This window comes from Callospermophilus lateralis, chromosome 8 (genome assembly GCF_048772815.1).
Source record: "Callospermophilus lateralis isolate mCalLat2 chromosome 8, mCalLat2.hap1, whole genome shotgun sequence".
Classification (NCBI taxonomy): Eukaryota; Metazoa; Chordata; class Mammalia; order Rodentia; family Sciuridae; genus Callospermophilus; species Callospermophilus lateralis.
In genome coordinates, this window is record NC_135312.1 from 49,589,052 (window position 1) to 49,877,409 (window position 288,358).

Sequence of the window (288,358 nt, forward strand, 5' to 3'; positions counted from 1 at the left end):
AAGATAACCAGAAGCTAACATGGAAGGGTGGATATCAAAAGGCTACAACATTCTTTATTTTGGACTAAGAGGAGGTTCAATACTGGATATTAAAAGTTATTTTTATAGATTTAAATACTGGTATTCAAAGTGTAGAATTTGGATAAAATGATTACCCTTTATGGGATAAACTATGGCTAATGCTCCAATCTTGTATACATTTTTATCAAAGAATTCTGTCTCCTGACAGAATTCCATCTATGGAAAATTATGTGAACTGTGAGTTGTGTGTGACTTATGTGATTTATAGTGTTTATTCAGTTTGAGATTGAGTTACAGACAAATTTGGGGAGATCATCAGTTTATAAATATGATCTATGTTGAATTAGACTCCTAAGAAATGATCCTGATTAGTTTTCAGGATGATACCTGTGTACTAGGTCTAATTTCAGTTAATTCAATTGAAATAAAGCATTTTTGATATCACTCCTTTTAAACATGCATCTATATTAATTAATAAGTAAATAAATGTATCAAAACATCATTTTCTTCTAGAAGTCTCATTGCGTATGCATGTGGGTATATATGCATGTCCATGGAAAATGAAAAAAACTCTTCACTAAATTTTATGCTAAGGCCCTCTCTTCAGTTGGCAATGAAAATGCAGGAAGTCAGTTAAATTTAAATTTCAGATAAACAGAAAATAATATCTTAGGGGCATACTTATGATTTTTAAAAGTTATTCAACACAAATTAAGTTTTAAATTTGTGTTCTGTACTTTGCTAAAACTGGCAACTCAGATTTTATATATAGAAAATCTCCTCAATTATCATTTTAGGCAATTTAAGCATTAAAATCTCATCTACATGGAAGAAACATTTTTTTTTTCACATTCTTCAATCTGTATAAGTTACGGACTTGTTTCTACTACCAAAAAATTTGACTATTGCCCCAATTCTGAAGATAAATGGCACACATTCTCCTTACCCGATCCCACCTTCCCTGGATCTTTTAGTTTAAGAATGTTTTCATTTCAAAAGCCAGTATAAGCCAGAAATAAATCCTTCTCATGGGCACAACTGTGAAACAAACCCTAAGCTCACTGATTTGGAAGGCTCAGCTTCCATCAGCTATCAAGTCTTTGCTTTCAATTTCTTTCTTCCTTTACTTCCTGTGTATGGTATTTTAGGTCCTCTGCTCTTAATCTTGTTAGCTGAATTAGTTCACAAGAGCTGTTTTTTTTTTTTTTTTTCCTGTCAGATTGCTGGGTCTAACTGCAAATGTAGACTGCTTTCTGTGTTAGATTCCATTTTTCTTTTTTCAGTGTCTCACTACTCTCTTTCCTTTGTAAATGTGAGGTATTCTAAATTCCTGTCAACCATGCTAGGGACCAAAGGAGCCTCAGTGCACTTGTTTTTAATGTGCTGCATTTAGAGTCCATTCTCTAAGGAACTCAGTGTACATTATTAACATTTTCTAATCAGTTTTCACAGCATTCATGTGAGGCTTTGTTATCCTGCTTCTGTCGTTTCCAAATGATGACATGTCCACGAGGTCACACAATAAGTTTTCAAAACTTCAAATTATTAAAAAGAGTTTGTAGGACATTCCTCACTTACCCAACTCTCTTCTCATTTTAAATCCAGACATATTTCTCTTTCCTTAGCTCCTTCCTCAGTCTTCCCCCTTTCAGAGTTTAAATTAATTTTTCCAAATTATTTATCTTTAAAATAAATACCATTGCTATATGTTATTTTAAAATAAACACTATTGTATATTAAATAATACATCACTGTGATGACAGGGACTATACTTAAAGATTCCAATAGCAGCTCCTTGGTTAACTGGGCTACTATAGTCAAGTTAGGGAAGTTTTAGGGACACGGTCTTAAAAGCTCTCAGAGGTCTCAGAGCTTACTTGTAGATATTTGGGGGACACTAATTATAAGCACTAATGATCGTTTTTGTCATAAAGATTTCTCAATTGTGCCTCAGCCCGGCTGGCTGGGCAAAATAACTGGGGGGGTGGTGACGAACAACTTGTGTACCTTGATACAGCAGGAGTGAGAGCCGTTTATTGTAGGACCAGAGCAATATTTATACATTCTACACAGCTTATCTTAATTAACATAAACTAGATACAGCAGTCAACCAATAAGGAATCTCCACACTTAATGGCTTGCTGGCATTACTTCACAAACTACTCCCTCTGTCATTTTGCCAGGTGCCATCCAGACTTGTTTACAGACTCTAACATTTCTCTGGCAAAATGCCAGGCGCCATCCTGACTTGTTTACAGACTCTAACACAATTGTATAATTTATACATTTTAAAATTATAATCATTCATTGAACAAAATTAAAATTTTGTGTCTTGAAATGTTGAGTCCTAATTAAAAATCAGAAAGCATGTTCTAAAATCAAATGAGTTCATGCTTTAATTGAAGTTCCTTTTGTCCATTTGGTCAGTTATTTGGTTTCCTAAAGACTCTCTGGGATTAGTGATCAGCTCAATAATATTAGCTTCCTGTGTTTACTACAGGGATCATCCTTAAGATTTTTATTTTTCTCCTGCTCATAGAAATATTCAAGAAATTCTAAATTCAATTAAAACTAGTAAATCCCTCCTCTGTTTAGTCTGACACATGGGAATTTTCGTTTAAGTTTTAAAATTAATTTGTTTTATTGTTATCTAAAAGTATAAGCTTAATATTTTTCTTTGAACTTACAGTCCTTGTTTTCAGAATTCATGTGAAGATATATTAGGCAATTCACTATTTAAACATAAAACAAACAAAAAATATTTCAATCTTACACTGAGAAAAATTGAAGGAATGGAATATTATATTTATGAACTTGTATTTATTAATTTTCTTGATCTTTTATAGTGACGTAGTAAACTGAAGGTGAAACAAAATGAATGAATTTGAACATTGCAGGGAAGTTTGCTCTTTTACATTCTTTCTTAGACATTTCCAAACATGCTTACCTCTCTGGACTATTTTAGTTGGATTTTTATGTCTAATACAGTTTTATGGAAACCATAAATTTTATAGTTGAATAGCCTCTGCCAGGCATTAGATTAACCCATTGAAGTGGCTTTACATGATATGCATGAAACATAAAACTTCTACTCAACTTTAAAAAAAAAAATGAAGATATTTTAAAATTATATACTACACTCAAGTTATTTGTAAACTTTATATTTAACCATAACAAAGGTGAGAACATATGCTAAATTCTGACTGCAGATATTAATGCACTATAAAAATCAATTTTTGTTAGAAAATCAAGTTTTGTTAGAATTTTGAGTCGTTTTCTGAGTCATTGTGTTAAATCTGATTAAGTCACTCCAATCTTAGCTTGGAATGTGATAGGAACATTTGTACTTCTCCAGGGAAGTAAAGTGAGTAAATGGTTAAAATAGAAAATCTCCTGTTGTTCACTTTCTCTTGTCTTCTTGTTGACTACTGTTGCAGTTTAGATATGAAGTGTCCCCCAAAAGTTCATGTATGAGACAATGCAAGAAGATTTAGGGATGAAATGATTGGGTTATAAGAGCCTTAACCTAATCAATGTATTGTTAGATGTGTTGTTAGGTGATAACTGGAGGCAGGTAGGATGTGGCTGGAGGTGATGGGTCATTGCGAGCATGCCTTTGAGGTATATATTTTGTCCATGGTAAGGGGAGTCTCTATTACTCTGTCTCTCTCTGCTTCTAAGAATCATGTCCTCAGCTGCTTTCCTCAGTCACACTCTTCCACCTTGATGTTCTGCCTCATCTCAAACCAAGAAGAGCAGAGTTAGCCTTTTATAGACAGAGGCCTCGGAAACCATGAGCACTCAAATAAACTTTTTATCCTCTAATTGTTCTTTTTCAGGTCTTTTGGTCACAGAAGCAAAAGAAACTGACTAAAACACTACCTTCTTGAACATGTGAATTATCTTCATTTTTATTAGCTTAAATTAGCGGGAAAAAGGTTTTTTTTAAATATAAGTTTCTTTTACTTGTTTTGAAAGCCTAAAATTAAATATGACATTATACACTATACACTGATCCCCTATAAACCTGATAATATGCTAAGAAATTGGAAGTACATAACACTAGAATGTCTTCTTTCATATGATATAAAATTGAGCAAACCAATGTCTCTAGCTTCTCTCACTTAGCAATTTCCTTGTTATCCCTATAAAACTCAAATTTGATAGGGTTCAAGGAGACAGAGAACTTCACCAGATATTCCTATAGGAATGAGGATTTTTTTTTTTTTTTTTTTTTGTAGTTGTTTGGAGTGTAGGCCATATGGTTATGTTACCATTCTAAAGGACACAATTCTTTCCTGGAGAAATTCATAGCAAATCTCTGCTTTATGAAGGATATACAAATTTGCTCTTTTTACCTCAGTTGGAGAAAATAACAGGCTACCCTACTTACAGATCTTACCATGGGATCATTTGAACCTTCTATTAAGCACTTCACAGTTCAGAAACTCTCTGTTTGATCCCAATTCCCTTATTTTATTTTAGGTAGAAATCCCAAGTGCATTTTTCAAATGAACATCCTGGATTTTAGTATTCAGGTTACTCATACAATGGCAGGGTTGGGGTATGCCTCCTGGGAAGAGCACCAAGAGTTGTTAGCCACTCTCTGATTTGACAGTAAACTGATAGAAACAACATTGAATCAGATCCAAATGGTTTTTCATTTCTGTCAAGCAACCTTGTCTATGCCTTTCTAGTGTATTATACTCCAAATTACACATGACTCAGTAACATCTGTCTTATTGTTTAAATGTTCTACAAAGTAAAATATTCTGTTTACTATAGACAAAAAAATACATAAGTAAAGAAATGCATGTAGACATTAACTCATTTATTCATGTGTTATATACTGTTCCTATCCCTACATAACAGATGAGGAAACTAAAGTATGGACTATGTTAATTTATTCATTGTTGCACAGGAAGTAATTAGATGAGATGGAATTAAACCTCAACCATCTTGCTATGCACTATTCAGGAATGGAAAAAAAAAAGAAAAACAATGAAGCTCTTTCAGTTCTAAGACAGAAACAGAAACCAGGTATGTTGTGTCATGAAAAATATTTTCAGGCATCTCTATGTTTAGTTATTTTATATTTGTTTGGACAAATATATTGATGGCTGTTTTAGTCAGGGTTTTTATTGCTGTGACCAAAAACCTGAGGAGAATGATTTTGAAGGGGAAAAAGATTTATTTTGGATTTACAGGTTTCAGTCCATATACAGCTGACTCCAATCCTTGGGGCCTGCAGTGAGGCAGAATATCATGGTAGAAGTGTATTGCACAGGAAACCAGCAGCGGGCATGGCACCAGAAAACAAGGGGCAAGAGCAAGAGAGCAAGAGTGAGAGCTAGCTCTTTCCTCACCACAAACCAAATATAAACTCCAAAGGCACATGTCCATGGACCACACCTTCTCTAATTACACTCCTTGCCTACAGTTATCACCCAGTGAATCCATATCAGGGGATCAATGCACTTTTTAGGTCAAAACTCTTATAACTTAAACATTTCATGAGCTTTTGGGGAACATCAACTATCTAAATCATAACAATGGCAAACCACTAGTCAAGAAAAAAAATTATGTGAGTAAAGTCATTGAATTGAGTTCAGAACAAAAAACAGGTCTGAAAAGAAAAAAGAAGATTTATTTTTTATAGTTATTTAAAAAAATTACTCCACCTAGAAATTTGTTGACATCTAATAAGTTTTATTATTGTATGCTTTCTGTGTCTTTAGTTTTTGGTTGATTAGGGTTCCTTTCGGAATAGAAAAAAATGTCCCATTTGAGACATTTTATTTGTATGAATTATTTTCATAGAGGCAAATAGAACTTTTTGAGGTGGAAACATTGAGGCATTTCTGTATTAAATAACTCTTTTGAAAATATGTCTATTTTAGTATAAATATTGGATTGAATACTCTCTTCATGAAGGATACAATGAGGATAGTTTTGGACTACCCAAGAATGAATGCCCTCATGGATCACGATATCAAGTACCAAGAAGTTGAATATTAATAAAATGTTTAGCAAAGAAATGCAGAGAAAATATCATAGATTATGATTTAATTGTATCCTTTAATTTTCTATGACAGAAATATTCTATAAGTTACATTACCATAAAATCTAGATTTAGGATTGATTTAGCTTAAAGGAAACTCCTGAGAACCTTGTAAAGTATAAAATAAAATGAAAAGTAAATAATTTTTACTCATACATGTCATTTTTTTCTACCTTCCTACTTTTTTTTTCATGTGAAAGTAAAGATGCCCCTAAATGACTTATTCTAAAAATTAAAATGAATATAGAATTAAAAGTCTAGACAACCACATTTGTGATAAAAATGAATAATTGATTAATTCTGCTCTTCAACACACTTATTTCATTTAATTAAGGAGTCTTATATAAAGGTGCAATTCTTCTTAATTTTAAGCAAAGACATATAAAATAATTTACCATTAATTGCTTGAATATCCTCCAGAAGCAAAAGTTCTAAAATAAATTATAAACATTTCCTTACATGCTGCAGCTGGATCCCTCTATTTACACTGAATTTTGTCAGGTTTCACTAATGAGTGAATTATCATTTTTTGTTTATAATAATAATAATCCCCTTTCACAATACCAAAGAATATAGAATAGAGCCACAGTTGATTAACATATGTAAATGTCTAACTCTATCCATTTTTTTCTGTCTCTTCTCTCTTGTTCCTCAATATAATCATTTCCCATTTTATCACTCAGATGGTTTTGCACTCATTTTCTTTATAGTAGTTTAAAATATATAAACAAAATTTATTTTCTTTGTTTTTTATTACATTGCTCTCCATAAATAGTTTTTATGGATTCTAAATTCCTTTGAAACTTAATATACTCATCTTTACCCTCTTTCTACTATAGAGTTGTTTTCTATGTTTCTTTTCCTCTTTGCTCTTTAAATTCAGCTTAAATATATTGCTCAGTCCAGTGTGATCCCTTTTCCAAAGCTCAGATCATAAATTTTTCTTTAGTGACCCAAACCAATCTCCTGATGCGAATTCCTCAAGATTCATTTATGCATGCCTTAGAGAGCAAAATAATAGAAACTAACACTAGTGACTCCATAGTTTATAAAGAATTTTTAGATACTTTCATCTTAGTGTTATAAAGATTCACATGTGGATATGATGGGGTTCTGTCTTGATAAACCCATTGCAAGCTGTAAAGTTTTGTAATTTTGTACACCTAACCTACTGAATATTGTAGCTCAGCAAAACGGTAAACCATAGAGCTGTGTACCCTTGTGATTATCGCAAGATTGAGACCAGCTTCAGCAATTTACTGAGACCCTCCCTTAGTCTCAAGCTTAAAAAAAAAAAAAAGAATAAATAAAAAACAAAGAACTGGGGATTAGATTAGTAGTAAAGCACCCCTAAGTTCAAACTCCAGTTTAAAAAGAAATCCTCATTAATTAAAATAGCATTTAATTAATAATGACTTAACAATGGTTTGACTTAACAATAGTTTGTCTTAACTATTGTGGGCTGAGAAGTTGTTGCTTGCCCTCAATGCCCAGCACTGCAAGAGCATATCAATTATTGCTGGCTCAGTAACACATTGAATGTGTATCACTTTCTGTTATGGTTTGAGTGTGAGATGTCCCTCAAAAAGCTCACGTGTGAGACAATTCAAGAAGGTTTATAGGAGAAATGATTGGGTTATGGGGTCTTTGACCCAATCAGTGAATTAATCACCCTAATGGAATTGACTGAGTGGTCACTGAAGGCAGGTAGGTTTTGGCTGGAGAAGGTGGGTCATGGAGCTATACTTTTGGGATATATATTTTGTATCTAATGAATGGGTCTCTCTCTGCTTACTGATCATCATGTGAGCTGCTTCCCTCCATCACACTCTTCTACAAAGATCTTCTGCATCACCTGGCACCCCAAGGAATGGAGCCAGTGGTCTATGGACTGAGACTGCTGAAACCATGAGCCTCCAAGTAAACTTTCCCTCCCTACAATTGTTCTTGTAGGGTTTTTTAGTCACAGCAGGGAAAAAGCTGACTAAAATACTTTGACAGCATTCTAAAGATGAAAAATCAATGAGTCAAACCATTGTTAAGTCATTGTTAATTAAACGTTATTTTTAATTCAGTGAGGATTTCTTTTTAAACTGGAGTTTGAACCCAGGGGTGCTTTACCACTGATCTAATCCCAATTCTTTATTTTTTATTTATTCATTTTTTTAAGCTTGATGCTAAGTGAGGGTCTCAGTAAGTAAATTGCTGAGGCTGGTCTCAATCTTGCGATACTCTTGCCTCAGTCTCCTGAGTCACTGGTATTTGACTTTTCTTAAAATGAAAATTCAAATTATGTGGTATATTGAAAATTTATACAGGTCATCACTGCTGGAATGCTTTTATCAAATTCGGGAAATATAGTTATGAAACAACAAACAACCAAGCAGTAAAATATTTCAAAGTGAAAATTTAATGAAGTTTTTTTACACATAACAATACCTGCCCTTTTTATTATTATCAGATGTGCTGGACCTAGCTAGTTAATAACTACTATCTGTGTTTATGTACTTAATTATTGTATTTATTTATGTATTTGATACAGGCAAATATGATGTTTGGGACATGAAATACACTACTCTGAAGATTTTGAAATAATGCATTTAAAACCAAACATCCTCCCACATGGCATCATTTAAATCAATTAAGCTCCATAATATGTTGATTTGATCAATTTAAATAATTATGGCTTATATTTATCAATATTTTATACCTTTGAAGAAATTTTGTGAGGTCCTTTTATTTGAGTGAAATGATGCTATTCACAGAACTAAAGAATTTAGATGCTATGAATATCTTACTATAGTTGATGAGAGTGAAGAACAGAAGAGTGATTTATCACAGGCACAGAACTGTACAAAAACATAAAGTCAGAATTTAACAAAGTAAGTATAGATACATGACTATATTCTTATGAATATTATATTTTTTCTGGATATTTCTCATTTTATATTTTAGTGATTGTTTTTGGCATATGATTATACTGTATTTGGAAAAAAATTATAATTGTTCTATAGAACCATGAACATAATGATCCACATTGCTGAAAGTAGGGAGTCCAATATATATGCGTGCAGTCATGAAAGTAAATTAATCAACTTAACATCATGTAATGGAAAGTGTGCAAATAAGAGATGTCTAACCCAAACTCCCATTTATACAAGCACAGAAGAAAGCCTTGGGTAATATGTGATACTCAGTTAAGCAAATGCCAGAAGAATTTTCTTTATAAATGGTTTTGCCATAATACAGAACTTGAACAATCATTCAGTAATCAATGAATACCTCTGTTTAGGGTGAATCACCGATACGGGTTTTGTATAAGATAGTAAAGAAGACAATAATTTTATGAAAGATCACTGTCCAGTAGGGAGTACACACACACTTAACCATATACAATTTCATTATTTTGTAAACATTTTCAACAATAGAACAAGTCACCAGTGTTAGAAAAATCCATGTATGATTTGTATGATATGACTGGGTGATTCTGGAAGTTGTTATTCTTTTCCTTCTGCAAATAATATTAAGAACCTACTCAATTGCCATGTACTGTCCTTGATTTTTCAGATACAAAGATAAAGATGATTTTATGCAATTAGTAGTTCATGGTATCAACGTTGGGAGAAATAAGTAAACAAAATATAGAAAAAATTAGGAGTGCTACAGTGGAAATTTATATAAGGATTTTTGGGGAAAAACAGGAGTCTTACAGTAGAAGTCTACCAAAATAATTCATGGAGTGATAACAAAGGGACATGAGTGAAAAAAAAATTAGAGACTGAAATACAAAGTGTTTACAGAAGAGCAAGTTTGTAGGGCTTATATAAGGAGGAACTGGAGACAGGCAGCCAGATTTGGTGAAACCATCACTAAGAAATTAGATTTTCTCTACATCATTTTTTTTTTTTTTTTACATAGGAAGCAAAGATTTTGATACTTTGTGTGAAAATTCTACCTTTGAGATAAATTTTCAAAGTTATGGGAACACTGAAATTAGATTATTTCAGAAATCAAAATGATAAGTGATGGAAACCAGAATGATGTGAGTAGTCAGGAAGGTCAGAAACAGTCAATTATTTGAAATAATCAAAAGGTAAAATCTTAGTGTCTGTTGGGAGAGCTTGTAAAGAAGAGAGAATATAAAAATGAAATTTTATTTTTAATCACTTCTCTATACTTGCATGCATTATGTATGTTCATAGCGATTTTTCTATGAATGTGTGAATAGACAAATGGCCTTGGGGTAAATCACAGTTTTGAACTTACTGTGTGAACTGTGTTACATACTATTTTATGTGCAAAAAAAAAAAAAAAAAGTTTTGTGGCAATAGATGAATAGCTTAGGGTTAAACACACTTTGTGACCTACTATGTGATCCATGTTAGTGACTATTTTATAAAAAAAAGATGTGTGTCACATTTGAGAATTTTTTTTAAAGTCTTGCCTTGGATAAAAAAGCAAAATTAATTTTCTTTGATATTGTCGGCCTTGATATTGGACAAAAAACTTTGACACATATATGTAATACTTTTGTTAGTTATTAATGATACAGAAGTTTACAGTTAACTGATGAATTTGAAATATATTAATGTGATTTCAGAGTAATATGTTAGAATTATAATCTAATGATGTTATGAGCAATACCATTATTGTAGATTAGACTTGCAACTGTATTTAACATTTTCTACAGAGAGTCCTGGATTTTGGATATCCTTCACCCTCCCTCTGTTATGTTATACTCTCCCATTTATCAATCTGAAAAAAATATCTACTAGCCAATGAAGATACCAGCATCAATAGTATCGAAAGATGTGAATGAACTTTTTTAAAAAAACTACAAAACTCTATATAGGGCAGAAGGGTTGGAAGGGAAATGGGGTAATTAATGATTGTGGAATGTGATGATCATTTTTATCCAAGTACAGGTGTGAAGACATGAATTGATGTGAATATATTATGTATACAACCAGAGATATGAAAAATTGTGCTCTATATTTGTAATAAGAATTATAATGCATTCTGCTGTCATATATACATTAATTGCTTCAATCAATTCATTTAGGGTATATTTCAAGTTATTTATTGTTTAATTAAATAGGAATCTAAATGCTCTCCGTTTGGGTCATCTCTGCTCTAAGTTTTCAGATGTGATTTATAGAGTTCTTATTTTGTTATTATTATTATTTTTTTTTTTTGGAATCTTATACTCATCCATACCTTAAACTCATTTTTAATCTCTTCTATTAGATTGTAAGCTTTATAATGACAGTGTCAATATCTTACTCTTTTTTCTATTTACGTTAGCAATTACCCAGTGGGGAAAAAACTTCATAAATCCATATTTAAATTTAAATAACAATAATAGCAAAGTAAAACTTATGTCCTTAGGAAAAGGTTTGAAGGGTAGGGCTAAGACTGAATTATTCAATTAAATTGGTTCATGTTTCTTTTCTTCCATATGGTTGGTTTACATTAAAATTTGACATTTTAACCATGCTCACTGTGAGTGAACTCCAAATGAAATCCGTACCCAATGTAACTAAGCAAAAGAGATGTGAAAAATGTCACATTTTTTTTCTCAAATTTCAAAAGTTGTAAGGCACTGTTTCTTGAAATTGTGAACTTGAATTTATTAAGTTGGAATTGTAAAATTTAAAATAAATTCAGCACTTTTTTTTCCAGCTGTATTATTGCAGCATAGTATAGTTGTGAAATAATTTTCCGTATAGCTTTATGAGAGCTGGATGACAGAAATGTTTCCATCAGTCAACCTTCTGGATCCTTTGCCAGGAATTTAAGCAATTCTCTAATATGACCCAAGTAAATCCCTGCACTTTTTTTTTCCCTCACCACTTCACAATAAATTTAGCTGATTTTCTAGCTAAATTTGACTCGTAATTCTATGTATGCTTGAAATACCCCTCCACATCTCCATTAATATAATCCCATTGACCGTAATGTCATTTCCTTCAATGTCTTCCTTCTACCATGTTTCAGTATCTGACATAACAGGTTACACTAATACTCCCTTAGCCAAAAATTTCCTCTCCCTACTTGAACTACCATAGTATGATATGAATTGAAATTATACAGTATTTTACTTACGTGAATTTACTTTCAAGCAAACTTACTTCAAAATTATCTCATTTTCAATCTCTTCTATTAGATTGTAAGCTTTATAATGACAGTGTCAATGTCTTACTCTTTTTTTCTATTTAAGTTAGCAATTACCCAGTGGGGGAAAAACTTCATAAATCCATATTTAAATTTAATGTTTCTTTCCTGAACATCTAATCTTTCTTTCTTTTCTTCTGAATCTCTTCTATTCTTCTGGAATATAAAATTTGTGACAAATTCAGCTATTTTATATGTCAGGATTAGTGACCTCTATAAAAATTGGAGAATATCCCTTAGGTGTTTTGAATCTTATTAAGATGTACAATATTATTTAGCATGTAAGAAATACTTAAAGAAAATATTCCAATTGTTAGGATTAATTCCTCTAATGATCAACTTTAGAACACAAGAATGCCCATTGATATAGAATCAAAATTCTCCATTTGTTCTTTTAAGAGAATGAAATATTGCTCATATTATAGGTAGTCAAAAAACTTACAGTGTAAGTAAAATATTTTAAGTAAAATAAAACAATGTATATAAATTATGCAAATACTAGAGTCAAATCATTATTAAAATAAATGTGGTTATCCTAGTAAAGATTGAAGGCTAAGTCCTCTGGTATGTTTATTCAAGGTATTGATCTTGAAATGGAGTGTAGGAAAAAGATCAAAGTGAATCTGCCTCATTTGAACAATGAATGTTAAATACTAAATTGCTACCATTGGATCTTTATTTTATTTTTTTTAACATAAGGCTGGCAAGATATTACTCACTTAGTTCACTTCACCATCTTTTCTTTTACTTAGGTAAAATAGGGTAAAAAACATTAGTTTAACTTTTCTATGAGATCCAGAAAGCAAGTGAACTGAATCAGAAGAGTTTATAGAAGTATCAGGTTTATATCTTTTCTTGCTGTGTGTTGAATTGTTTATTTCTTTGTTTTTTAGCAATGCATTTATGACCTACAGCTTGCCAGACACAAAGCAACGACACTTTTATTCTTTTTTAACCTGCAGTGGCCTCACTTCCACAGCGTTATGACTTCATTCACCAGCAGGCTTCTTTTAGGACTACAATGAGTCCAACTTCCTGCTCAAAAAAAAAAAAAAAAAAAATGTGCTAAAGCTTCTGGCTGAGCCTTAAGACATTTTAGAAGCACTTCCTTGCAGGAGAGAAAAGGCACCAAGCCAGCCACTATGCACATGCATAAATCTGTCAATTATCTAGGATTTGGCACAAAATTCAAGTCACTTAGGGGAAAAATATGCTGAGAGATTGCAGTTCCAGGACAGAAAGCACTATTTGTTTTTTGTTTTGTTTTGTTTTTCATGATTAAGGTTTGCAGTTTGATCCTTTAAAATGGACAGAGGGAGAAAAAAAGAGAGCTATACAATCAGGAAAAGCATTCACAAAATGTTAATGTACTTTCCTTTTTAGGGACAGATTAAAATCTCTTGGACTTGTGAACAATAGAAAATTTTAATTTTGGAAATATGAATATCTATAAATTTTTGCAATAGATGAAAGCACACAGCATGTTGAATTCAGTTTCACTCTTTGGAACATCCTTAGTAGCTATTTGTTTCTTTGGTGGCAGTTGTCATTTTAAATTGGATTGGGGTGATTTTGCTAATTTCAGTAGAGATGGATGTGTAGGTATAGGATGGGGTAAGAAAGGTGAGGAATTAGAGCCAAAGAAATCAGTCAGATTGGCTTTACTATATAAAATACTTGATGGGGTGCTATTATTGGCACCATTTGTAACAAAAATTGAAGGTGATCATATCCAAATTTAGTCACATGCTTGAGGCACTTACTTAACCTGACAGCTAGCTAAGTGTTTGCACTGTGGAAGACCTCACTGTATGACTGATACAGATATTCCAGTTCATTGTCTTTGTGCCCAGTTATGTACCTGAATTCCAAATTCAGAGCTCAGTACTTTTATGGAAATGCAGCTCTTGAGAGTGCTGAAAGATACAGGCAACACATACTGCTCAAATGAAGAGAAAAGAAAATGTTTCTAGGACAATTATACTAAACACAGTGAACATGTAATGATCAAGATGGGCTTTTCAAAGCTTTTAGGTGCAAATCAAACCTTCTTAAAGAGTAAGCTTGAAAATTATTCAGCATTATACTTGGAAGAATGTATTCCTAAAGCTGAAATTTAAGACATTTTTCTCTGATTTTAACCAATTTATCTAAGTTAGAAGATGATTGATGATTCATCCCTGGGTATTTGTTCTTAGCCAAGCTCCTAACTTGAAGGTAATTTCAAAAGTGAGAATAAAAGCACTGCTTTAATGGTAAATTCTCAAGTTGTTTACTTAAGCATATTTCATTAGAAATGGATCAAATAAAATTTAATTCAAGGTTATATGCTCCTTAACATCCAACACAATGTAGAAGTCAAAGCAAATATGTCTATTCCTTCAAACTTCTACCTCTATTTTTATAAATCATTCTAGAATAAAAAGCACTATTTAATAAACTTCCATTACCTAAATATTTGATTCATACTTTTTGTAACCTGTTTTTAAAAGTTGATTTAAAAGTGCAGTTATAAGAAATAATAGTTGATATTTCATCTTTTCTTTACCCTGTTTCCTACAGCAATAACAACTTGCAAAATTATAGTGCATCATCATAGGAGACTAACTATGATACACTTTGGATGAACATTATATTAAAAAACATAGATTTCCTTATGTTGTCCAATCAGTGTCTTCCCCTGTATCAGGAACATTCACTAGTCTGTTTTCCATTTTTATTAGTTTGTCATTTCAGAAATGTGTGTCTCATGGATGCTCAAAAATATACATATTCCACTGTTCTTTGCATGGAAGTTTTCTGTAAATGTCATTTAAATTATGCAATTTAATGGTGTCTTCTATATCTTTGTTGATTTTCTGTAAAGTTTTTCTATTTATTGTTGAGAGAGAGCTAGATATAGCTCTGGATTTGTCTAGTTCTCCTTTTGATTTTATCAGTATATGTTGCAGATATTATGCAGCTCTGTTGCTTGTTGGCTGACATACACATTTAGAATTGCTATATTAACTGAGTGAATTGAAAATTTTATTATTCATAGTGTCCTTACATGTCTCAGATAATTTCCTTGTCTTTGAAAACTACTATATCTGAAACATATATACACATACTTCCATTCTTTTGATTAACATTTGCATGATATAATTTTTTCACCCTTTTCTTATATCACTATAGTTGGAGTAAGTTTTTTAGAAATAGCATAAAGTTGGGTCAGTTTTTATAATAATTTTTTCCAATGCAGAGCTACATTCAGATCATTTACATTTAATGTAATAGAAAGCAGTACCATAGTCTGCAAAGTTTGGAGGTTTTGGAGTATCATGGATTTGGTTTGGGTAACCATCTCTAGCAATATTAGTTGTAAGAGTTAGGGCAGGTTATTAACAAACTAAAAACAAACAAGCCTTCTAAGTTTCAATTTTTATATTCAATTCTTGGCTTTTATGTCACAGATTTTCCTAAGGCTTAAAATGAAATATCATTGCTGGATACAGTTATGGAAATATAATTAAATAAATTATATCTAGTAATATAATAGCACAGTAACAACATAAGCTTGAACATTAACTTATAAGAATAAATTAAAACTCCCTCACTTATGTACTATAGATATTGAGTTTTTATACTCCAGAAGAGGAGGATTTTTATATCCATTTCATCTAAATACAATTAAGAAATGATTAGAAACATGTAATAATTGTACAGTGTCCAGAAAGTACCTCTATTTTATGGGACCAGAGTTTTTAACTGCTTTATAAGAGGGGCAGAGATTCTTGCTGGAAGTAAAAGGACCTGTATAAGCAATTATCAACTCATCTGTATGTGCAGAATTCCCACATAATCGAAATTCTGAGGTAATTGATCTGGTGAATAATGGGGGCAATTAGATGTTTTAAAAATGAATATGGCCAAGATTCTGCATTTCTACCTATCTCCTGGATGTGGCTGATGCTGGGCCACACTTTGAGTACCATGGAAATAGATGATCTTAGCCTGTTGATTCCCATTATTTATTAAAGATGATTCCTAATTTTTTTGAAATTAATTTCATGTTAAAAAATAAAAGAAACAAAAAAGAAAAGCATTGAAAAAGTTCAAATCAAATTAAACTAACTCTACTGGTAATATTTACAAAAAGTATAATGAAAGCCATATAGTAATCTAATCATAAAATTTACTTAGACTATATATTATTAGTTAATACTACTGTCATTTTGAAACTATGTTCATAATATTGTGGGTAAAGTAAGGAAGCAAAAGTGTAAATGATGTTATAAGAAAAAAAACTTCTACTCTAAGAAAACAGATAAATATAGAATCAAAAGAAGATGAAGTAAACTTATTTATTGACGTCATAATATTAAATGTGAATCAGAACTATCACTAGGAAGTCATGATTGATACATAGGAAGGAACACAAGGACAGAGACCCTACAGCAGTGAAGAGCACATTCTGCCCTGAATATCTCATTTTCTTCATATTTGTGGCCTAGAGATGTCATAGTTTGCCATATTGTAACAATGTTTTGTATTTTAATGATGATCCATTTTAAAAGCAACCTTCCTCTTCAAATAGAACAGTATGATATGAAAACCAATAGTGGTTCAGGAAAGCTACACATGCCATTTGGAGCATAGATTTGGGATAATTGTTGAATTTTCAAATTTCGTTCACTCATTTCTTATTTGTTGCTCTGTTATCCTTGTGAGTCTACTTTCTAGATGCACCTTTCACCTATTCAGAGAGCTTTAACTAATCAATGAGAAAAATAATGATTTAAGTCACTATACTCATTGATGGTAATGTTAACAAGAAAAACATGTGTTTGAATTCTTTTTTTCTTTTTTTATGTTGTATAAACATTGGAAAGTTATTTAACTTCTCCAACCATCCATTTCCAATCCAAACAAAATTAGGATAATACAGATAACTTATAATAAAATAAAATTATGCATATATTGCTCATTGCACAATGCCTGGCTTATAATACTTACTTAATAAATATTAAGGTTATGTAAAAGGGAATGGTATATACTCTTTTACAAAACCAAACTGCTAAATAATTCCTTACAATTAGCTCTTTTATAAATAATGATTCAGCAAACTGCCCTGTTAAATTTATCTATCTATCTATCTATCTATTTTATTTGGGTAATAGGGATTGAACTCAGCTGCACTCTATCACTGAGCCACATCCTCAGCCCTCTTTTGTATTTTATTTAGAGACAGTGTCTCACTGAGTTGCTTAGCACCTTGTCTTTGTTGAGGCTGGCTTTGAATTTGTGATTCTCCTGTCTCAACCTCCCAATCCGATGGGATTACAGTTGTGCACCACAGTGCCCAACAAATTTATTTTAATGTACATTTCATGTAATATACATTGTGTCTATGCACATAGGTATTTATGTGTGTGTATATTTGTGTGTGTTTGTGAGCCTATGTATATTTCATTGGAACATATGCCAGAATAGGTCATAGCTCTAAATGATAGATTCTATTAAAATATTTTGACCTAAGTGAAGACAGATACCTTAGTAATGGGTAAGGCTATGATTAATACAGTGATTTTTGTAGAAGATAGAAACTCATAGCTTTAAATATCTATTCATTTTTTTAATTGCATAGATTTCATATACATATATATGTTCCATATATAATTTTTCCTTTGGGAGAATATTTGTTAAATTCCTTTACTCATTTTTGAATTGAGTTATTTTTATGTTTTTGCATTTCAGACATTCCCTATATATTCTGAATATAAATCCTTTATTGGATATATGATTTGCAAATATTTTATGTCTTTCTGGGGATTCATTTTACACTCTAATATTGATTGAGTTCTTGATGCCCGGAAGTTTGAAATTTTGATGTGGTCAATTTATCTGTTCTTCCTTTGGTTGCCTGTGGTTTGGGCATTATATCTAAGACATTCTTTTTAATTCCAAGGTTATAAATACATTTCCTTTGTCTTCTTGTAAATTTTATAATTTTAGTATTATCTTTAGCGTTTTGATCCATTGGAATTTATTTTTTTACATGGAATAAAGACCAAACTGATTCTTTCTATTTTTATTTGTTTATTTATTTATTTATGTGAAACCTAGGGATTGAACCCAGGGCCTTGCACCCAAGGCCTCATGCATGCTAAGCACATGCTCTACTACTGAGCTACAACACTAGCTACCCAACTCCATTCTTCTTGTGGATATTAAGTCTTGTCAACACAATCTGTTAAAAGAAAAAAACAACAAACAAACAAAAACCAACTCTATTTTCCCTGTTGAATAATCATAATCTTGTTGAAATGATTTGAACATATATGCAAAATTGTATTTCTGGACTCTCTCTGTTATTCCATTGGTTTATACACCTAAATTTATGTCAGAGTTGCACTGTTTTGATTAATGTAGTTTTGTAACCAGGTTTGAAATCAGAAAGTAAGATATAATTCATCTTTATTCTTTTTCTTTCTTTCTTCTCCTTCTCCTTCTCCTTTTTCTTCTTTTCTATTCAAGATCCCTTGAGATTTCATAAAAATTTCAGAATACATTTTCTATTCATTCAAAAAAAAACATTGAGATTTTGATAGAGAATACATTGAATATTTAGATGGTTATCAAGGAGTAATTCTTGACTTCACTGTCACTGAAAGTCTCCCCAGAGATATAAACTAAAAATATTCATGAAGCATTGCACATAGAATATATTATTAATATATGACCATTTCTATATTCTAGTAAATATTATTAGATCAATCCAGATCAGCACAGGCCTAAATTTTTAGACTGCATTATATTATCACTCTTCTATTCATTTCTCATTTTTTCAACCCCAAATCACATATTACAATAACATATGCATATAAAGATGTGTAGTGCTTAGTGAGTTTTTTTGTTTTGCTCTAGCACTAACTAGAGAGCCATTCTCTAGTGTATTATTACCTAAACAAAAACAGAAAGAAAGCTGAATTTTTCAAACACAGATGATTTTTAAATGAAATAAATTTTCATATAAAAATGCATTCCTAAGAGTAAATTGAAATATAAACTTCCACCAAGGAATATTTTCATTCATTAACCTTGATCCTAAACACTATAGACATATGAAATATTTGCATTCACTTACTCTTGTGATATTTACATGATTTCTGCCACACTCTGGTGGCAGCAAAATAACCTGGGTGGGACAGAGCAACTTGTGTATATTGATACAGCAGTAGTGGGAGCCGTTTATTGTAGGACCAGAGGGATATATATATATATTATACACAGCTTATCTTAATTAACATAAACTAGATACAGCAGTCAACCAATAAGGAATCTCCACACTTAATGGCTCGCTGGTGTTACTTCACAAACCACTCCCTCTGGCAAAATGCCAGGCTCCATCTTGACTTGTTTACAGACCCTAACAGATTTCTGTGTCCTTTTCTTTATATCTATAGTATTTTCTTTTCTTAGAATGAAGAACAACTAAAATTTATACCCTCATAAGTATAAGAGGAAATTAAAGTACTCTTTGTATATTATATGAGGATATCCTGGTAGGTATCAAACTTGGAAAGGTATCTTAAATGATAGGTTATTTGCTTGCAGTTAATCTTTAATATGTGCTTTTTTTCCTTGGCATGCCCAAATGGAAGAAAATAGTAAAGAAAATAAATTATTTCTTCCTTAAATATTCTTTTTTCTCCTAAATAGAAACACAAAGAATTTATTTAATGAAATTGTAATAACAATCTGAGGTGTGTGGAATGGGCTGCTTCCAAGAGAGGAAATGAGATGTGGTTTCCCACATGGTGGTTTTTTATATTTGGTCTGAGTATCTCCCTCATCATGTATTATGTATTTAGAGTGGTTACTATGGTTTCCTACTATGGTTTAGTGTGTCTACAACAATTTTTGGCACATTGTAATTATTTCTTTTTAAATATCTTAAGATAATTGACATGTCTTTGCTCCTTTCCATTATTAAAACCCTAATGATATATAAATGGACATGTTCATTATGTACACAATTCTACAAACTTTTTCATATGTATATTCATGTAAAATCATATTAATGATCAAAAATTTTATATATATATTGGGCTGGGGATGTGGCTCAAGTGGTAGCACGCTCGCCCGGCATGCGTGCGGCCCGGGTTCGATCCTCAGCACCACATACAGACAAAGATGTTGTGTCCGCCAAAAACTAAAAAATAAATATTAAAATTTTCTCTCTCTCTCTCTCTCTCCTTCTCTCCCTCTCTCTCTCAAAAAAAAATTATATATTAACCACTCCTAAAATGTTTCCATTTGCTGCAGTGCATAGATTCCCATTTCTAGCTGGTATCACTGAGGAAGGTTGGGGGTGGACAGAAAGGCAGTCAACAGGTAATGAATGATTAGGTCAAAAAGATGGGGGTTGATTCAAGAGGCACTCCTGGAAGGCTTCTTTTTCACCTTTTGGCTTACCTTTTGGTCACTAGTTATGTAGGTGAGATAAGAGGAGAAGGCGGGCATGAGAACAAAGGAAACCTAAAATGGATAAAAGGGGCAGGACACCCACACTTTGTTGGACACCCAGCTCTGGGGCCCCTTCTCTGTGGCAAAGTCTATCTCTGTTCTATCCTTTAAATCAAACTTGCTTTCTACACTTGCCTTGGCCTTTCTCAGGTATTCAATCTTCAACATCTGGGGAGAAAGAACTTGGCCCTCCTTAATTCTCATCACTGACATCATCACTTCATCCCGCATGAAAAACTTCCTTCTACCTTTCTTGTATTAAGAGAACACAAGAGATGATGATGTCTTTGTTTCACTTTGGTTTTGTAAAATTTTTATGGATATACAATCTAAATAATCTTTTTAAATTTTATTTATTTTTATTTTTTTGGGGGTACTAGGTATTGAACTCAGGGGCACTGGGCCACTGAGACACACACTGAGTCCTATTTTGTACCTTTTTAGACACAGTGTCTCACTGAGTTGCATAGTGCCACACAGTTGCTGAGGCTGGCTTTGGATTCATGATCCTTCTGTCTCAGCTTCCAGAGCCCCTGGGATTACAGCTGTGGCCAATGCACCCCGGCATCTGGTTTTATTTTTTCTTTCAGTATTATTTCTTGACTTGGACTGTGAAGAGAAGCCTGCTGTTGTTAGTCTCTTCATTCCTGAATATGTATGCCTTTTTTCCCTGGGTCATTTTAAATATTTTCTCTTTATCATTGGTTTTAAGTAATTTTATTGTGATCTGCCTTGTGCAGATTTTTTTTTTTTTTTTTAACTGGGGATTTGTTTAACCCTTAGAATTCTATACTGAACATTTTTCAACAAATTTGCAATTTTTTATCATACCTAATATCATACCTATTATCTCAAAAAAATAAATTTAATTAATTTATTTTTCAGTTTTCCAGAAGTTTTTTCTTTGGGAATATTTAAAGTTTCTCATGACATACTAACACCTGTTTTTGTTTTCCAGGACTTTTTTTTTTTTTTTGGAGAATTTTTCTTTATCTTCAAACATGATTTCGCCCTATGATGACCATAATGTGTTTAATCCCATCCAGTGCCTTTTAAAAAAAAAAGTTTAGGTTATGCAGTTTCATCTATAGAGGCTTTTAATATCTGTCATGTCTTTGCTTAACATGTTCAATGTCTCATCTGGCTTCTTGAAAGTATGTAATGGATTTTTAATAACTGTGTTGATCTTGTAGTCTACCAATTCTATCTGCTGATAGTTCTGGGTAGGTTTCAATTTGTTGATGTCTTTCATTTGTGGGCTTATAGCCTCTCTCACATGCAGATTCAGTAATTTTTATTTAGTGGAATCAAAACCCACTTAGTCTTAGACTAATTTTTGTCACTACTGAAGAAATAATCCTCATATGGATCCTACCTGGTAATCCATGAATTATAGGATTTTTCATTCTAAAGAACGAGATTAGAAAATATTACCAGACTTGTGTAACTTTGTGTCATTGCTTCCTCTCATTATTTTGAATGAATCTTTTAGCAGCTACAGTTAATTTCCTCAAACACAAGCTCTGATGAGGATAGTCTCCTTTGTATGTGTGTATCTGTGTGTATTGTGTATGTGTGTTTGTTTGTGTGTAGTGCTGAGGGCCTCAGAATCAGGCTCTCACTCATGCTAAACATGTACTGACCACTGGGCCACATGTCCAATACAATTAGTACACTCTTCTCAATGGATGGATTATTCCAAAATGTTCCAAGATGCTTAAAATCATAAATATAACTAAACCCATATGTAGTATACATATATGTTTATGACAAATTTAATTTATAAGCTAGACACAGTAAGATATTATTATGGTATGGATATTAGGTGTACACCAAAAGTTTATATACAGGAAAATGCAGGAATGTTCAGTGAAATAATTAGACTGTAAAACTATAAATTAAGCAGTGACTTAAGTCATTTAATGGATTAATAATTTGTAAGGGTAACTGTACTGTGTGGAGCTGGTAAAATATTGATGGAACCTCTGAACTCATGAGCGCAAAAGTATTTTTTTTTTCTTTTCTAAGTTGATCTTGCCATGTTTTTGGCCACAGTGACTAAAAGTTTGCTAAAAAGTAATTGGTTGAAGAAGTGAGGTCATTGTATGACTAAACTTACCATGTGGTTCAGAAACCTTTGGAATTGTTTTGTTGGAAAAGTTTGGGATGCAAGATGGAGAAGTTCTCCAATGTTGTAATCAGAGCTTAATGGGAGACTTTTGGTGGGAGCTCAGGAGATCAAAGTGGCAATAGGAATGCAGATAGTAAAGACTATGTCCATAGGTTTATGAGGGGAAGAGCTTTACATTTATGAGGGCAAAGAACTTTACATTTTTTCCATGTTCTGAGCATTTCTGTGATGCTGCATTTAAAGGTAATGGACTAATTAATCTGGAAGTGGAAATTTCAAGGCAGCACAACATCCATGGTAGTTCTTGCAGATTTTAGCCAGGTTTATTATGGGAATCAGTAACACAAAGCAGGGAAGAAAGATTTAAAACACTTTCAGTTTTTGCAGAAAAGTATGTATAAAATTGAAGCCAAGAAGCATGTAGTTGTTAAAGATGTTAAAGCCACTATGAGAAGCTAAGTATTTTGCACAGAGACAATAGGAATGAGGCTTTGAAGACATGTCAGAAATTAACATGACGATGGCCACTGCAGACTGAAGCATATAAAACTTATTGAGGAGACATAGGGGCACCCTGCTCCTACAAGGGTGCCTAGGAAGTTATTTCTTCATGATTTGTGATTTATTCTCTAGTGCCTAGCCACCTAGGCATTCATAGGCCACTAAAGCACTCTTCCAGGTGGCAATAGCTTCTGCTTAAGCTGGAAGCAGACATTGGCTTCATCCATATAGTGCTGTTCTGCAGGAAATCAAGATGCTGGAGTTAGGGGGTCAGGGAGGTTTTCTCTGATATTTCAAAGCAGCACTGGGGAAGTTAGATAAAGTGTAGCAGTGTAGGAATTCTTGCATGCCACCCATAAAGGGAAATGGATAAAGCTGTGGAGGTAAAGCTAAAGTTATAATGGAGACCCTAGGGATTAAGAGATGCCAGTAACATCTGCAGAGAAAAGCTACAGGGATTGAGCATAGACAAGTTAAAAGAGAGGCCATGTGGGCTGCAATGGGCAAGACCATAGGGACAAAACTGCACAAACCCCCTTTGAATGTCACTTTCACCACCAGGTGCATCAGATACCAGATATGGAGCTCTAGGACTTGTTTATTAAGCTAGGTTTCAGTCATGATTTGGTACCATTCTTTTTATGCCCTTATTATTCCTTTTTTGAATGGAAATATTCACTCTGTTCCATTATGTATTAGCTATGAGTAACTTGATTTTGATCTTTACAAGGACTCACAGCCAGAATTTTGCCTTGAGTCTCAGAGGAGACTTTGGACTTAAACTTTTGGGCAATGCTGGTACTGTTAAGATATGGGAACTCTTGAAGGTGGACTAGACACATTTTGAATTGTTAGATGGACATGAGGTTTTAAGGGCCCAAGGTAGAATTTTATGGTTGTATATAAGGTTTCCCCTGTAAGTTCATGTGTCAGACAATGCAGGAACGTTCAGAGGTGAAATGATTACATTATAAGAGTTATAATTCAATCGGTGGATTGTTCCACTTGATAGATTAATAATTTGAAAGAAATACTGTATTTGGTGGCATCTCTAGGCAGGTAGAGCGTGACATAAAGAAGCAGATAATTGGGAGCATGCATTTTGGGTTTATGTTTTGTCCCTGTTGCCTATCTCTTTGTCCTTCCGTGGTGCCATGAACTGAGAGGCTTTCTTGTGATGTACTCTTCTGCCATGATGTTCAGCCTCGTCTTGGACTCAAAGGAATAGAAACAACTGTGATTAAACCTCTGAAAACATGAGTCCAAAATGCACTTTTCTTCCTCTAAGCTTTCCTTCTAAGGTATTTTTGTTACATTTGATGAAAATGACGAACACAGAGATTTAAAATAACATAATAAAATGAAACAATTAAACTATTCACTGCTATAAAATTATCTAAAAATGTATGATCTATTTATTCCTGGAATTTTTCATCCAGTATTTTCAGACTACAGTTGACTGAGGTTATCTAAAGCTACAGAAAGTGAAACCACAGGTAAGTCTGCAGCTAGAGTATTCAGCTGAATGTTGAAAGGAGATCCTGGGAAGATCCTCAGAACTTGTGCTCTATGTTTCTCTGACTTTCCCTCAAACGTCCAAAAAAAAAAAAAAAAAAAAAACTCTTCAGCTCAAAAAAAAAAAAATTACTAAACTCTGTCTAGTTTCTCCTATTTGTGTTATTGCCCATACACTCAGTATTAATTTGGGGTCATCATAGGTCACACCTCTTATTTATTTACTTACATCCTTTTTGTAATCATTGTTCCTTGTTGCTTGGTGTTCATTATCTTAAAAATCACTCTTGTCATGTATTTTGTCAATAATTTCAAGTATTTACAATGGTGGAGTAAAACCAAGCCTATATTATTATTCTTACTTGGCCAAGTAGCAAGTATGTTGCTCTTTTGCACATTACATTTGTTTAGATTCTAGGAAATGTATTTAGTTATTATATTTCATATTTATTTCTTAAAAAATCTTTGAAAGGTTGAAAGGACACACTCTCCTACTCTTCCCCTTTATAATGTTCAACCTTTGAAGGTTAAACTAGAGTACATAACTATTGTTTATTTTGATGATGTCAGAGTAAGCATTTTGAGTCAGTGACATTAAAGAGAGAGCAATCAGGAATCATAGCAACAATTTGGAGATTATTTGAAAGATAATGGAGTAGAATGTGCTTTTATTAATGACATAGATGCATTCAGAAATCAAAACTAAGGAATTAACACTTTAAAGAACATGGAGAAAATTCAAGATATTTCATGGTGTAGTATACTATTTTTTAAATTTTTATTTTACTTTAGGAGAAACCGAGATGCATTACTTAGAAATTGAACATTTTCTGAGGATTAGTTGTATTGGTGTAGGTATAGTTTTACATCAAGACACTTTGATCCTTGCAAAAATTTATGAAGAAAAATTTACCAACTTGTTGAGTCAATTTAAGAAGTTCATGGAAGTTGACTTTTGAAGGTATAGAGGGAATAACACCTGTATTACACCACACAAAAATATCTCTCTTTTATGAACTGGATGATGGTTATTATTTTTGATAATTATAATAGTTTAGATATTGTATAATATTATTTGTAAGACATTGTTGCTCATTTATTTTTTAATTTTTTTGGAAAGTTCTAGAAAGAGAGGCACATGAATACATAAATTAAAAGAGACACACTCTCCTCGTCTTCCCCTTTATAATGTACCATCAATTTTTATCATTTTTAAACATTTTAAGTATTTCTCAAGTTAAAGAAACCTGCCCCCCCCCCTTATTTTTAAAATGAAATATCTGTTTGTTCTGAAGGTCTTATTAATGATATAACACTTTGGCTTCTAACCAGTAGAATTGCTCTGTCATTAGTTGAAACCCTTTGAACTGACAATCTTTTGTGTGTTCAAATTCTCAATACTGAAACCATCGGTAATACCCTACTTAACTACATGGAGAACAAAGAGCAGATTACAACAAGATTTCCTTTGTATAATAATTAAAAAGTAGAGGAAAAAAATTCTTCTATTGAGAAGAGATTTAGGGCATGTTTATATTCTGATCAGTTGTAAGGCAAATTTGATGAAGGTTATTATGATATATATATATGCAAAAAAATACAGTTTCACAGTTATATAGAGGGTGTTTCATTTAAAGATAGTAGAAAATCAGGAGTGAAAATATTCGTGTTTGAAGCAAAGGAAGTGCTTATGAATGAAATACGTCGTCTAAGTTCAAGTAGTAGTAAATAGTAATGTTTATTTGTAAATCTTGAATTTCTAGATGACTTTTGCCTATAAAATGCATTTTTTTTATTTTGTAAAGACCATGATATCACATTTATGTTTTCAACTTGGATTATTGCTGCATTTTGTATTGCAATATAAATTGTCATGAACAGCCACCACTTTTTGAATAACTGAAATAGATCTTGTATAATGCAACTTGTACTTTTCACAAGAGAGCAATGCAAATAAATTTACATTCACATGGGGTGTTAATATATGTTTAATCTTTTTACATATTATGCTTTGAATCTCAAAAAGATAAGCTGTTCTTATGTTGTTTATTTTTTCATATATGTGTAAATTCTTGCCAATGCTAAATCTAATGTATAAGAGGAAATTCGACACTTAGGTACTGTCAAGTGAGGAAAAATGTGTTCCTGAACAGTGACCATCTGTCAAATGAAACTGTACTAAAGTAGTATGTGGTAGCCACATGATAGGATCTCATTTACTGAAATTGAACTGGGAACACTGCATGCATTTCACATAAGGAAGGGTCTCAATTTGACCATAGAGAGACATATAAAAGGAAAAACTTAACTTGGCTTGCAGATACATTGCTTATATCCTCATTATCCTACCAAGATGTTTAATGAGAAAGTAAGGCAGAGTATCATGAAATCATACAAATGACTATGTATACAAACCCATTTATCTAATTTATGTGTGTGTGTATGTGTTGTAGATAAATAGACAGATTATTTATCTATAAGCCCTACTGAAATATTTTGTATGTGATAAGCTGAAAGAAACACCTAAGAATCAAGTTCACTATAAAACACACAGTAAATTTCGGAATGTAAGAAATGCTTTGAAATAGAACCACACCAAGTTTCCTCCCATTTCAGTGGTACAATATATAGGCTGATTTTTACCACTTCAGTTTTCTCTTCAGAGTCTGTCAGCTGAATGATTTAGATGAATTCTGTGCCCTCTGTATACCAAATCTATTTTGGTCCCTCTGCTATTTAACATTGGCATCCTGCAGAGAAAGTATTTGAAGTCTTGATGCTTTTTCTCTTTGTATTTATATAACAGAGCTGTTTTCTTTCTCTCTTCTCCAAATATAAAGATGGTTTGATAATTTTCTACTTTCAAAATTAATGTTACATAAATGTAGTTATCAAAATTGGTGATAGGCCAGGCCAAGTAGAAATAAATTAAAAACAAATTTTGTTGATAAGGCATCTATCTTATAAAATTGTTCTCAATGCATGATGTATCCATATAATGCAGAAATTCAATACTTGCCCTATTTATTGTTTCTTACTTAGAATTTTTGGCGATTGCTTTATTGCCAGAAGTTTTATTGCAAAAAGAAAAAATATAATTTGACTTTGTTTTCTTGTGTTTTGACACCTGATCATGCAAAGCCCTTACAATATTTGATACTTCTGATTCAGTCACTGATATTTTCTTTGATTCCATCTTTCTGAAACTTTTGTAATGAGTCTTTGATGAATTAAAGAGTATTTGATGAATTAAAAAACTGATAAATAATGAATGTAAATGACTTCATTCAGAGATAAATTTGGAGAAATTTAACAATTTTCTTCTCATAACCTGATGTAAGTACATTTCTGATCATCCTGGCTTTAGCTGCCATTAGCTCTAACTTGGAGGACATAGCGATTGATGATCTTCCTCCTTTCTCTTTGGCATACCTCTCGCTCCAGGCTGGGGTGATGTTGCCGATGTTGTCCACAAAGCTCTATGTCCTTACCCATATAAGGGTATCCCCTGTGTGTGGAGTCCAAACATAGATCAACTAAAAAGACAGGAAAGAAAAAAACTCAAGAAACTAAACTTTGGCCAATGTGATATAGGAACCAGTACATAAGTACTTTCCATTTTTGAGTCCTCAGAGACAGTTGTGTGATATAATACCTCAGGGTCATGAACCCACGGAACAGTCCATGAGTCACCTTATTTGCACAAGACATTATGATAGTATCTTTTTAAGATTCATCTCATCTTTTGCTTCTTTTTTTTTCTTTCAGTTATGGCACTGTGCTATCTAATAACACAATGTACATAAGTTGTGTGTCTAAGATTCTAATCTGTTGGGAACCCAAACTAAGTGATCCCATCACAAACCAACCAACAATCTCTATAAATGCCCTATTTCTTTGGGTTTTGACTGGATTATAGAGATTTGTTTTTTTTCAAACATCCCTTTGTTAAAATCAAAATGACCATTTCTTACTTCATTTATTCAATCAAAGTTTTATATACCTTTCAAGCTACTAAGTAATAGAAACTCTAAGATGAAAAGGCATGCCTCCTTTCTAAAGGTCACAGATTAAAGAGAAGGGAAAATATATAGAAAAAATGTAATATGGTAAAGAGCACAATGAGATGGTGTGGCTGAGACACCAAAGTCCTCAACTATAAAAAAAGGAGCTAAGATTAAATGTATTATGAAGAACATGTGTTTTTTTGATTTTTTATGTATCCAAGTTTTGTTTCTGGTTCCTCTACTACCAAACTTAATGACTATTTGTGTAAGGGTTTCTGCCACAGGATAGTTAGAAAGGAAACTGGACAAGTGGGACTTATACTCTACTGGAAATAACTGCTGAAAGACAGGGTGTTTATGGTGTCATTGTTGAAGGGCAATAATTTACTCGGAGAAAGAATTCAGGTTTCCACTGAAGTTGATGACTGGTATGTCAACTGAATTAATAGCCCTATGACTAAAGGCTCTGTTACATGACTTCGTAATTTCTATTGCCAAGAGACAAAGTATATTGCCTAGCTTCTAGCTTTTTAAATCTGATTTCACCCAAGTAACATTCCTGACAAAGGAGATGGCAGCAGATGCGATACACGTCTAAATTTGAGAAAGCATGCATTTCCATTCTTACTCTTGCCTGAAATAATTATGGTCAGCAATAAGTTAGTATACTGAGGTTGAGACACAGGAGCCCAGGAGCAACATTATTCCAGTGAACTAAAATCTATCAATGTTAGTAATGCAAATTAAGCCTAAAAGATCTACACATCCTAAGTGCTGAATCACAGTTCCATGAGTATATAAGCGTCCATTAGTTTGTATCATTAATTTTTGAGGTGATTTATGATGACCATATTGTAGCAATAGGTCACTGATGAGAAATTGTTTCTAAAAGGGGAACAGTACCACAACAGAAATCTTAATATATTGATTTATTAGGGGGAGAGGGTAGTGGCAGTAGAAAAGAAATTGTACAAGATACTAGAAAAATAAGAAATTGTTCAAGAAATAATAAAAAGGAATGACAAAAATGTCTTCCAAAGAAATGTGAAAAAATGTTCACTTGCCTTGTATTTTGGAGGTATTCTGGCAAAAATGTTGCCTTAGGTAACCCAACTTTTTAAAAAAGAATTTTTGGATTTTGAAAGCGTTATCTAAGTATTCAAAGTAGATATTAATTAATTTTACCTGTTTTTGAAGAAATATATGTAATAAAAATCAGAAAGTTTTGAAACAAATTATAAGGGAACAGAGATACCAGAATTTTCTCTGGCAAAATAAATCTATTTCTTATATCAAATGAGGCTAATGATACTAAAAATAAGGCAAACTGAAGATCAAGTCAATAGTGCAGTTATAAGACCTGTATTTAGACCTCTCAAAGAATGAAGGGTAATTTTAGCTTGATAAAAGTGCTTCGAGGGAAATAAAAACATGATCTTAAAAAAGTCTGAGGTATGGACTATCCTATAGCTATTACAGCAGCTATCAAAAACTACTAATTTTGTAACTTTTTGAAGATGGAATAAACTATACTTAGATACATAGAAAATCTATACAATTTTAAGAGAAATTGTATTCACTAAACGACTGCTTACCATTGTTCAAATATTAAAATTACCTTTCAGCCTTCAAAGCTATGAGGAATTAGATTTAGAAATTTACCTTTATATAAGATTGTAGCTAATACTTTTTGATCCATTAATATATAGTATAATGAGATATCTATATAGTTTTGTTTCTTCAAAATCTAGAAATGTAAGTTTTCCTTTGTGGAAAATGTGTTAATTGTTTCAACAGCAAACCCTAAATCAGTTAAGACTAACATTTATGTATTCAAGGAACATAAATTATCAATGATGCATACCAGGGTTAGCACATTTTTCTGTTCAAAGTCAGATAGTAAATGTTTTAGGCTTTGGCATATATAAGTTGTCTGTCATCATTGCTCAACACTATTGTTGTGCCTAGCTAGTCCAGGCAACACAAAAATGAATGAGCATGGCCATGTTCCCATAATGCATTATTTAATGGCCTGTGGATTATACTTTCTCACATTCTGATTTATCCCAAAATATAGAATTTGAGAATAAAAGCACATTCTGCTAGTTTTGGCATGAAGCGCTCACATAAATTCAATGAAGATAAATATGGAATACTGAGCAACCTACATTTGAATATTTGCAGAGTTCCTTTGTTAGCTCTTAAATGAGTGCTTCATTGACATTGACAAATCATGATCAAGATTATAAGATTTATGGGGATTTTATAAAGTATGGCTCTAACTGATCAAATACTGAGGAAATTATTGTACACCTAAGAGCACTCATATTCATATATTTATGCAACTTTTTATTTTGAAGATTTCTGTTTTCCTAAATGCAATGTGCCCCTAAGTAAACATCTATACATTATAAAAACTAAAATATTAAAATGTATATTATTAAACAGAGACAAAAATTATTTTTTCAACTTAAGAAATAATATATGTGCACTAGAGATAACTACCTACTTTTGCAATTGGTACTAATTGTAATTCTTTGACCATAATTTATTCTGTGTCAAGTTGGAAAGCAAGCCATGTAATTCTCATTGTAATATCCTCCATTACTAATGTTACAATTAGAGGAGACTTCAACTGAATACTACACATTTATTGGTGCCTGACTTGTTTCTTGGTATGAACATAAATTAAATGTTCTTTTTTTTCTGGGCTCTCATCGGTTACAACTTGGAAATAGATGAAAATGGATTATAAGTAGGACATTTTAGAAAAAAATATATATGTATTTAATTATAAGAATATTTTACTTTAAAAATTTTATTTTAGAAATTTTTATCAATGTATTTTTAAACTTTCTTAAATTATCCCACTCCTTATTTGGGCAAACTAAGAGAAAGTAGATTTAGTAACAACCACAACCAATTATTTTTAAATTTGTATATTCTAGGAGAAGAGAATTGTATATTTAGAGAAACATATTCTAGATCAGCTGATAATTTTTACCTTAGTTTCCTATGATCTGTACTGATAATTTGATTATTTAATCATGTAATTTAATGATACTTGAGGATCTGCCATGGATTTTACTATTGAAAAATACAAATAGATCACCTGATATTAAGCATATTACAATCTTCCAAGAGAGGAAAATTTAAATTTAAATTTGAAATTTGAATGTATATGCTATGAAGGAAAATACCATGTGTAATAGAAACATAAGAATGAGAAACAGATTTTTTATGGCCAGCAAGGGAATGTTCTTCTAAGTCAATTATTTTTCTTCCTAGACTTACAGAATGAACAAGAATTAGGTAGTAGAAAAGTTGTGTGAAAAGCATTTTAAACAGAGAAAAGAAAAAAAATGAAAAAAACTCATGAGAAATAAAACCTAGTATACCTGATAACATAGAACAAGAATGTTAGGAAGTAAAGCTGTGAAATTAAATAGCAGTTAATTATTTGGGGGCTTGTGATTTTAGAGTTTTATATTTCAACCAATAAATAATGGGTATGCAACAAATGGTTTTAATCAAGAAAGGAGTGTAGTTTCTTATTTACAAGGCTTCAGTTTTTTTGTCTTTGTAAAAAAAAGAGGCGCAGTAGGGGAGGGGCAAAAGCAAATTTTAAGTGATTGTTATTGCCTAGGGAAAAGAAAGTAGTTGTACATTTTCAGTTAATGCTAATGCAAGTCAGATATTTATATATATTTGAGAAATGTGTGATATAATTAACTGGAATTCGTGGCTTGATTGAAATTGTGGGTGATGAGAAGTGGGATGTTGACTAGGACAATTTCCAGATTGTTGATATGAGACACAGCCTAATGCCTTTTACCAGAAAAGGAACACTTTAAATTCATAACATTAAAGCAAGAGAGGTGTTCCTTTTCTCTTAAGTACAAAGTGAATTATCCTCATTATCTAAATCTTCATGTTATAAAGTGATATTATGATATAAAAATAAATATATATTTTGTCTTTGTTCCTAATTCCCAACACAGAACTCCTGAACCCTTGCAATTTCATCAATGATTCGATATTATATTTTAGTCCCAGGCTTTGAACTCACAATCTCCTGCCTCAGCCTCCCAAGCCCTGGGATTACAGCATGATACGATGTATTTTCTATGCTGATAAGATGACTGATGGATGGAATACTCTGGATATCTTAAAGGTGGCAGCTGGTCCCCACAAAGGCCAAGGCATATTTAGAAGTTTAAAACTTTGGGGCTTACCCCTAGATCCTCAGGGAATAGAAAGTGGCTAAAAATTGGGTTAATGACCAATGGCCAATGATTTAATTAATAATTCCTACATGATGGGACTTCCAAAAACTCTAAGTGATGAGGTTTAGCGAGGTTCTGGATTGTTGAATCCTAAATTCATGGAACAGAACTCCCTGTATTCAGTATCACATTTTATATATCTTTTCATCTTTATCATAACCCTTTTAAATAGCTAACAATAGTAAGTAAACTATTTTTTTTCTTGAATTCAGTGAGTTGTTCTAGCAAACCACTGCTTCTAAGAGGGGATTGTGTATAGGAGGATTGACAATTAGCCGGGGAGGTTTGGCATGAACTCTAGGTAGTTAGAGTCAGAACTGTAATAATGTGTTGAACAACTTGTCTTAGGAGAATTTGTTGTTGGGAATGATAACTATCCCATAGATGAGGTGTCAAAAGTATCTTTTGGTAGAAACATAGCATATACACTGCTGAACCTCCATTTCAAAAGAAATGCTGTACTGCTTCCATTGTCCAGAGCAGAGTGTCACTGTAATATTTCAGTGACATCGGCTTTACAGAGAGTGGTGTCCTCAGTTGGTGGTGGGACCTGGATCAGCCTAGGTCAACAGAGTTAAGCTTTCTAATAGCCTGTGAAGTCATATACAATAGGAAACTCAGTGCACAATGATAACAGAAGTATCCTTCTGTGGTTCTTTCCTGGTTTTTTTTTTTTTTTTTTTTTGATATTTTAATAGTACAATCTCAATTGTGAAGGACTTTTTTTTTTATGACCCCAGATAAACTGTGCTGACAATGGGTGATAGTCCTCTAAGTCACTACACATGAGAGAGATTGGAGTGAAAAAAATAATTCAATATCTAGAAACACAGACATTATATTTTATGTTAGAGAAAGTATTTTGTAAATAAGTGAACAATATTCTGTTGTTCATATTAGTAAACACAGTGTTTCAAAACATCCTGCAAAATTATTTACCATGAATTGTAAGGTAATGTTTTTAAAATCATTAACAATAATTGTTCATATGTGAAAAATAAAACAAAATCGTTATTTTCAGAAAGAGAAATGCTATTTTTTTTTAAAAAAAATAAGTTGAGAGATAATTTCTAAGACTTTTTAAGCCAAAATGTGAATTCATTTCTTTTCAGTTATACACATTTCTAATGCCTTCTGGAATGATCATAGAAATCATTTAGGTGAGTTTTTACTAAGCACAGATTAAGCATTTTATAGGTATTTCCTTACATAATATCTATGTGCTATTTGGATTTGGCATGATTGGTATCACCACTGGACATATATGGGAAGCAGACATACTGAGAGAAGCAGTCTAATTTGTCAAAGAACACCCAGCCAGTAGTAGCTAAGCTAAGTAGAGTCAGAGCCTAGGTAACCTAAATTAAGTTTTGAACTTAGCCATTGTCATACACAAGAGTGAACTCATATCTCATATTCATAATCAGAGTAGATTTGTTGCTTTTTAGGTCCTTTACATGAATAGGATAAAATTCAGGCACAGTATATATACTATCTATAGAAATTGCTATAGATCCAGTGTCTTGTTGTACTTGTTTTGTGAATTTATGTGATTTTCCTGTTGTCTCTGGGTACCATTCCACTAAATTTTTATCAAATTATTCGTTTTTGTATGGTTCCTTTCAAGCACCTTATATATATCTCCACACAAAAAGTAAAAACACAACTACTCCCTCCCTCTGAAAGTAGAAAATGCTAAGAGCTAGGTTTTTCTCCATTTTACATTTAAGAGAAGTTGGGATTATTTTCTTAGTACAAACTAACAGTTCAAAGACCAAAGCACATACAGGTACACATAGCCCCACCAATCATCCTCCATACCCAAAAATTAAAAAAAAAAATACTGGCTGATCAATGAATAAATAGCCAAGAAGAAACTCTAACAGAAAAGATCAATAAAGCAGAGAAAAAAATGCAAAATGGTAGAACATGTATTAACCTTAAAAAATATGATACATAAAGAGAAAATTTAGACCCTAAGAATTTATATTAAAAATAGATTAATAAAACTTAAATAACATAATAAAGTACAAGAACTTTTGGAAAAGATAAAGCAATTTACTCAGCTGAACAAAAAGATAAAAAAAACAGAGATGATATGGTGAGAAATATTAAAAATGTTAATGAAAGAATCAGTGCAGAAACCCTAACATTTTAATAAGCATTAAAAATGGGGGAGAGGAAACTCTCAAATAAAACTAAAAAAAAATTTTAACATTCAAGGACATATGTTCTTAGAATTAAAATTTTGTTTATATACAACCCCATAAAGGAAGCCAAGAATAATATGATGTAATTTCAGAAAAATATCTTTATTTATTAAGATATTAATGCTTCCAGAAAAAAATTGCAATAAAAATCTAATGAGCAGAGAACTTTTTAAAGGTAATATAGAAAATAGAAAAATTCCTCCAAAATTTGAAGGGTACATAATTCACACTTTTGAATATATATTCAACCAATTTTAATTTAAAAATGAGATAAATGAACATATATATGCATTTTAAAATGTATACATAAAGTTTTGGTAGATAAATACACATGAATATCTGTAGCTAAGTATCACGTCCTCACAAATGAGAAAGAACCACAAGAAAGTAGAAGATATGGTATCCAGGGAACATGAATCAAAGTGGGAAATTGTAAGTGGCATCCCTAAGATGGTGTTGTGAAACTTCCAGGACGAAAATTCAGAAACCATCTAAATTTAGAGGGTAAAGGGCAAGGTAAGTCCTTTGAGAGAGTTATATATAAGCAATGAAAGTAACAATCAAATAGTTGAGGAGTTTTAGGGTTCAAGATCACCACAAGAGTGATCCCAATTCTGTTAGTTTGGAAGAAGATAATATTAACTTTGGTAGCAATTAGTAACTCAAGAGCAACAAAAATTCTTAGGAAAAGAAAAGTGAAATAGCAGGCTATTAAAAACTAGTATAACACAACTTAAATAATATAGCACATGTAGCGTTTCCCTTCTATTTGTATAACCCAAAAGGGTGACATGAAAGGAGGGAGGATTGGGAGCCTGAGTCTATGTTATCTTGAGGATAGACTGGGAACAGGCTTTTTGCAGGAGAGTATTGTAACAAGTTTAAATCATCAACTTCTATTTTGGGAAATGAATAAATGGTATCCAAAACAATAGAAAAAGTGAGAATGGAAATTGTAATTAATAATTAGAATAAGGAATTAAGTACCAGAATTAACAAGTGAGGACAGCTTAATGTAGAAGTTTCTAAAGAGCAAGAATTGACAGTGGCGAATTTGGGAACAGAAAATGTTGTTTTTATTTATGCTTTGAAGAATTATTTGACATTTTAAAGTATGTGCATGCTTTTTTTGATAAAAGCATCAATTTAATTTAATTTGGCATTAATACTCCATCATATTTTTCTGATTTGCAAAATCTGAAATGAGGTTTTTTCTTTGTTCTAGTTTGCTTGCCCAGAAAAATAACCCTGGTTTTGCTACTTACCATTTAATTATGCCTTTTAACACTGAATTAAAATCAGTGATGGTGGTTGGCCCGAGTTCTACTTAAATTGAATTGTGCAATATTATTTCAGTGTATGTGCCTATAGGAATTCAAGTGATTCATGTATTTTCCTGTGTCCTATAGATTGTTTTCATGAATTTTATTTAAACTTTAAAATGCATATGTGAGTCTTTCAACAGTCAAATCGATTTTCAACAGTCAAATCTGTATAATAGTATTTTAATAATTAATATTATTTAGGTAATCCCTTCTTTACTTTTTAGAAGAAAAGAAAAATCCCATAATAGCATATATTGAAGTACCTCAGAAGAAAGCTAGCAAATTTCCAAGAAAGACTTTACTTAACTTAGTCATTTTCTTATTTTGTAATAAACTTCATACTTAATTTCATGGAGTAATCCACATATATACAGGACAAGTTATTTTTCACAATAATTCTAACTTTTTCATACAAGGATTTGAAGCAAAGTAAATGGTGAAGGAACAGTTACATACATTTTTATTGTCTAAATGTTTTGATATCTAATATTTGTGATAGTAACTGACATTAAAAAAATCATTCCATCATATATTTGTTAGTATTACTGCATCAATATTTGTGAATGAAGACAAGAAACATTACAATTTGTTAAGTTTTCCAAAAATAAGAAAATATTATGTAAGTGTTAAAAAAACAGTTATTTCTTGACCTTTCTGCTTAGTGATCCAGATTTCTCACTTTAATAACTTTGACTCAGAAAAAGAATTGATAAATTTGTTCTCAAATTCTTCAAAGTAACCACTGTTTTTCTATTTCTGCTGAAGTGACCACAGAATATTTTGTTTATGTCTTTTAAACTTTTTCTTTGAATAAGATAAACAATTTGTCATAAATCAAGTTTGCAGTCATAAGAAATTTACATTTCTAAGAGAAATTTACCATTGAAATACAATCTCTATTTCTCCAAAATAATCATTAAGAATGTGAATCTGTGAAATAGAACTTTCCTCTCTAATATCAGCAGTCTGGAGAAACAAAATGAAGATATTAAGTATTGACCAGCAGTTTGTGGGTGTTATATAACATACTCTACAGCTAAGGGAGTCATTTTAAGAACTCATATTTTAATACTATAGATTTCATCATCAGATAAACACTTTTGATAGGAGATCAACATAGCCAAATCATGGTTTAGGAAAAATTTACAAATCAGCATATATAGTTGGTTACACACATCTCTGGGAAAAGAGCTACCTGACTTCAAGAGAATTGGTAGGGACAGATACTCCTACTGCTACCTCTATTCTCTTACATTACCAATTGATCAATTCAAGCTTTAATGGGTAGTTTAAGTACTGATTTGCATTTTTGTCCCTCTTCCCAGAAGGACAGTTTTGACTACTGCAAAATTTCTTTAACTCATATGACCTGAGTAGAACACACTTTGAAAATTTTGGTCATAACTAACATCTTATTTTTTAAATGATTATAAGAGAATTGGAAAAAGAATGAATTTTAATTATATTTTGCTTATCCATTTGCATAAACTATGGTGTAAAAATTCTGGAACTCAGAATAACTCAGTGTGAGAACATTTGGATCACATATTGGCAAACAGTTGTTTTAGTGTAGTTTCACTGAAGATCATTAACAGTGTTGGGAATCTCAAAAAGTAAGGGTGAACCAAGGACAAAAATGAGATCTAAGGTTTGATGATCATAAAATCATGGCACTACCCTTTCTAAAATAAATTGTAGCACCTGTATGCATCAATGACTGAGAAATCAATACTTGTTAGTATTCTCAATGGGAAACAAGGCTTTGCTACTATTCATCTGTAAACATATATTGTCCAACAATCAGTCATGGGACTGCATCCTAATATATGCATGCTAGAGGTTCAGCTTTGCATCTGCATTTTTGAATTAGTCCCAGCGTGACAGAAAGCAATCCCTGCAATTCAGGGGCAAGAAGCAAATAAATGTAGATAGGATAGACATTACTGGAATAAAAAATATGTATTTCTTTTCTCTAATGATGGGAAAAATAAAACATCAAAAATTTTAAGATTGCTGCACACATGCCTAATGTAGTTATTTTTCCCTTTAAGATCCATTGGGTGGTGTGAATGAGCAATAGTACCTGCAATGGCTGAGACATTCCAATCCTCACAGCTGTCACTAAAGCTTCGCTAATGTGTCCTGAAAGAGTGATTAATAGGTTTTGACAATATCATTGCATTGCATATTTAATCAGATTATACATCTGTTAGAAATGGTTTGCTTCTAACATCTGCAGTCAAAAATCCACAATCGGTATTCAGATCATTGCCTTAGGAGAAGTGTGTAACTACTATGTCTGTCAGTCTTCCTGTTGACAAGATAAAACTGCATGCCAGAAAAAGATGCATCATGACATTTTCTTGATTCATTTAATGATTGTTTTTTCAAAATTTCCTAGAAGTTTATCTGTGCCTAAATTAATGCTCACTAACAAGAAAGGAGACAAATGCATTACTACAAACTACAATCTCAAGACAGAGATGCACAGTGACTGGATGCTTTCTTAGAGTTGTTACTACTTGGTTATAATTTCAAGAACATAGTTCCAATGACTTTAAGAAGGTGGATATTATGAGATATAGTTACAGATTATAAAATTCAATGTGACAACTTTTATTTTCATGTGATTATTACATAAAATGTTGAACAAAAAATTATTGAATTGTAAAAGTAAGATTTAGAATCTTTCCATTTTTCATATTCATTCATTCCCATATATAATTGGAAAACATTCCTTTTATACAAGACAGCATTTCAACCCTCTTTTTTTTTTAAATCTCAATTGAAACAGAAAAACTTGCCATAAACAAATATCTGCCTTCATCTTCCATAACCTCATCTCCAGATTCCACCAACAAATAAGTCATATACCCTTTTGTAGGGGCCCCTGAATGAATTATGGGTTTGTTTGAGCCATCTGAAGGCTGGGAGTTTGCTTTTCTGAGAACTCTCTTAGTGAAATTCCACTGATTGAAGACTGCTCAGATTACGCTAATACCCTGCCCATTGATTCAGAGGCCCCAAGTTCAAATGCAGCAGCCCAGAAGTAGAGGAGGTAGGCATAACCTGCCAAACCCCAACCAAGTTGTCTTTGTCATTTTCTTACCACTTTCCTTAGGAAAACCTCCAATCTGAATCCCACTGGTGTTCCTACCCATTTAAATAAAACACATATCATGTCAATGACCTGCGTAGACAAGATGAACTGGGTCTAATAGAGCTGCAACATTAAGAAAGCAGCAAAAAATCACTTGAGACATAAGTTTTTCCAATGGAGGAAGGAAGGGGTCTACAACCTTAAGAGTCAGCTTCCACAGTGGAAAGAGCTCTGGAAAAGGGAGCTTGAGGCTGAGGTTCCTTTCTTTTATAATGGAGATGACAGAGGGAGATAAGGTTTCAAGGATGGAATCTTGCTTCTTTACCTCTCATGGTCAATAGATTTGTTGACATGTCAGCGCAACACACTCATCTCAGGTGCTGTGTGGGATCTTAGGCAGAGGTAGAGGTGGAGGCCTACCTGCATCACACGTTCAATCCCTGACTGGGAGTTGGCAGAGCCAGGCCTATCTTCTCAAGAGGCTACTATGTACAACACAATCCACAACAGCCTAGTGACACGCATAGACTCCATTTTCTTGTTAGATCCAGTCTCCATCAGGGCTGGATATCCTACTGGGCCCCCACTTTTCATTGATTTCTGTGTCTTGTCTTTATTTCTTAAATTTCTAGTACTGTAATTATTCTCGTCTGACTCATTGCCCTAGTTCGGGGAAACTGAGTAAATGTCACCTGGATCATGATAGCCTTTCTTTAATGCCATTACTAACATTCATTTTCTGAAATCTGTAATAGGCTTTGTGCTGACCCTTATAATAGAATTTCCCTTTCCTAGGTTATAGGTGACATGTAGCTGCAGACTCAAAAGATCACTTTCTAGCCTTTATCTTACTTGATCTCCTGTAAGATTTCACAATTGTACTTTGTTCATTCTCAAAGCTCTATGTGTGTGTGTGTGTGTGTTTTCTTTCTCTATGGTCTATGCATGACTTGTTTTCTTTTCAACTTCCTAAACACTTTTCTCCTTAGTTGGGCTCATTTGCCTTTTATATAATTATGGCATTTCAAACACTTGCATTTATCATTTTTTTTTCTATATGAATAAAGGTACTATAAAGATTTCTGTACAGTTTTGTGTGGATATATCTGTATTTTTGCCGAACAATTACATAGGGATTAGACTTGTTTGTTCATGGAAACTATAGTTTTTTAATTATAAAAACCAATCAAATTGTAAAATTTATTGTACAACTTAAGTTATATGACAGCAAAACGTAATATTCTACAACTCCACAGTCTCAGCAAATTTAATATTTTCAGTTTTTAAAATTTAATTGCAATCTTTATACAATTGTGTAATGGCAGTTAGTTGCTCTTTTCCTTCTTCTTGTTTCTATTTGTATTGTATATTGAGCCATAACTTTCACTCTAAACACTGCTCTGAGAGTTGTTTTTCAAAGTTTGAGTATGTTCTGTTTTCAAATATTTTGCTTATAAAATATTTTCTAATTTCCTTTCTTAAATTTTAAATAAAATGTTATTAACATGTGATTTAAAAATTTCAATGTATTTGAGGACATCTAATTTATGTCCTATTTTGTACAGATAATCTGCAAATTATTTCAGGGATTTAAAATGCATTGAGATATTTAAACTAATTATGTTAAATGATCTATTTGCACTTGAAGTGCCTTGTTTTTATTTTTGCATACTGTGTAATTTGGATCCATTTTAGATCTATATTTCACTACATATTTGTCATTTTTCTTTGATTAACAGAGGAATATTGAAATTGCCAGTATCTTCATTTTGGCTTTGTTATTAGTTTCATATATTTAAGATTGCTGTTTCTTATTAATGAACTGTTGCTTATTTATCAAATGAAATACTCCTTTTTATCCCTGAAATATATTTCTTATTTGAAAATCTAAACAATTTGATAATAATATATTAATTCAGGACATTTTGGATTAGTGTTTAAATGTTTCTCTGTCATTTACTCATTTAGCTAAATTTTTAGATATGTTTTTAAAAATAGTTCCATGATTCAAAAGTGATGTCTTTAACTTATCACAATCTACTGTAAAATGATCTTACATAACTTCAAATATCATATATTCCTATTCTCAGAATATTCACAGTAAGTCACAGTCTATTTCCCCCTCACTCCTGTAGTTACCAATTGTTACTACATATATCCAAAATATTATAATACATGTTCATCCTTTCTTGAAACAGCTAATTAACTTTTGTGAAAATTTTAAAAGGAAAAATGTATTTTATTCATCATGTATTCTCTTCTATTACTTTTCAGTTTTTAGTATAGACCTACATTTCCACATGATATTTTCTTTGTGCTAGGAAAAAAAGTCTCATTTTTCATTCATCTAAAAAGAATATCAATTCCCTCATTCAATGTATTACTATGATCAAACAAACAACATATTCTTCACCCAAAAATGCATCTTAGTTGAGTTTATGTTTCTAGATAGATAGTCATCTTATTCAGCTTTGCATCATTGTAAGTAAAAGACTTGACTAGAACAACTTGGAGGAGGAAAAGGTTATTTTGGCTCATGGTTTCAGAAGTTCAGTTTACGGTCAGTGACTCCATTGTTCTGGTCAGGGAGTGGGTGAGTAAGGAAAGTATCTCAGAACATGACACCCAAGAAAAATTTTTAAAAGAATTTCACTCACCCAGGACAAAACATAAACTACCAAAAGCATGTGCCCAGTGACTTACTCTGTCCAGCCACACCTTACCTGTCTGTAGTTACTACCCAGCTAATTGCTTCACCTGTGAACATTCTTGTATTGCCTAACACACAAAATTTTGGGACACCACATATCTAAATCATAACAATTGTCTTCTTTCAACTTAATATTTCAAATTGGTCTGTAGTTTCTGCTTTAACTATGCCTTTCAAGAAGTATACAGTTACTGATTTTGTTTATTTTTGTTTCTGTACATATCCTGCCTACTACTTGTCCCCTGATACTACCACTGGCTTGATTAAAACTAATCTCTATGTAATTGATTTTTAGCAAAAATATACTGAAATTGACTTGATACAGTTCTCTTTGCACTTATGTCACTTGAGATTGGTTGAGATATTTAGATAAGTGAATTCAGACTTTTAATAAAATGTTTTTTGTTCAAAATTTAAATGTGTTCCTCCCTTTTTAAAATATATATATTTTAAGACTTATTGCATATATGCTGGGATTTATATCTCAAGGCCACTGAAGCTCTTTTCATTGATTTTGTTCTCTTTTTATTCTATATCTTTTATTTTTAGTATTTTTCATTGCTGTATCTTTAAATTTAGAGATCCTTTCTTTTTCAGTGTCTAATCATCTGTCATGTAAAATTTTCAAACACTCAAATTTCATCTATAGAAGTTCTGTTTCTTTCTTAAATGTATTTTATACTTCTGTTGTTTTATGTTCATGTATTGTTTAAAATTCTTGAATATCTTTATAATATTTAAAACAGCCATTTAAAAGAACTTCTTGACTAATTGACTTGACTTCTTGACTAATTCTACCACTTTTATAATATCTATCTTTGTCTGTTTTTCTTGACCTATTTTTCCTTTGATTATGCATCATATTTTTTTAATTTTATGCATATGTATTAAGTTTGATTAGATGCTAAACATTGTCAATGTATGTTTTGAGGGTTAGATATTAAGCTTCTCACTAATTTACTTGTGGTTTAGTTAGATTCCTAGGAATATACTTTTAAGTTTCTTTTGTAATGACATTTGTAGAGTATATTCTTTCATTGTTCTGCTTATCTCCACTTCTGCAGAATGTTACCTTGAGGTTTTACACTGATGTGCTAAATATTCTGTAAGTCTTTCCACTTCAGCTGGTCATTTATCAAGCACCTCCTAGTCCTGAAGGAGAAGTGGAGTTCTCCAAATTATAATTTCCTTATTTCTTTGTAATTAGCTTCATGAAGTTTCATTCTTTATGTATATGGGGCTTTTATGCAGATTTGGTGACTTTTCTCTTTCCACCAAAGCAGTGTTCCACTTCATAAATTAAATCCATCTTTCCCTTAACAAGTTCTATTTCTATATCTCCTCAGCTAAGCAGGAACAATGTGCTCTGCTGAGCATTTATTTTAAATATCAGAAATAGGACTACAAGTCAAAGTCAAATATAAGTCAGGAAGTTAGGAAATTATAAATCTCATATCCTTTGTTTGTCTTTTCTTATCAAATATCAGAAAACTATCAATATCTATTTTGTGGTTTTCTTTTTTATTTATTTTATTCCAATTGATCACTTATAATTTAATTCAGTGTGGCTGGAGGTAGAAGTTCATTTCATTACGTCTTGATTTACATTTTCTGAAATTTGTTATCCAATTGATCAATTTTAAATATATTTGTTAGACATTGAGTATTCTTTACTCATAAATTCTTATTTAAATCTCCTATAAGTACTTAGGGATTGTATATATTCTCATATGTTATAGAGATAATATTTTTTGCTATTTTTTTTTTGCTTTCATGCTTTTTTTTCAATGTGGTGATTTTGATGCAGATTTTCAACTTTAACATGGTACAACTTATCAAGTTTTATTTATGTTTAGTGCTTTTGCCACTATTTTAAGAAATTGTTTCCTACTGTCACTATTATGATATGATATTATGTAAACTTAACAAAGTGTTATTACATTGCTCTTTGTATTCATATATGCAATCCATTGGAATCCATTTTTATGAATATTGTGGTGAAATACAGTTATAATTATTTTTATATCCTATCACCTGGAACAATTTATTAAGAAAGCTACTGCTTTAAAGTAATACTATTCTCAGAAATCAACTGTCCATACACATTCAGACCTGTTTCTAGTCTTTCTATTCTGTTCTACTGATTCATTTATTTATTTTTCTCCCTAAATAATACAGTCATACTACTGCCTTTTTGAATACAGTTTATTTAAAAATCCCCACCTTTGTCTTTTTTCCCCAAACATTATCTAAAAGACTATCTTTCCATATATAGTCTTTTTCTTTGTTGTTTTAGTTTTAATTTGTTATATATGACAGTAGAATGTATTACAAATCATATTATACATATAGAGCACAATTTTTCATATCTCTTGCTCTACACAGAGTCACACCATTTGTGTCTTCATATGTGTACTTAGAGTAGTGATGTCCATCTCATTCCACCATCTTTCCTACCTCCATGCCCCTTTCCTTCCCCTCCCTCCTCTTTGCCCTATCTAGAGTTCATCTAATTCTTCCATGCCCCCTACCCCAACCCCATTATGAATCAGCATCCTTTAATCAAAGAAAAACATTTGGCATTTGCTTTTGGGGGGATTGGCTAACTTTACTTAGCATTATATTCTCTAACTCCATCCATTTATCTGCAAGTGCCATGAGTTCATTCTCTTTTAATACTGATTAATATTTCATTGTGTTTCTATACCATATTTCCTTTCATTCATCTACTGAATGGCATCTAGGTAGGTTCCATAGTTTAGTTACTGTAAGTTGTGTTGCTGTAAATATTGATGTAGCTGTGTCCCTGTAGTATGCTGTTTTTAAGTCCTTTGGGTTTATACCAAAGAGTAAGATAGCTGGCTCAAATGGTGATTCCATTCCCAGATTTAGAAGGAATCTCCACACTGCTTTCCCATATTGGCTCCACCTATCTGCAGCATTGTATGAGTGTACCTTTTTCCCTACATCCTCGCCAACACTTATTCTTGTTTGTACTCTTGATAGCTGCACATATGGTTTTATAATTAGATTTTAATTACATTTAGGAAGGTTATTAAATTTTATTTGTAGTGTATGACTATATAGAACAATCAATTATTTTTAAAATAAATTTTATAAATGATTGAATTTTTTAATCCTTGTATATATTTTACTATCCTGGCTATTTGGATACTATTTAAAATCTATCTATCTATCTATCTATTTATTTCCAGATACTTACATTTTGGGGCTGTTCTCAGCAAATCATGTGATGAGCTAGGTAAAGGCTACGAGAAGTAGTTGATCATCAATATTTTGTGTTCAATATTTGATGGGTAGTATTAAGCACACTGGTCTTCAGAGGTGCTTCTAGGTGTTTCCTCTGATGAAGGAAGGAAGTAACTTACAGAGATGACATTATACATTTCCCTTCCTATTGCCATTGTAGACATCCTCACTTCATTACAACAGCCTTTCCCATATCAGCTTCGGCATGAGTCTTTTGAAACAAGACTTTTTAAAAACTCTTTGGTAGCATATACTTTATCAGCTTTGCAGATTAGTTTACCTGAATTTGAATTTCAATTATTTTATTTATCGTTAAGATCCATGTATGTCAGCCATTTGATCCTTAGTTTATTCATTCATAAATGGAGACATTAAAAATTACTTGGAAGTTTGTTGTGTTAAGCATGAAAATGTTTACATGTGAGGGATACTGAGTGAATGCTAGCTATTTTATTTTTATAATAAGGGATGAATAACAGGAACTCCAGAAATCACCTCTTCTACCATATTCATTTTACAGCTGAGGAACTGAAACTCATTTATTCACTCATTAAGGTAACTTACTATGTACTGAAGGGAATAAAGAGTGACAGGTAATGAAGGCATTATAGAATAGATGCCCAGGGAAGAGGTTTGAATGGAGGAAACATATTAGCTGAGACTTTGGTGAAATGATACAAATGCAAGTGGGTGAAGAAAAATTGGAAACCGAAGAACGTAGGAAAACACCCTAAGAGGAAAAAATCATCTCAACAGACTTACGAATTTGCAAGTCAGAGGACCAAGAGTGGAGTTAGCCTTCCTATATGGAGAGTGGTATGAAATGAGTTTAGAGAATAACTGAGGCCAAATATTAAAAGTGTTGTGGCCCAAGTAGAGGACACCACTGGAAAATTTTGAGGAGGTGAAATAATTTGATGTAGAGTTTATTGTCTATTTAATTAGAGAGTTTTATGTTTCAACTTCATATTGTAAATATAATGTATAAACTTATCAAGTCTAATTTTTATTGTAATTCTATCAGTATTATTGCTTCAGAAACAGAATTTAAAACAATGATATGCAGAACATTGGAATGACAGTAAGAACTTCCCCCAAACCACACTATAAATATAGCCAAATAAGATTTAGCTTGCTTGTCAAAATTAGCATATATTCACTTGCTGGGATCATATTTAAATTTTATTTATTTTTAAAATAATTTGTCTGCAAATATGATATCAAAAAATATTTTTATTCTGTCTTCCTTCTCCATTAGTTAGTAATTTAGGGCACTGTGATGTGTATATTTATTTTCCTTATATGTACATTCCTGTTTAGATATTACCTATTTTAATTAAAAAATTCAATTATTTAAATAAAATTATTTTTCACACATATTAATTTAATTAAAATAAAGGAGAATATAAATTGATGTTATACAATAATCTAATTGGTAAAAACCTTACAATGGACTTGAAAAAGTGTTAATTTTTATCTTAACCAAATTGCTGGCGCATATCACAAAAGATTGGTTAACCACCTCAGCCTCAATAGAATAGTTTAATAACAATATATATCTTCAAACATACTGCACACCAATATTGTATTAGCAGTAACAATGGAAAAGTATACTTTAACAACAGTGATCCAAAATACTTACAAGAGTCCAAATATTGAAGGTAGAACCTATTCACAGCATGCTTTGATTTTGTAATTAACAATGAATCAAAAGAAGCTGTTAAGCTTCTGTGGCATGTCTATTCTTAATAAACCTCATGCTGCTTAATGCTCAAAATTCTATTGTCCTCTTAATATGTTTATAGATTTTTATAGGATAAGATATAATAGTATGTTTGAAGGATAATTATTATCATAAACATTTATAAAGAATTATTACAACATTTTCTTTTTTTCTGCCCATTAAAACAATTTAGCTTTCTAAGCTCCCTGCATGTTTTCATGGAAGTAAAATATTGTCCAGCAATCATGGAATAACTTCAGTATGTACCTTCATTCTCAATATGCTGACCTATTCAACATATGCTCAGTTTTCCCAGGATTTTTGTTCTAAGTACACGTGGTCAAGGTTTTGGCATTCTTCATTAGCTTTCCACTGTACTGACTTACATATTTTTTGTAAAGAACATGTAAATTTACAGGGTAAACATTTTCAATCACACAATGGGAATACTGCTTTATTAAATCCATGCTATCATGCTACATAAATGCAAATTCTAACACCATCATACTTCTAAGAAAATTATAGATATTAGAATACAGTATTTGGCTAAAGAAGGAATACTTTAAGAGGTGAAAAAAGAAGATTATATCCATTTCTTTGTTCACTAAATTAGAGAAGAGAATACTAACTCCAAACATTGCCATGCAATGTTTAAATTGGTACATCTTTATACTGTAAGGCTGTAGGTATCCTTATTTTTGACCCAGGAATTCTATTCTCAGAAATTCAAGTTAAAAGAAAAATAGAATCCAAGTCAACACAAAGAAATAAAAACTCATAAAATTGCACATGTGTCCATTTTTAGAATTGAGTTTACAACTAGAAAACAGAACAGTTTATCAAACTATTGTACACATGAGATGTCATTGGTCACACATTAAACTTTGTGATAATTCAAAGTATATTATAACAGTTATATTTAATCATGTATTATCAAAGAAAAAGTAATCAAAACAAAACAGGCATGAACAATATGAGTTCAAATGCCTTTAACTGAGCAAGTTTATACATTCAGATTGAACAGTAATATACAAAACTAAAAATAGGCATTTTCAGTTAAAAAGATAATGGGCGTTTTATATTGTTTAGAATATGGATTAATATTGTGATATGGTATTAACTTTCAGTAGTTAAATAAACTTTCCATGGAAATGCTATCAACATACAAAATTGTGAATAGTTCATTTTCTATTTAATTTAAAAAGATTACTAATATTTTTATATTGCAAATTTTTTTGTCATTTTTAAAAACTATAGATTATTTAAATCAACTTAGTATAAAATATGTTCCATTTTCTTGTTTTCCTATTTCAGCAAAATACTGTAAGTATAAAATTTATTTTAAATGATGAATTATAAATGAAATGTAACATCAGAGCTCAATAATAAACATATTTCAAGCTTTTTTCCATGTGAAAATACAACATTTACTGTTATTCTATGTTACCCAAGGATTTAATTTTTGTTTTGAACTCAGGGGCACTCAACCACTGACCCACATCCTCAGCCCTTTTTGTAATTTGTTTAGAGACAGTGTCTCTCTGAGTTGAGTCTGGCTTTGAACTCATGATTCTCCTGCCTCAAGCCTCCCAAGCCACTGGGATTACAGGCATGCATCACCACACCTGGCTCAAGGATTTGCTTTTCACTAAGAAAACTCTATGAAAAAAAACTTATAGTATTTGTAAGATTATTTGCAATTGCCAAGATGTGAACTCCAGTTAAATGTCCCTTAATAGATGAATAGATTAAGAAAATGTAATATGTATACACAACAGAATACTATTCATATTTTAAAAAGAAGGAAGTTCTGCCATACACAACAAACAAGTTCATAGGCATGAACTTGCCTTTATGATACATTAAATGGACTATTTACAGAAACATTAATACTGCATGATTCCACTTAGCCTATAAAAACTTGTCAAATTTCACAGAAACAGTAGAATGCTGATGGCCAGGGGTTAGTGTGATGATGAGAGAAGTATCAGTTAAATATATTAATAGAAAATCCACTCCCATTATTTTGAGCAAAATGTGATTTATTTTAAGGGCTTTGCAGTTTGTAAGGCACAGTGGGGAGAACTGAAGAACCACACTATAAACTGATCTTCAAAAAAGATGACCCAAGTTTCATTGAAACTCTGTGCTACTAAGATTGTGGCTGTCTCTAAAACGACCAGAAGGCTATATAGAATTAAGAAGTTATCACCATAGCCATACGTTTCTCCTGCCATTAGCAGGAAGCCTTGTGCTAAAATGGATAAATTATTGTGCTAGTCCAGAGTTATGACTTTTCTGCCCCAATATGCAGCAGCAAAATTAACATTCCACAGTGTGCCTCTTGATGCCCTTAATGCCAGGGAATGGGCACCAAGACCTTTGATACAGTTGCTCATCAGGACCAAGGAAGGGAAAAGGGAGACAAATGCTGTCAATCACTTGCCAGAGGAAATAGTTGTAGTAGCAGATGTTAGGCCAGCTTCCACCTTGCAATATTATATTTCTGCTTTTTAAATATCCTGCAGTTACTTTGGAAAGGTAAAAGTTCAAGCATATCTATAAACTGAATCATGAGCATTCTAGCATACAGCCTCTGAAGTGCAGAAATGTACTCTAGGAGAAGGTTGGAGTGGGTGATGACATTGCATCTGTGAAGTCAGCATCTGTGAAGGAATATTGTTAAGAAAATTTGTGGTGACTCCTGTGAGATGAAATGCTCAAAGAGAATTTGTATACATATAGGTGAAAATTTTGTATTTGTACCAATCCTAGAAGGCACTTGACTGGACTTATCACTTCAGAATCATTATTCCCTATATGAATATTTCAGTAGACTAATGTTTAGTCTCTAAATATCTACTAATGTTTAGCTCCTAGTCTTGAGAGATGACAAAGTATTGGTAATTTTGTTTTCATGTGAGAATCACTTGACTAGACTTTACTAAGTGGATACCAAATAGTGGGAAGTATGTTATTTAAAAATGCTTAAGCAATGAACGTATCCTTAAAGGGTCCAACTTATTCATTTGTTATAAAAACAATTTTATCTACATAAATTCCCATCATAAATTAAGTGGGGAAGAGAAAGAGAATTATAGTACCAAAATAATATTTGACATTTTATGAGACACATGAGTTTATCTCTGGAACCATCATATAGCTGCAATACATTTCATTTAAGTAGTATTCATGGTAGAGATGCCCTTGCCTCCATGTGTGTAAACTTAAAGATAGTTATTCAGACAACTATTTTCTCTCCATTGGACAATACTTTGCTACTTGACTTTTTAAATATAATTAGCACTGAAAGTATCTTTCTACACTGACTAGAAGTTTGATTTTATTGGGCACATATTCATATTTCATTTATGATAATGGTATTATGATTGTGTATTGAGTATATGTATTGAGTACTTAAAGATATATTTTAGGATATCTATTGAAACATATAAATATTGAACTATAAAAAAAATAATATCATGGCTTAAATTTATTATATAATCCATTGAAAGAAGAAAAAAATGAATTATATAAATAACCAGAAATTTTTTTTATTTTGAGTGAAGGATACGCTGAGATTCATTGTATTTCTATGTCTACCTTTATATACATATATATGAAATTTTTATACTAAAATGTTTTCGAGAATTAAATATATAAATTGATATTGAAAGAAAAATTTATTGTGCTTACAGAATAGAACAAAAGTGAATTTAAATCATATGACAAAAATCTATGTCTATGTAATTGTACAAGTTATAACAATAAGAAAAATTTAAAAAAATAAGAAAATAAATTTAAATTCAGAAAAAATAATTATGTCATATCTTAACTAGTTAGCATTTCATTGTTTCTTGTGTGACTTTATAGAGAAGTATAATACTTCAAAAGTTATCTGAATTTAAATATTCCATAATGGATTATTAAAGTAAACAGTTTTAATATGTTATTACTTTATATTTGTAGGAAAATTATTTTACAGAACAATCAACTTCAGAGAGTATTGTAGAATTATTATCTTCATGTTGCAATTAGTGATGGGGTGTTAGAGTTCACTCAATAAATTTGAGGTTTAACTGGGATTAAGACATTTGAACTCAACTCTTTCCAGTCTTTGGCTGTTTAAAGGATCTTAGCTATTTGCAGCAAACTTACTCTGTATTTGCATTTCCTGAAATTTTTAAAATAAATTAACCTAATTCATATTCTTTGACTTTCTTATTACCTTTCTTACTATAAAATATCCATTGCTTTGCAACAAGAAACGTTGTCCTGGTTTGATGGTTATGAATTAATTCACCTTATTCTCAGCTGTCAACTTAATATGGCTTTATGATAAGCAGAATACATATTCACTATTAATCTTATTGCTATCATGGTATACTCACATGAGAAGCATAAAAACATACATGCACTTTGCAGATGTTACAATTTGAAATAAACTATTAAGTCAGAAAAGTTAAAAAAGTAAAAAAGAAAAGAATAAATACAGTAATACCCTGGTTTTAACTGTACATATTGTTATATTTAAGCCATTCATTGGTCCCATAGGAAAATAGATCAATATTCCATCTTTATTTAGAAAGGACTAGATTTGGGGTTTTGAATAACGGATTTTTGGTTACAACTTCATTGTGTCCTAATAACATTAAATTCTAAACTATTGAAGGTCTCATGTATAGGTCTCATATACTTTTAAAAGTTATTAACTGGATTTAGTGAGAATGAGCATTTAGTTATGCCTTGTCCGTCTTTGAATACTTCTTAGAAAATTAATTACATTGTTCTAGAGACAGCACCACTTATGCAAAGCAAATTTTACTTTTACATCACTAAAAAATCCATGGATGTTGAGAAGCATTACATGCTACCTAAACTAGATTTTACTTAAGATTTTTTATATAACAGTATTCTGTTTGAAACAAAATGTTTTCTTATTTCTTCCTGTAGCTTTTCCCTTCCCAGATATATATTTTTTTTAATTAGAAGAATACAATACAGCCACACATGATGGTCCACACCTGTAATCCCAGTGGCTCAGCAGGATGAGGCAAGAGGATCACAAGTTTGAGTCCAGCCTCAGAAAATTTAGATAGGCTCTGTGAAATTTAGTGAGAACATATCTCAAAACACAATAAAAAAATAAAGAGTGCTGGGGATGTAACTCAGTGGTAAAGCATCCCTGAGTTTAGTCCCGAGAACCAAAAATAAGTTTAAAAAAGACGAATACAATGCAGAGTTATTAACAATAGCCATTCTAATAAATATAGGTCCCTTGATCCTGTTCTATTACTTAACTGAAATTTTGTATCCTTTGACCAACATCCCCACCTCTACCCTAGTCCAGCCCCTAGTATCTACCATTCTGTTCTTTGCTTCTACTTTAGGTTTCTCACTCACACATAAGCAAAATCATTCAGTATTTCTGTGTATGACTTACTTAACATCTTCCAGATTCATCCATGTTATCACAAAGGACAGTATTTCCTTTTTTTTTTAACACTGAATAATATTCTTTTGTGTGCGTGTGTGTGTGTGTGTGTGTACACTATGAATATAGATACTAGTATATATTGTATATGCCTCATTATATATATTACATATTACTTATTATATATATGTATACACACACACTGCATTTTTTGCAACAATTTTAGATCTTCTTTTGAAGGTACTTCTGTCCAACCTCATATCACTTTTCTGAGTAATGCTCCCTCCAATGTTGCCACATAATGCCTTTAATTCTTAATCAGCATATTTGATAAGTTTATTGAGTTTGTCTTCATATCTGTCTTTCTTTTATCACCATAACAGTTTTTAAAAGCAATAATCCAGTCTGCTTTGATCACTGTTCTTTTCCTGGTATGCCCAATACCATTCTTTATGTATATATAGTGCTAGTAGAATAGCTGAAAGACATGGATCTGTCTATACCTCTGTTTTGGACTTCTCAACCTCCAGAATTCTAAGAAATGATTTTTTATGGTAAAAAATCACTCCAATCTATGATATTTTTTTATAATATTCTGAATTGACTAAGACACCAATTAGTAGTGCAGAGATCAAGACCACAAACTGGTACATTTACCCAAGCAATGAGGCAATTCTTGGAGCAAACACAACCCTGTCCCTTATTTAACACACTAACAACCATGAGGCTACAGCCCTGCCTGAATATATTTTAAATTTAAACATGGAGCAGTGAATTCTGATCTAGTTTTCAAATGTTTGGGTTTTAAACATGCATCATCAAATTTTACAAGTTTATAAGTATTTTGGGAGGCTCTGACAAATTATTAAGAGTTGTTTAAAATCTGGGTATACATGTTCACACATGAGAATAATCTTTGTACAGATATATAACCTTTTGAGATTTAAGTCAAAAAGTTCCTAATGATGTATAAACTTGTTATTTATTGATTGTGTTATCTAAATCCTAACCTAAGGTTTAACATCTCACAGAAGAAATGCAGGAACAAATACGAAAAATATAAAAGAAATTCACTAAAGTTAAAATTTCACAAGACTGCTAAGTTAAATGAATAATGTTCCTAGGAAAACTACATTTTTAAGGGTTTAGTGCATCCGCTTTAGATTTTTTTTCTTGATGCTTAGCTGGAGATAAAATTTTTGGATGACAATATCCCCTACTATCCTATTAACATTAAATAAAACCATATATTATGTTAGGCATTATATGGTTTACTACTTTAAAAAGGTGAATAAAAAATTGTGACTCAAAAGTTCTAACTCTGGACAACCACATCTGTACAGAATTGGAATAGATTTTCCAAGATGCTTCAATTTAAAAATTTGATTTTTTAAATTATTTATTTAGTCATTGAATTGAAATTTTGAAAAAGAATGTGAAATGAATATGGCCTTAAAGAGGGGTAAAATGAATTGTAATTCTATGTAGAAATCCAAAATAGTTTAATAAAGTATTTAAGTTTATAGTAAGCAAAAAATGAGTTGATAGGAAAAACACAGGAGTAGGATATAAATATAAGGATTGAACATTGTAAAAATACAACACTGATCCAAACTTCATGATGAGAAAATATTAAATAGCACATTTACAGTTTAAGTTGTTGATATTGTTAAGGTTCTCCATTAATGCTAATGATCTCTACAGAGGGAAAAGAGATAATTCTATCCCTGACTTCAATGTTTTAAAATCTTTTGGAGAAACATTACAATCATATTAAAATAGTCATCAATAAAATAATTGAAAACACTAGATGCTGTGATTGGAGTGGTTTCACATGTTGCCAGTAGTGCAATATAACGTGACCTTATTTAAGCCAGAGATGGCTTATTCTTTTTTTTCTATATATGGCATAGAAATTAGTGGGAAGCCTTAAAGGTCTCAACAAGTAAAACTATAAATGTTTATCATTTTTATTACATTATAAAAACCTTGAAGTCTAGCAGTTGGGACTAATTTTGTTTTCACTAATTATGTGGAAAGAAAACTAAAATGGGTGATAATTATTTTTATATTAGTCCAATATTCAGAATGTTTCAAAATAATCTTATTGATGTATTTTCCTTTGATCTTACAGAAATGACTAACTTCATGGCTTTTGCTGTTTCTCAGATTTTTTTTTCCTTGTTCTATCTTTAACTTGCAGTCACATTTGTCTGATATTCTCATGTCTGGGTTCTTCTCATCTTTCAGTCATCAGCTCAAATATCACTTTGTCAAATGAGGCCTTCTGGGTGACACTCTCTGAAGCAGAACCAATTGACCCCAGTATTCTCATTTATTATCCTTCTTAATTTTCATGTGTTTTAATCATGTTTCATGAGTTTAAGGTGACCTCGGCTGTGTGGAGGCACTTACCTTGTATCCCAGCTACTTGGGAGGTTGAGACATAAGGATCAGAATTTCAAGACAGCGTGAATTGTAGCAAAACTACATCTCAAAATCAGAAACAAAAACAGAAACAAAAAACAAACAAACAAAATACAGTGATTCTGTTAACTCATTTTTAATTTTTCTTTCTTTTGTTTTCACTAGAATGTTAGCTTGTTGATAATACAGTCCAGGTCTGTCTTACTCACATTACTCTATTCAGTTATTATAGTAGTCAGCACATATCTTCTGAAAAAAAAAAAGAATTAATAACTTATGTGGTTTCTCATTATTTTCTTTTAGAATGAGAGGACAAAACTCAAAGACATGGCAATTCAATTGATTTAAGGCCATCTGTCTTGTCCCTCAGAAATCCAGAGGAAGTTAATATGATCTAGTGATAACAATTGTCCTCAAATACATTATGTTAAAATGCCTTGCTACAAATAAAAATTTATCCTGAAGAGCTGGATAATAAAAGTCACTTAGAAAGTGACAATAAAAAGAAATATATCCAATGGAAAATCAAAATATTATAAATGTCTTATTTGAACTTTAAAGATAGTTAAATATTATAACACAGTGTTCACCTTCTGGCAACATACATTAACTGACACTGATTTATCCTTTCACAGTAAATATTTTAAAAACTACGCAAAATGTATGAGATAATTTTTTTTTTAGATATTAAACATCAGAAAGTGCAGGCTATGACTCTAAAAGGAAAGGAGACACACAGAGGATCTTTAATTCTACTTAATTCATTCAAGTAGAGCAATAGGATCAGGAGCCCATGCAGAGCATTTGTTAAAGTGAGGAGGAAAAGGATGGAGTTTATAAGTAGCAGCAATTGAGATTCATGTGAAAATATTCTAGAAAATAAAAATTTTTCTTGCATAATATACTGAGAATATTTTTAGAGATGTTCCCCACAATTTTTGGGCTCCAGGGCTATATATTCAGGGCAATACCCCATCTTTTAGGCCTAGCAGAAAAAGCCTACTGCAGCAGATGCTGATACCTAGCATATGTTGGCTAGTGAGGATCTTGTTATCACTTGGTTCAGCTTATTATGTTCCAGTTTGTTCTTTTTTATTCTATAAATTATAAATTTATATTGATTGTTGTAATTAGAAATTGAAATAGGGGTGGGGTTGTGGCTCAGTTGCAGAGCACTCGCCTTGTACATGTGAGGCACTGGGTTCGATCCTCAGCACCACATAAAAATAATTAAAGATTAAAAAATGTATTTTTTAAAATAGAGAAAGCCTAGCTTTTTCCAATTATTAAAAAAGAAATTGAAATAGTTTACTTTTCTATATGATAAAAGTTATGAATGCATTGCATGCATTTCTGGCATGAAGGCAAATGCATCAAATGAACTAAACTAGTAATCAAACTCCTAAGATGAATACAGAAGTTATCAGAAAAGACTAAGCCTTTTGAATTTCATCCCTCAGGTACCTTCAAAAGCTGCAAGCTCACATTGACCACTTATTTGATACTTTCTGTATGTCAACTTAGGTATGTTACATTGAAACAGTCTCATAGCACAAAGATGGAGTTTTTAAAAATTCCTCTATTCCCAGTAAAACCTGTGACCTGTACAATAATATTCTTCCTTTGCTATTTAGGAACATGCTATATATTTCTAAAAATTTGCTATGGCCCCTGAAAGCTGATTTGCTGCAAGCAACAGAGGACATTTTGGAGGATAGAAAATAAAGAGCTAGAAGACATTTATGTATTTATTTGATTGAAACTTTTTCTTTATGAGATGAGGAAACTAGATACAGAACTAAATGACAGAAATATACTTTATAATCATTGTAGAACTTAGACAAGAGACCAGGTTCTTCATTTAGATTCTTCATCTAGATTTTTCATCTAGATTCTTGCTCTAAATATTCCCAAGGAGGAGATTGTTTAAAAATAGTAGACACTGGGGCTGGAGATGTGGCTCAAGCAATAGCGCGCTTGCCTGGCATGCATGCGGCCTGGGTTCGATCCTCAGCACCACATACAAACAAAGATGTTGTGTCCACTGAGAACTGAAAATTGTTTTATATACTTTTCTTATATATTACAACTTTAATAAACTTATTATTTCTACTTCCTTTCCTATTTCTTTCTCAGTGTATTTATGATAATAACTGGCATACTCATAATAAGATGATTACATATAGAGCTCATTCCTTGTATATTATACAACACTGCTGTTTCGGACAGTATTGGAAATAATTTTAATTTCTTAAAGGAAATTATTAACAGGCTTTCTAGGTACAGTGAGACCATAGGTATTGTCATTCTTCAGAATTAAACAGTAGACAAGTATTCTAATAGAAACCTGAACAAGTAAAATCTAAATGAAAAAGAAAAAAATTGAGTTTTTTAAATTGTGAAATGCCTCATGAAAAATCAAACACTTCTCAACTCCCTATTCCCAAAATCATTTGAGACCTGTGTAGCAATATTCTTTCCTTGTTCTCTTAGAAACACATTTCATGATTTCTCAAGTTTTTGGTTTGGTTCACTTAAGGCTGAAATGCTGCAAGTTGGAGAGGTCGTGTTTTCTCTCTACATAACAGATTTTTGTGGATAGCAGCCTGCATGCAATTTACAAGGTTTACTCCATTGCTTACTTTGCTATTGCATTATTCCAGTGCTGTGCTTCTCCTTCTGGGTTTTAATAACAGAGAACTGGCTAGTGATTTGTCACATTGTGGATCAATATCCTAATTTCAAATTCAAAAACTAAAAGACATTTGTTCTTATTTTTATTACAAAACATTTATTATAAAAGTGTCATCTGCTTGATTCTTTGCTCAGTTGGTTATGAAAAGTCAAGGTAGATCTATTGTCCAATACGAAAATTCACCTTACCCATGATTCCAGAATGCTAAATCATCCATGTTTGGCTAAAGAGACTAAACAATTACAAATAGAGATTTAGTACCTTCTTGCTTATCAAGTAGCAAAGAAGACATCATGTCACTGACACAGAGAGAGAGGTATTTATGCCATTTTATAATCAGAGCAGGGATAACTTCAAATTTCCCCAAGTAACATTTGAATTGCATCACTTTGCGAAGTAAACTATTCCAAGCAATAAGACAATATGTAGATATGTGGAAGGTAACTGCTGTGCTTGTGCCCATAGAGAAGGCATATTTTTCTCCTGAGGTTTTTGCAAATAAAAAAAAATTTCCCTTTGCCAGCAAGTAACAGCTTCAATCAATTTCTCTTTTAGCTTATGTAAGAGATACTGATTAAAATAAGGATGATTCACAGATGGAACATGAAGCGTGCTGCTCCCCCTGGATATTAAAGGACAAACAAACAAGGTCTCTTCAGACTTCAATTTTCTGTCAGAACGATCAGAGAACGGTAACTGAATGGCATCCATTAGGGAGAATTCAAGGCCAACCACTGCAATAGGTTTTGGTAACTGCCTGAGAGTGTCTCATGGGAACAATAAGACTTTGACAAACAAGGCTCTCTTCCTGTCATGTCAGGCATCTGAATGGTAGCCTTTCTTTAGGACTGACATTTGGGTGATTAACTATATTTTGCACTTTTGTACTTGTTCTTTTTTGTCATGTTCTCATCTTAGTCAAAAAGAAGTACCACCTTGCCTCTTTGATGCGCTGCACAGTAATTCTAACACCTGTTTCAGGCTTTGCTCTTGTCTATACCTGACTCTAGCTGATGTAGTGTACTAAAAAGATTTATCCAAATTCTTGAACTTTAGTGCTGATTATTTGTGAAGTCTTCATCATTCTGTTTATTTAAACTGCTTAAATCTGTCTGTGGTTTCTTCTGTCATTTTGATTGAATTATTTTAGTCCATATTCATATGTGTCCTTAATTTTGCCAAGACCCTCTTATCTGGTCTCTTTTTGTCTCAAGCTGAATTGATTTTGAATGTCTCAATTTGGATTGTGTAACCCCAAAAGCTGAAAATCCTTAAAGACTTTGCATTGCTTTTGAGGTTTGAATCATTAAATGATGCAAATATTCTTCATTTTTTTTGCCTGTTCATGTATCTTCAACTTTATCTGTCATTAATATTTCTGTTCTACTTCTTAGGTCATTTACCAACTTGTAATTACACAAATAAAACAGCCTCTCTCATCAACCTTCATTTGTGTATAACAATCTCTTCCACTTGAAATTTCTTTTTGCTTGGAAAAAATCTTCTCTATTTCAATTTTTATCTTTACCACTAGGCCACATTCTCAGCCCTTTTTTGTATTTTATTTACAGATAGGCTCTCTCTGGGTTGCTAAGTGCCTTGTTGTGGAGGCTGGATTTGAACTCTTGATTCTCCTGCGTCAGCCTCCCTAGTCACTAAGATTACTGGGCCTGGCTTATCTTTGCTTTTTTACTTTATGGATACTGTTAATTATTTCTTTAAGACTAGATGGGTGGCTCTAATGTGGTGGTTACCCTCAGAAACACTTATCAAGTTTTATTGTAATTACTTGCTTTCATGCCACATCTTTTATGTAACCAATTTCTTTAGAACAGGAACTGCTCTTCTTAGCAGTTAAATACGTAATTTCTTGAACAGTTAGTAAATACATAAAAATAGTTATTGGATAACTCAATAAAATTAATATACTTTTATTTAATAGGTGCTAAAATTATATTTTCTTTTTTGTGTGCTGCATTTTATTTTGTTTTATTTTTATATGTTTTAATTAGTTACACATGACAGTACAATGATCTTGACATATCATACATTTGAATCAGATGGGGTATAATTTCTCATTTTTCTGAGTGTACAGGTTGTAGAATCATATTGGTCACACAGTCATATATATATATATATTATATACATATATATATATATATATATAATATATATATATATACAGTAATAATAATGTCTATTTTATTCTGCAATTATATTTTCTAGTGGTTATTTTTTTCCTGGCATTTGGCATTTCAAAGTGTACAAGAGATATGAGGAACCATGAGAAGACTGAGAAAATTGGAAAAATATTATTGAATGGAGTACTTAGAATCAGTTTGTGTAATTTTGAAGGAACATACTGCAATGTAGAAAACTGTTATGGTTTGGATGTGAGGTGTTCCCCAAAAGCTCCCGTGTGAGACAATGCAAGAAGATTTAGAGATGAAATGATTGGGTTAGGAGAGTCTTAACCAAATCACTGAATTCCTGAAAGGGATTAATTGAGTGGTAACTATAGTCTGGTAGGTTGTGGCTGGAGGAGGTGGGTTGTTGGCAGTGTGCCTTTGGGGTGTATATTTGGCGAGCTGAACTTAGTCTGTCTCTGCCTCCTGATGTGACATCTTGAACTTCTTCCCTCCTCCACACTCTTCCACCGTGATGTGATGTTCTGCCTCACATCAAGCCCTGAGGAATGAATCCGGCCGTTTATGGACTATAATCTCTGACACTGTTAGTCCCAAATACTTTTCCATTTCTAAGATTGTTCTTGTCAAGTCTTTTAGTCACAGCAGTGAAGAAGCTGACTAAAAGAAAAATGTATTTAATTATGCAGAAAATTTTAGCTTCTTGCAGACACAGAGAAAGGTAAAAATAGGTAAAAGTAAATGTACATGCTGATCTATTTGACTTATTTCTGAAAGAATTCACAAACTACTAATAAGATTTTAAATTATTTTATAATGCAACTCTCAATGAAGATAAAAAATTGATCTACAGAGTCGGGTACAGTAGTACATGGCCAGATACTTGAGAGACTGAGGCAGGAGGAACACAAGTTTGAAGTCAACTTTAGCACTTAGTGAGACCCTGTTTCAAAATTTAAAAAAAGAAAAAAGAAAAACCAAAGCTAGGAATTTCCCTCAAAGATAGAGCACTCCTGGGTTGAATCCCAATACTGAAAAAAGAATTGACTTCACAGAAAATGTGTCTGGGACATGTCAACAATCAAGTGTTTTGAGTAATTTAGAAAGTTTTCCTTAATTCTGTCTTTTAATATCTCCAAATTATAATAAACTAAGAAATTGGGGGGAAAAAATGAAGATCGTGTCACACATACTTTCAGGAACTCTTCATGAAGGCGGTCTTGGAATCCTTTTGTAAAGTGTACATTAGAACTCAACTATTTAGCTCTCTTAGGAATAATTGCAGGGGTCACTGCTGAAATCTCTTCTTATACACACAGACTGATTACTGGCTTTCCTTTTGAGTGAAAAAGAAATGTGATAATATAAGGAAATTTTTCCTATAACTTATCTGTCCCAGTAAATATTAAAAATCTGTAAAATCATGGTGTTATGGTTTGGATGTAAGGTATCCCCCAAAATCTCATGTGTGAGACAATGCAGGATATTTGGAGAAAAAATGATTGGATTAGGAGACCCTTAACCTAATCAGTGAATTGATAACCTTATGGGACTAACCAAGTGGTAACTAGAGATAGATGGGATGTGGCTGGAGGAAGTAGTTCATTGGTGGTGAGGCTATGAGGTATATATTTCTTATCTGGAGAATGGAGTCTTTCTCGCTCTGCTTTTTGATCATCATGTGAGCTACTTCCCTATGCCACACTCTTCTGGTATGATGTCCTGTCTCACCTTGAGTCTCCCAGGAATGGAGGCAGCTAATTATGGACTGAGACTTCTTAAACCGTGATCTCCAAAATAAACCTTCCCTCCTCTAAGATTGTTCTGGTCAGATCATTTAGTCTTGGGAGTGAAAAAGCTGACTAAAACATATGGAAATAAGACTGGTCTTGAATTGAAAGACTTGATTTTTATTATAAGATTTTCTGTTTAGTTATTACACTTTAAATAAAGTCAAAGAAAATTAAATGAAGATTGTGGAGATTAACATTTGAACACTGAATTACAAAATAGAGTAAATGAGCAGATAAGCCACAGAATAGAAAATGCAAAAGGGTAACTTAATTTTGAGTTAATCAGGTTTAAAAGCCATCCTTCTGTGCTGCAGTTTGAATCTAGGCTGTCCCCTAAGATCCATGTGTTAAATGTTTGGGGCCCAGGGTGGAAATTTTGGAAGTGGTGAACCCTTTAAAAAGTGGAATGTGGGCTGGGCATGTGGCTCAGGCGGTAGCGGGCTCGCCTGGCATGCATGCGGCCCAGGTTCAATTCTCAGTACCACATACAAACAAAGATGTTGTTTCTGCCGAAAACTAAAAAATAAATATTAAAATTCTCTCTCTCTCTCTCTCCCTCTCTCTCAAAAAAATAAAAAATAAATAAATAAATAAAGTGGAGTATGTTGGGGATTTTCAGTCATTTGGGGCATGTGCTCAAAGGAAATTGTGGAACCCTAGTCTCTTTCTCTCTCTTTTAGTTGCATCAATAAGGGAAATAGTTTTGCTCTCCATATGTAACTAACATGATGTGCTTCCCCATCAAGAGAGGCCTAAAAGCAACATGTCTATCCAAAAATGGACCAGAACTTCTGAAAATTTGATAAAATTTTGTTTTCTTCATAAGTTAATTACATTAGATATTTTTTTATAGTAATGGAAAGCTGACTAAAATTCCCTATTATAATTTCAAACAGAGAGTAGAGAGCAATTGGAAGGGAAAATTATTCCCAAATAATTGAAGAAATTTTCTCCAATTATCACAAGCCACAGAAGTTGGCAAGGAGTAGAAATTAAATATATATCCCTTAACTCTGAACAATGATTTCTGCCACCATGGATTTTATTTTATTTATTCTCTTTTTAGAACAGATAATTGAACTCAGGAGTGCTGAGCCACTGGGCTACATCTGAAGCCATTTTTTGTAAATTTTATTTTTTGAGACAGGGTGTCACAGATTTTCTTAGGATCTTGGTAAGATGTTGAGACTGACTTTGAACTTGCGATCCTCCTGCCTCAACCTCCCAAGTCACTGGAATTACAGGAGTGTATCACTAACCTGGCCAATATCACATATTTTAAAAGGAAAAAAGAGAAAACAAAAATAAACAACAAAATATCATCTGCCATACTGGAATTCATATCAAAGATAGAAAACTAAAATATAAAAATAATAGTCCTGTAATGTTAGATAATTATAACAACTAGGAGGAAAATATGGCATAGACATGAGAATGATGAGAAAAATAGGCACTGAGGAAGGTGATGGTAGAAGAGGAAGGGTTAGAGTTAAACAAGAGTAGAGCTCTAGGATGGGAGTAGTGATGAGGTGGTATGCTGGAGCTGAATCATCCAAGGGAGTATGGTAGGAAATGGGCCTAAGTAGTAGCCTGGAAAAGTGTTTGAAAGGTCTTATGGGCTAAGCACACTACTCCAGATGGTGTGAAAGGCACAGGAGGGTTTCATATAGGAGAGCATATTGGATAAAAGATGTGCATCCAGGAGTCAACAATGTAGGCTGACAGTTGAACAAGTTAAGTAAAAGTAAGTAAATGACATAGACGCACTGGGATGACTATGAGGACAAAGAAAATAAAAAGAAACAAATCAAGTATTTTCAGGGATGAAAAATGTAATAAATATATAAGCTTTATGTTACTAGTATAAAAATAATTTTCAAGAAAAATTTAGATGAATAAGAGTTAATTTTAGGCCCATGATTTCAGAGGTCTCAGTTTATGGTCAGCCAACTTCATTGCTCTGGGCCTGAGGTGAGGCGGAACATCATGGCAGAGAACATGGTGGAAGAAAGCTTCTCAATTTATGGCATCCAGGAAACACAGAGAGAACACAAGGAACTAGGGAAAAGATATATAATCCTCAAGGGCTAAAAAGATATATAATCCCTCCAGTGACCAACTTCTTCCAGAAATGCTCTACCTGCCTACAGTTATCACCCAGTACTTTCTATTCAAATTTTAATCTATCAAATGTTTAGGTCATAGTCTGACCATTTTATCTCTGAATATTTCTGCATTATCTATTATGAACTTTATTTGGAAACACACACACACAAATCGTAACAGTAAGAAAACAACAAAAAAAAGTAAAAGTTAGGTTGACATCAAATCTTTATTAGTGATAGTAGAGCTAAAAGACAGCAATTATCTATTGATGTTAAACTACATTTAGATTGTTAGAATAAACAAACACAGCTTTCTCATTATATAATTTTTTGCGTATAATTTTTGGTTTGAGCATTATATTATTTTATTATACCTATGCTAATGAATGGGACTGATTTATAACTTTAACTTCTCATAATGTTCTCACTTTGTAATGTCAACATAATTCTAGCATCATATAATAAATTGGGAACTATTCATTTTTTTTTGCAAAAATCTAATAAAAGTGAAATAATTTCCTTAAGTGTTAGAATTTAATGTTGGTTATTTTTCCAATTCTTGAAATTATTTATAATTAAATTATATCTTTTAATATTTTGATAACTTTGTTATGTCTAAACCATAAAATTTTTGATATGATTCATTATATGACTTTCTTTCTCTCTCTCTCTCTCTCTAATACTAGAGGTTGAATCCATTGGTGCTGAGCAAAACTCCCAGCCCTTTATATTTTGAGACAGGGTCTTCCTAAGCTGCTTAGGGCCTTGCTTAGTTGCTGAGGCTGACCTTGAATATGCAAGCCTCCTGCCTCAGCCTCTAAAGCCACTGTCATGATAGGCATGTACCAACACATCCGGCACATTTTCGCTTTGGTGCACAGGCACATTTATATTCTCATTTATTTACTTGACATAGATTACTTTCTTGATTTGTCTCACTAACTATAGGTTTATTCTCTTTTTTGAAAATTTTTGACATTCTAAAGAATTATCTTTAGCTTTGGAAATGTTCTTGCATGTTATATATTTCCTTGTTTTCTGCTTTTATGTTTGTATACTGTATTTAAATTTGGGGAATTATTATATTTCTGTTTTGTTAATTTTTTTCCCATTTAATAGTTCATCTCACTAATTTTTAGATTTTCCATTTCCTTTTGTAGTAATGCAACTATGGCTACAAATTTCAATTGAAAAACATCTTCAACTGCTTTTGATATTTAACTTTCAGTAAACCACATTATTGAGATATGATTGATATATAAAAACTATATATGATATATATGTAATTGTATATATCATCATATTATATACCTGTATATATAAATGAATTTGCATATATATTGAAACCATTGATTTATTGTGTTTTTCTCAATATTTGATAAAAATATTTTCCAGTTTTCTTTGTTTAATAATTCACATAATTTATTATTTTTAAATCTCTAATATCCCACAATATGTATTTTGAAATCTCTAACATCCCCAAATATGTACTCATGTTAAATGGTATATAAAAAGGTCCTTTCATTTTATTTTATTTTATTTTTAACATTCTTTGTATGCTTGAAAATGTGACTTTTAAAATCATTCTATAACACAGTAATGATATCCTGCTAGTTTATTAGTGATATTTCTGAAATATATCTGAATTTTTTTCTATGTTCTAGAAATTATTAAGAGATGTTTAACTACTGCTATGATGGTAAATTCATCTATTTCTCTTATTTTTCAGGATTTATTTTAGAGAACATATTATTAAAAGTATTGAATAATATATCAGTTTGAGGTGATTTTTAAACTATGATAATTCATATTTTAAAATGCATGTACGTGATCTTTATTTATAATTAATTTCATTATTGTTAGACTTCCTGAATTATTGTTTTTTATACAGGAGATTGAACACAAAGACACTTTGCTACATCCCCAGTATATTTTTATTTTGGAGATAGGGTCTCAGTAATTTTCTTAGGGCCTCAGTAGGTTGCTGAGACTAGCCACAGAATTTGTGATCCTCCTGCCTCAGCCTCCTGAGTTACTGGGATTATAGTTATGTGCCACCTTGCCCCATAACCCAAATTCTTATTATTAAGATATTAATTGGGCTGGGGATGTAGCTCAAGTGGTAGGGCACTCGCCTGGCATGCGTGCGGCCCAGGTTCGATCCTCAGCACCACATACAAACAAAGATGTTGTGTCCGCCAAGAGCTAAAAAATAAATATTAAAAAAATAAATTCTCTCTCTCTCTCTCTCTCTCTCTCTCTCTCTCTCTCTCTTTTAAAAAAAGATATTGATATGAGCTATTGTAACCATAAACAGTGTAAATATTCTTCAGTAAAATGTAAAAATAATTGTCTTTTGATTGTAAAATTTAGACCAAGCACATGTAGGAATGTATTTGCTTTACATCTATCAACTTAAAGATAGGATTTTTGAGTGTTGCTTCACATAAATTTTTAATGTTTAAAATTTTTAGCTGAAAAGTGAAAATATATAAACTATATGTATTTATTAGGTACCCTGTGATGTTTCAATGTGTATACATTGTGTAGTACATAAATCTGGTTAATATATCTATCTCCTCAAACATTGTTTTTTCATTTCTTTGTGGTAAAAATTATCAGATTTTTTTTCTAATTTTTTTGAAATATACAGCAGATTATTTTATGTACAATAAACACACTTACAATAGCACACTAGAACAGAAGTTATAATACGCATTAATCAACCTTTCCCTATTCACCCTTCTCTCTCCTCATAATTTTAACATTGTTGTTATTGTCTTGTTTTGTAATTATAGATTGTATTACCTTTTTTTCTATTTGTTTAAAAGTTATACATAGTCTTTTATTTTCTTTCCCTTATATTTTTCCCTTAATTTTCAGTATGTACCTTCTTCGATCAAATATTATTTACTAGCTAAATTTTTCTTATGGATCATGATAGAAAGATGGAATAATTTATTGCCTTCCTTAAATTTTATATTTATGCATAAATAAATCATCAGTGATAAGTTAAACAAAACTTCATGTATTTTTAATTACAAAGTTATAAATCTTAATTATTATTTATTAGAATGTGTTTATATTGAAAAGTATTTAGAATGTTGCTTTCCAAATGGAAGTGATGCATACATTTCTTGATGAGACAACAATAAAAAGAAAACTAAAGATTAATACCTGCACTGAACATAGATGCAAAAACCCTCAGCAAATTCTTGTGGATCAATCCAACAATAAATAAAAAAGACCACATACCATTATCTAGTTGGTTTCATTCCAGGGATGCATTTTTATTCTTAATCCTATTTATGTGTCGTTTTACATTTATTGATTTGCATGGATTAATATATGCAAATCAATAAATGTAAAACGACACATAAATAGGATTAAGAATAAAAATCCTATTTATGATCATCTCAGTAGTTGTAGAAAATCTTTTATTAAATTCACTATTACTTCATAATAATGTTTTGAATGTATTCGGTATAGAATGATCTTACCTTAATGTAATACGTGTTTTGTATGAAAAACCCATAGCTAACATCATATTTAATGGGAAAAAAAACTGAAAAAAAATATTTTCTAAGATCAGGAAGAAGACAGTGTTGTTTATTTTCACCATGTTTATTCAACATACTACCAGCAAGCTTAGCAATAGTGATGAGGCAAGAGAAACAAAAGGGAAAGAAGTAGGTAAGGAGGAAGTCAAATTGTACCTGTTGGTGATGATGTAATTCTTAGAAAAGTTTATGACTCTACCTATGAACTCTTAGAACTAATAAATAAATTCAGCCAAGTAGCAGGATAAAACATAAAAATTTAGTACCTATTTATACACCAATAATGAGTTCATTGATACAGTAATCAAGAAAGCAGTTTCACTTACAATAGCACCAAAACAAAACAAACAAACAAAAAATCAAACCTAAATAAGGTAAAAAATGTTTATAAGGAAAATTACAAACATTGAAGAAAATAATGGAAGATGATACTAGAAAATGAAAACCCCTTCTGTATCTCACAGTTTTTTTTTTTTTGTATTAGGAAGTTAATATTGTAAAATGGCCGTTCATCCAAAGTGATCCATATATTCAATAAAATTCCCACCAAAATACCAACGTCATTCTTCACAGAACGAGAAAACAATCCTAAAAATCATATGAAAGCACAAAAGACCCAAATAGCTAAAGCAATCCTAAACAAAAAGAGCAATGCAGTAGCTATCACAATACCTGATTTCAAAATAGTCTACATAGTCATAGTAATAAAAACAGCAGAGTGTTGTCATCAAGTACAGACACATAGTCTATTGGAACAAAATAGAGGCCCCGGAAACAAACCCATACATCTACAACTGATTCTTGACAAAGGTGCCAAAAACATATGTTGCAGAAAACTGTTTCCCCAACAAATGGTGCTTGGAAAAAGGGAAGCACATCTAGAAGACTGAAAATAAACCCCTGTCTCTCACCTTTTAAAAAAATCAACTCAAAATAGATCATCAATTAATATAAGAGCTGAAGCACTATAACTACTAGAAGAAAACAAATGAAACACTCCAATATATTAGCACAGGCAATGATTTCATGAACAGGAACAAAAGAAAAAATTGACAAATGAGAGTACATTAAATTACAAAGCTTCTGCACAGAAAAGGAAACAATCAACAAAATGAAGAAACAACCTACAGAATGGGAAAAAAATTTGCCAGATATTTATCTGACAGAGGACTAATATACAGAATATATAAATAAGTCAAATAATTTAATCCAAAGGAACAAAATATTCAATAGAAATGGACAAATGATCTGAGAAGATTCTTTTCAAAAGAAGAAGTAAAAATGTCCATAAATATATAAAAGACATGCTTGATATCTTTAGCCATCAGGGAAATGCAAATCAAAACTACACTAAGATTTAATTTTACCCTATTCAAAATGGCAATAAATAAGAAAACAAAAATAATAAATACTGTCAAGGATGTGATAAAAAGGAAAACTTATGCACTATAAGTAGGAATACAAGTACAGCCACCATGGAAAACATCATACACGTGTCTCCAAAAACTAAAAATTGAACTACCATTTGATCCCAGCATACTTCTTCTGAGTAAATGTGTGAAAGATAAGAAATAGCATGAAAAGATATAATTGCAACCCATGCCTATTGAATTACTATTCACAATAGCTAAGGTATGGAATCATCCTTGGTGAGCATCAGCAGATCAATGGATGAAGAAAATTAGGTTTATATACATAGTGGAGTATTGTCTGGCTGTAAAGAAGATTGAAATTCTGCCATTATTGATAGAACTGAAGGACATCAAAGTTAAACAAAATAAGCCAGATACAAAAGACAGATATTACATGTTTTCTCCCATATGAGGAAAGAAAGAAATGAAAGTAGAAGAATGACTATCAGAGAAGAAAATGGGAACTACACGGAGAGGAGACAAAGAGGAGGACCAACCATAGATGGCAGAAGGAAAGTGGATATGATCAAGGCATGATATATTCATCTAAGTAAATGTCCAAGTGAAACGTACTAATTTGTGCAATTAGTATGTGTCAATAATTAAACAAAAATAATCCAACATTTTCAAGGCAATTATTAAATATATTAAAGTTATTCACTTCTTATACAAATGCAAGTATGATTTTTCTTTTATTGACTATGTCATGTGAAATAAACACACTATTTGATTGAAGTGCAGAAATACTTTCCAGAGGTTTTTTTTATTTGAACATTGTTAGCAATTTAAGATTACATTTCGATTTTTATTTAATGATATAAAACTTACAACTCACTTTATGTACCATATACCATTGATTTGTATAATATATCATTGATTTAAGAGTAATCTTATAAAATGGATTAAACACTGATTTTCACCCAAGTTCTATATTAAAGGAAACTTTAAATTAGATAATTAACTAATTAAACAATATAAAATACTCTACTGCAACAGTATCTCTCTTTAATAAATTAATTAGGTTGTTTCTAACTGGATGTGTAGGTACTTACATTAAAATATATTCATATCTGCTTCATCAAAATATTTAATAGCCAGACATGATGGCACACACCTATAATCTCAGTGGCTTGAGAGCCTGAAACAGGAGGATCGTGAGTTCAAAGCCAGACTCAGCAACTTATGGAGGCCCTGAGCAACTCAGTGAGACCCTGGCTCTAAAAATATACAAAAAAGGGATGGGGCTGTGGGATGTGGCTCTGAGTTCTATTGCCGGTACTGCACCTACCAAAAAAAATTTGATAGACTTAATACATAATTTGTAATGCTTCTTTAAATATATTTTATGATTTCTAAGCCTTCTATTTGATTTTTAAAATTTTAAATAGTAACTATTTCAAAATTAATTTGAAATTTGTTTTCAATGAAATATTTTCATTTGCAATTTCCATGAGGACATTTTCCTAGCATACATAGCCATTATAGGTATTACATCCAGAAAAGTAATGATCAGAAACATCAATCTGAATCAGACCCACATTAGGCATTCTTCTTTGTCAGAGTTTCTTGAAGCAGTTGATGAACCTGAGTTGATAGCTCAGGTTCAAGGACACAGGGTCCAAAATTTACCCTGACTCAAAATTTCAATGCTTCTAATGAGTTCATTACAAAAGAACTTCATACACACAAACAGACTTCTTGCAATGTCACTATTCTTAGGGAAAGCCTAAGTAGATTCCCTCTTACAATCCAGAAGCAATTCATAAATCAGGGGATTTTTTTTCATTACCCATATAAGTACTTTTGCTTAATAATGTAACTGACAATTTGAACTTTTTCAGGAATCCCAGGGAACTTTGTAAGACAGTTAACTAAATGTTGAACACTGTATCATTAGAGGCAAAATAATTTCTCATGGGGAAACTAAGATTACTGGCTCATGTTATTTATCAAAGGCACATGAGCAATAGACAAAGTATATCTTATTTAGAGCTTAGGAAACTTCATTCGTTCATTCATTCATTCATTCAATTATACTTATTGAACATTTGTTATTTTCTAGGACCTGTTCTAGGATAAGGAGATAGTCAAGGGCATAAACAGCATATTCTTTTAGGAGCACAAAATAAGAATACTGCAAGAAAAATGAGGTGGCATATGGGCTATAGATTATTTGTACCTGCTGATTAAATGCAGAGATATGTTTTTTGTAGATTCTCAGTGAGTTTCCAGAGCAAGAATAATAATAAAATGTTATAATATAACTTGTGGACAAAAGGAGAATATTTTGTCTGAATAAGAAGTTCTAACAGGGATTTCTTATATGATAGTCTCTACTGCAAAAATCATACCAGTTTAATCTTCAGTACAGGGCCACAAACAAGAAGACTGATGTACAAGTACCATTTATACAAAGAGAGATGTAAGTATCCTTCCCTAATCCCCAACATATATGTATGTGGACTTGAATAGTAATATAAGCACATGAGAGTTTAAAAATATTTTCCTTCAAGAAAGAAAATTTAACTTCAAATAAAAAAATTATGCAGGCTTTGATTAAGGAAATAGCACACACATATTTATATATGCATAAGTATATATTTATACATGCATATATTTTTTTTCTAAGATAGCTTCTCAATTGAGAGATATTTTATTGAAATTAAAGTTGAATATATTATTATTATCCTGTGAAAATTACTGTCATTAAACACCTAAAAGAATATGCTGCTATTTTATTTATTTCTAGGACATTCATAAGAATTATACCAAGAAAGTTATCAGGACTATATATTTTAAATTTGTAGAACTTTTACTGATGAAGCTAAAAGGAACAGGCAAGGTTATGTAATTAGAAAATCAAGAAGTCTGTAGAATTGAGATGGAAAGTCTCCACATTTTGAAGATTCAGTAACTAATCAATTTTATACACAGAGGCTGAATTCTGATGTAGTCACAACTTGAGTGACAGTTCAGGACATGAAATGAGTGCTAAAAGATTTGACCTTCATTCTGTAGGTCATGGGCAGTCACAGAATGTTGTAAGCCAGTGGACAACATGATCGTATTTGCATTTTTGAAAGATCACTCTGTCAGCAGTCTGAAAGAAGAATAAGAGGTGACAAGACTACAGACTAAGACACTGATTCTGGGTATGTAGCAATTCACTGGAAGATGTTGAATGAGACTGTGAGTTAAGATGCAAATTATAAAGACGAAGTAGTTTGCAAGGTAATAAGATTTTCAAAGGGCAAAATCCAAGATAATTTCAAATATAAGATATTAATTGAATTTGTCAGAGGAATACATATGATACCCAACAGTGAAGGAAAATATTGTTTTAAGATTGAGGTTTGGCAGTGTAAGGGCAGAATAAGAGCAATGAGTTTGGAATGGGAAAGCAAGTGACAGGAGAGAGCAGAAATGTGGTACCATAAGGGCTTAAAAAAAAGTTTAAAAAAGAAAACTCAAAGCAGCAAGAGATTTTGAAGAAAAATCCTTACAAATAGAAGTCTCCAAAAGGTTGAAAAAAAGTCTTCACTAAGTAAAAGAATGAGATATTTGGAAAGATATAAGAAAGGATTACAAACTCAAGTGTTATCAAAAGCCAGTATAATAATATGAATCAAGCCTTTACTTATTTTATCAGTAATTATGTTCTCTACAGCAACCAAAAAATATATGGTTTCTATACTATTTTTTAAATGTACTCATTCTCTTGGTCATTATTTTAGCTTTCTATATTTGCCAGGGCAGGTATGTGCATGCATGTGCACGTGCACATGTGCTATATATAGTGTGTGTGTATATATGTATACACACACACTCACACACACACACACACTTTACATTTCTATATACTTTCAAAAATTGTATGTGTGTATATGCTCTAACATATACATGCACATTCTTTCTATATGTACTATATATCTATATACACACATGCATGCTACTGCAAGTGTACAATATATGATATATGGTATGTGCACACACACACACACACACACACACATATTCCATAGCAAATGTACACTATATTAGAGATTGTATGCGTATACATGCATGTAAACTCATTCTGTCTTGTTAAATATGGGGAAATAAAATATGGAGTAAGATATTGAGTATATTTAGTTAGATGGCAGAGAACATATTTTTTTGTCAATGGAAGGAATAACATGTATATATGGTATATATTTGAAAACGAAAGTAAGCATTCAGATGATCACTTTTTTTGAACCCTGTGAGGTGAAAACAATGAAGAGTGGTGGGATACCCGTGAACTACATAGGGTATTCTATTCCTACAGGAGGCAGGTACCTGGCTGCAGTTTATTTCTTTCATGGTGAAGTCATGCGATCCAGAGTCTGAGTATGAACTCTGCATCCAGAAGCCTAACTCCACCACTTATCAAGACCATAACCTCTGGAAAATCACTGAAATCCTCTCAGTTTCTTTGACATTGAAATGGAGGTTACAATATTATTTCCTATCTAACAGCACCTTTATGGCTCTTATTTTTATTTTATTGCAAGCATTTAGAAATGAGCCTGACACATAATGTACACTCATTAAAATTTAGCCATTATCATTAACAAGGCAGACACAGGATTTCCACCTACTGTGATTTTTATTTCAAAAGAAGTTTAAAATTAGGATTGATATATGGATTATTCATTTTTTGGAAAGTGTATATTTTTAACTCATGAAATCAAATGACGAGGTTGGAATACTGGCTTCTGGTGGTGATTTTCAGACTATACATTAAAGAATATTATAATAAGACACTGTAAACAGATTTGTTACTTCTAGTACACTACCAGGCATGCTGGCAGTGGGTGTTTGGTGGGAAGGATTTGATATTAACTCAGAAAACCCAAGAAGGTGTTTGAAGACTACCATAAAGAATTTTAGAAGTCAAAATGTTATAGATAAAAGAGAGTTCAGAGTATAGCCAGTGGACTGATATGTTGAAGTTAATTATGAATAAAATATTAAGGATTTGGGGGCTGTTTTATTTTTCTTCTATATAAAAGTAAAAGTTACACATTGATAATGAAATACCTTCCTCTGTCAACATGTTTGCATGTGTTCATACAGGTACATGTGTGTTTGTGTGTAGTCCTTTATATCACAGGGTAAATTAAAAAAAAAAAAAAACACCAACTAGAAAATTTACAAGTACGATTTTCAAGACAGTACAAATTTAATAATAATATTGCATGTGCACCATGTATCATAGAAACACATGCATCATATATGCTCAATGATCTCTTGTTATCAAATGGGCTAAGGGTGGTAGTGAAATTTGGAAGGAAAAAAATTTACCAGTGATGATTCATAAACAGTAAATTTACCAAGATTAGAGTGCCACATTTTAAAATCAAACCGCAGCTAGTAGCTGAGACTGATTTTGTCAAAGGAGAGATGGGAAAAATAGATATCATTTCAATCTAGAAAAGACTTGTTCAAATTACTCAATTTGACCCTTCCATGGACTAACAGAAAAACTGAGAAGATTATTTTTTTAAGGAGGGAGCAAAATGTAAATTTATATATTTGAATCTGGAGAGTATGAGTTATACATGGTGTTACTTTTTTTCAAACTTGTCACATCTTATTTAGATAATATTTTCAATGTTTCCTTCTATGTTAATTATCTTTTAATAGTTTTGGGGAAAAATATTTTAGACAAAAAAAGATTTTTTTTTTTGTTTTTTTGACTCACAAGTTCAGAGGTTTCAGTTCATGGACAAATGGGCTCCATTGATTGGAACTTGAGATGAGGCAGAACATCATTGGCAAGAAGTGTTCTCCAAAACCTCAGGAGATAATGTATCAATGACTAGAGGTGAAATGATGTGGTTGAAAATGGGAATTATTTTTAGTTATATTTTTTCAAAAGAGTTAACCAAGCCTAACACCATTGTTCTAAACATTATTTATTTTGAATATTTTAAATACATATTATATTTATATACATATATTTTTAAATTTTCTGTTAATGTTTCAGTATGACAGAAATTCAAACACTTGATATGTAAAGTACATTAAATTTAATATCTGATAATGGTTGTGTATACCTTTTTAAAAAGGTGCATAATAAACTAAATGTTACGTGAATCTTTTCTCAATGTTCCTTTTTCATACACCCCACAATCTAACCCTGTTGAGATTATTATTGTAGTATTATTAATTAAATATTAAGGAAATTGGGAGAAATTAATATTGTATAGTTTTTGATACTTTTATACACAATGCAATGCTTCTATTAATTAAAATCTTTTATATCTCTCCTTAACATTTTAAAGTTTTGAACTTATAGTAAAATTGCATTTGTTTTTGTTTTTATATTTTTGTGCAATGTTACTGTCTATTCCATTACATTTGTGTACTCCAAATTTATGAGGATTATTTGTACTTATATTATAACCTAAAACTTTTAAAAGTTTTTAATTCTAGTTGCTTTCCAATTGATTCCATTATTTTTCAATCAGACAATATATGTGCTATAAAGAATAATAACAAAGAATTGAATCTAGCAATCCTTTCTGTATGATTAAGTCTACAAGATGTGGATTAGTATTTTAATATTTTCTTTTGTATGTCATTATCCCTCACTTTGAGTTCAAGTGGTTTAGGTATGCTGGCTTTTCACCTCATGTTCTAGTGTGAATATAGGACCCAGGCCTGGACATGCAGCACATCAAAGCTCTCTCACACTATGATTGGATCAAGGATGACCACATGAATGACACTTCTCATCAAACTATGGCATTTTCTCTACTGTTATTTTTCTGCTTTGTTTTTAGGCTTAAAATTCATCATGTAAACAAACAATAAAATTCAATTGTAAGATATTAATCTAACATGCTGCAACCAGAATTTTCTACATCAGCATTAAACATGAGAATAAGCAAGCTGGAGGCTATTGAATTTATCTAGGTTAAAAAAAGAAAAAACTTGCATGAGTCAAACCAATACAAAAAGACAAGAACAAATTATAGAGAATGAGTTTCTTGAATCCACAAATTTGCCATCTCAGACCATTTTCCATACTGTCTCCCCACTTGCTTACAATTGTCAAATCAAGTGTCAAATGTTATTTATCTTTTCATTTGATTGGCTGGTATTAATAAGATTATTTACCCAGCTTGGAGAGGAGGTGAAAACTCTGCATTTTTCTATATGCCTGGAAAATAGAGAAGACCAGGTTAAGGGTAAATATTCTTAGATTCTTCAAGATTATTTTATTAATTAAAATATCTATACACTCTTGCGGAGAAGAGAATCATTCCAAATCTTTGTATGTTAAAACCAATATAGCTATCTTATTTGGATATTGGTTAATGCCACAGTTGCGGTTAAGAAAAACATTTTGCAAGTTCATTGTAAATGAATAAGAAAGAAATTTGTGGGAATAAGAAAGATTCAAGTATGCTTTAGAATTTAATAAATTAAACATGTGATTGCATACCAATGGAGCAAAATCCTATTCAGTATTTCTGAAATGCTTTAGTATTTCTGAAATACATAAATTTTATATGAATTTCATTACTTTTGTGTTATTTGGTTTTTGTGTATCTGTGACAGAAATACTGAACAAGGACTATTTATTCAGAGGTTTATTTTGACTCATACAATCAGAGGGTCAATCCATGGTGAGATAAACCCATTCCTCTAGGCTGAAGGGGATGCAAAACAGTATGGAGGAGGGTGAGGTGGAAGAGAGCTTCTCCATTCCTGGGACACTCAGAAAGCAGAGAGAGACAAGGGAAAGGATCACAGGGACGATGAACCCTTTAAGGAGAAGGTCTCCAGTGACCCACCTCCTCCAGTCCTGCCCCTTGTGCCTAAAGTTACCATATAATCCATTTAAACTAAAATAGACTGGCTAGGTTATAGCTCTCGTGATCTAATTATTTCAGTTCTGAATAATTCTGCATTAACACAGGAACTTTCAGAAGATACCTCATATTCAAGCCAAAAGACTTTTTCTTCAGAAAATTAATAAAATTATTTAAAAATGCAAAATTAGCATGTAAATTAATATTGCTGTTTTAGAACTGTCTCAGGTCTCAGGTTCTGTTCCTTGCTTCTGATATCTTTTTTTTTTTTCACTTTTGTATTGGTAACTGTTTGCTTATCAAATAAAGCATCATCTTTTGAAATCTAATTATTGTATGTTTGGTGGAAAATACATTAATATTCGCACGTGTTTTGTATTATTGATTTGTATTATTGGTATTTTATTTACCTCATTATTGCTTGAAGGAAATTGGGCTACTTGGATTGCTATGTTTGTCTTAAAATTTATGTAAAACAGATTGAAAAGCAAATACATATGCATGTATAAAATTACTCTCACAGAGAAATATAGCATTTTTCTGGAATATGGAATATGTGGGTAATATTTTCTGTATCAAACAATATTTTCCCATTTTTTGACTATTGACCTAATATATAAATGCATGCATGCATAGTAAATATATATTACGTAATACATATTTTGAGAATATTTTCATTTTTTTATTACTGTGATATTGCATGTATATATTAGTAAAGGCATTAGACATATTTTTGAACAGAACTTAATCATTGGGAATTCAGAAGAACATGATGTATAACACTAGCTATCTAATCTTCCCATTACCAAAATTTATAAAATTACAACATTCCAATAAGTTAAAGTAGGAATGGAAAAAGGAGAGAATTTGGGAAAAGCAAATGTTCAATAAGATTGAACACAATGAAGACTAATAGAGTATTTATATAAAATATTAAGAAGACATGATACTCATCCATCCATTTATAAAAAGCAGATTTGATTTTATGTTAGTTTCTGTCACTTTCTATTATTCCACGTTCATTAGATTTTGTGCACATTAATATAACTTTTTACCTTAGAGATTTAAAAAAATCAGATGACTGCATAATTATCTGATTTTTATGAACTGATTTTTTAAAAATGAATTTCTTCCATTTTTTTCAATATCCCCAGATATAAGTGGATTTTTGTACAAAAGTTGTAGCTCATTATAATTTACACATCACAAGATCAAATACTAAGTCAAAATACATCCATGATCTTAAGGATTACAGGAAAGAAGTACTGAAATTATAGAGATAAAACAAAGTCTTCTGGAAATACTTAAACCAATCAGTGGTACAGGGAGAATCATCAGTAAATTCTGGCCCCGAATTTCCAAAAACTAGAATAATGCCAATAAGTGGATATCAGTAATATCACTTCATTTTTTAACTAAACTTATTCATAAAAATTTAACACAAAACTATGGTGGATTACTTATAACACAGGATATGAAATAAACACGGCAAACTAGTGTCTTTCTGGCATTTGCCCATACTTAGTGTTACACTATTTTAAAACTCATTCAACACAGCATCTTTCCACTCTTAAATTATACTCGGGTATTTTGCTTAAATAACTTCAATAAAATGTATTCATATGTAGTATAATAGTATTGGAGATGTAGAAAATGGCATGAATTAGTATTATTGTTTTGTCTCTATTCATCACCAATTTAGTCTTTTAAAACTGAAGAAAAATGGGAAAAGGGGGAAGAAAGCTCTGAGACCTGTCAAGATTAATTGCGCTGCTGGTGTTGTTAATTTCTCTCTATTCAAAAGAGTGAGAAAGGAAAGCTCCTAAAACAAAATTCTTATAAAAACGTCAACAAGAATTCTAGAAGAACTCATGGAGTTATTAATGAAGCCCTAATACCCACTCCTCAGGGACACTTTCTTAACATTTAAACTCTAGAGTACCCTGAGAGGAGGCTTGTTTGGAAGCAAGCTGCGGACATCTGGAGTCAGTGTTTTCCATTAACAGTGCTGGTGAAGTGTGGGTGGATGTTAGCATCTCTTTTCTTTAGAAATGTTTGGAACGCTACTGTACAATACCCTGCAGAACAGGCAGATTCCTGTAATTATGATTCACAAATCCTCCCATTGCAGGCAGTGGAGATTTTACACACAGAGCAAGTGAAAGGCTGTATTTTCAGGGACCATTTCTTTAGTAAGTAGCAAGAGTGGTGAAATAATAGGGTCTTTTATTTATAGAGCTCCTTAGTTCAAAGCACTCAAAGAAAGCAGCAGTCATGATCTCATTAACACGCAAAGCAGCTCTGTGAGAAAACATAGAACCAATAACCATATTCTGTATATAAAGAAACTTGGACTTAAAAAGTTGTGTGTGAAACCCAATTATCTTTCTGTCCTATGTTGTGGGAATGGTGCTGGGGACACTGCACTGTGAATTCACTGTTGCACAAAGCACCACGCCCAGCTGCTTCCCAAGCAGCCATCTATAGATTGCTGTTTAAATAGGGTGGGTAAAGTTGCCTTTGCTTCCTTTTTAGCCAACCATAAGCCCCTACAAGACCATGAAAGTTGCTTTATATGAGATGAAAATCAATCATAATAAATTTTCTAGAAGTGGTTTTCAAAATATGCTCTTTCACATCATGTGATATTATATGTATGTATATATATACATATATATATGTATGGGATATTATATATATATATATATATATATATATTTATATATATAGTTATATTTTATACACACACACACACACACACACACTCACATATACCCTAAGATGAATTTATGTCATAATTATGTTTGGATCAACAAATGTTGGTAGTACTTAGTTAAGATTATATGTCAGGTTATAATAAAATCAGATTTCTAGGAAAACAAATTAGAAAGGCATTTAGAAATGATCGGAGCATATGCTTCATTGAGGAAACCCAGTATAATTTATTTCTTTGCATTTGAGAAAACACTTGAGAATTCCAAAGTTAGTGTCACCCATGAAGTACTGGAAATAAAATTTGAAAATGAATAATACCTATAACAGTTATATGTCATTAGCCTTAGAGAGAAATCAAACATTATATTCAGAATAGATGAACTCTCACTATATTTTCCTGTTTTTTTTTTTTTTGTTTGTTTTGTTTTTATACACATTCTCCTGGATTGGTTTTTACAAAGTACAGTGATTGAAAACTGTCCTTCCAAAGAACACTGCTGTGCTTCCTGGAGAACCTTGAAAGCTGTAACTATTTAAGCAGTCCAAGTGACTTAATTCTTTTATCTAAGTGACAAATGCATATAATTGAAGATCTCCATTTGTTTATGGTTTGGATCTGGAATGCTCCCCAAAGTATCTTGGGTTGAAAACATGGTCCCCACTTCTGCAATGTTCAGAGTTAAGTAGTGGTGACATTTGTGACTCAATTCAAATAAAAACTAATTAATTGGAATAAATACGCAAAATATATCAACAATTTCTGAGAAGACACTTTGATGTCACATTATATGTTTGTGATTCTAACAGGTGGCACGATTGATGTTACCATTTAGTGCAATACCTTATGTTTAGGTATCACACTATTCTCTACTATATTCCAAAGACATGCACTTTGAACTCAACAAATTCCTATAATGATTTCCAATAAAATAATTCTATGCTATAATATGAATAGTTATTTTCAATAATTAATATTATTTCTGATCTCTATAACCAAAATTATGTCAGATTTCCTTAATTATTAAGCAGATGAAAAGCATATAAACTTTAGAATTATGTATGATGCTTTTGTAGCCAGTGTTATTTATTTTTCAGAATGAGCCTTCCAGAGTCCAGTGAGCAATGAACATTTTGGAGAAAAGAATTACTAGGTAATGTTAAACAACTACATTCTCCCTTAGGCAATATTCCTTCCTATGCAAAAATGTGGGCCATGGTAGAGATGGTTTCCCAGACAATTCCTTGAGAACATCACTAAGGGTAGAATTGATGGGTCCACATCCTGTAGACTTAAAAATAAAACAAAAGTAAAAATAAAGTTTCATTCCATAATTCAGGTATTATAATGTTGCATAATAATTTCTTTAAAAAATAAGATAACCCAGCAGAACCACGCCTATCTTTAATTGCTCAGTCTCATAGAAAAATAATTCCCTCATTTTTCTTAGTTAAGAAGGAATGCTACTAGGTTATGTTTACAGCTTTTAAATTTTGGGGTTCAATTAGTAAGAAATGATACACTAATAGGCTCTACAAGTGGGAGATTTCTCAGTCTTGGTATTACATTTCAGAAATACAAATCTACTAAGTAATCAGACACAAATGACAAGAATTTCTTTTATTACATTTTGATCTATATGAAGAAAATTTCTAAGAAAATATTCACAGAATGATGTCAAAGAGTTAGTGTGGAACATAGTTTCATTTTACTCTTGAAGAAATCTTAAAAAGTGTTATTTCCTTGCTGTTAGGTCAAATTTACTCGTTCATAGCTCAGCCTCTCAAAGAAATAGTTCCTAAAATGTCTTTTTCCATGAAGAAAGTGAACTTCTAATTAGATCTATTTAAAACCAGATTTCATAATTTTTCCGCTCAAAGAAACTTACAAGTTTCTTTCAATATTATAATTTGATTATGTAAATGCCTATGATGGGGTGGGGGTTGACATTTTAAAAACAGAAAAAATTACCACCAGGATGAATGTATTATTATCAACTAGTTGTATATTAAATATTATAAATTTTATTTGTGTTCACAGATAAAATTATTGTAAATAAAATCCAGACCAATAAAATTGCTATTTTACTTGATCTCATCACAATGAGTAGTAAGAAACAAGTTAAATACAGTCTACATAATCCATTCCTTATAAATAATAACTGCCACATTAAAGTTCATAGTTTGATGCTGGGATTATTCATGAGAGAATGAGCATGTAAGGACACTGGTGACATTAGAATAAACTTATTTTAGGACTTATCTTATTTCTTCTGCTCTCTTCTAAGATTCTTCCATGTTAATTTTACCAAAATTTGTAAATAATAAAAAGACTATCCAAATTTCCAGTCACTTGTTGAATAATTTAAAAATAAATCTTATGTACACATTATTGTCTGATAAATCACATTTTTATTTGCCCATTTTTTTGATAAATAATTAAAGGAAAAAATTTCAAATACTTTAATTAAATCTCATTGTAAAAAAGGTAATTCAAGAAGATATAACATTGTATCCTTTGGCTTTGGTTACTCCCTGACAAAGCATTGCATTTTTCAATTTTAAAAGCATAATCTAAAGTTAAATTGAACTTTCTATATTTTTGGAAAGTGCAAAGATTAGCAGATTTACCATGGCAAAGTGGTCACTGCTACACTTTTGCAAATATTTAGGAACTATAAACACCTTAGCAATTTTGAGTGACATTAATGCAAGACTTTAAAGTAGAAAGTATAGAGCTATAAGTTAGAATGAAAATTTCCAGAAACAATTTTTGGTTAGTAATTGTAATAAAAACGTAATTGTGTTTTTGTATGGGTAGTTATGGAGCTATGTTAGGAGACGTGCCAAGAGTGTCTTAAATTGTTCTAAACATAGCTCTAGAGTGGTAAGTCATTGAGAGCTATTTGAGTACTGATTGACCTGCTTCTTAGTGAGTGAATTATGTTGTGGGTTAGAAATACCCCTGTGTGTATGTGGGTACATTGCAACTTCAACATAGAGGAAATAGTCTGGCATAGCATTCAGCAAGAGAGTTCAATCCAACTATGGTTGACAAGCCCATAACTCTCAAAATTTTATAACTTATATGACTTTTATAAGAAAATATTACTTTTTATGTGGTTTAATATGTAAAATTGTGTAATTTTTTGTGAAAAACTTAAAAGTATGGCTTATATAAAATATTACAACTGCAGACGCCACCTCAAGTTTTCAACTGATTCTTATTTCCTTCTGTATTTCTTGGACTCACTGTTTGCTGGTTTTCAGAAATAATTGCCAGGGAAAGGAGAAATAAAGGATAGTAAAAAAAATTTCCTGGAGGGGAATTCAGTTTTTGATTAATATTTTTTCCATATAAATGGATTTGTTTTTAACTTGGGCTCCATTGGGCAACAATGTTAGAGTCTGTGAACAAATCAGGATGGCGCCTGGCAAAATGCCAGAAGGAATGGTTTGTAAAGTAACACCAGCGAGCCATTAAGTGTGGAGATTCCTTTTTGGTTGACTGATTTATCTAGTTTATATTAATTAAGATAAGCTGTGTGGAATGTATAAATACCCCTCCTGTCCTACAATAAACGGCTCCTACTCCTGCTGTATCAATCTACACAAGTTGATTGTCACCCCCAGATATTTTTCTGCAGCCAGACTTCCGCACAACTATATGGGTAAATTTCCTGGAAAAATAATTTGAGGGCTAGTGGTACATTTTATCTCTTTGGTGGAAACTCCTCTAATTCAGAAATTTTAAATTGTTCTCATAACTAAATAAATAGTTACATTATCCAACAAATTAAAGCTACACCTAATAGCCATACTATTGGAAATACAAAAGAATGCTTATAAAATATTTTCTCTATAAATATGAACCACTATCTGATTGAATTTCTAGATCCCACTACAAATTTACAGAAAATAGAGAAGACCAAGGAAAATAAAACAATGAAACTAAAGAAATGAAATCAGTAAAATCTAAATAGTGGAAAATTCAAGGGGAAAACAACCAGTTATAGGAAAATAATTGTTAGGAATAAAAGAGAGATGGAAAGGAAAGCTATAGATTTGTTTAAAATCAATAAATTAAAACAAACATGTACAGACTGTAATGCATAAATCTTAGTTATTTCTGATTTGTACAGTTATGGTTTAAAAAGACTATTAAATTCATATGAAATCTAATTGAACATTTGTCAGTTTTAACATATTTTATTAATATGGTTATTTTTTAAACATTAACTCATTATTTAGAGGTATACATTTGAATATTTGTGGATGAAAAAATGTGCCATCTAAAATTTACTTAGAAGAATACCTGGGAATGTTGAAGTTGTATTTAACAAAGCATAAAATGGATATTTCAGGACTCATTTTTCTAGTATTCTTGTTTTTTTTTCTTTTGTGAAATGTTTTCATATTGAGAGAAAAAATGTAAAGTAAAGTAAGCTTTCAAAACAAGTTATTCTCTGAAAATTTCAAGGAAATCAAAATTTTTGAAGACCATGGGTAAATTTACTAGCAAAAAATGTGAGTACAGATATGATCCATTTTTTGAGGTGCATTATACAAAAAGAAAGTAAGGTAACTCTTTTTCAGGATATAGTTACACTTGCTATTGTAATAAAATATATTTATTGTATACTAAGAAAAAAGTGTGTATGCACAATTTTCAGTAGAAGTGTGGTTAAGCATTGTGGGAAACTTCTGAAGAGTTCCATAAACCACCACCTGACCCTTCTGTTTGTTTCACTGTCAGTAGGCTGGTGGCTCCCCCAAGGGTTTGAGGACTAGCTCAGAGTCTGGGATCCCTCACCTAATTCCTCAGTGAACTTACTCATTTTGGGCACATCTTATGCTTTTTCCAAGCAAGTTTGCTGTCCTATTGTTTCCAGACATGTCTTGTTATGGATGTTTTCATTTGAACAAATCTCTTAAATGCAGCATTGGAAAACAATAACTACAATTTTTTTTGTTTTAAAAGTGCATTTTAAATATGTTGTAGGCCAGAAAATTTTATTTTAACCATCGCCATGAAGTTTTAAGGTTATGAGTAATTTAGGAAATTCTCTCTGATTCTATTTGTAATTATACAAATTCAGGATAGCAGAAATTTTGTCTATTTAAAATTAGTTTATAAGCCTTTGGAGATGCCAGATTTCACTAACCAAGAAGTGATCAAAGTCCCAGAATATGGCTTATTTTATTACTGAATAAATCACTGAAAATGGGGCCAATTATAAAAGAATGTGATATTATTTATGGCCAAATATATTTGTAATTTCAGCAGACTGAATGTGAAGAAGTTGCAATCAGTAACTACTAAAATATGTAACAAATAGACATTTTATTAATGTATTTTCTCCTGGGGTTTCATGTGAATGTTGTTAAAGTTGTTTCAGGGGAAACACATAAATTTCCTACAAGATATAATTCTAAAATATTGGACTAATCTTATTATTAGTAATGTGATCATTGCATTTCAAATTAAAATCGGTTTAAGTCATTTTGCTTTAATGTCATCCTATCAATTTTTTTAGCACCATATGAGCATTATGTAATTACTGCAAATTATACAATTATGTGATATGAGATGGCTTGGTGAGTTTTACATCTAAAAATGGAATGATTTAATTTGAATTGATTGTTGTTTATATACCATTTAACTACATGCATGAGCTGAACATATCATAAAGAAAAACTGCTTGACACAGTGGTGATGAAAGAAGAATATTCAAATTGATATAAAGGAACACTATGCCAAATTTAAATTCCTTGCTCTTTACTACTATATGTACACTAAATGCTGACTCTGCCTCAGTTTCTCCATTATTCAACTGAGGACAAACAGTGATGTATGTCATTTCAAAACATTTAAAGTGGCCATAGGTAGGGAAGACAAATATTTGAAGCTACAAATATATATTTTAAAAATCTTTTTACTTGCTATTGTACTGCTTTTGAATATGTTCATGCTGCACTCAGAAAGGTTACTAATGATGTGTTAATCACCAAATTCACTGTGATTTTCTCTGTTCATTTTCTTGTCATTTTCTTTGACAGAATCTGTACTGTAGGTTCCCATTCATGGAATTTCTCTTCTGATTGGTCTCTATTATCCTGCTTCTATTCCTAACTATCTTTTGGAACTTCTTTTTTGTTTCAGCCAAAATCTTCTAGACACAAGTAATAATTCACCAAATATTTACATATATAATGCATAAGAAGATTCTAAATAATGTACCCAAGCTTTCTAAACAAAAGTAAAGGACAGAGCCATGAATAGCTCTTGGTGGTAGGCATTGTCTCACTCTGTCCTAAATATGAGCATTTTCTCTTCTTTAAGAAAACAATACAATCCTATAACAGTGACTATTAAACTCACATAGATGAGTTCACCACAATGTCCACTGTTTCTGAACTTCCTACATTTCCAGATGCTCTTTTTTCTAGAACATTCAAGTACAACATATCCAAAGTTAAATCGTTCATCTACTTCCTATTGGTCATTTTGTTGTTGTTGTTGTTGTTGTTGTTGCTGTTAGCAAAACTCTTGATGAGAATCGCTTGGAAAGGAGAAGAAGTTTATTTGGGGCTTATGGTTTCTTTGGGTCATTCCATGATTGGCTGACTTCATTGTTATTGGTCCACAGTGAGGTAGAATATATCATTGAAGAAGACTGTGGCAGAGGAACTGTGCTCAGTTTATGGTAACCAGAAATCAAAGAGAGAAATACAAAGAGGAAAGGGCCAGGGACAGATATAGTTTAAGTCCACATCCCCAGTGATCTACTTCCTCTAGCCACACTACCTATCTATCTATATCTCTATATATCTAAATCTCTCTCTCTCTCTCTGTCTCTCTCTGTCTCTGTCTCTCTCTCTCTCTCTCTCTCTCTCTCTCTCTATATATATATATATATATATATATATATATATATATATATATATATAATCACCCAATAATCCATTCGAACAATTAATCCATCAAATATATTAATATACTGATTAGATTACCTCTCATAATCTATTCTTTTTTCCTCTGGGAAAAAATGCTACATTGCCTAAAACATGATCAAAGAGGGGGACATTTTTAAATTTAAACCATAATATTCTGCTCCTGGTCCTTCAAAGCTCATGACTCTAACACAATAAAAAAATGCATTTAGTCCATCTTCAATACACCCCAATGTCATAACAGTTTGGGCATTTATAAACAGTCAAGTACAAAGTCTCCAAAACTCACAGCAAACTTTTGCCTATAAGTCCCAATGAAAAACAATATGCAAAGGGACAGTGTAAATATTCCTATTCAAAAAGTGAGGAATAAGGTGATAGAAAGAAACATGGGACCAAAGCAAGACCAAAATCAGCAGGGCAAACATTAAGTACTGCATATTTACTTTTGGCATCTGCAAAACATGGTGGTGGGATGTGAGCTAGCTCCAAGGACTTTGGTAGTTCTTCCCTTATGGTCCTACACATTGTTGAATACATGGTTTCTCTCCTGGTCTGGATCTACTAGCTTACTGCAGCTTTCCTAAGAAGGTCTTCCATGTTCTAGGTATCTCTTATTTTCTGGGTTCCTCATTAAAGTTTGGCTACACACTCACACCTTCAAGCAATATCCTCTCAGGAGTAGTCCACAGATAATTACCCTGTTATAACTTACCTGGCCTTCCAAGCCTTCCTTTAATATCTCAGAGGAAACTCTGTGATGCCATAATCCTGCATCCTGCATTCCTGCAGAACCAGTACCAATTTGACAATGCCAATGTGTGCCACCAGATAAAGCAGTGCCTAGTCCCCTTGGACCATGGCTACAGTGGTCCCTGCCTGAGTAACTCTGTAAAGTAAAACAAATCCTGGGGAAATCATTTCCTAGGCATTGCTGTGTGCACAGGATGCCTACAGGTCTCTTAAAAGAGTTTTCATTGCTATACCCTTGAGCCTGCCTTGGGTGTGATCTTGTTGATTTCTGAGATGCCCTCCAACCATCTTTTCTAACTTCTTTGTGCAAAGCACTTAGCTTCTTTTTATGGCGGTAAAGTCTTCAACAACTACAACTTCCTTAGTTGCAAATTTACATGTGCTTTTCTGTACAAACCACAAGTTTTAAAATCTTTCTTCTCTTTTCTTCTCCTGATTCTCAAAATAAATCTGACTAAAAGCTGACAGAAATACCTATGCTGCCTGGTAAATATTGTGTTGACTTGAAATTTCCTCCTTCAGATTAATTTGTCCATCATCTTGAATTGCAGTTTCACAGAAAGTCTCAGGATATTGGCAAAATGTAGACAAGTTCTTCACCAGAATGTTACACATGTGGTCTCTAGTACACTTTTCAATAGAGTCCTCATTCCTATATGAAACTTTATAGTCCCCAATTCTATTGGCATTTTGGTCTTTTAAGTTCCCACCAAAATCACTCAATAAGCTTGTCTTTTTCTAGGGCTTCTTCAGCCCACATCTCCATACTTTTCCACACTCCTTCCACTAGGCAGTTCCAAGGGCTTCCAAACTACAGGGTCAGGTATTGTCATAGTAAGATCCAACTTCTCACTACCAATTTCTTTGTTGGTTAACTTTTTATCTCTGTGACCAGAGTACCTGAGAAGAACAACTTTTTTTACCTTACTTACTGGTTTACCTTATGGAAACCAGGAGAGAGAGAGAGAGAGAGCGACAGACAGACAGACAGACAGATAGACACACACTAAGAGCAGATATAGTGGAAGGCCAGTCCTCTGGTGATGTAGTTCCTCCAGTCACACTTCACCTGCCTATAATTACCACCCAGTAATCCAGATTATGAATCTATCTACTGGTTGGTTTTATCTACTGATGATGTTATTGCTTTCACATTGCAATCTTTTCACTTCTAATCATTGCTACATTGCCTAATACATGAGCGCTTTGTGGGGCTTTTGTAGATACAGACCACAATAGCAAGTCATTCTTTCCTTCTGATATTCCAAACATAACTCATGTTAGTCACTCATCCAATGAAACCTCAAATAATTCTTAATTATTTGTAACTCTTCTTCATCTCCCTTAGCAAATAAAGATTCACAAACCAGCATTTTTTCTTTTTTTAATCACTCATGATTACTGGTGGCTTTCAAATCTTGGTGGTACAAATTTAGCTCAGAACTCTGTCACATTATATATTTAGATATTTAAGTGGATCCCAACTTTACATCCATCCTGGTCTTTCATTTGGATCATTATGAAGACAGGTTTTAGAATAATTTGACAAAAATATTTTCTACAACTCTCATCAATCAAAATGCCTCCTTAACCATCCCATTGCAATAGGAATGAACTTTGTCTCCTATACACTAGGAATTATGCCCTTGCTTATAGAAAACCTACAAATTATTTTCAAAAATCAAAACTACTTCCATTATAAATTATTTAATCCCAGATAGATAAAACAAAGTGTGTAAGCAAAATGAACAAAGATCTAAATGTTATGTTAACTATGAATTGAAGTTGTTATTTAGAAAACTGGATGATATATTTGAAAACATAAATTAGAATTAATGTATACAGGGTCTTGAATTTAACTGTAAGATTTATTTATATTACACAACAGTGTAAGGATTTGGACTTGGAAAAGTACTTACATTAAAAAACTAGAAATTCCAGTTGTGGTAGACTAGAATTGAATAAAATAAATCTAAAGTTTTATTCAAGAAGCCAAAGAGAAGTGAAGGTATGACATAACAAGAACATTGCCAGGGTAGATTTAAGGACAATAAAGCAGGAATGAGTAAAGTTGATATGGTTGAATACACAAACATAAATGTCTGTCCACAGTAGGACAAGGTAAACGTGAATTACATAAAATTGGACAGAAAATAAAAGCAATAATAAAATTTTTTGACAGGTTAGAAAAAATGATATTTAAATGGGAAACTAAAATATAAGTATGCCTGTACTATTGCACTGATTTTCGTATGAAAATAAATTTGGTCTGTAATTCAGTTTCTCCCAATTACTGTTTACACTAACTTTGAGTGCTTCACATAACATGCTTAGTATGGTAGTTGGTATAAATTTAATAGTAAATAAATAGGAACTATAAAAATTAATTTTTATACATACCTTAGGAAGCATTTCAATCTTTATGTACAATTTCATCTTCTGTCCTCTGGTTTCATCACTTTTGCCCCCAAATTAGTCATAAACTATATATGTGTTAAAAATTGTAAATTACAATCAATTTCTTGAAAGTAAAGTTATCTATAATAATGTCATTCCTTCCTAAAATAGATAATGACATCATTGGATTCTCCTTCAGAAAATAAGAAGAACTAGCTTCAATATGGAAAAAAAGTTCTCTCTTCTGTTGTACCTGAAATCATAGCTCCTTGATACCTGTAAGTCTGTGTCAATTGATTGATTATGTGACAAAATCATAGGACTTTCTTTCTGGACACTTTTGAATTTAGCTATAGCATGGGCCATATAAAGATCATGGAAGAAGTCAGTATTTTATTATAATTTTTTATATATGACAGTGGAATGCATTACTATTCTATTACACATATAGAGCACAATTTTTCATATCTCTGGTTGTATATAAAGTATATTCACACCAATTTGTGTCTTCATACATGTACTTTGGATAATGATGTTCATCACATTCCACCATCATTTCTAACCTCCTGCCCCCTGCCTTCCTTTCCCACCCCTCCCTATCTAGAAGTCAGTTCTTTATAGCTTAATTTAAAATCACCCTTCTTAAAGTGACATTTTTAATTAAGAAGTTACCTTTGCCTAATATTACAATTAAGTCCAAAACGTTTCAGGAAGCAATAAAAACACATCGCCAGGGCACGAAATACACCCTTGATATCCTGGTGATAAAGCTTCTGGTACATTGTTATTGAGCACTGTGATAATGAAAGCAGGGGAAATGCTTTTAAAGGATTGGGCAGAAATACAGATGGCTTCTCACCAGGTCATTTTGTACTTTTCACTAGTCTATCTGCTCAACCAGTGCTTCTTATAGAGCTAACACAAGCAATTAATCATTTTTCTTACATTTGAATTTATTACCATTTGGAGATGGTGGAGTTAATGATGCAAAAATAACAAAAAAGACCAAAATTGCTTTTACGTATATTTTTGAAAAATGAACTTAAAGTGACTCACTGCATTTGTTACTTCAAAAATATTTTATGAAGTTATAATAACCCTATAACATGAGCATCCTAAAAGATATTATGGGGTACTTGAGAGCCTAAAATCATTCCATCCAAATTTAAATCATGTGAATTAGCATTTGGTTATTAAACAATCCAGGTAAGATTTTATAAACCTATAGAATTTTGACCATGAAATATGTTAGGACAAATGAGAAAAGAATCCCCAGACAAGCAACTGTGACATGTCATTTTGTATATTTCCTTCTAAAAATCTTAAATTTGTTTTTTTTCCTGTATGAATGCATATCATTTTTTTGTAATAATAGCATTATGTTGATTGTTTCTTATATGCCTTTAATTTCTGGTGTATTATTTCTCTTCATTTTATTGTATATCCTATCCCACCTAATTTTGAAACCTATGAATGTTTTCTTATAGGCCATAGTCTTTTATATATGTTGCAGACCAAAATTAAACATCTCCAACACATACTCTTTCTAATTCAGGGGTAGTCTCTTTATTGTTTTTATTTTTTTCTGGTAGAGACTGGTGGATGCTCACCCAATATTTGTTTTCATCATCTTGTGGCTTATCTTTAGTTGAGTCTATTGCCTCATTTAGAAACCTGCCTGACAGAGGAGAGATCATTTAATTAAGACCTCATTTAGGAAATACAGCAGGAATATATATGATAAGCATGGAAAAACCTAAAGAAATAACAAACTTAAAATCACTGATTAATAAAAATAAATATAAAAGGAGGAATAAAAAATTTGATTCTTTGAAAATAATATTAATAAATCGATAAAAACTTACAAAGACTGATACAGTAAGATAACAAAATGAATTATTTAACATTATAAGTGATACTGATATAATATTACTAGAAATCATCAGATATCAGAAAGATATTTAGAGATGGCATTGTGAATAATTTTTTTAAATATTTATTTTTTTAAGTGTAGATGGACACAACACAATGCCTTTAATTTTTTTATGTGGTGCTGAGGATCAAACCCAGGTCCCGCCCGTGCTAGGCAAGCTCTCTACTGCTGAGCCACAATTCCAGCCCGTGAATAATTTTTTGATAAAAATTCGACAATCGTGAATAAAGTGTGTTAGTTCTTGGGAAAATATAACATAGTAGATAAGACAGAAGAAGAAATGAGAAAGTAGAAAAGTCTGAAACCTATTAAAGGAATCAAATTTGTTACTAAGGATACTTCACAAATTAATACTAATGCATTATACATCTTAAAACAAGAGACAATTTTAAATATATCACTAAAAGACATAAAGTTATAAGATGATAATAGGATAATTGTTCTTATTTGACAAATTCTCTATATGAATCAAAACATCACATTGTATCTCATAAATATGTACAAGTATTATATGTCAATCAAAAATATATTTTAAAAACCTTTATCCAAATACAAAGAAAGAAAAAAAAGAAGAAAAAAATGAGACCTATAGGCACAGATGAATTCAATCAAATTTTTTTTCTGAACAAATGAACTCTTCAAATTTTTTTAGAGCAATGAGAGAGAAGTTTAAGTTGCTTATTTTATGAGCTTGTAAACTAGGTATGTAAGTAATGATGAGTAGAGGGAATTTTCTGTGGTCTTTATAAATTCTGTTTTGTTATGAGAATTTTACAGTCTTGCTACACTGCAGTATCCTCTCTACAAAATAGATGAAGTAGATCTTTACATGCTGAAAGTGAAAAATTTTATCACATTGTAACATTATATCTCTGTCAATCATTTGATTGAAAGAAAATGGTCTTCTGAACAGAGACAAAAGCAATACCTGACTAATTTCAGAGAATTTAACAGTAGGTGAATTGTTTCTCTTGACTTTCTATATATAGCAAAAAATGAGATACAGAAGTTTTTGCAATTATCCTAAATTTTGAGGTCTGAAAAAGAACAGGGGTTGGAAAAACCATTCTGGTGAATATCTGATTAATATTTAATGATTTTTTTACACAGAAAATAAAGTTTTTGACAAAACTTTCTAATTGATATCTCTCTCTTGAATTTCTAAAGCTTTTAGCTACTGGCTTACATGAAGAAGCTTTTAATTAATTTGGAACCCGGAGAGAACATTGATACAAAAACTTGCTTAAAATAGCCAAGAAATATGGCTTGAATGCAGGTTGTAGTAAGGGAGATAGAAGATATTTAATTTATATTTGGAATATATGCTTTGGAGAATAGGAGAGCAGCTTTTGATGGAAATCTAGATATGAAAGTTGAAGGCAACAGAGATATCCTGGGTTGACTTAGGTTTTCACTTTTCTGAAGGTACCTGTTCTATTTTATTTACTATATGCATCTGGTTCTGCTCATGCCTCATCTCCCTATATCCGTGTTTTTTGAAGCAAGCATCAGAAAACAACTGCCTCATTTGTAGAGAATACAAATATATTGAAAGAGTATTTAATGGCAACCAGTGGTGTAGGAAAATTTTCAAACTAAGCTGAAGAATGGTCAGAAACCAGAGAAGAAAGACAGCAGCTAGACCAAGTGAAATCAGCTTCCCAAAGCAGAACCCTAAGGACAGAGTTACCCTGCAGCAGAAGGCACAGTTTTTGCTACTGCCATAGGACAGTGCATGCTTCTACTGCTGAGCCTGCAGCCTGAATGTCACACTCACACTTCAGAGCCATTACCACCCAAATATTTTCTCTATCATTTTCTTTTGAAACTGGTTCTCGCTTCAAAGTTCAAATACATTTGGTCAAAGTAGATGGTCATGTGCTGCTCCTGTTACTTTCAGGAAAGCTGGAGACATGTGTACTACATTTTTGACTTCTAGTATTAGTTGTGGGAACTGCTTTCTTTCAAGACTTTTATGTTGAAAAATTCTACAATGACAGAAAGTTTTTCAGATGCTCCAAAAGCTAAAAATTACTCACACATTCCTATTCTTTTCTTATTATTTAAATAAAGGTCATTGTTCAGGAAATCAATTTTAGACTATATTACTTTTTCTTCTTTATCTTGTCTTTTATAAATTTATTCTTGGCTTCTAATCCCTGAATTCTGAAAACTAGGAAGCCTCTATTCTAACAATATTTTCTCAAAAACTACAAGGTCTCAGTCTACAAGCTTTTGATTATCTGGTTTCTCTTTGTACTGTATAAATCTTTCACTTTTCACAAGTCTTCAGATAAACATAGAGGAAGAAGAAAAAAACTGGTATTTGCCATTTGTGACAATGGGAAGGACATAAAACCAAAAATAAACTTATTAGAAAGACTAATGGTAATTGTTATGTGTTCAACAGAGGCTACAGAGATACACAGAACATCTGTGCTTATTCAGAAAAAGGACAACTCATTTAAAGAAGATGATGCTAATGTGAATCTGGAATGATAAGCAGAGTCAGCCAAGTGAAAAAGAAATAATGGTGAAGGTGATTTTAACGTGACTCTAGAACTTAAAAAAATAACATGATAGCAGGAGCAGCTGGTAAAAATAAATAAATAAATAAATAAATAAAAGACATTTGAAAGAGTGTGATTTAAGAACAGCAAGATAATTATGTCAAGATCACCCAATGTTGCATGTGGTGGCGGGGTGGTCCTTCTGTGACATGCTAAAGTGCTCAAAATGTTACAAGAATGGGATCCATCAGAATTACAGCAGAAATATTGGAGGAAGCAGATACTGCTGTCAAGGAAACCAGATGCAAGGATATTTATTGCTCAGTCTAAGTGGGGCAGCCTAGTTACTAATCCAACTGTGTCTCATTAAAATACTTTTTTCACTCTCTCCTCTACATCTTCAATTTCTATTTTTATTCTGAGTAACAAATAAATACGTCAGACCTACTAATACATATGATTTACGTACGTATTATTAATAAATCAATGAGAAGCAGAAACCAATTTTATTTAGTTTCAGGTGTCTAGATACATAAAAAGATAGAAACTGTACTTGTGTGTCCACTTCCCACAGTGATCTTGCCCTAACTTTCCGCACTTGCAATGTTATTCCTTTTTAATGGCCCAGATCAGGCAACACATTTTTTTAAATGACATCCACTCTAATTTTTCATCATAAAACAAATATTGGCCAATATGAATGTTCACAGTGTGGTTTTCTTGAGTATTTAGTGGCAAAAAGAATGTTGGTTTTTTTTTTTTTTTTTTTTTTTTTTTTTTTACTCAAGAATATCTTATCTCTTGTGTTATTGTATTAATTTTTTAAAGGCAAGATCATTGTGAGAGAAGCCAATGTATCCAACATATTATCTTAAACAGACTCTGATCCATACCTTGGATTCTGAATAAACATATTTAGATATATGTAGAAAAAATAATACATTATTTAGTGAGTGAGTGAAAAATACCATGAATATTCTCTGCAAGAAATAACAAAATCTAATACCAATTGATTCTAACAGGTCACTGAGGTTAAATTTTTTGAGAAGCTGATGTTGAGACAAAGTTATTAGGTTGAAAGCTTATTGAGGAGTAGACTTGTGAAAGCAGAAAAGAGAGGCAACATGTTCAAAGCGTAATGTCACCTAAGATGTGGACATAACAGAGTGCATCCCTATCATGAGTTGTAAGAAAAGAACCTATTAGAAGTGACACAATGAGTAGAACAGCTATGTCACTGCACCATCTCCTTATTCAGCCACAGTAGGAAGAGCTTGACTTTTATCTACCACTAACTTGCTCAATCATTGGCCAGAGGCTGTCCCTGGAAGACTTCTGCCTTAGTTTAAATAAGGAATGATGGAACTAAGAGCTAGAGGCTATCAGCTAACCACATTCCTTGCAGCCAAGCAGCAGGTCCTTAATTATACAACACAGATCCACTTCTTAATGTGCACTTGAAAGGCAGCCCCTTCAGAGAGAACCCCTCTCTCTAAGGGAAGTCTTAAAAGAGGGATATTAGTGGGATAAACTTCAGGGCTCATCACTGAAGATGGTCTTGTGGTCTTGAAGGATACTTATCATCTGCTACTCAAATCATTACACATCCCATTCACCCTCAGCTACCATCTATATTACCAGATGGTGTGAAACAAGTCTTCATTCTAGATAGGTCTGATGTCCTGATAACTATGACCTTCTCAGATGTATTCAAATGCTCTCTTCATTCAAATTTGGCTAGGGAGCATCAACAGGGGTCCACACCAAGTTATCAAATGAAATCTGCACATAATGTACACATCTCAATTGTGTAAAAGCAGTCCTACTTATTCTTGCTAATTATGACCAATTACTCCTCCTAAAATATTAGATCTTCTTGTCAGCTACTTACTAGACACAAAAAGCTCATAATATGAAACTTCTTCCTAGTTGTTCCTTATGGTTCCTAACCAGTCCTCCTGGGTTAGAAGTTCTAACCCTGCAGGAATAGAAGGCACACCATCCTTAAGTGAATCATTAGGAGAAATGGTGCAGGTACTGACTGCTTACACTTCTTGGTTCTTGGGTTTGTATATCCATCTTCTTTGAGCATAGACCTACATAAAGATCTGATTTAATGCATGCACATGACTTGGAGAAACACCATCACAGGGGAGATGGCTAAGCACTTGTACCACCTCCTCTCCAGTCACTCACTGGTGCCCTCCTTCTGGAGAGTAGCACCTCTACTTGGAACTTGACACAGACACAGAGTATGTAGTCTGTTGGGGCCTACCAGCCAACTGCTTACCTTCCCTGGGGCAGCAAGTGCTTTCTAGAAAATGTTCTTGGGAGGCTTAAATCAGAGTCTGCTGTAAGCATTCACAATTTACTTTAAGTTAATTAAAAATATTTTTTCCTCTAAAACTTAACTTTAATTAAAGAAAGAGTTAGAATTATCAATGAGATCAACATAGTGTGAATTTTGAGAAAAATTAGACCACACAAAAACAAAAGGAACTTTCTGGATACTTTAAAAAACTATTCTTTTTGTTCTTTTGCTGAAATTAGTCAACAAACTTGGTAGTTGTTTCATTTAGCACAACTGTTTTACTAAGCAGGTCATAAAATACATTTAATTATTTTTGTTAGATAGCGCTATATAAATGTATTAGATAAGTCACATTTTAAAAATGTGAGTAGAAGGATTTAACATTAACAGGAAAATACACACCGATGAGCATTAAATTCTTTTTTACTTCAAGTATTAGTTAAAATTCAGGACAAGTTTACAAGCACTTCCTGCCTCTGCCCTTCTAACTGCCCAGTGAAATTTTATTACCGTGGGTGCCTAATTACTACAAGATTTCTTTAGGGAGAGGCTATGTCTGGGAATACTTGATTTCTATTCCTCTGACTGTGATGAAGAGACTCTAAGTGGAATTTTAAATTTCTTGGTGAGTACTTATTATTCTTAGTGCATTTAATAAAATATACCAGGAAATTAGCCTTAGTCTCCTGGTTGTCCCAGGACTACATGATAAAAGCATTCTATTGTAAAGCGACACATTAACTTCACATAAAATTTTTTCTATTCAAGGAAATTAGTCTAACGTGAATTCAAAGCTCATTATAGTTTCAGAAAAGCCATCATTCTTTTTGACATTGTTTTCTTATGTCCAAACTTTAGGTTAATATTCCTCATAAACATTTGCATTTGCCATATAATCATTTTTTATCCTGCATTTCCCCTATGAATCTGCAGAGGCTGAGTAGCATTGTCCTGACATTTCAATTCAAGAAATTAAGTTCCACAGAGTCTCATGTTTTGTGAAATTCACTCAAGGCACTAGTAGTAGATATGAAAAAGATGCAAAACATAGTATATTTTCTGCATCTGTTCTCTGATATTTTATGTAACTTTTCATCTTAGCAAACATTAGGGTTAGTTTCAATTGCTCACATTTACATTATATCACTTTTCTTACCTCAGAAAATATTTGAATTAGCTCAGAAGCTGTAGCTTTTGTGATACCGGCACACTTATTTCTTCAATTACCTTAGTGCTGGTCTCCATGGTCAGTGAATGACTACTGCAGTATTGCTGGTAGTAAAACATCTAGAAATCTCTATAAAGTGATGAATTACTAATTTGATTAAACAACAGTTTTGAAGTATTAGCACTTAGACTATGGATTGGCAATGAATTTTCTCTATTAATTAGCAATTTGATAAATTTTAAATTTTACATATTTTAAGAATAAACTTCTCAGAATAAAAATCTATTGATATTAGTTTGATTTATCTTAATGTGAAGATAAGGATTATTCTAATACCAAATTCCATTAAATTTCCTAAGCCATCTTTGGTTAGTATGTGAAGACATCAATTATCAGGGAATGAGGGAACATTTCAAATTTATATAAAAATTTATAATTTTAGTAGAATTGAACAAACCTTTTTAAGAATTTGTTCATGACATAATATAAAGCCATTTAATATGAGATTTACTTACATGATCTGCGACAATGCAACATCTTCTGGTTTCCCAGTTACAAATTATACCCTATAATAAATATTCTGTTTTTTAAAGAAATTTGCTATGGAAAACACTATGGAAGTTCCCTCCAAAATAAAAAAAAAAAAAAAAGAACAATTATATGCTCCAGCAGTTCCAACTCTCAATATCTATCCAAAGCAAATGAAAGCAGTATGTTGAAGAAATAACTGCACTCCAGTGGTCATTTTAGTATTATTCACAATAGCCAAGATACGTAAACCATACAAATGTTAATCAATAGATGAATGCTTGAGGAAAATATGGTATGTACATACAATGGGATATCATTCAATCTTAAAAAAAGGAAGACAATTCTACCATTAGGGACAAAATAGATGAACTAGATGTTGTATTCAGTGAACTAAGTCTGTTACAAAAGCACAAGTACTGCAGGATTACACTAAAGAAGTCAAACTTATATATACCCAAAGGACTTAAAAGTGGCACACTATAGTGATACAACCACATAAATGTTTATAGCAGCTCAATTCATAAGAGCAGAACTATGGAACCGACCTATGTGCCCTTCAATAGATGAATGGATAAAGAAATGTGGTGTATATACACAATGGAATATTACTCAGCCTTAAAGAAGAATGAAATCATGGCATTTGCCAGTAAATGAATGGAACTGGACAATATCATTCTAAGTGGAATAAGCCAATCTCCAAAATCCAAAGGCGGAATGTTCTCTTTGATATGTGGATGCTAACACACAATAAAGGGAGATGGGGTAAGAAAATAAGTACATTGGATTAGACAAAGGGTAATGAAGGGAAGGGATGGATATGGGAATACAAAAGACAGTAGAATGAACTGGACATAACTTTCCTATGTTAATAAATGAATATATGACCAGTGTAACTCCACATCATGTTCAACCACAAGAATGAGATCAAATTAGAGTAAGTTATACTCCATGTATTATAATATGTTAGATATACTGCCATGTATATCTAAAAAGAACATTATTTTTTTTTTTTAAAAAAAAAGGTAAAACAGAATGGCAATGGCTGGGAACAGCAGTGGGGGAAAGGGGAATTTTTATATAGTTTAAAGTCACAATTATACCAAGTGAATAAGTTCCACATTAATGCTATAAAACAGAGCCAATAGTTAACAATACATTTCTGTGTATTGAAAAATTTACTAAAAGGGATGATCCCATATTACATATTCTTCTAAGAAAGGTAGAGGAACAAATGGAAACTTTTGGAGGTGAAAGATATATTTATTACATATTGTGATTATGTTTTATTATACATTGTTCTTGCACTGTTGATATCATGGGTGTGCACTTATACCTCAAATTATTAAATTATATGATTTGAATATATACATTTCTATCAAATATACAAATAATACCTCAATAAAGCTATAAAATATCAGTATATCTTAGGCAGAATTATTATCATAGACTATTTTAACTTTCTTGTAAAAACATAAGATAAAAAAAGAAAAGACAGAAAAACAGGGTGTGTGTATGTCTGAGCTTAAATTGATATGAGCAGAATGTAGATGAGACATATTTAAACCTTTCTACCTCCCAATAACTCTCTCAAGTTTAAGGGCTTAAAATTATTTTATGATGAGGATGGTTTTAAAATTTCATACAAGGATTCGATACATGACGTGTTAAATTTATTATTTCTCTGTGTTAAAGACAGTGGTTAGAATTCGTGTTATATGTTTTTTCCCCCATTGGTTTCAAACTTCCCTTTAAATAAATCATTTAATATTCCTATTTAAAAGCTATCAGAACTTTGTGTTTCTTGCTTTTTTAAACACTACCTTGTAAAAAACCTAAACTATTATTTAAGAGACTAACAACAACATGAATAAGATGATGTGGCTGTTGATGAATTTGTAATTCAGTTATTAAATATTGGCTTTCTTGTCAAAATATAGAAAGCCTTGGATGTACAATACATTTTTAAAAACAGTTGGTGGTTAGAATAATTTAAAGGTGCCATATTTCTTTATCATCCAATTACATTGAAGTAAACCAATATTAAAATTAAAATCTTCAAATTTCCCTTTAGAATAAGAATGTGATAGATGAAACAGACCAGGAGGAGGGAGGAAGAGAGGGAAAGGGAATAACTAAGATATATAATTATCATATTATTATTATATAAATATAATAACTATATTGGCCAAATTATACTGTTATATTTTTGTGTATGTACAAATATATAACAACAATTCCTCCATTATGCACCACTCTAAATCACAATAAAAATATGAAAGAAATGTGAATGTGAAATAATCCTAATGACATATAAGAATATTTCATTTTATGTTATTCTGGATCCATTGTTGCTGAAAGTATAGTCTAATTTTGGTATAAGGTATAGGCAAAGCAAGAAGTACTAGAAGAACAAAAGGAGACTAGTTTATCCTCCAACTATAGCTACCAGTCCGGAAACAGAGATAGCACCTCTCTGTATTTTAAAGGTGCAGAATGTTGCAGTAAGCCCTTTACTGAGAGAGAGAGAGATACTAGTCACATGCATTGCCGTATTAACTGCATTCTATATGAATGAGTTTCCTATTCTGAAACTTGACAGATCACAAAGACAATGACTTTTAAAGGGGAAAAAAAGAATTCAGATAATTCTGTATAGTTTCTTGGTTATTTTCTTTTTCAATTAATGGAGCACTGCAAAAGATTTATAGGTTTTAAGGATAGTGGATTTTGTGTCAAATTAGATTTTGTGATTTATTACAAATATGAGGAGGGACTCGAATCATGTAAGGCCATAATAGTTTATGTGCCACTACTTGACTCACTGACCTTTCTCTCTTAGGGTTTAAACCATTTTGTGGAATGCATGAGGGCACTGTGAACCCAAACCACTCCTGCAATCATTGACTTTAGCTTTTCTCTTTTTTTTACCTTTCCCCTTAGTTATTCACACAAACCATGATAGAAACAGTTGATCGAAGCATTCCTTAGATGGACTTCAATTAAACAAAACATTTTACAATAAAATATTGAGTTTCATTAGTATGACATACTTTTTAAATAAGGGCTGTAGTTAACACACGAACTTTATTGCCAATTCTGCCAAGAGAAGGAGTAAAGGAATTAAGTGGAAGACGGACTTGAAGAAGAAAGAAAACAGCCAATGTCTAGGGTCATTGCAAACAACAAAGTGAGTAATCATAGGGATAAACAATTCATTGAGTTGAAAAGTAACAATCTGGAATTGTTAAACTAGTTGTTTAGTATCATGTTGATGCAAAATATATTTCATTGAATTTTTTTCATGTATCAATAGCCAAAGATGACTGGGAACATAACTGTAGTTGAAAACAACTGACTTATGCCAATTTGAGTGGAGAAAAATTTACACATGAACCACAGTGCATGCTAGTGGGATGACATTCAAGGGAACTTGCTGTAGGGTGAGTGTCTTGAGGTGATTTGGAGGAGGGTTTAAGGAAGCAAGTCTTTGATTTTGATTGAAAGTGGGACTATTATGACTAGATGTAGTAATAAATAATATCTGGAAAAGGGGAAACTAAGCCCAAGCTAAAATGTTTGAGAATCAAATTAGATAATGGATGCAAAGGGACTGGTTAGTACAAATCTTACACAATATGATCTGTTTATAGTAATAATATAATAATAATTACTATCATTATTTGCTTTATCAATCTGAGAATGTTTGACAGCTATGTTTCTATAACTTACTTTTGATATTATTTCTACCTGCCAGTAAATGGATAAAATGTACTAACTCTTAATAATTTTATATATCACCCTTGAGGACTCTTTTCATAGAAGGTGTTTCAGGTTTTCCTAGGAATGGCAGTGTGTGAATTGACAAAAATGATTGAAATTGGCACTGCTTTCTCTCCATATTCTGTATAATGTGCAACATATCAAAAGCAAATTTGTCGTTCTAGGTGTGAAAAATAACTTTAGACTCTGAAATATAGCTCAAAGGAGTTTTATGGAAATAACATATATTGTTCTTTATTAGTGAAAGAATGACTTTCAATACAGCAGTTCTGGAATTTTAGCTGTGCCATTACTAAGGTTGAGTTCTTGAATGAGTTTTTTCACTCACTAAGTTTCAATTTCTGGCCTATAAAATGACATCTGTAACTTCTACTTTTCAGCTATTTTTAAAGGGATATATGAAATGCAGTATATATTTATTATGTCTGTCACACACTACTGATTTAATAAGAACTACTATTTTGTTAATTAATGCTTTAAATCAGCTTTTCATAAAGGTAAAGTGGTGTAGGAAAAGGACTGAAGATAAGTTTGTGATTTTCTCTTTCCTGGTGTACAGGGATTTTTCTTTTGCATGATTACTCCATTCTGGAGAAGGAAGAAATGTGTCCTCAGACTTCCCCTCAAAGCCACACTATATAACCAAAGTTCCAGCATTTCAGGTTTAAGTTCTGGGATATTTCACCAGAACTGAAATCAGAAATAGAATCCTAGAAAGAAAAGTAGCACATGAGATCTCACCTTGAAGACTTCCAAACTAAGGACAGTATATACATACAAAAGTGCCACAACTTGTAACTAAATCAGTCAGGGTCACTCCAGGTGAATTGGGCTGGCACTAAATAACCACACAGACAAAGAAAGCACCTTTTCTTGGGGTTCAGTGACAGCTCCTCTGCCCCAGCTCCCACATGAGAGGCAAGAGAGGCAGGCAAAAGAGAAGGAAACCACTCCTGAATTTCTATTTATTGGGGGGAAGACACAAGAAAGTTCCACCCAAATGAAGCAAGGGATTGGGTTTCAGGGGGGTGTAGTCCAGTCCTATTGGGTGAGGACCAATCCCAGAGCAGTAATTCCTTGCTCAGCGAAGGTGAGGTCTACCTGCTTTCCTCATTGCTCAAGGCTAAGAGTATGCGCTCAGCTCCTACGGGCTCAACTCCTTTTCATGGTGGCCCCTGACACAATGGCTTTGTAGAAGTGGCTCAGTAATGTATCTTTAAGTATAGTATTGATGAATGAGTTTCCCATCCTAATACTAAAGTGGCAGAAGAAGAACCAACAACAAAAAATTCAGTATGTTATTTATCATTTGGATTTGGACTAAAATCTGGGATACATAATTTGAAATACTTTTATAAACAAAGCATGTCTTCCTTTATTTTAGTATTCCTTTACATTGTCTAAATATTAGGTATCCCCGCAAAGCTCATGTATGAAACAATGCAGGAAAGTTTTTAGGTGAAGTGATTGGTTGTGAGAAGCTTAACCTAATCAGTGCATTACCTCCCCACCATAGGGATTAATTGAATAGTAACTATAGGCAGGTAAGGTATCCCTGAAGGAGGCAGGTCATTTGGGGGCATGCCTTTGAGGAATGTATTTCATCTAGGTTGAGCAGAGCTCTCTCTGCTTTCTGATCCTCTTGTCCTAAGCCACTTACCTCCTTCGTACCCTTTTACCATGATGTTCAGCCTCACCTTGAGCCCTGAAGAATGAACCCGGCTGTGTGTCTGTAGGCTAAGACCTCTGAAACCGTGAGCACCAAAATAAACTTTTCCTCCTGTAATTGTTCTTGTCAGGTCTTTTCCTCACAATAACAAAAAGGCTGACTGAAATGCTTCATTTATTTATGTATGCATTTGATAAATAGGCTTGAATATATATTATGTAATAGGAGCTAATCTAGGAGTTTTACTGAAACAAAAAATTATGAAACTTGCATGGAGCTCTCATTTTATGGCCTATAACCTTAATAAGTAACACTGAAGAAATATATTTTATGATATAGTGACTGACTTACTCATGATTGAACAAGAATGGAATATAGAGAAAAGAATTTAAAGACATTATATTATCATTTATGACTAAAAGAATATATATGTATAATGTATGCATATCTCATATATCACATATGTATGCACATACATACATGTGTGCATTTAAATTTAGCTGCACATAATTACTATTCTGGGCATCTCCTTTCTGTGTTGTCATAGACATGTATTGTACAGACTTGCAGATACAGAACAACAACAGCAGTTTTTTCTATTTAAATTTATAACCATCATCCTAAACACTTACATGAAATATTACATAAAATTCTTTGAGCGCACAATTTCACAGACCACTGTCTTAGAGAACACCTTCCTTCTTTTCTTATCTCTCTTACTACAACAATCTTCAAGCCAGTGTCTCCCTGCCATCTACTTGGTTCATCCCTTCCAATTAATTATTTAATGAAAAAAACTCAAATCTGAACAATATCAAGACTGTCAGCTCTCCCATAAAACCCTAGATTGGCTACCTTGAATCTTCTGAAAGAATCAAACATTCCCACACTTGGCTTTTGTCTTGTCATTTTCCAGTAAGACTCAAATACTTAAGAGATTCCAGATCAAGTATTTCTCCATTATCCTTAGCTGACCCTCCACACTGAATATTTGTTCTCACTAAATCCATTAGTTTATCAAACTTAGCCTGGGCATCCAGGATGCTTTCCCTACTTGCATGGGAACTGAGGCTAAGGTAAGGAGTTTCTAACCCTCATATTGTTTCCTTCTATCTCGTAGTTGCCATAGTTAAATGCCGTTCTGTTCATATATATATAGCCTGGAAGTTGTTGTTTGAGAGCTGTTTTTAGTGCCTAGATCATTTGTTAGAACATGGTCACAGTATATGTTTACTGAATTGTTGAATGAATAAATGAGAAAGCAATGTAAAATTCAACTAGCATGGCATAAGTTCATAATTCTTTGTCTAAGACATTTAGAAACAGAAGTATTTCCAATTACAGAACTATTTAGTTGGGCAATATATTCAGAAAGGTAAAATAGTATAAATACTATAGATTGCATAATAATCCAGTGGACTATAGAACAATAGTAGTAAAAACAGGTCAATATTTTTTCCAGCAGCAAAACATATGCTTGTTCCTGAAATTAACAACTGAAAACAAATAAAGGACAGAAATAAAAAATATCTGGTTTATAGACCTTTCTGGATTTCCATATTGTGGGCATAAAATATGGATTTTTGTATTTATAAAATTAGCCACAACCCAGTAATAGTAACTTCTACATGTTTACAATATGTTTGCTTTCCAAGTATAAAATGCATCTTATAGTTTCTCACTTAGTGTATAATCTAAAAAAAAGAAACTTATTTCTTTTATAGGATCACCTGAATTTATTCTTTTGCGGGTTATGCAATAAAGAGTTTATGTTGTAATCACTTTTCATATAAAACATAACTATTTTAAGTGTTTCTTCTTTAATTTTATAGTTATTTTAACATTTAAAGTAAATCCTTTAATAAGAAGAATTTTTTTTTTTTCAGTACTGGAGATAGAAGCTAGGGCCTTGCACATGCTGGGCAAGTGCTTTACCAGTGAGCTACACACCTAGCTCTTTTTAAAAATCTTTATTTTGAGACAGTGTCTCATAAAATTGTCCAGGCTGGCCTCAAACTTGTGATCCTCCTGCCTCAGCCTTCCCAGTATCTGGGATTGTAGGTGGGATTATAGCCACCATTTCTTATATTTAAAACTGTCTTTTAAAGTTATTTGTGCCATAAATGTGTAGAAGAAGTTTATCTTTCTATTATTCTAAGGCCAATATTTCAAAATCAGCATCTTAAATTCTTTTTGGGATAGATCCTCAATTTTCTGTAAAATATATTACTTCTTAGTCTTCTTTCTTTCATTCACTTACTCATTCAATGTATTAAATGCAAGGTAATTTATTGGACACACTAATGCTTCTGACATATTCCACTTGGTTGGAGCAGTTCTTCTTATATGTTATATTCTCTGTGCTATGATGGACCATTTTTCTATCTCCATTATTATTCAAGTTGAATTTGGCCACTTGAACCCAGGTAGCTGAGTTACAGAGAGATCAGATTTTGTGGGTCTATGATTTTATAGTTACCTCACTACTATTGTCACATGATCTTTAAAACTTTTTACTATAAAGATATGAGAACTTGTCTTAATGTAAAATAGATTACAGTCCATATAAAACCCCCTCTATAAGAGATTAAAGGGAAAAACTTAAGAGGATGCTGCTTTTCCCCCAATATGTGGTTGCAGACCACTAGTCTTGCAGCTTAGCTTTGTACATATTGCAATTTGATATAGTAGTTGAAAAGCAGCCAACTAGCAGGGAATTGCAGTAATCAAGTTGTTGAGAAAAAAAATCAATGTACTGAACAGACTTTCAATCTTATTATAAGACCAACACAAGTAAAGGCAAGCAATGGTTCTTCTCTGCAAGCTTCTATGTGGATAGGGAGGAGGGGGAAAAAAGAAAAAATGATTTCATAGTACTAAAGAAAAAGTGTCATACAAAAGACCAGTAGGAGTCTAAATAAATCCTAAAATTATACAAATTGAAACTTATCCAAAGCCATTTCTATCAAATGTAAAGGAAATGACTGTTAATTATGAAACCACTTATATGAATTAATAGACATTTTTATTATTTGTGTGAGTTATAACAAATTTGACTGTAACCAGAGTTACAACATTTTATATAACACAGGAAAATTGGCATAGTATACTGATGTTTAAATATAGGTAGAATCTAATGAGTTACCATAAATGTATTAGTTATAGAAACTCTTTTAATGTAAGTATTTAGAATAGTTTATATATTAAAATTAAACCAAGCCAGATTTGGGGACTTTATTTTATTCAGTGGCATATTTTGTTTTTAGTAGTAAAAAGGAAGAAAAAATAGATGAGAGAGGATAAGAAGAGAAAGAAAAATAGGAGAAGGAAAGGAAAAAATACACAAAACAGTGTGGACTAATCTCTTGGGTGCAGCTAAGGCCTAAATCAATCTGAGGTTGCTCTTGAAATGCAGGCATACGTTTCCAAGCATTATATTAAAATTTCATGATCAATAACGCTGAAAGCTGCAGAACATACAAGCAAAATAAGTGCTGACAATTCATGAGCATATGAATTTAATAAAATGTCATCTTCTGGCCTCAGCGGCAGTGCCAGGAGGAGATGACCATTCTGATTAGAATCCGTCAAATGAATCTCCATTTGTCAGGTAATAATAAAGTCAGGCTAGTACCTTTTGTTCCAGGTTGTGTTTGCACTCCAAAATACAGAAGACTGTTCATATTCTAGCATAATTCTACTGTTTTCAACACTGAGTCAACAAATCAAAGACTTTTTCAAAAACAGGGAGCAAATCAAATATTACTTACCCACTTTACTTCTATGTATAGAAAACATCTTGGGGCAAGGTTTATTTCTCTCCTGGTAACAGAGTTTAATCCAGGGTCTCTGAGTATGTATTCATACACCACTCATCTATTGTTCAATATGGTTTACCACCTGGGAGTATTACTTGCTATTTGTTAAGGACATTGAAAATGTTTCCTTTCACACTTAATGAAAAAGTATATAGGATTTTATTTAAAATATTTTATGCATGGGAAGAGACACAAAGAAGTAAATATTTACAAAAGTAATCAATTTTGGCTTAAAGAACCACCCATCCCTTTGAAGAAACATTCATAATGCCAGGATAAAACTGCAAAGACCATGATGATCAAGGAAAAAATGTACCTGGGTGAATGACTGGCCAGAAAAATGATTTAGTCTGTCTTTAATCTTATTGCATCAATGACTTAAGAAAAGACTAGAAAGAGCTTTTGGTGGACTTTTAAGAAAGCATTTTCTGGTGAGGAGATAGAGAGTAGCATATGTATAGGATGAACAAGTCTAGAGATCTAATATTCAACATGAGAACTGCCAGTGATTGAATTGTGCTATGAATGCTCTTCATGTTAAATGAGTAGATTTCATGCACTTTTGTCACAATAACAACAAAACCAAAAATGGGTAACTATGAGGAGATGGATATGATTTACTCCACTATAACATTTACTGTCTGTGAATCCCATAAACTATAACATACACCTTAAATGTGCATTATAAAATATTTTAAAGTATTTTCTTAACAGATATACTATATCAGAATATTCTTTTTACTTATTCCTAAATAACACTGTAATTTTATAATGGCTATTAAAGCAGACACTGGATTAGGCTTGAGAGTTGTTTTTATTTGGTCTCCCAACAATTCAACATCTTGTCCCCAAAGTATCTTTCCATTCAAGGATTCTACTCAGGGACTGATTCAGTTACTCATTGGCTTATTTTGTTCATATTAATGTTTCAACTATGCAATTTACTAGGTACAGGTTTTATATCTCATATCTGTATTTACTACTGGTGAAAATTGTTCTATCCCTATAGATTTAAATGACACTTGAACTTACACATTTTTGTTTTCTTATCTGTCCATTATTTTTTTTCATTCACTATGGTTAAATTTATGTTGGGGAAATAAATTTCTGCATTTGAAAATTTATACAACTGTTTATGGTGATCTAGAATAGATCCCAGCAAGTGGTTGAATATTATAAAGAAAACATTCAATATTGAAAACTGGTTTTATGAAAGAGTTTTATTTAATAATGAATGTATTTTTAATACAGGGATTTTGGAATGTATTTTGGAATACAGGGTTAGAATTATTTGTTCTCAGACAATGGTGCATTATTTTTTAATGCTTGATTTAATCTCCATGACTAGAAGACATGTTATAATTTTTTTAAAAACAATTTCCAAAAAAAGTGAGACCTTTTTGTGGGGCCATTATTGGAATTGTTTGATGTATGAGGCATTGGAAAGTGCTGCTTGGAAAATTTACTAAGAATATACAAGTGAAAGGAAATGGAAGGATGTCATAAATAAAAAATAGAGAAATAAAGTAGAAAAAAAGTCATTAAAATACAGAGTTAACTTATTTCTTTTATTTACCAAAATATTCTCCATTACATTAAAAAGTATTTCAGATATGGTATTTTGACTTTTCCTTCCATGGAGTATAACTACGTTATAATTAAGAAAACATATTAGAAAATAAACTTCCCTTTTATTTTATCAGAGCATTGTCGGAAGTTATGCCGATTAAGAAAGTTTTAATATGAATGAAAATCTATTTCTTCTTCATAGTCTTCTAAGTAAGCATGTTGAACTGTTATGATGGTATTAGGTTTTTAAACATGTGAAATATGTAATAAACCCATTATGCACATATTTCCACATTTTTGCTTTTAATACAAATAGTAAACCACAAAGTATATGAATTGAAATGCTAACAATAAAAATACTCCTTGCTACCTATTACTTTTCCTATTACTTACTGTAGGTGATATGAAAATCAAGTTAATAGCTATAAATTCATCACTTATCATCCTCACTCTTCACAAAATCTCATATGTACTGCTTCTTAGCCAGGATGACTGTAATTAATGACTAAAAGGATAGAATAATGATAAAACTCTTTACCAACTCCAACAATAAATGTCCCTCTACAAATTAATTTGCTACAAAGTAGAAAACTTGCTGCTTAAATGTACATTTCACTTTCCTGATTTCAAATAATTTACCAAGAATTTTATTATTAGTATTCTAGAACCCTGGAATTTATAAACATTAAGATTTTAGAAGGGGTTGGAGTTATAACTTGGTAGTAGAGCGACCGGGTTTGATCCTCAGCACCACATAAAAATAAATAAAGTTAAGATATTGTGTCCATCTTTTAAAAAAAGGTCTTTTACAAAAAGATTTTAGCAAATTAGCTTGATTGCAAACAAAGAAAAGTCCACTTATATTTAAATATGGTGCTTACTTTCTATTTTTAGACAATGGAAATAAAATAGCATAGGCAGGTCATTTCTGTTTCTAAAACAATTCTTTTTTCTGTTTCTGTTTCTCATTCTTATCTTCCACATAATTATAAATTGGTATGGTTTAATTATACCACAACTTTCTGTTTTTTTTCTATCTGTAGCAATATTTATACAACATTGTCCGCTATTTTTAGTATTTCTACAGAGAGCAGAACAGTTATATTAGCAATGTAGTCTGCAAATATAGGTCATAAAATTCATACAGTTTTGTTGAGTTCATTAACTTTTCCGTTATGACTCTGTGCCCAGATGTATGGGATAGACTCTTTTGGATTTATATAAAAGTATTATCCTTGTCCATATTCTATTAATTAATAATTATCCCACATTACTTGAATTTATCCATGTGAAAATCTGTTACTTGAGACTCTAGAGCCTAAATTCGTTTTTTTTAGTATATTCTCCATTAATAATCAAACTTATGTGTAGGCAGAAGTACAGAATGCCTTTCTAAAATGCAGAGTGCATTTTCATGTTGTTCAGTGGAATTATTAGTTTCTAAAAGATACACAGATTGTCAAACCAAAATTTTATTTTCTTAACAATAAATACTTGTATATATGGGCATGTTTGTTGATCCCAAAACATCTAAAGTCAAAGCATAATTACTGACAGATATGCCAGAGATAGTAGAAAACATGGATATTAAAACAATCAACCTTTAGAAAGTAAATGCTTTACTAAAAGAGTTTCTTAAAGGACTCACAGAATGGTTAGGCTTCAGTAAAATACAAAATAATTAGAAGTGGAAATAGATTCATATCTTCAGCTTTAAAAAAAAAAACCCTTAAACTCAAAACTGAAATGGTGAGTCATTTTAATTCTTTTTATGGTTTCCATCTGTGCATTTTGCTTCTCATAGTCTTAATTCATTTGTTAATTGTGTAATGGAATCATTTTGCTCAAAATGTATGTCTCCTTTCCACTATTCCATTCATTTACAAATGTTCCAGGTTTTACCTTTAATCTTCAGTTTGCAGAGTTATTTTCTATGTATTATCTCTGTGAGGAGAAACACTCATTTGGAGAAATATTTTGTATGGCATAATTTTTAGATATATGTTCCATGTATTGTTTCTGTGCTTTTCTTTTTTTATTTCTTAATTCATTTTTTATTGCTGTGTTATATTTGCAACAATGTCAGGACATTTCCTGTAAATCTGACATGGGCATCTCTCTCTGGGTCTCATTTTTTGCATAAGTATAGCATTTCTTTGACTTCCTTCCCTCTTAATGTTAGCCTTGCCTATATCTTACCTTTGTGACTTCAGTTTAAGCCTAGTAATGCACACCTTGTTTTTGATCTGCTTTTCTAGTGCCTTTGAGATACTAGAATATGAAGTTATAATTGAAAGGTTTTCTTTTTCTCTGTTCTCCAGTATTTTTACAGAATACGCCTGGAGTGAATTTTTCATACTTAGGACTGTTTGGTTTTCCTAAAAGAATTTACTCTCAATTTTGTGAGTTACTTTTTCTGAATCCATGCAGAAAAAAGTAAGTCCTAGTTGTAGAGATAGGATGGGGAGGGGCGATGACACTCATGGGGTGCGAATCACTTACAATCATATCTGTGTACTACAAGTCATGAGTAGTTAAAATGGAGACTGTTAGTCATTTCTTCCCTCCTGATCATGACCTTGGGTATAGTTGTCTTGTTTTTGTTTTCCTTTTTCTTCATCTTCTGAAATATCCATAAATGCTATTAGAACGTTCACCTTTAGTGTTTCTTCCTGTTTCAACCAGAGACAATTTAGAGAATGGGCTACTTATATAATTTGAATGCAGTACATTTGGGCCATTTATAGGTTTTTTTTTTTTTGTTTTTTTTCAGTTTTAAGGGGAGTAGCCTCTGTGTTCTTGATTTTAGTCTTTCTTCTTTCTCCAATATAGGTGATTTCAAAGCATACAACCAGCCATTGTTTTCCCTGGAAGCCTAAAGTGACTGATGACATTAAGTGGCATGGTGGAGAATAATGTGGTGGTTAATGCCCTCTTGATACGTAATCAGGATTTGACATTGAGCTACTGCACATTTACCGCCATTGTCATATGGCTATTATTAAATTTGTCTGCTCAGACACTATATTATGTGACTGAATTCCAATCACTGGCTCAAGAAAGGTGACAAATATATTATTCCATGTCTTACAAACCATTGACTGCCTGTAAGTGTGAGTTGGCACTTCTGGTTTCCGGCCTGACACATAAGGCATGTGGAAACCATCACTACACCTAGAACTCAGAACACTGCAGCACAAACTGAAAATCAACAGGCTATGATATCTACTGAAGAAGTTCAGTGGAGGGAAATAAAAGCATGAGCTAGGTGGGTATAAGTTTTATTTAAATAAACACCCATGTTAATGGAAATTCTGAGAGCAGAAACAGATGCACACTGTTGATTTTTATTTGATTTTTTAAAAAGCAAAATAAATGAAAAGTTAAGAAAATGATACATTTAATTATATGTGCCAATTTGATTCGACTATGGTGTCCAGACGTTTGATCAAACATTGTTTTAGGTATTTCTAGAACAGATGCTTTTTAGATGCAATTAACATTTAAATCAGTATAATTTAAATAGATTATATTCCATAATGTTGATGGGCCTCTTCTAAACAGTTGAAGACCTTTATAGAATAACACTGATCTTCCTGAAAAAAAGAAGAAATTCTGTTGGCATACATCTTTGGATTTGAAGTGTACTTTTTCCTTTACGTGTCCAGTCAATCATTATACTTTGCTAATTTGGAATTGCCAAACCTCCATAGTATTGTCAACCAATCCCCCTAAAATCTCTTTCTTCCTCTTCTTTCTCTCTCTCTGAATACTTATATATACATACATAATTCTATGTATATATTCTTTCTGATAAATATAGATGGATATACATAAATAGATATAAAGGTATATATCCTCTTAGTCGTGTTTCTTTGGAGAATGTTAACTAATACATTAAGGAACCACCTTCAGTTAAATTTGCCATATCTGTCTGCTTTCCTCTAGTGGATATATCCTTAGATTAAGAAAATCTATTAGAATAAAAATATCATAATTTGTTAATGAGCATATGCATAAAAGGAAAACAAATGTCAGGTTTTACCACCCTGTTTTCAACACATTTTTCTCTATTATTTTTGCAGAACCTTTTTCTTTTGCTCTTTAGATGCACACATTTTAATTATCTCAATTAACTGGTTCTAATAAAGATTCTCTAAAAATTTTTAAGACAAAAGTAAAACCAAGAACTCAGTTGTAAATTATACTGAAATTTACATCACCCTAATAATCATTATTTGCAGAAATAATAATCAATATTTCCAGAAATGCCAACTATGAATTTTTTGAATACTAACAGATATTTCTTCTTTATTTAGTTACCTACTTAACTTTTATAGCTGAATTCAAGTAAAATATCATAGTTTCTAATTTTTTCCATCATCAACTGAACACATATTATTGCCTATATGTAATTATAGCATCCTGAATTTTATGAGATAATGTGGGCTAGAACAAATTAATTTAATGTGTTTATATATCTCATTATTAAATTTATTTATTAAAATGATCATTCATTTAACAAGTATTTATTTAACTAATATGTTCAGTGCCAGAAATCCAATAAAAAATAAGAAAGGAACATTTCTGTCTTCTATTGGTTGTGATGTAATAGGAAAAAAAAGATGTGGAAGCAATTGCAGAATAGATAATAAGCAATATGAAGGCCAAGTGCATCATTCTATAGAGACACTGAGGAGAGCCTGCCACAATCTTGCATAGGAGTCAATGACCATCTACTTGGACTAATATGATTTGGATATGCTATGGAAAAGGAATAGGAGACATAGGAGAAGAAAGCAGAGTAATAGTACTGTATGAAGAAATAAAAATATTCAAATACAAAATATCTACTTAGATGGATATACTAACATTTAGAAAATATAACAAATGATTGGAAGAGCCAGAATATTCATTGAGGACTGTTACGTTGTGCACAACGGTTTATTTAGGGGTAACTCAACTGGTCAATGAGGAGATGGAGAAAAGACAGACACAAAAGTAGAGAAAAAGGGATTAGTGGTTCATTCTACTTCTGATGGAGGATGACCTACCATGAGCAATCTGGGCATGTTTATTACATAGATTTAAACATCAAAATGATTTATTGTGAGAAAGTTTCAAGATAAACAGAGCTGAAGCTGAGGGTAAAAGCAGCCTTATTAGGACTTAGTGGCTTTTGCCTATAATTATGTACCTCCAGGAAGCAGTTATATGAACCCAAGGCAATGAACTAATAAATTCCATAGCTGGCACAGAATCTCCCTTTGGACAGAGTATCACGGTTTCAAGTAGGCAAGCTTTGACCAGAACCTTTGCACCAAGGAATTCCCAACAGAGGTGTTGCCTCTGTCTTTGGACAGTTCAAAGACCCATAATTCATTTGCCGCTCCTGACAGAGGACAATTTGAAAAAAACTTTTGGGGGATTATGTAATAATAAAGCATATCAACTTCCAAAATATTTGGTTGTGCAGATATTGGTAATATTTTTTAAAATGGTCATATACAATTCCATCATTATCTGACTTTTTATATGGTGCAATAGATTGCAATATTTTGTGTTTGTGGTTAAGACTAAATATTCTTTACCTTGTGGTTAAAAAGATAGGAGTTTAGTAGAATAATTAACACATAGAATCTAGTACCAAATTGAGTTACCACTTCCTTGATTGGAGAAATCTGTATAAATGTTATGGGCTTCAGTATTACTTCAGTAAATGACAATGATAATGAAGATAGATCCTATTTCATAATTTTATGGTGAAGATAAAATTATTATTAAGACCTGAGTTCAATTCATAATATATATCATCCAAATGTTTAACTTGTGCTTTATCTGGGCAAAAATATATGATCATAGGCTTATAATACCTTTTCTTTTCACAGAATATCTGTGTCTTAATTTATTAAGATATTAATCAACATTTTTAGGAGGATTGGGTGGCAGGAGAGGAGATTACACAATACAGAAGGAACTCAGAGACCAAAGAAAAAACCCTCCAAAAACACTATGTGTTAGGTGAAGGTTTATAATTGTATGGGTTATTTGTGAAGCAAGAAAAAGAAAGAAACAGGAAGGAAAAGTCAAAACAATAGAAGACAGATTAAGTTAAACCTGAAGACCTATGAAGATGCCAGTTCCTTGAGAGTTTACCTGTCATGTTGCTAAACTTACTCATCATGTATAATTCAATTATGCAAATTGTCTATGATTCTAAAAAAATAGTACATGGTCTAACCTGTACTCTAGTGCTATATAATGGAAGGTATTTACAGTTTCCTATTTTCATCTGACTTTTATTAAGTTCAAATAATATTAAATTTTAGTGAATAGAAAACTACTCACACACTTGTTTTCCACTGCATTATCTATAACACAAAAGAAGTTGAGTAAAAACTAATTTGAGAAGGTAGAAATATGCATAGAAGGCAATGATATGTTGAAAATTGAAATACATGCTTTTAAATTTTTACTTCTGCAAGTTTTTTTTTTTTTTTACACAGACTGGTATTAAAAGAGAGAAAAAAAATAATTCAATATATCTGCCAAAACATAAGAGATTAAATTGGAAAGACCACTAGTGTCTTAAATAAGAAAGTTAACCACTTATAGTAAAAATATAGATAACAAATATTGTATGAAAATTCTATTTTACAAATTAAGCATCAAATATACCAAAACTGAATAACAGATAATAAGTTTCTGGAGTTCTTTAAATTGTATATATTTATATAATTAATAAACTAACGTTGAGGAAGCAGGTAAATCAGAAAATATCTAAAATTAACATTAATTAATTGTTTGGAGAAGGAAGAAGGAAAGACATCTGAGAAAAAAATAAACCTGGAACTAGCAGAATGGATGGTATTATCTAGATGCCTGTCCAGAGGTGTTGCTAAGACTGTTCTGAAGCAGGGTAGATATATTCTAGTTACATTTATTTGAAACAGAAAAGTGAGCTAAGTGTGTATAGAATTACCACTTCTTGGCTGTGTGATATAGCAAAAGCATATGCTTTGCCAATGCAAAGGACAAGAACAATCTTTACCTTCTGAACATTCAATATATTAATATGGTTCAAAGTTGAATTAAAACATGTCTAAAGTATAATTTTGTATTAGATGATACTTAATATCAAACAAAAAGATGGATCAATTACTCAATATCTAATAATTTACTAAAAATTGATAAAATAATTAAAGGAAATATTGTGGAAATGAGAATTTGTGAATTTACTTGAGGGAAAATAAATAATCTTATCAGATAATACGACTACAGAATAAATACCAGTGTTTTGTGAATTATTGATCTTCTCAGAGCAAAATTTGACATATGTATGAATGAATAAAAGTAAATTTTATAACTATATCCCAATGAGCTTTAGTGGGACATTTAAAACTACTCTGAATATGAATAATAACTTCATATTATAGTTAGCAGATTATAATGAGTCCTGGGATGATTCTTTTCTTTCAAGCTATTTAAGATATTTCAAAGTAGTTACTAGAAAATACTGCAGGCTCTCTGTCCTTCCAACTAAGGGAAATATTTGTCCAGGGCTATTGATAAAATCATTCAGTCTCTGCTATTTTATTGAGTAAGGATATCATTATTTTCTCACAAGCAGTTGTACAAGTAATACTGGACTATAACACTTCCACCGTTTTTGTTCTCTGTTTTATTGGGGACTGAATCAATGTTCAAAGAAATGGTCTAAGGTGGGCAATGGAAGTTGTATGTACCATTACTGTGGCTTTAGCTGTCTAATAAGAATAATGGGTACCTTGATGTCAGTTATAGTTTTCCAGTTGTAATTTATAAAAGCTATGGTGATCATTTAAATTTGTTGCTCTTTAGATAGTTTTGGTGGTTTATATTCAAAGTTAAACAATAAAAAGAAACATTGTAGTACTTCTTAACAAATTTTCACTAAATCTATTATTAAATAGTATTTAATATGCCTCCTCCCTTTTTGTCCTGAATTTACATAATCAGATTAACTTGGAAATATATTTATTTCTTTCACTAACACTATGTTATAAACAACATTGCTTTTACCATTTGAGATTGCCAGCTATTATTTCCAACAAAAGCAGAGGGAACATTTTACATTATGCTGTAAATGAGGGCTGGGAGTATTGCTCAGTGGTAGAGCTTTTACCTAGAATGCACCAGGTCCTGGGTTTGATCCTAATAATACAAAAGAAGCAAACAACAGCACTATGTATGGGGAACACTAAGTGATAGAGTAAATTTAAGTCTGACTGATAGGTCAAAATGAAAACACCCTGTGCTTTAAAAATAGATAAATTAGTCATGAAAAAAAGGGGAAAAATCAGGACCAGAATTGTTTTCACATTGCTCTGTGAAAAATTGTCCAAGATTTTAAAACAAATATCTTAGAACCTCAAGTCTTCTATTACTTCTATACATTTCTGTGTAGAAACTTGAGAGAGAACAATAATCTTAAGTTGCTTCATATAAAATTTATCATCTCTAATCTAACTCTAAACATTTTCTATTAGAATGTAGGTACACTGAATTTAATATATTTATTTGTATAATATTGAATAAATTTGGCAAAAAAGAACAAAATATATCTCACAGCTTATGTAGATATTTATAAATAGAAATATGAGCAAAAGTAACACTAGAAATCTGGAGCCAGTTTGATTAGGCTCTAGTTATATCTCTATTACTTTTAGCTATGGGAACTTGGGCAAAGTATATAATCTTCAACAGGCAAATTTCCCCATTTGTAAAATGGGTAGGCTCCTGTGGAGTATCTTAGTTAACTTTCTGTTTCTAATAAAATACATGAAACCAAGTAATTTATAAAGTAAAAAAAAGTTTATTTACCTCTCTGTTTTCAAGAATGAAATGAAGAAGGAAAAGGGCAAACAGGCATGTGTAGAAGTAAATCATGTGGCACCATCTTACTTTTAGATAACTTGTTGTCATGATAATCAAGATTTCCATAAGAACAAATTCACTCCCATGTGAGTATTCTCATCCTCTATACCCTTTCAAGTTTCTTCTACCCCTGTACACTATTATACTGGGGAGCAAATATGTTTTGGAGGGTACTAACCCCATAGCAAAAATTCATGGCACTCCAGTGATTTACACAATGCACAAATTAGCATTTTATCTTTGGTTGCAATATGAACATTTTGTATAGGTGAAACTTTCTACAAAGGTGATGAATAAAGTGACTGAAACTACATGGATAAGTATGGACAATATTTGGCAGGTTTATGTGTAAGTATAAAGATATTTATTTAGTCTAAGCTTCTTGTTTACTACACAGATACATGCAGATATCAATTTCTGAACTGAGTATTATACACCAATAGAATCTGCTTGCCCTTTCAGAAGTACATCTATAACTATCATCACGCAAAAGGCACTTAACTTCAATTTTACTTACTTTCTGGGAATGGTTTATAAAAAATAATCTTTAGAAATGCTAGTATTCCCTCCATGCTGATTACTTGAAACAAAGAGTAAATAATAAGTTGTTAGCAGTATCTGATAGTGTACCCAAATGCCACTGAATACTTACAAGGAGTGCTAAGAGCCAAATGATTGTTAATCAGATCTCAGAGGATCACTGAAAACTCTGAAGAAACACACATTGACTATGTCTTATGTCTTGATACACAATGGTTTCTTCTTACAGTAACCATTTCAGGCAGAGGTGATTTGTGACCAATAATTATGCAATCGAATATAAATCAAGCTCTTTTTCCCAAAGGTAAAGGTTTAATTTCCAGATATTCAATAGTTGTTGACTGTTGTGTTCATGATTTGAACTGACTGCTCACCAATAACTGTGCTATTTTTGTGGTGAAAAAAATAACTTGCACTAGAGAAAGAAATCAACCAATCAATGTCCCTCAAAAAAAATTGCAAAAATTTGAAGAGATTCTTTAAGAGGTGAGGAAAGTAAACTCCTTAAAGTAGTTGAGATTTGTAAATCATCACTAACCAAAAGCACTCATAAGAACTGTATTATTTTGTGTAGTCTAGGCTGTGGTAACTAATAAACACCAAAATCTCAGTGAAGCAAAATAATAGAGTAGCTGTGTAACTATGCAGTCATTAGGGTTTTTCTACTAGCTAAACCTTCTGGAAGTCCATTTGCAAGACATTTTTTTCCATCTTTGGAATTGATTTCAACACCAATCTGCTCTTAACTTTATAGACAAGTCCAGGGTGTCACCTCCAGTTTCCCACAAGAAGAAGAGAAAAAGAGTAAGGATGAGAGTGTGTGGGAATATTTATGTTCCCCTGAGGAAGTAGCCTCTGTTGTTTCTTCTGAAACACATCACCCAGGATTCAATCACATGGGTCTGTCTAAAATGGGGAATGATAAATTCTTATGGCTGTGCAAGCTGAAAGAATAAGACATAGGTTTTGGTGATATATTAGAAATCTCTGCTGGAGAATATATTTATACAAATATGTCCATGAAAGCAAGGGACTTAAATAACATGTTGATGGAAATAGCCAAATAAATTCAAGTAAAAAATAAACCAGGACTAAATGTGATTACAAAAAGACAAACTCACTCTCATCACTTGGATGTACTTCAACCTGGAAGGGTGTATGTGTATAAGTATCAACATACATCTTAAATGCCACTGTTTTTCTTCTATTTTGAAACTTCACTAAAAGGATGAAAACTGGGAAAAGGAGAACAAATGTTTATATTAGTCTGCTTTTTTTGTAACTATAACAAAATATCTGAGGCAGTAAGTTTTATAAAGAAAAGAGTTTTATTTAGCAGTGCTGAATTTACTATAAATGCAATCTCTGATTTTGAATTTATTCCTCTGTTGGGCATAAGCTCAACCTAGAGCCTTACCTTTGTACTTTGGTTTATATTCTCTAGATTAAGAAATAATAAGTATTTAATGAGTAACATGAATAACATAATTTGGGGAAATGTATTAATATTGACCTCTCATGTAAAAATGAAGCCAGATCATGTATCTATGGAAGGGAGGCTCCAGAAGGGAAAATGAACTTTATTATTAGTTATCATAGGAAGATATTGATATATGTTTGGGAATTGAGAATTTGAATGCTTTCCTTAGAAAATATGAGGTTAATAACAATGGTGAGAGAACGAGGAACTCAAATCAGAAGATACTACCAAAAACAGTGAGGCAGAGGAAGCTGAGGAGTAGCCATTAGCAAGTGCTACTGTCAGTAGACAGAGAAATTATAGTGTAAGAAGTAAAGAATATGATTTTGGGAAAATACATGGAAATTTTGAGGAATGTAAAAGTGCAGATAGAAAGAAAGAGATGTCTGGTAATGATGTCCAAGGGGAACTAGTGCTATGGCATTTATTCATAGGTAGAATTTCCTAAATAGTGATAGCAGATAATTTAGGAAAATTAATCAATAAGCAGAAAGTCATTTCCAAAATAGTATTTCAATGAGTAACATAATGTCCTAAAATATATTTAAACAAGTAGCAATATAAAAAGTGATTTCTAAAAATATTTTGGAGTTCTTTTAACCTATTTAAAATGGATTGAGCATATGATGATTTGTTTCTGAAGTGGATATATTTATTATGTAAAAACTAATTTAAAACAAGATATCTACATTTTAAGATGTACAGGAACTCTCAGAACTGTGAAGAAAATATATCATAAAACAATGTAATATTTTCAAAGGTATATAATACCTTAGATTTATACTTGTAGGTGTGAATGAACTGTATGCCTTAGTTTCAAAATAAGTAACACTGCCTATATATGATAATTATGAACATCTAACAATGGTAGAAAATATCATTGAGGTCTATTCTCATTAAATATGGGACTGGATCACCTAATTATCATAATATTGCTTTAATTTTGTTTAAGGACTTGCATTTTAGTTTTGTACAAGACTCTAGTAATTATATATATACATGTGTGTGAATGTGTGTGTGTATACACACACACACACACACATTCATATATATATATATATATATATATATATATATATATATATCTTTGTTGATTTTTACAGTAACTGGTATAATTATCAAGTTGATATTACCACAAAAAATAACAGTTTATATGTGAAGGAAACAGAAATTAGCTGATAATGTCACACACGCATGCACACACACACACACACACACACACACACACACGTAAACCCACACACACAAAACAAACACATAACAGCAAAAACCCAAACATGAGTAGCAGAACAAAGGATAACAAGAGTAATAAAACAAATGAGCAAGTGTTCTGATATACATGTCAACTTTCTGAATTCTGTGAAGCTAGTATCATCCTGACATCAAAACCAGATGGAGACATATCAAGGAAAGAAAATTTCAGACCAATATCCCTGATAAACCTAGATGCAAAAATTCTCAATAAAATTCTGGAAATCACATTCAAAAATTATTTATCAAAATATTAAACTTTTTTATTTCTTTCTAAAAAAATCAAGCAAATAAAAACACACAAAAACCCCCAGAAAACTGAATCAAGTAATTTTTAAGTCTTTGTTCTCCTCCTCTTGCCTCATAATCTGTTTAAAGCAAGCACTGAAAAGAGTTTCCATGGTTTGAATATATAAATTGATTAGGTTAAGTTATATTTGGCCTGGATTGGAGAGTTAGAAAAAATGATGGTTGAAAATATAGTTTTTAAATTAATTTAACTACCTTTGTTTGGACTTAAAATCTAAGTACATTTTATTCAAAGTCAAATAAAAATGGGAAAAAAAGAAAAGCATTTGATTTACATTTGGAGATTTTTTGTATACAGCACTTGCAGGACTAATACAGCATATAAAATTGCTTAAATTCCTGATCATTTAATATGCATCCTTTTATACTGTCTCTATTTACTTGTGTTTTACTTAAAATTAAATCCACATTAAGTGACTCAAGATAAATGGGATTCCTATATATAAATATAGGAATGACATATGAAAATACATTTTAATAGGGACAACGTAAAATTTAATTTTTTTCTCTACCAGTTCTAAGTAGGAAGATAAAAATACTTGAAGTACCAACTGGATAGATTTCTGAAACTCTATTCCTATTCTTAACATGTCCCTTTCCTATCACAATAAATCCATTCTTGGTTGACTCCTTATTCTTTTAGCAATTAACACAATTTATCAGGTCATGAATATGCAACAAAAATAACCCTTGACAGATTTTTCTCCATCCTGGTTATGAAACCAGGCTTCAGTTTTCCATATGGCATTCCAACTGCTGGCACAATAATTTTATTTCACTTGGCACTGACTTTCCTATTACTGTGTCTCGGATGCCTTTTCTTATCAGTGTGTGTCCAAATTAACCATTTCTGCTACTTAAAGCAGAACTATTCAATCATTACATTTTAAACATGACAGGAACTTTTGAGCAATTGGGTGAATTTTAAGCAAAGAGCTGAAATTAGATGTGGGCTGCATGACAATCCAATTATATAAACATAATATAAAAGCATCATTCTGGGGTTTAAGGCACAAAATGCATAAACCTTGTTTCCTGTACATCCCCCACCTTGTGTCATTAACATAAATAGGAAAATTGAGTGAAAAGAACAGAATTTCAAAAGGTTTGAATTTGATTTCAGTGCTGTTGAAGGTCTGCCCTCCAACCTTTGGAAAGGCACAGGGGCCCTTTTGCATCTCAGTTCACATAATGCACTATGAAGATGTGACGCCTCCTATTTACATACTTACATTATAGGAATGAGAACAAACTGACTGAAACAGGTGAAATATTCTTGGAAATTTCAAACAACGTAAATCAGAAATGCTGGCGTCAGTTGTTATTATTAAATAAAAACAGATATCTTTGGTGCTATTTCTTTTTGCATAGTTTAAAATTTGAATAAAAAATACTGTAACTTCAAGATAAATGTAAATTTGATCAACATTTTAATCTAAATAGAATCACACGTGTTCTACTTTTCAGAAGGGGAATTGAGTTACTTCAGGGCTGTCTGCTATCTTCAAGTGGACAGATATTTTTAAAATATTTTATTATTTTTAGGATATTTTAATAGTTCTGTTAAAAGCAGTGAAGAATATGATACAAATAATATTTTTAAAAATTTAGACCAAAAATTCATGGTGTCTAAAATCTCCATATCTATGACAAAAATATGGGCATAATGGAAAACAAAGACAAGGAATATTATGAAAAAAAGACAACATAATCTTAAAACTGAAAATCACTATCTTTGGTAATAAATCCTTGAAATGACTGTTAAGCATGCCCACATTTGTATGCAAAAGCTTTGGTACACATAGATGGAATCTGCTTAATGAACTTTTCAGGCAGCAAGGAAGTATTAGCAGTATGCCAGAAGTTGCATGAACCTACAGCAGAACTGAAGTAATATTAAGTCCTAATGACAAACTACCTCCACAAGTCACTTCCCTTCTGCAGCTAAGGGGAATTCCAAGTCACTTACTTGTTTGACTTGCTAGGTGCTAAAAATTCATGTTATCATAGGATACTGTGAAGCATGTAATATTCAACACTTGGCATCTGACTGGTTTCAAGGGACACAGAGACTTCCTAAGTACTTTAAAATACCAGATTTCGTTTATGCTTAATGTGGGTCTTTATTTCATTCTTGATGCCCAGGAGTGCACACATTGACTTTGAAAAAGAGAAAAAAGAATAGCACGTACTTGAAAAGAACAACTTAAAAACTTCATCTCCTTAAAAATATACCCATCCTGAAAGTTCTTTTCCTCTTTTCATTGGTGTCTTTACTTCCTGGATTAAAAAAAAAAAATGTCTAGAAAGCAGGTAAGAATGGGAAAGATTTACAATATGTGCTTATTCTATGGTTATTTAGCCCAGCGATCATCTCTGAATTCTTAGAATCTAAACTGGAGATGTTGTATGTTCATCTAATTTCAATGCATCCTCCACACTCTTAAACCTAAGATTTTTATTAGCTGATTCCCAGATTTTCTCATTTGCTATATTAATTTACACTTCTAATAGTGATATAAAAAGAAGATAAAAGATGAATAAGGAAATTTTTGACAAGTTAATGAATTGATCCAAGATATATTGCTTGAGTAGATTCATAGGGCCTTTGATTACTCATCTGAAATTTCAACTATGATTAAGTGACTTCCACTTAAGAATCAGTCTTCTGAGAATGGAAATGTAGCTGGGTGGTCTATTCTGAATTTGACTACCAGCACTGCTTCAAAAAAAATAGAAAAAAAAGTTCTTCTCTTTTTTATTTTAAAAAGTAATTTATCTTATTAGAGTTTAGCTATTAATTATTGAAAAAAAATTAGAGAATAAAACAGAAAGAAAGAAAAGAAGGAGGGAGGGCCAGCAAGCCTGTAATGTTCTTGTAAGGCAGGAGAATGAAAATCACAATGTGGTTACAGTCAAAGAGCAATATATTTCACATTGAACACCATGTCTAGTTGAGGATTGTAAGAACAAGGTCTCCTGGTGTATATGTGGCAGAAGGTGGTTGAGAGTTAATTGAAGTGAACTATAAGCTTGTCCATGTTTCATCTTAATTCATAACTCTAATATGAAACTTAAGCTTAGTTCCAAGAAAGAGAGAAAAGACCCTATTATCTCACAAAAACATGGATTACATTACAACACATTTCCTACTAGAAGGAGAAAATTTTTCATTACTTAACACTAAAGTGCTGAAACCATTAGTATACCCTTTTAGATTTAAAATAAACATGTGTATTATGTGGCTGCTTCTCCCAATGGAGATCACAAATGGTGTCACATTGCACTATGGATCCATTAGTAACATAATGGTATCCAACCACAGGTCTTGCTAATGGTTTAAATTCAAAAGCATGTCTTTCTTTCTTTCTTTCTTTCTTTCTTTCTTTCTTTCTTTCTTTCTTTCTTTCTTTCTTTCTTTCTTTCCTCTTCCTCCTCCTCCATTTTTTTGTTGTTATTAAAAGAGAGAGAGAGAGAGAGAGAGAGAGAGAGAGAGAGAGAAAGGGATTAAGAGGAAAACAAGGAAGAAAAAGAGAAAAAAATCACTTATTCTTTTCAAGTACACAGTCATCTTAAAACTTTGTTTCCATTGAGTAATTTAAGATGCAATACTTTAAGGAGAAAGGAGCAAATCATAATATTCTGTACTTCAAATTGTTGTCCAGCATATAGGAATTAATTAATAAAGGGAAAAGCTCATGGGAACTCATTCAGTAACATGCTATTCTGATTAGACATGGGGTAACTGTAACATTTTTAAATTGGGGCATGTGATCTAATTTGGATTACATATTTCAGGACATGCTAAAGCCTGTTTGTATAAATCATGTGCAGAAAAAGCTAATTGGCTTATCAGTGTGACTTACAATATCCTCCTTACAGTAAAATGTTGTAATTATTTTTTTTTTTTTAAAAAAAAGGAGGTAGAAATGTGATAGTGATGAAAGATAGGAACAACTTAATTTCTGGAAAAAATAGGAAAAAATTATGGAGTATGATTTTTAAGTATTGAAATATCTTAGGTCATGTGTTCTCTCTCTCTTTTTTCTTTTTACTATGCTTTCAGAGTTTTAATAAAATAAGAGATGGGACACTTGGATTAAAATGTATCACATTGTAAGTACAGCATTGCTTTCTCTGATTGCTACTAAGAGAATACACTTAAAAGGAATTTTGTTGGGGAAATTTCAGGCTTACATGTATCATGTAGTGTAGTGCAGAAGCTAGGATATTTCCAAGAAAACTGCTGCATTCTTAGTTATGGAATAGTGTCCTAAGGCCACCAAGCTCCATTAAATTTCTCCCTCTCCCTTGTTCTCTCTCTCTCTAAGAGCATGCTGAGAGTAGTGATTCTGATCATTATTTTCTTAGGAAAATATAGGCATATGTTCACTCATTCTGCCATGTTGCACTTAAGTGATTAAAAATTCATGTTCCAAGTAAGAAGCTGTTAAGTAGCTAATTATTTATTCTGTTTACAAGCTATGCCCCAACTGGTTAGGGAAAATGGATGCTGGGAGCTGAAGAAAGCATTAAATATATTTAGGGTGATAAGGCCAACCTGCCTCCTGGTGGGTATATTACCAAGTGGTACAAATTGAAAGACTGCTTTAAGCAAGCAAACTACCCATTAAATAAATGGAGTATTCATTTTAGGAGGACATGAAATATCATTTACCTCTTAATAATCCCACACACAAAATCTATTTGAAATTCATTGTCAAAAAAATATCAATTCATTATGTACTCCAAACTAGCTGAGTGAATGGAAGACATTTTAAAACAAGAATACATATCACAATAATGAGATTTCTTTCAAAGAATGGTTTGGTAATTAAAGAAGTAGGTTAAAATAGAACATATATTTTTTAAATTCCAAACAAAAAGTATGCACATAAAACTGCTAATATATTTAGAAAGAAATTTTTAATGGTCACTGAAAAGCACTAATAATAGACATTTTTATAAAGCCCTCAAAATTATTATGATGGATATTAATGGGACACTCAAACACGAGCAATGTGAAGAAACAAATTTATATTCTTCAAATTAATTCAGTAACACTGTCAATTGTCATGATATTCTTAGAATTTGCATAAAGGACATGCAAGCTGTAGAAATGATGATGATAAAGTGTGCTGTGGAATATACATGAATATATTCTGTGAAGCCTGTCACTGGGTTTTCAGAAGTCTGTTCTAAAGAAGAAAAGCTCTGAATAGCAATGTGAGCCGAAAAAATGGCCTTAGAACCCAGAAACATCTAAATGACCACTTTACGAGCTTTCAGTCTTTTTCCAACTTCTGTTACAGCATTGTTGAATGTCACTGAAGTTAAGATTTGTAGTTAGATGTTAGATATTTCTGAATGAAACTATGATTGAATCTTTACTGAGTGTGTCTAGAGAATAGCCCATTCTTATTAATTAAATAAATCCAGTGAATAAAAATTACATAATTACCAAGTTTTATAAAGTTTGTTTAATAAAAAATTACATAAGCCATCCTAATAAAATTCAATCTTTATTATGTTTTTGATGATTCACTTCAGATCATAATTATGGAACTTTATTAAAATTATATATCATTATTTTTCCTAATCAAAGAAATAATACAGAAAAAAATAATCACTTTTTATTGATCCTATGATTAAAGGTGGCTACCTTTTGTTATTTCTTATAACAACACATAGACATAGTGATGATTGAAATGTGCTGATCTAGATCATGTAAGAACTATGTCAACATTTCAGTTATTGTGTCATTTATAAGTTCGCATATGATGTTTATTTCCTAACAATGACTACACTAATGCAACATAGATTGCAAATGTATTAGCTAGCATCATAATGGCAAATCAATTCTCTATGTATACCTTTCTTGAATTCTGATTAACACTGTTCATTTAGGTTTTAGTTTAGTAGCTCCACAGAAATAATCTTTTTATTCTTTGTGCTTACATGTCTAGAACTTGCAAAGCGTTTGTTACAACACTGATGGAATGCTGACTTCCACTAATGTACATTTTATCCTGTCATTAATTAGTGTGGACCATTTGTAACACAAATGCCATTGCTGAAGTAATTAAATGAGATGTATAATGAATAAAAAATATCAAAGTAATGTTTTCAATTTTATGAAGCTGAATAATGTAAGGATTTTTTTTTCTTAATCACTTAGAACAGTAGCTGTCAAAATATAGCCTCAAGGCCAGATAGTTGACCTGTTGTTGTAAATAAAATTTTATTGGAATATTGTTATACACAGGCCTATTAATAAAACAGAACTTACAGGTGTAATACCTAGAAATGTGCAACAATCAACTTGGAAGTGGAGTTTGGGTTATCCATGGCTAGGTATGGTAATTGCTATTGCTACTTGATCTTTTCTTACTATATTTCTTGGGTTATTTTCTTAGTAGTTGCTGTAAAGATCATGATAAATATAATAACAGCTTAATATTTATAGTAATTTAATTCTGGTGTAACAGAAAATCTGTACCTTATGTTATTATTCATATACATATTTATGAATATATATAAAATTATATGTATGCCTACATTCATATCTACATCTATTCTATAATGTCTATGTAAGTATGTATCAAACAACAAGAACTGAAATATGTAGGTAATAAAAATTAAGCATACTTTGAAGTGCAGAACCTGAAGCTAGTCTCTGGAAAATATTCCAATACTCAAATATTCAAAATTTTGAATGAAGAATTTAGTTCTCAAAATTTACTAGATGCAATGGAAGTGCTCTCATATCTGAAATGTACTTGAATATGTAGCATATAAAATTACAATTGCCTGAGACACCCTTTCTAGTAATCAAAATACCAAAATAATGCTAAAGATTGATTTAGCTTTCTCACATTGTAAAACTTTCAGATTATAATTTAAAATAGTCCATTGTATGATGCAAAATTTAGAATTTACACTTACAAAGGTATTTTCAACTGAAGCAGACAAAGAAGAAAAATTCAAATTATAGGAGGAAAGTGTTATACAAATGTGTCAGAGAGTTAAATGTGTTGATATATTTCTGGATTTTAAGATGTTAAGTGCATTGTCAGATATTTTGAAAGATAAAGAAGACAATTCTGTGGGACTAGCAGAATAAAGAAATACTTGTGTGACAATAATAATTATTGCAATGTACTATTATGCAAACAGTATTTTTCTAACTTGGATACTCCTTTCAAAATCAAGCAATTGTATGTTGTTAACTCTTTTGCTTCATCCATTTCCTATAGCTTCATTTAAATAGCAAATTTCCCTGGGCGGTGGGGAATTGTTATCCACATCTTGGTATAACTTATTTATCACATCCTTTGTTTTATTTATTCATTTTTTTTATATTTGTCCCAGGAAAAATCAGATAATGTAAATTAGTTTGAAAGAATGAATGGTTAGGAGACAGCAAAGAAACAAAGAATGTTTAGTTTAGAGTAAAGGTATGAACAAAGAAATTTTAGGTATTAAAATTTTGTCTAAGTTGACCTTTCAGCTTTAAAAAGCTAATACATCTTAACAACATTTTGAATTCACAACCTGGTAAATAAAGAATATCTGTTTATTTTATACAAAAAAATATTATGCCATGGATATTTCTATAATCTTTGCTAAGAAAGTCAATTAGATTAGCATCAGTCCTGTAAGTTAATTCAGTTGTCACATTAACAATTTGAGGAATTTGAGGAAAATTAAATATTTTATTCAGGTTATAGCAGACTGGGGTTTGAGAATATGAACTGATATTGTTCACTTCTGATGCTTGGTCTGCAACATTTGGGCCTGCAAGAAGGATCCTGAACTACTAAATTTCCCTTAGGCTTAACTTCAGTAATATCATCCTTTGCCATTTACTTTATTTACTAAACTTGCACAAATCTTCCTCTAAAAATTCCTTGCACCAATTTTTCCTTAATGATAATAGTATAAAAATTTCAGATTATTTGTTTCAGAATTATTTTTAACTTTACAAATGTAGAAATAGACATAGAGATGAAAACTTGATGAAGGTGATTACTTTGGACATGAACATTTTTTAAGGTAAAAACTGCAGTGTTTAAGCTCTCTGGAGGCAGAGTAAAAATAGATTAAGTTACACTTTAGTATTTTTCCAGACTTTCCAAATCTTCTTGGTAGAACACCTTTGAAAGCTTGTGTTTATACAGCACTGTATCCAATTATTAAAAGAGAAACTCTGCTTATTAGGTAAATCCAGAACATAGAGAATGTCAAAGTAAAAGGTGCAATTTAGTTGACAAGTGATTAAACACATACACACACACACACACACACACACACACACACACACACACATACTACCACCACCACAATTTATGTTTCTTATGTATTATATACATTTTTGGTACTGGGAATTAAACCTAGGGATGCTTTGTTACTTAGCTACATTCCTAGCACTTTTTATATTTAATTTTAAGACAAGATCTTGCTAAATTGCTGAGGCTAACCTCAAATTTGTAATCCCCCTTCTCAAGATACTGGGATTAAAGGCATATACCACTGTACCTAGTCTTATACATGCTTCTATATAGCATGTTATCAAAATGTTAAATACATGAATGTGACACAAAAACAGGACACTAATCACATTGTTTTATGGAGTGCAACTTGATTATAAAATGGAATAAAAACAAATGAAACTAATTATTTACCATACCTTACAAAGTAAAACTCTTAAAATCTTCATAGTTTTCAATTCTTCTTGGGAGAATATATACTTATTCCAAGCAATTTTGTCCCATTAAAAAAAAGTGTTTGAAGTTTCTATGATGCCTTTGCTTTTTCATGTTGGAAATTATGACATATTCTTTTTTTCTTTTTTTATTGGTTGTTCAAAACCCTACAAAGCTCTTGACATATCATATTTCATACATTAGCATACATTAGCTTCAAGTGAGTTATGAACTCCCTTTTTTACCCCAAGTACAGATTGCAGAATCACATGGGTTACACATCCACATTTTTACATAATACCATAATAGTAACTGTTGTATTCTGCTACCTTTCCTATCCTCTACTATCCCCCCTCCCCTCCCCTCCCATCTTCTCTCTCTACCCCTTCTACTGTAATTCATTTCTCATCTTGTTTATTTTCCCATTCCACTTACAACCTCTTATATGTAATTTAGTATAACAATGAGGGTCTCCCTCCGTTTCCATGCAATTCCCCTTTTCTCTCCCTTTCCCTCCCACCTCATGTCTCTGTTTAATGTTAATCTTTTCTTCCTGCTCTTCCTCCCTGCTTTATTCTTAGTTGCTCTCATTATATCAAAGATGACATTTGGTATTTGTTTTTTAGGGATTGGCTAGCTTCACTAAGCATAATCTGCTCTAGTGCCATCCATTTCCCTGCAAATTCCAAGATTTTGTCATTTTTTAGTGCTGCGTAATACTCCATGGTGTATAGATGCCACATTTTTTTAATCCATTCATCCATTGAAGGGCATCTGGGTTGGTTCCACAATCTAGCTATTGTAAATTGTGCTGCTATGAACATCGATGTGGCAGTATCCCTGTAATACGCTCTTTTAAGGTCTTCAGGGAATAGTCCGAGAAGGGCAATAGCTGGGTCAAATGGTGGTTCCATTCCCAGCTTTCTCAGGAATCTCCATACTGCTTTCCAAATTGGCCGCACCAATTTGCAGCCCCACCAGCAATGTACAAGAGAACCCTTTTCCCCACATCCTCGCCAGCACTTGTTGTTGTTTGATTTCATAATGGCTGCCAATCTTACTGGAGTGAGATGGTATCTTAGGGTGGTTTTGATTTGCATTTCTCTGACTGCTAGAGATGATGAGCATTTTTTCATGTACTTGTTGATTGATTGTATGTCCTCCTCTGAGAAGTTTCTGTTCAGGTCCTTGGCCCATTTGTTGATTGGGTTATTTGTTATCTTATTGTCTAATTTTTTGAGTTCTTTGTATATTCTGGATATTAGGGCTCTATCTGATGTGTGAGGAGTAAATATTTGTTCCCATAATGTAGGCTCCCTATTTACTTCTCTTATTGTTTCTCTTGCTGTGAAAAAACTTTTTAGTTTAAGTAAGTCCCATTTGTTGATTCTTGCTATTAACTCTTGTGCTATGGGTGTCCTATTAAGGAATTTGGAGCCCGACCCCACTATATGTAGATCGTAGCCAACTCTTTCTTCTATCAGACGCAGAGTCTCTGATTTGATATCAAGGTCTTTGATCCATTTTGAGTTAACTTTTGTGCATGGTGAGAGGAGGGGGTTCAGTTTCATTTTGTTGCATATGGATTTCCAGTTTTCCCAACACCATTTGTTGAAGATGCTATCTTTCCTCCATTGCATGTTTTTAGCCCCTTTATCAAATATAAGATAGTTGTAACTTTGTGGATTGGTCTCTGTGTCCTCTATTCTGTACCATTGGTCCACCCGCCTGTTTTGGTACCAGTACCATGCTGTCTTTGTTACTATTGCTCTGTAATATAGTTTGAAATCTGGTATTGCTATACCGCCTGATTCGCACTTCCTGCTTAGAATTGCTTTTGCTATTCTGGGTCTTTTATTTTTCCATATGAATTTCATGATTGCTTTATCTATTTCTACAAGCAATGCCTTTGGGATTTTGATTGGCATTGCATTAAACCTATATAGAACTTTTGGTAATATCGCCATTTTGATGATGTTAGTTCTGCCTATCCATGAACAGGGTATATTTTTCCATCTTCTAAGATCTTCTTCTACTTCTCTCTTTAGGGTTCTGTAGTTTTCATTGTATAAATCTTTCACCTCTTTTGTTAGGTTGATTCCCAAGTATTTTATTTTTTTTGAGGATATTGTGAATGGAGTGGTTTTCCTCATTTCCATTTCAGAAGTTTTGTTGCTGATATACAGGAATGCCTTTGATTTATGCATGTTGATTTTATATCCTGCTACTTTGCTGAATTCATTTATTAGTTCTAGTAGTTTTTTTGTAGACCCTTTTGGGTCTTCTAGGTATAAAATCATGTCATCTGCAAATAATGATAATTTAAGTTCTTCTTTTCCAATTTTTATGCCTTTAATTTCTTTTGTCTGTCTAATTGCTCTGGCCAGTGTTTCAAGAACTATATTGAATAGAAGTGGTGATAGAGGGCATCCCTGTCTTGTTCCAGATTTTAGAGGGAATGCCTTCAATTTTTCTCCATTCAGAATGATGCTAGCCTGAGGCTTAGCATAGATAGCTTTTACAATGTCAAGGTAATTTCCTGTTATCCCTAGTTTTTCTAATGTTTTGAACATAAAGGGATGCTGTATTTTGTCGAATGCTTTTTCTGCGTCTATCGAGATGATCATATGGTTCTTATCTTTAAGTCTATTGATGTGGTGAATAACATTTATTGATTTCCGTATATTGAACCATCCTTGCATCCCAGGGATGAATCCTACTTGATCATGGTGCACAATTTTTTTGATGTGCCTTTGTATCCGATTCGCCAGAATTTTATTGAGGATTTTTGTATCTAGGTTCATCAGGGATATTGGTCTGTAATTTTCTTTCTTTGAGGTGTCTTTGTCTGGTTTCGGAATCAACGTGATGTTGGCCTCATAGAATGAATTTGGAAGAGCTCCCTCTTTTTCTATTTCCTGAAATAACTTGAAAAGTATTGGTATTAATTCTTCTTTAAAAGTTTTGTAAAACTCCGCTGTATACCCATCCGGTCCTGGGCTTTTCTTGGTGGGTAGTCTCTTGATTGCTTCTTCAATTTCCTCCATTGATATTGGTCTGTTCAAATTGTGTGTATCCTCCTGACTCAGTCTGGGCAAATCATATGTCTTAAGAAATTTATGGATGTCTTCACTATCTTCTATTTTATTGGAATATAGGTTTTCAAAATAATTTCTAATTGTCTTCTGTATTTCTGTAGCATCTGTTGTGATATTGCCTTTTTCATCCCGTATGTCAGTAATTTGAGTTCTCTCTCTTCTTCTCTTCGTTAGCATGGCTAAGGGTCTGTCAATCTTGTTTATTTTTTCGAAGAACCAACTTTTAGTTTTGTTGATTTTTTCAATAGTTTCTTTTGTTTCAATTTCGTTGATTTCCGCTCTGATTTTAATTATTTCTTGCCTTCTGCTGCATTTGCTGTTGTTTTGTTCTTCCTTTTCCAGGGCTTTGAGATGAAGTGTGAGCTCATTTATTTGTTGGTTTTTCTTTTTTTTGAGGAATGACCTCCAGGCGATGAATTTCCCTCTTAAAACTGCTTTCATTGTGTCCCATAGATTCCGATAAGTTGTGTCTGTATTTTCATTTATCTCTAAGAATTTTTTGATTTCCTCCTTTATGTCTTCTGTAACCCATTGATCATTCAGTAACATATTGTTCATTTTCCATGTGATATAGGATTTTCCCATCCTTCTTTTATCATTGATTTCCAGTTTCATTCCATTATGATCAGATAAAATGCATGGTATTATCTCCACCCCTTTATATTTACTGAGGTTTGCCCTATGGCATAATATATGGTCTATTTTTGAGAAGGATCCATGTGCTGCTGAGAAAAAAGTATATCCACTTGATGATGGTTGATATATTCTATATACGTCAGTTAAGTCTAGGTTATTGATTGTGTTATTTAGATCTATAGTTTCTTTATTCAACTTTTGTTTGGAGGATCTGTCCAATGGTGAGAGAGGTGTGTTGAAGTCACCCATAATTATTGTATTGTGGTCTATTTGATTCTTGAACTTGAGGAGAATTTGTTTTATGAACGTCGCAGCACCATTATTTGGTGCATAAATATTGATAATTGTTATGTCTTGTTGGTGAATGGTTCCTTTTAACAGTATATAATGGCCTTCCTTATCCCTTTGGATTAACTTAGTCTTGAAGTCGATTTTGTTCGATATGAGGATGGCCACACCTGCTTGTTTGCGAGGACCGTGTGCATGGTATATTTTTTCCCAACCTTTCACCTTCAGCCTGTGTATGTCTTTTCCTGTCAGATGTGTCTCCTGGAGGCAGCATATTGTTGGATTTGTTTTTTTAATCCATGTTACCAGTCTATGTCGCTTTATTGGAGAGTTTAAACCATTAATGTTTAGAGTTACTATTGCTATATGGTTTGTACTTCCATCCATGTTTGATTATTTGTCTCTCTCTCTTTTTTTTTTTTTAAATTTAGTTTATTTCTCCATGATTAGCTTTCCCCCCTCCGTCAGTCTTTACTGGGGCACTTCCCACTGTTGGCTTTGGTTATTGTTTCTCATTTCTTCCTCGTGTAGTGTTTTGCTCAAGATATTCTGCAATGCTGGTTTTCTGGCTGCAAATTCTTTTAGCTTTTGTTTATCATGAAAGATTTTTATTTCGTTGTCGTACCTGAAGCTTAATTTTGCTGGATACAGAATTCTTGGTTGGCATCCATTGTCTTTCAGTGTTTGAAATACGTTGTTCCAGGATCTTCTCGCTTTCAGTGTCTGAGATGAAAAATCCGCTGTTAACCTTATTGGTTTACCCCTGAATGTAATCTGCCTCCTTTCTCTTGTAGCTTTTAATATTTTCTCTTTGTTCTGTATATTGGATATCTTCATAACAATGTGTCTTGGCGTTGGTCTACTTTGATTTTGTATGCTCGGTGTTCTGTATGCATCTACAATTTGTATATCTGTTTCCTTTTTTATTTCTGGATAGTTTTCTGTAATTATTTCATGTAGTAGATTACACATTCCCTTGGTTTGAATCTCTGTGCCTTCCTCTATCCCGATCACTCTTAAATTTGGTTTTTTAATGTTATCACATATCTCTTGGATGCTTCTCTCGTGATTTTTAACCAGCCTATCAGAGTTGGCTAGACTCTTTTCAAGATGATATATTTTGTCTTCATTATCTGACGTTCTGGCTTCTACTTGCTCCACTCTGTTAGTGATACTCTCATTTGAGTTTTTAATTTGGTTTATAAGTTCCTTCATTTCTAAGATTATTGTCTGATTCTTTTTTATAATCTCTATCTCCTGATAAAGATGCTTAACTTCTTCTTTTATCTGTTTTTGTAATTCGTTCTCAATGTGTTCTTTTGCTGCTTGAATTTGCTGTCTCGTATCCTCTTTAAGGTTCCATTCCATCTGTCTAAGGTATTCCTTGAGGTCTTTATATGACCATTTTTCTGATGAATCTATATTCTCCTGGATATTTAGGCCTTCCTGCATTGTTTGTACTCCTTTCCTTCCTTGCTTTTTCATATTGCTTCTTGTTCTGTTTGACTACTGAGTTGTTGATTACTCCTATAAATTTATTTGCTGCTTGGGAGGAAAGGTATTATAGGGGGAGGGAATAAGTCACCAAAGAGAATGAGAGTAAGCAGGCAGAATTCAAGGAAGGGGGAATATGAGAATTGAAAATAAATGCAAAGACAGAAGAAAAGAAGAGAGAGAGAAAGGAAACAGAAAATTAAAAAGAATTAAAAAGAAATCATAATTGCAATAATAAAAATGAAAATTAGTATTAAAAAATAAGATAAAATGAATTAAAAAAAATTTGGGGAAAACAACAACAAAAACAAAACAAAACCAATAAAAAAAAATTTTTAATACATGCAGTCTTTTAGACTCATCAATTCAGATTGTTAACTACAATTCTGGTATGAGAGAGATCATCCATAGTGTGAATAAAACAGGAGACCAGAGAAAAGGAAAAAAAAAAAAAAATACATGCAATCTTAGAGTTCGATTCACTATTCTTCCAGTAGGTGGAGCTGTGCCCACGGGGCCACACTTCTCCTCTCAGTAGGCGGGAGCCAATCGCTGTGGAGTAGCTCTTCCTCCTGGACTGGGCGGGTCTCTAATCCTGAGTGCACCGGTGATGCTCACCACAATATTGGCTACACACCAAGTCTGCTGTTCCTGTGAGCCCTGTTTTCAAGAACGCCTGGGCACATTCTCCCTGTTTGCCATTCCCTTGGGCCCTAAGTTTGTAGAGCTTGGGGCTGAGAACCCCCAGCGAATTTGCTTGCCCTCTGGTAGCCACGCCCCTGGAAGCTGGTGCAAGAGACCTCAGTTGTCAGCACTGGTGATAACGGTAGCCAGAATTCCGCGCCGCGGGTCCCACGCCACTCCTGATTCCCCCATGCAAGAGCCGGGCGGGCGGGGCCTTTAGCAGCGCCCGGCAGGCGGGGACTGTCCACACGAGCGCGGGGTTGGGGGTTGGGGTGGTTGTTTCCAGTGCCGAACCGCCAAAGGCGGCTCACAGAGCTGGGAAGGCAGGACCCATCCTTCCGTATGCTCGCTGCAATGTGTGAGCAGCGGTTTTTCGGCTGAGCCGGCGGGACTGCGCCCCAGTGGGAGCTGTTTACACGAGCGCGGCGGGGCAGGGGTGGGGGGTGGGGGTCGTTGTTCACAGTGCCGAGCCGGCGGGGGGGGGGGGGGGGGGTGATCGGAGGGGGTGGTCGTTTGCAGCGCCGAACCGCCTCTACGCTAGGCCGGCTGGGGCCCAAGCAGGCTGTGGCCGTTTGTAAGTACGCTGCAAAGTGTGGGCAGCAGCCAGCGGGAGTTCGGCGTTGGCCGTGAGTTCCTGCTGAGTTTCACTCGCTGAGATTCACTCGTCTGGGACAAAGTGACCCCTCTAATAGACTTACTAATTCCCAGCAGGTCTCCTTTCAGCGGAATTTTGCTAGAAGTCCCTCAGCAGGCCATATGCAGGTGAATTAATGGTCCTCTCTGCTCCCGTTCCTGCGGAGGCATTGAAAGTGCTGCCTCCTTGCCGGCAGCCATGTTGGGTCCCATGACATATTCTTTTGACCATCTTTAGTGATGAAAATCTACATTCATTGAAAAGGTAAAAATGAGGTAGTTTTGGAAACCATTAAAAGTTCTTTACAGTCAAGTTTGATAAATTTCTGGTTATTGAACAGTGCTATATTACTTTGGCACTGGAACACAGCATATTTATTTAAACAATGCTGCAAGTAATTTATTAGACAACCCTCTCCAAACTCCAAAATAAAGTACATTAAGTAAGAGCACCATTACTAAAATGAGTCTGTAACATTGAAAATTTCTACTTTGAAGAAAGATTCTAATGCAATGTAAACTTTGGCTTGGCAATCAAAGGCACATTTATGTAAAAATGTCCAAGGCTCTAATTGGTCTAGGGACTATCTATGGCAGTTGATTCTGTTTATAATGTTTACTGTATGTTTCTTAGTCATAATGAATCCTTAATGTATTTACTTTTCATTCTAGCACTTATTAATGTATAAGAGAAATAAAAATTCCCATGAATCTGAACACATTTATGATATACTTACAAAATTTAACTAAAGTTAATAAATATTACTATTTTATATAATAAATTGCTGGGCATTAAATCTATGGATTATTGTTACACATGACTTTTTAAATTGTTTTATAGTAAATTTCCTTTTTCGGGTAAATTAACTTTAAACAACCAATTTCAATATATCAGTGATATACACAAGAAATTTATGTTATTTTCATATGATCGATCTTGCAGTCCATTCTCATTTTTCTTCACACATTAATTTAGTTGGAGGCCCCTGTGAGTGTCTGCAATAACTTTTGGCTAAAGAAGTTTGCCACTTTTGATAACTCATGATTTCCATCCAGATACAGAATATTCTTCCTTGCAGTGGTCAATTTCCACAGTAAGGTGATTTAGTGAAAAGGAATTGTAATAATGGAAAATTTTGGATATTTTAACAATTTATGAAAATCCTAAGAAACTAATAATTGGACTGCATTGACTTAAATTTCTCTCCTGTATGAAGACTCTCTGATTACATGGAAGAGGATCTGTGTATGTGCCTATGTGTATACATATATGACTGAGTACATTTTGCTTTCTCTTATAAAGGAAAAAGAGATGACTTAAGCAGTACTATATTTGCACTTATCATGCTTGCTCTATAAATGTCACTGTAAATGAGAGGTGAATGACTTATTCCAGTTAAATCTCATAGATTATGACATAGCAAAGAAAACTTTGCAGTTAAAAGTAAATAGTCCCAAGAAAGAGGGCTGATTAGGAGTTTTCTACAATCATCCATTTGCAGAAGCATTGATTTTGACAATTCACCATGAATAATGGACATTTGTGGAAGACTTGGAGGTTATCAAAGAAGCTCTAGCACATCACTGGGATTGGTTTAGGCTACTAATTAGTAACATAAAACATGAAAGCATCAAACTCACTAGTAAGGATAAGCATTTATAGTTATTTGTCTCAGAACAGGGATGCACTGTGAGAAATGTATCACTGGGTAGTTTTGTCATTGTGCAACATCATGAAGTGCACTTACACAAATCTAGATAGCATAAACTACACCTCTAGGCTATAGGGAGGGGATAACTTATTATTCCTAGAGTATAAACTTTCATAGCATGTCAATGTTCTGAATACTATAGGTAGTTAAAACACAATGGTAACATTTATGTTTTTAAACATATGTAAACAGAAAACACAAAGAACATATAAAAGAAAAAAAATGTATACCTGGATAGTGCATTTAAGGTGAATGAAGCTTGTAAGACTGGAACTTGCTCTATGTGAGTAGGTGAGCAAGTGGTAGATGCATACAAAGATCTAGAACAGTACACTATTTAGATTTTATAAATAGTGTCCACTCAGGGCAAACTAAATTAATTAAATGTATTTTTTCTTTCATATTAATTTACGCTTATCTTACTCTAAACTTTTCTACTTTATAGCTTAACATCTTCAATATTTTTACTTTTTTGCAGTAACTCATAGCTTAAAATACAAGCATATTTTATAGGTGTACAAAAATATGTTGTATATACATATTCTATAAGCTTTTTCCTAATTAATTTTTAAACAAAAAAAACTGAGACATAAGCACATACATTAGCCTAGGCATGATTATAAGCTCATGCTAGTTTATAGATGTAGTCATAGATACTGCAATCCTTCCTGACTTGCATCTTGTTCTTCTTATTGTCATCCTTAGTTGAAGCAATAGCTTGGGTAAAGGTCTTCCTTGGGTAAAAACTGTTATGAATCTTTAATTCTTTGGGTGGGTCACAAAAATCATATTTGAAGAGAGAAACATATCTAGATATTGGAATGAAGACAGCAAAAATCCTTAAATTGTATGTTATTCTTTAAAACATGCCTCTCCATTTTGCTGGCATAATAATTCATGAAAGTATCTTGAGAGAGCATCTTGGCCATCTAGGACTTTTTATTGTTCCTTTAGCACAGTTCTTTTAACTGTGTAATTATTGATATGCTAGAAGGCCCTGGAGTTCTCATTGTGCCAAATCAAAAATGATTTCAATTTGTAGTCTGCAATATTGCCACCAAAGAAGATTGATATTCATCCATAAAAGTCTTGAAATCTGGCACTGACTTGGATTCTTTATGGATAAAAGTACATTTGAGTATCTGTTCCAGAATAGGGATGTTTCATGCATATTGAATTGTGTTCTGTTAATTAATTTTATTCCATAATCAGCTTATGTAGGGTTTCCAAATGTTCTCCAACCATCTTTATTTACATCAGTCCTCACAAACTCACCGCTCACTTTCATGTTGTATAACTAATAGTCATTCTTGGATCTTTAAACCATCTAAACTTAGAAGTCAATGGAACACCATAGTCAAGTCTAGTCTTTCTTTCAACATTGCAAACAAAATTTTTGCATTGGTTGTGATCGAGATGCTAAAAGAATATACTTATGCCTTCTGCCTGGTCTTTTGTTGAGTCTTTAGACATTTATTGATAAGAGACAAATGGCATTCTCAATTTATTTATTTATTTTCTTACAAAAGAGCAGGTCCTGAATAACATCTGTAACTTGCTTACTGTTCTTCAAGATCATAGTTATGGTAAAATGGAACGTGCCTGATTGGGAGAATAACCAGCACTGAATTTACACTTCCATAGCCTTAATTACTTTCAATATTGATTCCAGGTCATTCATTTGATTTCCTCTTAATGTCAGCATTAGCCATGGATTTTGAACAGTTAGGGACCATGAAAAAAACAACATGAGATTAAGTCAAGCACAAGAGACGATGCCAAAAAGATGTGGTAAGCATGAGATATATGAGGATTCTGCTGGTGAAAAGTGGCATACAGTTTTACAGTGACTTTTTTTTAATTGCAAGAGAACTCTATAATAACCATAAAGCATTCTATAGTAAATATATAAACAAGTAACAAATTTTATTTATTTTCATAATGAAGTGCTATGTATCATGTATAGTCATATTGATATGTTGTTATGTCACTGGCAGTGAATTATATTTTTTTTCACCAGCATCACCCCCAAATATGTGAGTATATTTTTGTGCTATGACATCAAAACAGCATAGGATTTTTTCAGCTCTATCATAATACATATGGAACCAACACTATACATATGATCCATTGTTGACTGAAATGTCATTATGTGGTACACGAATATAGTTGAATTTCAGAATACTCTAGTAGTGTAAAGACAATGTATAAATCACATGTGACCATGAAACTCAAGTATGAAGATTAAAAGTGTTAAAAATATTATACTATAGTACATTATTAATGGAAAATTTCTTCATTAGCATTAGGAAATTTTGGAGGACCTCTTATATTCAAATCATAACATGGGTTCACTAGGATTGAAAGGGAGAATAATACAAACTTACTGTTGTAAAATAAATAAGGTAGATTAGAGTACTATTGTGCATACTAGAAATAAATGATGCTTATTTAAGATGAATAAATTTCAACAGGCAAAAGAATCTATCTCGATCTTTTGTAATTCTCGTGGGTCATATCACAAAACAATATTAAAGGAAAATTGAAAGACAATTCACTCAGTTTGTAAGGCTCACTAAAGGATGAATTATAAGTTTTGAGAAAGGTTATTTCATGTTGCTAATGTACAGTGGTCTCGCTAATTTATCATCAGACTTTGCCTAGTTGCTCCAACCTTCAAGAAGATTGCAATAGTATATACAGAATGTGCATGGGAGAATAGCTCAGGAAACAGAAGAGTCAAGTGTGTATGCTCTTTTGCTTTGTTATTTATCATAGCTAATGATTTCAGGACTGCAACCACACATTGAGATATGTTACATCTTCTGTTCCTGAAAAATATCACCTTGGTAAACATTAAATTGAACTTTTTTAGTACTTCCTCTCATATGTCCCTTTTTTTGTCTTTAAGTTGTTATTTTAAATATACCTGTGTGTGTGTGTGTGTGTCTGCCAGAAAGAGAGCGAGAGAGAGAGAGAGAGAGAGAGAGAGAGACAGAGAGAGAGAAAGGATGGGGAGAAGGGTAGATACGCAGAGAGACCAAGTTGTTCTTTTCCTTTGTTACTTAATTAAGCATTCATCCTAATGATGTGACTTCAGAATGATGTATAGTACTTTCTCTTTAGCAATCCACTTGCATTCTCTAGTCTTCCATCATTTTTGTGAGGAGCCCTGACACCCTCACAGGTACACTTGTAGGGAAAGGCCACCTCCAGATGAAACCTTCTTTGTTAAAATTAAATGATAAATTAAACTCTTTAGCCTAGCTTGATTGCCAGTAGGGGTTAACCAAATTTCAGTGGAATTAATTACCTATTGCATTTTAGAGTAGAAAGACATTTATAATCAATCCCTTTTCCTTTTTTTCTTGGATTTTATTCCTCTGTTTTTATATTGAAGAATGTGGAAAGAATAGAAAGGTAAACAAAAATCACTTTGAAGGAAAATTACAATATTGAATTGTTACTAAGAAAGTATTTCACATATTTTATGTTAAAAAATAAGAATCAAAATGTATATGGAAAGAGGGTGTTCTGAACTAGTACACTAATTAGACAGTTTAGTAGAAGTATTTATTCTTTCTCAAATGTATATTGTGTAACCTTTCTGAGCAACACAGTACAGTTCATGTACAACATGAATAGAAATTGTTAGTCTGTAAACAAGTCAGGATGGCGCCTGGCATTTTGTCAGAGAAATGTTAGAGTCTGTAAACAAGTCTGGATGGCGCCTGGCAAAATGCCAGAGGGAGTGGTTTGTGAAGTAACGCCAGCGAGCCATTAAGTGTGGAGATTTCTTATTGGTTGACTGCTGTATCTATTTTATGCTAATTAAGATAAGCTGTGTGGAATGTATAAATACCACTCCTGTCCTACAATAAACGGCTCCTACTCCTGCTGTATCGATCTACACAAGTTGTTCCTCACCCCCCTGTTATTTTGCTGCAGCCAGACTGCGGCAAGAAATAATACAATATTTTCTTCTCCCAAGTGTTTTACAATCTAAGAAACAATGTATATGTTCCTTATAATATTTGATGAACTGCATTATATGTAATGCAACACACCCAAGAAGAGAATTAGGTAACTCTGGAGTACATGTGGTTCACTGAACTGTCAATAATCTCCTGGAGACCACTAACCATGTCAGTATCATTCTTTAGGTCATTCTTCAGTGTCTTTCATATAGATGACAAATAAACAGTAACAAATTCAATTCAAAATCTTATAATGCATTCAATAAACAGATGCTAAATTAGGTGATTATTGAAATGATTATAGAATCATTTGTACTTATTTTCTACCTTTTGAACTCATTTTTTTTATTTCAGTAAAGGCACAGAAATCACAGATACAAAAATACAAAATGAGTTACCAAAAGATCACCAGAGAGGATCTGCAAAATGGTATTTACTCAAATATTGTTTTTATAATATATGAAATTTGTCACTCAAGCTGAGGTTACAGATTTAAAAGAAATATTTACTTATTGGTGTTTGTAGTTATTCGTGTATTTTTTTCAAGAGTCTTCAGTGTTTATTATTTGCTAAGCGTAGTCTCTACAGATTTCTTGTTATTGAGAATTGGTGCTATTTAGCTATCATTCATCACAAATAAAAAATTTGGAGCTGAAGGGATAACTCCGGGGCAAAGCACTTGGCCAGTATTTTCCAGACCCTAGGTTTAATCCCCAATGCACATATGAGCATGTACACATGTATGTGTGTACACACAAAAAAACTGGAGCTGAAATGGGAACCCATTTGAGTTGTTAACAGAATGCATTTCTTTGCAACTGTGGGAGTAAGCGACTCAGCTCTTGCTAACTGTATTCTTAGTCCTTAGAGGAAACTTTCTTTTTAGATCCATTCTTCCTCAAAATTCCTGGAGGCTGTCCATGGGTTTTTGTTATGTAGTTCTCTCCAATATGGACACTTATTTCATTTAGCAGTAGGGAGAGTCTCTATAAAAACAGGTTAGAAGGAGAGTCTTTCATAGTATAATGTAATAACAGGAGTGATGTCTCATCTCTGCCCTGTCAAATTCCATTGGTTAGATTCAAGGCATAGATTGTACTATTCAAGAGGAAAAGATTATACAAGGGTTTAAAGAAGGGAGAATAGAATAATTTCTGGCTACCTTAGAGTTTGTCTGCTATTTCATGATTCATCAGTAGAAACTACACTTGTTATGATCATAAAGAATTTTGGTACATCCATAAGAAATCATTAAGGAATATAAATCATAACTTTAAGGATGGGAATAACTTCTGAACCTCCATTAACTTAAATATTCTAACCTTTTCACCAAAATTTATGTTAGAATTACTAAGTCATTAAATTTAGGTTTTTATTATAGTAATAGTAATTTTCCTTAAATATAGAATTCAGTTGTATTAATTGCATTCATAATCTTGTGCAATTGTCACCACTGTTGACTTCCAAATGTTTCAGCACCTCAAACCTAAACTCTGTAGCAATGACTTCTCAGTCTTCCTTCCCCCATCACCTGATAACCCATAATCTTCTGGATTTATGAATTTGCCTGTTCTAGACACTTCATATAAATGGAATTAAGTAATATGTGTCAGGCTTATTTCACTTAACATCGTGTTTTCCTGATTCATCCATGTTGTAGCACATTTCAGTCATTTTTTTTCTTCATATGACGGAATGACACTACATAGTGCATAATCACCATATTTTGTTTATATATTAATCTGTTGATAATGCTTTTATAGTTTCTACTGATTGACTATTGTAAATAATGCTTACCTTCTTTTTTTAAAATACTGAATGTAAAATTACTTGCAAGTATGGCAATTCTGTTTAATATTTTGTGTAACCTTCACACTCTTCTACAGTGGGTGTTCCATTTTACACTCCCACTAGCAATGTACAAGAATTTTAATTTCTCCAAATGCTCATCAATAATTGAGATTTTTGTTCTCACTCTAAGCAGACATTCTGGATTGTTTATTATATTGAAATTTTTATTTGCATTTTATTAATGTCTAATGATTTGCAAAATCTTTTCATGTGGTTATGGCTATTTATATATCTTTGAATAATTCTATTCAAGTATTTTTTCCATTTTTAAAGATTGGAGGTGCAGATATATTATGTATAAACATATATATATATATGTTTATATACATATATACACATATATAGTATATATAATTAACTTTATCAGATATATGATCAGATATATTTCTTCCATTCAATAGTTTATCTTTCCCTTTCATTGATAGTGTCCTTTTTATGAATATTTTTAATGTTGCTGAATTTCAATTTATCCTTTTAAAAAACATATTGCTCTTTATGTTTTGGTCATACCTAAGAATTTATTGACAAACATAGGTAGACATTTTCATGAAATTTTTTTCTGAGAATTTTATGGGTTAAGTTCTTATGGTTTGGATCCATTTTGAGATAATTTCCACATATGATGTGAGTTAAGTTTTAAATTCATTCTTCTGCATGTGGAAATCCAGTTATATCAGCATGATTGAATAATCAATTAACAATATTCTTTTTCTTGTTGAATGACCTTGGCATTATTATCAAGAATTACTGCCCACATGTGTGGGTATGTATCTGGACTTTCAATTTTATTTCATTGGCCTATATGTCTATTCTTATGCCAGTACTTCATGGTTTTGATTACTATAGGTTGGCCATACTTTCAAAAGAGGGAAGTGTGCCAGGTGTGGTGGTGCCTGCCTGTAATCCCAGTGGCTTGAAAGGCTGAGGAAGGAGGATCAAAAATTCGAAGCCAAATTCAGCAATTTAGTGAGTCCCTAAGCAACTTAGGGAGACTTTGTCTCAAAAAAAAAAAAAAAAAAAAAAAAAAAAAGCCAGGAATGTGACCCAGTGGTTACCCTGGGTTAAATCCCTGGTACCAATTATAAATAAATAAATAACAAAATAGGGAAGTGTGAATCCTATAATATTGTGATGTTTCAACTCTGATTTTCTATTTAGTAATTTGCAAATCCAAATAAATTTGAAGATGGGAACTTCAGTTTCTATATAAAGACATCTGAAGATTTCACAGAGTTTGCATTGAAAGTGAAGATTACTGTGAGTGGTTTTTATTAAGTCTATTCATGAATTCTGGGATCTTTCCATTTATGCAGATCTTTGAGTTCTTTCAACGATGTGTTTGTAGCATATAAGTGTTTCATCTTCTGGATTAATTTATTCCAATGTGCTTTACTCTTTTAGATTTGATTTATAATGCAATGGCTTTCTTAATTTTCTTCTTTAACATTGTTTATTGCTAATATATTGAAACATAGTCGATTTTTGTACATTGACCTTGTACTTAACAACTTGCTAAATTAGTTTCTTAGTTTTAGTTGCTTTCCTGTGAATTTTTTTTTTCTTGGAATTTTCTACATATAGGATCATAACATCTGTAAATAGAAATAGAATTACTTCTTTTCCTGTTTGGACATTTTTATTTTTATTGTCTAATTGGCCTGGCGAGAACTTTCAGTAGTTGTTGAATAGCAGTGGTATAATGTACCTTCTGGTCTTGTTCCTTACTTATTTTAAATTTTAATTTATTTATTTTATGTAAGGAATTCCTGTCAACCTTCATACAAATTTCTGTGTTTTGAAATTTCTTCCCCACAAGTGCTATTTTAAAATCACACAAATTATTAAGAACATTGGTATGTGACTTCCAGTCTTTCTTTTATCTCAACCTCAGATATCATGGGTAATATCAAAGGAAGGCCCATTAATCAGAGCATAGACATTTAGCAAAGAGTGAACAGTTATATTTGCTAACTGACTTTAAATATTGCCTTAATATTATGTGATGTTCTTAATTTTAATAACCTTTATTATACTTCTGCTAACTCATTATCATGCTCATAATTTGTTCCTTACTACCTCACATGATTCCATCTTGAAATCTTAAACACTACTGTTACAAACTCTTATCACAACCTCCTATTTCCGCAGCTGCCTTGTTTGTTTACACGTATTGTATTTGCAAATCAAAATTATTTGAGACCTTAAGTCTTGAATATGTCTATCCCTTAAAGGTCACCTCCATGTTGTTGCACTTTAACCACAATCTTCCTTAACACCCAATGACATAACATCCTTCAATGTTCTCTGAAAAATGATTTGTCCTTATTTTATCTCTTATCTGCATGTTCAAATTAATGCTTTCTATGCTTTCTACTTACTGGCTGTCCTACAGGCTACACACATATTATTGTCTCCTCTAAATAAAAACAAAAACAATATTGAACTACTCCTTCCCTTTCATTTTTTGGACTTATCCCAGAAGAAAATCTATAGTCACAATTGCCATTGCTTAACTTCCTTTCATTCCCACACACATCACTGTGTCCTGGTAACTAAAACTGTTTTGCCAAAGATCACCCATGTCTTTGTAATTTATTGGCTCAAATTTCTCCTTTGGACCTTTATCTTACTTTAATCTTTCTGAAACCTTTAGAATCTGGCTTATATCCTTTTTAAATACATTTTTTTTATATCTTGTATGGAGCAAGATATAAAAGGAAAATGAAATAGAAAGAAAAATAAATGAGTTAAATAAAGATACTATTTCAAAATAAATAAAATAGCAGCATATTAGCCTAGTTAAATTCTAGGTTAAAAATACTTTTTTTTTTTTTTTTTCAAAGGATGTCAGCATATTCTTGTACTGGTAATTTTGCCAATCCTCCTCTCTCAGCCTCCTAAACTGCTGGGATTACTGGTGTGCACCACCGTGCCTGGCTCTAGTTTGGTTATTTTCTTTGGTTTTTAAAATTATACGTGTGTATACATTATTAAAGAATTATATTTTATTCCATACATATCACTTAAGTAGAAATTTTCATATTACCTTGATAGTAAATGGCATTTTCAACATATATTTTCAACTAATGGGAATGCCAAATTCTTACAGAGGATAGTTGACAACAATGAAACAAAAGTTTCTTATTTCTCTAAAGTTATCTGCTCCTTTTATCAGCTGACTTTCCAGGTGTTTGCAACTTAAAATTTTAACCAATTGTTAGAAGAAGAAGGTTCACCACTTCCATAATTGTGACTCAAAACCACATTGCTCATCCAAATGACAGAAGCACTCTTATCACTGTGTAAACTTTTTGCTGACTTATCTGCTGACCATGAGTATCACAGGCCCACATGTGTCCACACGTACAGGATGTGTCTTGCACCTCTCCATATTTAGGAGCAGAAACACTTAATACATTTATATCTTTATCAAGAATAGTTGAATGAAAAAAAGCCTGAGGAGAGTGAGGCAATATATCCTTTAAGTTTAGTTTATACTAAGTAAAATAGTCATAAGGGTTTATGGAACTAAGTTCAGGTAAATTTGCTTAAAATGATAAAGTCTTCAAATTCACTAATTTTAAGTTTTCTCTTTTATGATATAACTAACTGCTTACACATTTTTATTTAGCAAAACAAAGATAAATTTACTAAAACCAAAGCACTACAGAATAAAATATTAATTTACCTTCAGAAGACATATAAAATTATCAGGGTTATTTTAACTCTTTTACAACAATGGAAAGAGATTTAGAAAAATTAAGTGCTATCCTCAATATTATTATAACGTAAATGATGTATGTATTTAATTCATATCTTTTACATCAAAATACAGAACTTAAAAAAGTTATTTAATTTTATTTCAATAAATAACATATATGTGAACTATACAACACAAAAAGTACAAAAATTAAAGTCCTCTTTACTCTTATAATTGTAACCAATTAATTTCTCAACTCTATGACTGCACTTCTGCTAGCTCTTTGTATATCATTCAAAATATAATTTAGGCTCATGCAGCCATGTAAAATTTTAAATTATTTTTATAATAATAGCACTGAATATACTCAATTCTTCACCTATCTTCTTTCTAATTATAGATAGATAGATATAAACACTTAAGGAAAGACTCATTCAGGAAAGCACTGAGGTATTATGATGATAAAGAGATTCAGTAAAGAGAAGTATTTTGTATATGTGTGCAAGTGTGGATACATATGCATCTTTATTTGTTTGAGTATACATACATCCATGTATGTGTGTATATACACTTTCTGAGGGTGGTACCTCTTCATGAAATTAGGCTCTATACACATCATATAACAATTTTTAAAAATTTTTAGTGTGTAAGATTGGTTTTAGAAGAAAATTAACCAGAAAAAAGAGAAGATATGCACATGACTTTAACAAAAGCCTGGCTTCTAACATTTTATAAGGTTTTAGGTTCTTAGGTCTTTGTTTTCACATAACAATTATATCATTCTACTTATTGATTTTTAATTTTATTTCTTGCACTTTAGGAGTCTTTTAAGGAAGTTGGTTCCCTGTGTCAACATGTTGTAGTATTGAGCCTACATTTTATTTTAGGTGTTACAGGGTTTCAGGTCTAAGTTCTAGGTCATTGATCCACTTTGAGTTCACTTTTATGCAGGAAAGAGGTGTTAAATTTCATTCTTCTGCATATAATTTCTAGAACTTATATAATCTCTCTCTCTCTTTCTCTCTCTCTCTCTTTCTCACACACACACACATACACATACACACACAATTCAATAAATGACAAAATAATGAAACAGATACTTCTCAAAAGAATAAATACTAATGGTCAACAAATATTTGAAAAAAATGCTTAGCATCTCTAGCAATTAGGGAAATGAAAATTTAAACTACAGACATTTCATTGCACTCCAGTCAGAATGACAATTGTTAAGAATACAAGTAAATATAAATGTTGGGAGACATGTGAGGAAAAAGGTACACTCATATATTTTTGGTACTGTAAATTAGTGCAACTACTCTAGAAAAGAGTATGGAGATTCATCAATAAACTAGGAATGGAACCACCATATGACCCAGCTCTCCCATTCTTTGTATATATCCAAATGGCTTAAAATCAAGATATTACAGTGATGCTATCACATCAATGTTTATAGCAACATAATTCACAATAGTCAAGCTATTGAACCCACCTAAATGCACTTCAATAAATAAATAAGAAAGTGTGGTATATTTACACAATAAAGTATCACTCTGCCATAACAAAGAATGGCATTGTGGTATTTGCTAATAAGTGAATGGAATTTGAGACTATTAGGCTAATTGGAAAAAAAAAAAACAGTTCTCAAAAATTCAAAGGTCAAATGTTTTTACTGATTTGTGAAGGCTAATCCAAAGTAAGGTGGAATGGTTAAAAAATACAAAAAAGTTCAATAGAGTTGACTGTCAGGATTGAAGGGAAGGGAGAAGAGATGGAATAAGGAAAGAACAGTAGAATAAATCTGACCTAAGTTTCCTATGTATATATAAATATCCCACAGTGAATGTCATTATCATGTATATCCACAAGACACTAATAAAAAAAACTATATGTAAATAGCAGAAAGAGCAGTAAAGTAGAGGGGATAGAACAAGAGGAAGGAGAAGGGGAGGGAAAGGGGAAGTACTGGGGACTTAATTTAGAACAAATTATATTTCATGCTATTATAACTCTGTCAAAATTAATCCTAATGTTATGTATAACTAAAAAGAAACAATAAAAAGAAAAAAAGATGAAAAAAGTAACACTTTTATTGTTTGCTACTTAGAAAACAGTTTATAATTATACTAATAAAAACAAATAACATATACATTAATTAGTTTATTTTAATTGTTAGATATATTTAGTAAAGTGTTAACAAAATTATGATTTTGCTCTTATACTATGGTGATGCTTCAAAAAATGTACAATTTGTGTCCTTGTAATCCACTACTCAAATTTGAAGATTTTCACATAGTTAATTACAAAGGAAAATAGACAGTAAAAAAAAAAAAAAAGAAAAGAAAAGAAAAAGAAAGAAAGAAAGAAAAAGAATAATTGCTGGGTACCTTTTTCTATCTCAGGTTAATTTAGCAAAATTTGGGGTTGAGTCATAAGGCTTAGGTTTCAACCTATCTTGCTCCTATTTGATCTAATTATTGATGGGTTACCAATGTCAGCCAATGGTGTGGGAGAAATGAGTAAACCGAGGGGACTACTAGAACTCAAGAGAGTGGTAATGATACTTTCTTGCATTTACATGAGAGAATAAGAGAATCAGAGAGAAGATGTAAATTTTTGCCTTTCTACCTTTTATGGAATAGTAGTATAACCTCTACTATCTCTAAGAAAATCAATATCTGACACATTAAAAAAGTCAGTCTGTTATATTTGTGGGAAAGAAAGGAAAAACATTTTCCCACATAATCAAGTGGCAAATAAATTAGCTAATAGTTCATTCATAATGCAAACCTATAACATTTTTGTCTTTGAGGAAGTATGAAGCATGCTTTTTATATTTCAACACTAGAACACTCTGAAACTAATCTGATATTCTCTGAGGAATGTGGTAACCTCTAAAGAAAATCTTCCTTTTGCTTAATAGTCTTCAAAGAACATATTGTGTATCTGGTAGTGCTCTTCTTTCTCCCCTGTATCTTGGTCTTTCAGTTTAGGATTTATGTAAAATTGCCAGGTTTTCCCACTTTTGTGTTTACTCAAACACCCAACTGTTTTACCCTTACCAAAATAAGATAAGGTCTTTCTTTAGTCTGCTTCGTGAGATTAAAATTGCATTGAAGTAGATAACTGTAACACAGAGTTAGGCATTCAGGTTCTTTGCTTCTTGAGTTTGAGGAATGAAATCCACAGACACAGGGTGAAAGTAAAGTAACAGAACTGATCAGAGTACTAGAAAGAAAGCAGAGTTCACAAAGGGGAGGGATCCCAAGAGAGGGATGCCAACTGGTATCATTTGTCTAGGAGTTTTAATGGCATATCTGATGGACCAGTGAAGGTGATAGGTGGGATGAGGGATACCAGCATGGGCCAATAGAGCCCTTCAAGCTCCCAGTTTAATAAGCCAATTGGAGTGCATAATTTCAATCCCCTACATCTGGTGGGTTTTGACACATATATTAAAAACAGGAAGCACTTCTGGTAGGAGTCTGCTTAGGCATAAGGGCATGCATTACAAAGAACGAAAAAGAGGTATTTTAATACTGAAGAAGTCACTTGGTGAACACCGGCAGGGGGAGACAAGTCACAGGATTTCTTTAAGACCCAATGTTTCCTTTCAGGTTGACATGATGTCCCTCTCCCCTCCTGTTCTTCCTCAAGGCCCTTATCCTGACTGCCTATGGGAGATCTATCTTCCTGTCTCAATACTGTTCTTAGACATCCCTTGCATTTTTCTAAGGGTATTTTCTTTAAATTAAGAGACAATGCTATAAAATAAAAATACAAGATGTTTAGTCCACAGTAAACTTCATATTTCTCCGAGTTGTTTAATTATTTTAAAACTAATGGTCCTTCACATTGCCCATTGACATCAAAATATTCACTGAAACATTATTTAGGTTAGCCAAATTAGTGAGACAAAATGAAGATCATAGAAATGCACAACTATAGATTATTGGTTTGTTGATGTAGTTTGTTGTGACTTGTTCATAAATAGAATCAGAGAAACTTTTTGAAATGTGTACAAAAATATTAGAAGTATTACAAATATTCATGCTGGGAACAGTGGCGCATGCCTGTAATACCAGCAGGTCACGAGGCTGAGAAGGGAAGATCGCGAGTTCAAAGCCACCCTCAGTAATAGTGAAGCATTAAGCAACTCAGTAAGACCCTGTCTCTAAAATATACAAAATAGGGCTGGGGATGTGGCTCAGTGGTCCAATGCCCCTGAGTTCAATCCCCAGTACCCGCCTAAAAAAGTTCACAATCTTATACTTAGAGAAAAATGAAGATATCAAATTACATATGCAAAGTACTCTGACACATGAAAAATTGTGTACAAAAAGAGGGAAATTCATGAAAAGCCACTTAGCTGTGGTCACTGAATATAGCTCATTGGGTGTATTTAATTCTTAAATATACCTTTATGCATTTTATAATGTGAATATTTTACTAATATAATCAACTTTTTCAAAATTGCTATTTTAAGCCCATTTTAAAAAGCAATTTAACTATAAGATTTTCATAAAAATTTACAAGTTAAATGACTAACCACTTAAAATTTAAAGAAGATTGTACTTTGTAAAATTTTGACAATTTTATTAAATTAAACTTCCTATTAGCAAAAAAAAAAAAAAGAGTGAAAGTACAAAAACTTTATCAAGGGCAATTTAAATTTTAACTATGTTCTGACATACTGCATCCCAGTCTTCCATTTTGATGAAGAGCCCTGTTGCTTTTGGCTTTTCATCTAATCTAAAAGAAATCATGAGAAACACTAAAGGCTTATTTTTTTTAATAATACACGATGTATAGATTTGTCAGGGTAGAATTGTATGTTTTAACTCTTTCATCTTAGCCCTTCTGAAAGTCACTGTCTCTAGGAAAAGTGTTCAGTTCATAATATGCTGATATATAAATTAAAATTCACAGTCATTGTATATGCATGTCAAAATCTATACAACAAGTGAACAAAAAGCTTAACCTACAAAGCTTAATTAAACACAGATTTTTACCTAGCTTATTTTAAAGGCATGAGTATATCTAAATGGTGATAGAAGAGGTGTTTTTTTATGTTTTCTTTTTATGTTTTCAATTTATTTTATATTGGAAAATTATCTGTGATCAGCAGATATACAATTATATTTATACAGATGAAAATATTCTATAATTTTTCTATTATGATCAACATATATTTGGGCCTAAACTCATGGTAAATTAAAACTACAGGTATTTAAACAAATACATATTAACACATAAATGAGCTGTGACATTGATCATATTTGACTTGGAAAAGTAGTTTGGGCAATTTAATCCACTGATGTTTTATAGTAACTATGGTGAATGTTCAGCATAATCAAGTTCCTGTTTCTCTGAAGAATCAGGAACAAGCAAAGAAAAATTGAAGTTAATCAGATATTCAGTGCTTACTATCATGTGATAACTCATTATTCAACCTGAGCTTAATGATTATGAATTGTGTGCATGCTATTTACCATGGTAGATTCTGGGGATGAACACATATCTGATGGTCCTACTTTCTTAGTATTCACCAATGAATGGTAAATACTGCCAAGTAGGTGTAGTCTTATTTGCACACAAACTGCACACATTAAAATAATCCCCAGATTGCCTATAATACCTAATACAACGTAAATGTCATGTAAGGTAGTTGTTATACTATATCATTTTGGGAATAATGACAGGAAAATACTAGACTATATTGAGATTAGTATAAATTACTTTCCCCAAATATTTTTTAATCTGTGATAGATAGTCCACAAATGCAGCACCCATGGATATGAATAGTAAACTGTAATTTTCAGATACTGAACTAAATTTAATAAAAAAAATTAAAATTACAAGCTTATATATCAGCATAAAACAGGATATCTTAACTGTGGTGAAGATGGAAATGTATACTTAATGATGCAGTGCTTATTTTTATACATAGAAAATATATAGTTTTGGCCAATAATCAGAAATGGGACAATTAAGCAAAGTATCAAAATATTTCTGTCAGAAGAAAAATTACATATAGTACACATATATATGTGGTATATATATATATATACACACACACACACACACACACACACACACACACAAATATACATACACAGAGAGAGAGAGAAGAGAGAGAGAGAGAGAGAGAGAGAGAGAGAGAGAGAGAGAGAGAGAGAGGGAGGGAGAGGGAGTTTGAGCTGCTGAAACAGAATACCATAAACTGAGTGGTTCAAACAACATTTACTTCTCTCATTTATGGAGACTGGGGAGTTCAACAAAAACTACAGAAATTCTGGTTCTGAAAAGGTTCTCTACCAGGTTTGCAGATGGTCTCTTTCTCCTAATAATCTTCATATGTTCAGGAGCAGAGAGGGAGTAGGCTTCCTTTGTCTCTTTTCATACAGACATCATCCTATTGATGAATTATGAAGGCTGTACCTCAGGATCTGAATATCTCTCAAAGGCCCTACTCCCAATACCATCTCTGTGAATGGTGGGATTTCAATGTGTGAATTTTGTGGGAAATAAATATTTCCATAATGTCCCTACACATCCCAGATAATTATGCCTAGTAAGCATTTAAACTAGAATTTAAATCTAGATCATCAGACTAAACTACTGTTTCATTAAAATATTCTATTCTTCCTAAAAAATAAAATTGAAAAAAAAAATCATACACATAAAGAACTGCAAACTTGGCATCTTTAGGTTTAAATTTCCTGCCTTCATAACACTACAAGTTATTTCCATAACTGATCTCAACTTGACCCTCAAGCCTTCAATTCCTTATGAAATTACTGGACTCATTTTTGCCAAATTCAAAGTTCTTAGTAACTGTTAGTTTAAATCATAGTGTTTCTTGGTAGATATTGAAGTCGAATCTTCACAAATTTATCTTATTCTTGACTTTTTCCAGGGTGAAGCCAAGGCTTATAGAGAGCTTATATATAACCTTGACATCAATGGAAATATTTTTAAATTGTCCTCATTATTGACCTGGTGGCCAGTACTACCAGGTAGTTTGGTGTTGGGGTTATGAGACTTAGCCTGACCTTGATTCCATAGTTGATGACCACATGTCCACAATCAGCTCTAGTATCCCTTATCAAGGCTGGGATTCCTTTGGTGTATGGCATCTCAACTACTTCTTATAGAATTTTCAAAATGTCTTTCATGTTTATTGAACAGTGGGCTGGAAAACTTCTCTGAATCCTGTATGTGTAAGCAACTGACTCACCCTTGATCCCTGTGGTGTTCCAAAAGACATGAAATGATTTTCTGTCTATTTCTTCCACCATGTGTGAACGGAGTTACATTCACCCTGTTCTTTTCTGTGAATTTTATCATTTCAAAGTCACTTTTGTAATAAAATATGAGAAACTATAAGGAATAGAAGTCACTATTAGTGAATATTTTTTTCCTTTTGCTTTTCTTAAGTGTTACCTCAAAATGTGTTCACATTTACTGTCTTGTGGACTTTAAAATATTTTTTTAAATTCTCTTATACATTCATAAGCACATACTCAATCTATGCATCAACTGTATTTCAGATCTCCCAGGATTTGTGTGTGCTCTTATTACACCAAATCAAACATTATTTTCTTCTTCTTGCACCTATTTCTTGAAATTGAAATACTTGGCTTTAGGAAATGAATTAAAGCAAATTATATTCCATGTCTTTATAATTATGTCAAAATGATTCCAGATGTTAACAAAAAAGAAAAAAATGCTAGGCTTTCTTGAATATTGTTGAATATGTCTCTGAGAGGCATTTTAATACATCCAGTTTATATCCAAGTGATTTTGTCCAAGGTTTTATCTGCAAAGTTTCACAAAAACAATGACTAGCATTTAATTGTGAAGTGCAAAAGTGAGGATAAACAAAAAATTACCAGAATGAGAAAATGTTGGGCTGAGTGTTGCTGAGTGGTAGAGTATTAATCAACACTCATGAGGCTCAGGGTTCAGTCCTCAGTATTTTTTGAAAAAAAAAAAAAAAAAGATCATTAGCCAAAAATATTCTTTACACACATTTTTTCATAACTATTGATATCTATAATTAACATATAATTAGAGAATGTATGTGATAAGTTATAACACTTAGATAATGCAGGTAATCAGTTAATTGTAGTAAGGCTAGTCAAGGATATAGGAAGAACATATAAAAATACACATGTATATGTCTTGTAAAGATAAGACTGTAAATGAGACTTTTTACATAAGAAGTCACACAATTTAAAAAACCTAACAATTTTCATATGCCAAAATCAGACTAATATATAATATTAGACTATATACATTTTTTAAAAAACTGCATAAAATAACTCAAGTTTTTGAAAAGTAGGCCTAAATATGTCCTAGAGAAAAGTTTATAAATACTAAATGTGGATAAGCAATTTAGGTTAGACTGAATACGTAATGAAATCTACATTAGTTGTCAAAAGTACTAGAAAGAGACTATTCTTGACTCTGGTTCTTGTGCTGATAAATTTCTTTGTTTATCTTCTTTTTCTTTCTAATATCACTATATCAACTAAGGATCGCTAAGAATTCTAGGAAGAGAAGGAAAATTCCATACGTCTACTTTTAAGTGTTCTTTAAATATGGAGCCCATTTATTTTTTGCTCTATACCATTCAAGGTGTGTTTTAATATATTATTGAATGAGCTAGTATTATATTGGGTTATAAATGATAAAAACCTAAGAGGTCTGAGGCAGGCCATTACTGGTAGATATGAGCCAACAGCAATGGAGACAGCTGTCTATGGACTGAGACATCTTGAAACCATGAACTCCAAATAAAATTTTTCTACTCTAAGTTGCTCTTGTCAGGTATTTTTGTGACAGTGACAAACAAACAAACCCAAAAACAGTTGTCAGGCTAAACTCAATTTCATTATAATTTGTAGTTTTGGCCTAGAAATTTTGATCAGAATTCTGATAAACGAAAGAATAGGCAGAGTGGATATTAAGCCAAAAAAATAGTTTCTGTCATAAATTATCATAAGGTTCCCACTAAAAATCAGAATAAAATCTCCCGATTTTGTAAATTGGTGTGTTATATTCTATTTAATATGTTAAAAATACAACAAAAAGTCACATAATTTCTTTGAAATATTATATTCAATGCTTTAGTGTCACTGACTTAATCCAAAAGACACTCTGTTATCTTTAATGTGAATATTTAGAAAGCTGGAAGTCTGTTTAATCAGTCATTGGGGTACCACTTGCCAAGAAATTTTCCATTGGCATTAAAAATAATATTACCATCTAAAACAAGTATTTGATAATCTAAAGACAATGTTTACCACAAGAAGCATCATAGTTTCCTTTAGCTTGTTTGTTAAAGCAGCTAATCCTTCCTTGGTGAATGTGGTCTGTATGTTGTGGTAGAAGAATATGCAGTATTCTAAGTGTTACTATCCACCAATCACACATCAAAACAAAAACTGCCTGTGTAGTTGGCAGTCCTGAAATCTAATACAAGAGGAACAAAGGTAATTACCTCACACTTATAAAACTGTCTATATTTTCAAGACTATGTTGTTTTTGAAGAGAAAATTGCAGTAAATGATCAGACATCCAGAAACAAATTCTCAGTGTATGGGATTCTGCACTTGAAATGAGCAAACTAATAGATTCTTATGTATTCTGCAATCAGAAAACCATTACATTTAAGGTATGCTGGATTAAATTGTGCACAGCCTATGGAAGATTTGTGCAGTCAGACCAAGAATTTAACATTTGGAGGAGTAAGAGTCTGGTAAGATGCCATTAAATCAAAGATACAGAGATGAGGTATCCTGGATTAAGTTGCGCTCTAAATTAAATGATCAGCGCTATTAATAAGTAACAGAAAAAGAAAAAAAAACAGAAACAGAAAAGAAAGACATATCAGAGATTGGGGGTAACAGAGATTGGATAAGAAAGTCTATAAGCCAAGGAATGCCAAGAATTGTCAGCAGCTGCTAAAAGTTAGGAAAGAGAGTGATGGAAAATATTCTGGGAGAATGATTTTCTACTTTTTTACAGACACCAAATTTATGGCAGTTTGTTATGGCAGTCCTAGGACATTGATCATATGGCAATATGTGCTCTCTAGGTTACTGGCTTTTTATAACTGAGCAATGGTATAAAATGCATGTAATAACTGGTAAATATCTAAATTAGGGACATCCATGAAGGTCTTCCTCATGGGATTTCCTGAAACATTTATTGTAATTGCATCACAGTTCAACATCCCCCTTTTCCCAATCTTACTATCCTTTTAGTTTTTTTTTTTTTTTCCTGAGAACAGTCCCAAATATACTCTGTGTATCTACATCTTAGAATTTGTTCTTCAGAGATCCTGAAATTTTAGAGTTGGTAGTATTTTTCTAAACTAATTCTAGGAAGTAGACTGGAAAAATGACATCCTGGATCTGGATCGCTTGCAGGTGAGCTCAAACTGAAGCCCTCATCACTGGTAAAATATCAAGTACAATATCTATTGATGGACTTGTGGATTACCATTATTAAAATGTTTAACAGTGTAGACCAGGATAGAATGGGTTACTGTGAAAGGTATCACCGGAGCAGCCAAATTCACTCAGACTTTGAGAACTGGGGAATGTCATTAAATATAAGACTATATCATGGGCAATGGTCAATGCCTTTGCTGATTCCTCAGGACTTGAGAAGCAGAAATATTAAAATTCTGGGAAGAAGGAGATTTAGTAAAAAGGCAAGTAGAAGGAGTTACGAGGAAGGTGGCTTTTATATGGTGCTGTATTTAATTTTTGGACTACCTGTATCTGAAACCATTTGACAACCATAAGAACTAACTTATTAGCCAGACATAGAGTTTGCCACTATATTAATCCTCTGGGACATCTCTTTGATTCCCCTACAAACCAATTTCCATGGCAAGTAAGCAAGTGCAACATCAGTGACCTAAGAGGGACATGAAGAGTCAAAGGGCTCAGGTATTTCTAATATGAGAATCTGGGTCATCTCAACATGCATGTAATCTGAGTGACTCTGGAGGCTGAGGCTGAAGGAACCTGAGTTCAATGCCAGTCTCAGAAGCTTAGTGAGACCCTGTTTCAAAACATAAAAAGGCTGGAGATATAGTTCAGTAGCAGAATGTCCCTGGGTTCATTCCCCAGTATCACAAAAATAAAATGAAAATAAAATAAAAAAGAACTGGTCTTATTAGCCTCACTCTCAGTGTCTCACCTGGATAATTTATGCAATCTGATTCTGAAACTGAAGTTCTAAATGTGATTTTTTTTTAAGCTTAAATGCTTGCAGGGTTCTGAATAAACTTAACCTGTGGCTTGCCACAAGGTCCTTTTGGACTCTTTGTGTAAAGATCCTAAAGTTAATTAAAGTAAGTAATGCTGTCAAGGTTAATTGATCTTGATCATCAGAACCAGGTAGGATTTTAATAAGTAATGGGGGCAGGGAAGAAAGAGTTTGCCACTATATTAATCCTCTGGGACATCTCTTTGATTTACCTACAAACCAATTTCCATGGCAAGTAAGCAAGTGCAACATCAGTGACCTAAAAGGGACATGAAGAGTCAAAGGGCTCAGATATTTCTAGTATGAGAATCTGGGTCATCTCACCATCATCTAGATCAGCAGAAATTCTTGCTAACAGTGATGGGAATGTAAAACATACAGTAGAAGGAGCAAATAATGAACAATGATTGTAGTTGGGAAATCAGTTGTGGTTATGTGGACTTTTTATCTAATTAACCTTCCTCTTAAAAATCACCCAGAAAACATATGAACCAGAATCTTGGAAAGTCTGTTACCAAGTTGAGTGAATATACTGTATAAAGCTAATGAATTCTAATGAGTCAGGAGTGGACTGTATTGGATGTTGTCAATGAATTTCAGATCCTCCTTTGAAACCAAACTGCTTGATACTCTTTATCTGTCTGTATTGATGACGGCAGACAGCTCATGGATGAGATTCCAATGGAATATCCCATGATCAAAAGGAGCAGATTCTGTTACAGTTACAGGGCCAGGTTATTACCAGATATTGCTCCAGTCAGATGTACAACAGCCCCATTTTCTTGCCTCAATTTAGGATACCACTGATGTGCCATCAGCCAAGTCCCATGCTTTACATGCATTGCAGTTCCATTATCTTTTGCCTAATTCTGCTTCTCTCACTCATAGATATGCTTGATAAACAGCAGGATGAAAATTATACAGTATAGCTTTTTACCCCAAGCTCGTCTTCATTAAAGATAATCTTTAAAGGTATCTTTTCCTCAATAACTTTTATCCTTTCCATGAATATCTCATTTACTCTCAGTATCATTTGAAGAGACTGATATATTCCACCCACTATTGAAAAGTCTTGATTTTGTAATTCCCATTTTATAATTCCCATTTTATGAAAAACAAATCGTTAAACATCATCCTGAATTAGTTCTTGGAAAAATACTTCATTTATATTTTTCAATATTTTATAATATGTGACAATTTATTTCCTTGCCTATATCTCCCAATAAATAAATTCAGATCCTTGAATTTGTTTGTACTAACCTATTTCACGCCTGCCGTCTAATAATTAGTCAATATTCATGTGAAAATAATATATGATAAAATGTTTACATATATATAATATTGTACTATTATATGTAATAGTATAGGAACTAATGAATGTATATTATATAAAAATTACAATATAAATTATATTCAGTAAATTCATTGTATTATGTAAAGTAAACACATTTTATAAAATTGTGTTTATTTTATATGTATTCTACATATTTATAAAATAAAATATGTTATATAATATAAATATATTAAATAAATCTGACATGAATTATATTGTAGTTTATATTATTTATATTTATATAAGTTATATAAATTTATATATTCTATAAAATAAGATTATACTATTAGCCTAGATTGTGTTTGGAATAAAATTATCAGTGAAAAAATAAGAATATGGTATGATTCAGGAAACTTATTTTTATAATCCAAATATTTTCCTCTTGCTTCAAGCAGAGGAGTGAAGTTTTTTATGATTCTGGCTTTAGGACAATGTTGAGTATGACCAGAATCTCACAAGGCAGATGTGCGGGTTCTGTAAATGCTGATAATGTTCCTGTCTAGTACAGAATGTTTATAATTTCTCATGTAATCAATGACAGCCTGTGACAGATTTCTTCCAAATAAAGGTCAAATTTTGTACTAGTCTGTCATAATTGATCTTTGCGTAAAAATAGAAAAGTCCCAAGAATTCCTGTAGTTATATCTTTCAATTCCCCCTTTCTTCTTACACCCCTACATACAGGTAAAGAACTTGATATTTTCTTATTCTTTCTATAATGACATACTGACACATATTCTTAAAACAAGTAAATTTGTCAATATATGTTTTCAGGGATGTTTCATAATTTATATACTGTTTTAATGAAGATGTGTTTGCTTCTGGAGAATTAGCACACCGTCAATTAAGGCAGTCAACCCTGAAACTAAAAATCATAATTATCCTCAGCACTGTAGTAAATGATTATAGATCATCTGGTGCAATTGTTCTCATCTGGGGGCTTTCTGCCCCCAAGGGAATATTGGCAATGACTAGAGTCATATTTTGTTTTTTATGACTAGGAGAAAGCTATTAACATTTATTGGGAGAGACCTGGGATCCAGGTAAACATTCTACAATGCACAGGAGAGCCTGCCACATTAAAGAATTACCAGCCTCAAATGTCAGTAATGTCCTGACTGTGAAACCCTAATCTAGCATAATCTCAGTATTTTACATGACATTCAGGTAAGTTTTTTAGAGAAATATTTTAGTTTCCATATACTTCAAGGAATGTATTTTCATTATATTACCTCCTTTGTGACAAAGAATTTTTGTACTATATAAACCGTTCTTAATTATTTTAGAAAGAGTTTTAAATTAGGATGAGTTTTTGATTTTGGAATTATTTAATTGTATTATTTAACTTCAGAATAAATGAGTATATGATGTTTATAGTTATAAATAACATCACTAGTAATTTAGTAAATTATTTTTGTTATGCAATTCTCTAATTTATGCAAACTTACAAAAATTTGTCCAGGGCTCAGTGGTAGAGTACTTACCTTGAATGTGCGAGACCCTGGATTTATGCTTCAGCACCATTAAAAACAAACAAACAAAACAAAAACTTCACAGATCTGCATCTTTTCACCTTGTAAAGAAGAGTATATGACCTAATCCCACATGATGATTAGGGCCTAATTTTTCTTCTATAGACTCTTATAGCAAAAGAATTAAAACCAAGAATCATTAAATGGGATGGATTCAAACTAAAAAGTTTCTTCTCAGAAAAGAAAAAAATCAGTGAGGTGAATAGAGAGCCTACATCATGGGAGCAAATTTTTACCCCTCACACATCAGATAGAGCACTAATCTCTAGGGTATATAAAGAAACCAAAAAGTTAAACACCAAAAAAACAAATAATCAATAAATGGACCAAGTACCTAAACAGACACTTAACTGAAGAGAATATACAATCAATCAACAAATATATGAAGAAAAGTTTATCATCTCTAGCAATTAGAGAAATGAAGAATCGAAACTACTCTAAGATATCATCTCACTCCAGTCAGAATGGCAGCTATTATGAAGAACAACTATAAGTGTTGGTGAGGATGTGAGGAAAAAGGTATACTTATACATTGCCAATGGGACTGCAAATTAGTGCAGCGAATATGGAAAGCAATATGGAGATTCCTTGGAATCAAATGTTTTAACATTTGACCCAGCTATCCCTCTCCTTCGTCTGTACCCAAAGGACTTAAAATCAGCATACTACAGGGACACAGACACATCAATGTTTATAGCAGCACAATTCACAATAGCTAAACTGTGGAGCCAACTTAAGTGTCCTTCAGTAGATAAATGGATAAAAAAAAATGTGGCATATATACACAATGAAATTTTACTCAGTAATAAAAGAGAATAAAATCATGGCATTTGCAGGTAAATGGATGGTGTTGGAGAAGATAATGCTAAGTGAAGTTAGCCAATCCAAAAAAAAAAAAAAAAAGCCAAATGTTTTCTCTGATATAAAGAGGCTGATTTATAGTGAGGTAGGGAGGGGGGCCAAGGGAGGAATATACAACTCTAAATAAGGCAGAGGGGTGGGAGGGATAGGGAGGGAGCAGGGGGTTAGCAAGAATGGTGGATTGTGATAGACATCATCATCCAAAGTACACGTATAAAGATAAGAATTGGTGTCAACATACTTTATATACAACCAGAGATATGAAAAATTGTGCTGTATATGTGTAATAAGGAAGGATAGTAGAATGAAACAGACATTATTATTACGGTATGTATATATGTGAATGCATGACCAATGTTATTCTGCAACCTATATACTCAGAAAAATGAGAAATTATATCCCACCTGATTCAAATGTATGATATGTCAAGATCATTATATTGTCATGTGTAACTAATTAAAACAAACAAACAAAAGGATTGTAATGCATTCTGCTGTCAGTTATTTTTTTTTAAAAATCAATTTATAAAAAAGAAGAGGATATGAGGATTCCTATGGTATACTTAATGCTCTTATTCATTCTTTTCTTCAAAAATAATATTGTAATCATACTTTTGTTCCTATACTTTTTAGCATCCAATACAATTAATTTTATGCTTCTGGTGTTTATTTTTATGAAAGGCTTACTTGCATATGGTTTACTTTATACACTCATTATTTTTGGTTAGATAAATTTATTTATATTATATGCATATTTATTTCTTACCTACCCTAAAAGTTTTAACATAATAAATAAAATTATTTCCCCTTATACTCTTTGAATATGGATACATTATTTTCCTATTAGCTCATTAGTTATTCTAAAGACTAAGACTTTTAACTTTTATTTTTAGTTTTTTAATGTAAATTTTGTTTTTACTAATAGTGATAAAAACAGAATATTTAATTATATTTAATTCTTCCCATTTCAGTTATTGTTACAAATCAGTTTAAAGTTACAAAAATACTGGAAATTTTTTACCTTTGTTTATCATTATTTATTCACGTTTGTCTGTTTTCTTTTCTCTTATTCCTTTCTGTACTTTTTGGGCTTCATCTGGACCATTTTTCCTCAGTTGTAATTCTTTTGATATGCTTTATTTCAGGTTATGCTATGAAAATAGCTGTTTTGTCTGATATTTTCTTTTACCTTCATGTTGAAGAATAAATCCTTGGGTACAGAAATATAAGTATGTTTTTATTTCCTTTTTTCACTTAGATAACATCATTCCATTGTTCTCAGGTTTCCATAATTTTGTTGTGAGAATTTTTCCTGAGTTGAGGTTACTCCTTTGGAGATAATACATGTTTTTCTTTGACAGCTTCTAAGATTTTCAACTTCTCTTTGATTTTTAGCAGTTTTTTTTTTTTTTATTGTGTGTGTGTGTGTATGTGTGTGTGTGTTTTGAAGTAGGATTTTTACTACTTATCCACTTGGGGTTTGCAGAAATTCTAGGAAATGTGACTTAAGGTGTTTAATCATTTTTTGGAAACAACTTCCCTTTTTTTAGCTTTTTCTTCCCACATTTTATTGTCCCCTTAGCAGCTCAATGGTTGTCATACTAGGCCTTTCCCTGTTGTTACATCTATTTTTAATGCTATATTATATTTTTTATTTTTGTTTTTTATTTCAATATTGACCTACCCTATGGATTCACTTATGGATTTGTCTAGTTCAATAATCCTTTATTCTTCTGCAGCTCATCTTTTATTAAATCCACTTAATGATTCTTTACAAATATTTTAGTTTTACATTTTAAAATATTATAATTTTAAAGACAGCAACAATCTGGAAAAATTCTTCATCATTTAATTTATTCTTGCATATGTATTTTATTTGCCTATTCAAATAGTTGGGCCTTATTTTTATCTATTTCTATTGTCTCATTTTCAAAACTTATTTCAAACTTAAATGACTTTTTTATGATATATCAAAATCAATGATTTTATTGAATACCAGAAATTCTGTATGTTAAACATATAAATGTTCTAGTTTCTTCTTCCAAATATTAGGGCAATATAATGATGGCTAATTCCTTAATTTAATAAAATTCTGTATTCTGTAGAGGGTGGAATATGACCCTGTAGGGCAATTCTTATTGTTTAGATTTCCTCACCCCTATTTACAACAGCCTGATGTTTCACTACAGTTCTTTGTCCCTGGCATGAAGGGAGGGTGCAAGAGCTGAGGCAGCAGGAAACAGCATACCTTTTATTCTGTTCTTCCCTACTTTAAAAACTAAGCTTTGCTTTAAAAATATTTTAACTCAGGTTCATAGTTTCATTTCTCCCACCAATGAAAGTAATGTACCGGAAGCTGGTTACTTTAAATCAATAATCATACTTTATTGAGTTTGGGTTACAGCTCTTATAAGACTCTCACATATTGCTGGTGCAAATACACAATGGTACAGTTCCTGCTAAGAAAAATGTAACAATATATAACAAAATTACATCACTATATCCTTTGATTCATTATCGCCTTTTCTAAGAACTCCTGAAAAAGGACATAGGTACAATGCAAAATTATAATAAGCAGCTTATTTTTTATGAAGATAAATGTTTTGTAATAGAAAAATATCAGAAACTATCTAACATTCCAGATTTAAGAAATTGATCACTTTTTTTTCAGTTTATCACACCTACATAAAATATAGTACTATTCAGTTATGAAACGATGAAGAAGCTCTCTATGAACTGATAGGCAGTGATTTCAAGAAATATTGTTTAATAAAATATATTAGAACACATATATAAAATACTACCTTTGCATATAAAAAGTCATAAACATAGAGACATCTACTCATCTTCATTAAAAAAAAAGCACAGAATAAAAGTTACATACAATGGGTGGTAGGTAGGGATAAAACTGATATATGACAGAGATACCATGTATTATCACAACCATATTTTTCATTTTGCAGATTTTGACTTTTGAATCATATTCATATTCTGTATCTAACAAAATATAGATTGAATTGATAATCAAACTGAAACAATAATCCCAAATGAATTTTATAATCACATTGAAAGGACAAAAGAAAAATAACCAATCCAAGCATCCAAGGGCACAGAATTGAGTACATTGCCTCAGTTCTAAGTGGAACAGATTCTAGGAAAGAAAATGCAAATGAACTACTTTCAGTTGGTTTTTACTTTTTATTCATGTATTTGAATTTGGAAAAAAACAATTTGGAAAAATATACATTTTAAACTGAACAAATTAGTAAACACAATAATATTTTAGAAGCCATAGTTCTCATTGTAGAATATATAATAAAGAAATTTAGAAGAATGAGAGAAAAGTCTGCAAGAAAATGTGTTAATATTTATAGTATCAGTTTGATTTTATATTTTTTAAAACATGCATACATGTGTATATACATATATGTATACATATAATTGTACATGTATATGCATATATTATATATAAACATGTGTGTGTTTATACCTGTTTCCAAAAAATAGAGTTAAAACAAAGAAAATGAAGCAGTGATAAACAAAACTAGACTCCATATTTGAATTTCTAATAATACAATTATTCCTTTCCACAAAATAGTAATTATAGTTTTTATTGAAATGACTGATTTTGGGGCTGGGACAGTGTACATACAATGTGACAATGGGACAATGTACATAAAATGAGACATATTATCATGTAAGAAGATTGAGAAAGTATTCTGAACAATGTTAAATGCATTCACTTTCTATAGAAGAGAGCCTGAAAGCATTCCATATATCTCAAAGCAGCATAATTTGAATATAAAAAAGCTAAAAAAGTAATAGAATGTAGACCAATGAAAAAGTAGAAACTCACGAGTTCCTTCTAATAGTCAACAAACAAAATATAGGGAGAAGGACAAACACAATAAAATATCTTGTGTCAGTTGGAAGAAGGAAATTTGTTAATGAAAAAATTTTAAATACTATGGTCAAAATTGGTTCAGGACAAATTTAATGACTTAATAATATAGAATGGAATTTAATGATGAACATGATATATGCATGACAGAGAAAAGTAGAAACTATACATAAATATTTTGCCTGGATGATTAACATATCATCAGTAAGTGGTGAATGTGTCTCCAGATCCAATTTCCTGAGAATAATATGATATCTTTCATCATAAATTAGCATCCCTGTCAGAATTTATAATTTGAACATAATCATGAGGAAGCACCAAAAATGATAAAAGTTACATAAAATATATATTATAAATATGGTGTGGAATCTATGCCAGTGAAATTCAATACATATTCCTGGACTGGATCAAATACTCTGATAAACGAAAATGTAAGCAAGTTATTGTGGCAATAATAATATGAATAGTATATTATATAAATATATGCTACTGATATTCTGATTACTAAAGTTGATATGTGTATATGGTTATGCTAAAGATTATTTTTTAGTAATACACTTGACAATATTTCTGGAATCAAAGACTACGATATATGTAAGTTATTCTTAAATGACTCAGAGAATATTACAGTAGATATTAAACAAGCATAAAAATATTGAAAATGAATTGTTAGGTGTTTCAATAGTTAATTTTGTGTGTAAACTTGCTTATGATATGGTTTTCTATTTTTTTTCCAAAGACCAGTGGATAGTTCAGATGTTGCTGTGACTGTGAAGGCCTTTTGCTAAAGACATTTTGTTAATGTAATTAACAATTCAATCAGTAGATTTTAGATAAAGCAGATTACCTTTCATGAAGTGGCTGGGTCTTAGTTGATCAACTGAAGAACCTCAGAGCAAAGATCAATCTTTCTAGATGATGAAGAAATTCTGCCTAAAGACTATGACATACAGAGTTTTATAGGTTATTTTCAAGTTATTTAGTATAATGTCTTCTGCTTTATTATTTTTCCTCAAGATGACTAGGTGTTTGGATTTTTAAATTTCTTTTTTTTTTTTGGAAGTTCTATACAAATTTCAGAATTTTTTTCTAATTCTGTGAAGAATACCATTGGTATCTTGATAGGAATTGTGTTGAATCTTTAAATTGCTTTGGACAGTATAACCATTTTAACAACATCAATTCCCCAATGAAAAAGAGATGTCTTTTAATTTTATATGTGTTTTTTAAATTTCTTTCATTAATGTTTTATAATATTCCTTGTAGAGATCTTCATCACTTAAGTCAAACTCATTTCTACATATTTTATTTTTTGGTAGCTATTACAAATAGGCTTGTTTCCTTCATTTCAATTGTGGATAATCACTATTGGCATATAGCAAAGCTACTAATATTTGTGTGTTGATATTTTACCCCATAACTTTTAAAAATTAATTTATTAGTTTTTGGTTTTATTATATTAGGTTTATTTGTTTTATTAGTTTTAGGATTTTCTTTATATAAGATCCTGTTATCTATAAACAGTGACAATTTATTTTCTTTTTAAATTTGATGTCCTTAATTTCTTTCGCTTGTCTGATTATTCTAGCTAGGGTTTCCAGTACTACAGTGAATAAAAGTAGTGAAAGTAGGAAACCTTGTTTGCTGTAAATTTTCAGAGCTTTCAGCATTCTCCATTCAGCATACTATTAGTTATTGGCTTATAAATGGCCTTAACTGTGTGAGGTACATTATCTGTATTACTAATTTGTTCAGTAATTGCCATGAAGGTATATTGGATTTTATCAAATGTTTTTCCTGAATTTTTAAAATGGATGTATGGTTTTGTCCTTTTCTCTGTTCATGTGGGTATAATCTTGATTATTGATTTGTGTATATTGAGCAAACATATAGTAATAAAAATAGTATGCTATTGTCAAAGACACAGAGATCAATAACACAGAATAGAGAACTTGAAGTAAACCCTTGCACCTAATGCCAGCTGATCTTGGATAAGTGTGTTAAGGACATTCATTGAAGAAAGGAGAGTCTTTTAAATACGTGGTGCTGAGAAGATTTTATATCTATATGCAGGAAAATAAAACTTGGCCCCAATCCTTCACCAGTTACAAAAGTCAACTTAAAATGGATCTTAAGACTGCAACTATGAAACTATTAGAAGAAAACAGGGGGAAAAAGAGTAAAAAACATTGGAATTGACAAGGAATTTAGGGAGAAAACCTCATAAACACAGGAAACAAAAGAAGAGGAGACAAATGGAATTACAACAGACTAAAGAGTCTTCATAGCTAAAGAAGCAATCAAGAGTGAAGAAAAAAACTACAGAATGGGAGAAAGTGTTTGCACATTATATATCTGACAATTAGTTGATTTCCATAATATATAGGGGCCTCTAAAAACTTAATAGCATAAAAAATAATTCAAGTTAAAAATGGGCAATTTAATAGACATTTTTCAAAATAAGACATATAAATGACTCAAATATATAATAAAATTCTTAACCTCATTAATGACTAGGGAAATGCAAATCAAAACTACAAAGAATTATCTCCTACTCTAATAAGAATGGTTACTATCAAATACATTAAAGTACAAGTACTGGCTGGGATGTGGAGTGAAAAGAAACCTTGCACACTATTTCTGGAAATGTGAATAGTGCATCTATTTTGGTAAATGGTAAGGAGTTGAATTAGAGGATTCAAAATGAAACTACTATGAGATCCAACAATCCCACCACTGGGTATATATTCGAAAAAAAATTGTCTCTTGAAGAGACATCTGCACTTCTATGTTCATTGCAGCACTATTCTCAATATCCAAAAAATGTAAATAACCTTAATATCCATCAACTAATAAATGATACAGAAAATGTGATATGTATACCTAATGGAATACTACTCAGCCATTAGAAAGAATCAAATTCTGTCATTTGTGATAACATAGATGTAACTGGAGATCATTATGTTAAGTGAAATATTGCAGGCACAAAAAGACAAATATCCAATTATCTTATTCATATGCAGAATGTAAAAATGTCTATCATAGAAATTGATAGTAGAATGGTGATTATCAGAGACTTGGAAGAGGGAGGAGGTGAAGATACCAAGAAATCTTGGTTGATGTGTACTAAATTATAGTTAAATGGAAGCAAAAATCTCTGGTTTGCTTTACCAGACTATAAAAAATAGATAACTATAATTTATTGTACATTTAAAAAATCTAGAAGCAAGGATTTTGAAAGTTTTCATTACAAAAAAATTAATAAGTGTTGAGGAGATAGATATACTAAGTCCAGTTTAAACATTATACAATATATACAGGTATTGAAATGTTATAATGATACCACATAAATATTTATAATTTTAATGTTTTCATGTATCAGATTTAATTTTTTAAAAAATCATACATTTCTTATACAAGGGTACTTTATAAGATAATATGCTAGAGTGGACTATAATATACAAAATTATATATTATAGACAGAAAAGTTTTGCAAAAAATTTAAAGATAAAAATTTAAAGATTTGACAACTTGTAAATTATGTACCTATAACTTATTTGAATACTCTTGGACGTCCATATATAATGATTTATAACTGTGTCTGCTTAGAGTAATGGCTATATATTTTTTCTATAAGACATCATTTAGTTCCAAACCTGCCATATCTCAAAAGTATACAAAATGAAGATGTAAGAATTTACAACATTTAGTTATTAATTATCACAGTAAATATTCATATTCTTACCTTTCAATATATTTTTTTCTAAAAATAAATACTCATGGTTCTATCACATCACCCACTATGAACTTCAAAAAAAATCCTTTTACATAAAATTGTGTTTCTTCATTTTTCTACTCAATTAAAAAAATAAATAAAATTCTACCTATAGTTTCATAAACTAAATAATAACATCATAGTTCTTTAGTGATAATGAAATATTACAACCTGTGCTCAAGTACTCATAAACTTACACCTAAAAACAACAATAATAGTCAAATAATTCAAAATTCATAACTGAATTTTGGGAAGTGGGAACACACATAAAAGGGAATTATTTCAAGGTGGGAGACCAGAAATTGCTAAGTGAATTACTTGTTTTAAATTTAACACATGAAATTAGAAAAAATTATATAGATGAAAAGGCAGATTCCTCAGCTCATGCATATATTCCCTCTGATTGTTTTATTTACATATCTCTAAAATAACTTCCCTTAGTGATTTTTCTCTTGGTCAATCCCTATATCATTAATGAACTGTTTTATGGTTTAACTGTTTACCTATAGTCTTTTGAACTATACATATGTATTTCTGTATATGTATATATGCATATTATATAAGATATATAAATCTATATGCAATATACATTTAATTTTATAATTATCTTTAAATTATATAATGCAAATATAATTTTGAAACATAATTATATATTGATTATATAATGATACATTTATCACATATAAATTATTTTATACAATTATATAATATAATCATATAAAATGATTCTAATTAATGTATTATAATGTATGTATAATTATGTATATAATTTCAAAACAGAAATTATACATAATTACATATTATATACATATGCATATATATTTTAAAACATATACTGTGCTTGGTATGAGATTCCTTTGTTCTTCAGCACTCAATAGAATTTACAGCTGGTGTTCAGTAATTGGTAGTACCATAATCAGTATAATTCAAATGAAAATACTTGCAATGTATGGGGTTCAAGTCATAAAGATAAGTAAATGGTATATGATAGTTTCTTGAGAAAAATTTCTTATACACTTTAGAAAAGCATAACATCAACATTCTCTACATTGACAGTACTATCATGCACCATAAATAAAGGGGAGAAATAACAACATGTACCCAGAATGCATAGATCTTAGACCTTTGGTTAAACATTTTTTGTTTATAATCATCTCTTTTGTTCACAAAGAAATCAGAATCATATGACTCATTGATTCCTATTTCTATCTCATGTTCAGTTTATGAAATATTTTATTTTATATCTGGATTTGCTTTAGATGATCTTGTTGATTGGTAGGTGTACACAAAATCTGAGAAATTAAGGCCTATGATGAAGAATATTTCCTGGCAGGCAAGTTTCTGGCCCCATTGCTTCTGATTGGTGTGCTTATTCCCCTATTGTTTTCCTAGAAATACCTGTCAAAAAAAATAATTTAACAACAAAAAGGTTCTCCTATATCAGTAACCAAACAAAAGTTTTCTGGGGTAGACCTTTCCCTGGTTTCATTCATATAAGGGGACATTGCTTATTTTCTGATTACTCCCAGGATCCCAGTGCCTTGTCCATTCCTGGGGACAAATCAAAGAAGAAAAATAGAAGGTCATCTTTGGGTCACTCCTATTCAGTTTGCTGTGCCAAGCTGAAAACCAAGGCCATTAAATATGAAAATCCACTCATTGTCTCAGGTCTGATTGTATCCTGTCTTTCAGATCAGACTTGCCATAGTCATAGCAACCCTAATAGGCGGATGTGCATTGGACCACATCATTTGCAGGGTGTCTTTGACTGGGAAAAGTTTTGTTGAAAATATGTGTGATTAATGCCTTCAACTATTATCTCTAATTGAACAGACATGAAAGGGGGCCACTTTGTCGGCCCAGATAAGCCTATTGCATGGCTATTAATGGCATATTCAGCCCTTGCTGAATTAATCTATTATTGCCTCTTGTCTTTGGTAACCATAACATGTTGTTGGAAGGCTGTGCAAAATTTGAGTAACTGTTTGAAACACAGTTCCAGTAATCCTCTAGACATGGGTGTAAGAGAGGAGAGAAAAGCTATTTGGTGCATAATTTAATGTGCTGTGCTGCTTGCATTAGTATTAAGCAGTTGTTCTTATTTGAATGTGTTTTTATCAGAATGATGCATCTCTTCAACATCAATAGTTATTCAGCAAGATTCACAGAGGTCCTCTATCCATAATGTAACTAAAACAGAGGATCAACAGGGAAACTAAAACCTTGTGTTGGGGTATGTATGCGTGTAGACAGAGAGAATGGGAGAGAAATATAGAGAAAGAACATTCAAAATACAGACGAGCAAAATGTTTATCAGAGATATGCAGCTGTAATCAATGTCCATGTAATTCATGTAGAATGTAGAATACAGCTATTGGTAATACAGATACTGAAGAAAAAATCCCTAATTATTAATGTACATCAATTCTGGAGGAATGGCCTCTCTGGCCTGACTGAACAGGGAAGAATTTTGGTTATGATTAGATTATCAGAGAATAATTTTCCTGGAGACCCAAGAGGTAGCATTGTTTGAAGCACATATAAATAAAAACAGCATTGAATATATGGTTTGAAACATGAAGGAGCAAATTCTATTTCACAAGTCAAAGAGTTATTTAAAAATCTTGCTAAAGGAAGAATTATATATTATAAATATTACATCTAGAAAGTTAAAATTGCAACATAAATAAGAAAATTTCTAAATGAATTCTAATGTATCATTTTTCATGCCATGAATGGTCTTTCAACAAGAATAGGATCCTAATATACATTATACTCCATGTATTTATAATATATTAAAATACATTCTACTTTATGTACATCTAAAATGAACATAATTTTTTAAAGTATAGTCTTTTACAATTTGTTAACTTCTAATTCCTGTTAACTTATAAAATGATAGACTTAAATTTGCAAATCATACATAAGTGAAAATACATTTGAGAATGACAAAAAGGCCTTGCATATACAATCAACTCACAGAGATATGATGGTAAATATAAAATAGTTTGACAAATAATCTTGGAGGTAAAGATGTCCAACAAAGTTTAAATATCTTCCAGACTTTTCTATATAAAATTTTAAATTTCTACATGAAAAAAAAGATGAAGAATGCTAAAAAGAAACCAAAGCTTGGAAGAAATAATTATGGAATGATGTTTTGATAATAAAATCCTCTAACATTAAGTGAAAACAGTACTCAAGAGTAAAATTTTGAGCCAGGCACGGTGGCAAATTCCTATAATCCCAGAAGATCAGGAGACTGAGGAAGGAGGATTGTGAGTTCAAAGCAGTCTCAGCAAAAGTGAGGCACTAAGCAACTCAGTGGGACCTTGTCTGTAAATAAAAATACAAAATATTACTGGGGACGTAGGTCAGTGGTCAAGTGGTCAAGTGCCCCTGAGTTCAATTCCCTGTACCAAAAAAAAAAAAAAAAAAAAAGTAAAATTTTATTTATTTTTTTACAAGGTATTATTGTCTACAATATTTGCTATTTCAAATAATACTCCAGTACTTGAGATGTCTGCAGATATTTCTAGGGCAAAGAAGAGGGGTAAATTCCCAGAAATGGAATCCCTGAGTCCAGGCTAAATGCATTTGTATTTCTGATAAATTTTGCCAAATTAACTGCTCTAAATCTTTCTTTTCCTATGTCATCACCAACCAAAGGTAAGAATTCTGATAAATGAAGAACCTTCTTCCCATGTATTTACCAGTTTTAATATTTTATGAAGTTGAGGATACATTTGTATGTTTAAGGACCATTGTATTTCTTTCTTTATGAACTGTTTAGTATTATATTTTACCTGTTTTTTTATTGCTTGGTGGGCTTTTTCAACTTGTTTTCTTCTGATTTCTGGAAATCTCCCAAAATTTCACTTGTCTCATTTGAGAGATTAACCCTTTGCTATGAAATCTTTATTTTTGCACATTTACACTGTGTTTATATTTTTTCCCACTGAGGTCCATTTCATCTATGATAAAACTCAGTATCATGAGTTTTGACAAAGGTATTTACTGTATACCTGTTTTCCAAACTTCCAAATAAATTTCCTTTGTATTTATTTATTTATTTTGCATTTCCTCTTCATCGGAAGTTTTTAATTATTTCACATATTCATATTTGCATGTTTTTTTGTAATTTTAATTTTTTGTTTTAATTAGTTACACATGACGGTACAATGATCTTGACATATCATACATTTGAATCAGATGGGGTATAATTTCTCACTTTTCTGAGTGTACATGTTGCAGAATCACATTGGTCATGCAGTCACGTACATACATACAGCAATTATAATGTCTATTTGCACAGAAGATGAAAGGAGACCCTCATTGTTATACAGAATACATGTATGATGATGTGAGGGGAAAAAAAAGTGTGTCACATTAGATTGGGTAGAGAGAAGTGATGGGAGGGGAGGGGAGGGGAAGGGGGAAAGGAAGGACAGCAGAATAAAAAAGTAAAATTTTAAATAATTATTCATGAATGTTCAAAAAATATTGTATAGTTTCGAGAGAAGACACAAATATCTTTTATAAACATAGAAATTCAAAATTAAATAATGCTAATACTTTTATAGAATAGCAAAAATTTTAATTGTTTATATTCATTATCAAAGGGAATGATGATGAGTACTTTTTATACTCCTAGTGTCAGGTAAATTGACAAAGGCATGAAATGACAACATATGAACAGTAATGAGCAATCTTAAAATGAATGTTTTCACTGATGCAAAAGTTAACATAAGAAATTTCTTATATAAAAAAACACTGTATTTTTCATTTTAAAAATCACATGATATGTTCATAGAAATATTGCTTATAATTATGACCAATTGAAATGACCTAAACTTACATAAATAAGAAATAAATTAAAATATATATATATATTTTGGAATTATACAATCATTTAAAGTAAGATAAAAAATCTCAGTCATACTATAAAGTAAAAACAAGTTCATAGAAGAATGTATATGAAAATTCATTTTATATAAAATAATTAGAAAAAATAAAAATTATATACACCCATATACATATGAATAATTTAAAAGTTATAAACTAAATTATTAATAGATGTATGTATGTATATGTTTTTTAATTCATTTTATTCTAGTTCCCTAGATATTACTTGGTAGAAATATAAAATGTTGAAAATATAAAGCAGAAACAAGTAATATTCTTAAAGCTACTCAAGCATGGTCAAAACTATGCAACCAGTTGAAGATGACTGGCTTTCTGAGAAAATACTGTTTTTAGCACCATACGAGGTACTGTTTATATATGCCATCTCAATTTCTGTAGGATCTCCATTTTTTACAGAGTGATAGATATGGCAAAACCATCTCAAGTCTAACAATTAATAAATGTTGAATATTTGTGATTTCTAGGGTTAAAGAGAAATTTAACAGGTAATTTTTCTGCATGCTTTTGTTGCCTAAGCATTTTTCTCCAATTCCACACAATTATTTTCTAAAATGTTGTTGGCGATATCCTTCATAAATGCCAAATTAATCATGATGCTCTTTGCTTGAAACTTTTTAAGGTCTTTCATGTGTGCTTAAATTAAGTTTAATCCTTTGAACATACTTTATGTAGCCTAGTATACTATTGCAGCATAATATGTCCTATATCTGAAATAAACCTATGTTCAAATCCTGGATCCACAAGGTTAAACCGTTTTAAACTTGGGGAAATTTCTTAACTTCTTTGTACTTCAGTTTTCTTCAAAACAAGTTTGTTAAAATGCTTAGATTATAAAAATTAGGGTGAACCACAATAAAATTAGGGTGAAAATAAATAATGTAAAATGCATATACAGTACGTTGTGCTACTTTTGATTTGTACATATTTTTGTTTGCTGAAAATACTGTATATCTTTGCCTTTGAATCTTCTCACATGCATTCTGTCTATTGAAACACGTAAACCATCCTCTTTGCCTATCCTAATGTTACTACCTGAGGTTTCAGCATAGACATTGCTTCAACCAGAAGTATTTACTTGAAGCACCAAATCAGTGCCAGATACAACTATTCAAAGATTTCATAGTTGTTTCTATTTCTCTAATAAACCCGATGTCCTTATAATAATGGAATTAGTTATTTGATCCATCTCTACAATATAATACCTTAAAAGTCATTGTAAATAATGAAACTAGGTTTGGAGTCAAACAAATGATCTCTGGCTCTTCCTTATTCTGATACTTGACCACATAATCTGTCTGATACATATTTTATCTAAACTGAGTCCTTCCTTTCAGCATTTAGTAATGTAATTTATTCAGGTCAATTAGCACCTATTTATCATCAAATAGAACAATTCTGTAATAAATGATTATTCTAAGTATTATTTACCTACTTTTTTTTGTGGGGGTGTTACCAGAGATTGATTTCAGGGGCACCAGACCACTGAGCCACATCCCCAGCCCTATTATTTTAAAAATATTTTTCTTTAGTTGTAGATGAACACAATGACTTTATTTTATTTATTTATTTTTATGTGGTGCTGAGGATTGAACCCAGTGCCTGACATGTGCTAGGTGAGCGCTCTACCACTGAGCCACAACCCCAGTCCCCCAGGCCTATTTTATATTTTATTTAGAGAAGAGTCTCACTGAGTCACTTAGCACCTCGCTTTTGCTGAGGCTTATTTTGAACTCGCCACCCTTCTGCCTCAGCCTCTGGGATTATAGGGGTGTACCACTTTGCCTGGCTTATTTACCTACTTAAACCAGTGTCAGGTACAGAGGAGTCATTCAGAAGAAATTCATTTGACTGCTAGAAGAATTGTCCTCAGTAATTTAAAAGTTTCCTGTTCCTATACAAGAAAATAATACTTATTCTTATTTGTCAGTATTCCCCAAAACGTTTTGGTAAATATCCTAATACTTAAACTTTCTACAAAGTCAGGAAGAGTCACTAGAAATAAAAACAGAAATTTTGACTATCAGAAATTTAAAATGTTGTCAAAATATTCAAATTTGCAGAGAAATAGATATTTTTTCTTGTATTACTAAAGAGAATACAAAATGACCTAGTCATTCTGGGGCAGTATATATTCAAATATTAAAATGTACATTCCCTTTGTTTTAGTATACCATTTCAAGAACGTTGTGTAAAGGAAACTAATCACTGAGTAAAGACTTTTAGGCAATGATTTCAATGCATCACTGTCTGTAATAATGAAAACTTAGTAGCTACTTAATTCGGGTATATGTTCAATTAATTACAACAAATAAAACAATGAACTGTGTATAGCTTTCCAGTTGATTGAATTAGGGATTCATGCATAGCATAAAGAATAGGGGATTGCAAAGTAACATCTGTAATTTGATTCTATTAGAATATGTTCATAAAAATATGTGTCAATGTATATGTGTGTGCCTTTTAAGATTTGCTAATTTCTGCAGTAATGGTGGAATTTGTTATATCAGACTGATCCTATTGTACATATTAATGATAACTTGAAACACACACACACACACACACACACACACACACACACGTAAGGTTATGTGAAGATATTGGAAAATGATGAAAATAAGCAGAGAAAAGCAGACAGGATTTACCCTTGACAGAAGGGAATTGCACTGAGTGAGATTTACAGTTGTACTTTTCCCCCTGAGGACTCTGCTCAGTTCTTCACAACATGTGTCAACTAAAACTCAAGCAGAACAGCATAGATTTCACTGGCAGGGGTGTAAGAAAACATTCTGTGACTACTGTGATGGTTTGAAATTAAAGGCTGGTATAATAGAAAACAGGGAATACTACAAAAGTAGTAAGCTCAGCAATAATATATATAAAATCCTACCAAATATTTGGCTGACTTTTCCTCAGCCCATGAGAGCATACCCAAGGACTATGCTGGAAAATCAGCAGCAGGGTGATGAAATATGAACAGAAATTTCAGTTTCTGCCCATGACAGATAAAGTTTGGAGACGGAATCTTGCTATGCTCTTCTACTTTTCAATTTTAGAGTTCTCATTTGATTATTTTTTATAATTTTTTCAGAGATTTACCCTTTCATTATGGTTGTATTTTCATTTATGTATTAAGTATTTGTAATATCTTAAATAAAATCCTTGTTTATTAATTTTTTTCATCCAAATCTCTCTGTGTAATTTCCTTTAGGGTCCACATTTTATTTGTATTCGTGAAAACAGAATATACTTTCCTGTTTCTTCAAATATCTAGTGATGTTTTTATTGAATAATGCAATTTAGTATATACATAAACATGAGTCATCCTTAATATATAAACCCCAACAGCACACCCCCAGTGAGCACACGTACCTCCTCTAGCCACATCCTACAGGACTACAATTATTATTCAGTCAATCAATGTCAGTGGATTAATCCACAAATTAAGTCACACCTCTCATAATCCAATCATTTCCCCTCTGAAAAGTCTTGCATATGAGTTTTTGGGAACAACTCATTGAAAATAAATCTATGTAGTTGAAACATTGACTTAGATAAAGTTTGTAGTCATTTGAATAAATTATGTTAAGAAAATGTAAATATTAAAATATTTTAATTTTTATTCCATCTATAGATCTTTGCATTGATTCTTAAATTATCCTTAAATGTCCGTATTTGTGCTATTATAAATCAATCTTTTAAGTTTCTATTTGTGGCAATGGAGTCAGCAATCTATAGACTTAGACCTCTGAAACCTTGAGCCCCAGATAAACTTTCCCTTCTCTAAGTTGTTTTGCTTGTATTTGGTCACCACAACTTAAAAGCTGATTAAAACATCAGATGAGATTGAAAAAGAAGTTCTGCAATTTCTTCAGTCCCCATACTTTGAACAAGTGTCCTTTTCACAGGATTTTAGGGCAATGTTTTTCACATGTGCATATTTTTTGTTGGTGATTTTGATGTTTAAATTGTACCCCCAAGCATAGTTCTGAAGTGTTTTCAAGGGATCCTAAGTATGAAAAGGCTATGGTGTTCCTTACAGAGAAAAGGCACATTTTTAGACAAGCTCATTTAAGTGTTACAGTGACGTTGACCATGAGTTTCATGTTAATGAAGCAATAACATCTATTAAATAAGGTGCCTTTCAACAGAAACATATATAAAAGAAGATTGTTGATTGATCTGTTCATGAAAATGCTGTGACCAGATAATGGGAATTTCTTATAGAGAGATACTTTAGTGCTTGAGCAACTTTATAGAACAATGATTCCATGTCCTAAGCAACTTTATAGAACACAACAACATGAATAAAAAGAATCAATTGTACTTCTTAAATATTGTGCACCTTTGAACATTTTCCAGTGTCCTGAAATTCTTGTTTGTGATAATTTGTTCAGTTATTTTATTTAATATTTCTCCAATCATCTCTCATTGTAATTTCTGTAGGTATATGTAAGTATAGTCTGCTGCTTATGTTTTAGGTAATTTTTTATATTTATAAATTAAACATTATAAATCTTATAATTTGTAGCTTTGGTAGTTTATTTTATAATTTACTAACTATTAAAATATATTTAATATAATGATTTTGGAGATGTTCTATGTTCTCAGTACTGTAACATTTGTTTGCAGTTGCTTTTTTTTTTCCCCTCTTTGAATTTGGAAAAAAGCCTAAAATATTTAGCATAGTTTTATTCTAAAATATTAATTTTGTGGATTTACTCTATTTAAATAATGGGAAATTTTCCATTTTCACAATATTGAGTTTTCTAGTATAGAAATAAGATATACCTCCCCAGTTATTCAGGTCTCTTTAATTTCTTATTTTGATCTATGCTTGTAAATTTCTCTCTGGAAAATTCTTGCCTACCTTGAAATTTACTACTATGGCCTTCTTGTGTCCAGATTAACATAGTGTATTTTATTTCTGCTGGTATATCTTCATTACTGCATCTGTATCTTACAACTCCCTACACTAAATAGAAACTATTTTTATATCTGTTTGTTTCTTATCCTCGAGTTAAAGGATGCTCAAGGACAGGGAATAAGTCTCATCCATTTTTAGGCCTAACATAGTTTCTCACATTAAGTTCTCATAAACATATGTTTATTAAAATGTTATAACCATATGGGACTGATTAAGATAAATAGGGTGAAACCATTCAATCTAGTGTTATATAAAGATGGTCACATAATGTACAAATATCCACAGCATTTTAAATTAAAAAAAATTTGGAATCTTCCTCATCTTCACTGCCTCTCATCCTTCATTCATTCCATCTGCAGATCGTGTTGGCTTAGTTATTCAACTAAGAATACATAGAATCTTATCCCTTTTTTCTACCCTCTATAACCTTAGTCCAGGTCCCCATTAACTACTGCAGGAATGATTACAACAAACACTTCTCACCCAATCATTTTATAGAGTAATTATTTAAAAATATAAGTCAATCAAAAGAGTGCTATTTAGCCTATTTAGGTTGTGATAATAAAATATCTTATACTTTGACATATTAAAAAACAAAATTTACTGTTCACATATCTAAAATGTATCTAAGATCAAGGTATAAGCAGATCTAATGTTGAGTAAGGGCCCTCATTGAGACCATCTTCTGTTTGCTTACATAGTGGAAATGGGAAGGGAGCTTACTGGATTCTCTTTTATAAGGAGATTAATCTCATTTATGAGGATGGAGCCCTCACATCTAATTCATTTTCCAGAGGCCCAACTCTTGATACTATCAATTGAGCTTTAACATATAAATTTGGGGCATGCCAACCTTCAGACTATTGCAAGTTCTCTGTTCATAAATTCTTTCATTCACCTTTCATGTTACTTCTAGTAAAAGCCAAAGACCTAAAACAGTCCACAAAGCTATAGATGGTCTGGCCTTTCCATATCTCTCCAAATGCATCACCTTCCATTTTTATTCTATATTCATCTCCCACATGTTCCTTGAAGAGAATAGACACACTCACATTATTAGTGTTTAAGGTTGCTCTTTCCTTTAAATTGTACTCTTCCTAGATATTCAAGTATATATTCTTTGTCTGTTAAGACCTTGCAGATAAGTGCCATTTGCTTTAAATAAAAATCTATAAAATGTCCCCCTCCACATCAATTTTAGTCTTTATGTACATTTCAAATTCTATTTTTCTGAATGAAACTCATTCTCACCAAAAATTTGACTAACTTGCTTTATCATTCAACATATATAATAATAAATAACTCTATAACTCTATAAAAAAATTTTATAATCTACTTATTTATAGTATTTAGTTTCTGTCTGTTCCCATTTTAGAATTTAAGCTATAATAGTGAAGAGGATTTTTTTCTCCCATTTTCTTTGTTCTTTGTTACTTGGGGTAAGATTTATTCGGCATTTGGATGAAATTTAAAAATTAAGTTGAATAATTTTAGCAAGTTATAGAAATAAAAAAATTGAAGGATCTTTAAAAGATTAAATATTGAATTATAAGAGAAGATGTTTCTGTGTAATATAGTTTTAGATTTTATGGTTTTTAGTGCTGTACATAATATCTGACCTACTATATGGATTAGCTGGCATATAAAATTTGGATTATAAATAAAATAATAGAAAGTAATCATGCAGAAGATATATTATCAATGAATAATATAACTTTCTTATTTATTTCTTAATTGATTCTCAATAGATTCATTTTGAACCACACTCTTGAGGAAATGAAAAGATAACTAAAGCACTTAGAACTTCCCAAACATAAGTGTTGTGTGTATGTTGTCAGTTTGTTATTTGGAAATTATATTTATGATGCTGCACATGCTTGAAGAGGGATTTCTCTTTAATTGTCATCATATTTCAGATGCACAGAGAGAAGCCCATTAACTATGACCTTGTCAGAGGAGAAAATGGGGGAACAGTACTTAGAATGATAGAATCTTTCTTTGGAAGTACACAGTTGGTATTAAGACCAGATTTTCCTAGCTCATTAATAGCAAGATTTTTAATGTTCATTCTTTAGTTTTTTCAAAGAAATTCTATTGAAAGCAAATTCCAAAGACACTTTTTAAAATATATGATAAATCATTGCTGGCAACATGAGAGAAGCATATACAGAAAATAATAGCAAGAGCAATTCAGAATATTACTTAGTATTTCAAATTTTTATTTAATTAAATGCTTCTGCAACATCAGTGGTATGGTTTGGATCTTTAATGTTACTCCACAAACTCCTGTGTTTTGCAATTCAGATGAAATGATTCTATTATGAAAGCTGTAATCTCATCAGTAGATTAATCCATTTGATGGTTGAATAATTTAAATGAACTACTGGGTGGTAACTGTAGGCAGGTGAGGCATGTCTGGAGGAAGTAGATCACCGTTGACATACCCTTAGGGATTATATTTTTCTCCTAGTTCCTTTCTCTCTCTCTTTTTCTCTCTCCCTCCATCTCTGCTTTCTGGCTTCCATAAGCTGAACTGGTCTCCTCCACCATGCCCCTGTGCCATGATTTTCTTTCCTTTCTCAGGCCCTGAACAATAAAGTCAGTGTACCATGCACTGAGTCTTTGAAACCAGGAGCCCCAAACTTTTCCTTCTCTAAGTTGTTCTTCTCAGACTTTTTTTTTTCCTCAGTGAAAAAAACCTGATGAATGCAGTCAATCATCACAATCATATAGTAGATTAAAACTACCATTTATAATGTTTTCAATTGCTATTGTTTGGCTGGGTGGTACTTTTGGTTGTATCTGGACTACCACTATTACTGCCATCAGTTAGCAGGGCAGTTATCCTGGGAAGACAAGAGGCCTCACTCATATATGTAGTGGGCTCTTAAGTGAGTCCCCTAGAGTCTTCTCAACAGGGTTCTTGTCTTCCATGAGGATAAACCAGACTTATTTATAACAAGGCAGAAACATTCCAAGAAGGCAGATATAGATGCTAGCAAACCTCATGTGCCCGGGGATGCACACAAATTCACCACTACAACCATTTTGCTGGTCAGGAGGGCTGCCAAAATTCAAGGCGGGGAGAATAAGCTCTATTTTTAACAAAAGTTATTATGTAGAATCTATAGCCATACTTATCACAGTACTGTTAAGGCTACTTCATAAAATTTTACAATAAATTCTGAGTCACAGAGGTGATATTTATAACAGCATACAGATTTATAGATGGTTACTAATTAAAAATTTTTTAAAAGATTGAAAAATAATATAAGGACTGAATATGATATCCAATTGCACTGTTTATTTTTAATAGGCACTTGTTTCTATAATTTATGTTTATTGAAAACTGTAAAATGTAAACTAAATAATTTGACTAATCAAAGTGATGTTAACACCAAAGTTTTCTATACAATGAATAAATTATAGGTATTTTGAGTTTCACTGTGCTGTTTAGTGAATAGACTATAAAACTCTAAAACATAAACCATAACCACTTAGATTTTCTAATTCTACCAGGAGATAATATCTGAATTATTGAATGGCTGAAATTTTCCTTTTTATAAGCATAACACCTGGGCATTCTGCTAACACTATATCAAACAAAGCAAGCATTGGTTATGGGCATTAGCACAATTCTTAGATCAGAGACAAGATACAAAGCGTGAGAGGAAATCACCAAATTCAAGCGGGGATGGATCAAAAGAAAAGTTCAAAGAAAATTGATGAGAATCAAGGAAAGAGGATTTGTCAGCTTTTTCCATATAAAAATGAAAACAAACCTTAAAACAAAAGTCCTTTAGGGCAAAGTTTATGTTCATTTAATGATTTATATTGCAATGTCTGTGCTTCTGGTTTAACCATGACAAGATCAGTTAACGTTCCTGATACTATGCAGAGACAAAGATGCCACCAACAAGAAAAAATTATTAAGAACTAAGTTGAGTGTTACAGACAACCTGAAGTAGTGTCCTAAATAAACCATCCTCACATTTCAGTGTTCATCAAACTTGAGGATTTGCTGAAACACAGACTGTTAGGTCTCACTCTTCTACTAAACCAGAGGAAATTTTAAACCAGGAGTTTCTTTTGGTTTAGTAGTCTTTATTGGGGCCTGAGAATTTGCTTTCTTAACAGGCTCCATGTGATACTCTTGCTTCTGCAACTTGAGATATACTTTGAGAAGCACTTTCCTAAATGAAACAAGAACAATACACAATCTTCAAATGCTACATCCTATATTTTACCAGTATCAAGCACCAGAAAACAGTTGCCAGCTCTGACATCACTGCTGTTCCTGGAAGTTCTATTTTTAAACCATCACAAATATCCCCTCTACTTTACACCACAATATTGTGATTTCATTCTTAAAAAATAGCAATCACTTGGCAAAACCTACATCACACATTTTTGCTAGTTGGGAGATAACATAGGAAGACATTTCAACTCGTAAGTCCTGGCATTTCCCAAACATGGAAATGGCTCAGATTCTGGACAGCCAGTTAAAATAACTAATATGTTTTCGGGGAAATGAGATTTCAGTTGCCAAAAGGGAATCCTCACTCTTTCTGAATCTCGTTTTTCAGGACCTCAATTCTGAGGAGTTCAGATATATTCAGGTTACTCTTATGTTGTGTTGTTGAGAGGAGACTCTGAAAAGGTAGAGGCAGTAAGAACCCTGTAGAAGAATTATTCTCTTAGTGTACTGCATGGTAAAGACAAGTATTCTAAATACTGGGGAGCCAAAAGTTCTCATTTTATTGCATTTCGGGTATTTATTTGTACTTTTGTTAACAGCAAATCACTGGGAGAGTTTGATTAAATTCTCCAATTACTTTCAGTTGTTGTGCTTTATGGACTCAGTTTAGATGAGGAGCAGAAATGTCTCTCCAAGAACTGATGTGATCATGATGATTAACCCAGATATTAAGAAAAGACAATCCTCAGATGACAAAATTCAGGGCTGCAAAGTCCAGCTACTATTTTAAAATCAGTATGATTTGGGATTTTCTGTTTGAATTATAAATTTATTATAGACAGCTATACTGAAGATTATTTTAATAATGTAACATTAATATTAAAGATATGAATTTAGTTGATAGAAGAAATTAACAGAAATTTTGAAAAGAAGTATCATGTTTTGTGAAGGCAAATGATGAATCTCTGTGATTGAATAATTAAAGGAGTAGTGAAATATTTGCTTCAGGATAATTGGAAGCAGAGGACTATTAAAAAAAAACATGTACATTGCTGGAGAAAGATCTTGAAGAAAAAAATTCTTTTTGAACACACTTCACTTGTGGTCTCAGAAAATCATTTAAAGCTATTTTGGATATATTAAAACACAAGAAGGTTTTAGAAATGGATTGCAAGTAGCATTCTCCAAAGTGAACAATTTTCAAAGATCTTGGTGAGCACATGTTCAAAGGTGACATAGCCAGAATTTTTTCTAAGGAAAAATCATAAGAATTTTTATCATACTTTAGAAAAATAAAAATCTTCCTTTTTTGCCCTAATTTCCAGGTATAAAATTTTAGGACATAGCAATTAGCTGAAAGTGCAATCTGATTAACTACATAATATCTCAACTAAATTTTATTTTAGAAGGAAGAAATTTATAAATATCATCATAGGCGTTACCTATGGATCTTCCACATGACTTAGAGATTAATATCTTATTAAGAGTAGAAATTCTAATACTTAAAGACACTCCTTGGCCTGTGAACATTTGCTATGTGGTATCTTTTTGGTATAAACACCACCAACAACAGTGCTCAGTTCTTAGTTAATTCTTAATAAATACATTTTTAAATAATATGTGTATGATCTGTGAGCCATTAATCAGTTGGCAATGTGTAATGTGAACGGAAGTCAATGGTAAACCCATTTTCATTTGTGTAATTCATTGAAATGGAATGAACATCAATTTTCTGATGGTCCCAATTTCACAGAGGAACAGATATGGTGTTTATTTGTTTAAATATTAGATAAAATTTGAAATGATTTGGTTTTAATTATGAAAACACACTCATACCCAACATGTTGTGGCTAATTGTTCAACATCATCTATCTGTATACTTGCAGAAACAACAATAGACAGTGCTAGTGTTCAATGTTCTCATTCCATTGAGCATCAGTCAGCCGTCTCCACTAAGGATGATGATCTGCATTTGCCAACTCTCAGAATTATTCTACCTCATTATTTTAAAATTTTAACATCTTTCTTATTGGCACAACAAAGAATTATGCTATCTTCCTATTCCCTAATCTTAATACACCTTTCAGTTTACCTTATCTAGACTGACAAGCCACCTTTTAAAAATTCCAAAATATTAATCGCCTATGTGCTTCACTGTTTTTTAACATATGTTAGACCTAAGAGAAGTCCCATTAGTCACTCTCAAATTTAATATCTCATAATTTACTTCTTTCCCTTTTGTCCTTTATATTTTCTGTTCAAAATATTTGCATAGCCCTTGCATCCTAGAATTATACTTTTTGGTTTATGAATTTCATACTTCTCTTATACTATGATATTAGTGAAGAAAGAAAATTTGATGCTGTTTTTCTAAGTCTTCACATTTCTTTAAATTAGAAGAAATAGATTTGGAAAACTATAAAAGAATAAAAACTTACTTCTAATAAGATTTTTTTAAGAGAGAGTGAGAGAGAGAGAAAGAGAGAGAGAGAGAGTGAGAGAGAGAGAGAGAGAGAGAGACAATTTTAATATTTATTTTTTAGTTTTTGGCGGACACAACATCTTTGTTTGTATGTGGAGCTGAGGATCCAACCCGGACCGCACGCATGCCAGGGGAGCGCGCTACTGCTTGAGCCACATCCCCAGCCCTTCTAATAAGACTTCGTTAGAAAGAAAAACCAATATGTGATTTTCTAGAAGAAAGGGACTTCAGGCATTTACTCACTGAGTAAATTCATATAAACTTGGAAAAGATAGCTCATTTTTACCTGAAATAATCTCTGCCCAAATTATCAGAATTCTTAAAATTGAAATGATTCAGAAAGACATTCTGATTTTCAAATACTGAGCAGGTCACTTTAAACACATGTTACATTAGCTGGCCAGTATTTAACCACTTAGTTTGGTATCAATTCTTAGATGTCTTTATATATCAATAATGCATTAAATAGCATGCTTTATTGTCACTTTTGCCTTTCCTTGGGGTGACTAAAAGATGAAATAAAATATATTTCACTATTCAGAATTCATAAGTGATTATGTGACAATAGTATTAATTATAAGTGTTCAGAATCCAAAATATCTATATTTAATAATATGAGTAAAACAAAATGTTGATTATGTCAAATACACAATTATATATAAAAGTCATCAAATATATAATATTATTAACATTTCAATGTTTTGTAAATAAATTATTAAATATAAAGCAGTGTTTACAATAAAAATAAAATACGAAATAAAAACAATAAATTTACTAATTTTATGTAAGTAAAAAGATTAAATTTAACAACTATATATAGCAATTTTAATTATAATCTTTTGGGGAAAATTGGTGTCCATATGTTGGCATTAAGTTTTGCGAATTTGTTTATGTCCATTTAGGTGTATAGGCCCACATATTTTCATTTTTTTTGGAGAAATAATTTTTGTCTGTAGTTGGAGGAGTGTTGAGATGGATGCTTCTGAAATACTTCTGAAATTTCAAGTTTTTTCTCAAACTCGTTCAACTCCCAACTCTTCATTTGGAAAAAAAAAAAACAATTCAGGACAATGAATACTTATTGGTAAATAGCTAAAACTCAAATTTTCTTTGTTTTAAATATGATTTATTTTCTTTAATTGAGATCAAAAATTTCATTAATGTCATGTTCACAATTTACTTATCCAAAAGTCTTACATTTGAGAGATGTTTACTTTTGCTTGATACTTTTTCCCTTTTCTTTTGTTTTTGCTTTTTTAAAATTCCTTTTTCTTCCTTTCCTCATTCTAATTTTCTCCATTTTTTATAAATTACCAAAAGGTACAGAAAAATCTCCAAACATCTACAGAAATAATATGCTATCCCCCTGGTAGTTGTGTAAAAGTTTACATTAAAGTTATGTAATGCCATGAGGTTATTTTCAGAATTAATATATTGTCCCTGCTTTGATAAACACATTTTGTAATTAATATGCCAAGAATTAAAGGATATCTTTTCAAAGGGAAAATAAGTCACAATGAAAAACCTTCATTTGCTTTTGTTATAACATGACAAATCGAATTTTAGTAGTATCTGAATATATCCTCACTTATAGGTTATGTTTTACTCTTGTGTAACTACTGTTAACAAAATATTGAAAACTAAGATGAAGGTCAAGTGCCTCTTTGGTACTTTACAAAGAGGCTCTTTCCTGAGATTGTGGCAGAGCAGAAAATTATGAAGTCTAATTAGGGAATTTAGTATTTTGAGTCCTCGAGCTTCAAAAACCATTTAATCTATAGTAAATAAAGTTGGTTGTGCTACCATAAGGTTCTGTTTCCAAACACCAGGTACTCTAACACATGGGAAGAGGGCATCTGGATATAAAGTACCTAAGATTTTGGTTAACCATACTCTTCGACTCTAAAGGTTTACAGAGGTGATCTTCACTCCCTGATGAGAACAGTCATTTCCCTCAGTAAAAAGACACCATAGGGGCCTTTCTTCATTGCTATAACATAGGCTTTCCTGACTACTTGTCTGCTGCCAACTAGCAGGCTTATGCTAGATTTGTGATATGAAGGAAAATGTCTACGTTCCAAAGAAGTGGCAAAATTTAGCTATTATATTTTATTAGAAGATAAAGAAATGCCAGAGTTACTGCACTGTGAGCATGGTTGACCAAGAGGACTGAAGCAGACTGTAAAAAGGAGACACTTTATTGAGTTGGCATAATGTTGAGATACAATATGTAATAAGGAACCAAGGAATTGTGCTAACTCACTGTTTGGGTGACTTCTAGCAATTTAGAAAAAATTTCTGGAAAACCTATAAAATAAATGTTTTCTTGAATGATGTTAAACTATTTGAATTACCATATCAGATCTCCATGAGCAAGATTAAAAAGCTCAGGGAATAGAATCTAGAGAAATCAATATACTACATGAAGCCAGAGGAACTGCCTCTGTCCCTCAAGAATGACCTATTGAAAGGGACATCAGTTTGACTAAGCAGTTCATTGGTAGGTAGTTCTTTATTACAGACAAAGATAATGACAGGCCAGCTTGGTTTGTTTGGTATGACAGACCTCAAAGAAATAGAGATCAAATGGCCATGATAAAAACACTAGAGGTCAGGCAGTCACAATTTTCATAAGATGAGCAAAGTCAGTGGGGCAACCAAGGCAGATAAAACCAAAGAGAATTATGCAAAGGAATATTAGAAGAGAGCCTTCCTAACAGCAAAATAAATGGGCAGCCAAGGATGATACTGCTTGATATAAATTATAAAACAATGAAATGTGGGAGAGTAGGAGACTGAGCAACTGAAATTTCCTCAATAAAAATCTGTAATTCTCTTAGAGAATTATAATAGAAACTATGAAACATTGCTGAAATAAAATAAAGAAGACAAATGGAAACACATCCAGAAGGCAGAATTAATGTTGAGATGTTAATATTATCTAATGTGACTTGTACATTCAATGAAATTACTTTCAAAATATCAATGACATTATTTTTAGAAATAGAAAAAAATCTTAAGTTTCACAAAGAATCTCAAGGTGTCTCAAGTAACCAAAACAATATCTAAAAAAACAAAAAATCTTGGAAAACTCATAAGACCTTATTTCAAAACCTACTACAAAGCTAGAGTAATTGAAGAAGTGTGGTACAGGCATAAAAGCAGACATTAATCAATGGAATACAATAAGGATTTCCATGTTAGCCTTTTTATTTTATTAGAAAATAAGAAAGTGCCAGTGTTACTGCACTGTGACTGTAGTGGTCCAAAAAGACTATTCCTTTTAAGGCTGAATAATATTCTATTGTATATTATTTGAACATAATCAAATAATTTATGGTCAAATGATTTTTTCACAGGAGTGCCTAGATTATTCAGTGGGAAAAGGAGAGTCTTTGCAACAAATGGTGCTGGGGAAATTAGATATTGACATGCAAAGAATGAAGTCAGTCCTTAATTTATGCCATACCCCAAAATTGCCTCACAATAAACAAAGATCTAAAAACAAAGGTTAGATTTAAGGAACTCTTAAAGAATAAGGAATAGTTAACAAGGTAGGATATGGCTATGATATCTTGGACATGATATCAAAGGAAAAAGCAACAAAAGGAAAACTGGAAATTGACCTTCATGTATTTTTTTTTAATGTGCATCAAAGAATACTTACAAAAGAGTAAAAAGCAATATAGAAAATGAAAGTATTTGAAAATTACATATTTGTAGATATAAGTATCTAGAATATGTAGAGTACTTTTAAAACTTAACAATAACAACAATAAAAATAAGTCATCCAATACAAAAATAGGCAAAGAACTTGAATAGACATTTTCCCCAAGAAGTTATACAGATGGACAATAAGTACATGAAAATATACTCAGCATTGTTTATCATTAAAAAAATGTTTCAAAACTGCTAGGAGATACCATATCACACCCATTAATTTGAGTGTTGGTGAGGATGAGAAGCAATCGGAATACTTGTGTACTATTGATGGGGATTTAAATTAGTAAGTTGTTAAGAAAAATAGTATGATTATTTCTCAAAAAATTAAAATTAAAATTATCACATGATCCAACAATGTACTTCCAGATATATTTTCAAAAGAATTAAAAGCAGGGTCTCAAAATATATTTGTACACACCCATGTTTGTGGCAGTATTATTTATAATAGCTGAAATGTGGAAGTGACCCAGGTGTCCTCTGACATAAGTGGATGAGAAAAATATGGTTTGTATATGCACTAGAATATTATTCAGCCTTAAAAAGGAAGGGTATTCTGAGACGGTACAACATGGATCAGCATAGATGAATTTTAGCCATTCTGATAAATTAGATAATCCAGTGACAAAAAAAAAAAAGACTATGTTATTTTTCTTCCATGAGGTAGCTTAAAGTGGTTAAAATATGGGTACCAAATAGAATGGTTCTTGTCAGAGACCAGAAAAGGAGGAATAAGAAGTTTTTGTTTTATGAGTATACAGTGTCAGTTTTATGAGATGAAAGAGTTTTGGAGAAGTATGTTGGTAATGATAGCACAATATTATAGAGCATTTAGTATCAATAAAACATACTCTTAAGCACAGTTGATGATAAATTTATTACACATCTATTTTTTCACAATAAAAACAATTGAAAAAATATTTATGGCCTTTTACCTAATTCCTGGAACTTAACAGTATTTTAACCTCAACCACAGAATGAAATGATGACAAGTCCTCAGGAGAAAGTGCTTTCCAACCACAGAGCAAGTGTGTGAATAATGATTCCTACATCTTTTTTCAATGGAACTTAAAAACTGTCTGCTCACATGCACTGAACACTTGGGAAATATCAGACTGTGGGTAAGCTGGTAAAAGTCTAAGGTGATATTAATTCTTATTGAAATCTTCATCATACTTCCCCATTAGGATGGTGGCATATAAGAGTCCTCTAAAACTGAAAGCCCAGCTAATATCCAGTCTCCAGGGGTCTTCCTAGAAGGGCCTTTTGACAAAGAACTCTTACAGTGGGGAAGAACAAATGAGAATTTGTGAACCATTTACTCCTTGGCCAGGTAGCAAATTAAAAATATAAAAGAGTAAAACACCATTTTTTTTGTAAGGAGAAGGGGGTGAATGGTGCCATTTATTGCCACATTAAGTATCTAAAAATTGTGAGGTAATAGTCTTTTATACACTTTCAATTAATTCATTAGTCTAGCAAGTGCAGTAACAAAATGATTCTGCACTACTGCAAGATAACAACCCAAGTTGTGATCCCAAATCATGCTAGATTTGCTAGAGCAAATTAATACACTTTAAATACATTGTATGTGGCTTTGGTTTGTGTGTGTGTGTGTGTGTGTGTGTGTGTGTGTGTGTGTGTGTATGATTTTTTTAAAAAAAGTTAAGAACTCTCTTATTCACAATTTATCATAGGCCATAAATGGAGGGTCCATGGAGGCAGAGCTAGAGATTTTGCATTAGCCTAACAGCATGGATTCCTTCTTACCAAAGATTATATAGAGATTGCCACCTCCTAATATCCAATATGTCTTTTCCATTTTAAAAGAACCTGGTATTTCTTCCCAAAACAACAGTCATCTATTCTGAGTACAGCTTTGCATTTTATGCCCAGAAAACTGCAGCTGGCACTATTCTAAGAGAGTTGATGAAGTGCCTATTCAGGAGGCATGGAATTTTATTTGGGGGAAATATCATTCTTTCAAGAAACATGGATTTTGTCACTGCACAAGGTAAGGTATCAAGACCAGTAGAAATGTAGCTAAAGGTAAAAGAACTTTGGAAGGATTATTGGAGCAAAAAAAAAAAAAAAAAACAATGACCAGTAGTAATTAAGGCTGGGACTGGGAATAGAATTTTATTCCCCTTACTTCCTGATTCTGTTTATCCTTAGGGAATGAAGCCATTAGAAACTTAAAGAGGTTTCTCTCCAAATGTGTAGGGATAAGTGGGTCTATACAGAATACATCCTGACCTTCAAAATCCTTCCAGTCATAACTTGCCAGTTGCAGCAATTCTGGAATCTTCTTGATCTTTCTGTATAAGCCATGTTCTTCAAAGGGAAGCCCAGTCAGCACATGTGCACAGCAAGGATTCTAAGGCCTAACTTTTTCTTCATCCACAACCCTCTCAGCCAAATTCTCCTGCTTAGCTGCTTTACTTGTAGAGATGTCAGATCAATATTGCAGTCTGGAGTGTTTCCCAAAGGACACCTTCTTTCTTTTCCTTAACTTTTTACAGGCTACCTCAAGTAAACCTCTTGCCTCCTAACACCATCTCAGCATAGGCTACCTACTTTAAATTGATACAGTTATATGCACTAAATGTCTTTGTGTTAATTTGAGCCCTTTTATTTTATATATTTAAGGTTTAGAAATGATGTTTTAATTCTAATAAACATAGAGAAATGATTTCTGCAGTCCAGTAAGTTAGCTTGTCCATCACTACCTGTACTTAGATTGTGTGTGTACATGGAAAGAGTACCTAAATTCTATTCTTTCAGAAAAATTTTATTATAATATGGAATATTACTTAATGCATAGTCCTAATGCTGTACATTATATATCAAGAATAATTCACCCTATATAGCTGTAAGCACATGCATTCTGACTTACTTTTCTACATCTCCTGCCTGCCCCAACTCCTGGTAACCACAACTTTATTTATTTGACATTTTAGCATTCTGAATACTAGTGAAATAATGCAAAATATTTATTTGACATATGGGTTATTTCACTTAGTACAAGGTCCTTCAGTTTCATCCATATTGTAGGAAATTGTACTGTCTCATTTATTAAGACCGAACAATATTCTATTGTTTATAGATAGATCACATTTTTTTATCCATTCATCCATGATTGTTCCCATATCTCAGCTGTTGTGAATAAAGCTACAATGAAATTAGAAGTACAGATATGTCTATGAGAAGCTGATTTCCTTTCCTTTAGGTATATGCTCAGCATAAGGATTAATGGGCCATAAGACTGCTGACTTTATTTTTGAGCAATTTGTATTTTTCATAATGACTTTATCAGTTTCAAGTGTTCCCTTTATTTCATATCCTCATTGAAACTTGTCATCACTTAACTTTTGTTATAGTAATCCTAACAAGTATGAGGTAATACCCCATTGTAGTTTTGATTTGTATTCCTCTGATGATTAGTGATGTTGAACACTCTTTTATTTACCTTTAACCATTTGTATATTTTCTTTTGAGAAGTGACAAGTCTATTCCTCATTCTTTAGTTTGTTTTCTGTTGAACTGAATATATTACTTATAAACTTTATAGATTACTTTTATCAGATATATGACTTACAAATATTCTCACCCAATATGAAAGCTGCAAGTTCATTTAATGATTGTTTCTCTTTACTATGCAGAATCTTTTGAGTTTGATGTTGTCTCAGTTATTTTTTGCTTTTCTTATCTGAGCATTTCTGTGATATTCAAAAAGTTATTGTCAATAACAACATAATTCAGTTTTTCCCATGTTTTCTTCTAGGCATTTTATGGTTTACAATTTTGTAAAATTGTTTCTTCAATGTTGAATAAATTTTAATTTATGGTGTAAGATAAGAGTTTAGTTTTATTGCTTTCTGACCATTATTTGTTGAAGAGACTTTCATTTCCCAAATGTGTTTCCATGGTGACCTTGTTCAAAATTAGTTTACCCTTTATGCTTGCATTTTTTTCTAGGCTCTATATTCTTTTCCATTGATCTGTATTTTTATGCTAGTACTATACCATTTTGACTACTATTGTTTTCTAATATAATTTGAAGTAAGGGAGTGTTATATCTCCAACTTCACTTTTGTTTCTCAAGATTTTTTTCTTTTTTTTTTATCTTTAGGGACATATGAATAAGTGAGGTTAATCCCTGAGTACCTGGGAAAATGCATATGAAGAATGTTCAAATACTTTAATAATAAAAACATTCAACAAAAGAGGTATAAAGGGAAAATTTCTGCAACAAGAGCATCAGCAGCCACAACAAAGCCATTTATGAAAAGACACAGCTAATATCATAATCAGTAAAAAACTGAAAGATTTTTCTGTAAGATTTGGTAGAAGGCAATGATGCCAACTATTGCTTCTATTCAGTATAGTACCAGAGGTATGACCAAAAGCAATGAGACAAAATAATTATAATAATAACGACGATGGTAATAATAATAAAAAGCCACCCCAATCAGAAAGGAAGAGATAAATTATTCCCTTGAGCCAGTATAAGCTTTATGCAGAAATCAGTTAAAGAATTCACCCACAGAAATAACAAAAAATAAATTAGTTTAATAAATTAGGATTCAAAATCAACATAAAATACCAGTTGTATTTCTTTGACAAATAACAGTATAACCAAAAATATACTTTAAAACAATTTCATTTATGATAGTATCCAAAAGAATAAAATGTTGGTGAATGTATTTAACCAAGGAAGTGAAAGATATATATGTTAAAAAGTATAAGAGCCCCATGCAGTGATGCATTTCTGTAATTCCATTTACTCAAGACACTGCAACAGTAAAGCTCTGAGTAGTTCCAGGCTAGTCTGGGGAAATGTAGCAAGACCCAATATCTCTCTCTCTCTCCTTTATGTAACATATGTATATATATGTAACATATATATGTAACATACATACTTTATATATGTTACATAAAGTATTTTTATGAAATAAATATATATTACATTTGTATATCACAGGATATGAAATAAATTTATGAAAGAATTAAAGCCACAGAGAAAGGAAAAGATATCCCATATTTGTGGATTGGAAGAATTAATACTGTTAAAATCTCCATACTATACCAAGTAATGTACAGATTCAACACAATATCTATAAAAATTCCAATGGCAGTTTACATGGAAATAGAAAACATAAAATAAATCTCATATAGATTCATTTCAGAATATTCCAATTATAAATCTAGTCATGTGACATATTTTCTTACATGTTTCAATACCTTCCCAGTACTTATAGGTTTTATGTGCTTCTCAACTGATGGCTCATCATGCAATTTATTTTAATATTTGTTTTAACTATTTTGAAGAAATGAATATTAAGGTAACTGTATATATCAACTAATAAAGAGCAAAATACATAAAAATTATAAGGATAAAGCATAAATCTAAAAAAGAAATGCTATTTTCTCCACCAAATTTTCTATGCCTTGAGAAATTTTACCAGAGGCTATGTATTTTATATTTTTTTAGTTCAGTCTTATGGGGCATTTTAGTGGAAATTTTGAAAATACAGACTCTATCAAGTAAAATCCAAACAGTGGCTGGCTATACAAAGACCCCAATTTCACATTTGATGGTACTTACTTCCTATCATTTGTTGTAATAACTCAAATCTCATCAAATGTTTTCTCACGTGTCTATAATTTTGTATACTTTTTTTTTCTGCCTCGAATATTATTCCTTACTAGGTCTTGGTGGAAAAGTGCTTTTCATGCCTGTGATTTGATTCTCTGTGACTTGCACAAGTTCAAAGAATGAATTAGTAGTAGAAAATCTGCATGTACTAATTGGTCTAAGACTGGGCAGGATCTCCAAGGGCAATCAATTTCTCTGAAAGCTACATGATCACTGAGCCCCGGGCTAATCCCTGATGTTTGAAGAATCTCATAGGACAGGAACGGGATGACAGCCAATTTCTGAGTCAGCTTCCGCTTAATTTCCAGATATTCTAAACAACAGGTTCCCTTTTTTCCCAAGTTCCCTTTCTCTCTTCCTTTTCTTCTCTTCCCTTCCTTCTCTTCCCCTCTCCTCCCCTCCCCTCCCCTTATCTCTCTCTCTCTCTCTGTTTTCTTTCCCTACTTCTCTCTGTCTACTTGCTCTCTTTTCTTATTTTTTTACAGTCTAGTTTAATGTAAAAACTCCTTGTGACAGTATTTGTTACCATTATGGGGGAGAAAAAAGGAAGAAAACTTTGTAACTCTCACTGAAATAATTTAATGCAACAGAGAAACAGGAGGAGAAGAGAAATATTCTGGGAAATACTTAGACATATTCCCATTGGTTCTTTTTCATTCTTGTCATATTTTCCTCTCTTTACCTCATCATATCATTATTTCTTCCTGAAAAGTTCCAGACTTTCTGTAAACCTCCAGTCTTATTAATCATCTTTCATATTCATATTCTCAGCCTGCTTTCTTAAAAACAATTATTACACCATATCGAATCTTTAAGTTCTTTAGTTCACAATAAGACTCTGGGGCAGCTTTTGTAGAGGGAGAGACTTGTCATACTCCTTTATTCTACATGTTTAGCATGGGGACTGTTATTTAGTAGACATGCAATTATGTGTGATTTAATAACAAACTTTATTTTACCGTGAAAAAAAAAACCCACTAAATTGTTGGTACTATTTAAGAAAAGAAAAAAACTAACAATAACTTTGAAAAAATATGCCAAGGCAAGCCAGATAGTAAAGTGTGAGACTAATACCCGAGAAAGTATTTATCTAACTTGAGTAGAGAATTAGATACATTATAGATATGCCTCCTTAATATTAATGGAACAATTAAAGAAGGGAACTAAAAAGCATGTTTCAAGTGTTTAGTGTGTTTTTAAATCTAAGAAATATTCAAAGAGCACACTAGAGAAAGAGATGTTACTTTTGAGTAATAAAGACATAAATGTTAACCATAAAACCAAAAGACTAATTTGATTGTGGCAAAACTTCTCATGAGTTATTGCTTTGGATAGCAAACTTGAATATATTGAAATGTTAAGTTTTATGTCAAAATCCATTACCTTATGTTTGGTTTTCTGTTTCAGATGGTAATCAAAGTTTTTATTATAAAATAAAGATGGAGATATGTTAGTGAAAACCCAGAATGTGCTCACAGTACACCAATGTTTTCAGTGACTGGCTTCCAGGGTTGCTCTTTTTGTACAATGAAAAACACAATGAAAATAATGAACACCACATATGAACAAATTAATACCTAAGGGTGTCGAATGAGGGAAAATTAAACATGGTAATATTAACAAGTTTATTTTTAGCAAATATCTTGCTAATGTCTTCTGTAAAAATTTTCCTCTTCATTACTGTGAAGATTTGGAGATCACTGGTCATCCAACTTCTAAATGCACACAAAGTCAAGAGATTAAATATAATGTAATAGTGATAGTTTACTGTGGTCTGGGGGAGTGTATTGATTCTTAAAAGTGTGTTTGTTAATTCTCTCCTTGGTGTAAACTTTTGAAAGAGAGCCCAATATGTGCAAACAGGGTTCCTAAACAAATAAAAGTTTTAGTATATAAATCAAGATTTTGAATCAAAAATTCTAGAATGGATGGGTAAAATGAGAAATTCAAATTCACTTTTAAGTACTAAATGTGGTAATTGATTTCTGTGTATCTTATTCAAATCCACTAATGCCCAGGAATATATAAGAAAAATTTCAACAGAATAGCATCTACTAATGGTTACACTTATTTTTCAAATTTTTGAAGAATGTTGAGTAATTGACTTTATTATAGGATATCTAGATATCACAGAAATGCTTAGTAAAATGTATAATGATTAAAACTGGTATCAGAGGCTGGGGTTGTGGCTCAATGGCAGAGCACTTGCCTCGCACATGTAAGGCGCTGGGTTTGATCCTCAGCATCACATTAAAAAATAATTAAATAAAAACCAAAATAAGGATATTAATATATATATATATATATATATATATATATATATATATATATATATATATATATTTTAAAAGCTGGTATCAGATGCCTCACTATATATTTTTATACCAAAGAATTCAGTATTATGATAGCTATATACTATAAATTTCTTGCATTAGAAATTTTAAGTATTAAATAAGTTTAATAAATCTATATATATAATTGGTTGCAAATACAAAGTTTATATATCATCATTACAAATAAATACAAGTGAGTAATCTATATTTAAATAAATGTTTTATATTCTGAGATTATTTTAGAAAGGTTTTTATACAGTAAAATTATTTCATCTTATAGAGTACATTTTGATTTTGAGATATATTTTCTGGATTTGAAAGGGAAAGAGTAGTATTGTGGATTTAATCTTTTCAATGACTCTCTCACCATTCTTTTTCCCTCTGTTCTCATTGCTATCACCTTTTCTCTAATCCCTAGTACCCATTAACAATTATACTACTCTGATGTCTAATTTCCTTAATGCATGTGATATTTATTAGAAGAAACTCAGTGTCTGTATTAATCCATTATTCACCACTATAATTAATTTCTTGGAGTTCTTTCTTTATAAAGAAAATGGGATTATTTAGTTCACAGTTTTGGAGGTCCAAGGGCATGACACAGATATCAGTTCAGGTTTACTGGAGCCCTTGTTGGGTGTGTCATGTCATGGTAGGATCATGTGTTAGGAAAATATCATACCTTAAAACATGAAGTCAGAGAGAGAGAGAGAGAGAGATGAGGGTCCCAACCCATGGGCACTTCCCCAATTCACCTATGACCTCCTACTGGCCTCATTTCATGAGGGTCTTACCCCCCAACAATATTGCCACCCTGGGAACTAAGCCTCTGACACATGAGCATTGGGGAGACATACATAACCCATATCCTAGACAGAGCAGTGGATTTAAATACTGCCATGAGACAGGAAGCACCATGAATAGAGAGCTTAGTAACACAACATGTTTGTATGTAGCGTCTGTTTTTTCAGAATCTATGTACTCTACACCCAATTTTTAAACCTCCAATACCTCCTATTTTCCATTCTATTTTGTGAACGTCTGTGTTTAACTTTCTCTTTTATAATAGCCTACCATGTAATCATTTCTTTGCTGCTTTAAACATAGCATTTATTGACATTTTCCTTAAGGAATCCAACAACTATTATTTTATAAAGTGGCAGAATATATAAGACAATAAAGAACAAATAAATAGTAATTCATAATAAAAATGTTAAGATCACTCTTGATCTGTAACTTGGTTTTCTTTTTTCCCAGACTTTGTTTCTGTCCTCATCTGATAAATCCAATACTGAGCCCTGACTTTAAATCTGGCAATTAGCTTTTGTTATTTGACTCATGCTGTCCAAAGTGCTTTGGGACTTGTGTTTGCTTCTTCATCTTATTCAGGCTGTGCTCCTCTTTATTTTCCCCAAAGGACAAACTATGATTATGTCACTGTCAATTACTCAGCAGTATCAACAGCAATAGCCACAGTAACAAAATACCAGAAAAATTAGCAGACTTTTTACAGCTTTCTGTGTTTACCAAGGAAAACTTACTGGATCCTTAACCGGAAGAATAGATGTGAAAGCTTGGTGGAGTTACAGGTGGCAGTTCAATTGTCTTCCAATAAAATATAGTTTATACCTTGAATCAAATTTCTCCTCTTAATACCAATGAATCATAATGAATCTAAAATGAGTTTAGGAATAGTAACCTAATACCATAAACTCTTTTCCTCAAGTTTAACTGCCCAGAGGTCTAAATGAGGGCACTTTGAAACCCATACTCCTCAAATTTTAATCGTTCTTTTTTTTTTTATACTAAAGATTAAACCCAGGAATGTATACTACTGAGATATGTTCTGAGTTCTTTTAAAAATAGATTGAATTAAAAATAATTATTGAATAGGGTCTTGTTAAATTGCCAAGAGTCTCCTTCAGTTCCTGAGGCTGGACTCAAACTTCCAATCTTCCTTCCTCAGCCTCCTAAACCACTGGGATTACAAGTGTGTACCACTGGCCTAGCACATTCTTTTGAAACATGTTTTTACTAAGTTTCTCAGGCTAGCCTTGAACTTACAATCCTCCTCCAACTGTAATTACAGCTGTGAGCCACTGTGCCTAGACAATGGTTATTTCATATGCTACTATTATGGTTCATTGATTCACTGAAAATAGTTCTCACATTTTTTTTCTTTCTTGTGATCTCTTTAATAGAATATCTCAGTGTGTGCTAATTATACTTCACCATGGCTTCCATTTTATTTTTTCCTTGTCTTTCTTTCCTCTATCCAATTGTCTTGCTTCACCTCTGAGCCAAGGCTACCAGTGTCTGCAAACCTGTATGAAAATATCGTGAAGGCATCTTTGGTGCTCACAGAAAATGAGTTCCATAGTTTTATTTTGCTTTTCCTAGACTCTGCTCCCCTGATTCTGTTGCCACTAATTCTGAGAATAGTATTTCCCTTCAGCAACACCAATACTTCTGCCTACAGGTCACCCTGACTGAACTCTGTCAAGCATAACTCTTTCCCCCTCATTTGATTTTACCACTTCATTTTATTTGATTCATGTTAATCTCAAAAGTATTTCCTTAAATAAATTAAATGTGTGTGCCTAATGTACAGTATAGAGAATGAAGAAGAGCATTTTTATAAAGTATTAAATGGTGACTCTCCTGTACAGTATCATGTGCCTTCTATGGTGTAGTCATGTATGAGTTCCATATTTTTATTATTTGATTGAGACATGATTGATATATAAAAATCTTATACACTGAATATGATCAATTTGATGAGTTTGGACATATACATACTCATGTGACACCACAATTAATGAATGTATTACATCACCTCTAAAAATTTCCTTGTGATCTATTTGTGTTTGTATATGTGGGAGGGAGGGTAAGAACACTTAATACCACATGTAGTTTCTTAAAATTTAAGTGCATAATATCTTATAGCTTACTCTAGGCACCATATTGGACAATAGGTCTGTCAAATTCATCTTGATTAACAGGAAATTGATACCCATTGAATAACAGGTTCCCATTTCCCCTTTTTTATTCTTCAGTTACCATTATATTTCTGCATCTATTAGTTGTAATTGGATTTATAGAATCAGATACAAATATAAAATTAAATACACTAAAACATGATGATAAAGTGAGAAGGTGTGAGAGTAATACATGGGAGGTTTCAGTCCTCAATGCATGCTGGCTCTATGAAATAAAGAAAAGAAACACTGGGTGGGAAAAGCCTTTTAATGCAGCTCAATTCTGAAAAAACTATGGTCAGGGAGATAGCATAGGTGTTATTTGAGCAAAGGATATCAATTATAGTCATCCTGAATCTGGCCTGAGTCAGCAAACTAAATATCATTCCACCTTCCAAATGGTCAGTCATTGCTTGGGAACAACCAATAGGAAAGTTGGCCACACTACTACTATTCTGGATGCTCCAAAGGGGTGGTATGTAGTGGGTATGAATGATTGTTCTTTGAAGAAGACTTGAGTAGGGTTTACGTGTGAACAGTGCTAATACTAATCTCCAGGACCACAACTCTATAAGGATTCTGAGGTAAACAAGAGAAGAATGTACATAGAACAGAAATAATAACTTCATGCCTAAACCCAAACTGAAATGTCATACAAATCAAAATTATTCTTTAACATGCTATCCTCTATGAAAAATCCCGTTAGAAATCTACGGGGACTTACAGTGAACACAAATCTGAGTCTCAGATAATAAGGACTATGCACAATTTCTTCTCCCAGATATCTGAGACTTTGGGGGCTAATCTTGTTGGTGAGAGTTGATGCTTACCCAGAGTGCTCTTAAATACCTCATGGAAATAAACTCTGTGGTCCTCTTCCATGAATATTAACCATACATGTTTGGATTGACTTGACAGAAATGGCTTTGGAATGAAAGTAGTTTCTGCACTACACTAGCATGAGGTAGTATAGAATAGGAAATAATAAGAATAAAAAAAGAGGGAGGGAGAAGAAGAAAGAGGAGGAGCAGGAAGTGAAAAAGAAGAAAGAAAGACAAGAAAGAAAAAAGAGAAAGAAGAAGAAATCACTTTTGTCATGGACTCTAAAGCCTATCTAATCTTTAAATTTAATTATTATGAATTATTTTAATTATTAGTCTTGCCTTGGTATAATAAATGTATACGGTAATTCACTGGGTTTCTTTGTCCTCTATTCTAATATCTATTACCCTAATTTCTACTATAACCATAGCAGATTAACCTATTTTTCAGTATATAATAGTCCTACTTACCCCACAATTCTACCTTGATGCTTCATCATTGTTGGCTTTTATCACATAGCTGGCTTTTTTTCTTTATTTCTTTTAGTTTTGGTACTGGAGATTGAACTCAAGGGCACTTGGCCACTGAGCCACATCCCCAGCCCTATTTTGTATTTTAATTAGAGACAGGGTCTCACTGAGTTGCTTAGTACCTCGCTTTTGCTGAGACAGGCTTTGAATCCTCAATCCTCCTGCCTCAGCCTCCGGAGCTGCTAGGATTATATACATATTCCACTACACCCAGCTTGGCTGGCTTTTTCTAAAACCATATAAGTTAAAGGGAAATAGTGCCAATTCCCAGCCCACATCTTAAGAAACAGGGTGCTTTTTGCTCGTCCTCCTGAGATGAGATTTTTTCATCTTAAACACAGAAAAGCAAGTCTGCTGGATAGTGTCTCTTAGCCTTGTCCTAGAATAAGGACCTGTCCTAGAATAACACCTGAACCCGATCAAGAGCCAGAATTAACAAGCCTGAAGCAAAACCACACAAGCTACCACACAGAGCCAAGACTGAGGAGGAACTGCCTACTCTTGCATTATTATGCAGCAATTCCTACTTCTACAGGTACGTGGACTGTATCCTAGCATTATGGATAAGGAAGTTGAGTATTTGTGTCTTCTCCTGTTGGTCCTGAGATTATCTCCTTCATGAAGGATATAGTCCTGCAGGTCTCTAATTACAGAATTTTCCATTTGAACTGCTTTGCTTTCCATGCTCATTTTGATTATGATTTGAGAGGTATATTGGAAACACACACAATAAATAAATTGTTAATATAAAATCAACATGGAAAGCACTATTAACATTCAGTTTCCATAAATGAGATTTGGTGTGAAAGAGTGAGCCTCTATTATACAAATTTGGATGAAAGGTTTCTTCAATGGTGCATAAAGATATAAAAACTCACAAATAGCAAATAGAAAATGCCTACCTCTGAAGGCAACATCACTCTCACTTATGATAAGGTTGGAAGCAAGACACATTCTTCTCATCCACTGAACATTTTGTAAGAAATTCATAGAAACAAGGCAGAATATGGACTTAAGGGGATTAGAGGAGCATAGATAAACTGATAAAAATGGATACTGAACAACAGAGCAATTTGTTTTTAAGATTTCATTGGAAAATATTCACCAGCTTTAGCAAATATCGTTTCTTCTGCTTTTGCTACCTAGCAAAAGGCAAATTATAGCAAACTACAGAGAATTTGAAGGTAGCTGTAATCAATAACAGATAGAGGTTAGGATCCTTAGACAATCCAATATGTTTCTGCATAAAAGCTTTGTAACTTAGGAATGGCAATGTTTGATGGTAACTTAAATGCATCACATTCCTGTAATACCAGAGTTTTATATAAATGTGCTCTTGTCTATTTTCATACAGTTGACAACTTGAGTTCAACTTAAAAATTCCATTAGTTAAGATATTCTCAATTTTTTCTATATATAATTGTTAGTTTTTAATTTAACTTGATCAATAGTAGGTTGCATTGTATCTTTTCAGTAGAGAAGTACAATTTTATATTTCAAATGTATATTTTTCTACCTTTGCTCTTCTTTTTCTTCAATACATCCCAGATCCAAATCCTGCCTCACAAAAATCTTCTGTTGTGAGTGTTGACAAGGCAACAAGCTCTCAAAAGGAACACCCATTTTATTTGTCTGTCTCTTCTACTTGAAGGCCATGCAAATGCCAGGATACATACACAAACGAGAAATTATGCTAAAACCAGCAATAAGTAGAGTTTTCATTTTTTTATTTATATATGACAGCAGAGTGCATTACAATTCATATTACACATATACAGCACAGATTTTTCATATCTCTGGTTGTATACAAAGTATATTCACAACAATTCATGTTTTCAAACATGTACTTTGGATAATGTTGTCCATCACATTCCACCATCATTTCTAACCTCATGACCCCTCCCTTCTCCTCCCATCCCCCTTCCCTATCTAGAGTTCCTCTATTCCTACCATGCTCCCCCTCCCTACCCCACTATGAATCAGCCTCCTTATATCAGAGAAAATATTTGGCATTTGGTTTTTTGGGATTGGTTAACTTCACTTAGCATCATATTCTCTAACTCTATCCATTAACCTGTAAATGCCATGATTTTATTTTCTTTTATTGCTGAGTAAAATTCCCTTGTATATATATGCCACATTTTATTTTATCCATTTACCTACTGAAGGGCATCTAGGTTGCTTCCACTGTTTAGCTATTGTGAATTGTGCTGCTATAAACATTGATGAGGCTGTGTCCCTATAGTATGCTGATTTTAAGTCCTCTGGGTATAGACTGAGGAAAGGGATAGTTGGTTCAAATGGTGGTTCCATTTTCAATTTTCAAGAAATCTCCATACTGCTTTCCATATTGGCTGCACTAATTTGCAATCCTACCAACAATGTATGTATGTACTTGTTGAGAGCCACAGCCGAAGGGGCCCCAGCAAACTTTCAGACTGCCAGCTGATGAGCTGAAGGGGCCCCAACAAACTTTCAGACTGACAGCTGATGATTGGCTCACAGCGGCCCCAGCAACATCTAGCTGATTGGCTCCTCTGCGGTGATGCTCATTGGAGTGTTTCCCTGCCCTTTCAGACCACGGAGCTGCTCATTGGGGGACTTTTTTGGCTCCGCCCATGCGACCCAGCCAATCAGCCTCAAGAGCAGGAGGATTGTGGGAGGAGGAGGCTGGGTTGGGGTGTGTGGCTTATAGGAAGCCGGTGGTGGCAGTTGGGCTCTGAGGGTTTTTTCCTGAGGAGCTGTTTTCTTTGGCTTGTGTGCTTCTAAAAATAAAGTTAGTTTCTTTTGACAAGTGGCTCTTGAATTGTGCCCAGCCAGACTGCAGCATTTGGTGGCTTGCACGGGGAGCGACTGAGGGTAAGTAAACCGCTCGCATCTGAGGAACAGATAGGGAGAAAGGATGGATGGACATTTCAGGAGAATAGAAAGGCTATAATGATTTTCTGTTGTTCCAATTTTGTTTCACTCTGTTTCAGTTTTGTTTGGCGTTATCTTCTTGGGTTGTATTATAGTTATAGTAGAAATATTCAAGTAAAAGAGAAGGTCTCTCGAGCTAGTCAGACAGAGGAAAACATTCAAGTAGAGAAGGCCTCTCAAGGTAGTCAGACAGAGAAAGAAAGTGTAAAGCAGAAAAAGCCATCAGGGGGAAAGTTACAAAGGGAGACTGCTACTAACACCTTTCTATCACCAGAGGGCTTAAGTGTCCAACCCACAGCACCACCTCTACAGGAGCTATCACCAGAGGACGTAAGTGTCCAACTGACAAGGCCACCTCCATATGCTGGGAGGCCCCCAACCCCCGCAGTTGATAGTTCAGATCCTGAGACAGGATCTCAAGTATTAACATGCCCTGTATTTGAGGCGGGAGGGCAGCGAATTTACCATACTTTAAATTTCAAAACAGTGAAGCAGCTAAAAGAGGCTGTAACAACCTATGGTCCTCAAGCACCCTTCACTGTAAGCTTGGTCGAATCCATTACCAACTTGAACATGACGCCAGCAGATTGGGCTAATATGTGTAAAGCTGTGCTAAATGGAGGACAATACCTGTTATGGAAGGTTGCCAATGAGGAATTTTGCAAGGAGACGGCTAGGCGAAATGCAGCAGCTGGTTATCCTCAGAGAAATCTAGATATGTTGTTAGGAAAGGGACCTTATGAGGATCAGCAGCAACAAATTGCATATGATCCTGGTACATATTCACAAATTGCTGTAGATGCAGTTAAGGCATGGAAGACTTTACAAGGACATGGAGGTTTACAAGGTCAATTATCTAAGATAATACAAGGAGCTAATGAATCTTACGCTGAATTTGTAGATAGGGTTATTCAAACAGCTACCAGAGTTTTTGGGAATATAGAACAAGCAATGCCATTAATAAAACAACTGGCTTATGACCAAGCGAATCGTTGGTGCAGAGATATCATTAGACCATGGAAACATGAAGATTTAAATACATATATTAAATTATGTAGAGACATTAATGAACAAGAGCAAGTCATGGCAACTGCAGTAAAACAGGCTTTAGATGCCAGAGACATTAATGAACTAGGGCAAATTGTGGCAGCTGCAGTAAAACAGGCTTTAGATGCCAAGCCAAGAACATGCTACAATTGTGAACAAACAGGACATTTTAAAAGGAATTGCCCCATAGTTGGAGGGTTTAACAAAACTAGGTATCAAAGGAGTAGAATACCGGGTATTTGCCCACGATGCCGTAGAGGGAGACATTGGGTTAATGAATGCTGTTCTCAAACCACCATAGAGGGTACTCCATTATCAAAAAACGAACAAGGACCAAGTGTTTATCCACGATATCGTGGAGAAAGGCATCGGGCTCCACTGCCAAAAAATGGACAAGGGGGCCCAATGCTCCGGGGCCCAAAACCACAAATATACGGAGCACTGGAGGAACCCAGCAACCCCATCAGGGTAGTGCCCAGGACACATTGTCCATCAGATCCCTCATCAGACAAACCAGAGGGAGCGCAGGGTTGGACATCTGTGCCTCCGCCAGAGCAGTACTAACTCCAGAGATGAGAGTTCAAATCATTTCCACAGGAGTAAAAGGACCTCTTCCCAAAGGAACAGTAGGCTTATTATTGGGACGCAGCTCTTCTACTCTAAAAGGACTTATGATAAGTCCTGGGGTAATTGATCCCGATTATGAAGGTGAAATAAAATTTATAGCCAGTTCTCCAAATGGTATATCTGTAATTTCACCAGGAGATAGAATAGCACAGTTACTAATAATACCAAGCCTACATGATAAATTTTCCAGTCATGCTGTAGAAAGAGGTTCCAAGGGATTAGGCTCCACAGGTGTAGATTGGGCTATGCTGTCTTTAAATTTAGATTCTCGCCCCATGCTAAAACTAAATATTCAAGGACATGAATTTAATGGGCTACTGGATACAGGTGCAGACCTTAGCATCATCTCTCGTCAAGAATGGCCAAAACATTGGCCATTACAACAAGCCACTCAAACGCTTCGAGGCCTAGGAGTGGCGACTAATCCCCATAGAAGTGCAATGGTATTAGATTGGAAGGATCCTGAAGGATGTGAAGGAACTATACAGCCATATGTATTGGATCATCTTCCTATAAATTTATGGGGACGAGATGTCCTAGATCAATTAGGTTTAACGTTAACAAATAACATCAATCCTAATGCGCCCACTACTAGGGCTAAACAAGGTTTTAAAAAAGAAAAAAGATTAGGAAAACAAGGACAAAATATAGCAGCACCAATTCAAATAGATCAAGGAACAGACAGACATGGGTTGGATTTTCAGAAAGGGCCACTGAGACAATAAAAATTACTTGGAAATCAGAAAGACCAGTATGGGTTCCTCAGTGGCCCCTGACTAAAGAAAAGATACAAGCAGCCCATGATCTGGTCAAACAACAATTAGCAGAAGGACATATGCAACCTTCTGTATCTCCCCATAATACTCCCATTTTTGTCATCAAAAAGAAATCTGGTAAATGGAGATTATTGCAAGATTTAAGAGCCATTAATAATGAGATGGTTATTATGGGACCTGCTCAATCGGGGATTCCTCAATTGTCTGCTTTGCCAAAAACTTGGTATGTTTTAGTTATAGATATTAAAGATTTTTTTTTCAATTCCAATTCATCCTGAGGATAGTCCACGTTTTGCATTTACTATCCCTGCACTGAATCATGAAGGTCCTGATCAGAGAATGAATGGAAAGTACTCCCTCAAGGGATGGCTAACAGCCCAACTATGTGTCAAGTTTATGTTAACAAAGCAATCCAGCCACTTAGAAATCAAAATCCTGAACTACAAATATTTCACTATATGGATGATGTATTATTAGCACACAAAGCTAAAAACACATTGCTAGAATGTTATGCCACACTTACAAACTTATTAAAAAATTATAATCTGGAGATAGCAATAGATAAAGTACAATTAAATTTTCCAATTAATTATTTAGGAGTTCTATTATCCTCAACCATGGTCCATCCACCAAAAATTCAAATAATAGTAGATCAACTAAAATCACTTAATGACTTTCAAAAGTTATTAGGAGACATAAATTGGATAAGGCCTTATCTAGGTATACCAACAGGAGAGTTGGGACCTTTATTTGATATCCTAAAAGGTCCATCCGATCCAAATTCACCCCAAATGTTAACGCCTGAAGCAAGAAAGGCATTAAAAATCATTGAAACATATATGGAAAATATGCATTTGGATAGAATTGATATAAGTTTGCCTTTATTATTTATTGTACTACCAACAAAAAATATTCCTACAGGAGTATTTTGGCAAGAAGGTCCATTATTATGGATACATTTATCTTATTCTCCTAACACTATTCTTACTAGGTATCCTGAGGCTGTAGGACAATTAATACTCAAAGGAATAAAAGCAGCAAAGGGAGTGTTTGGAATTTCTCCCAATAAAATTATTACTCCATATACTATGAATCAAATTGATGAGTTAGCTAATGAGTTAAATACTTGGGCAATAATCATGTGCAAATCTAATGTTTCATTTGATAACCACTTACCATCTAATCCTTTATTGTCTTTTTGGTCATCACATCCTGTAATTTTTCCAAAAATGACAAGAGAAACACCTATCGTGAATGCTCCAAATATATTCACTGATGGATCTAATAATGGTACAGCAGCAATAGTTACACCTGATCAAACTTTTACATTTTTAGTACCCAAACAATCAGCTCAAAAGGTAGAGCTTAATGCAGTATTACAAGCTTTTGTAATGTTTTAAGATTCGGTATTTAATTTATTTTCCGATAGTCAGTATATAGTTAATGCTATAGTATCCCTTGAAGATGCTAGTAGGATTTCCCCTTCCTCTACTGTTTTCTCTTTGCTTTCCACTATACAAAGTCTAATCTGGGACAGAAAAGATCCATTCTTTATAGGACATATCAGGGCACATACAGGATTGCCTGGAGCCCTTAGTTTGGGTAATGATTTAGCAGATAAAACAACACATGACATACATATTTTCTCTACACTAGAAGAAGCTACAAATTTTCATAAAAAGTTCCATGTCAATGCTAATACTTTACAAAAGCATTTTAAAATAACTAAGGAACAAGCTAGACAAATAATTAAACAATGTCAAAATTGTGTGACCTTTTTACCACAAGTTAATCTTGGAGTCAATCCTAGAGGACTGATACCTAACCATATTTGGCAGATGGACGTCACACACTTGCCAGAATTTGGAAAATTGAAATATTTGCATGTTACAGTTGATATTTCTTCTGGATTTTTGATGGGCTCCCTTCATGCCGGAGAAAAAACTAAAGATGTTATAGCTCATTGCTTACAAAATTTTGCCACTGTGGGCGTTCCAAAACAGTTAAAAACAGATAATGCCCCTGGTTATACTTCAACCTCTTTTAAACAATTTTGCTCATCATTTGGCATTACTCATATAACAGGAATCCCATACAATCCACAGGGACAAGGCATAGTTGAAAGAGCTCATCAAACTATTAAAATGTACTTATTAAAGCAAAAAGAAGGAATTGGGAAGGGGTATATATTCCCCAAAGATAAACTTAAAATAACCCTTTTTACTCTAAACTTTTAAAATTTGGATTCATCAGAGCTTAGTGCTGCGGAAAGGCATATGTGTCCAAAAAATGTACATAAACCCAAGGTATTTTGGAAGGATATTCTAACAGGACAATGGAAAGGTCCTGACCCAGTGATTGTCTGGAGTCGGGGGTCTGTTTGTGTGTTTCCACAGGGAGAACAGCAGCTGATTTGGATTCCAGAGTGATTAACTAAGGTCCTGACCCAGTGATTGCCTGGAATCGGGGGTCTGTTTATGTGTTTCCACAGGGAGAACAGCAGCTGATTTGGATTCCAGACAGATTAACTAAAGCGATTTCTACAGACCAAAAAGAAGATGTGATATCCAGAACTCCAGTTTGGTTATTCTTACATTTGCGACAGAACCAGAATGCTTTTTTCAATATCTATTTTATTATTGCCCTTTCCCATATTTTGTTTTTTTTTTTTTTTTTTGAGCTCATACAGACCTAGGTTAATGTTTTGCTGATCAGTTCTATTTTTTGACTATAGAGTTTTTAAACATTGCAATGGAGATTTCACCTGTAAAATGTTATAAGGCCTTTACTATTATGTTATGTGTCGTATGTATTATGTGTGCACACTTGTGTTTTGTGTTTGAATGTACGTATGTCCATATGTCATATATGATGAGCGCTCATGAAAAAATGGATCCAAATAATTTTTTTTTATTCACGTGATTTAAATGGTTTAATTTTAATTGGGTAAACAACTGTTGAAGATTGTTTTAATATGTGAAAAAAAAGGAGGTTAACAGATCTGTTTGTTTACTTTCACCTTTCCTTTTCATTATATTTAATAATTCTCTTAAAGATAATGTAAATTGTTAAGAAAATTGTTTTCTTTTAGTGCCTTCTGGAATGTTACATAATTTTTTCTTTAGCCATTATTGCCAGAATTCCTGTCTTCAGTGAAGACAATGTAAATTGTTAAGAAAATTGTTTTCTTTAAATGCCTTCTGGAACATTACATAATTTTTTCTTTAGCCATTATTGCCAAAATTCCTATCCTCATCCCAGTGCCGGTGAAGACAATGTAAATTGTTAAGAAAATTGTTTTCTTTTAGTGCCTTCTGGAATGTTATATAATGTTATATAATTTTTCTTTAGCCATTATTGCCAGAATTCCTATCTTCATCCCAGTGCATGAAGACAAAGATAAAACCAATCTACAGCTTCTGCAAAAGCCATCACTGAACTGCTTACAGAACTTGCCTGGACTATGTATCACTTATATGCATTGTGAACTCACTTGTATGCATTGTGAACTATCTGTTGGTTCAGCGATTTCTGGTAGTGTTGGGGTATTTATGCTGATGGTGTCATCGGTGGTACAATTTTTCCAAAAGGAGCCGTCAGCTGGCTTGGTGTATCTTCCTCCCTTCTTTTTGTCATGATCGTTCAGCTAAAATTTGGGGGCCAACAGAGGTGAGGCAAAGAACCTCACCCCCCTGCTGGTACGAAGACCTCTACACAGGTGTGGCTGTACACTGGACTGGTAGTCAATGACGGGTAAGATCCAATTACTATGGTACCAACCTAAGACAGGAGGCTGACACCTTGAGGTCAGCTCATCCGATAACGGGTAAGGACCATATGTACTATTGGACAACCTAAGGCAGGCACGGTCCCTAAGCCACATGCTTGTTGTTTAAACAGAGAGGGGGAGATGTTGAGAGCCACAGCAGAAGGGGCCCCAGCAAACTTTCAGACTGCCAGCTGATGAGCTGAAGGGGCCCCAACAAACTTTCAGACTGCCAGCTGATGATTGGCTCACAGCGGCCCCAGCAACATCTAGCTGATTGGCTCCTCTGCGGTGATGCTCATTGGAGTGTTTCCCTGCCCTTTCAGACCACGGAGCTGCTCATTGGGGGACTTTTTTGGCTCCGCCCATGCGACCCAGCCAATCAGCCTCAAGAGCAGGAGGATTGTGGGAGGAGGAGGCTGGGTTGGGGTGTGTGGCTTGTGGGAACCCGGTGGTGGCAGTTGGGCTCTGAGGGTTTTTTCCTGAGGAGCTGTTTTCTTTGGCTTGTGTGCTTCTAAAAATAAAGTTAGTTTCTTTTGACAAGTGGCTCCTGAATTGTGCCCAGCCAGACTGCGGCATGTACTTTTTCCCCACATCCTCGCCAACACTTATTGTTGGATGTCTTCATAATAACTGCTAGTGATGATGAACATTTTTGCATATATTTGATGATTGATTGTATATCATCTTCTGAGAAGTGTCTGTTCAGATCCTTGGCCCATTTATTGATTGGGTTATTTGCTTTTTGGTGCTTAGCTTTTTGAGTTCTTTATATACCCTAGAGATTAGTGCTCTATCTGATGTGTGAGGGATAAAGATTTGCTCCCAAGAACGTAAGCTGTCTAATCAACTCACAGATTGTTTCTTTTGCTGAGAAGAAACTTTTTAGTATGACACTCTATTTGCTGATTCTTGATTATAATTCTTGTTTTATAGGAGTCTTATTAAGGGACTTGGGTCCTAATCCCACATGGTGGAGATTAGGGTCTACTTTTTCTTCTATTAGACACAGGATTTCTGTTTTTTTATATGTGCAAATAGTTTATTTCCAAGATGTGCTAAAGAAACATAACCTTATATTTGTAAAGAAAAATCAGAAAGAACAGAACAGATAATTACATGCCAATTACATGTTCTGTTATTTATTTGAAAACTCAAAACATATAACTTTAATGCTTTACTGATAGGCATAGTTTTTGTTGAATTAACTCAAACCTCTGCTATTGGAATTCCTAAGAAGTATATAGACATTTGCTTGCAATGCATATGAAAGAGAAGCTTTGGGTTGGGATTTAAATTTCAATCAGTGACTATAGAAGGTAATTTGAAACATTATCTAATTACATTTATCTTAAAAAACATTTAAAATTAATAACAAAACAAATTAGATACAATGCATCTTATTTTAAGATATATTGTGTTTGATGTTTGATGTTCTGAATTGAAATTAGAGCTCTTAGAAATCACAATAGGCCTAAAGACTACAGTTCTATCTCAGTGACTAAAAATCTCCCTTTGTCAAAAAATAAATGTGTTTTTATTTCATCACTTTTATAAGCAAAGTTTTACTTTTATGACTACATATTTCAGTTAAATCAAAGAATGTGCAATTTGCATACCTTAAAAGTAAAAAAGCACTATTTTATGCTATTATTTACACAAAAATATAAACCTACAGATAAAAACTTAATTAGAAATAAATTTCTTCTTACTTCTCACTTGGAAATAATGCTTTAATTTGTTTAAAAGATGTGAATTGGTGTGACTATTAAATATATCATATAATTTAGATTATCTTCTAAAACAATAACTTGCATTGTACACTTTGATTTACATAAAATACAGAATAAAATCTTGTGGCAAACAGATTTATAACTGCCTCTTTTTAGAGTTTCGGTTTAGGTGTTCCTATTGGTCTTATTACAGGAGTAATTATCACTTGAGATGGATTATATTGTTCCATCACCTGGTTGATAGTAGAGGCATTTGAAGTGCTTGCCAAAGTGAGAAATAGGAATTATCCTTCCCTCCTTTCTACTATCTTTCTTTCTTCTTTTCTCTCTCCTTGCCTGTTTTTTCTGCTTCTTCATGTCTTCCAACTTCTCCTCTCTTGTTTTCTTTCTCTCCTTTCTTCCTTTTTCCTTTATCTGTTTTTATTTCTTCCCTTGCTTCTCGTTCTAAGTGTTCACACCACAAAGAGAAATAGGATAGCTATGTGATGTAATGAGTAATTAGTTTAATTGCTGTGCTATGGTGTGAATATGAGGTTTCCCTCAAAAGCTTCTGCATTAATGCAAGAATGTTCAGGTGTAGAATTTTGAGATTATAAAAGCTATAATCTAACAGCTGGATTAATTTATTTGATGGATTAATATTTTGAAAGGACTAACCTGTTGGTATCTGTAGGCAAATAGGGTGTATGGAGGAAATAGGTCACTGGGTGTGTGCCTTTGTGGTTTATGGTTCCTCACTTGCTTTCTCTCTTTCCTACTTACCATAAAATGAGCAGCTTTCCTCTGCCACACCCTTCCACCATAATATTCTGCCTCACCTGATCAATGGACTAAATCTCTGAAACTGTGATCCCTAAGTAAACTTTTTCCTCTTCTAAGTTGTTCTTCTCAGGAATATTTGTCACAGTGATATCACACTTTATGACTATTCTGTAGATTTTTAGGCAAACACATATAGAAACTAGGTAAAAAGAAACCACATAAAATAATATTTCCCCAAATTGACTGTTGTGGGAGTAGTAAACTAAAACACATTTATTTCATTCATTATTAATAGACAAGGTTATCAAAAAATTGTCCCTAAAATCACTAGGCCTAGTTAATTACATAGAAGAACTGAACTAAACTTTTAAAACCATCTAGTCTCAACAATATTTAAATGATTCCAAAGTACATAAAATTAAGAACATTTTCTAGTTTTGTTTAATAAGGCAAATATGTTCCATGACCCTCAGTAGATAACATGCTCACAAAGAAAATAGAATTTTCTTCCTTCCACATTTTATCATGACTACAAATTAGTATGACACTCTTTGCCAGAGCATTGGAGCTCATTTCTGCAGACTATCTCAGAATCCTTCTAATGTTTGTCCTAACAGACTACAAGAATATGTTTTCACTTGTATTAATTAGGTAGAATAGCAATATCCATATACAGTATAGATTTTAATTTTATCATTTAAATTTCTTGAACTCTCTAAACTCGCAAAATATTTAGAATGATGCAGTAAGAAAATAGTGACTGGGAAATTGTTGATGTTGCTTAAGTGACATAACTTCCTTGCTTGTTAAAAAGGATGGGTTCAAGAAGTCAATCATCCATTGCATGCTGGATTACATATCTTATGTATATTTCCTCCCAAAGTGAATATAAGTTATATTAAATAGAGTAAATTTTAATAAATGCTAATATAAAAGTTCCTCTAATACACTCATTTTAGTCAAAATTTAATTTTCTTTTGGCAGACTATACTGTTGAAGTTGGAGAAAAATGCATGGAACAATGTATTGAAAGAAAGATGGTAATTATATAATTTTGATGTGTCCCCTTTTAGAAGAAAATGTATACACAGTATACTTTTGTTATGTTTACATGCAAGCTTTAGATTGAACACTGTAGTTTCCATAATGTACTTTCAAAATCAGTTATATACTTTCATTTAATTAGAGGCTTTAATTCGAGTTTTTCTTCATTTTTTTTCATATCTATATTTTTTAAATACTGTGATTAGAAAGAATCAGAAAGCAATGTTTTGAGATTATAGGATTTTTTTTAGTTTAAATTTCCATTACACTGTATTGTTTTTCAAATGAGATTCTAAAAGAGAATAGCAATTACAAACAAAAACAAAACAAAAAACCAGGCAGCAAACCCACCTAAAATCAAATCTGCAGGGATCTTTACAAGGCCTGTGTAGAATAGATTCATTGTAATGAATGTTAGTCCTTCTTATACCAAACAAAAATCATGTGAAGTGTATTAAAGGTAAATAACTCTCAAGCTTATTCTGTTTCCTTTTTGGTGAGGGGGGAGTTTGGAAAGATTTTTCTACTTATTAGATTTTAAAATAGTGTTTTCACATTAAAATATTTTCTATTATCTTGTTGATAAATGCATAAACACAAACATCAATTAATATTTGATTAAATAATACTTATTTAACTTATTCTTTACAAAAGGGTCACAGTTTCTAACAGGCATCACCTAATTTAACACTCTTCTTCAACTGAAAATAATTTTTCTTCTTTAACTAGAAATAGATTTTGATTTATAAAAGAGTTAACAAGCCTATTCTAAACAGGACTTCTAAAAGTTCAATATTTGGTACACTTGTTAATATTTACCAAATGTTTTTGAGGCACTACTCTACCGTATTGTAATTTGGTTACAAGGTTCATAAAATAGCTCATAATGAATCATAGTTTGTTTTGCATAGCAAAACAAAAAACATAAGTCTTTTGGGAAGTTGGAAAACATTTCACTGAGGTGAAATTTGCATTTGGCTTAAGGAAGAGTTGAAAAGCATCAATGAATTCACAGAACAAATCCACCAAGCAGAGGAAAGGAGAGACATGAAACAATAGATTAGAAATAACAAGAGCAACAATAGTAAACTCAGCACATGACAAAAATGAAGAGAATTTCAGCATGTCAGCAAAATAGGATTTGGCTTAGTAAGCAAGACATGGGGATACAGGAGATAATATTGGAACTTAAGGCAAGATTAGAAGTTTTACTTTTTAGAGAGCCAATAGAGCATTTTAATTATAGAACTAATAATGCGGACTTTCTCCTTCTCATGTAACAAAAACCACCAGTTTGTCAGTTTATTAGAGGAGGAAAACCCCAGTCCAGGGAAAATGCTTTTGTGATACTTTGCAACAATTCTAAAGGCACTAGTACAGCCTATCTGGGGTGGTAACACTTGAAGTAGAGGGAGAGGCAGCCAAAGGAGGAAGAGTCAGCATATCTGGTTGACTGAATTAAGGTGAAGATCTAGAAAAGAGAATCTAAAGTTGATATCAAGAAATCTTATTCTTCAAAATGAGTGAATGATATCATCATAAAAGGCTTAGAAAATGGCATAAACTATGGAAGGAAAGAAAAAAAATATTATTCTGCATATGTTCAATTTAAATACCTGTGGTAAATGTAGAAGAATATAATAGATAAATAAATATACAGTTTGGTGTATAATTTTGACCTAGAAAAAAGTAGTTATTTTCTATTCAATAAAAGAAGCTTAAAGTATAAGACTTTAATTTAATATATTGGTTTTAAATGAAGATTTTTATAAGGTTAGATTAATTCTACAACAGGACTTACTTTCTAAGAGAGTCCTGATCTGAAAGAAAATTTAAGAATTTTCAAAACTACTATATATGCCAAACAGATTGTTCCAATTTTACGGTTGCTGATAACTCAAAAATTCATTAGTTCCCAATTTTTCTAGATGTTAAATTTAGCTATTTTGTGATGAAACACTTGGAATAAAATTATGATTACATATAAATGTATGCCTATTGTTGTTATTTCCAAGAGTGTTAAATAATATAGTGGAGAACCCACAGAGTTATGCCTACATAGACATTTATTTTCTAGTTAGAAAATAAATAAGGGAATATCATTGAATGACTCATTTGGACAAAAAAACTACCAAAAAAATCCCTGAAGCTCTCACCACATTTTCTTTAGACAGCTGTTATCAAGGGAATTTAACTCTTAAAGTAAAATAAGGATTAAATGAAAATTTTGACTGAATCGTGTGAACCCAGTGTCTGAGTTTTCTTGGAAGATACTTGAGAATCTAATTTAAATTGATGAAGTTCTTGTCTTCAGGGAAAGATTTAGGTTGTATAACTCTTTATGATCTGTAAAACATGTTGAAGAAAATGTTGCAAATGTAAGTACTCCATTGAGCTCTAACCTAGATAAACTCATAAAAAAAAAAAAAAACTGTATTTCTTTAGTGTCTACTAAGAAACAATGTGAAAGTAGAGCAGGGTGGCTTTGCTTCTCAAATTAAAAAAAAAAAAAAAAAAAAAAAAAGAAAAGTAAGAAGACAGACTGGTAAAAAACAAAAAAAGCCACTTAGTTTGAGTTGCAATCTGGTCTATGTTGATCCTCTACACTAGCATTCTAACTATCTCTCTGCCTTCAGTCTCACACTCTTTTTGCCTCAGAGTATTGTACACATACTTTCAACCATAATTTGAGATGTAAAATATAAATAAAATTGTGAATCTATTTTGCTCAAATTTTCCAGAGATTTTTTTTCCATAACACTCAGAAAAATACCCCAACTCTGAACCACAAGCCAAAATGCTTCTTGTGATATGGAGCAGACTATGGCTAATGGGTGGGTGGCTCCCATCTGAATCCTAGTATCTTTCTTCTCTGCGATCTCTGATCTTATGAGGGTAGAGAAAATTTTCTCACTTTAAGTAAAGAAACTCTAAGAAATTGCCTTAATGTTTGTGCATAATAAAATCAAAAAGTTCAAGTGTTATGAGGTGAGGGATGGAGCAAAAAACAGACAGACTTAAAGAAGGAGCACACAGAAAGAGAAAACAGGGTAGGGGGAGTGAGAAAGAGGCTCCAATGTGGATAAAGAGAAGAATGAAGTAGGAGAGAAAGCTTTCTCCCATCATTTCAAAAGGATGTGCCTGCCAGAACCATTTAGTGGAGCCACTAAACAGCTTTGTTAAGGTGTTTATCCCCCAGACACAGTTCTGAGCTGTGGCCTTTCAGTGGTATAGAAATGAATTCAGTGTATGCCAAGCACACAAGACAAGGTTTCCTAGGCAGACACAGTGTTGTGACTCATCTGCATAATCCCCTCACTCTGCTCTAGGAGGAAGGAGGAGACCATGAATTCTGGGATGTCAGTCCTGACAGCTTTATTTTAAAGAAGGAGCCACTCAACTACTATGCATTCTGGCCTTGCTTCTGCCAGGCATGTTAGATAGACTCATTTAAGAAGGTCCATAGTTGTATAACTAATTTACTTCTCTCTAAGATACAAATAGGAGAAAGATAGAAATGATGAACAGATTTTTCCACACCAAATAACAGGTTCAATTTCATCAGTTTATTTTAGCTACTCAGGACAACAGGAGATAAGGAGCTGGAAGAAAATAACGGATTTTCTTTTTTTACTCTCTGCACAACAATGCTACTTTTTATTACAGGCATCACCTCACCATTAGATTGATCAGTTCTTCCTCCCTCCCTCCCTCCCTCCCTCCCTTCCTTCCTTCCTTCCTTCCTTCCTTCCTTCCTTCCTTCCTTCTTTCCCCCCTCCCTTCCTTCCATCCTTCCTTCCTTTTCTCTTAATGTCCCAACTTCTGTGGATGGAGGAAAAGTTAAACTATTGCCATTTTATGAAGAATAATTTATGTTGTAGTAATACTTTCAGTTTATATGTATATATATATATATATATATATATATATATATATATAGTTGTATGTACATATATCAATATTATGTTATATTCCCATATAAAAAATAAATATGCTTGTATTTTTATTGAACAATTTACTTAGGTTTTATTTTTTTCTGAGCTATTAGAAGAATTGAAGAAAAGTTAATAAAATGTGAATATTAAATAAAACGGCAATTAAGTACTATGAATGAAAAATGTATGCCTAAAAACTAGTGAAGTTTTATATATTCTCAAACATGTCCCAAGGATTTTATTTCCATATTTAAAGAAAAAGTCTCACTTGTGGTCTACATTATATTATAAAAGAAAAATCTGGAAGAGCAGTAGGTAACTGTCAAAAGTAAAGTTTTATTGAAAATATGATGGAAAAAAAATTGCAGAATATTAACAGCAGAATGATACAATCTTATACGTGTTTTAAATTCCTTTCCTGGTTCTGTTACCAGAAGTCATAATTCGGATGGGGTAAGTAAGGTGATTATAGCAATAATTCAGATAAATGATAATGGTGAATTTGATATGTATCTAAATGGTGTGATATGTATCTAAAATGTCCTGTTCTGTATATAAAGTGATCAAGGCATTCTGGTGAATTGACTCAGGATTGTGAGAAAAATTTTTTTTAAAAAACTGTTTATGAAAAAAAATGTTTATGTTTGGGGCTGGGGATGTGTCTCAAGTGGTAGCACTTGCCTAGCATGCGTGCGGCTCGGGTTTGATCCTCAGCACCACATACAAACAAAGATGTTGTGTCCCCACTCACAGAGACTGAAACTCTGAGACTGAAACTCACTTATTATATCTATAATCTATATTGTTTATGAATCTATAACCTATAATTTACACTCTTACTGATTTTGTTGATTAGTTTACACCACAACAGCATGCCTTTAAATATGCAGATTAAGCATCAGATTCTTAAGTTTCTGAGAAACTGAAATGAAAGCTGTTTTCTTATAATATATTTTTTTCTGTAGTTTGTACCCTACAAAATGTGCTCAACTCAGGATATGGTGGTCTTGATGACCCAAGACTTTGAAGTAGATTCTCACTCACCTGCTGAAACTCAGGATACAACTGTCTAGCACCTGCTTGAACCCAGACTGTGGCCAATTGAATTGCAAAGCTGATTACCTTTTTCTAGCTTCCTACTTGCTTGTTTGCTAACTGGAAAATTCCAGCTTAGGGCTCACAGGTCCTGCTTCCTATTGTTTTAATTTCTGTGGTTGGCTTACTTGCATGGTGAAAGAAAGCCCCTGAGTTGTGATTTTCTTTAAGTTCCCAGTATATAGGCCAGGAAGTTGCTATTCTCCCAGAGTTTCAGTCTCTGTGGGTGGGGACAGTCCCTGGCTAGGTAAATAAAGCTCTCTTTGATATGAATTTGGACTTAGAGTGTTTTCTGAGGAGCTCTCCATAACAATGCAAATGTATGATGAAACCAGGCAAAAAGAATAACAGGAAAAGAGGAGGTCTCAGGCCTAACTATCACAGCTCTTCAACAGTTAGGGAGTGAGCCATAGGGTGGGGGTGGGGGACAGCAAAATAACTGATGAAAAGAAAAGAGGTAGGAAAATACAGGTGATGTTAGGAAGTAAGGCTTCCAAAAAACAATAAGGTGAGACTGAGATGGGCAAAGCTCTCGTGAATGGGATTAGTGCCTTAAGAAAGAAATTCAAGAAAGCTCCCTAGCCCTCTTTCTCCACAGGAGGACAAAATAAGAAGGCAGTGTCTTTAAACAAGGAAGTGTTCCCTCTGCCATCACCTCCTTCTTCGACTTCCCAACTTTTAGAACTGCTAAAAATCAATTTCATTTGCTTATAAGCCAGCCAGTTTGTGATAGCTTTTTATAGCTTCCTGAAAGACAGTATTCATCTGTCAATAGACACTTAGGTTGATTCCCTATCTTAACTATTCTGAATAATGCTGCCATGAACCTCAGAGTGCAGATATATCATCAAGACGCTGATTTTGTTTCTTTCAAATATATTCCCAGTGGGAGTGCTGCACCATATGGTAATTCTGTTTTTAATTTTTGAGCAATTTCCATACCATTTTCCACTATGCCTGGAACAGCTTACATTCCCACTAACAGTATACAGGGATTCAGTATATTCCATATCTTGTCAACATTTGTTGACTTTCTTCTTCTTGATAATAACTATTTTAACTGGCATAAAGGCATATTTAATTGTGGTTTTGATTTGCATCCTAAATGATTAATGATGTTGAGTGTTTTTTCATAGAACCATTGATCATTTGTGTGTCTTATTTTAAGAAATGTCTATACAGGTTCTTTGCCTCTTAAACTTTGTGTTAGCTTTTGACTTACACTTAATAATTGAACACATATATGAGGCACAATAAAAATGACATAATGACATTTTGATTCATGTATACATTTGGTAGTGATCAACTTAGGGTAATTAGCATACCATGTTAAATTTTATCAATTCTTTATGGTTAATATATTTAAATTCTTCTATCTAGTTTGAGGTACAGAATACATAATTGTAATTTATATTCATTCTACTATTCCAAAGAACACCAGACATTCCTCCTATCAATTACATTGTACCCATGATTACTCTTTTAATAATAATCCATTATCAATAGAACTAACAAGTTTGTCCTGAAAACTATATTAATTAGACCCATTCTCCCAAGTGACCTATTACTCTAATAACCTAATTACTCACCTTAGGCCCCACCTGTTAGAGATTCTACCATTTCTCAGCAAATATCATACTAGGAACCAACCTACCAGCATATGAAAAAAACTGAGAGGCACTTGTCATATTCATTTTGGAAGAATAGCATTTCCAAGTATGTTGTTGTTGCTTGAAAATTTTTTTCTGTTCTGTTTTATAATATATCAGCCACTTTGAATATATATATTTTTTGTTTTTTAATATATCAGCCAATTTGAATATATCAGCCACTCTCTCCTGACCTGCAAATTTTTTTGGTGAAAATTTTTCTGATAGTCCTGTTGTTGTCTTATATGATGAAGACTTTTCTCTTTCTGTTTCCAAAATTTTGTCTTTGTCTTTGACTTCTGAGAATTTGATTACAATTTATCTCAGTGAAGATCACTTTATGTTTAATCTATCTGGGATTTGTGTGTATGTGTGCATATCTATCTATCTATAGATATGAAACGTTCTCACATCAGCTCTGGGAAGTTGTCTGTCATTATTTCTTAAAATAATATTTTTGACTTTTTTTCATTCTGTTAGTTTTGGACATTCATAAATTTTATATTAGTTCATTTGATAATGCCCCATAAAACCTGTGGGATTTATTGATTCCTTCCCTTCCTTATTCTCCCCTTCCTTTCTCTCCTATCTTTTTGTGGCTAACATCAAATGATGTTTTTCAAGGTTATTATTCTTTCTTCTACAAAATCTAGTCTGTGGTAGAAATGTTTTATAGAATTTTTCAGTTCAGTCATTGTGTTTGTCTGCACCAGAATTGACTTGGTTCTCTTTTAATGTTGTTTTTTCTTTTCTTTTGTTGTTGTTGTTGTTGTTGAACTTCTGTTATTCATGTATTGTCCTTCTGATGTTTTGTTCTTTGTGTTTTCTTATAGCTCACTGAGCATCTTTAATATGATTAACTTAAATTACTTTCAGCCAGTACATGAATGTTCATTTCTTTGAAGTTGGTTGCTGGTCCTTAATTTTTTTTCTGATATTTCTGTTCAATTATGATCCTGTGGCCTGTGTATCTTTTTCAGTCTACACAAAATGACTTTACAACAAAATGTCCTTTATCAGTAGCCTTTCCATATTTGTGGGGAAGGTGGCTGGCAGAGTCTATAGGTAGGCTTGCTTTGGGTAGGCTGACATGGTACTTGGCTCTGCAAATGTTGACCTGAATTTCAGTTCTACTCCATGACTACAGAGATAGACTGAGTCTTGGTCTACAGAGGCCAGCCTCAATCCTGGAGCAGACAGGGACCTTTGTATAGCCTGGACACATGGAGTGTTGGCTGGAAAAACAATAGTAGTGTGAGTTTACAGCCTGGGTCTCTGAATGTGAACCTGATTTGGGGGACCACTTGTACCAACTCTGCATTGGGGTAGGCCCAGAACCTGGTTCTGTGAGGACCAGCCAAGAAAACTGTTCATGCTGGTATCTGCTGCTTAGTGGATCTGATGGCTGAGCCCATGAGGGCTGGCCTGTCTTTTGAGTCTATAGCATCTAGCCTGTTGCCTGGTTTGTGGGAACTGGCCTGACATCAGAGTTCATTGATAGATTTGATGCTGAGGTCTGTGGTATAGTTGGGTGGTCACTTCACTCTGTTCCCAGACCTGGGAAGTATCTTTCTTTATGTTGTACTATACAGATCTGGAGAGGGGTGACATAAGAAATGTAAATTTGCCCTTTCTACCCTCTTCAGTGTTTCTTCTTTTCTCTGTGGTTTATTTGGGTGATGTAATGGCTCACAAGTATTCTTTAGATCTTATAAAGTTATATCCTTTATAAGACCTTTGTATACTCTTTAGATCTTATAAACGTATAAAGTTAGATCTTATATAGCTGTCATCCAAATATTCATCACTAAGAAACAATTTCATTTTGTGGAAGTGAAACAACATAGGTGAATAAAATAATATTCTAGAGTTTCCACATTTGTCAGGTCTTCATGAGCAACTTTGAGATTGTTCTGTGTATTCCTTAAACAAATTGCATGAAAGTTAGATTAAAGCTCTCCCAGAAGTGAACAAGAAGACCATTTAAATTGTTTTACTCTTTTGAATCTCTGCCAATACATTTTGAAATATACATCATTGTCTTAAACTTAAAGGAAGAAGAAAATTTTGAGAGGAAATATAAAAGGAAAGGTCCTACTTGAGTACAAACTTATCTCTTTATATTTATGCGAAGTCAAAAATATGGAAAATGTAAGTTTTTAATTTTAAAATTTCTGTTATAAATAATTTTTCTGAACAATAAAATGTATCCCATCCCATTTCAAGTCATTTTAACATTCTCCTGGTTTAGCCCTTATGTTCTTTGTCATATAGAACTTGGAATATCTGTTCTATAAAACATTTTTTTTGTTCCATCTCCTGTGTCATCTCTTAAAAATCCAGCAGTGGTCACATTCTGTATTCTGATGATTGATTTTCTGTGTCAACTTGGTTAGGTCAGACTCCTCAGTTATATACACCATATTTTTTTGAGCATCATGCTGAATGAAATAAGCCAGACAGAAAGTCAAGGGGTGACAGCTTTTTTCTCATATGCAGAGGCTAGAGCAAAATAAAGAAAAAACAGTGGAGAATATGATGAAAATAGAAGGGAAATAGGTGAAATAAGGGAGAAGGGAAGGAGGGAATAAATGGGAAAGGGTAAGTAGCAGAATAATGTTGATCAAATGAATCTGTGTGTGCAAATGAACCCCAGTGAATCTTACTATTATGGGTACTTAATAAGCACCAACTTATAACTAACCAATGAATTGTGGAGAAGATTTGGGGAGTTAAGGAGGGCCAATCAGAGGATGGGAGAAGAGAAGGTGGGTACTAGGGGTTGAAATCAGATAAATTACATTCCGTGTATGTGTGATATGTCAAAATAAACCCCATTATTATGTATAACTATAATGGACTAACAAAAACATGAAAAAAACAGTCCAGTTATACAACCTGACAATAATCTAATTGTTTCTGTGAAGGAATTTTGAAGATGTGATTAAAGTACACATCAACTGACTTTAAATAAGGGAGAGTATTAAAAATAGTCTGTATGGATTTGAGTTAAACATTTGAAAGGCCTTAAGAATAGAGCTAAGAGTCCCCTGAATAAGAAGAAATTATGCTCCTGGACAGGAGATTTACTTTGTGTCCAACTGTTCTCTTCTTCTCTCCCTGCTGGCTTTGCTACGGATTCCAAACTTTCCTCACCAGGCTGGCAATCAAATAAGTTGATTATTACAGTAAATCTCTTAATATATATCACTTACTAATATTGTTTCTTTGGTTGAACCTATCTAGAAGTGTAAAGGTGATTCTTATTTTCTCATATTCTTCATTTACTCACCTTATGGAGATAATTGGAGTTAGCATATACATCCCTGCCTAAGATTTGTGAAGACTGTTTATATGGTACAAGAAATAAAGAAGATCCAAAGATGATACTATATTTTGGATCTTAAATGTCCTCCAAAGGTCTGGGTATTAAGTTTGGTACCAAATTGTGGCACTAAGGGGAGGTGATCCTTGTGGAAAGAAGTTAGGTCACTGGGGGGTGTGCCTTTGAAGGAGGTATTAGAACCCTGGCCCCTCCTCTCCCTTTCCTTTTGTCTACCAGGAGATAAACAGGCCTCTTTCAGCACACATTCCTGTCATGAGCTACAGTACCACCACAAGATTAAAGCAACAGGACCAAACAATTATGAATTAAAACTTTTGAAGCCATGAGTTTCAATAAACCTTCCCTCTTTATAAGTTTCAGGTATTTTGTCATGGTGATGAATAACTAGAAAATTTTCTTTCTTATGTAAGATATCAATGTCCTTTGGAATGAACAGAATTTTCTAGAAAAGACCAGATGATAAAAGAGAAGACCTCTTATTAATAACTCAAGAAGTAAATATAAGTTTCATCTCCAGGCAGATATAATGGTCAAATAAATAATCATCATATACATTTGATTTAAATACCTCTTTCATAATAAAGCATCTAAATAATTTGCTATAATGTGTTATTTTATATCATAAACATTTTCCTTCAATTGTTATTTATAAATGCAGCTTTTAAACTATAAGCCCTACTTTAAAAGTTCTGGATCAAGACTTTACAATAGAATCTTCTGCAATGATGAAAATGCTTTTTTTTTTTTTTTTTGGCTCCAGGACTGAACTCATGGGCACTTAATCACTGAGCCACATCTCCTACCCTTTTTAATATTTTATTTAGAGATAGATAGGGACTTGCTAAGTTGCTTAGGGCCTTGCTAAGTTGCTGAAGCTGGCTTTGAATCTGCCTCAGCCTCCCTAGCCACTGACATTACAGGCATGAGCCATCATGCCTGGCTGTTTGCAAATGTCTTTTATCTGTTTTACAGAACACTACTGTTTAATAGCCACATGTCTACTGAGCACTTGAATATGAAAGATCCTTTGTACCCATTACACAGTGTCTATTAATAATAACCTCTTTCATAACAAAAGTACAATTTCTTTACCAAGATATTGGCATTCAAGCATTCAAGATAGAGAAGATTTTCATCATCACAAGATTCCTTCCATTGACTGTTAGTAGCCCCTTCAATTCAGTTTTTGCAACTCTGATCTTTATAGAAAGCTATATGAATGGAAACATAATAAGATTGACTTTTTCCACACTGCATTATTCTTTGGATATCTGTCAAATTAATTTTTGCATGCATAAATTATTATTATTATTATTATTATTATTATTATTATTATTGCTAAGTAGTGTTTCATGAAAGGCAAGCACCACATTTTACTTACCCATTTATTTTTTAAGGAATATCTGTATTGTTTTCAGTCTGGGGTTTTTACAAACAAATCGATGGAGACACCTGCTATGTAAACATAGTCTTGTCTTTTCTTGGGTAAATGCTCAGAAAAGCAATTGATGGATCTTTTGATACTGGTTATTTGTTTTTTTAAAGAAATTTTCTGTTTTCCAGAGTGGCTATCACTTTTCACAAATGTATGAGTTAACCAGGTTCTCTGCAAACTCACAAACATTTCATGGTTTCACTAATATTTATTTTAGCAATTCTGGTTGATATGTACAGGTATTTCATTGTGGTTTTAACTGCATTTCTCTAATGGCAATTTACTTTGAACCTAACTTTGTGTACTGTTTTGTCCTCTGTATATTCTCTTGACTTAAATGTCTGCATCTTTTGCCTAATTTAATTGGATTTTTTTGCCATTGAATTTCGAGAATTTCAATATTACTGTATGGTTGAATATGTGATTTACAAATATTTTTTCCCACACTACAGTTTTGAGTTTGTCTTTTCATCCATTTAATAGTCTTTTCCAGAGAAAAATCAATTTAGATAAAATCTAAAGTATGCAATTCTTTGGCATCAAGTTAAAGAACTTTTTAGCTGACTAAGATACCATTTTTTTTTAATTTTAAACTTTTCTGTTTAAATTTAATTGGTTGTATCATATTAAATGTGATCCATATCAAGTGGGAAGTTTACATCAAAGTTTATTTTCCTGCCTTGAATGCTCAGTTGTTTCAGGACCATTTGTGGCAGGACTATAATTTCTTAAATGAAATGCTTTTGCATCTTTGTAAAAATTCACTTGGATTTATTTCTGTGGTTCTAGTTATAGATTTTCTATTTTGTTCCATTGATCTATGCATTTATTCTTTTGCCCATAGCATATATAAATCTTAACATATCTTAGATTAATTTCTCCTACTTGTTCTAGTTTATGTTTCTTCCCATGTCTCATAATAATCTTATCTCTTTCTACAGGAAAATTGCTAAAATTTTTATGGCATTATGATAAACAGACATAAAGAGAACTGACATCAGTTTTCTTGTCAATGAATGCAATATGTTTCTGCAATTATTGATATCTTATTTATATCTTCCTTCATTTTTTCTAGACTTTAGTATACAAATGATGAATTTTTTGTTTAATATGGAGGAGAATATTTTATTTTTGAATGTTTAAATAACATTGTATATTTAATTCTTTTATATTCTTTATACTTTTATATGTAGACTAGATCATAGTGTCATTTGCAAAAAAAATGACAGTTTTATTTCTTTTTGACTGATATATATGTCATTTGTTTCATTTTCTTGCATTATTTAGATGGACAGAATTTTCAGTGCTATATTGAATAAAAGTATAAAAGTGGTGAGAGTAGATATTTTTCCTTATTCCTAATCTTAGGCAAAACAGTATTCAGTATTTCCCCATTAAGTGAAATGATATCTACAGGTTTCATGTCAAGAAGGTGAGACAGTCTCTTTCACTACTGTTGTTCTGAGAGTTTTCATTAATAATAGCTATTAATTTTTTTCTGATTTTTTCCCTGCATCAATTGGTTATAATCATGTGATCTTCTTTCTTTGGATTATAAATATGGCAAATTAAATTAACTTAATTTTTAATATTCAATTGACTTTGTATCCTTAGAAAGAGTTTCATTTCATTCAAGTTTATAAATATTTTATGTATTGCTTAATTCTGTTTTCTATTTTTCTCATATTTTCTTGATAATTGTTACTTAGAAAATATAATAGATATTGATCTATAGATTTTTTTTGCCTGTCAGGTTTTTTTTTATCACAGTAGTACAGTCTTCATAGAGTAAAAATTCATTCTATATTCCAAAAAATTTTGTATATTGATATTTCTATTGGTAAACTACTGATTATCAATTTGGGGTCATTATAGTGTGTATAGAATTGTTATTAACTCTACCTTAAAAATTTTGGCACAGTTTCTTAGAAAAATCCTTTGGGGCTGGAGATTTCATATCCTTTTTTTTAATTATGATTTTTTAGTGAGTTTGAATTTAATTTCTTTATAATTCTAGGTATATTAAAATACCTTATTTTATGTTGGAGTTTTGTGATATTTAATAATTTTAAACGAATTGTTGTATTTTGTTTCAGTTTTCTATATTTTTTTCTTTTAATGCTGGAGATTGAACCTCGGAGTACTTTACCACAGAGTTACATCCTCAGCTCTTTTTATTTTTTATTTTGATACAGGATCTTGCTAAGTTATGGAGGATCTCTCAGGGATGCTAAGTCTGACCTCAATTTGCCATCCTCCCCGCCTCAGCCTCCCAAGTCACTGGGAATAAAGGCATGAGCCACTGCCCCTCTCTAAGTTGTCTAACTTTGGTGTATAAAAGTGTTCATGATATTTTCTTACTGTATTTTAAATGCCTGTAGGTTCTATAGTGATACATGCTATTTTGTATGTAATATTGGTCATTTGTCCTTTCCCCCTTTTTTTTAGCTCTCTTTTAGGGGTTTGATCTATTTTATTTATGTAAAAGAGTGAAATTTCATTTGCTTATATTTATGTTTTCAATTTCATTGATTTCTACACAAATTTTATTTGTCTTTGCATTCTCATAAATACTTCCATCTGTTTTGTTCTTTTTCCGGATTCTTGAGATGGGAGCTCATATTATCGATGCAAAATCTTTATTTATTAAGAATTTTTTTGACTTTTGCCTGTTATTATTGTGAATTACATTCCTTGCTTTTCAAATTTGAAACTTGTTTTATACCCTGGAATAATAAATACATAAATTTGATTCTCTCTGTATTCCTTTCACTACTACTTTCTCTGTTTCCCATGAGCTTTGATATGCTCTATTTTTTTTTTATTCAGTGTAATGGATTTCTCTTGAGATATTCTCTATGACCCATAGATTATTTAGAAGTGAGTGTAACTTTCCACACATTCTTATTGTTATCTGTTACTGATAACTAGTTTGATTCCATTTTGGCTTATCCTTTTATAATTTTAAATTTGTTGAGATTTGTTTATGGTCCAGGATATGTTCAGTCTTACTATTTCACAAGGACACTTGGAGAAATTGTGCCATCTGATTTTTCTAATCATAATACTCTATAAATGTTTATTAAATATATTGTTGGCTGATGATATTGTTTAGTTTTGATGTAGCCTCACTGTTATTCTGTCTAGTTTTTCAATCAGTCATAGGGAGGGTGGTGTTGTTTTCAACTATCAGTACTTCTGCTTTCCCTTCTGTCAGTACATTCTTGTCATAACATTTTAGCTGTGTTTTCTTTCTTTGTTGTTTTTGAGCATTTAAGTTGATAGAATCTTCTGATAAACAGGCCCTTTTGTTATAATTGTGTTTTTTTTTCTTTTTCTCTGGTTATTTTTCTCCATCTGAAGCTGACTTTATGTATATTAATGTGACTATGCCTGCTTACCTTTGATTAGTATTTTTCATTGTATAATCTTTCTGTTCCTTTATTTCCAGTATATCTGTGTTTTAAAACTTAAGTGAGTTCTAATAGCATATAGTTGACTTATGTTTCTAAGTTCACTTTGCTTACCTATCTTTCATTTATGTATTTGAAAATTACATTAAAACATGTATTGATATAGGAGTCATTAAATCTAAGCTAGTGTTGATATATCTGTTTTGAAAACTAATAAAATAGTACTAGTTGTGAAATCTTGAATGATTTCTTTGACATCCCTAACTCACTTTATTACAAGCCTAAGGATTTTTGAAGATAATATAATGTGCTTCAATATATACACACAGGGCAAATAGTATTCGAATGTAGATTCTAAAGGATATAGATCAGATTTGTTTCCATAAAATTGAGAATCTGTGAAAAAAAAAGCTATGACTGATCTAAAGGTAAAAGCAAATAAGAATTCTAAGTAGACAGATTTATGTGGAACAAGCAATTGAAAAACTGAAGCAAGTTGAAGTGACTGAACTTGAGGAAATGAATGGGAGAAATTCAGCAGGAAATAAATGCTCTAAAATACACTAACACACACATTACCCAAACTGAAGATAACTTAAAACCTAGAATTTTTAATAACTTTAAATAGAAAATGACTTCTGTTTCAGAAATGTTAAAAATATAAATAATGTATCTTCTTGGACTCATATGCCTTTAACCGTGGAATCTTAACCAGGAATGGCAGGTAAGAAGTGCACATGTTCTTTACAGTTTCCATTCTTTCAGTATTATTTACAACAAGATTTACAACTTTGTGTGCTCATTACATAAATTTTAAATAAGTGAAGTTTACTGTTTAATCATTTTTGTTCCCTGGTACTTAATTTGCATTTTCTACTAACAGTCTTCTTAAAACATGAAAAAAGGACTGTTTTCACTTCAACTCTGTAAATATCCTTGGACTACATTGTACTTCAGAAGTTAAAAGTACTTGCATCTGTACCCCAAATTAAAACATAGTCTTTTGTCTGAAAGAACAGTATCCTGTTCATGAATAATTTTTGGTGGTAAGTTGAGATCAAGTAGCTTTTGGAGCAATTAGAGAATTTAAAAATTATAGATGGGGCTGGGTTTGTGGCTCAGTGGTAGAGCACTTGCCTAGAATGTGGGAGGCACTGGGTTCCATCTCCAGCACCACATAGAAATAGGCAAATAAAACAGAGGTATGTGTCCATCTACAACTAAAAAAAATTAAAAATATAAACAAAAAATAAAAATTGTGGATCAAAGTAGTAGACACAAAATTTCAAGAAAAATAACTGGATGTCCAAATTAAACATTAGACTTCAGGATAAAATCTACTTTATTTATATGATATTGAATAAATTACTCAACTCTCTGTACCTAAATTTTTTTTATTCCACTTGGAGTTATTTTAAAAGCTATTTTTTTCTTAAAAAGAATATACCATTGCATCAGAAAAATCCTTTAAAAAATTAATGTCTCCTTTACACTAACCTCAGTCAGCATATAGTGTTTCCTCATTCTCTACCATGAGGAAATTTCTTTCTGTTCCACCTCCTCCTTCTTTGCTTAGGACTCTAAGGACAACATCAATCAGGATTAAGCCACATTATGCCTATGATGCACTGTTTAAATGAATTAAATTGAACCAATAGAAACTGTAAGATTATGATAGATAGTCCCTTCTCTTAGCAGGTCAAAAGCTGTATTATGGAACTTTCAACAGCTTTGGGTTAAATTTCTAAAAGCACATTTTAGAGGCTTTTAAAATTTGTCAGATAAGGGTAAAAAATAGAAACCTTATGTGAAATTGCTAGAACTTTTCTCCTTGACATTAAATCATCTTTAGGGAAAAAACCTTTTTCCTGGGGTAATAAATACAATGACTTTGAATTTATTCTTGGATTATTGGTGCAGATATGCTCAATAATCTGAGACTGCAATGAGTTGTTTGCTGTCCTTATCTGGTAGAAAACTTTATCAGCAAATATTTCAAAATTACATGTATATATATATATATATATATATATATATATATATATATATAGTATGTATATATTTATATATACACACATTGATATATATATATATAAACATACAATTATTCTATGGTTTTTATGTATACTTTTACCAATACTGACATATTCTTTGGATCTGAATCAATTGACAGCCTGTCAAAAACCAAGTCACCTATAATATATTTTTTAGGGATACATACAGCACTTAAATAAAGTTCCTACTCTCAAAATGACAGGCAAGTGGATCAGGATAGGCATTCCAAAGTTATAAATGTAACTTCCATGCAAACACACTGTGAACACATGTATAATGTTTACATTACTAAAGAGGCAACCAGCAGAATGGTGATGAGAGAGTGTGAGATGCCAACATATATACTTAGTAAATAAAGACAAGAATGTTAAAATTGGATCGTAAAATTATAACATAAAATCAAAATTGACCATAAAATATATATTTGGAATAATTATTTCTATAAAAAAAGAAATTACTAGCATTTCTACCTGAGAAAATTTATTGGCAAGTTTTCGATATTCTTCAAGATTATCAACTATCATTTTAGACTCTGGGCCATAATGAACCACAAACAAAAAAGGTAAAATGGGATCTTTCCTCTGGCTTCTTCTGAAAATGATGTTAAGCTGGTGTTTTGGACAATTATCTGGGATAATATTAAAAAGATACACAGCTTTTTTTTGCAGTATTTCTAAGTTTAATTGTTATGAATTAATGAGAACTGTATGAGAAAAATGAGTAACTAGAAATTTCAAATAATGTATTGGTGCGATTTGAGATTTAGGAAGTACTCACGTGATATTATCTTTACAAATGTTTTAACTAAAAGAATGACCTGAAAATACTAAGTTCCAAACACGGACTTTGATCATGTGAATGATTTTTAATATTGCTATGTTTCATCCTCTAAAATTTTTTCTTCTGACCTAAAAATTGTAGTGAATGCTTGTGATAATTTTCTTTACTGCCCTGGTGGCCCTCAGTAATTAACTTTTGTTTTCTTCATAATCCACCATTTTAATCTTCCTAAAATGCCATTTGGTAGATGCCAGATACAGCTGCTATCTACCAAAGTCTCCCAATCTCAATGTGGCTGTACATCCCTTATCTCCTCCATGTGCAGGAGGAGATTTGCAGCTTCCATGGTTATTATCTCAGCTCACCCTGTACAACACAGAATCCAGCAGGACTCTCTAGAGTAAAACCCTCTGCTGAGCCATCTGTTCATATAGGACAGTTTAAAATATTATTTGCATTTGCTGAATCCCACAGGAAACAACAGTAAAATTCCCTCCTGGTCAAATCTGTGATATAGATATTAGCACTGAATTTTAAAGTCAAGTGTGTGAGTGTGAGTGTGTGTGTGTGTGTGTGTGTGTGTGCATATTAGTTTTTTAATTTTTTTTTTACTAAGGGATAATACAACACTCATTAACTCAATTGGGAAAGTATTTCAGCCCCCTATTCCCACACCAACTTGTCATCATCATAACCAGATGTTAATACAAAAATAAAAACCATAGTACATAAAATCAAACTTAACATTTGAATTAGTGTACAACCATCTCCATACTGAACTTTCGTTTTTAGTTGGCAGATCTCAAAGAATGAAGATTCAGACAAGCTCAGGATAATAACATGCCTTTTCAATTCTACCTTTATACCAGGTTTGAAATTTAAAACAACAAAAATGTATGTTGATAAAAATAATTAAATAATGACTATAGATTATATTAAGGTTTTAATACTGAATCTGATCAATAAATAAAATAGTCAAAACCTTAAACTTTAAAATTAGAAAATGTATGTTACCTTTTAGGTTTTTATATTTTCTCCACATTGCTTAAATAAAGAGCTCCATGTTACTGCTCCATGATTCATATACAAAATATGCCATTATCTTATTCTTCATAAAATAATCGATTCTACTCAAAATATATACTCCCAACTCCCATAAAGAGTACTGCATCATAGTTAAATACTTGAATATGAAAAAACACATGATATTCGGGAGTCCACTATAAAACATCTGAGGAAATGACATGGCGACCTTGTAGAAATTGCTCCTTTTGTTCAGCTATGCTGATTATAACAATCCAGATTCAGGTTTAATGTTAGGATCTCTTCTACAGATAATGAAACTCCTACTTCTTTAATTTTGTCTATCAATTTTTTCTCAATCCTGTAGTCCTTAGGCAAGCCTATCATCTTTAGTTACTATTAATTTTATCTTAAAATCAATTATTATTTTGGATATAATAGTATAGTTTTTTTAGCAAATTAAATGTATGAAAAAAAAAAGAAAGAATAGTTAAAATAATTTCTATACTACTACCATCAGAAAATAGGCATCAGTATTAAGATTAGGTAACCATAATTCCTACTTTATTTTCTTACAGAAAATTGAACCCATACATAAAAGTGGTCTTATAAAAATTGATCATATTTTTATATGAGGTAATTTTAATGTGAATTCTTAAATTCTACTTAAATCAGTACAAGAAAAAAATGCTGGATTGAAAGTGAAAAAATGGCTAAAATTCACATAGTTTCTTCAAGGCAAGAAATTTTAGTTCCTAGAAGAGTTCCTCAAGGGTAATAAGAAATACATTATAACAAGTTTTATGATTTTGGAATCTCTACATTCCTTTTAAATTCATGTCATGATTTTAAGCAATTTCATTCGCCTCTGCTATGGGAAGATTATTATCTCTCACACATTTTTTTCTACTCTTCTGTTCTGATTTTTATTAATTCTATTATCATTTTCTTAGGTCCCAACCTTTAAAACATGTTATTATTTTCCCAACAATAATTTTGACAATCATCTAGAAACTGCTTCACTATGTATACAACCAGGGATAAAAAAAAATTTGTGCTCTATATGTGTAATAAGAATTGTAATGCCTTCCACTGTCCTATATAAATAAACATAAAATAAAATTTTTAAAAAAGAAACTGCTTCACATGTAAATGAAATAATTGCTCAAATTGGTCTTATCCATGACTTGTTCATTTTTCAGTCCTGTATTTCCATACGTATTTAAAATGGCTAAATTCATTAGTCAAGTTTTTCCTCCCTCCCTGCCTTTTACCTTCCTTCTGTCTCTCTTCCCCTTTCCTACTGTGTTTTTTTTTTCCCATAAGAGTTAATATGTGCTTGCTGACATCTTTTAAAATGTCAATCTTTTTACATATACAGTAATGCTTGGGTTTAATATTTTTGTGTCACGTTTTCTTCAGAACTTTATAAGTACTGCTTGAGTATTTTTTTTACACTAATGTATCTACAGAGGAATTGATGTCAGCTTGATTTTAATCCTTTAGTATATTATTTCCTTTTGTAAGTTTCAAATTTTGCTTTCCATTTGTTTTCTTTTTGCATATACTTCACATTTGGACTCTGAAATTTCCTCTGTGTATCACTAAGAATATGGAATAGAAATTTTGTGAAACGGGTTCTTCAGAACCTGTGCTCAGTGGATACTTTGCACAGTTTTTTTTGTTTGTTTGTTTTTGCACAGCAGGACACTGGTCATAATTGTAAGCTTTTTCAGTAGTTTATTTACTTTAGTTTTAAACTATATCATATTGTATGAGTTAATTCTTCTCCAATCTGCTGCTGGTTAGTTTTTACCTGTCTGTTTACCTGTTTGTTTGTTTTTTTTACACTGTCTGTACATTATAATCATTTGGAAAGCATTATTTAAAATGTTAATGTCTAGAGATACTGTCCTTAATGATACTGCCTTACTTTGTCTGAGATAAGATTTGGAAATTAGTAGCTATTTAGCCTCTGTATCTGATTCCAACTTGCAGTCATATTTAAGCCTCATCCTACTGATATCTTTTGCAGAGAAAGCCTGTCTAATTTCTTTTCCTCTTGCTATTAATTCCATTGCTCCCCGAGGGTTGAGGGGATGAAACCCTCTCAGCTTGTTCTCCAGGTTTAGGTTCATTGGAAATTATTGGGCTGCTTGGTTTACTAAGAAAGTTTCTAATGTATGAGAAAAGGTTTAGCACTTGACAGCCCTTATAACACTCCTTATTTTTTATTTAGTTCCTTTGTCGCCAAGTTTAAAGTTATGGTCAATAAGCTGCTTTCTTATTTGTTTGTTCATGAAATTCCTTTCTTTTTTCTGCTCAATCTTATCTATTTTATAAGATATTGACAAGCTTTCTTTGGCCATTTCCTTTAATCTGCTTTTGCAGATATATACATATGCTCGTTCTATTTATTTTTAATATTTATAATAATGTACAATATAGAATTACATATTAAAGCTATTAAACTTTTATGTGGAATATGGAGTATACATCAATATTTTAAAAAAGATGCTTAACTATGAGATCATAAACAGAAGAAGTTTCAATACATTTCATATGAGCTTCAGAAGAAAGAACATCCACATTAGTATGTGTGCCGTTTCCTTTGCACAGGGTTTACAGATAAAATGTCAGTCTCTAATTAAATTTGAGTGTCAGAAAAAAACATTTTTTATATTTTTTAATACAAGTGCATCCTTAGTTTGTGTATAACTGACATTCAGATTTGACTGGAGACTTATATTTTTATTGACTACTCTGGAAACCCTACCTTTGAGAAGACAAAAAAAAAAAATGAATAGAATGAGGTGAAAAGAGGTGATGAAGCACAAAGCTACTGAAATACATTGTCCTATGTATAATTTCTTTGAAAAAGTTGTCATATCTTTCTTTTATACCTTTCCCCTTTATCATTGTCAGTTCTCACACAAGTACCTTGCTGTGAAGTAAAAGTATGTTTTCCAGTACTGTGTTCACTTTTATTTTTTTTCCTTTTTTTTATTGGTTGTTCAAAACATTACAAAACTCTTGACATATCATATTTCATACATTAGATTTAAGTGGGTTATGAACTCCCATTTTTACCCCAAAAACAGACTGCAGAATCACATCGGTAACACATCCACATTTTTACATAATGCCATATTAGTAACTGTTGTATTCTGCTACCTTTCCTATCCTCTACTATCCCCCCTCCCCACCCCTCCCATCTTCTCTCTCTACCCCATCTACTTTAATTCATTTCTCTCCTTGTTTTTTTTTTCCCATTCCCCTCACAACCTCTTATATGTAATTTTGTATAACAATGAGGGTCTCCTTCCATTTCCATGCAATTTCCCTTTTCTCTCCCTTTCCCTCCCACCTCATGTCTCTGTTTAATGTTAATCTTTTCCTCCTGCTCTTCCTCCCTGCTCTGTTCTTAGTTGCTCTCATTATATCAAAGAAGACATTTGACATTTGCTTTTTAGGGATTGGCCAGCTTCACTTAGCATAATCTGCTCTAATGCCATCCATTTCCCTGCAAATTCCATGATTTTATCATTTTTTAGTGCAGAGTAATACTCCATTGTGTATAAATGCCACATTATTTTTTATCCATTTATCTATTGAAGGACATCTGGGTTGGTTCCACAGTCTAGCTATTGTGAATTGTGCTGCTATGAACATCGATGTGGCAGTATCCCTGTAGTACGTGTTCACTTTTGAATTAACTGAATGATTGAACATGATTAAGGATGTGCATACCATAGACCTTTATTCATAAATGGCAGCAAACAAACTATAGCTACCAAAGCAAGATGAGCAACTGCAACTTGGAAACAAAGTAGTCATAAACAAGGGTATTAGACAATCCCAAATGTACAATGTTCAAACATAGATCAAAATAGTTAATAGACACAATAGTGGCACACACTTGTAATCCAAGTGACTCATAGTCTGAGGAAGGAGGACTGTGAGTTCAAAGCCAGCCTCAGCAAAAGTGAGATGCTAAGCAACTCAGTGAGAATCTGTCTCTAAATAAAATACAAAATAGGGCTGGGGATCTGGCTCAGTGGTTGAATGCCCCTGAGTTCAATCCCCAGTACCCACCCCGAAAATCATTATTAGATATCAAGATAATTATTACTTGGGGGAAGAAGGAGAAGTGGAATTTTGGGAAGGAAACAAGGAAGGTTTTTGAAATACCAGCAATATTTTATCTTTGAAGTAGGTATTTGTAGCATAAGTATTCATGCTATGATAGATAGCTATATATAGATAACTATATATAACTAATACTTTTCTCAATGAGCAATATATTGTAAATTTTGAAAAGTCAAAAAAAAAGAATGAGTTCTAAGTACACAACATTATTTAAGAACTTGAAACCTCTTAAGAGATGAAACAAACAATCTGAATAATTAGAATATTTTTATTTTATTGTTATTATTGAACTAGTGTATACAGATATGGAAAGTTTTGAATGAAGTATAAGAGTTATGAGAAAGCAAATTAGTTTATGTTATTTAATGTTAGCAACCAAATTTTGCTGATCTAAAATTGTTATCATTAAATTATATAAATGTAAATTTCAAAGAAAGGAATAGAAAATTTTTATACATGATGTATCATTTATATTTGATTCTGTCCCCTTATATTATTGTTATCTGAATCATACACTAAAATTCACGTGATCTTAGGTTATGTTCAACAGAAACTTATTCAATTGAATATATTAGAACTCTCTAGACCAACTAGTTTCAATGGTGGCACAAACTTGCTCTTAAGAATAAAACACAATTCTTTTTTTTTTTTTTTTTTAGAGCGAGAAGAGAGAGAGAGAGAGAGAATTTTTTAAATATTTATTTTTCAGTTTTCGGTGGACACAAAATCTTTATTTGATTTTTATGTGGTTCTGAGGATCGGACCCAGTGCCCTGTGCACACCAGGCGAGCGCGTGACCGCTTGAGTCATATCCCAAGCCCAAAACACAATTCTTTTACCTACCAGGGTAGGAATCATATGACCTACTTCATCTTAGTAACTGATCCCAAACCACTCAGCTTATTCGTTTCATTGACTGGTTTAATCAATAATGTAAACAAAATCTGCCCTAGTATCATTATCTTTCTCATCATCATCATAACCACTCTTCTAAAATTAGAGCTTAATATATAATGTTATTTAAACCTATTAAGACTCTGTATGGAAGGTACTGTAACCATCTTCATTTACAGTTAAGGAAAGTCCAGAGTTTATGTGGTTTGCCTAAGATCATACAGCTAGTACATAGCTATTTTATGAGAAGCAACAGAGAGTAAGTTATTTACAAAATTTACTTAGGCTTAAATTTGTAAAAGAAAAATCTAAATGTAAAGGAAAAATTTCTCTAGTAAGAAATAATAATTATCTACCTTGTCTAAAACACAATTTAAAAGTACTTTTACTATCTAGATTGTGTAAAATCTTAGCAATAAAAACTAACCTTAAACAATGGACCATTATATCACCACATACTGTTCCATTGTTGCCTAAGCAAAGGCAAACAGACTTAAGTCACAGATTCAATATATGTAATTAATCTCATATCCAAAGGTCATTGAAATCTTATGCCATATAATACAGTTTTCTCTATTTTGATTCTAACATTTATTTTAATTTGAATGTCATCATATCCTATAGACATTAAAAGCTTGTTGTGTAGTTTTAATTTTTTATCTAGAGAAGAACAAATAGGGATACTAAACTAAAATTATTTTCTAAACTCTTATTAATAGCAACGACTACAGGGACAAAAAAGAAGCATACAATTCTCTCAGTATATCATATATATTTTGTAGAGTTGTCCCTTTCCACAAAATTTCTCTTTATAAAATTTTTGAAATTTAATTTTACTTAGAAAATTGCAGAAATTACATTAAAAAATTCAACCCAGTGAATGCCCTACTTCCTGAACACTTTCTAGGGATAATTAAAAAGCAGCCCATACACACTTTATGTACATAGTCAAGAACTGGTTTCCTTCCAGTCATCCCACTTGGAGAAATCATAGATCTGTGATAGGTCTGTGAGAACTGAAGACAAACCTCACTGGGCTCACTGAGGTTTAGGGAGACTCTTGAGAGAAAAAAAGATTTGGAAGAAAGTGACTAGATTTTTCCTAAAGAGTCCGTCTGTCCGTCTGTGTCTCTCTTTCTCCGTGACACATGTGGCTGTAGCAATAGCAGTCACATACTCAGACTTATTTGGGAACATTTCTCAGGAGCAGTGACAACTGTAAGCCCATCCATTAGCATATGTAAAATCAGAGTGATCAGGAAGGATGATTAGTGACTTTTTTGTTAACTTGATTTCATCAGACGTATGCCCTGGCTGGGTCTGCTTATGACAATGTTAGTGCTTTTACCTGGAATGTCTCCCAAAGTCCCATGTGTTCAAGGGCTTTCAGGAAATGATTGGATCATGAGGGTCTGACTTCATCAGCATATTGGTGCCTGGATTGCTGAATGGACTACTAAGAGTTGGGACCTAATTGGAGGAAGTAGGTTACTTGGGTTGTGCTCTGGAAGGATTTATCTTCTCTCAAGCTCCTTCCTCACTCTCTTTCTGCCTTCTGGCTGCCATCAGCTGTACAACTCTGGTCTGTCATGTACCTCTGCCGTGATGTTCTGCCTCATCTCAGGCCCTGAGCAGTGGAGCCAGTCAACTCTGAAGTGGCATCTCTGAAACTATAATCCTAGATAAACTTTTAGGTTGTGTCAAATATTTTGTACACAGTGACAGAAAAAAAAAAAAAAAAACTTGACTAACATAGAAAATGAAGGGTCTTCTGTTTCTCATTCTATTTCCTTTTCTTTCAGGAAAGCTACTTAAGTGGAGTATTTTGGGAAGAAGCAAGAATAACTGGAGAAGAAAGAAATTTTTCTCTTTTAGGCCCCAATATAAAAGTTATCATATACTAATTTAAAAAATAGAGAGAAATTATATATGTATTCTTGCTGTGAAAATACCAGAGAAAATTCAAAAATTGGAACAGTATCAGACCATGTCATAGCCTAAGATGAGGAATATTTTAGACTTGAAAATAACTTCCTTGGACCTGGGTTCCATAAAATAGTCTTCTAAATCTTTTGGAATATCAGAACTTAAAAGAGAAGACTTCCTGGCAAAAGACCAACCATAAAAACCAAAAGAACATCCTTAAAGAATGGTCTTTATATTGAGAAAGGAAGACAATTGGTAGATCTAGAAGCAATCTTGGGCATTTGTAGGTAGAGAATTCCACAACCACAAATGCTGGAGCATGGTGAAGAGGGTGCAGGGTGTAGGTAAATATTCTGTCATGAACTACTTGTCCCTAGAGATAACCAAAAGAAGACATATCTTCTGCAAGCTTTCTAGAACCAGGGCCCAAATCAGCAAGCTTTGTTACTTGAGTCTAAAACAGAAAGTGAAAAGATTCCTAAAAATAGAGTTAAGTACATGATATTGAGGCTAAATGCACTACAATATGACTTTTTCTCCTATCTGTCCTCTGTTATTACTTAATCTATAACACTTTTTAGGCAATAGTCAAAATATAAGAAAGAAAATAAAATATTTTCTGCTTGTATAAATATATAAATTCTCAAAGAAGTATTTTATTGGTTACTGTATGAAAATAGTTATTCTTTTATTATATTGGCATTTATCCTGGATCAAATTGTCTGATTCAAGGCTAAAGAAACTGCTAAAGTTATTTTCCTATAGGAACTTTCAGCTTTGTGGAAGACAGAAAAAAAAACTAGTGCATCGAAGAGTTATGCTATAGGAATTAATTAGCAAAAAAGAGTCACCATCAGCAATGTAATCACAGTGTAAGGTAAGATTTCTCTTTGAGAGTTATAGTTTAGCTCCAAGTAGATGTTGGCTAAGTGGGCTCTGAGAGTAGGAAAGAGGGAAGAAGACTTTTTTTTTTTTTTTTTTTTTTTTAGCTCAAAAATAGACACATGAAGATAGAACACATAGTTTCCCAAATCCAAATTTGATATATTTTATATGGGAAGTTACTGAAAGGACCTTTTTGCCATATCAACACATGACAAAGAGAATAAGACAGGAGAGGGAAGAAGAGAGAGGGAAGGAGAGAGGACAAGAGGGATTGAACTCATTCTTTAAAAATGGGACAAGTCTTACCCCTGGGGGTGAATCCCTCACGGTCTAAGTATCTCTTAGTGGTTTCATATCTTAACGCCTTTGCAATGGCAACTGTATTTAAACATTAGTTTTGGAGGGAAAAACTGTAACAGGCCACAATGCTGCTCTAAAATTCGACATTTAAAGCTAAAGGGTTTCATAGTGATATACATCTATGCATGTATGTGGATGTGTGTGTTAGGAGGTTTATCAAAGAACTATGGGAACATTTCCTCCACTGATGGAAAAAATAAGATGCAATACTGAAGTACAGTGTTTACTAAACTTTCAAATGAGAGCAAGAGTAGATGTTTTAAAATAAGATTTGCTTGGCATAGTCAGGCCATTAAGCAGGTGCAAGAATAAATGGGTATAAAAATAAATAGATAAATAAACCTGTAGATAGACATAACAATATTGATATTGAACTCCCAATCTCCTTCAGTTGCCCAATAATATTTCACCTTCCTTCGAAATCAGCTCCACAGAGGAATTAGAAAAGGAAATAGGAGTTCATTAAAGTACTTCCTATTGTTTATATTCTTTCTAATATTAAATATCTAGCCTGGGAAACATAGATACAGTAAGCAGAGAATAAGGCTAACTTTTCCTAGTTAGTTATTACAAGAAGAAAATTTACTATGCCACAGGATTTTTTTTGTATGTAACTCAATTTTGAAAATGTTCAACTAATATTAAATAAAGGTACAACATTTTATAGTAAAGCTTTTGTAATTTTTAAAATTCTACTGCTCACATAAAATATACTAATATATATTTAAATAAGCAATGTTTATTCTAAGTCCACTAAAAGAAGACAGGAGGAATTATTGTTTCTAGGTAGTTAGAACTTATGAAAATCGAGAACTAGGAGGCCAGATGGTGACACTAAGTGATGTATATTTTGGAGCTAACTTTTGCTGTTGACAAAAATATAAAATATTCATGAGGTATAAATCCATATTTTTTATCTAGGAAAAAATTATATTTTCATACAGATAGATTTTTTTAGTAGGCTGAAAATTCAGCATTCAGCCTATGTACAGTTTAAGAAAAAAGATAATGATAAAAGGAAATAAAAACTAATCAGCAGTAACTTAGAAAATAGATAAACGTCACTGAACTACAAATTCACTTCCCTCTCTACAAAAGAAGTAGACTCTACACACTAGTGACTCTGCCAAGGTTTTAACATTCAGTAATATCCCACTAGTGCACACTAAAGAAAATGGAAAGCAAATGCCATGCCAAGATTAGACATTTGCAGTTCTGTCTGCTTTTCCAACTCTCATCACACTCAGACACCAGGGACCGAAACAACATCATTTTAAACTTAAAAGTAAATTTTGTCATGTGAAAATTGCAGATGAAATAAATCCTAGATAACCATGCCCTTTTCTCTCAGGGAAAAAAAAAGTAAACTGGATTATAAGGATCAAATTGCTCCACTGCTTTGAGACATGTTCAAATATTCAGTTATGCACTATGCATTTGCAATTTATGCATTCTTATTACACTTCTGGTTTTGCCATGTACTAATGCTAGATAAACAGATTCTCTGCAAAATAAACTCTACTTAAGAGATATTAAAGTTAAGACACGTGCACATGAAAGCCAGCAAATGCAAAGCTAAATCTGTCTCTTGGTGTTTAGACTGTCCTGCTGGGGAAAGAACACACATACCCAAATGCAAGGAAAAGGATCAAAATTAAAGGTTAGCATGCCGAAAATATTGTGTATATCTATTTCCATCCTTGAACTTCAAGTTCAGTAATTTGAACTTTTAGTCAAATATTGTCTATTTCAAAAGACAAAAATCAGTATTAGAAAATATAGGAAATTATACAGTTTACAAGTTTGATTTTTAAAAATATACCAAGTAGCTATTACCTTTTTGTCCTTTGACAGTGGTTTATATTTCAAAAGTAAGAATGAGTTGACAACATTAGTATTCGTCTTGTTTATAATTACTTAACGTTTGTGAAAAAATGATATTTTCTAATTTTTGTAGCAGTTTTATTGAAGCACAATTAATAGAACATATAATTCACTCATTTTAAATTTATATTCAATGCTGATAGTATTATATTGTTATTAGAATTTAATATATTCAAATAGTTGTAACCTTTATCATTATCAATTTAAAATAATTTTATCAACACAAAACAAAACACTAGACCATTTTCAATCTAAGTCTCTATACCTCCCAAGCCCTAGGGGACCACAAATCTATTTTAGTTGTATATAGATTTTCCTTTTATAGAAATTTCATATAAATGGAATGACATAATATTTTGTCTTATGTGACTGATAGCTTTATTTAGCAAAGTTTCAAGGTTCAACATATTATAACATGGATTAATAATTAATATTCACCAAAATATTCCAGTTTATGGATCATCCATATTTTGTTATTCGTTCATCAGTTAATGTGTACTGGGGATTATTACATCTTTTGAATATCATGCATAATATTACTATGAGTATCAGTGTTCCAGTATTTATTTGAATAAAGGTTTTCATTTATCTTGGGTATTTACCCAGGAGTAGAATTGTTATGCCAAATGATAGCTCTATTTTTTAATATTTTGATGCACTGAGAACTTCACCAAGTGGATGAGTCATTTTTCATTCCTACCAGTAGCATATGAAAGTTCCAATCTTTCCATATACTCACCAGTAAGTGTTGCTATCTGATTTTTTATTATAGCAATCTTAATTGGTAGAATGTATATCATAGTTTTGATTTACATTTCCCTAATGATTAATAATGTTGAACATATTTTCATGTGCATATTGATCATTTATTATTTTCTCTGGAGAAATACCTACTCAAATGTTTTGTTCAGTTTTAAAATTGGGTTATTTGACTTATTATTGAATTATAAGTGTTTTATCTATACTAGATACAAGTTCCTTATAAGATATAAGATTTGCAAATATTTTAAGGAGTTCTGCAGATTGTTTTTTCACTTTCTTGGTAATGTCCTTTGAAGCATAATTTTTTTGGAGGGTGGGTACCAAGGATTGAACTCAGGGGAACTCCGCCATTGAGCCACATCTCCAGCCCTATTTTGTATTTTATTTAAAGGCAGGTCTCACTGAGTTGCTTAGCACTTCACTTTTGCTGAGGCTGGCTTTGAACTCACCATCCTCCTACCTCAGCCATTGGAGCCACTGGAATTACTAGCATGTAACACCATGCCAGACTTTTTTTTTTTTTTTTTTTTTTTAATTTTGATGCTGTCAAATTTAGCTTTTTTTCTTGGGATGCTTTACTTTTTCTGGCATATCTAAGAATCTATTGTCAAATCAAAATTCACAATGATGTACTCCTATAGTTTTCTCTTAAGATTTCGTAGTGTTAGGTTTTATATTTAGGGATTTAGTACAGTGGTATGTGATTGGTATACAACTTCATTGTTTGTGTGTGGATATCCAATAGCCCCCAAATCCTTTGTGGAAATCCACTATTTTACTCTATGGAATGTTCTTGGCATCATTGCTGAAAAATCCATTGACAATAGACATATGTATTTCTGGAATTTCCATTCTATTAATCTGTTTAATAGATCACTACGTTGTTTTGTAAAAAGTTTTCAAACTAAGAAATGTGAGTGTTCTAACTTTACTCTTCTTCAAGAATGTTTTGGCTATTCTGGGTCCTTGATTTTCCAGATGGATTTTAGGAACAGCTTGTCAATTTCTATAAAGAGTCCAGCTCATATGTTGAACAGCATTGTCACAAATCCCTTGATAAATTTGGAAAATATTGCAATATTAACAATATAGTGTTTTCAAATCCATGAATACAGGATACATTTCTGTTTATTTAGTTCTTATTTTTATTTCTTATGATAATGTGTTTTAGTTTCAATGTACAAGTCTTATGCTATTTTGTTAAATTTGTCCCATGCAGTTTGTTCTTTGTTGAAATCAATAATTGAATCTTAATCTCATATTCATATTTTCACTGTTGAGTGTAGAAATACAATTTATTTTTTATATTGGTGAAATATCTTCATAGTTCTAAATTTTTCTTTAGTGGTTCTTTTACAATCGTGTACACAAAATATTTTGTCAGCTGCAAATAGAGACAGATTTTTCTGCTACCCACCTAAAATTATAATTATGCCTTATATTAATCCTTATATTAATCTTGTATAATTTCCTTAGCTAGGAGTTCCAGTGTCTTACAGTAGAAGTTTTTGATTTGACATATTTCTTACTTTTATTTAATATGCTTATTTGTCTTTAATTTTAAGAATTTTCTTAAATATTTCTTATAAGGGAAGTTTGAAGGTAACAAAATCTCTCATTTTTTTTTTCCAGTCTGAATTTGTCAATATTTTGCAAGTTAGTTTTCCTCGATATAGGAATCTTGGTTGACAGTTTTTTTCTTTGAGCACTATGATTTTGTAATCTTTTTGCTTTCTGGCTTCCTTTGTCTGATAAAGAGCATTATTTTCATTGAGATTTCTCTTGCATATAGGAGTCTTTTTTCTTCTGTTTGTTTATAAGGGGTTCTCTATATTTTTGACTTTCAACATTTTGACTTTCAACATTTTACTCTATGAAATGTTTGTGTGTAGTTCTTGTATTCTATTGCCCTTCTTAATAGGTGTATTAACAGTTTCCACTAAATGTTGTAAGTGTTCAGTCATTATTTATTTATATATTTTTCTATTATTTTACATTATTTCTCTTTTAGAACTCCCATTAACTAAATTAGCATTTAATGGTGCTCCACATTTTTCTGAGACTCCATTCATTTATCTTCATTCGTTTCCTGTTTTCTAGATCATGTAGTCTCTATCTCCATTAGTGTTTACCAGTTATTTTCCCTCCCATTTTAGATCTATTATTGAGGACCAAGGTGATACTTTATTTTCATTTTAGTATATGCTTTTCAACCCTGGTATTTCTAATTGCTTATTTTCTAAAAAATATTTTGAACTTTTATTGAAAATCTCTGTTTGTTGAGATATTATTATCATGTCTTTCTTTACTTCTTTTAATAAAGTTTCTTTTAGCTCTTTGAACATATTTGTGATGGTCTCTATCATAGTTTGAAAGTGACGTGAGGGTCCCTCAAGGGTCTATGTATTGGGAGCTTGGTCCTCAGGGTGTTGATACTAAGTGTTTGTTGAACCCTTAAGTGATGGAGCAGAGTGGGAGGCATGCATGTCACAATAGGTATGAAGTAGATCTCCTGGAAGCCTACTGTAGATCTGATGAAAAGATTGTTATGAAAGGAACAAGGCTGGTCCCTCCCTTTCTGTTTCCAAGAAAATGGTTGTAATCTTTTCCTATATCCATTTTACCCAGTCTGTGATTGGCCCTTATCTAGACCAAGCAATACCATTTGGACTTTGAACATCCAGAACTGTAAGCAGAATAAAACCATTTTCTTAATAAGTAGCTTGTGAGAAGTATTTCATTAGGATAATGAAAAACTAATCCCATCATTTTGATGAATATTTGTTAAATCCAATGTGAGATAGCTCTCTCAGGAAGTTTCTGTTGCCTGATTATATTCTGTGAAAAAATTTTCTGTGTCTTTAGACACAGAAAATTCTGAGGTATAGATACCTCAGAGACTATATCATAGCAAGTCTGAAAACTAATCACTGTACAATCAATGCTTACTATTACAATTTATTTATCTATCTATTTATTTAGTGACCAGCTGGAATATCTTAGTGATATTCATGTCCTCAGTTCTTGTGAAGGGTCAGACATTGTTTTGTAAAGGGCACAGCCTTTTGCATGCAAATAGTCCCTCTAGAGCACCAGTTGGTATAAAAAAAGATCTCTTTGAATGTCCTTTTTCTACTGATCACATTAGAATTTAAAGACTGTCAGTTGATTGTTTTTTGTCTTCAATAATGTTCCTGGACATTAATTTTTCCATAGATTAATACCAATTAAAACTGACTCCTTTGCAAAAATAGTTTTTCAAGTTATGATTGAAATTTGTTTTGCCCCCCAACAGAACTCTACTTAGCTGAATTTTCCTAATTGTTTCCTGTCTAATTTAGTTCATATCTCCAATAAAGTTATTAATCTCTTTTTTCAATTTTATTTATTCTAATTTGTTATATATGACTGCAGAATGCAATTCAATTCATATTACACAAAGAGAGCACAATTTTTCAAGGCTCTGGTTGTACATAAAGTAGAGTCACACCATTTATGTTTTCATACATATACTTAGGGTAATGATGTCTGTCTCATTTCACTGTCTTTCCTACGCCCCTTCCTTCCCCTCCGTCCCCTTTTTCCTATCTAAAAGTTCCTCCATTCCTCTCATCACCCTCTCATTATGGATCAGCATTCTCATATCAAAGAAAATATTCAGCATTTGGGATTGGCTTGCTTCACTTAGCATGATATTTTCCAACTCCATTGATTTACCTGAAAATGCCATGATTTCATTCTCTTTTAATGCTGAATAATATCACATTCCGTATATATACCACGTTTTCTTTATCCATTCATTTACTGAACGGTATCTAGGTTGGTTCCACAATTTAACTATTGTGAATTGTGCTGCTATAAACATTGATGTGACGTGTCCCTGTAGTATGCTGTTTTTAAGCCCTTTGGGTACATATCGAGGAGTATAATAGCTGGTCAAATGGTGGTTCCATTCCCAGTTTTCCAAGGAATCTCCCTAGTGCTTTCCATATTGGCTACACCAATTTGCAGTCCCACTAGCAATGTGGGAGGCAAAGGGAGGAGACATGGTGTTAGAAATGATGGTGGAACGTGATGGACATCATTATCCAAAGTACACATATGAAGAAACAAATTGGTATGAATATACTTTGTATACAACCAGAGATATGAAAAATTGTGCTCCACATGTGTAATATGAATTATAATGCAAACTACTGTCATATATAAATAAAAAAAATAATAAAAATTTATTGTCACCTTTCATAAATAGGATATACAACATTATATACAAAAAACTATCTAAAATCATTAAATGATATTACCCATGTAGTGTTTTCATCATTAAATGTATTTTAACACATGTTAAATAATTATGAAATATTTAAAATTCAACCAATTTGCACTTGCTCACATCTGTATATTTTACATACTTTTTGCATATTAATGTAGAATGAATCAATTCCTGAAATAATTTTTTATAATAAACATCTTCTCTTCTGTTTGTGTTTTAAGACTAATAAAAATTTGATAGAGAACTGTTAAGAAACAGAAGAAACACAGGAGATATAGAATGTCACACAAATATGCATATTTCCGTCTTTTTAGTGAATACTATTTCACTGAAAAGGAAAAAAAATCTAGGCATTTTAATAATTTTGCCTTTTTTTCCCTCTTTAATGGAGTATTAATTTGATTCTATAATCACAAAGGAAACCAATAATGTTTTTAGCTAAATTTTGTCTCTTTATTTGCCTTATCTATATACATAGTTTATACTATTTAAAACTTATTTTTTTATTCTTATTTTTATACCACCAATAAGTCTATATAAGGTGCTGACACATGCACATATCCAGCAACTAGAAATGTATTTAATTTTTAAAGGATGTCAATTTCCTTTCCTGGCTATCAAAATCCAATTAAAGCCTATTCTTACAAAATAGACCCAAATTGGGAGATAATTGATAGAACACAAATCTATATACCTACCTGCATTAACAGGACACACACACAAGCACATACATATATCAAAGCATGTATTATGACAAAAACCAATAATTTAAACCAAATATATATGCAAAGTTTCCCAGAAAAGCAGTTTAAATAAGTGGTGACTTATTATAGATTACCCAATTTAAATTGTTACAATAAAGCCATCTGTGCATATCCACAGATGCACAGTTTGCTGCAAGTACAGCAGTTTACAGAAGGTCATATGCTAAGTTTGGACATCCAGGCCATTTCTTTGCACTAAATTTTCAAAAGCAGATTATGAAAAAAGTGTTTGAATTTAATGCACATGAACACTTAGCAATATTTTTGCATTTGACATCTTCAAAATTGATTGCAGTTTAAAGATGTAGTTACGTGTTTTCTAACCCCATATTGAACATATCATAGGAAGTCAGTTTCAGAGTAATTGCCTCGTAAGACATAGTTATTTTCTTAATATGTAATTCAAACTTGTGCCTTGAATAATTTTGTGATTCATTCTGTGATTAAACTTAATTTCTCTAGGTTTTAAAAATCTAATATTCTCTCAATAAAACTGCAGTTCTGAATAGAAATTAATTAAAAATAAAACATTTTATTATGTTGAGCACCTCAATCAAGGGTGATTTTCATCCCAAGAGGACTTTTGGCCATATCTGGAGACAACTTTTGTTGTCACAGCAGATGGAGAAGTTGCTTCTGGCATGTAGTATACAGAGGCCACATAAACTGCTAAACATTCTACAATGTTCAGAATAATCCTCTTTATCATCTAGTAAACAAAAAAATTAAATAATTCTGAGCTTGAAAATCTTATTATAAGTTTTAATCACATTTTATTGTCAGGTCACTACATCATACATACAAGCATGGCCAGTTTGCTTTGCTACTTGTAAAAATAAGAAGAATTTACTAGGTAGACCTAAATGTAGACAGAAGATGGCAGGCCAAAGAGTCTGTTCACTTGGACTCTTGCAGGAAGATACTCAATCTTAGAAGTGAGAGAACAAAGAGACAGATTAATAATAATAATATAGAGTATGTTAGTGCTAGGTGAGACAATATAAGACTTGATTAGCATATAAATAGAATCCCAGAAAAAGAGTAGCATTTTAAAGACATAATGATCAAACAGTTTCCAAATTTCTTATAAACATCTCAGTAGAATTCCAAAATGTTCAACGAATTTCAAGAAGTTTAAAGACAAAGGACTGACATTTAAGAATAGTATAGCTAAAGCTTTGAATGTAAGAGACAAAGTGATGTCTAAGATTTCTAGGGTAAAAAGAAGACAAATGATATATGGGGAATGATAATGTAAACTGTAGCTCTGTTCTCTTTAAACACTCTAAAGGACCAAGGAAAAATAACAACATTTTTTTTAAAAAAGTAGTACTGTTCATCCCAAATTCTATATTCAGCAAAAATATCCTTTAAAAAGTAGAAATTAAGAAAATTTTCAATCAAATGAAAGCTGAGAGAATATTTTGATTGTAAATTGCACTACCAGAAATAAAGAGAAAATTCCTAGTGTTGAAAGTAAATTACAAAAAAAGTACCAGGAGAAAAGCTAGATTTGAAAGAAAGAACAAAGATCATTTAAAATGTAAAATACGTGCTAACTACAGAAGAGTATTTTAATTTCCTTGTGGGTAATTTAAAACAAATTGCTGCTTAAAACAAAGCAAAAAAATGCCATGTTAAATTAGTATTTATATTGTGTGTAGAAACAATATATTTACTAAAAATAGCTAATATACAGAAGATAAAAAGTAATTATACTGTTACAAGGTTTATATTTTTTTAAAAATATGGAATGTGAAGTGATTTGATAACCTTAAATGAAGTGGGGTAAATTAACTAAAGATGCATTTTGTAATCCCTAAATGTATAATAAAATGCATTTGACTAAAAGTTCTGCATAAAGAATATAAGCCATCTGTAAAGACCATGATAATCCAGAAGAAAATAAAAAGGAGAAAGAGGGAAACGACAAACTGATGGGAAAGATACACACACAGAGCATATATTTAGACATGAATATAGTGTATAATAGCCGTGTTAAACATAATGGTCTAACCACTTAAAAACTCTATTACCTTTGGAAATAAAAGTGTAGTATATTTACTGAGCCTCTCTCATTTCTACTTTTTGTTTGACACAATACATTTATTGCTAAATATGGACAATATAATAAAAAATAAGAGAATTATTTGTAACTTTTCTTTGTCCATTATTATTTATGTATTTTAAAGTGCTGTTATCAGGTACAAATTTGGATTATTATATTTTCCTTTTAAACTTAAACTTTTGCAAATATATAGTGCTGACTTTATCTCTAATAGCACTTCTTATTTGATGGTACAATTTATCTGATATTAATATTGTTATGCTAGCATGCTACATGTTAGCTTTTACTTTTAATACACGTGTACATTTAAAGTGTATCTCTTTTAATCAGCCTATAGTTGAGTTTTAAATTATGTCTGACAAACTATGAGCTTTTCACAATGAAAGAAATAAAATGAGGATTTTTTTTCCTGAAAAGTAGTAATCAAAAACCATCTTGGATTAACTAATTTCCATGTGTAAATTTTAAAAAAGGCTTGTGAAACACATAAAGATTAAAAATTCTACCAGAGAAGTCACAAAAACTTAATGCAGAGTAATCTGTCAGTGCTCAATTTGCAGCTCTTTGTTTTCAACACAAATTGACGTCCCACAAAAATATTGTGTTCCTGATTTATTCTTTTCACCAGCCAATAGCCAAATGTCTTCAAAAAATTTTTAGGTATGTACCACAAAAATAAGAATTTTACATTGATAGAGAACACACACACATATACACACATACACTCATGCACAAATTGGAATAATAACTTTCATAAAACAGTATACCCATTTATAATAAGCAACAGCTATTTGTTCTGTCCTCTATATCATTTTATTTTATTTTGTTTTAGTCTATCCTATTTATTATTTCAGGGATTAGGTCCTTTAATTAATTTTATGAACTACTACTGAATCAGCCCACATTTTAAAAAATTGTATTAATGCTCCAATGAATATATTTTGTAAGATTAAGACAGGAAAATGAAATCATAATAAAAACTGAAGTATTTGTAAATATTAAGTTTATATTAGTCATATTTTATTTAGAAATATCTGAATTATACTCCATTTAATTAAAAATACTAGTAACCTGAGACTTGATGTTGCTTCTTCTGTGAAATAGGCACAATTTGCTGTGTACTACTCAGTAACTATGCCTCTTTTCCTGTTAAACTAAATGGCTTTTATGCATAGAAAGGTTTCTTCTTATGAGTCCTAAAAAATCAATTCTTATAATAACATGTGTGGAAGGAAGGACAACTTGAAATATTGATGAAGAGAATTAGAATACAATAAGGTCAAGAGAAGAAAATCATCAGAAGAATACAAGGTAGGAAAGAGAAGAATATGAAAAGCATATTCAAAGTTTGGCAAATTGGTAAAGAAGATGGAAAAGATAATAAACATGATGTTGCCCTTGTGGAATGAGAATTCCAATCTAAAGAGTTTGCAGGAGCAGAAGCTCATAGTAATGACTTTGTAAATGTACTGAGCACTTCTCACTTGCCAGGTGCTGCTCTAGGTGTTGAACATGTGTCACTCAAAGACTCATAGCAGTCCCAGAAGGCAGGTGTAGTTATTATCCTTGCCTCAGTGAGCAACAAAAACTAAGGTAAGGTTTTCAGGGACACACATCTTGTAAATGTTAGAGCCATGATGTGAGTACAAATTGTGTCTCCTGAAAGCCCACATTCACACTGCACAGTGAACACACTGTGAACTAGACAAAATTATATTCTTGTCAGTAAAGAGTCTCTTAAAGAGATAGGAGCCAGTAAATACAGAGGCATGCTTCAAAGCCACAGTACTTTTCAATACTTTCAATGTCTATTTGGAACTCTGCTGGGCAGAAACTTACTATGAGCATTGACTAGGCCAAATACAAGGCAGTACACTTTATCCACTTTGCAAGTTGCTAATCATCACAACATCCTTTTGTAAAGCTACTATAATTATCTCTGTTTTGAGAATAAACAAAGATATTGTCACAGATGGCTTCATAGCCTATACAAAGTTTCATAGATAATAAATAGTAGAAGTTGTCTTCAATGTCAGGTCATCAGACTTTAGTGCATTTAATCTTAACTAATAGGAGATAAGGATCAACAAAAGGGATGTAGCTACATGATGTCTTTATTGGAGTGTAATGTTTAAAATCATAGGGATTATATATTTTGTAAGTAAATTTTCAAATGGAAATAATTATGGATCATGGTAGAGAAAAAAAGAGGCAATGTTTGCTGGAAGATTTTGAAACTATTACATTTTACAGTGAAAAAAGTACTGCAGGATATCATCAGTCTCTGTAAAAGCTGTACCTACATCTACTGTTCTGAGAAGTGACTACAGGTCATTGCAGAAATATGATCATTGAGCACAGTAGATCTTCATTCATACAGAGAAGACAGTCATGACTTGTTGTTGAAGATCATGAAAACCCTCTAAATTTCTTCCTTCATACCAAATATGATGAATTATTGATGTACTGAGTAGTAAACAAAGAAATACAACAACAACAAATGGGTGAGTTTATATATTGTTTAAGGTATTTGGGGACCACAAAAGCAAGAAAATTTTATAAAACTGTAAATTTAAGAAGAATATATTTATATAATCAAAAGCAATCAAACAGAAAACTTATAAAAGTGCCTATAAATATGTGACCAAGAAAATGTTGTGAAGGTAAAACTACAAAATGCTCACAAAACTCAATGTAAAGTACACTAAAATCTCATTAGGAAAAAAAAGACTGAAAAAGAGATAACAGAAGGTTGCAATAGTGTGCAAAATCAGTGACCTTCATTTATTCCTGGAAATCTGTCATAAAACAATGTGGTTCGTTATTTGGAATCAAAGTGATTTTGAGTTTGCGCTCTGACCTGACATATCTGGATTTGATCACCGTTTCCTTAAATCTCATGGCAACTGGATTTTCCTTGTTTATTTGCTCCAAAAGATTTCTTCAAAAATGTAACTGTTTTTACTATTATATTGTTTATATATTTTTCCCATCTCTTTGATAATCTTTGTATGGTTTTCTCACTTTATTTCTTTTCCTAGGGAACTTGATTCATTTTTTTTTTTTTGTAACTACACTGTAGTCCCCTTTTTCCCCCATTCTATTCTCTTATTAACCCTGTCCTATTTTTTTTTGCTTTTACATAAGCTTTGAAGATTATTTAATGAAAATAACCAGAGAAAATTAACAAAAACTTCAGAGATAGTTCTGAGGAAGGTATGATGCCATATTTAATGCCAAACTTCAGTTAAATGTGAATATCAGATAAAAATTGCATATTTTTATTACTAATGATTTACTAAATATTTAAAACATAAAGAAAAGTTATGCACCCAATAAAAAAATCCTGATATTAGAAAATTTAAAGCTCAATTGTTTCTTAAGGAGTCTAAAATGACTTACTAGTGTTTGGGATAAATAAAATTTAAAAAAAAAATGTTAAAACAAATCAGGGTTTTGTAAAAAGAGAATGTGGTATGGGACATAAAACCGTGTTCAGAACTCTTACTGTGTTAGAAGCTGAGCAAGAGTCAGACAAGGCAGGCAGTTTTGATTAGTGGAAATAAAATGGCTGTCTCTAAGGCATATCAGATAAAACTTGGAAGATGCATTGCAAGGAAGAGTCACTAAGGGGAGAAAGATTGGATTTATGATTATGTATAATCCAAACAGACAGAAGCCTAGAAAATATATGTGTTTATGAATGAAAAGAGAAGGTTGATGCAGTATGTCAAGTCAGAATATATCAAATGTATTAGTTGAAATGAATGTAAGTATCCTAAAATTCTGTTAGAAGGATGCTGTCAACCATGTGGAAGAGTGATTTTATCAATTTTTTAAGGTAATGGCTATATCAAGAGCTTTTTTAAAGGCACAAGGCATTTATTTCCTGGGAAATTTGCATGTGAGATTAATATATAAAGTAGATAATAGTGAAACTGCAGTGGTAAAAACAATTGAGGGACTTAAAGTCCCAACAAGGACCAAACTGAATATTTTGCAGCCCAAAATGTTGTTTTCTTCATTATATTGAGACAAACAAACAAAAAAACAGAATAAAACAAAATGCACACAAAGTTTAAAATTGAAAATAACTTTCAATTCTAAATTGTGAGTTGTTAACTTCTAATTGATTTGTATTTTCAAATTAAGAAAATATTTTACTTTATGGGGCATTTACTTTGCTGTTACTTATATATGGACATAGTCTTCCTACCAGAAAATTTAGTTATTGCAAAGTTTGTGACGTCGCTCTGGCTTCCTCCAAAGACAGTTTTAAATGGTAAGATGACATTTGAAAAAATGTATTTGTAAAGGAGGGAAATAGGAAAAGGAAAGATAGTGGAATGAATCTGACGTAATTTTCCTATACACATACAAGAAATACTAGTGAATCTCAAAATTGTGTACATCAAAAGAATGAGGTCCTAATTAGAATAAGATATATCCCATGCTTATATAATCATATCAAAATGGATTCTAGTGTCATGTGTAACTAAAAAGAACCAATAGAAAATGTATTTATGGCAAACAAATGAAAGTTCAGTAAAATGACAGGAACTAATTAGTAGAAAGAAACAGTTTTGAAGCCTAGAGTCATTGACACTAGCTTACTTGACTGTTATAGTATATATTTTGAAAAAACCCCAAAACTTTACAAATTGTATATTAAAATAATCTAATTCCTGTTATAAGAAGAGTTTTATAGGGGAGATTAAAGAATAATGAAAGAAAAAAATGCATTTCTTTTTAATAAAGTATAGTATAATTTAAAATAGAATATGAAGACTTCTCTCACAGAACAAGTATAAAGCTCTTGTCTTTAAAAGGCACAGGTAGGTATTTCCAATCGCAAAATCATTTTATACAGTTCAAAGGCAGAAAATAGAAACTGAAAAAAAAAACAACAGTCAATAGAAGTACTTCATCTTCACCTACACTGTGTAAGCCTTTCCAAGTATTCTGGTCACAGGTTTTAATTTATTAAACTCTCTGGGCATCCCCACCTGCTCCCAGGACTTCAGGTATCACCTTATGTTATTACTATCCAGAAATAAAAGACACTTCACTGTGTCACGGGATAGTACAGAGTGAAGTTGGTGGATGTCTGGTGAATAAATGGTAGGAGACCTGCAGCAGTGCATACTGAATTTGTGTTGCATCTCGGAGTCTGTTGCCTTGTTCTGAATCCAAATGTTACAGTCTACATTCCATGCTTGCTTTGGGGGTACATAAACCAGGAACATCATTTTAATTTGGCTTGTCTTTGAAATCTGGTATCTTGATGGGGATGTACCATAGGCTGTGGGTCAGAGCATCACTGGCAGAGGGACATTTTGAGGTTTATCTCTCATTTAATCATATTAACTTTCATGGAGCAGTTGATTGGAGGCTGAGTTGACAGGTAGCAGGTTTGCTATGGAGTCTGCTGCAGTGGCAGAGCAAGAAAGCCATTCTTCTCTTCTCAGTTAGCAGACACTCAGAAGGACTGTTAGCCTGAGTTTGGTCTTGCTTGGAATATGACAAAAACCTGGGGCCTGGTATTATTAGCTGCCTATAATGATGAGTACAGAGCCAGTGATCAGATGATCAAGGGATAATGCCTGAATTCATGGATGACATATTCTCAGTATCATTGCTCCTTCTTGCCCATTTCTTCATTCATGCCATGGAATTGCAAAGCTATACTCTGCATACCATAAATACATTCTGCAAAATCTTATGATATGTATATTATAATAAGACTGAGCATCACTTATGGAAACTCTTCACATTATTGCACAGGATTAACTGTATTGTTTGTGGGTATGTAGCCAAATAAAGTCAGGTTTATTTTGTTTATTTGTTATTTATATTTTTGTGGTTTTAGCACCTTAACCCTTGAGTGAATTCTCATGAAGAAGGCTTAAGTAAAATATTCAATATTAAATAAGTCTTAATAATATTTAAAAGCAATGCTTTCACAGCACTAAGAGTCATACCATAGGCAATTTTTTCCAACTCAGTGCTAGATCTATAAATTCTGTTGTAATCATTAATATGATGGCAATTATACTATCTCATACATAATCCATGGCAAATTAGCTTCCGGAATTTGGGGAATGGAGGAATTTTAGGAGGCAGTATTGTTCAATGGTAGTCTGAGACCCTCTTTTGAAAGTTTCTTTTCATTGAAAATGCTCTTTTCACTTAGAATGAATGATTATTTGGTGAAGCTTTGGTATAAATAAACATTTAATGCTTTTCCCACTGTCTTAAGGAATGCCTATCTGAAGCTGTATATTGTGCTTTTAGAGCAGATAAATGCAGAAGTTATGACTGGCAGTTATATGTGAAATTTTATTTATCCAAGCAATATGCAAGTTCATTCTTTGAAAGTTATACTTGCACTGCCAACTTTCTTTACATTCAGATTCAAATAATAATTGTTGATTGCCATTTATAGACCAACTCAACTGCTAAACTCCTTACAATCATTTTTATCATTGAAATGCCCTTGAAAAATCTGTGATGAAAATATTATTATACCCAGTTTCTATACGAGAAAACCGACATTAAAAGCAGTCAATTAAGTTCTGAAGAACAAACAGCTATAAAGATCATAGATCCAGTATTGAAATTTGTTGGTGTTTTGATTCAAATTCTAATGCTTTGCTATTGTTGTCAGTGGCGGGTTTTTTTCCTTCTTATTTGTTTCTACTCTGCCTTTTCTGAACCCTATGTGAAAATCAACCAATATTCCCTGTACTCTGACATTCAACCATCTTTCCCTGCTCCCAAAGCCCCTTCGAATCAAACAGATTGGAGCTTTTTAAAGAATGTTTCAAAATGAAAGCCAAAACAAACCCAGCTTAGCTTCATGGCAGATGTTCTAGTTCTAGGCTGAATTAGTTACCAAATCTGCCTCTCTTTTGTATGTTTTCATTGTTGTTGATTTTGGAGAATGACACCAAGTTAATGAATTGCCTTTCAGATCCCCTCTTGAAAATGTGCTTACAGCCATGGACAGTAGGCCCAGGTGTGGAAGCAGAGTTAATTAACAATGTTCACATGAGATGCATCTCAGAAGGCTGCATATCAATGCAAATTTTTGAGTGCTTAATGTTCATTCAGACTTGTGTAGTGATTGCAGCGTGACACAGGACAAAGCTTGAGTATTGTGAGCTTATGAGCTTGGACAGAGCTTTCTTGTGAAATCAGGAGAAAACGAAAAGACCCAAGGTGGCGAAATCTTTTGCTGATTACTTTGGAATTGATTCTTATTCCATTAACTGGTAGGATGCACATCTTGAATAATAATAATTATAATCATTTTGGATGGATTCAGTGCACAATATTCAGTATAGGTTTATATGCACATTGGCTTATTTTAAAATACCCACTATCAAATAAAATGCTAGTGTCACATGACAAACATAACTAATAATCCTGTTTAGCATTCAATGACTATAACTTAGCCTTTAAAATTACTATTTCTAAATTATGCACCCCCCCTTTGTAACAAAATGAGAGACAGACACAAGAGTCTCTGTCAGACAGATATAAATCAAAATAACATTATTCTTACTGTGTAAGCCAGTTGGAAAATGGTGATTTAGATTTATGATGAAATGGCTTGTTGATTCGAGAATTAGGTTAGAATTAGGTAATTACAAGTAGCACTGCACAATCTCAGACTGTCTCTGTCAAGAAGAGGTTTCTTACTGCATGACAGAGAGAGTGAAGAATAAATTCATTCTGCAGATAACATTAAAAAAAAAAGAATTAAAGTAGTCTCCCCACATATGTTTAATTTTTCTCCTAAATTCACCAGTCAAGTAATTTGGATACCACTTGAACAGGCCAAATTTTCTATCCCATAATAGAATAGCACTTTGCTTTGAGTTAATGTTTGGAACTCAAATGTTCCCTAATGGTCCACATGCTAAAGGCTTGGTCATAAGTCTGTGGTATTATTGGAAAGCAATGGGATCTTTCAGAGTTGGAGAAAGATCATTGAGTGTGTGCCCTTGAAGAGAATATTTGAACACCTGCTCCTTCCCCTCTCTCTCCTGGCTTCAAGGAAATATGCTTTCATTGTTATAAGTTATCTCTACACAGGCCCCAAAGCAACAGGGCCAAGGGACCATGGGCTGGCAGCCTTGAAGCCGTGAGCCAAAATAAACCTTTCTCCATTTATAAGTTGAATATTTCGGAAGTTTTGTTACAGAAACGAAAATCTGACTAATACTTTGTTAAAACAAACCACCAAGATATTTAAAGCCCACTAACTTGAAAATTGAGCAGTGATATAAAAGAAAAGAAAAGAAAAGAAAAGAAAAGAAAAGAAAAGAAAAGAAAAGAAACGAGAAGAAACGAGAAGAAAGAAAAAGAAAATTAGGTAAGACATATAAACTCTTTAAGAGTTTTTCTTTTCTTTTTATTTTTTCAATAATAAGTATCAAACTGTCAATAATAAGTATCAAACTATTCTGGTCAGTTAAACACAATGCAGTACTATAAGAATTTAATAGTAACTGTAAGGAACTACAACAGTTCTCCTTAGCAAGGCCCAAAAGATTTAAAATTTATGACAAATATAAAACATTCTCATTTAAAACAAGGTGTTGCAATTCATGTCTTAAACATTTCATATTTATATTATATTTATATTATATCATATAGCCATAGTTTTCTATGGCTGCTGTAACAAATAACCAGAAAGCTAGTACCTTAAAAAATAAAAATTTGTTACAAGTCTGAAGGTTACAAGTGCCAATTTTTCCTTTTTCTCTCTCTCTCTGAGACAGTTAGAACCTTAGAGAAAGAAACTCATATGAATTTCTTTCATAAGAATTTTTGATAAAGATTTTTGTAAATACATTGGACCCATACCAACTGTCCAGTATAAACTCTCCATCTTTTGGTCTCCACAATTATAAAGTCACTTCTGCCATGATTAAGGTCTCAAATTCACATGTTCCATAAATAGAGGACATCTCCATCTTGGATGGGGGGTGTTTTTTTTTTTTCCTTACCTTACATAAGTGTCTCATTCAGCTAGTGAATATGACTCTTGCTTGTGCTAACACCAATAGAACGTGACTCTAAGATAATTCAATTGGGATTTTTTTTTTTTTTTTTTTTTTTTTTTTTTGTCAAAAGGAGCTGGGATAGATACCTGGATATCCACATGCAGATAATTTAAGTCAGAATCCTATCACACACCATACTAAAAATCACAAAATGTATCATACCTAAATATAAGAGCTAAGACAAGTAAACTTAGAAAAAAAGCAAAGGAGTAAAGCTTTATGTCTTTGTGTTAGGTAATGATTTCTTATATATGACATCAAAAGCAAAAGCCATAAAATAAAAAGATAATAAATTGAACTTCACCAAAATTCAATCTCTTGTTTTTTCAAGTGATAACAGTAAAGAAAATGGCCAGAAAACCCATAGAAAGGAAGAAAATACTTTTAAATTACAAATTGGATATATGCCTCAAAATACATGAAGAATTCTTTCAGCTAGGCATAGTGGTGCATGCCTGTAATCCCAGTGGCTCAAGAGGCTAAGGCAGGAGGATCCCAAGTTCAGAGCCAGCCTCAGCAAAAGCCAGGTGCTAAGCACCTCAGTGAGACCCTGTCTCTAAATAAAGTACAAATTAGGGTTAGGGATGTGCTTCAGTGGTCAAGTGCCCCTGAGTTCAATCCCTGGTACTCCCCTTAAAAAAGGAATTCTTGCAACTCAATGAGATTACAATTTTTGAAGTTCTTCAGTTGAAGTATTAAGAATGGGCCAAGATTTAAAACATTTCAAATAATCACAAAATTATGATTGATTCAGCCTATCTCAAGATAATCTTAAATAATGTAAAATTTTCACCTTTTTATTTACCACATAAGTCAAATACTACTGATGGCTATTGAGACCCCCATTAAAACCAACAACTATTAATGGGTTTGGATTTATACAGGTCTGTGGAGATGTTGCCTAGGAACTTAATTACCTATGTGGATATTGACAACTTATTTAACTTTTATAATCCTTATTTTTTGGTGTGTGTTTTCCTTTAATTTTAATATTAAATGATGTATCAATTCTATAAAAATTATAAAGCACTTGCTTTAATTTTGTATGCGTTTTAAGGACTGGGGGAGTTGGTGTTAAATAATAATATTTAATATTTTTAGATATATAAACAGGGTTCTAGAAAGGATTCTTCCTACATTATCGTATACATTGTGAGTATAAATTAAAAGTAAATATTATTTTTTCTGTGCATGATGGTACTGCATTTTTGATATTGTAAAATGTGTATAATAGTTTGGTTGCGTTCTTTTAAACACAAGTTACAAAATTAAATAATACTTGGCTATTGCACATTCTGAGCATGCCATTTGCTAAAATCAATTTATATGAAATATCCTTCCTTTTCTAATTTGTTTGCAATACTTAGAATTTGGATCTGTTTCAGGAATTACTTATAAATATATTGATCACATTTAAAATTTCATTATTATATTATTTATAAATGATAGGTCCATCTCTGGCCTGTGTGCTGAATTCAGTTTAGTTAGCCAACATTTTCTGTTATCCTTGGCAAAAATTATATAAAATAATTTGTGATTTGGAAGTGTTTACATTATTTTTTTTATTTTTGGAGATATAATCAAATCACATATCGGATGGAAAAAATCTGAAAAGTACCTGAATATTTTGCTTTTTTTTTTGTATTTGTAGAGGCCAATCCAAAATGTGTTTTGAACTGGTTATTAGAGAATGATGAGCAACTCATTTTCATTGTTTCTTGTTTCACTGGTTTTTACTGAATTTTAGTGTTTTTGTCAAATCCTTCTAAACCAGAAAAAAATAAATAAAGGAATAGTTTTATTTAGGACAAACAGTTCTTGATGTTAGTCATTGGGAAACATAAAGCATAAATCTCTATGTTAATTTTTTTTTCAGATTACCAAGTTGTTTCCCACAACTTTTTTTGACTTTCCATGCAAAGCATGGAAGCCCCAATTGAACTAGAAAAAAACAATCATGATATTTCTATAAAAGTAGGCAGAGAAAACCATTCTCGAATACACTGAAGTTAAAAAAAAAAGTAGAAATAATAGTTGATGATTTTGGAAAGAATAAGGTATAATGGTCCTAATTTTCATAACATTTACATTATTAAAGAATTTCTAATGGAAAAATAATAATTTAATTTTTTTCTCTAGATATTTCTGTTCACTTATTAAAATTTAGCTTTAAATTTTTGTAATCTAAAACAAAGATTGTTTACTGAAATTGGCACAAAATCATATATGAACCTATGACTTTAGCAAGGTGAATCTGCCATTGTAGCCAAATGAAAATAGAACAATACCAGATGCCCAGGCACCTCCCTCTACTAAGTATGCTGTGAGTTAATCTAGACCAAAGTATCACTAACCTAATGTCTAAAAATAACTGTTAATTTTTTATGAATATTCTACAATAGCAATCATGTAGTCTATTTTAGTTTTGTCTAAAACTACAGTTTCATATAGTATGTATTATTTCATATGAATGCTTTATTTGTAAAATTAAACCATTTTTACATATGTAAATCTTTTCTGTATAATATTTCCTTGTTTACATATGTAGTAAAGCTCATCAATTCAATTGTGAATAAGTTTGCTATGGAGGGCAATTAAAATTATTGCTTACATGAATATACTTTATACATATCTTATACCTGCCTTTTACACTTCACTAAAAGAAATTGAATAATTAAGTTGGAGCATTGACCCAACCAAATGTCAAGAACTGCTATAATGCTATAGTGTTTATGACAAAGTGAAACTGGCATAGATTTAGCAAGTAGAAGAATAAGAAGTAAAAGAAGATGCAGGAACAGGAACACACACCTACACACACACTTATTTGATTTGTGACCTAGACCTCAATGTCCAGGCTTGTCAATGAAAAAAGCTGGTGCAATTCTATACACTGCAAAGACAGAAAAATCTATGCTCTCTCAACGATATGATTGCAGGTTTCCTGAAAAATGATGCAGTCTTGAGAAGGATATTCACCCTAGCTATATGCACTATAAGATTCATAAACTATATTCATGTCTATATACATACATCTATATCTACATGTATACACACAGATGGATATATATGTACATATACACATATATAAACACATTAATTTTATGTATAATATAAAATATATATATATATATATATATATATATATATATATATATATGTATAAAATAAAATTTAAAGTCATGTGGTATGCTGGGAGCCATCAGCCAAGTAGGTATGACAATTTCCTTGCCAGCGTACCCCCATGTTTCTTTAGTGGAAGGACTCGTGGAAATAGGACATTTTGCAGCGACATTGCATGTAAGGTGACCTTGCTCAAGGACCAGGGCGGATCTGTGTTTAGGGTGTTCCCGGTTTAGCATAATATATCCTGCTGCCTGAGTTCCTCTTGAGTTCTTAGGGTCAGACAATATATTTGGGAGACAGAAGCCCAGTGGAGGTGTGGATTTGGGCAGAGAACGTGGATTTCCCCAGAATGTGTTTGTAGAAGGCTGGTGTGAGATCGGGAATAAAGAATTGCTGCTTGAATCTACAAGCTGTGTGGAGGCTTGTGATTTGTGCCCAGTCAGAGACTGTGGCAGTGGTACAATGACATATATTCAACAATAGACCAGGCCACAAACACTATAATTTTCTAATAAGATTGGACATATGGCTCAAATATATATATATATATATTCTACTGAAATCAAGAGCATATTTTAGTTTGTGTAAAATCTATGGTTGAACAATAAAAATACTATTAAATGATACATTTCTCAAAACTGCATCACTGTTTTTACCAATGCACTTCATATGACACACACATACAGTTATATGCATACACACGTACATATAAATACATGTGTACATACATGCATGAATGTATATACATACACAAACTTGCATAAACACATATATGTATATATATATAGTGTGTATGTGTATATATATACATATACACTCAGTTTGCATATACAATTTGTATATCAATTCTACTGTAGATGTCATTTGCTATGGGAAGGAATTAATTAAAATTGTGTTTCCTTCAATATCATGTATACACATCATGTATGTAGTGTATTAACAAGTAAAAATATGAACCCACTTTTTTAAAAGGAGGAAAAAATCAATACTTCACAAAAATATTGAAATGACTTATAAGCATTTTAAAAACTGATACACATTAGTAGCCACTTTGGAAGTTCAAATTTATATCATGATGAGACATAATCATACATGTATCAGAATAAGAAAAATTTAAAACATAACAAATATTAAGCATGGATGCAGATAAGTAAACAATGCAACTCTGACACATTACCCATGGTAAGGCAAAATAGTATAAACACTTCAGAAATCTAGTTAATTCTACATTCACCATAAACTTAACAATTCTACTCCAAATTATATATCTAAGAGGAGTAAGATCATAAGTGCACAAAAATACATGCAAAAAAATGTTACAGGAAATTTCTTCACAGCTAACAAAATGGAAACAATCACAGGGTACATCAATGGAAAACAATAAACAAAAAATTAAATAAAGTTGTGTTTAAATAATAAAATAAATTAATAGAATAATTCTACATAGCACCTTACAAAGGAATAAACACATTTGCTCTGTATAATAAGATAGATAAAACTAAACATAAAAATAGAAAAGGTAATACAGTCACAAAAATATACCTACTTTTACTGAAGAAAAGCAGTTTTATTTATAAAAAGTGAAAGTAAAAGTTGAATGCAATTACATTGGAAAGTGCTATAGACTGGGGATGTATGTAAGCAATGCATTTGGCATACTGAAAGCAATCTAAACCTCCATTGAGGTGGGGATTATATAGATGCCACAAATATGAATTACTTAGCTGTACATATTTGGGATTACCATACTTCACAGGTTATATGAATGTTATTTATCAATTTAAAATAAATAACTATTTCCTACAGGTATTAGAAAAAGACAAAATCTTGTTTTCATTTTGGCCTTTTTATTCCACTCTGTTTATTTACTCAGGTGTTCTTTGTTTCATTCAATATTATTTTATTGATTTCTTTTTAAGTATTGTATAATTTACCAGATTTCCTCTCCACTTGTGTTTTGGCTTATATTTCTTCAACTAATAATGTTTTCAGACTTTTTTTTTTCTTGCAGCTTTTTGTGACTTTTGTACATTTTTCTTGCCTACTTACATTAATTAGCTAATATTTCAAGAAAAATTAAGTAGAAGTAATGATATTTGGTGTTCTTTGGTCTGATTCTCAGTCCATACGGGAAAAATTTTAGCACTTCACCATATGGTTGCTGTAGCTTTTGGAAATTTTTCCCTTTAAAATTCAGGATAACAATTTCTAGTTTTAACTTACTAAGATTCATATTTTTACCATGAATTTATATTGAATTTTATCAAATATTTTTCTCTTTGATATGGGGAAATATTTTATCTCTTATTTTTTTCACATAGTGAAATATCAGTTATATGAAATCTTTAACTATATTTGTATTTATCTTCTCTGACAAGTTTTAGAGTTTCTTTACATATGTTTGGCCTTATAGAGAGAGATTCAGAAAATTCTTATATATTATCCTCTCCAATATTTCCCCCTATTCTCCTAATTTGTCTTCTGTGGGAATCTAAGTATACATATATTACTGATTTAAATCTTTCATATAAACTTTTCCACATTTACTACATATTATATCTCTCAGTATTTTTGTTAACTAATTCTTTCTTGGAATTCTTGCTATCATTTATATATAAGGGTCTTCAAATATCTCCTGTTGAAGCATGAATATTCTGAGATGAAATGTTTATATTATGAGAGCTGTAACCTAATCAGTTGGTCTGACTTGAATGGAATGAGTGGTAATTGTAGGCAGGTGAGGTATGACTGGAGAGCATGAGTCACTGGACCATGCCCTGAAAGGGAAAGGGTGCATATTCCCCTGGGGAGCCTCTCTCTTTCTCTGGTTCCTGATCTTGCTATGAGTTAGGGAGCTTTCCTCCACTAATCCTTTTTCCCATGATGTGTTGCCTCACTTTGGGCCCAGAGCAGTGCAGTTAACCGTCTATGGATAAACACCTTTGAAACTGTGAGTTCCAAATAGACTTTTCTTCATCTACATTGCTCTTGTGTAGTTTGATCATAGCTATGCAAAAACTGACTGAAACACAGGCTCAATCTTCTTTAAACTTCATAACCATTTTATATTTATGATAATTTACTTTTAAATTCAGCTTATGATAATTCCCCACATAGGGTTATTTATGGGTCTGTTATATTAGTACTTTTTCAGTTAGTTCTTTTCTTTGCATACATGGTTATTTTTGATAAAAATGGCAGATAATTCAAATTATAGAGGCTCCAGATGATTGTTTTTTCCTCTGAAGAGATTTCTATTTATCCTCTGATGAGAAGGGACTGAGTTCAGTAGAGGTTGAATGATTGTTTAGAGGGACTATACTCACTTTTAATAGTAGAGCCCACCGGTACTTCCAACTGAAATCTAAGATATTTTCTGGACTTTTATTTTTAGAATTTCTTGGTGGTGCATGCCTGTAATCCCTGCAAATCATAAGGCTGAAGTAGGATTGTAAATTTGTGGTCAACATGGACAATATAACAAGACCCTGTCTCAAATTTTTAAAAAGGGGGTAGGTCCGGGGATCCATATTAGTGGTAGAGCACCTTGGATTAAATCCCTGGTACCAAAAAAAGAAAATTCCTGATTTTTATTTTTTTCAATATCGTAGTATGAGACTGCAAACTCAGCTCCACTTACCAGGAGTCCTCTGTAATGAATTTTAATAAAGAGGAGACATAGGCAAGTACCAGGGCCAGTGAAGGTGGCAGAGTGGCTCTTTGTCCAAGCAGCCACATTTATTTATATCAATAGGTTACATCAGGTCATTAGTACAATAACCATATTATGTTTAGAGTATCAGTAAAGTTGCTTATGCTGAAGTTACATTTCACAGTTACAATATGCAATGTTAGGAGCTGCCTACGGTTCTCAAGAAAGTCCATTGTCTGAAGTTACTATTAGGTGGGCAGCTCCAGGAGCACCAGAGGTTGATGAAACATTGCAGTTATCTATCAAACAAATTTTTCTATTCCCAGGAGTTATGTGCCTAAGATCAAGACCAACCCTGGTGAAGAGCATTGCTACTGTGGTCAGGCATCCCATGCTTTAACACAAGAGTTTTTCAGTAGCCAGGCATTCTGTACCTTTGCATAGAAACTTCCCAGTAGTCCAGCATTCTGTACCTTTGCACAGAAACTTTCTAACCACCTAGCATGCCACAATCACAAAAAGTATCAGAGACCCAATTACAAACACAGAACTCCTACAATCCTCTGTTTAACTTCTTACCCTATTGCCATAGACACTTTTAGAATTCAATACACTTCCAGTGTAAAACCCACAGTACCAGTATCACTTTGCTGGGTCTCTCTTCTTAAAAGGTGAATACCTACCCTCTATTTCCTGACTTCCTTCACAGGTCCAAAGTCAAATTTATTTTCTCCATCCTTAAAAAAGTTGCTGAATATTTGCAACTTAGCTATATGTTTTCTAGGTAATATTCTTTGATTCCCTTCTTAGAAAGTTCTATATCTTAGCATGCATTATTATATTTGTCCCCTTGTAAAACTGGTCATTTTCAATATGGGAAGACTTATTTGTCTTGCTATGGGGGAAATGTAAAGCAATAATGAATCTTTATAATGTATTTTATAACAGCTAAAAAACAACTTAAAATAGGTTTATATTTTTCTCTGAAAAATTTAGGCAAGTAAGCAATTTCTACCATAAAAAGATTGTGAGCACAAAGACATAAAATGGCCAAATTAAGAAACATTTATAACCTAGCTACAAACATTTAAAATCTTAATAATAGCCTATAGCATTTCTTTAACCATGAAGTAATTCTCATATATTCATAATACAGGAAACAATCTTTTTGTTGTTGTTGTTGTTTTGTTTTTGTTTGTTTCTTTTTGATGGTACTAGAGATCTAACCCCGAACTTTGCACATGCAAGACAAGTGCTCTACCACTGGGCAACACCCTGAACCTAGCAAGTGATGTTCTTAAAGTAGCAAACAAAGGTGTCATAGTAAGTGTTAATGGTTTGAACATGAGCTGTCCCCCAAAACCTCAGGAGTTAGACAATGCAAGAAGATTCAGAGGAGAAATGAGGTAAAAAATGTTTTAAATGTTTGTATTATGAAAACATTAACACAATCCCTAATGGGGATTAATTGAGTGTTACTGAAGGCAGGTAGGGTGTGGGTGGAGGAGGTGGGTGCCTGCAGGCTTGGCTTCGGGGTACGTATTTTGTATCTTGTGAGTGGAGTCTTTCTATCTCTGCTTCTTAATCATTATATGAGTCCCTTCCCTCTGCCACACTCTTCTGCCATGATGCTTAGCCCCACCTTGAGCCAGGAGAAGGGAGCCAGCTGTTGGTAGACTGAGACCTTTGAAACCATGAGCCTCCAAATAAACTTTTCAATCTTAAAATTGTTCTTGTCAGGTCTTTTAGTCACAGCAGTTAGAAAGCTGATGAAAGTAGTCAGCATAAAAAGTAAATATTTCCCAGTCATTGATAATAATAGATATGACTTTTAAAAGTTGCTTGGATGATGTTAGAAAAACAAAAACAAAAACTGAGAGACACTCCAATATATAATACTGCAGAATAGTTCTAGGACTAGGGAAAGCTTAGAGAAATTCTTTAGGTGAAATTATGTCTTACTCCATTTGAACTGCTATAACAAAATAGAAGCAGTGTGGATTTTAAAGAACAGAAATGTGTTTTCACAGTTATGGAAGAAAGGATGACAAGGCATCAAAAATGTCTAGTGAGGGCCATCTTCCTCTTAGATAAGGCCTTTTTGCTCTGCCCTCATAGACGGAAGGAAAGAAGAAGCTCTCTAGGACCTTTTGTGTAAGTGAATTGATCATAGTCATAAGGTCTCTTCCCTGGTGATCTACTTATGTCCCCAAATGTCCCACCTCCTAATACCAAGACCTTGGGAGAGGGTTTCAACAAGTGAAATGTAGGGGGACACAAATGTTCAGACCAAAGCCGATTGCAATCATTATTTAAAGAAGAACTTATAATGTACACCCTGAGAAGAAGATAGAGCAGGCAGGGGAGTATACATGCAATGAATAGTAGGAAATTCTATTCACAAGTGAAGAGAATGGACTACATGGTCACATCAGACAGCTTCTCACAACCGAACCTGTAATTATAATCATTCTTGGCTGGTATTTACTAAATGGGTCTGCAGTTTTACTCTCTTCAAAACATTCTCTGAATCCGTGGAATTTAATATAATTATCAAGTCTGAAGAAATAGAACTGGAAATATTACAAAGTAGTTGCACGTCTCTAGAAGTTAAAGTTTTCAATTTTTTATAGTGTTAAGTCATTTTCCTTCTAACATGTTCTTACCTGCTTTATGACTTATTGATGAGGAACTGGGAAAATATGGAAACTAGGAAAGAATATAATTCTTTGGCGACTTTAGTTTTCTTTAGTTCTTATTTTGTCTGCACCTCTAACTTTCATCAGGGCTGTGGGTAACAGAGTCAATGTAAGCAAAAGAGGCTCATGATTCCTCAACCACAGGGAAGATCTTTCCTGAGTATCATCCATAGAAACATCGACTTTCAGATGTGAGAGTGTTTGATTTGTAAGCATTGCTAGGAGAAAAGGACATGCTTCTAGGTATCTCATAAGAAAGCATGTTCCCCAAAATCTTTCAGCTCAGGGTTGTTGCTGTAGCATTTCACATCAGTATAAAGTTAAGGACTTTATCTGAAATGAGCTTCTGAACCTTTCAAGCTTTCTTACATGGTTTTGGTACAGAACATATTTTCATTTGTCACAATCTGGAATGTGGAAATACCCTCTCAGTGAACCAATGTCAAATGTGACAGTCTGTCTGGCATTAGCAAAACATTTATTTTATTTTTTCTAAAAACCCATCAATCACAGAAATAAAGTTAGGGGAATTGATGGACTGTACCTATATTCCAGTGTGCTAATGGATTTTGTCAATAAGGAAAACTCATGAACTTGAGTAATTCATATTCTCTCTCTCGCTCGCTCACACATACACATACACACAGATACTCTTTGTATAAAAAATATTAAAACTCTTTAAGAAAAAGATACTCTTGAATCTATATTTTTCTCCCTATCAACTCAAAATGTTGCTACCCTTGACTAAGCTCATGACAATGTGAGTTTCATCTCAAATTATATATTATCTTGGAAGATGTGGGAGAAAATATTGAAATATGAAAAATAAAACAGCAGTCATTGAAAAACTGTTATTTATTAATGTATTCTGTGATTATTAACTATCACTTTACTATGAAATGATTTTATATTTCCAAAAATATAATGTGGAATAGTATTTCCATAAGCTTTCATCTAGATTCTTCTGATATTAACATATTATATAACTGTAGTACATATATTAAAACTAAGAAATTATTGTTACAATAATAAACTACAAATTTGATATAAATTTCACGTTTCCTATCAATGTCTTTTTTCTCCTTTTGCTGAATCTAATCCAGGATACAGCATTGAAATTTGTCATTAGCCTCTTAAATCTGTGACAGTTTTTTAAAGTTTCCTGACTTTTATGATGTGGACACTTTTGAAGAGAACTGGTTAGGTATTTTGAAGGAACTACCTCAGTAGGGTTTGTCTTTTATCACTAACTTCAGGTATCACTTTCTTATGATTGGATTAAGGTGATGGGTTTGGGGATTAAGTCCACAGAGGTGAAATTCCATTTCATCACATCATGTATCAGGAAATGCATGATATCAACATGCCATTACCAGTGATATTACAATTGGCTATGTGGTTAGGGTAGTATTTTATAGCACTCTCCAGAAGTTACTATATTTTTCCCCTTCCATACTCTCTTCTTTGGATGATAGAGTATGACCATCCATAATTGAAACTAAATGGGAGTATTTAGGAGACGTAAGATGCCACCTCCTGGGTGGAGGAGGAAAGTATCAAAATATATCATTGAAAATTCTACTCTTTGAATTAGATGACATTTATCTATATTTTTATTCAATATTTTTATTTTAGTATAAATTCTTCTATATTTATGCTCTTTTGTAATATTATACCATAATATTACTTATTTTGTTGCTCAAATTTTTGAGATTTGACCAGTCAGGGATCTTTCAAGCTGGCTCCTATATCTGTTTGACTTACCATATTGAAGTATGAAAAATGAAACAGCAGTCATTGAAAAAAAATACCTATTATTTATTAGTTTATTATTTGATTATTAACAATCATTTTATTATGAAATAATTTTAGATTTCCAAACGTATAATGTGGAATAGTGTTTCCATAAGCTTTCATCCAGGTTCTTTTGATATTAACATATTATATAACCGGAGCATATCTATTTAAAACTAAGAAATTATTATTGTTATAATAATCATTTACCAATTCAATAAATTGTTTTGGATAACTCCTTTACATCTCGGCACCATGAGTTGTTTCAGGCCCATCTTATGTTTTTCTTGCTCCAAGTCTTGTTGATTTTAATGAAGAATGCTCTTTAGAAATCAAGATTTCATTGTTACTGAGGTATCCCTAACTTCATACAGCTGGTAGAGCAAGCAAACCTAAGAGTATACAATAACACGCACACATGAGCATGAACATGTACACACATACAAACACCCCCCCCACACACACACACACATTTACTGCATAGGTCCATATCTACCTATCTCCATCTACCTATCATCTGTTGTTCTTCAATGTATCATGATCTGTCACCTTTCTATATTAAAATAAACAAGTTCACTTGTGTGCTTTACTCTAATCCACCACTATGAGGTTCATTCTAGTGCACCCTCCCCCAGCTATTTATAACTTTATTCTCTTTACAGTGAAAAGTTTTGCTCCAATTATTTATAATTTATGTATCTATTTCTTCAAGCTTTGTATATATATTGTTGGTTCATACCCCTTTAAAAATTATAAATAAGAATTTGGGTAATTTTTTCCATAAGGGACAAGAAAATTAGTACTTTAGATGTGCAGGTCAAAAAATAAGGAAAATCAGGTCACTGTTCTGGCTAAAATAGTTTTTTTTGTTGTTTTTGTTTTTACCTTTTTATTTTAAAATGTGAAACCATTCTCAAGTTTCTGGCCACTTAAGTTTTGAGTGTTTTGTTTGTTTTTGTTTACACCCTACAATTTTAAACAGGAAAACCTTGGTAGCCACATAAAAACAGGAGTAGCAAGTTCTTGGTCAAAGGCTACTTTGAGTTTAGTATCCATCTATATTATTTCCTTAATGTATTTCAAAAACCATTTTTCCAGTCATTTCAGTCAGCTTTTTTTGTACCCCTTTTAGTAAAATTATGTTACAGAAGTTTTAAATTTATTGTCAAGACCCAATTAGATTCTCTACTTTAACTTTGTATTTTAAACATACTCTACATCATAAAACTTGATGTTTTTTTTGTTTCATACTACTTCATAAATTCTTTAACTATGTAACACATGTAATTCACTAAATAAAAAAAAATAAACAGAGCATATATGTACATGAGACAGAATGGACTAACAATCAGATGAATGAAAATGTTTTTTCCCAGCACAGACTTGGAGAAACTAGTAAAAAGAATGGTATCCACTAAGTTCCTTCAAAAGCTATGTCTTTCTTCATGTCAAGACCCAAGAAAAACAGATTAAAACTAAGATTTGGGAAGCTTTGTACTATGGAATCTCCATCCTAAATCTTAACTCTAAAGTTAACATTATAGGATTTGTACAAGATAAGAAAAGTTCTGGCAGTAAATCCATCTCTTTTTTTTTCTTCCCCATTTTATTTTTTTCCTCAAAATATTTTTTTCTTTTTATTTCTTTTTATTTATTTTTCCTTTGAAGGGTAAAAATTTTATTTTTAGTTAAACATGACAGTACAATGACCTTGACATATCATACATTTGAATCAGATGGGATATAATTTCCCATTTTTCTGAGAATACAGGTTGCAGAATCACATTGGCCATACAGTCACGTATATACACACAGTAATAATAATGTCTGTTTCTTTCTACTATCCTTCCTATCTCTCCATCCCCTCCACTTCCCTCCCATCACTTCTCTCTACCTAATCTAGGGTAACGCTATTCTATTTTTTTTTTCTCACATCCATCTTACAGTGAAGAAAGCATTTAAAAGAATGTAATGATGCTATTATATCATTTAAGTGGAATCATGCAGTGTTTGTCCTTCTGTAAAGTAAGTTGTGTCTCATGTTATTTCAATTAGTATAATGTTCTCCAAGTTCTCAAATATGCCAGACTCAGAAAAGCAGGGTAGAATGGTGCTTGCCAGAGGGCGAGAGAAAAGGACAACTTGTAGTCGTCACTTGTCAATGGGTATACATTTTCAATCAGTTATGTGAAATAAATAAATTCCATAAATCTGCTGCATAATATTACACCTATAAGTAACAACATTATTAATCATGATTAAACCATATTGTATAGCACAGTTAATCTTCATATAGAAAGACTATATGAGGCATAATGTCATGAGCCATTATGCAGGGGGATTTCTCAAGGTGACTGAGGAAGTCAAAGATTTGAACTTTAAATATAAATGAAGCACAGAATGGATTTGATGCACTATTGCTGATTGTTGATTGAGCGAGCCACACAATAAGGAAATGAGGACCTCAGTTCTGTGACTACAAGGAACTAAATTCTGCCAACAACAAAAACAAGCTTGGAAGTGGATGTTTTCCCAGAGCTTCCACTTCATAGGAAGTCACAAGATCAACTTATATGCAGATTCCAGGCCTACCTTAGCATTCCCTATTCCTTTTACCTAGTTTATTTTTATATCCCAGGACACACACACATACAAACTACACACATACACACACACACACATACACACATATACTCACACACATGGCTTGTTTATTGTCTAATCATCTGAGTCCTTGAGTTAAAATGATAGAATATCATCTCCAAGTAAGTAGAAAGTTTGTTATTGTTGTTTATGATCACTCATGAATCCAAATCCCAGGGTCTTACACCATGCCTGATACAAAGAGATACTCAATAAATATTTGATGAACTCTAGAATGAATATGTGGAAACTATCAGGGAATAGGGAATATTAGGAAATTTAATAGGAAACAAAAAATCAAATTATAGATAAAACAACCAGGAATTATAAAGATTTAAAAGTTCTAGTGAAGCTAAGTTTCCTCACAATTAAACCAAAGTTAATTCTTCCCTGAAAATTTTCCTGACTGCAAACATTACATGATTTGTTATAAGTATGATTATTATTTTTATTTGTTATCCTTTTGTGTATGTAAATGTGTGTATGTGCATGCTAATGCATCTGTGTGTGAGTTGTGGGGATATTTTAAAATAAAACTTTAACTGACAACTAAACATGCAATTTGTATTATTTGTTCAGAATAAATGACAAAAGCATTTCCAAAACAAATTGTCATTTTTTAAATACTTTTAGAAAGTTTTATAAAAGTGTACTTAAAAATATATTATCAACAAATACTCATAAAGCTTCATGGTCACGTTAACTTTAAATTTTATAGGAAGATTTTAATAATTACTTAAAGTCTGGTGATGATTAAAGAAAAAAATTCCATCTTATAGCAACATAGGCCACTGGCATGCTAGGTAATTTTCAGAGCATATGATTAACAATTCTCGCTACTTTAGCTGATAAAATATTTGCTGCAAGATGTTATAGGGTTTAAACTATAGTACAATTATGTAATTCATTATATAAATTGGCCTTATTATAGTTTTCGAAGAATTGCTTTTCTTCAGTAATTTATACTCAATGTATTTATCGCAATTTACATATATTTTCTGTAACATTTTCATCAACTGTTGATGTTTATTACTACTCCCATTATATGCATCAGAAAACAGATTACTAGAATTCATGTAAGTTGACCAATATTACAAATCGCTTTAATTGTAGATATATATCTGGTTCTAAATTCATTTTTTCATGTAAACCTTTACATATTGGAGCATATTTTCCAAATTCCCACTGCTCTCAGTGTTTCTTACTTTAATCCTTTTATCTTACTGCATTGTGTTTATGTCAATAAACTTCCTGACTTTTGAATAAGATGAAAAGTAAATAGATATATACAAAAATGCATTAATAGATTGATGCCAGTATCAAATATCCATTTAACAGATAAAGTAAATAAAAATGAGATTGAAGTCTGTTCAACTGATTCATAGTGATTGCAATGTTTTAGGAAGCAGGTTTCAAGTAGATGTGACTCTGAAATTCTTTGTACTGTTTGCATTTTATTTATTTTTAAATTTTTGCAGCACTGGAGAATAACTCAGTGGTGCTTTACCACAGAGCTACATATCCAGTCTTTTTTATTTGTTGAGACACAGTCTTTTTAAGTTCCTAAGACTGGCCTCAAACTTTCAATCCTTCTGCCTTGGTTTTCTGAGTCACTGGGAATACAGGGATGTACCACCCATGCCAGCTCTGTTTTTATTTTTATAATCATTTCATACTACTGATAAAATCCTGTAGACATTTTCAAATTTTAGTAAATTGTATTCCTCAGTGTCTGAAAATTTTATTTTTAAAAACAATCTATTTTTCTGATGAGATTCAGTTATTTGTTCATTGTGTCTTTATTTTATTTTACTTTGTGTAAGATGCTTTCATTGCTACATTAAAATCCTTTCTATCAATTTTCATATCTGTCCAATTTTGTCCTTCTTCATAGTGTCTAAAATCCATTAGCTCTTGCTTGGGTTATGGCAATTGCCTCCTAATTATTCTCCCTAGCTCCACTTTAACCGATCCGCATTTCATTCTCTACATCATAGGGTAATCTTTAAACAATAAAGCAATGACACTATCTTACTTAAAATCCATGGTATTCCATGGCATTCTATTGCATGTAACAAAATTAAAACATATCATTTAGCTAAAAGGCCCTACCTGTTTTATCACAAGCCCACCTCTCTGCCCACAGTTATGTCTCTTTTAGAATGACAAATTCATCAACCTCAGCTATACTTATTTTGTTTCTCTTCCAAGAATACATACAGCATCTTCTAGTTTTAGGATATTTATACTACTTGAAATCTACCTGAAACACTCTTCACTTATATGTTTTCATGATTCATTCTTTCTTAACCCTGAATTATTAGCATAAATTTCATGCCTGCCCAAGGACTACTTACTGCCTATTATTTATTCATTATTGAATTAATCTTTTTAATTTATGTTTCTACCACTAGAAATAAGCTCCAGGAGAGTAGATAACTTTGTTGTTTTTTTTCATACTGCAATAACTACAAACAGTCAAACACTGTAAGAATATTTTATACATTGTAGGTACTCAATACACAATTCCCGAATAAGGTAATGAAGGATAAACCTCCCCAATTTGTACAGAAAACATTGGACAACTCTCTGTAGGAAGAGAAACTGCTATTAGAATTTCAAATTAGAAATATTTTCCCAGTTATCATTTCATGATGAACTGAAAAAAATTTGTTCCCCTGACAAGAATAACACAGTATATATGAGATCACATCATGTAGGAAGAAGTTTGCCTTGGTGAGTCCAGTTGCAACACAGAATTTAAATGTGTATGAGGTAATGTTGCTTCTTTGTAAAGCCTACGATTAGCTCTGGAAGCCTCTCAATACTTGGTATTCTGGTAGTCTTTAAGAAATGTCTAAGTATGAAGTCATGAAGATAAAAACAAATGTAATCCTTAGGCAGCAAGATGTATCATTTACTATTTGACCAGGTGCCTCAACCAGTCAGTAAGTACTTGCTACATTGGACTAGCAACCCCTGTATTGCATGCAATCAATATCTGTTAGCAACTTTCTATGACACTGACCAAAGCAATATATTAATTGTGTAGTTATCATTCCACTTTATATTTGAAAATATCATTGAATATTTTGGATTGAATAAGCTATGCTTGGGGTTCTTAAATGATTCCAGGCAAGGGTAGTCTCAGGAGAAAAATAATGGATTTCCTGTTAATAGGGCCAGGAGGAGGTCAATGTGATTAAGGGAAATCATATGACTACATTTGTATCCTGAAAAAATAAGTTAGGTTCACCCAGTTACATATACGATTAAATGTGTATCACTATTATGAAGTTTAGAGAAGTGTTTCATAAAATTGGAAAATATTTAAATATAACACTAAACAAAATATACTTTCGAAGTCATAAATATTCTAACTATATACAAAATACTAAAAATCACTAAAATTATATATATTTGCTTGATAGTATGATGTGGGATTGTGATTTTCTTTTTCAAAAATTTCTTAACATATGAATGCAAATGTTGTGCATAATAAGTTAAATATCTTTAATATAAAAATAGTAAAACTCACATGATTTCTATACTTTACAATGGTCTGGTCTTTCAAATACAGGAATTCAGTTTTCCTAAGAATTCAAAGAGATGATACATAAGTTATATTTTTAAAATACTTGTTTTCAGTTATTCCTTAAATTTTACTTTCATGTTCTAAAAAAAATTAGTTAGATTCATCCGATTACTTTAGTCCTTTGAAATTTATCTGGTGTTATATTTTGATTTTATTTCACAATGTCATGAAATTTGAAGACAGATTCTTCAAGGCTATTTGTATCTGTTTGTTATACAATCCCACTCATAAGGACAACTTGCTGTAAATTATCAGACAAAATATATAAGAAATCACATTAATTACTAATAGGATAGATCCAAGCAATGTTAGCTTACACAGTGTTTTTTCTCTTTCCTATGATTAATCATATTATGTCTCAAAATATTCATAATTTGGGGACAAAGTATGAGGTTTTAGCTGTACCTAGAAACATAGATGAATGTTGCAAGACAAGAAAAAAAAATCAATAAAGAATAGTGAATTGAAAGCCTGACATTTCTCAGCAAAAAAAAAAAAAATGTTCATTGGAACTGAAGAGTAATAGTAAGGTTAAAGATGTTGCATGGACTAAATTAAAAAAAACTAATCAGATAATTCATAATTTAAAATTATAGTTGGTAAATTCATCACAGTTTATTTACAAGGTCAAAGAAGAATTGGAAGAATACCTGGAAATTATTGCAATGAAATCAATAATAGGTACAAAGTTGCACCAAAGATGGAAAGGAAGAAAAATTACATAAGTCATTAAAATAAAGAAAATTCTACAGGATTGATGGCTCTTGCGATACAGCAATTCATGTCAAAAGATTTTAAATACAACCAAAGTTCAAAATGCCACTTGTAAAATTTGACCCACAGTGATTTTGGCAGATGGAATATTTGTACTGTATTTTTAGTAAAAGGCAAAAGAAAGTTAACATGTCCAGATAAAAGTGATATTTGCTAAGATAATAACACCTCACTTTCCTGGATTTTTTTAATCCTATGACAATACTATGAGACAATACAGTTTATTTCCAAAGTAGAAATGAGGGAAAATATTTCAGTTAAATCAGTGAGTGTGTTAGTCAATATTCAGCAACTATTACTGAACACCTATAGAAATAGGTACTGTAATAGATTAATCCATAGAAATTTGAGGATTATCTTTTAGCTGGGAAGAGTGGCATTAAACAGACTATTTCAGGCACATAAATTGATAACTAGCAATCCAACCACTGTGAAAGGAATTCTAGAATATCACTTAAAATACCAGGAATAGATTCTGGTTTCTTGCTTTATGGTCCAGTGCAATTTATAGAAGAAGAATGGAAGAGTGTGTCTCAATTTCTTAAAAATCAAATATTTCAAAATGGTAGATTAGAAAGAAATTCATTCACAAAAGCTTTCAGAAAATAATAAACTTCAGTTTTATTTTATTTAATTTTAATTTTTTGTGTAGTTGTAGATGGACAGAATGCCTTTATTTTATTTGTATCTCACACATGGTAGGCAAACACTCTGCCATTGATTTACAGTCCCAGCCCTCCAATTTAATTTTAAATGTCTATAAAATTCTTCATTGTGCTCCATTGAGCTTAAAAATATATACACTTTTATCTCAATTATAAAAGAGAAGAAAATTTTTCTACTATAATGAGCATCATTCTTCTGAATCATGCTGATCTCTTGAGGAAAACAAATGGAAAATTTAAGATACTGATTTAATATTGTTTTTACCATTACATAAGTTTGTTTTCAGACTCAGTAACATTGTAATTCAGAATGACAAACACATCAATACATGTGAATATAAATAAGGGCAGGTGTTTTTATAATTTATAAATTATGAGAGGCAAATTATTGAGTAGACATGTCTAGAATGATGGCAAATTATGTAAAATTTGATTTAATATTTTGAAATGAAAGTTGTACATTTTGATAAGTATATTTTCTTTTTGAGAGTTTGTCAATCATATCACATTGTTTTTATGAAGTATTTGTCTCTAAGACATGACAACTAATCAGAATACATTTTCCAAAAATAATTATTACTAAACATATACTTCATTTTACCATAAATATTATAAAAATCAAACATCATGGTAAATTTTATGCTATTTTATTTCATTTCTAACAAAATATAAAGATGAAACATAATAAAACCAACCAATAAAACCTAAATCTTTAACAAGTTTATGCTTGTTTTCACTGATGAAAAATATTTATTTTTATTCAAAATGTGAGTAACCTAATATATTTCAGGGAACTTGCTAAGCAATACGAGTTTACTAGGAACAAAACAGAGATTCTCTCTACTGCCCTGAAGCTACATGCTACTTGGCAATTCAAATATTAAATAAATACTCATATAAATAATTATATAATTGGAATTCTGTTAACAATTCCATAAGTAAACTTAGGAAAATATTAAACCATATTATAGGATCCCAAATGGAAGTGGGATGAGAGTTAGGAAAATTAACCTGAGAAACTAACATTTCACTGTGCATTAAAAGAACAAATAATATTAATTCAGATAAATTATTTTTGAAGGAAGGGGAGATAATGGTCATGTAGCTTATAGATAGAATTCAAGGCTTTATATGTTGTAACCGAAAAGTGAATACCTTCTGAGCCCCTTTTCAACACTTAAATTACTAGTGAGTCAATTTATTTCATTTAAGTTTCCTTTGTAATGTGCATATTTTTTGTAAAAAAAAAAGACACAAATGAACATCAATATAGCAGTATTTCAGTTAAACAAGTATTAACCCATAAAACAGAGTAATACTTCAAGACTGCTGTTCTTTCATTATAAATTTTTATAAAATAAATAGTACTAAATTCTGTTTTTGGTCTAGATTTATAATCATCTTATTTACTATACTAAGAAAATAAAGGGAACGACATTTGATGTTGGTTTTTTCAACATAGAATCCAATTGTTGTTGAAGGATTTAGGGTTTATGGTGATTTTGATAAGGGCTTCTGCCTGTCTTCATAATTTATTCATTTATAGAAGTGACCAAGTGTGCATGCAACAATCCTTTTTCCCTCCAGACATCCACTTCCCAGTTTATTTCATAACTTACTATGGAAGAATTTTGAACTCAATGTTGTGTTTTCATTTTAAATTATCACATCTGGTGCAGCAAGGGATTGATTATTTGTGGACTGTGCACTGTTGAAAATAATAAATGTTTTCTTTAAAAAAAACTTAGGCAGTACCAAGTAGTTTTATTAAAAAATCCAGCTCTAACAACCTTTGTAAACTTATACAGAAATAACACATTACAAATCAAGTTTACTGATGAATAGTTACAATTATCACCATGTTGTCAAAATTTTACTATATACACAAATATTCTATGTCATAGGATTTCATGGTATTGGCTAACTTAAAAGGAGCATTATGCAAGTCTATGTGAAATAAAGCTTTTAAATTTTATAAGCGGGCATAAAATTTTTCCCTCCATATGACCCTGTTTGTAGGGCCTTGTACTCTATCCTAGAATTCTTTGGGAATATATGTAAAGAATCAACTGAAGGAAGGTTGTTTTTTCTTATATATTTTGCATTCTTCTTTTTGTTCTTCATGGGTTTCTTAAGATTTATTCTTGCAGAGAACATTAAACTCATTTCTTTAGTGATGCGGTTTACTTAAGAATACTTTCAATTTTTATTTTCTGTTGATATGGTGTGTAAGAATCTCACTTCCTTATCATTCACATCTAATATTTTGACTAATATATTTTTCTCCTAAATATATTCTGAATTCACCCGTTTATTGCTCTCTCCATCTTTGGTATAACCAATCATCAGTCACCTACACTTCTGTACTAGAAACTTAACTTTTGCCCTTATACCCACTTTACATTTATCCTTCTTGAATTCATTCTCGGAAATGCTTTCAGAAGGAAACATCTTTTAATATGCATGATATCATGGCATTGAATTATTTAAGACAGTTTGGAGGCAGTGAATTTTTCCTTAGGTGATGATCTAAACTTTCATACAGCCCATAAGACTCAGTTTAATCTGATAAGAACTTTTTCAGGTTTCTCTCACTCCAATGAACACTTTGGAAACTAACATCCCATGTCATTTATCTTTTTAGTTCCTGACACATCCCAAGCTTCCTTCATTCACTTCCCTATGTCCCTTAGTGAAAAGTATCTGACATTAAATAGATATTCAGTAAATGTTTATTAAATGAGTGAAGCAGTAAATGAGTGGATGTTAGTTTTTGGTAATACTATTCTCAGTATCTTTAGATTTACTTTCATGAATACATTCTTTCTGTATTCTTTATCTTATCTCTTTACTTCAAAACTAATGGAGACCACTTTGTTGTTGTCCCCACTCATTTATTTGAACCAGGTCACACATCACTAGTCTTCATAACCCTTTTGTACATTAGTTATTTAATGCTAGTCCAATCAGCTAGATTCCTAATGAAGGAGTCACATAATGCAGAATATGAGTCTCTCATTAGAAAGCTCTCAGTAGATATAACCCAAATGCTTTGTATGATTTTTCTACTTTTATGACTCTTTTTCAGCTTTTTAAACCTTGATTCCTTGTCTCATTGATCAAAAATCTTGGGCTCTGTACTAGATATTTTCACTCTTACCTTTGTTTTCAGTTTCATTCATTTTAATATCTCATGGTATTAAAACTCATCTATATAATTACAGCTACTATTATCATTTGGATCTGAAGTGTGTTGAGACTTCATCCTAAATGTAGCAATGTTCAGAGGCAGGACCTTTGGGAAATGATTGGAACATCAGAGGTTCTAACTCTATCAGTGGATTAATCCATTTATGAATTCATAATTTGAATGAATATTGGAAGGTAATAAAAACTATAGAAAATAGAACACGGTTGAAGGAAGTGGGTCCTTGTGGTCATGCCCTTGAGAACTATGAGTTATGCCTGACTACCTGACTCCTCACTGTCCCTCTTTTTTTCCCCTCCTCCCCTCTCTCCCCTTCCTATGTGCAATAAACTGAGCAGCTTCACTCCTCTGTGCCCTTTCACCATGATATACTGTGTCAGCACAGATCCATAAATGATGGAGCCAGCAGATTATGGACTGAAAATTCTGAGGTTAAGAGCCAAAATAATTTTTCTTCATTTGAATTGATTTTCTCAAGTATTTCGTCAGACTAATAAAAATCTTCCACAACTACCAAATATTTATTTTTAATTTGGTATTCCACTGGACTTTAGATGGGTATTTCAACTTTTTCTTGATAACTTCTTGCTACTGTCCTGTCCTGTTAACTACTTAAAACATATCATATTCAAGATTTCACTTCTACTATAACTTCCAAATATGTTTTTCCTGCTATTTGCCTTATTTCAGCAAATGTTAATTCTATACTTCTTATTACTGAAGTCATAAATTTCAGTGTGATTCTTGGCTTCATTATTTCTTTAACTCCCAATACCAAATCTACCAGCAAATCCTGTTACTAAACATTGAGAACACAGTAAAAATTACATTATTATTATTATTATTATTATTATTACCAGGAATTGAACTCAGTAGTGCTTACACACTGAGCAACAGCCCCAGTCCTTTTTTTTTTTCTTCTTATTTTAAGTCATTGTTTCACTAAGTTTCTTAGGGCCTTGTCAAGTCCCTGGTACTACATTATCATTGTTAATCCAAGCCACCATCATCGTATACTATTGTGCTCCCAGCTTTCACCCCTGCTTCCTTTGTTCTATTCTGAACATAGTAACTAGAATGACTCTTAAAACATGTCTTTTCATCTCAATATACAACTTAAATTACTCCAGTATTTTCCATCCTTCCGAGAGTAAAAATCAAAGTTCTTGCAATAATTTGTGAGATGTCTCCTGTAATTTCTATGACCTCATGAGTTTCTATTCTGCTATAAATTCTCTCTGCTCTAAAACCACTATTCTCCTCCCTATTTTCATAATGCACCAGACATGCTCCTTCCTCATTTTCTCTTCCCAGGTTGTCTTGCTTTCAGATATTCCTGTAAGTCCCAGATCTTTAATTGAATTGCACCTTTCTCTTTGAGTTTTTGTTGATCACTAAATATAAAACTGTACCCCACTCTAAATCCCGAAATTTTTAATCTCTTTTTTAATCATTCACATCATGATCAGTTAATACTGCATATTATATTTCATGTTTGCTTACACACTAAGTCTTTTTCATAAAAGTGTAAGCTCCATAATGGTAGAAATGTTAATGGGTTTGTTCCTAATATAATGAAAGTGCCCAAAACTGAACAGACTTGGTAAACTGTTGAATGAATGAATGAATGAATGAATCAGTGAATGTAATTATCTCTCTAGAATCCATAAAGAGGAAGAACTACTAACATAGTGTGATTTCGATGTGGGTGTAAAAAATTGACCCTCAAACATTTTCCTTATTCATTTTTTATTTAAAATTTCCAAAGAGATTATAACTCATGTGTTGAAAAACTATTCACATAAAAATATTGTGCATGTTATTTCTGACTTGACATGGGAAGAATGAATAAGGGGAAAAGAAACTGGATTAGATATTAACTTCACTTTATAATATTACCAGTTTGTAGGCATAAAAATAAAGTGATGGCTAAATGAAAGGCAGTTGTTATATACTTGCAACTGATTTAGCATGAAAAAGTGGTATCTTGTGTTTATCTTTCAACTGGACACAGTTATTTTGCCTACTGCAGAAAGTAGGCACAAGTACATTACTATTACATGAACTGTAATCTCTATTAGTGAACATAGAAGTTGAAAAAGTAAGAATATTGACAGAAAACACAATGTAAACGTAATTTATAAGTTTGAGTTAAATGTCGTACCTTTCATGCTCACATTAATCTTCTAATTCTAATCAGGTACCATATTAATGGAGAAAACACCATCATCTTCTTACCATAATGAATTTGTATGCTAAATTACATTGTGAAAAAACAAAAATCAAAGAGAATTTTTTGTTTAGAAAAAGTTGGGGTTTGACTGTGTTGGAGAGGTGAGGTAGATATCTTTGCAGCAATGGAATGCATGTTACCTGGCAGAATGAAGCATATTCATTAACCAATATATTTATTTCCATTCATGGATTTATAGAGGGTAATGGAGCCTCCTGAGGAAAAAGTTTTGAAACTATAACTCATAACTTCTGTAAAGATAAAAGCTATAAAACTTATTACAGGAACTGGGGGTGACCCTTGTGTAGAAAAGAAATATGTCATCATCAGGGTCTGTACCAGGAAAGAAACTGGTTTCAGCGCAGCATATGATGGATGTGGAACCAACACTCACTTGACCTCTATGATGCCCTATCCATTTATTTCGATGGTTTGATTTTATTAAAGCTTTTATACAATTTTAGAATAGTTTTACAGAAAAGTTTCAAGGATGTTGCACACTATTTTTTTCATTATTAACAATATACTATAGTTTCATTTTGAAACTAATATTATCATATTATAATGGATTAAATTTCAAGCTTGATTTGGCTTTCCATAGTTTTCCCTAGTGTCCTTTTTTTCTGTTTCAGGATTTCATATTACATTTATTTACCATGAAACCTTAGAATCTTCTAAACACTGGAATTTTTTTTTCAGTCTTTTATTTTGAGGACCTTGAAACATCTGAGAAATGTGAGTAATGTATTTTGTAGAATGTTCTTAGATTTCATTTTGTTTTATCTTTTTTTCCTCTCAAACTTAGACTGGAGTTATATGTCATATGTGAGCACCAGAAAAGTAAATTGATCTTAACCTCACATTGTATAAAGGACACATGTTATTTACATGACATCATTGATGTTGTCCTTGATCATTTGGCTGAAGAAGTTTTTGTCAGGTGCATCTACTATAAAGTTGATTTCCTCCTCCATTCTATACTATAATCATAAATAATGAACCTGATGTGAAGTCCAATTTAAGGGATGTGGAGTAATGCAGCACTGTTATAAAGGGTGCCTAAATAAATATTTTGTAATCTTTAACTTTAGTCTGTTCTCTCTCATGCATTGATTTATTGAATCATTTATATCAGTATAAATTAATTAATATTTCTTTTAGATTTTGAGTTATCAGGTAATACTATGAATTTCTTCAGTTTCACAAATTTTCAGGTAAGGTTATTTGGAGCACTCTAAGATGGATCCTGTGTCCCTTGACATACCTGCTTAATTTTGTTTTTGAGCACTTTCTGGAAATGTTTCTAGAATTGACAATCTCTCCAAAACTCTCTGCAAATTTTATTAGAATATGGCATTAATGATTAAGTCCTGGGCATTGGGTGTGTTTGGTGTTTCTTGGGCATCATTGCTTAGCAGATAGAGTTACGAAATATATGTTAGTATGCAATCCATGTGAACATAGATTTATCAGTCAGTCAGTCTGGCTGTCTATCTACCCATCCACAGATACATCTACCTACTTGTATGTACATCTATGTATCATATGTTATGAAATCTTTATGTTGTTTAATAATTTGTCCTTTAAAATCCATGTATCATATGTGAGTTAAGCTATACCTTGAGTTCATATTCATAAATTCAACTCTAATCTAGTACCAAATGTTTCAAGGTAGCCTTTACTCTTTTCTTATATGTAAACTCTCACTCTAATACTGAGAAAATTCACTTCTACACTTCTATCATCCAACATTAATTTACTTATTTGTTTATTCACTATACACAGGAATAGAAATTTCAGAATTTTTAACCTGTTATTCTTTTGGGAAACAGCTTTATAAATTAAAGTACAGGATATATATATATATATATATATATATATATATATATATATATATATATTTATTTATTTACACACACATACACATG